The sequence below is a fragment of the Stegodyphus dumicola genome, chromosome 7 (assembly GCF_044657685.1).
Source record: "Stegodyphus dumicola isolate Sdum_Otavi_A_Nest chromosome 7, ASM4465768v1".
Taxonomy (NCBI): domain Eukaryota; kingdom Metazoa; phylum Arthropoda; class Arachnida; order Araneae; family Eresidae; genus Stegodyphus; species Stegodyphus dumicola.
The window spans coordinates 200965817-201254174 of NC_140774.1; the positions used below are offsets into that span (position 1 = coordinate 200965817).

Here is a 288358-nt window from a genome sequence, read left to right on the forward strand (position 1 = left end):
AAGATAAATGTTCAAAGTTCATGGAAAAATAACAAAATTTAAAAAATATGAAGTAGAATTAATGAAAAATAAAAAAACATAAATTCGTGTGCGGGACTTAGCCTTGATCAATGCTATGGTGTCCAGTAGTCACCTGACGATAACACATTCTGAATAACTTGAGCAAAGATTATTTACTAGGAGAATTATTTACAACACGTTACGAGTTCTAATTAAAATTGATCTTCTAGGATAGATAATAGGATAAATAACGAAATTTATTGAGTAAATAAGCTTAAACTGAGTTCAGATAAGTATATACAAATGCATACATAGATGTTTGACTACTTCCAATTATTATTATAGAAAATTGTCTTAGGACGTTTGAAGGCCTTTTTGATGCGGTGATCATAATTTCCTAGCTATCTAATGACATTGTGCTGATGATTATCACATTTGGGGTTAAAATTTTAGGTAATTTGAGAATTTTTTTGTTGACGGTGTTAAACTTGAAACATTTTCTTATGACGGTGTTCCTGACGAACCATTGAGAGTCTGACATATTTCGTAAGTGAATATTTTGTTGGTTTTGTAATTTGGATCTGTGGGTATTGGCGTTAGTAGCCGAAGCCGAAACTGCATATAGAACTATTGGACGAATGGCTTGCAAATAAATGATTCTTTTGGTAGCATACTGGAGTTGCGATTTTCTCCCCAATAGAGGATAAAGCGCCATAAATGCTTTTTGAGCTTTTTCTTTCACATACGGTGAATTACGGTAGGCTGAAGTATTCGGCTTATCGGCCTTCTTTACTCGAAAAATTAGTATCCCTACTGGGCAGTCTTAGTGAAAATCCTAAACAGTACAGTTTGTACGTCTTCCTTGGCGAAGGAATAGATGACGGCGAGACTTAGCGAGATTAAATACAACACCTAGTGCATTCTGTTTGATTGAGCATGCAGAGTAGTCAAGTGAATTCTTTCACATAGCTTGTATGTTGACGGAAGATTAATTTCTTATAAAGGAAAACTCCTAGATATTTAATATAAGGTTCTCTTCTAATGATGTCGTTATTGATATCCTCGAAATTTCCTCTGAGAGTTTTCTTGCTGAAAAGAACGACTGTTGATTTTTCAGTATTGGTTTTTATTTTCCACTTTGTAAACCAGCTTATTAACCCCTTAATCTATAATGATGGGCATAGCCCGCGTACGATGGTCGGGCCAAACCTAACTTTCAAGGGCATAGCCCGCGTACGGTGATCGGGCCAGAAGTGAATATTGCGTGGAATATTTGATACGCAATTACAGTCTGAATCAATAATTGCGGTAGACGCAAGTATTAAAAAATGTTTATTTATACAAAACTACAAAATTAGTAATCTGTAACGGTATGATATATTTCAAAGCATTCTGGTACATGTAACGGAACTTTACACTTTTTACACTCGTGTTCTATGTGGATTTTCTCGTACTTGATCTGCATACTGATTCGTTTCGGTTACAATATTGTTCCAAAACATGTCATCAAATATTAGATTAAATATATCAAATTCTCCTCAACTTGCTCCTAATTGACATAAGGCTTCCTTTCTTATGCCAGGAGTCATCGTATAGTCCCAGATTTTTGGACTATTTCTTATTTCTTTCCAAAGCCAGGACTCTGGTAGTTGATCGTCATCGGATGTATCATCAATAATTATTCGCCTATACCTTCTTCGAAAATTACATAATTCGTCATGTTTACGATTGCCCGGATTAGCGTGTTACGCAAGTCGTGCAAATGTCCCGAACGCTGCGCGTACAATTCGGCCCAACATCTTTGAATCTAAATCGTAGGTTAAGGGGTTAATTTGTCGGTGGATTCTTGCAATTTAATTAAGACTATGTGGGGATTCATAGATTTGCATAGAACAGCTGTGTCGTCTGCATAACATGCAGTGACAGCACAGTCCATAATTGGTGGATCGTTGATAAAGTAATTAAAAAGCGAAGGTGAAAGAATTGCTCCTTGCGATGTGCCAACATTGATTTTTCTCATGTTCGAAAATGAATTTTCGTTTTGAAAGGTTCTATTGAGGAAGTCAACTATTATTAGTCTAATCTCAGGAGGAATTTTGTGATCGATAAGCTTGATAAGGGGGCATCATGCCACATTGAAGCTTTCTCCATGTCGAGAAGAGGCCTGTGACAGTTTCTTTTTTATTGAAGCATTCTCCAATATATTCTATTAGTCTAAATTGACTAATAATTCAGACTAATAGTTCTATTAGTCTGAATTGACTATTGATCTTATCGAAAGCTTTCTCAATGTCGAGAAAGAGGGGCCTGCCACAGTTTCTTTTTTATTGAAGCATTCTCCAATATATTCTATTAGTCTGACAGTTTGATGAATAGTGGAGAAACCTGCTCCTGAATCCAAATTGATGCGGTTTGATGATGTTGTTGCTATTAGTGAATGAAGAGAGACGATGCAGGATGATTTTTTCAAATATTTTTGCGATAGCTGGTAATAGACTAATGGGTCGATAGCTGTTTATATCTTGTCCAGGTTTTCCAGGCTTTTTTATGACTATTATAATTGCGTGTTTCCACTTCTCAGGGAAAATACAAAGGCTCAGGCAAGCATTAATGATGTTTGTTAAAAGAACTATGCAATTTTTGAGTAGATTTTTTAGTGATTTATTAGTAACTTCAAGATATCCGGCTGATTTTCTTGGGTTAAGTTTTTGGATAATGTTTGAGATCTCTCTAGGGGAGGTAGAACTATTTTCAACAAATTGATGTGCTTGAATAAAATTCTTTACTTCTCAGGGAATGAATTCTTCTGCTTGATGTACGTAATGAAGAGAAGGATTTTCTTTAAATTGGCTTTCATAATTACCAAAATGAAGACTTCTGGGATGTCTTCATTTTTTGAGTATGAGTGTGTTATCTTTCTCTATTGGGCCTATGTTTCTAGTATTTTATTGCAGGGTTTTTGCAAATTTCCATGCAGAATGATCTGTGTGTGTGAAGCTCAGGACAAATTTTGCCAGCTCTCATCACGGAAATCCTTAACGGCATTTTTCAGGTCTCTATGTGTTGCATTATATGCAGATTTCTCATTTGGGCTCTGTGTACGCTGATAAATTTTTCGTAGTCTATTTTTATGGTTAATTTTCCGACGTATGTAGGCAGGAAGACTGAATTTTTCGTCATTAATTGTAGATTTGGAGTTATCTATGGCAGAGTGGATGTGCACATTAAAGTTGTGGATGGCAGTATTAATTTCTTCTCTACTTCTTAAAGGGGGCGGGTTGCAGAGGTGTTTTCTTCAATTAGTTTACTAAAATTTTCCCAGTTTATTCTTAAATTTTCCCAGTTTATTCGACTTATTACTACCTCCCCAGGTAGTCCATGTTTAAGGTTATACATGGTGAAATTCACAGGCAAGTGATCAGAGGACAAGTCATTATTCACTTATAAATAAGGTGTTTGTTGTACATACATGGTAATGAGTGTGTTTAAGACACCAGGAGTTCCGTATCTGGTGGTAGGTATTCTTGCAGGCTCATTTGGTGCGTGGACAGCTATATTGTGGGAAAACTCAGTCTTCTCACAGGTTTCCCTTTTGTTCCATAAATATTTTTATTTCAGTTCTTAAATCGTAAAATCTTTTGAGCATTTTGTCCCTTACTGAGCCGTCTCACTTCTGTATAATAAATAACATCTGCAAATTCAGTGCCCATTACATTACGAAAATCAAACCGAATTTTTCACTTTCACAAGCGGGCATCGACATGAAAAGAGTGTTAATTCTGTCGATCCTATAAGTGCCAATGGCCTTTCACGGTAATGGGGTAAATCAACAGTGTAAAACACCTCACCCTTAGGCGAAAATCCTACCTGAATAAGCGTATTTTCTTTGCAATAAATGGCATACTATCTGAAAAGCGAATCATGCGATGCGAAGTCAAGCAATTATAGTGATGCGAAGTTAAGCAGAAGCATAGCATCCATGTGGCAAATAGGCATAACGTGAGGAGCGAATCCCAAAATGGGGCAAGAATAGGCATGCGGTAGAGGAGATTTTCAGCAATAGTAGGTAATTGTCCAGTCAGTCTAATCCATTAGATTCGCTAATGGATTAGACTGACTGTACAATTGCTATGCTTATCTTAAACTGCCAGGCTTATCTCATTGCCATATCTACATGTTACTATACCTGCTAAATTGCATCTAGGACTTGTCAGGAACTTTTCAGTTTCTAGGTTATACTTTTATTGCTCAAATTCTCCTAGACCGCATGCCTGTTTTTGCGCCATTTTGGGATTCGCTCCGCACGTTATATCTAATTGCCACATAGATGGTATGCTTCTGCTTACGTTCGCATCGATTGATTTGCTACGAAAATCTTCTCTAGTTAAGAAAATCACGGATCATTAGTTCTATAAGAAGCCTTCAGTCGTGGGACATTTGCTTCTATATATCACTTTGTGAACATTCGCGAAGAGTCGTAAATTCCACAGGTTAGAAAAACATCGGAATAACATCATTTGGTTGAGGGATCTGAGGTGGCCAATAAGAGTCAGTTGCACTAAGGTTAAAAATTTTATTAAAGTCAAAATTTTCTAGATTAAATAAAAAAAAGCACATAAAAATGCATTGTAACTTGCAATAATAAGAGAAAAATAAAAAATATATATACATAAGTCCCAATTCTTATTTTCCCTTGTTCGGCTGAGACCGAACGCTTGATCATGTTAGTACAAATTGGGTCACGGATCCAGCCCGCTCAGCTATGCAAACAGTTGAAGTGCCTGTAATGCAAATTCAAGTTTATCATTCTCATTTTGGACACTGCTGAATTTATGGTAGAGGTCTTTTAGTTTAAATAGGAGAGATTTGAATTCATCAAGATTTTGAATGCTTGATATTTTAGTTTTACCTGTTTCTTTTATTTCATCTCCGTTGACGTTGGCATAGGATTCTGAGAATTTCTTTGATTGAGCTGTTTCATTTTGAGTAAATTTTGGAAAATCTTTTGTTGGGATTTTTTGTTTATTTTGAAATTTCTTGCTAGGGCATTCAGGGCAATCGGGGCTAGTGACCACATGGAAACCATTGCACAGGGCACATCTCGCTGGGATTTCTGCTTTACCTTTGACGGGACAATGGTAGCTTTGATGAGATTCTAGGCAACGAACAGATCTAGGAGTGTTATGGCATGCTCTCTGTGTGTGTCCGTAGCGTTGGCACCGGAAGCATTGTACCGGCCCCGGTCTGCTCTTGTAATCAACGATGCGGATTCTCATACCTGCTATGTGAGTGATATTATAGACTTCTTTTCCTTCTTAAGAAAATCTCACAGATCACAGATCATCATTCTTGTAAAAGGCATGCGGCCTGTTGAGGCTTTTACCAGTCTACATTTCTTAAGTTCCTAATGGCATAAAGATGAGAAAAAAATCCGAACAAGCGGAAAGTCTTAAAGCACTCGATGCGGATCTCATAAGAGAAAGAAGTGCGACGCCATCTGTTGACTTCAATAATCTTCAGTAATGGCGTATCTTTGAAGTGACATTCATGGATAAAGCAATGGCATAACTTTGAAGAAGTAGATTTTCCTTGAGATAGTTTCCTGAGACAAATTCTATTTGGCATAAATATAGTGAAGAGCATAAAAATAAGTTTCAAATAGACCAACAATTTTGTATAGGTATTATGTGCCTAAACAATTCTATTGGGACTCGAACCGGTCATGGAAACTTTTCAATTGTTTGTCTACTACGCCATAGAACTGTCGCATACACAATATAATACAATATATACAAATATAGTCCACCAAAACCTGCTGTATCAGGTATAAAAATCTTCTTTGCAAGGTACGAAATAAAAACTTAACTAAATATGAATAAAATATAAAACTTGTTTAAATGAAGTAAATGAAAAAATGTTAGATAATATAATTAAGCCCTACCATTTAGAATTATGATGGACAGCGTGAGGTCTTTTATGATTTTGCTCTATGACGTAGTCATAATTGCCTAATTTCTTATATATATAACAATTTCTTATATATATAACAATAATTTCCTTGTCGTGTTGATCACATTTGAGGAAGAATTTATACGAGAATTTTAGAATTTCTGAGTCTGTACGTTTAATTCTAAGATCAATACGCAGAGTGGAGTTTCGTACGAACCAGGGAGCCTTGGCTATGATTCTCAAGGCTTTATTTTGTATTCTTTGAATTTTCGATCTGTTTGTACGAGCGGTAGCCGCCCAGCCTGGAGAAACATATAGTACACTGACTACGAATAAGTATTTGGACACCTGTGATAGAAAAAGAAAACTAACTTTATTCAAAATCAATAGTTGGTAGAGCCTCCACGAGAGGTAATTACAGCGTGAACACTCCGGGGCATACTTTCCACAAGTCTTTGTATGACAGCTAGTGGTATTTTCTTCCACTCGGCTTGGAGAAGACATAGAAGTTCCTTCAGCGATTTTGCATGGGTAGTGCACCCCTGAATTCGGCGATGCAACTCGTCCCAGAGGTTCTCGCTAGGGTTCAGGTCTGGACTCTGGGCAGGCCAGTCCATTCGATGAACTCCATTGGCACCATACCAAGCTTTGGTTAACGTCGAAACATGACAACTGGCATTGTCGTCCTGAAAGTAACAGAGGTCCAACCCGTAAAACTGCCACAACGTAGGAAGCACATTGTCATCTAAACTAGTGCAGTAGGCATCGGAGTTGAGCTTACCATGAATGGGAATCAAGGGTCCCAGCCCATACCAGGAGAAACACCCCCAGACCATAATTCCACCTCCGCCGAACTTGACTGTTGGCACAATGCATTCTGGCAGGAGACGTTCTCCAGGTAGACGCCAGACCCAGACATCCGAACGGTAAAGGGTGAACCTTGATTCGTCACTCCAAAGAACCCGTTTCCACTGATCTACGGTCCAATTTCGATGTGCTTTGCACCACATTAACCGAGCAGCGCGGTTGGACTTTGTGATCAAAGGCTTATGGGCAGCAGCACGACCATGAAAACCAAGCAGATGTGCTTCCTTACGGATGGTATTCATTGAAACAATACTCCCGGATGCCTGTTGAAACTGCTCGCGGATGAGGGCCATCGGTTGGGTGCGGTTCTTCCGAATTTCTCTGGACAGCACTCGTCGGTCTCTATCTCCCAGTTTCGTTGTTCTGCCGACTCGGGGCACATTCCGACAATCACCGTTTACCTTCCAGTTCTTAATCACATAGGCCACTGTCGATTTTGGGTACTTCAGATCGCTAGATATGTCCCTTAAGGATAGCCCACAATTGTGATACCCGATAATTATACCTTTCTCGAAATCAGAGAGCTCCGAACTGCAAGGCATCTTGCATGCGACTAAAACCGATGCTGTTTCCTACACGGTATATACCGGTAGAGTTCGTGACGTACCTTAGGACCGCAGATATCGTCATTTGCATAGGTGTCCAAATAGTACTCATTGGTAGTCAGTGTAGTATAGGTCTTATGGCTTGTAAATATAAAATTCTTTTAGTAGCGATGCTAAGTGTTGAGTGTCTGCCTATTAATGCATAAACACTTCCAATAGCTTGGTTTGCTTTCTTCCAGATATAATTGATGTGATTTTGAAAGGTTAATTTTCTAACCAGGTACTTGACTGAGGTATCACGTGCTATTTCAGTATTATTAAGTTTGATATTTTCAAGAGGCTTTTTGGTGGGGTGTTTTTAAAAATAAACAACAGTAGATTTTTCAGCGTTGGTTTTTATCTTCCAGGCTTCAAACGGTGGGTAAATCTTTTCAAGGACTGCTTGAAGTTTGGCGACGGCTTTTTTAGGATTCAAAGATTTGCTTAAAATGGCCGTGTCATCGGCATAGCATGCGATGAGGGCTTCTCTAAGATAATTAGGGATATCGTTGATGTATATGTTGAAGAGCACAAGTGCTAAAATACTACTTTGTGCTACTCCTGCAGTGATGTTTTTAATTTCAGATAAAGAATCTAATTTTCTGTGGAAAGTGCGCGATTGAAGATAACTGGCTATGAGAAGAATGATTTCTGGTGGAAATTTATATCCTATTAATTTAATGAGTAGGCCTGGATACCAAACTCTGTCAAAGGCTTTTTCTATGTCGATGAATATTCCCACGACAATCTCCTTCTTGTTAAAACTTTCCCCGATATGCTCAATTATGCGAGTTATTTGCTGTGTGGTAGAGAATCCATGCTTAAAGCCAAAACTGGTGATCTCTAATGATGTTATGATCTTCTATGAAGGTATTGATTATATTTATGATGAGACATTCAAATAATTTTCCGAAAGCTGAGAGTAAGCTAATAAATAGGTCGGTAATCTGAAGTTTTGGAACCGTTTAAGAAAATCGAAGTTGTCTATGGTTTTTATAACAAAATACAATTTCCATTAAATTTTTTTTTTCCACATAAATTGCCCTGATGTGTAATACAATGATATGCCTTTAAGATCATATTGCCGGCAGCGATGACTTCATTATTAATTATTTTGATCAGTCCCCCCCCTCCCATTTTTGCCAACTATGGTAGGGGCTTCATCGATTATGATAGCTGATAAACGTCTCATAGATAAAGAAAACCCTTTCACTGTCGTTTTTAATGCAGCGAATTAATCTACAGACTTGGTTGTGTTTTTTAACGACACTAAAGCAAGCAATTTTTCCGTTATATTATAATGTTCATCGATTCCTTTGATAAAGATTTGCCGATTGTGCCGTATCAGAAGCGCCAGGGCTTTCGTCCATGGCTAGCGTATAAAATTTTAAATTGATGCATAAGCTTTTTCAACTGAATTCCCCAATTCTTCTGTTCTTGTGGCTACAGTTTGGTGTGATAAACTGATTTTAGAAAAACCCAACATTTTTTCAGGGCAAATTATGTTTGCTACGCTTTCTATACATTCTTTTACAAATTCGTAATCAATAAAGGGGTTTGATTTTTTTTCGTTATTAGATTTGCTATGATATGACTTGCTTTTGCAATGTTATTATTTTGAGTAGCTCTCTTAAAAAAAAAAAATTCAGACAATAGCTTTTTTTTAGTCCAAAGGGATTTGAATCCCGAAGGACTATTAGTTTCGTTTTGGCATTTTGCGTCGGACTCATAAATGTCGGTTCACTTTTCAAACTGTTGCCACAAAATGTTAGAGTCCTGCATTATATTTGAAGAAATTAAATAATGAAAAATCTGCATAAATGTATGTATATTTCTCGCATTGTGATAAAACAACGGTACATAGAGTCATCGAATTTTGAATAACGTAATCCTCCAACGAATATGAGCATGTGGAAGACCAAATTTGAAATTTGAAATTTGTTTTATGATCGATTTCCTATTTTTTAAAACTTTGACGAATTTTTGATTAACAAACTCGAGGATTTCAAAGCGAGCAATGGCAACGTTGTGCAGAAAAAACATTTTTATCTCCAGCGCGTGAGTCTCTGTATCGGAAATTCTAAAGATATGCTCGTTTTAAAACTATTTTGCGATATTGCTGTTGCACTGGATCTTATGGTTTAAGTGCGAGGAACATGATATTTAATAAAGAAAGGTAACACACAAAATGTTAAAAAACGCCCCTTTGGACGTAATTTAAAATCTGAAACATTTCAGATTTTGTTTTTTAGTTCTGTTAATTTATCTTTACGGCAAATTCCGAGATATACATCATATTTTGTGGCATGCTTTTGACTATACTGTCGTTTCAAACTGTAGGCTTTAAAAACTAGCACAAAGTCCCTACAAATTAAGCAAAGTGCTTTACTATTCTCCTTAATAAAAAAAGTATTTCTCCGTCCAATTTTCATTAAAAACTCTTTCTTTCATCTTCAATTGTTTTGTATGTTCTGCTTCTTTATAATGACTTGGAGGCCATCTTAAAATATATATATTTATTTTAGTTTTCTAAGCAAATATCCATAATGAATATGAATTATCCCTACATTTTTAAGAATTTGATACAAGAATTAGGAACTTAAAATACAATGCAATAAACTGCATACAAATATTGCAATTCGTCGAAAATATATACACATTTTTAAAATTTTAACGACGGTAAAAAGATATTGACAATTATCGATTGATTATTTTTGGAAATATAAAAATCGAGTGGGTGAATCACATAATTCAAAATGTAAATTCTCATGCGTGATAAAATATACCACATGGAATGGTGTTAGGATGTATTTAAATATTTTACAAGTTGTGAACTTTTGTGAATTGCAAAAGTATAAATGGAACTACATGCTAGCTAATTGGTATAGGTAATAATATTAATATAAATCTGAAATTCTGGTCCCTCAAATGACAAAACAGTCCAAGATTAAAAGAAGCTCTCTTACAATGATATAAACCTGTAGCGCCATCTAAGTGCAAAACGAGACGTGAAATATGAATATTATAATATTCTTAGCCTACGTGGAGAAAACTGGGTTCCGTATTGAAAAATAAGAGAAATAAACTTACGCGCGCTATTTTCACGTGAACCGTATTACAAGACGGATTTCGAATCCCGTGGAAATCGCGAGAGACGTACGCTGTGTGTTTTAATACATCATGACATACTAAGATTTTTTATTTAAATTTTATTTTAAAATAAATGTCAGCGAATCGGTTATATATGAATCAATTTCAAACATTTATTTTTTTTTTAATAAAAATGTGTAAATTTAGATACTTTTATAATTTTGTTTGGGACGCATTTTAAAGATTTTGGGGCCGTATGTGGCCTGTGGGCCGCACTCACCCATGATTTAGGACACATTGTTATCTCGTTAATAATTTTTCATTTTGTCGGGAAGTTCTTCAGTTGCGTTGATTTGTTCAATTTCAGCTACAATCTGTTCTTCACTGTTATGGAAAGTGCCCATGACACAAACATACCTTTAGAATTAGAAAATTTTATCAACAATTGTTATCCTATTTTAGGCCATAATTTACAGACAGTACGGTGTTGCATTTTATTCGGAATTTTCATTTGACTATTATGTTAAATACTTTATTTCAACCAGCAAAATTAAGATATTAACCTCAAATACTGTAATATTCCAAAAAGGATTTTCGCCACTAGGAACAATCTGAAGTATTGATGATATTTATCCATGAACTGAAAAGGATATTATTGCATAAAATTTTTAACACTGGAAAATTTTTCTTCATTAAGCATTTAACCAACAGAACATTTAAGAGACATGTCAGTTTAGCCGACACTGACATTTAGCCGAAAATATATCTACACGAATTTACAAAATTTTTTTAACAAAAAGCTGTCCACACTTATCCGACCAGAGAATATAAATACAGTCAAAAGTCGTTAATCCGGAATCGTCGGGACTTCGGCGATTCCGGATTATCGATTTTTCCGGATTATAGATCATCAGTTTAAATCTCGTAAGATGGCATGCAAAAATTCTAAAATTAAAAATATGAAACCGTAATTTATGAAATAAAGAACAATTATGATCTAAAGGGTATCAAAATTTACAAAAAAAAAAGCTTAATATTTATTTGTTTACTTTATTAAACATTTCTTTCAATGTAAGTTGTTTAAGTTGCTTCATTTTATGTGATACTAATACTTTCTCTTTAATTCTATAAACAGACATAATTTCTTTTCAGTTAAAAAGTTCCGCTGTTCAAGTCCCGTTAATTGCTGTGCCGAGAATACCGACTAACTGGTGAATCGAAATTTTTTCGTTTTCACTAACCTCTCTGTCACATTCTTCATGTCTTTATCCATTTTTTTCAGCAATTTCACTTTTTGTTTGTTGGACATTGAAACATACTTTCGTTTTGTAGATCCTTTGGAAGTTCCAGCATCGGAAATTCTATTTGACATAATCGAAAGTTCAAGTTTACTTTTATAAAATTGCTCTTACAGTCTGCAAAAAATAATAAGCGGGATCCTATTCGAAGATTAAGGAACAACGCAATCATTAACATTAACTGAAATAGATAATTAGAAAATTTTAGCCTACACCGTCCGTTATACATTAAACGCGCAGGCGAAAACGTATTCTGCGCTTGCTCACACGCATATGCGCAGTAGTCAAGTTCTTACGCGCTCGCGTAAAACGCCTGTGCGCATGTGCTAACGCGGCACATGCGCAGAAAGTTTTTAGCTTTGAGGTCCAGATTATAGATCATTCCGGATTATGGGTGTCCGAATTAACGACTTTTGACTGTATAAGTATAGCTGAATGACAGCAACTTTTACAAAATAGGAAGAGTGAAAATTTTGTTTTTGCAAAAATGTATGAATTTCTGAATAAAAGAAAACTTTTGAAAATATTTTACTTCTAAATTAGCGTTTCGCAGCAGTTTATTTCTGTAAATATTAACCTAAATAAGTTTTTTAAGCGAGAGGCGTGATCAATATAAAAAAGGTGTAACAGAATCGCGGGTTTAATTTCAAGATTTTTGAATCTCACAAAGCTGACGAAAATTTGCTTTTTTTTAGCATAGAAATAGCGGAATGAGACGACTCCTTATGTTTAAAAGTGTACAACGACGTACTTTTAGAAAATAAAACGAGTTGTAAACACTTAAAATGCTCAAAACTAACTAAATAACTATGACGAAGAGTATACACGTATTTATCAATACCTTCTGAAATTTTGCGCCAGTAGCGTCATCTAAGAACTAACTACATAAGTAATATTAAATAGCTAGATCACCTCCTATATTAATACCTTTTTGTTTTATCAGTTCTATGCTTGATAGAATTTATCAGGTTGGCTTCAATCCGTGGCTATGAGACAGTAATCTTTAAATTATTTATCATATTTTTAAAATGATTTCATTATTATTATTTCTCGTTAGAGAGGCATGTGACGTATAAATCAATATTCAAATGGCACGAAGGGAATTCATTTCTGTTCATGACATAATTGTAGTCCGTCATTTCCCCCCCCCCCCGAATTTAGTAGCTGAGTGATTAAGCTGTTTCAATGAGTTTAGATTGAAATATCTGCGAATAAGTAAGTAAAAATAATAAACTTAGAAATATGATTAAGTTATTAGAGATGCAGCTTGGCAGTTTGCAGCAAAGGGCAGAAAAGTACTATAAGTGACTGACAGTTAGTTATAAAGCGGTTAAATTAAATCATGATAATCAATCTGTTTCAAAAAAGGAAGTGATTAACTAAAAGAAAATTATACGAATTTAACATAGTTCCTTCGAAGAATATGATTAACCGAAAGGCAATATAAATTTAAAATACTTCCTTGGAAGACTTGAAATAATAATAACACTAAATGTACTGAAAATGCTAAAAACGGTTTATAATTTGGTAGGATATTTGATAATATCATTGGCTTACTTTACGAAATTTCAAATATTTTAGGAGAAAAAAAAAAGGATTACCAAAAAAGATAGGCATCTTTGAATGAATACTTGATGCTTTGATGCGTATTCTGGTGTTCAGCAGCAATTTAGTCTACTCTTACCAGAGCTTATCACGGAATCCCACTAAGGACTAGGGGCCTCACACATAACGGCTCTTCATAATTGTTTCATCATAAAGATGTGAACACTTGAGATTACTGAATGAATATTTCATATTCATATAGATATGCATGTATTCTTTGATTTCAACTACCAGTGTCTTTCTTCTGTGAAATTAATCCGTAACAGCCTGTCCAGCCTTAAAATTTTGTAGCGATCAATCCATCAGCCAAAAGTAAGACTTTATTTCTTGCTTCAGTATTGTGTTTACATGTATTGATTCAAGAGGCTCATGTCTTACTAGATACAATGCGTTTCAGAAAAGTCCTAGACGTAAATAGAACTTTAGAAGAGAACCTAGATGTGTTGCGAAACTGCCGCAGCGTCTGCCATTCTGTTCGTCTTCTTGTCTTTGAAAAATCTTGCGGTCTGCTCGTGCATTCGCATATAAAGGGGTCCGTGACACTTAGCGGACAGGACACTTAACCTACACCTATTAGCCGACAGATCGTTTAGCCAACACGGACATTTAGCCGAAACGGCCATTTAGCCGACAGAATATTTCGACTCCACGAACAGTTAGCCGACAGGGAATCTGGCCGACAAGATATTTAACTGACAGCTGTGTTATGTGTGTAACTGTATCTATTATTATCATTAATTATAACTGTAATATAATAGAGTACATTAGCATATAATAGAGTAGATTTTTTTTTTTTTTTTTTTTTTTTTTTTTTTTTTAAAGAACCATGCAGCCTCAATTGTGAATAATCATAAAGACATTCTAAACCAAAACACTAGGAACTTCCACCGCTGGTAAGTGCATTGTTTATTTTTACTTGAAGTGGCTAAAAATACGTATATATATAAACTATTTAAAGTTTTTAATTAAATATGGATGTGTTAAAGCCACCCAGTAATTTAAATTTCGAAGGTAATTTAAGCGAAAATTGGAAGAAGTGGAAACAAAAATTGCAAATTTATATATTAGCGTCTGAAATTGCAAATTTATATGTTAGCCTGTCTATTACTAAATCACCTGAAAATAAAGTAGATATTTTATTACATATTATTGGTGAAGAAGCACTTGAAAAGTTTATACTTTTAATTTAAGTGAAGAAGATAAGAAGGATGTTGACAAAGTAATTGAAGCGTTCGAAAATTTTTGCATACTGAAAGCAAACGAAAGTGTTGATAGACATATAGTTTTCTGTAGAACACAACATGAAATGAATCGTTTGATGACTTTTTAACAGATTTAAAGAAATTAAGTAGTAACTGTGGATTTACAGAATTAAAAGATAGAATAGTAAGTGGAATTCTAAATAAAAATTTCAAAGATAGATTATTAAGGGTCAGTTAACATTGAAGAAATGTATTAAAATGTGTACAGCTTCTGAATTAGTAGAACTTCAGCTGAAAACTTTAACTGAAGAAAATAAGATAGAAGTCAAACGGAATAAAATTCCATATTTTAGGGTCAGTAGCAGATGCAAATCCATTTTCTAGAAATAGAACAGAACGTTTTGAAAGACTAAAAGTAAACATATCTAAATATTTACTAGTTAAGTTGGATACTGGAGCTTAGTGTAATGTGTTGCCATTGCCTAAATTTAAAAAATTAAATTTAAGAGATAAATGTTTGACTAAATCAAAAGTCACTTTAAATAATTACAATGGTACTACAATTGATGTGTTAGGAAAATGCAAATTATTATGTGAAACATCGAAACGGGACAAGGATGAAGCAGAATTTCAAGTTGCAGCATGTGATAAAACTGTTACAGCTATTTTAGGTTTGCCTTCATTGTAAAAACTAAACTTCGTACAAAGGATTTGTAGAGTAAATTCTGATTCCAACGAAAAGTTACCAGAATCTTTAAAAGGATATCAAGATTTATTTAACCTCTTCCGTAACGCGTCTAGCGCGTTCAAGTGAAACTTCCGTAGGGCGGCGGTAACGCGCTACAGGCGTTCGTCTACATTTTAAAACGCTTTCTAAATGTTTACTTGTTTGAGTTTTTATTTTTGTTTGCTCTAATAATTCCTAGAGGGCAGTACTAATCACGCATTCTATTTCTAATTGAATTCTCCCCCTCCCCCCACCGGGTTTTATGAATATTCGCGCCATTTTACATAAGATACAAGACAGTGAGAGATGGCTTCAACGTCTACTCAGCAGAAAAAGAGAAAAAATGAGGTTGTGAATTGGAAAGACAAGAAGGATATACGTTTGATAAGAACAGTCCATAATAACTCGATGATTGATGTTGGAACACGGAAAAGAACTGTAAAAAAAAAAAAAAAAAAAAAAAAAAAAAAAAAAAAAAAAAAACAATAATTGTAAAAGATTACAACAAAATGGGAGGAGTGGACCGCCTGGAACAGATATTATCAAATTATCCTACTGTTAGAAATAAGCAGAGATATAATTTTTCCATTATGCTTTATTACCTTATAATTTTACTTAATATTCATTGACATTCATCAACTGCGAAAGTTACTACGAAAATGTATGGAAAGTTATGATGTACAGAGAAAACAACATTACACGCTACGAAAAACAGACGGTCGCTGGGGAGAAATTTTCGCAGACGAGAGGACGGCAAAAGGGTTAAAGGAACTAGGAATTTAACTGGATATACCTATCACATTAAATTAAAACCAGGAGCTGTTGGTAAAATAGAGCCCTGTAGGAAAATTCCACTTAGCTTATTAAATCCATTAAGAAAGGAATTGGCAAGAATGGAAAAAGATGGTATTATAAAGAAAGTTAACCAACTTACAGAATTTGTGAATTCATCAGTTGTAGTAAGACTAAAGGATGGTAATTTAAGTGTATTTGCAGTGGAAGGTTTGTTTTAACAAACGTATTTTATTTTGTTTGTAGAGTACCTCACTTTGGAATTCTAAGTTAATGTTGGAAGTGAGGAATCTAAGAACTAATAAGCGAATAATCGCTTGCGTTCCGTGACAAGAAACAACAAGATAGAAGAGTAACTAACTCTTTATTATTCCAATAAGATTTAACAAAATTCCGCCTGGGAGTGTACAAGCAAAGCCCGCACTTGGACTTGAACTTAAAAGACTAAGAATTAAACTATAACTAAGATTAACGCTAGTAGAGCCGAAGCTATCAAGGTTCAATTAGAGTTGGCCCCTTAACTTATTTGACTACGAAGCTCAGCAAGGGCCTGAGTACGGCCGAGCGTAATAACAGCTTTGAGAGAGAGAGAGAGAGAGAGAGTGGCCAAAAAAGCAGACGCGCATAGGGCTTGGAAAAATGAGAATAAGGCGGTAACCGCCGCGCCTCTATAGGCGGAGCTAGAATAGTACATGAGCACACAATGAAATTTAGAATTTAGAAGTGCATCTGGGAAACTGTTAGAGCTGGCAACAAAATATGAAAATATATTAAGTTATGTAGTAAACTAGTGATGAACAATCATAATTAAAAATCACTAATACTTTGAATTTCATAATTTAAATCAAATGGCACTTGCCAGGCTGAATTGCAATGAGTTCTACCCAGTGGGTGTGGCTTGAAACGTCGTAGGTCGGCGGCAGTTACGACAGGAGTCACCCTCCCGTAAACTGACCTCGGCCAATGTTTCTTGAAAGTTCACACTCCGGTGGAAAAAGAAATCAGTACTTGCAGGTAAGCACAGTCAAATAATACAGTGAAAATGAAGAATTCACACTTGAAGACAAGACACACAATACTTCTAAAGCATAGTAAATTAAATGTATACACAATGAAACAGCAAGAGAACACTTGATCAACCAACAGACAGTGGTTTTAATCTTGTACTCTGTAGCTGTTATTCTCAAAACGCGAAGTGGTGAATTTCTCTATATACACAATATGTACACAAAAGCAGATACCTATGAGCTAAGCTATTACCCATTTGGGTGTCGCAAAGTCAATCATAAGTAGTAGAAAACAAATTGAACATAAAAAATATAAAAAGCTACCAAAGAGCAATGCCATTATCCATTAGGATGTCGCAATGTTCATCTGAGGTAGTTGAAAATACGAAGAATAAGTGAGCTTTAATCCAAAGTCCGATGCTGTGGGATATTGTACAGTCTCATATAATAAAATTGTTTATATACACTATTTACAATTCACCACTTCACATTATGGAAGATGCTTCTGGGCCTTTTTGCAGCACATTCCAGGGTAGGATCATAATTAATTAGCTCCCTTATATGGTCATATCTTGAGTTAGCTATTTTTTGAAAGCCATTGTGGCTTGTAGTGAGTATCTCATCAGGAACAGGCCGGATCTTCAATTCTTTATGAATCTGTAAGTTTCTGACAAACCACGGCGCATTGATGATATCGCGTAGAATTTTATTTTGAAAAATTTGTAGTCTTCTTCTGTAGGTTTTATAAACGGTGGCCCAAACAGGGATAGCGTACAGAAGTATCGGACGAATAAGTGTAATATATATTTTCTTTTTAATTCTCACATTTAACTTGGATTTTCTGCCAATCAAGGGTTGAAGAGCAATTTTTGCGACAGTCGCTTTTCTGAGTGCATATTCGGAATGTTCTTTAAAGAGCATCTGACTCAGTAAATAACTTCATGGTTTAAATACCGCTCCTCCTCATTAAATATTCAGCAAATTCCAAAACTACGTTCTGGCCGGAAGTAGTAAGTTGAAGTTAAGAATTTGACAGGAAAGGAACTTTATTATTAAAATTAACATAATCCTTACATGTTATTAAAAATAATAATAAAAAACAGATTTTTTTAAGATTCTAGTTATCGATATGACATCCTAATAATTTGCTTAAAACATGTATGTTTTTATGATTTAATAAACCGAAATATGGGTGATATTATTTTACGCGATACTGCAAAATAAAAACAAACAAAAAACAAACAAACAAAATTACCGAAATATGAGTGTTTTTTCGTCAAATAATAAAAATGTAGTTTATTTACCTCAATCAGTATTTTGTTTCAATTTGTTTTATCGGAGTGATACTTTTAGAAAAATTAATTAAAGCGCTCTCAAGATGTATACTAAAACATACTTGGCGCATAAAAACAGTTTATCTTCTTTACAGGATAATTTGTATTCGAACTGAAAATTAACCTCTCTGTTTCTCCGTCTAGATACATATTTTAAATATTCTTTCTTTTATTTTCTAGTTCACGAAAAAGAAAATTCAAAGCTTTAGGAAGTAAATATCCACCAGTTGTTTCAAATTATAGGCGTTTGGTAGTATTTCAAAAGGTACAGGTGATTGGGACAGCGTCTATTAGACTAGGCTTTATTTAGACATCAAAGTGTCGCCTTACTCATGCTAGACGTGGCGAAAGCTTCCGACCAGTCTGGCATGAGGGGCTCATTTCCAAGCTCATCACACTTGATTTCGGTAGAGACATCGTCTTACCGATTAACTGTTTCATACGAAACCGCAAATTCTGTGTAAACCTTGGATATGAACACTCTGAGACCAAATATCTGAAAGCCGGGGGTAGCTCTAGGATCTATTCTTGGCCCAATTTTGTATCTCTTTTATGTTTATGATTTACCCAATAGTTCTGATCTCAATACGTACCTCGGATGTTATGCAGATGACACCGCCCTTGCCGTCACATAATCAAGATCATGCACTGATAAAACTTCAAGAAAAAATTCCAGCCATAGAAGAATGGTGCACTAAATGGAGAATTGCGATTAACGGACAAAAATCCCAATTGATTATCATCGGTAAGAAACATTCCAGAATCCCTTTGGACAAAAAAATTAATATCTTTAATGAAGAAGTGCCACTTGTTAAAAAGGCTACTTATCTTGGTATAGTTTTGAATCACAGATTTACCTGGAAAGACCATATTCACAGTATTAAATGGAAGACCTCCTATACTATCAATAATCTCCTCCCTCTAATAGGGAAAAACTCTAGACTTGATCTCAAAAGGAAACGACACATCTATACCGCAATTATCAGACCAATTTTCTGTTACGCATCACCTGCCTGGACGACCTACACTCAAAGTGACATGAAAAAACTCCAAATTACGCAAAACAAACTTCTCAGAATAATTACTAATGCGCACTTTTACGTTTCAAATGAGACCTTACATAGAGACCTACACATTGACAGAGTTGAAGAGTTTCTTCATAAAATTAATAGAAAATTCTTTGAAAAAGCAAAAAATTGTCCTCATATGAAACACTTCAAAGTATTTGATTATCAGATTTTTGCAGAAGACGCACGTATTCGACCGCTTGCGGCCTTCACCGCTCGAGATTCGAACTTTCCTACATGACTTTATCACGAGTGCAACGTCGCTGTATATATGTATATAGACTTTTTTCCGTATTTTATTTTACTCTTTTCTTTTATTTGTATGTATTTTTCATTATAATAAATTGTATATGCTTCAGCTTATTTGTATTACCTTATTATGACATGTACCTATCATGAACAACAGAACAAGTCTGATTTTCACCCTGTTTTGCCTCTCCTGGTTCTGAGCTTCGTCTGTGTGTCTAATTAGACTTATGATGTCATGCTGTCACCCCCTCTTCGCACTACTGATGCCTCCTTTCAATTGTCATTGCTTCCTACTGTCATGTCCCCTTTGGGCCTAAGTATCATGAGCCGGAAACATTGCGTAAAAGCAGCAATATGCCGGCAATATCGATAATGATGATGATGATGAGCGATTAGGGTCGTTTAGCTAACTGACTGTCATTTATCACGTAGGGCGACGTACTTTTGTTAAGATGCGTGCCACAAGATCCTCAGAAAATTTGTTGATCTCTCTCGAGCAAATTATCAGTATTGCTATCAGTCAAAACTTGCTAGAATTCTACATTAATTTACTTTTGACGTCTTTCTTTATTCTCCTCCTGCCATCAAAAATTCGATTTTTAAGGTTCGCATCTCTGTGTTTATTCCTTGTGTAATTTAATATATCAGACAAATTGAAAAAGCTAGAAATTAGAATTTCGCCTCAGGAAACATGAATGGTATTTTCGAAAAGAAGAAATAAGGAAACTTTTAAGAACTTATCACTGAAGGCACTTATTTACATTTTCGCTTTGAATTTGCAATGATTATTCACAAAGATTCTTCATTTAGTAAACTGAGGTTCTCTGAATACTTTTATACTTAGAATAATGTTTCTTCTTTAGTTAGTGATGTTAATTTTCTAACCTTTTTCTTTCGCTTTCGAATTCTATTTCTTATCTTTTTCACTTTTTACTACTACTTCCCTCGCGAGATCATGCAACATTCGGTTCCATACAAACTAGTCTCGCTTCTACCACTGCTGAAATTTCTTTTCACTGGGTTTCCGTTTTTAGAATGTCCGTTTCACATAACTGACAACCAGTGCTTTTGGAACTTTGGAACTTTGTGGTTATACTGGCCATCAGCAGGGAAAATTATCCTGCTTTTGCCAGTTCCTGATATAGTCCCATGTAGGGCCTGGCAGCGAAGAAGCCTGAATGGAAGGTTCTCTCGATGGAGATGAAAATTTGTGGTGAAGAAAAAGAGAGAAAAGAGATCTGGCATTCTCCCAACAGGTGGTTTACCTAGCCGTATCTATAGCCACGTGCGCATGCAACGCTCCTCCGCACAGCTGCCGTTAGTAAGAGGAGAAAAAGGAGACATGAAAGAGTTTCGTCTTTAGGACCCGTTCAGAAGATCACCCTCTTCCTTCCCTTTACACCTAAGCCTCTGTGAACAATCACGTCTCCGAATTGGCAGATTTCTAATATTTTTAACGTTGTTTACTGTTGTTAATTTTGTAATCTGTACTTTCGCAACTAGTACCTGAACTTTCGTAATGGTTCCTGAAAAATGTATGCTTTTTAATTATTATTATTATTATTATTATTTTATAAGCTGTTATTTAGTTCACTCTTGGTGCTTGTCGCTATGGTTAAAAGATGGTCATGGATTTTTAAACTGCTTCCTGATAAGATATAGAACTCCAACTTTGTACATACACTGCTTGTGGATATGGTGTCACACTTTTGATTTTTAGAGGATTAGACTTTTTTCAAATTTAAAGTTGGAACGACTTTTTGCAAATATTAACAAATAAACCGAGAATCACAGAATATTGTAGTTTGCACCATAACACACTGTGGAGGAAAAAAATTAACTGAAATTTTTAGCGTAATTTTTTTAAAAAATATTTTGGGAGAATTGTTAAAAATCGTTCATATTTTTAGACTTTTTGACGCCCATTAGATTTAAAATTTCATATCTAAAAATATATCGGTTACAAACTTCCGACATTTTCACAGCTTATAAAACAAACTTTTCGCATTTAAAAAATTGATAAAGGAAATTAATTGGATGATTTTTTTTTTTTTTTTTTACTTTTTTGAAAGATATACGATGAAGCAGAATGGGAAATATTGGTTCTTCTTGTGCATCAATTCGAAATATCGGTTTCAAAGTAATAATCTCATTATACCACACTATCTTTATGACATTATTTATGCCATATAAGTTGTTATTGTTGCCAGTTGTTAGTGCAGCAGGAGATTGGAGATATTTGAGTTAACTTTCTCTTAAGATGCGCTTTGCATTCCGTTGTGTTTAGCGTTCTTATTAGATTGAAGCATAACTACTGATTATACTTAGTGATATTCTAAACACTTGTACGAGTATTTCTGTGGAAAATTCCAGAACTTTGAAGTGTTTATGTTGATAAAATAAATTTAATTAAGCTATCATTGGATTTGAGTGCAATGGCAATCATTTACGAACTATTATCAATCTATTACAAACCTGTACGCATGCAACAATATTATAATTAATTAATGTATTAAAATTGTTTTGAACATGTTTTACAAAACAAAAACAAGTAAAGAAAAATTCTTTTTATGAGTTTTTGCAATTTTTCTGGCCACATAAGGTTTTAAAAAAAAGGTTTGTAATTTATGTTTATAGTATTTACCAATTGAATAAATAGCGCTAGGTTTGATTTATATACATATGTGTGTATTGAAATTCAGTAATAAAATTTTAAAGATTTGAAGTAATTAAATGTCTATTTAGACAGTTTGTATTCTTTAAACTGCAAATGCAAACTGAGAAACCTTTTGCATTTTTTTTCAATAAATCCTTTTACTTAAATCCTAAAACATATACAGGTATGGACTAATTTTTTTTATTATTTTTACTGCTTATTTAAAATTATATACTTTATAGAAACAAGGATGGGTTTTGCAAAATACTGAAAGGAAAAATTATTTGAAATGAAAATGTGACTGAGATCATATTTGTTTTAAAGAATTTATATAAAAGTGTATTTTTATTTTTTCTCAGAAACTAATTCATTAATTGCAAAATCATTGCTTGAAGTTATTAAGAATACTCTAATAAATACAATAAAAAACTGTGGGGGGAGACATTGAAAATTGTAGGAGAAGAAAAACATTTTAATTGTAAAATTTTTCTTCAAAAATTTAAATTAAAAAAATTACTAGCAAAAACTTTTTTCAGCTTAAAATTATTTTGTCTCACAAAACCATTTAATAATATTCATAAAAAGTGGAAGAAAATGCATAAAATTAAAAAAAAAAAATTCATTCAAAAGGTACCGAGTCCCTTGTCGCATTGAAGCCGATATGCACTTGTCTTAACTTTAGTTTAAATTTGAACGATATTTCTGGAATACCTAGCATCAGATGACCTTGTCTGCATTTTTCTATAATTTTTGTATTTTGTACAGTTCTATCTAATTTTTGGGGGTATGCTATTACATCCCCAGACATCTATCAGCACGATTGTTTCGCTGACATTCCAGGAAGCAGTAACTAAAATTAAGTGAACCGCGCAGTATAGTACGGGAAATCTCTCCATTTGCCCTGCTCCCGAGAGGTAAGGAACATTCAACCAAGTTCTACCTCCAATTCGGCGAGGCAGTTAATACTTGTCCCATGTGAATACTTGTCCCATGTGAATGGGACAAGTTGGAAGAACCGGTTTTCGCTACCGGCCGAATGCTCTTGTGAACGGGTCTCATAAGAACAAACGAGCTACCCTGCATTTTAGTTAAGTGGTACACTTACTAAAATGCCTAAAAATAACCGGCAATGTATGAAACAATTCATATTTCCCACATTACTTAGGCATTCCATAGAATACCAAATCACAAACTGTCAAAGTATGAAATACATTTCCGACAAGCAGTGATTTCAAATAAAAATTGCATTTAGAGACTACATTTGAATAAATACGATGGTACAAAATGAAAAGAAAGTTTTTGAATAATGAAAAAAATTATTCTTGATTTATACATTGCATGAAAATATTTGCGATGGAAGGTTCGTTTCTCCAGTATATTTTATTTGTTACTAAAAATACAGAAAATTATTTGTTACTAAAATACAGAAAAAAGGAAATTTTTGCGATTCTAGTTACCGATAGGATACCCTAATAATTTACTTAAAACATATATGTTTTTATGATTTAGGAAAACGAAAATGTAGTCTATTTATACTGTATTACTTCAATCAGTCTTGTGATTGAAGTTTCTTATAGGAGTGAAATTTTTAGAAAACATATTTTACGCATTTGAAAGATGTGTCTTAAAAGCATATTTCTACTATATTACTTCAATAAGTATTTTGATTCAATTTTCTTGTCAGAGTGAAATTTTTAGGGGAAAAAAAAATTACGCATTCGAAAGATGTATCTTAAAAGCATGCTTAGGCACATAAAAAAATTGTCTACATTATTAGGATAATTTGTATTCTAACTGAAAATTAACTTTTATGGTTCTCCGCTAGAAAATATGCAGATTTTGAATACTTTTTTTTTTAACCACAGAGCAGAGAAATTCAGAAAATTATGAAGTAATATCTACCAGTTAGCATCGCCATAGCTACCGAAAGGTACCTAAAATGCTGCAAATTTGCATTAGCGACACACGCATCCTGATTTGCTCTGTAAGTATTCTTGCTTTCTCTCCTCATGGCGGCCAAAAAACCACCAGATCGTTTTTGGAATAGGCATGAAAGCGACAGCGACATGGATCACGACTCAGATTATTCCAACTCATCTAAGAATAGTGGAAAATTAAAATTTAAAGATTTTCTAAAACCCTCCAGTTTAGAAACTAAATTGCAGCAGCCTAAAAGAATAAAGAAAAGTAGCTCCCCCAGCACTGCGACTCCAAAAACCCAAGATTTTTGCGACACCATGGAAAAGTATAAACATATTTTCCCTAACTTATTTCAAGGACTCGGAACTGAATTAGATAAAGATCCCAGATATCAAATACTCAGAAACGGAGCCCTAACTGAAATCTTAAATAAATCCCAAGAGTGTATAATTGAACAATCGAACTTAATGGACACCGGATCGATGGACGAGAAAGATTGCGCAGAAAATGTGAAAGAACACGAAGATTTAGTGAACTCTATCAAAGAAGTTTATAACAATTTAACAGCTCCAGAAGCAGATAATAATTCAGAACAAAATTGGTCAATTCCCTCAAAAACATGCAAACCTAATCTAAAACCTAGCGAAAAAGAAGAAATAGAACAAAACAACAGATTCGAACCTTTAAATGATGAAGAAAATAATGAAACTACTGAAGTTAAAACTAATCATAAATCTGAAATAAAAATCCCACCAATAGTCATCACGCAAGTTGAATTAAATTGGATTGATCTACAGAAAATCTTAAGTACTAAAATCCTAAAAAACGAATATGAAACCCAGATGAAAGCCAAAAAAGTTTATTTAAATACTTCCACCGAAGAGGATTACAACAGCGCCATCGAATTTCTAAAGAAATCATGCATAGAATTCCATACGTATCAACTTTATTCCAAAACTAACATTAAAGTCATTCTAAAAAATATGCCCAGAAGCATCTCAGAAACTGCAATATTTGAAGACCTAAAACTTAGAAAATTCCCAGTACTAAAAGTTAAACAGTTCACAAAGAGAATAGAAAGTGATTTCATAAAATTACCCATATACTTCACTAAACTTGAAAGGAATAAATTAGGAGAAGCGATATCCAACTTAAATAATATGTTTAACTTCAATATCACTATTGAGAAATATGCACCTAAAACTAAAAGACCAATTCAATGCTTCAAGTGTCAGAGCTATGGACATTCACAGGCGAATTGCTATAAAAAAGAAATATGTTGTAAATGTTCCCAGAATCACAGATCTAATACCTGCTCTTTAAAACGTGAAGAAAAACCCATCTGCTATTTTTGCCGTGGGGAGCATTTATCGTTCTACCGTGGTTGCCCGATTTATAAAAAGCGTTTTCAAACTCCTAAACCAGCAGAGAAAACCCAAGAGATTCCAAATCTTAAAGATTTCCCAGCACTCGCAACTAAATCTGAAACTGAAATTAAAGAAATTCAAAGAAACATCCCATTCAGCGCCGTCTTTAAACAGCAGAAGATCCCAGCAGATAATGAAAATCCAATATCCCAACTTTTTTCAAATCCTAAAGTTTTCAAATTCATTCAAGATATGAACAATGTTGCAGTTAATATTAAATCCACTAAATCCAGTACAGAAAAACTTTTTATCGCTTTCTTAGCAGTGAAGATTGCTCTTGATTTTGCAGAAGAGGAAAACTAAGTTCAAAATTTACTTCTTGTTACTTCCTGATGTTCCAATAGATGGCGACACCCATGCGACGATGTTTTCACCAGAAACTTTCCACTTTAAATAAAGTGGATTTACTTCTCACTAAGACGTACCCCGCAGGGTAAATAATTTCTGAGTAAAAGTCCCCAGGACTATATACTCATTGATACCTCAATTCATACCATTTGCATTACTTAACAGCATAGAAGCATATGCGTGTATCCTGAATAGCAAAGGAGTAGAATATCTTATTGTTTTGATTTATAAGCCACCCGGAAACTCGCTCAATATGCAGGACTTAGACTATATTGCAAGGTTGGGTTATCCTACAATCATCGCAGATGATATGAACTGTAAAAATACAAATTGGAATTGCAGGACAAACAACCAAGAAGGAATTGTGTTAAATAACTACATAGTAAACAATAATGTACAAAATTTTGCTCCTGTGGAGCACACGTATTGCCCTATGACTCGCAGCAACTCTGATATCTCAGATATTATGCTTACTTTTAATCTTTCGCAACAGCCTTATGTCCGTGTGGACAATGATTTATCTTCTGATCATTTACATGTTTGTTTTACCCTCTACGCGCTACGACATGGATTACCTTCCATGATGACTCGGATAAATTGGATTCAGTACCAGAATGAAATTAATAATAACATCACTCCTAATCCAAATCTTAGCTCAAAAGAATAGATAGACACTGCTATCCAAAGCTTAAATATTAAAATCCAGAATGCCCTAAAAAATGCGCAGTTTGTTAAAAAGGAACACATGACCCTACCCTACAACATCAGATTAAAAATTAAAGAGAAAAACAGACTTCGGAAGATTGTTCAGAGAACTCAAAATCCGCAGGATAGAAGAAATTTTAATAAATGCAATAAAGAACTTAGGCTCATGATAATTAAATATCGCTCAGAGGCATGGGATAATTTTGTAGACAGCCTGTCCCACACAGATTCTACTGTTTCGAGAATTAGTAAAGCGCTCAGAAAAGAAGCGAACAACATTGGCCCAATTAAACATAACAACCAGGCTTTTCATAAAGCTGAGGATATTGCAAACATGTTTGTTAGTGATTACAAAGATCATGTTCAGGATAAATATCAGCATCGAGAAATGGAATCCCAACAAAAGACCACGCAGTTTCTGAAACCCTAATGTACTATATAGGCTAGTATGCAATTAAAACCTTAATGTAAAAACACCATGTATGTGTACATGTAAATGCATAATAATTATTTTATCTTATCTTCTATATCATATTACATGATTTAGGATAACTCAGTATTATCTGATTTACTGAGTAACTGAGTGTCACGTAATGTATTATGTATATGTAATATTGTAGCCTGACATGCCTTTCAAACCTTACTGTAAAAACACCTTGCGTAGTTTCATTTTGACAAAATCTTTTATTAAATCTGCATAATCAACAGAGTCGACGATTTTGTGCTCAATTGATATTAATGCTAAGCCATTCAAATGCCCTTACGTCATGCTTGTTCGCTGGTCATTCATAATCGGGAGGTTCGAATCCCGCGAACGGGCTGGCTGCATGGGTGTTTTCGTGGTTTTCCCCATGTGTAATGTGTATACTAGTCAGTTTTCCTTAGAAAGTCCTCCACGAAGGCATCCCTTCCCTTAGGCAGATAGCCCTAGTGTGCTTTGCCATAATTAAATACACCACACCACCACCATTCATAATCGGATTGAACTTTGAATAGCTGCACTCGGCAGACGCGACAGTTACAGGAATTGTAAAAGCAATACGTAATGCAACAGAGACATTTTGGGAATGAATCTTGCAAATTGTTCTCATATATGAATTGTAGACATTTAAGGGCACTAGTACTTTGTGGCACTAAACCTGCTAAGTTGTGCAATTCAGTACATAAATCATGAACATCAGCATATGACCCAGTAATTTCATCTCTTAAGATATCGCTGAGAACATCACAACAATTTCACTCATTCCCGTAATGCATCCGTGATAGTGCTGGAAACTAAACTTGTCATAATAGGCTTTCATCAGGTCAAATCCTTCAGTCATTATCATTACGGCTTGATCTAGCAAGACGTTGAAAAATTCAACACAGAAACACATATTGGCTAAAAATGGGCCTCATAATCGAGTTGCCACAGGATCCTCGTTTAGGCAAACCAGCGGTTGCGCGGTAAAGACGCTGAACACTGGTAGTTCGGTCCGAGATTCGAATCCCGCGAACGAGCTGGCTAGATGGACGTTTTTGAGGTTTTCCCCATGTGTAACGTGTATACAAACCAGTTCCTCTTAGAAAGTCCTCCACGAAGGCATCCCTCCTTTACGCAGATAGCCTTCGTTTGCTTTGCCATAATTGAATAATCCTAATCCGGACCCTTGTCTTGGGCCGAATCGATACCCGTTTCTTTGCAGGATTTAAGGAAGTCGATTATGTTCTGAATGCAATTCAAATTGACATCGAATTGCATGTCCTTACTTTGCAACATTAACTTTCTCCAAGAAATCGTACCATATTACTAATGATACCAAGAAAGGGTAGCGTTTAATTTGGTTTGCCAAATTGCACTCTCAAAGACCTCAATCAATGCATAATAAATCGATCCTATCTGAAATCTTACAGTTTTAACGAAATCTATTTTTTTAAATAGCTAATAAAGTCAGGAAATAGAAACGAGGAGGTTAGAACACATGGAGATGCCGTCTCTGCTATTGCAGCAAGAAAAGATTCAAGCCACTTGAAGAAAATAAGCCACGCCCCATTAGGTCTAGAAAAACGCTGCCCTTGCTAAGCGAAGTGAGGTTAAACCTCAGCTGGTTTCAAGTCAAGGAGGTTAGAACTCATGGAGATGCCCTCCACGCAGTCCAAGTGAAGCCAAAAAAGGGGGGAAGCATGTCGTGGAAAGATTGACGTGCTCTAACCACACCCAATTTTGTTCCTGGTACTCGTAAAGGATAGCAGATTCTTCACGTCCTCTTTCCCTTACTTTTCTCGCCATTTCATTTTATTTCTACATTATGTAATTGAAATAATTTCTGCATTATGCAATTGCATCCTGTAATTAATGAATGCTAGCATTAAAAGTATTGTGAACACAGAACACTAACTATGTACTCAAACTATTATTTGATTATAATTTACTTATTCTATGTATATATAATTCTCAACTTTTACATGTTATAAATATTCCTTATGTTTCGAAAAAACTTAATTTGAATAAACAATGATAGAAATATGTAAACTTAGATAGAATGATAGAAATATGTAAATGATAGAAATATATAAACGTTGTTATTTTAAAACTCACACGACAAATGTGACTAAAAATCAAATTCAGTTATTATATATCTACTTGAGCACAAAATAAAATGTAGTTAAACACATAAAAGGTCAAACTGTAATGTAATTATGATCAGACATTAAAGTAAACTGTTTTCTTTTAGATGGAGAGCTAGCCACTTCCCCTCCCCTTGTTTACTTATCGTTTTGCTATCACATATAAGTTAATTACGAATATCGCTTTTATTATTATTATGAAAAGGTAAGTCTGAGAACTATATGTGTTACCTCGTGTACTTTACACAAAGAAAATACTCAAACTCTTTCTTGAAGGCCATTGAAACACAAGTTTCGATTATTCTACTTGTATATGCACGTTCTAAAACATTCTTTTACAGGGACATGAAGTCGGAAATGTAGACATAATTTCGCTGTAACAATTCAGTGCCTTTTATTCCTTTCAGATCTAAGCATACAAAATCAGAAAACACACTGAGAACTTGAAACCAGCTGGCGTTTTACCTCACTTCGCTTAGTAAGGTAATCGTTTTCTTGCCCTCACAAGGCGTGGCTTATTTTCTTTCCCCTGGCTTCACTTTCTTCCTACTGCAATAGCAGAGACGCCATCTCCCTGTATTCTAACCTCCTTGTTTCAAGTGCCCAGTGTGTTTTCTTGTTTTCTATGCGAAGATTGAGAGACCTAAAAGTTATTGAATAGTTACAACGATATAATGTCTACATTTCCGATTGCATTTCCATGTAAAAGAACGTTTTTCAAGATGCATACAAAAGTAGAACAATCGAAATGTGTGGTTGAAAGGAAGAAGAAGGAGTTTGAGTATTTTCTTTATGCAAACTTGCTCAAAACAATATATATAGTTCTCAGGTTTTCCTTTTCATAAACATAATAAATGTGATACTGGTAATTAAGTTAGATGTGACAGCAAAACGGTTAAGTAAACAAGGGGAGGTGCAGTGGCTAGCTCCTCTTATTCTAATCTCCTTGAATGGAAATTTTCTAAGTGGGAGGAGCGAAACGAGTTTATATCGAATGATATGTATCGCCATCTGCCGAGCGAAATAGTAACGAAACATGAAAAAGGTAACAGAATTCTGAAAGCGACGGAAGAGACATATTAGAAAATAAATGTCATTAAATATAAAAGAAATAGTATTGTATAGTAAGTCTTCAGAGAAGCCCAGTTTAATAGATAATTTAATGCAGATACAAAGCGAAAATGTGAATAAGTGTCCTTCGGTGACTAATGCCTTGAATTTTTGTTTATTTCTCCTTTTCGAAAATAAGATTCATTTTCCCTGACAAGAAATTTCAAAGCTTTTCCAGCTCAATATGTTAATTCAGCCTAGAACGAAACCCCGAAATGGGATCTTTGAATAGAATTTTTAGTAAGAGGCATTGTCTACCAAACCTGCTGCCGTCTAAAGGTGGTGCCGGCAAACCATGTGTCAATTAAAAATTTTGTGTCGTTTAAATATCTTAACAAATTATAAATCTTGTTTAGTATTTTTAGAACGTTCAGTGTTTAAATTATTTGTTATTATTACTTGAAAACTTCCAAGGAAGTATTTCAAATTTATATTTCTTCTGGTTAATCATATTCTTCGAAGGAAGTATGTTAAATTTCTATTTTCTTTTAATTAATCACTTCCTTTTTTAAAACAGATTGATTCTCATGATTTAACTTAAATATTTTAGGTACTATTCGGTTTCGAGGGCCGGAAAAAATCGCCAAACTATTGTGGATGCTAATGGCTGCCAAAAATAATTGCGGCAAGAAAGGAAGTATAATAGTAAATAACTATCTAAGATTGATGTTTTAATTTAGATGATAAGTTAATTTCATATAATACTTTTTTATTATTATAATTTATATGAAAAAGGCTAAACATGACTGAATGGAAGCAAAAGAGTAAATAACTATTTCAGATCATTATTATAATTTATATAAAAATTGCTAAACATAACTGAATGGATGCCTGCATGGTAAAAGTTTACAATTGGGTGCCCCTTGTTTTTTGGCGATTCTTTTTTGACGCCAGGATCGGCGTCAGGAAGACACAATTTGAAGATTGCCGCTACACAAAACCAAAATAAAAAGGTCAAAGAATTGCATAAACTCTGTGTCCATGTACACATCGATCTGTTTTCACTCAAAAAAACATCCCAGAATTGCACAAAATAATCATTGCGCACTGTTTAAATTTGTGTATGTACACATCAATCTATTTTTATTTAAAAAAAATCAGGATGCTAAAGCAAAGTTACACTATCATGGTAACCAGAAATACGATTTCATCGCCAAAATTTTACAAAAAATTGTTGCTAATCGAAGGGGCACCCAATTCCACACTAGAGCCGCTTGTGCATCGCTATTTCGCTACCGACTTATCACTAAAGCATAATTTCATCTCGTTGGTTGTTCAAACGTAATTTTCTATAATGAATGATGCCTTTTCTTTGAAAATATTCTCGGTAAAGTGCAGAATCGCTCACTTATTTGTTCGCCACTTTTTACAAGGGTAAAAACTATTGGATTTTTGTGAATTTTCTTTTTCTTTTTTGTGAAAATAGTATACTCGATGTGTACATAGATAAAGTCAAGGATGTGCGCAGTACCATTTTAGTGCAATTCTAAGATTTTTTTAAAGTTTTTAAGTGAAAATAGGTCGATGTGCACATGGATACCGAGTATGTGCAGTTCTTAAAAAAGCGTCAAGCAGTGGATGATTCTGCACTTTATCCAAAATTCTATTGCCGACTTTTCGTCATAGGCTATTCCCAAATTGTCAAATCCATAGGATATATATAAGACGCCATTGAAATACTAGTTTAGTTTTAAAATCCTTTTCTGATTTTTTTTTTTTGTTATATATATATATGTATAATAACAAAAAAAAAAAAAAAAAAAATCAGAAAAGGATTTTAAAACTAAACTAGTATTTCAATGACGTCTTATATATATCCTATGGATTTGACAATTTGGGAATAGCCTATGACGAAAAGTCGGCAATAGAATTTTGGATAAAGTGCAGAATCATCCACTGCTTGACGCTTTTTTAAGAACTGCACATACTCGGTATCCATGTGCACATCGACCTATTTTCACTTAAAAACTTTAAAAAAATCTTAGAATTGCTCTAAAATGGCACTGCGCACATCCTTGACTTTATCTATGTACACATCGAGTATATATATATATATATATATATAACAAAATATGTTGTTAATATATATATATATATATAACAAAAAAAAATCAGAAAAGAATATAATACATTGTTATATATATATATATATATATATATATATATATATATATATATATATAACAAAAAAAATCAGAAAAGGATTTTAAAACTAAACTAGTATTTCAATAAGAAATATAGAACTACGCAATCTGAAATAAGGCCATATATAATACTTCTGCTTATTTCCTTTGCTACAAACTGCATCTTTAGTAACTTTTAATCATATTTCAAAGTTTATTATTTTTACTTATTCTTATATATTTTAATCTAACCTCACTGAAACAGTTTCATCATTGAGCTACTAAATTCGAAATAAATACGTCCGACTACAATTATGTCATAAACAAAAATGAATTCCCTTCACCCAATTTGAACATTTAATTTGTTATATGCCACCTACCGCTCAAACGGAAACTAATATTAATGAAATCATTTTAAAAATGTGATAAATAATTTAAAGATTGCTCTCTCATAGCCACCGACTGAAGCCAACATGATAAATTCTATCAAGCATTGAACTGATAAATTAATAAAAGGCTATTAATGTAGCAGGCGATCTATCTATTATTTATTTGTTTTGTAGTTATTTCATAGATACTGGCGAAAAATTTCAGATGATGTTGATAACTAGGAATATACAAGCTCCTGCCCATATACAGTCAAAAGTCGTTAATCCGGACTCATCGGGACTTCGGCGATTCCGGATTATCGATTTTTCCGGATTATAGATCATCAGTTTAAATTTCGTAAGATGGCATGCAGAAATTCTAAAATTAAAAATATGAAACCGTAATTTATGAAATAAAGAACAATTATGATCTTAAGGGTATCAAAATTTACAAAAAAAAAAAAAAAAAAAAAAAAAAAAAAAAGCTTAATATTTATTTATTTTATTAAACATTTCTTTCAATGTAAGTTGTTTAAGTTGCTTCGTTTTATGTGATAATACTTTCTCTTTAATTCTATAAACAGACATAATTCCTTGTTCAGTTACAAAGTTCCGCTGTTCAAGTCCCGTTAATTGCTGTGCCGAGAACACCGACTAACTTGTCAATCGAAATTTTTTCGTTTTCACTAACCTCTCTGTCACATTCTTCATGTCTTTATCCATTTTTTGCAACAATTCCACTTTTTGTTTGTTGGACATCGAAACATACTTTCGTTTTGTAGATCCTTTGGAAGTTCCAGCATCGGAAATTCTATTTGACATAATCGAAAGTTCAAGTTTACTTTTATAAAATTGCTCTTACAGTCTGCAAAAAATAATAAGCGCGATCCAATTCGAAGATTAAGGAACAAGGCAATCATTAACATTAACTGAAATAGATAATTTTAGCTTACACCGTCCGTTATACATTAAACGCGCAGGCGAAAACGTATTCTGCACTTGCGCACACGCATATGCGCAGTAGTCAAGTTCTTACGCGCTCGCGTAAAACGCCTGTGCGCATGTGCTAACGCGGCACATGCGCAGAAAGTTTTTAGCTTTGAGGTCCGGATTATAGATCATTCCGGATTATGGGTGTCCGAATTAACGACTTTTGACTGTATTAGTTATTTCAGTTAGTTTTGAGCATTTTGTGCTAAACAATTCGTTTTATATCTTAATGTAGGTTGTTGTATTCACTAAAACCTAAGGCGTCACCACATTCCGCTATTTCTATGCTAAATAAAGCAAATCTTCGTCACCTTTGTGATTTAAAATCTTGGAATTAAAACCGTGATTCTGTTACACCTCTTTTATATTGACCACGCTACTCGCTTAAAAATCTTATTCAGGTTATTGCTTACAAAAAATAAACTGTTGCAAAAACCAATAATAAAGATGCCGTTCAACAGTCGCTTTAGCATTTTGGTTGTGTTGACTTCCACTTTTGCTTAGTCCCAATTTTCGCCTGCCCCAGTTTTGACTAATAATCCATCGGAAGGATTTTAGAGTACCTACCCCTCTTTCACTAAGATTAATTTTTTGAGAAGATTTTGAGTACGTGTGAAACGTATAAGATGCAATATTTGCTTGAATAATATTGCCCCCTTTTAGGCGGAGCAGTGGGAGGTGAGGGTGGAAAATTCTCCAAGGGATTTGGCAACGGAACCTGGTGCAGAGAAATTCCTCCTTCGGCTCAGGCAAATTGGGTACCCGCGTATGATCACTAACCCGGCGAAATATTATACGATTTTGGATTCCTTGAATTTATCGGGTATGAGTCCATATTTGCGGTGTATGATGTGTAAGAGTCTGAAGGAAACACCTGCTGCAGTATTCCTGTGGCGAAGGTAAGTGCGCGCAAGTAGAATATATGCAATTGATATGGCAATATACAAAAGAAATGCCCCAGTACAGAGAGTTCATGAGTCCTAGTGACGTCATGAGATAGGTGGGATACATACGGTAGCAGTGTAACAAATACATTAGGAGTACAGGAGATACATACTATATACAAACTAAATGAATATACAGCAAGTGTACCAAAGAAAGACAATTTCTAAAGGAATGATGTACAGGAGTAATAATATAATGGGAAGGTAGAATTGGCGGGTTAAAAGTTACATAAACAAATAAGTGAGAACGAAAAGAATTAATTGTAGAGGTATCTTAACGGTCTTTTGCGATTAGCGTCTGAGTCATAGTTATAAAAAAGCACCACAATTGTGCTGTTACACACATCTGGAACCTTGCTGAAAACGCAGTATAGCGTTCACTAACCCGCTAGTTCATGAAGTTCAGGTATATTCAGCTCACGGTGGACTGCCGAGTTTCGTTTCCTCCTTCGTGATGTGTACAAGAAATTGAGGAGCATGTGTTAAGCAGAAGCGCTCTTCGAGAAAATGTTTCTTCATTGCCTTTTCATGATAATTTAAACTCGGATTTTCCTACTCCTTTTTTTTTTTTTTTTTTTTTGCTCAAAATAATAAATCCATTAATTAATTTACTTGCACGAAAAATATTCTCTTTTCCTTTACAGTTTAAAGAAATTTAAAACTATTTACTTTATGATCTCTTGATACACGTGACCTTCGAACTTCGCCATCTTCGACCTTTGGCGACAAGGATTACGTTGGTGTTTTGACTAACGATAAAATCACTCTGATTTTTAATACAGCCGATCAAAGAGATAGAGCACTAGCTGTGCTAATAAAAAATGAAGTGCAATTTAGCACCTTTCGCCCTAAGAAAGATACACCGCTGAAAGTGGTTATTCGTGGTTTGCCTGACGACTCGTCTGTGGAAGAAATCAAGGCTGAGTTGATTAAAGATGGATTCCCTGTATTAAACGTAACGCAGTTTACCAAGAAAATTGATGGTAAAGAAATAAAGTTACCAGTTTTCTTTGCATCATTCGAAAGGAACGAAGTGAGTAGAAACATCTACAGAAAGAAAACTCTGCTGAACCTTAGAGTCAAGTTTAGAAGATACAGATGCAATCTAAGCAACATGATTTGCTTCAGATGTCAACGATATGGTCACGGTCAGATGTTTTGTAACAATTCGCCAAGATGTCTCAAGTGTGGGCAGGGACACCTGACCTACACATGCAAATTAGCCAAAGAACTGAAACCTACTTGCGCGAACTGTAAAAAGGATCATATTGCTACTTCGAAGTTATGCGAATTTAAACCAAAAATTCGTGTTGTCTCTGACAGGATGAAAAGAATTTCAGCGCGGAAGTCGCAGTCTATGAATATGTCTCCGTTGACTGAAATACCATTACAGAAAGAAAATAGTATCCCATCAGACTCCCACTCAGATGCTAGTACTCCAGCTAAAGTGGATTTCGCGATGGATAAAAACCTTCAGAAGATTGCAATCAAATTCCTAGAATTTGTTGAAAAATGTAAGAAAATTGACTCGCCGCAGGACAATGTATTACTTGCCCTGGGAATGGTTGAACAGATGATAAAAATGGACTTGTAAATTTTCTATTATTCTTTTGCATGATGAATTTGATGTTAACTTTGCTTAATTTCGATTTTGTTCGGGCTTCAGGGGATAGCACCGCCCTCCGGACTCTGCGTTCTGCTCTGGTTAGTAGACACGCTTACTTCTCATGACTGACACCTCCCTCTACGCCTGCCATGCTTTAGGCCTTCTTTTTCATCACTTCAATAGTCCAGCTACACCTTCAGAATTTTTTAAAGTCATGTGCTTATACGCAACTCTTCATGAGCTAGAAACAGAGCTAGCAGAGAACCACGATGTGACTGCCCAAACCATAACAGAACCCCCGCCATGTTTCACTCTTGGCAACAAGCAGTCTGTATTATAGGCTTGAGATGGCGTTCTCCAGACGTAAACTCGGCCAGAAGTGGGAAACAATGTGAAAGAAGACTCGTCAGACCATATTACTCGCTTCCACTGCTCTATAGTCCAGGCTTTATGACTTAAACACCACCTTTTCCTGTTACGGGCATTAGCATCACTGATGAGTGAATTCTCGATTGCAGCACGGCCAGCAATTCCCTGTTTATGAAGCTCCCTTCTAATTGTGTTGGTACTCGCAGGGTTCGGTAACACAACATTCATTTCAGCAGTAACTTTTGCAGCTGTGGTCTGCTTATTTTTCGTCACAATTGCCCTTAATGATCGTCTGTCACGATCACTCAGGACACACTTTCGTCCGCGCTGTGATTTAGCAGATGATGTTTTTCCGCTTTTCAAATATGTGGAATAAATCTTCGATACAATACCTCTTGAAACACTAAACACCTCGGCTACCTTGCTTACGGAAGCACCTACCATACGTGCTCCAACAATTTGCCCACGTTCGAAGTCTGTTAACTCTGACATAATGCAATGACAACCTCACATAACAGTACTCCGACAACAACTGAACTGTTTAGCACATTTACGAAGTTGTATAGGTGGCGTCAGTAGTCAAAAACGCCAGCGCCACCTACATATTTCATTAGAATCAATCTTTCTTTTCAATCTTTTCAGTCTTTTCTCCCCCCCTCCTCTCATCAAAAATTCCATTCAAAGATCTCATCTCTGTATTTCAAGCCCACCAGCGGCCGAGCGGTAAAGTCGCTGAACACTGGTAGTTCGGTCCGAGGTTCGAATCCCGCGAACGGGCTGGCTGCATGGGCGTTTTCGTGGTTTTCCCCATGTGTAATGTGTATACGAGCCAGTTTCTCTTAGAAAGTCCTCCACGAAGGCATCCCTCCCCTTAGGCAGATAGCCCTCGAGGCTTTGCCATAATCACACACACACACACACATCTCTGTATTTCATTCTTGAGTGATTCATATCGGACTGAAAAAGCTTTGAAATTTCTCGTCAGGGACATGAATCACATTTTTGAAAACAAGAAATAAAAACATTTCCAAGAGTTAATCTCCGAAGGACACTTATTTACACTTTCGCTTTGTATCTGCGTTAATTATCTACAAAGCATTTAGTAAACTGGGGTTCTCTGATTACTTAGTAGGAATACCATTTCTTCTTTATTTAATGACTAGCAGCTACGCCATCAGCCTTCGTCTGGCCTTTGAATCTACCGGAAAAATTCCTGAAGGGAACGCCAAATGTTAAATTTAAAAACTTCATTAAAAAACCCACAAATTAAAAAAAAATACATATAACAAAATTACAATGAAATAAGCAATATCGCTCAATACAAATATTAATTATCCCAATAAATAAATTAATCAACTTCCCGTTGCCTTCTCTCAACAAACGTCCAGTATCCAACACAAACATTAAATTTAAAAATTGCACAGAATGATCGCCTTCATTTTTCCGAGTGGCAACAGTGTTGAATTTTACTAGTCAGCAGTCCAGTATACAATTGAATGTAAAACTGTTGCCAAAACCACATTTCTAAAAGAATGAAACTACTCAAAATGATGCGATAAAATAGAAACGATAAAAAAAAAAAAAAAAAAAAAAAAAAAAAAAAATCTGATTCGAATTTAAAAAAAAAAAACCGTTTTGAGGTGCACTGGCTCTTGTCTAGATTCACCGATATGCCAAATTCCGTAGCCCTGAGTCTATTAGCTTACGCCAGCCACGAACGAAAGACACACAAACTCTTTCTTTTATTTATATGTAGGGATATTACTTTTGTAATCTCTCTTCGTATCGCTTTCAAAATTCTAAATCTGTTATCTTTTTCATGTTTCGTTACTATTTCGTGATCATGTAACATTCCACTCCATGTAAACTAGCGTCGCTCCTCCCACTAAATTTCAATTTCCTAACATTCAGTTTTGAGAATGTCCGCCCCTTTACAAAACCGACCGCCGCCAGATGGCGGCACGTGCAAGGACCTTTGTATCGCTCTTCAGTTTTCGTTTTAGCCTCTTCTTGATTTTTCCTGACCTAACTGATTTTCCTTCAAAGCTATGTTCCTTCGGGATATCTCTCATGCTACTGGGAAGTACTGCCGCACTGCAGTAGAAACCCAGTGTATTACAACTAAGTATCGAAATGAAAATTGCATTTATCGGCTACATTTCAATAAATTCGATGATACGAAATGAGATGAAAGTTTTTGAATAATGAAATAAATTATTCTTGAATTATACATTTTATAGAAATATTTGCGGTGGAAGGTTTATTTATCAAATGTAGTTTATTTTGATAATTAAACGTTCCACCGCATGATGCAAAACATTCGAAATAAAATATACACAAATCTCTAGTTTCTAAAATTCGTGAGGTGCGGTGTATTTAATTATGGCAAAGCACACTAGGGCTATCTGCCTAAGGGGAGGGATGCCTTCATGGAGGACTTTCTAAGGGAACTGGCTCGTATACACGTTACACATGGGGAAAACCACGAAAACACCCATGCAGCCAGCCCGTTCGCGGGATTCGAACCTCGGACCGAACTACCAGTGTTCAGCGACGTCACCGCTCGGCCGCTGGTGGACCTAAAATTCGGGAGAGAACGAAGGTCAATCAGAAAGATTTTCGCGAGTCCTGAATTGGAATTTACTTAAAATATGTATGCTTTTATGATTTTATAAAACGAATTGTTGTGGAATTGGTGATATTATTTTACACAATACTACGAAAAAAAAATTACCGAAATAGGAGTGTTTCTTCATCAAATAATAAAAATGTAGTCTATTCGTACTATATTACCTCATAAAGTGTTCTGATTCAATTTTTTTAATCGGAGTTAAATTTTTAGGAAAAAAAAATTTCAAACCTTCTCAAGATGCGTGTGAAAACATACTTAGGTACATAAAACAGGTTTATCTACTTTATATTATAATTTGTATTCGAACTGAAAATAACCTGGCTGCATAGATGAAAATTAACCTGGCATACAGACTTTAAATATTTACTCTTTTAATTTCAACGTCACGAAACATAAAATGCAGAATTCTATTTCCAGAATCCAGACTGTCGTGAAATACTACGTAACCCTGAGTAAGATGCGTAGCTATGTTGTTTGAAAGTACTGATAACTTTGATGCCAAAGCCACAATGATTTGCAATTTTCGGAGTGCCTATAGTTCAAAACCATGTACCTCCACATCAGAATTACTGAAAGTAAGCAGAAATAGGAAAAATTTGGCATAAGTGATTTACTTGATGCTCAATAGAGGGAGCCACAGGCTCGAGAAAGTTTAGGGATAGAGATAAGATAATAAAAACTTAAGTATTATAATCTTTTTACAAGTTTTTAGGTTTTTATAATTTTTTTGTATTTTATATTTTATACTTTTTTTGGTTTTTATAATTTTTTATACACAATACAAACACTAAAGCAAAAAGCGGATAGGAAAGAGTTTACGATTAATAGGCTCATTGGCATGTGGCTATGTGTAGGAGAGTGCAAATAATAAATGGGAACGCGATAAAAATATTCTTAGGCAGATTTTAGAATCTGCGGGAGATGTGATTCTTAAGTAAACAGATTCATAACTTTGCTTGAAGATCTTGGATTGCAGTTGTAGAAGATGAATAAGCAATTATATGGCAGCTCGCTGAAGAGACGTCCTTCCTTCATGGCGCGGGGGCTGGAACTGATGTTGAGATACTTAGATACTTAATTTGTTTGATACTGTCGACTGGTCTGGTTCTTTTTTTGGTATCAGGTTTAGAATTTTCTTTGGGTGGGTCTGAGGATGAGGGTGAGTTAGATTTTGGATTTTTAGTTTCAGGATCTGATGCTATTGTGGTTTTTTCAAATTCTCTAATAAATTCTTCTTCTGTTGCAGGTAGGGTGAATAGATTAATGTTGAGTTTGGTGCAAAGTGTGTGTAAAGAAAGTAAAATTTTCTCACCCTCATCCTGTAGTTGCTTCATCATCAGTTCCTTGTTTGGAGTTTCCGATCGCTGTAAGCGTTGAATATCGAACAGTAGATCTGTATGTCTAGTCTTCAGGGCGTAAATTTGTAGTGCACTTTTCGAAAGTTCATGAGCAGAAGGAAAAGCAGGAGGAGTTGAGTGCGTTGTATCCATATCCGTTTGTACTTGTAATGGTTGAGAAGTCGAGTGGTTGCCTGTTGGCGGCGCCGTATTCGAGGTTTCCATTTTCGCATTGCGGAGCTCAGAGCTCGCACGTCTGTCGCTCTTGGCGTCCATGACGCGAATCAATGTTATGATACTTTGATACAGAAGTATTTATACAGGGGGTCTACTGCATTTGCAGTACTTCCCTGTAAACCTGATGTAAATCCACGATGGGCATGGTGATGAGAAACCTGAATAAATCCCATGGAGGGAGCTGTGAGTGAGAGGAAAAGAAAAAGTAATATCAGTCAAGTGTGTTGCCCTCTGGTGGCGGTGATGGTGGTTAAAAGAAATTTGCAGTCTGTGGGCGGATCAAGGATCAAGGAAGTGCAATTTACGGAGTTCATAGGCAATTACGCCTTTACCTCCATCATCATCATCATCATCATCGATATTGCCGGCATATCGCTGTTTTTACGCAATGTTTCCGGCTCATGACACATAGGCCCAAAGGGCGCATGACGGTAGAAAGCAATGACGATTGAAAGGAGGCATCAATAGTGCGAAGAGGGTGTGACAGCATGACATCACAAGTCCAGTTAAACACACAGACGAAGCTCAGAACCAGGAGAGGCAAAGATAGGGTGAAAATCAGACTTTATCTGTTGTTCATGATAAGTACATGTCATAATAAAGTTATACAAATAAGCTGAAACAAATACAATTTATTAGAATAATAAAATACATACAAATAAAAAGAAAAGAGTATAAAATAAAGTACGGCAAAAAGTCTATATACATATATACAGCGACGTTGCTCTCATGATAAAGTTATGTAGGGAAGTTCGAATCTCGAGCGGTGAAGGCCGCAAGCGGTCGAATGCGTGCGTCTTCTGCAAAAATCTGGTAATCAAATACTTTGAAGTGTTTCATATGAGGACAATTTTTTGCTTTTTCAAAGAATTTTCTATTAGTTTTATGAAGGAACTCTTCAACTCTGTCTATACGTAGGTCTCGATGTAAGGTCTCATTTGAAACATAAAAGTGCGCATTAGTAATTATTCTGAGAAGTTTGTTTTGCGTAATTTGGAGTTTTTTCATGTCACTTTGAGTGTAGGTCGCCCAGGCAGGTGATGCGTAACAGAAAATTGGTCTGATAATTGCAGTATAGATGTGTCGTTTCCTTTTGAGATCAAGTCTAGAGTTTTTACCTATTAGAGGGAGGAGATTTTTGATAGTATAGGAGGTCTTCCATTTAATACTGTGAATATGGTCTTTCCAGGTAAATCTGTGATTCAAAACTATTCCAAGATAAGTAGCCTTTTTAACAAGTGGCACTTCTTCATTAAAGATATTAATTTTTCTGTCAAAAGGGATTCTGGAATGTTTTTTACCGATGATTATCAGTTGGGATTTTTGTCCGTTAATCGCAATTCTCCATTTAGTGCACCATTCTTCTATGGCTGGAATTTTTTCTTGAAGTTTTATCAGTGCATGATCTTGACTATGTGACTTCATGGCAAGGGCGGTATCATCTGCATAACATCCGAGGTACGTATTGAGATCGGCACTATTGGGTAAATCATAAACATAAAAGAGATACAAAATTGGGCCAAGAATAGATCCTTGAGCTACCCCGGCTTTCAGATATTTGGTCTCAGAGTGTTCATATCCAAAGTTTACAAAGAATTTGCGGTTTCGTATGAAAGAGTTGATAAGTAAGATGAGGTCTCTACTGAAATCAAGTGTGATGAGCTTGAAAATGAGCCCCTCATGCCAGACGCGGTCGAAAGCTTTCGCCATATCTAGCATGAGTAAGGCGACACTTTGATGCCTAAATATAGCGGATCCAATAAATTCACACAAGTTGTTTTGTCGTTGAGAGATTTTTTCGGAAACCACATTGTTCCATTGGGAGCTTATCCATATGCGGTTCAATTCTTTTATAGATGACCCGTTCGAAAATCTTACCAAGTCCTGGGAGTAGACTTATCGGACGGTATCCTTCCGGTTTGGTGGCATCTTTTCCTGGCTTTGGTAGAAGAATGACTTTGGCCTTTTTCCATTTTTCGGGAAAGTAGTTATTTTCCAGGCAGGCATTGAGAATGCTGACATATCGTGTGACAGTATTAAGTGGCATATTTTTAATTGCAACATTCGTAATTTCATCATAGCCAGGTGCTTTCCGGTTTTTCAGGTTTCTGATAATGTTTCTAACCTCTGTCGGGGAAGTATAATCAGTGCGATTTTTGGCCCCTGGTCCTTCGAGCCAGTCTTTGATAAATTGTTGAGTGTAAGATGAGAAAAGAGGGTCACAGGGATCTTGATTTGGTATAAATTGTTGTTCTAAGTGCTCTGCCATAATGGCGGCTTTTTCCTTATAAGTAAGTGCAATTCTATTATTACTATAAATTGGTTTATTGCAAGGGGGCTTGCGCCTAAGGTTTTTTGCGAAAGACCAGAAATCATTTCCAGATTCATTAAAATCTCAATTTTATTATTCCAGACCTCATCCCGATGTTTCCGAATCTTGCAACTGATTATATTATTAAGTCTGTTAAGTTCTTTTTTAACCCCTGGATTCCAAGAGATATGCCACCTTTTTCTCAAACGGTTTCTCTGTTTAATCATATCTCTAATTTCTCTGGGTAAGCGGAAATTGTCTTTATCGATAGGGATTTTTTTGGTAGCAGTGTTGTATGCACTGAGGATACTATTGTTGAGAATTTCGATCGCATTATCAATATCCTCTTTATTGAGTGAGCTAATAATTGGAGGGTTTTCTAACAGTTGTGTGTAATAATGCTGCCAGTCAGTGATGTTTTTAAATTTGTTTTCTTCGCATTTGTTAGTGCCCAAAATAGCGATAACCGGCACGTGGTCGGAGGTTAATTCAACTTTAACATCCAAATACATTGGAATGTCAGTATTTGTGAGTACAATATCTAAAATATCTCCTCTTCTAGGGTTTTCTGGGAGGTACGTATAAACTGAAGGTGCATAGAAATAAATAGGATAGTTATTGATAAACTCTATTAGGACTTCGCCATTATTGTTGGTTCTTCGGCAGCCCCATTCAGTATGTTTTGAGTTCAGATCTCCAGCCAGGATGATTTGTTTATTATTTGGGAGAAGTTCAGCTAATTTGTCGATATCCAATACATTGTTCGGTGGATTATAAATTGCGATAAAATAGACAACTCCATAAAATGGGAGTAAAACTGAGGCAGTAACTGCTTCATATCCGTTATCACGATCTTCGCTGATGAGGCAAGATTGCAGGGTGTTTTTCACAAAAATCGCGGCCCCACCACCTCTATGGCTTAGTCTGTCACATCTATAACATCTATAGTTTGCGATGTTCAAATTGTAGCAGGGAGTCGCAAACGTTTCTGTAATGAGTGCAACGTCAATGTCATACACAAGTAAAAAGTTATGAAGTTCCGTAATTTTATTCTGGACACTATGTGCGTTCCAGGTCATGAACTGAATAGGGGCCCGACTATTTCTGTATTGACCCATTATCTAAAGTCTGTGTTTTGGCAGTTTCTGGATTGCTTTGAATAGTCTGATGTGTTTGTTGTGTTAATTGTAAAAAGCCAGCGCCTTTAATGATTTTTACTAGCTCTGCTAGATTAGCAAAAACTGTTTTTGCTTCATTGATAGTTTCTGAATACAGTCCTGATGATAAGGATGATAATCGCACATACATAAGGGAGCAGATTATCATAAAAAATAGAGTACGCAAATTCTGGCAAAACACCCGAGACCCTCAGGCCAAACGCAGACTAAATTCACTCCAAAACAGTATAAAAAGAGCAATCAAGGAGTACAAAAGCAGCAAATGAACAAATTTCCTAAATACACTATCCACTGAAGATAACTCACTGTACAACATCTCTCGTAAACTCAAAAATTCTTATAAGCAAATCCCCCCCTTACATGGACCATCGGGAATGGTTTACTCTGATCTTGACAAAGCCAACACAATAGCAGATGTCATTCAAGACTCTTTTACTCCAAATCCAGCCCCTTATGACAATGATCATATTGATCACGTCAACACAGTGGTTAATAACTATCTTGGCATTCCGGCTCCACTAAATTTCACCTTTCTTGCCACACCAACACTTGTTGCTCAATTTATCAGTGCACTTAAAAATAAGAAAGCCTCTGGCCAAGACAGGATCCCAAATAAGGCATTAAAAAATCTCCCCATAAATGGGATTACCTACATTACTAAACTCATCAATGCTATTATCAAATATTCATATTTCCCATCAGCCTGGAAAAATGCATCTATCATAGTATTCACAAAACCAAAACAGAATAATACATTTCCACAGAACTACAGGCCAACAAGCCTGCTTAGCAGCCTATCTAAAATCACGGAAAAAATTATTTTGTATTTCATTCACAAAAACATTCCAGTCAGCCATTACACACCCTCAGAACAGTTTGGTTTTCGTCATTCACACAGCACTACACATCAGCTTCTAAGAGTCATCAATTACATTACAGATGGTTACAATGCCAAAATTCCCACAGGAGCAATTTTCTTAGACGTATCAAAAGCATTTGATAGAGTATGGCATAAAGGCCTCATCTACAAACTTATCAAGTTGGACTTCCCAGATCATCTTATTCGACTTATAGCTTCATATCTTAGTAATCGCACATTTACCATCAAAATTCGCAATACGCACTCCTCCATACGACCCATCACAGCTGGTGTCCCCCAGGGAGCAGTTCTTTACCCCCTACTCTATAATATCTATACATATGACATACCCAAAGATGCCACTATCACACTAGCACTGTTCGCTGATGATACGGCCATTCTCACGAAGGGCAATACATACAAATCACATTCGACTTCAATTACAGCATTACCTCATAGCACTCGAGCACTGGTTCACACTTTGGAGAATAGCTATCAACACTAATAAATCAAAAGCAATCATCTTTCGTAAAGGTACCTCGAATTACACCCCAGCACCACCCCATATTTTTGATGATGATATAGAATGGGTCTCCGAGGTGAAATACCTAGGGATCACTCTGGACAGCAAACTCACCTTTAGGCAACACTTCAGTGTTGTCACAGAAAAGTTTAAAATGACAGCGGCCACTCTTAGGCAGACACAGTGTACTTTCCATATCCAACAAAGTCATACTTTACAAAATGATACTCAGACCTGCTCAACTCTATGCCTGCCCTATATGGGGACAAGCGGCAAAAATGCACATAAAAAAACTACAAATTCTTCAAAACAAAATGCTTCGTGAAATTGTAAATGCACCTTGGTTTATCCCAAATAACACCATTCACACAGATCTCAATATCAATACCATTGCAGAATATATACGCAAACTCTCCACCAACTTCTTTCAATCAGTCCAATTTCATCATAATCCAGAAATATCAAACCTTCGATATACTCCAATCCCTGTTGAAAAACACAGGTACCCAGCACATATACTTGCCCCATAACACAGGCATTATTACTGACACCGTCACTACAGCTACCACTATACAAAAACACTACATTACCTTTCACGTCACTGCTAGACTAGTGTGGCCCCGCCACCACTGCCTCGCCGGTTGAAGAACGGCTCACCTCAATTCTATACTCAAACACCAGTCTCGGACAGCTCATTAATGAACTCTAACTCCTAATAGTTTTAATATGAAACATAGTAAAAGAGCGCTTCGTGCTCTGACACTATAACAAAGCATATGATCTTCGTCATCTTCGTCTGTTACATGATTTGGTAATGGAAAAAATGTAAACTAAAGCAAAATGATCATTTTACATGTGGTAGATACACCGGAAATACCGGGTTTATACTTTCCGATTAAGTATTTTGTTAAAGAAAATGTTTATTTTATGCACAGAATTTGTATGAATGCTGAAAATAATTATAAACATTAAATTCTTTTCGTAAAGGAAAGCATTAGAAAATGAAAAACGATATTTAAGTTAATTAAGGTAAATAAGTATTGTAAAACAAGGTATTTTTCAATATTTTTTTGTAGTATTGTTTGCACTAAATAAATCTTGTTGAACAGAACACATGATGGCATAACTGCTAAGACCATGGTAAAAACATAATCAAAATGTATTATTCTATTTATTTTCATTGCTCATGCACTTTTTTTAATACAAATGAACTTTGACATTCCATGAGAAATATGTGATCGTGATTTTCAGTTTAAATTACATATCTCAAGCAAAAATATATATAAAAGATTTGATTTAACAAATTCATATTTAAATACCATAAAATTCTACAAATTTCTTAATATCCGTCATTATACTTTTAAATAGTGTACTTATCACATTCTTTTTAAAGTGAAAAGTCACTTCAAAAAGTTCATACTGATTCACTTCAGATTTTAGCAGAAGTGCGTATATTTTTAGTATAATCTAAAAGTACTCTTATAATCCCTTACACTCCCAAGATTTCTATATAACATTTATCCTGACGTGATTATTTGCTATAGTAAATAATCTTCGATATTGGCATCCTATTCTTCCTTCCATGCATTAAAAATGGAACAATTAAAATACATTTTCTTACACATATACGCACAATGATAATAATAATAAACTTGCCCTACATCTTAGTTTCGGCCCACCAGCGGCCGAGCGGTAAAGTCGCTGAACACTGGTAGTTCGGTCCGAATCCCGCGAACGGGCTGGCTGCATGGGTGTTTTCGTGGTTTTCCTCATGCGTAACGTGTATACGAGCCAGTTTCCCTGAGAAAGTCCTCCACGAAGGCATCACACCTATTACGCAGATAGCCCTAGTGTGCTTCGCCATAATTAAATACACCACCACATCTTAATTTCAATTCAACCTGTACACAAATTAAATATTTTTAATTACTAATGTATTTTTATCAGGTTGTTTCTTAAAATACTTTTGTTATACTCAAAATATGTGTTCAATATTGAACTATTTTTCTTTCTCTTATAATTAAAAAGAAGTTACATGGGATCAAAATTAAAGCATATGCAGCAGTTAAATAACACTGAACAGAATATCTTACTTACTCTTTCGCTATTTGTATTCTAGCATTATACACAGATTTGTTTTCCTTCAGGTTCAAGCATGTGTAAGTTATATCAATTAAATTACATCACACATACCTGTATGCATCAGTTAAATAACACTGAAGGAAATATGTCACTCACTCATTCGATGTTTGCATCATAGTGTGGTCGAGAAATTGTTCTTTCCTCACGGTGAAAAGATTATGATAAAAAATGATTTAAAATGAGAAATTTTTCAATTTAAATGTAAAATAGCAGTAAAATGAAAAATTAAATGTAAAATTACATCACAGTTATGTATGAAAACTACATAAATTCATTAAAAAAATAGTTATTTTATCTGGTTGTAAAGAGTGTTTTCCGCCAAAAAAACGTATTAATGTGTATAATTCTGACACAGCGCTATAGCACAATTTGCCACTTCCGCCTAGGTATAATAGCAAATTAACAACACAAATCAAATCAAACTGTTGATGCAACGAAAGTAAACAAACGCCAAGAACCAACACCTCCTTATAGAAGGAAGCCGGGACACTGGATTGTGACGTCACGCGTAGTCGTCTATGTCGAAACCCCGAGAGAGCAACGAAACAAAACAGGCTGCGCCCTAGTGCCGTACTTAACGTTGATTTCACTATTTGATATAGATACTTGGGAGGGATTTTATTCAGAGATTCAATTATATATAATGAATAATTTAATTACTTCAAAATTTAACACAATAAAATTTGACATAAATTTAAGAATTTTTTGTTTCTTATTTCTTGACTTTAATGAATTATACTTCCTTGTAGGTTTCACGGCAGCATTTAAAAAGTTAAAAATCAGCCATACTAACTCAAAAAAGGAATTTCTGACTTTTCCCTCATAATTTAATATTGCTTTATATTTTTCTAATATTTATGAAAAAAACCCAAATTATCTGCATACAAACTATTACTTATCATTTCATTTTTCTTCCAATCAGTAATTTGTCTTTAAAAGAAAATGGTATAAAAATGCACTAAATTTTGTCTATAATATGCTATGTGTCTTGCAAGTTTCAAATAAATTAGTATATCAGAGGTTTGCTTAGCAAATAATTCAATGTGCAATTTAAAATTATTGCTTAAATCTGTAGAACCAATAATATTAGTTGTATATGTACTTAACTGTATTGTGTTAGTTATATAGCTGAACTTGAAAATAAAGATTCACAAGTGAAAAATAAAAAAAATTTATTTACAATTTTATGCAAGCAGTCAGCATAACAACACAACACCTAAGTTATAACATACAAATAAGTTAAAACCAGCTGATCTCTTTTTATCAATAAATTATTCAAACTTTCTTGTAAAAATTGAAGCAGAAATCTCATTAAGCATATTGCCATACTAAGAAATCTCATCAATTCTTATTTATTAACAGGTGTGAAAATTTCAAAACTGCTTCTATATTAATTGGGTCTCATCAGAAACAATAAGATGAGACTATGTGACCGTAATATTTAAATTTTGATACTGCAAGTTCAAGTTTCTATTCGTTAAATTTCAACCCATTTTGTCTGGCAATTACAAACACCGTTATTAACTTTTTACAACAGCCAATTAATAGTTTCAAAATGTATTACGATACTGCCATAATATGGATAAATATCGGGCAAACACTTGAGAAGACCGTCCATTACCATTTAAAACACTTCAGGTGCACAAATGATATTAAATTTTATACGATGGCTATTATTATTTATGAAGCATATAAAGATACATTCAACAGCAAATGGATGTCAGCATCACCAGTATATGTAAAAGCATTTATTGATGTTGTGTAAAGGAAGTGATTATCAGTTAATGTTTCAAATATAGAAAATAATAAAAATGTTTTACCTATGCACCAGTATCCAATTTGAAAGTATCTGGTCACTACATGCAACACAATTTTGTTGTAATTTTTCCAAGCTAAAATTGTGATCTTCTAAGTTACTCGCTATCAGGCTTGTTTAATTTAAGCAAAGAATATATCAAAATGATTTGTCCAGAAAGCCACCAGTCTTAATTATGGGACACCGGTAATTTCAAAATGCACATGAAAATCACAGGTTTGTGAAATGAGTGCTCCTAATCAGAGACACCCTTTATTCAGCCAATTCCCAGAATAATAGTAGGAGTTATTACAAACCTGTTATTTTGTCGCCATGCTGAAACACATAACTGTTATCTTGATAAAGTAATTTATCATATGGTAACATGAAAATTATACTCAAATGATATAAGTAATGGCCACTTAAAGACACAACATAGACCCTTTTTTACACAACAACAAATTAAAGACAAGGAAATGAATTTTTCAATATTTTTAAGTGTAAAACAGTCAGTACATGCCCATATAAAAAATATAAATTATAATGACCCATTCTCAGTATAAAAGCAGCAGTTACCATAAACTTGTCATCTTGTAAGCATGCTGAAACACAACTTTTATCATGAGAAAGCATTTTACAGTATGTTAACACCAAATGATAACCACTTACTAAACATTAAGTGGTAGCCATTTAAATACAACCCAGATACCATTTTATGCAGCAAACACTCAACAGCACGAAAATGAATTTTTCAATATTATCATCTTTCAAGTGCTCTGAATATAAAACAGTCAGTGCATGTCCATATGAACAAAATTATAATGACCCATTCCCAGTATAATAGCAGCAGCTATTATAAACATACAATTTTCTAATCATGCTGGAAACATATAACTGTTACCTCGATAAAACATTTTACCATATGTTAACACAAAAATTATATCAAAATGATAAGAGTAGTGGCCACTTAAAACATAACCCACACACATTTTTATGCGATGACAAATTAAAGGCAAGGAAATTCCTTCTTCAATATTTCAAGTCATAGAGTGGATATATATATAAATATATTTATATACGTTTGGTGTGGCCGATTGCAACCAAAATACGAGGTGCACATATACATGTTATAGCAGTCCTATATACAAAATTTCAACGTTCTGAGGCTACTCGTTTTTGAGTTATGTGAGATATGTACATACGCACGAACGTACGTACATACGTTCGTACAGAAGCCACGAAAAATTCTCTTCAGAATTAATTTTAGTTTCAGTTTTTTTAAGCAGTTTTATAATTTTTTTGAAGGAAAAGAGTATTTTATTCTGTCCTTACGTACAGATATGGTGCAAAAACATCGTTAAATTGCATTCGATAGTGGTCAAAATGGATATTTTCGGTGAAATATGCTGCCTGAAACTTTTCGCGATTACAATACTTCCTTTTTACTTCATACAAGGAAGTAAAAAGGACATGCCTTCTTCAATATTTCAAGTCATCTAAATATAAAACAGTCAGTATATGTTCATATCAACAAAATTATAATGACCCATTACCAGTATAACAGTGGCAGTTATTATATACATATCATTCGGTAAGCATGCTGAAACATAACTTTTATCAGGAGAAAGCATTTTACCATATGTCAACACCAAACTTATACCCAAATGATAAAAGTAGTGGCTGCGCTAAAACACAAACCGAGACACCTTTTTACGCAATGACAATTTAAAGGCAAGGAAATGCCTTCTTCAATATTTCAAGTCATCTGAATGTTAAACAGTCAGTATCTGTCCATATCAACAAAAGTATAATGACCCATTACCAGTATAACAGTGGCAGTTATTATATACATATCATTTTGTACCCATGCTGAAACATATCACTTTTATGAGGAGAAAGCATTTTACCATATGTTAACACCAAACTTATATCCAAATGATAAAAGTAGTGGCCGCACTAAAACACAAACCGAGACACTTTTTTACGCGATGAGAAATTAAAAAAAGGACATGCCTTCTTCAATATTTCAAGTCATCTGAATGTAAAACAGTCAATATCTGTCCATATCAACAAAAGTATAATGACCCATTACCAGTATAACAGTGGCAGTTATTATATACATAACATTTTGTAAGCATTTTGAAACATATAACTGTTAATTCAGAATTCAAACAACAAAAATCAGCGTTAATTTACAAAATTTTCACAGGACTAGTTTCGATGGTTTTACCGAACCATCATCTTCAGCTGCAAAACCGCAAAATGTTGTTTGAATTCTGTTGTTTTTGTTGTTTGAATTCTGAATTAGTATTTATTCGGCGTGTTATTGTGTCTTAATATAACTGTTACTTTGATAAAGTATTTTATCATGTTAACACCAAAATTATACCCAAATGATAAAAGTAGTGGCCACATAAAAACATAACGCAGACACTTTTTTACACAACAAATTAAGGGCAAGGAAATGAATTTTTCAATATTTCAAGTCAATTATAATGATAAAGAATCTTACCATATGTTAACACTAATTTGATATCCACATTAATAATAAGGACCACTTAAAATACAACCCAGACACTTATTTACATAGATGCATAGAAATGAATTTTTCGTTACTATTACTTTTCAAGTGATCTCAAGGTTAAACAGACAGCATACATGAGTAGAAAAAAAATAATAAGGAATTCACAATAATGTGTAACAGTAACTGTTAGATGCGAAAATATTTTTTCAACAGAAATAAATCTGAACTAACATCACTAGGCTTTGCAATTAATTTTTTGTGTCTTGTTACATGCATTAAAGTTACTAAACTTACTAGTCTATGAAATACAGCATCATTTGAATTAAAACCTACATTTTTTAAATGTTTAATTGCTAAACACCCATTATATTTTTATTTATGCTTTAAAGTTTTCAATTTGCGCTCTTTTGCAATGCTTTTCTGGTTTAGTGTATCATTCTTTAATTTGCAATAATTATTTAAAAATGTGTTCGTTGATGACCAAAGAATCTGCTTTAACACTTTCTGTGACTCATGAGCTTTAGGGCAATCATCTAGATTTAAAAAAATGTCATTTTCTATCAGTATGTCTAGAGTTAAGTTACATGCTATATCCCTCTGATTTGCAGAAAATAAAAATTCATTCTCAAATTCTTCAGATACAAGTTTTTGAATAACAACATAATTATATATTACTGAATTTAGTACATCAGGATGAGGATATAACAAGTTTTTGAATAACAACATAATTATATATTACTGAATTTAGTACATCAGGATGAGGATATAGAAGTCCTCTATCAAATCTTTTTATCCAAGACTGTCCTTCATTTTCTACAATTAATTCTTTATCAATAGTTAGATTGCCTTTACAAATATCACAGCTTAATAGTTTCACAACTTTATAACTACAGTAACCAGCTATATACATTAAAATTGGTATGTCATTTTGAACATTTTGTATATCTTCATTTGTAATAGTTATTCTTCCTGAGAAAGTGCATCCAATATTTTCTTGCTCCAGAGATTCAATACACAGGTTTTTACAATTTAGATAAATAGGAATTCCTCCATACTTTGATGATTTAATAACAGTTGGCAGAAGACTTTGTAATCTTAATTTTGCTTTAGTTTCATATACTTGCCTTATAGAAATATTATGTTGTGAACCAGCCAGCTGTCTATATTTTCCGAATCTATTCTCTAGGAGATCTGTCTGAACTTTTCCTGGTAAAAGGTAAGTAAATTTTAGCTCCTCAATGCAATACCTTGCCATTTCGAGCAACGAATAGCTAGTATGTGTTAATGCAAAATGTGTTTCCTTAGTTAGTCCACCACTAGAACAGCCTAAAAGTTTCCACTGATCTAACCACTCAAGTAACTTATTTAAATAAATATATCTAACATCATCATTTTGCACAGTTAACGGCTTTTGATACTCATTCATCTTATGGTGTCCTTTAAAGATACTTTTGACATTGACTATTGACCACCATGTAGATATAATTTTAATAAATTCAGCTGTTGTTTCGTAATTTAAAATACTATTTTCTTTATCAATAACCATTATTGCCTCTGCAAGACGACTGTCAAATATTTGTAATGCTAGCTTGACATTTTGTCTTTCCAAATTGGTTGGACACAGAGCTTTCAGAGTCAAACCATAACTATATTTTACAATTCTGCCTGCCTCTAATGAATGGAGACTTTTTATGCATGCAAATGCCGCTGTTTCGACCTTGGTAAAATTTTCAAAATTTGGATAAAATAAACATTGCCCAGAAGTTTTTTGATTTATCCAATTGTTCCTGACACACTTCAAGATGTGCACTGAGTCAATAAGAAAAAATAGTGGCCGAGATAAGTCTGCAGGGTTTTTATACACAATACTAATTTTTGGAGGCATACAAAATAATGACATGGCTTTTTTATTTATTGAATTATTGTCAGAGACAACTGCCACAATTCTATAACCTATATTTTCTAAACCAATTATAGCCCACCAGCGGCCGAGCGGTAAAGTCGCTGAACACTGGTAGTTCGGTCCGAGGTTCGAATCCCGCGAACGGGCTGGCTGCATGGGTGTTTTCGTGGTTTTTCCCATGTGTAACGTGTATATGAGCCAGTTTCCCTTAGAAAGTCCTCCACAAAGGCATCCCTCCTCTTAGGCAGATAGCCCTCGAGGCTTTGCCATAATACACACACACTATTCTAAACCAATTATAATTTTCTTAAGATATTGATACAGATCCTCAGCATTTAATGATTTAACTGGTAATATATGTGCCACATCCTTGAAAGGTGATAATAAGCTACGTATCATAAAAACATAAGCACTTGTAGCAGCTTTTTCACAGTTGTAGGCCATGCCACACAAATTTCCTCCTTTAAAATCGAAACATGAATTTAAATGCACTTCATCCATCATAATAATTACAGTTTTATCATTTTCTTCTAAATCCTTGCATCTTTGTTTAACATATCCTAAAAAGTCATCATTAAATTGCTCAGTAATAGGATTAAGAGAAAACATTGAACAAATTCTACGAATAGTACGTGGATGGGGAATAGAAATGTAACCTGAATGTCATAAAAACTTGTATGCATGCGGTGAGATCGAGTTTAACAAACTGCAAAAAATAAGTAAATCTGGAGTATATCGATACTTCTCTTTCTTTACATTTAGTTTATTTACTTGCTCTGAAAGGAAGTTCAGTTCAGTTTCTTTTTAAGGTAACACTCTTTTCAATTCTGAAAGCATATCATCCACAATTTGTATAGAATTCTTAATATATTCTTCATTTTGTAAGTTATGAGACAGACTTTCAACTTCCTTTAGTACTTCTAGAAACATATTTACATTACTAATTTTTAGAGGGAAAACAAATTTACCAATAGATTTTATAGCGATGTTTTTAATATAAACACATACTGTTAAATCCTCATTTATTACTACCGATTTCTGAATTTCTGGAGCTGGGTCACTTAAAATATCAAGTAACATAGTTGAATTTTCAGTATGTACAGTTGTCCAAAATGTTTCTAAAATCTGATGTTCTAGGCAATTATTGAATTCAATTAAACTTTCAAATGATCGTTCATTATCATACCGTTCTTTCATTTTCAAACTTTCTTCTATCGCTTTCTCCAGGTATTTCTCTTCTAAACGAGCTTTCTTCTTTTCTGGTGACATTCTCGATACAGAATTTGATGACATGTAGGATGGGCCATCAGGGAACTGAGAAGGTATGCATCCTTTTTTCAAACGTGTCCTAGAAATTGGGGCTTTAATTAACTTCGCTGATTTCTCATCATACATTTCGATTTCTCGTATTATTTCATCTGATCGAAAATGTAATTCACATACCTATAAAAGAAAATATTCAAAAATCAACTTGTTGTGAGTACAAAAGTTAGATGCATGTTAATATTTAGTAACAGAAGTCAATAAGCCCTATGATTTAAATAAATAATTTGATACATAAATACGAATTAAAAAACCAGTAATATCATTTCAATTACGTGTATAATTTAAGTAATTTGTAAAATCTGGAATGCTCATCATAATGATTACAGCTTTATTTACATTTAAAGAAAATTATATATTTGAGGTAATTGTTTACAACAAACACTGGTTACCAAATACAAATAATTACCTTGAATACATCATACCAAACTTTCATATATCATTACAAAAATTTTAAAATGAAACCTATTATGATTACTTAGTAGTTCCTTGTCATATAAATTATGATAAATTTGGAATAACTACAGAATCTGCCTGCACAGTATACTAGAAAGCATTTACAAATTATTGGCATTTATGTAACTACTAAATTTAGAATTATTCCTGTTATATGGAACTTTATTTCATTCATAAAACTTTGAAGGAAAATATTTTTTTGAAATGATTAAAACAGGCAAGATTAAAATCTTTCAAACATAAAACTTCTTACCCACAGATCAAAATCTAATATCGTAAGCATAAACATCACATACCTATCAATAAAAGTAATAAAAAAATGTAAAGATACAAAACATAAAAAATGCAGTAAAATTGAACTTACTCTGGTATGTTTACTAGGTTGAAAGCCATCTTTTCTTCGTAGACTCCTTATCCATTTCATCCGGAGTTCAGTCTCATTTGGAAACTTGAATACAGCCACTTTTGGTCCGTTTTTATAATTATCACGACATGTGGCTACAGCACATTTATGAGGCATCGTATGAAATTATAAAAGCACGAGACAATATAAAAACTCTGTCGCTAACGCAAATAACCGCTCCACGTTCGTCGCTCTTGGCTCAACTACGGGGCTTTGATTTTGTTTGAAGGAGCGAGGTGAGTCAGAGACGACTACCTGTGACGTCAGAGCTTCCCCTCGCTTCAGTGTCCCGGCTTCCTTCTATAAGGAGGTGTTGTCTTGGCTCAACTACGGGGCTTTGATTTTGTTTGAAGGAGCGAGGTGAGTCAGAGACGACTACCTGTGACGTCAGAGCTTCCCCTCGCTTCAGTGTCCCGGCTTCCTTCTATAAGGAGGTGTTGCAAGAACTAACGCTGTCACCCACATGACGTCATGCGTATGTGGCATAACTTTCTCCCTGCACTGCGCATCGCTCTTCGGCCCCCCCTGTTATGCGACTAAGACATTTAGCTACGGGCACTTCTACTAATATACTAATTTCAGAAGTCTATCAGCCAGCACTGCTGAAAGTGACCTTTAAGGTGAAACGTACAAACGTAAATAATCAAACTTTACTATCAATTGCAAAATTTCTCAACTTCTCCATAAGTTAATTTTTCTAAGTATCACTAAAATTCATTTTTCGATTCTTGAAGATCTCATATATGCTTTTAATTATTGTGTTAATTTAGCATTGTTTGATGTGTATCATGCTGTTTGGTGTATATTGGCCAAATTGTAAAAGTGCTGAAATTTCTCGTAAGGGAATATGAATTAAATTTCGAAAGGAGTAAAGAATTTTTTAACTAAGTATGGAGGTCACTTAATTGCATTTTAATGTAGATCTTCAAAAATTATCCATAAAGCTTCTTCATTTAATCAACTGGGTTTGAACAGTTATCACATCATTAATAATTTTTCTTGTTTACTGAATGATATTAATTTTCCAATCTCGCTCTTCGAAATGCTTTCAAATTTCTAATGTATTTACGTTTCATTACTATTTTACTCATCATATCATGTTACATTCTTTCCCTTACAAAATCGTTTGGCTCCTCCCACTAAAGAAATGTCCTTTCCCTGCCATGAAAAATCTGAATAATGCAATAAAATTTTTGTTCTCCTTGAATTATACTTTTTTATCATATGGTGGTGAGGGTTAGTTTAGGAAATATATTTTATTGCGTTGTTAAAATAATTAAATAAAATTGAATTTTTAAGACAAGCAAAGGTATAAATTATTTGTGACCTCTTTAACTTGCTGTTCATGCCACCATTTGTGAGATAAGCATTCTGTAACATTTTATTGAGCACGCCTCTCGCTTAAAATGCTTACTTAGGTTAATGTTTATAGCCGTAAATTGGTGCATAATGTTTTATTTAGAAGAAAAATATTCTTTAGGTTTTGTTTTATTCATAACTGAAGCTGCAGAAGGAGAAGCCACAAATAGGGCGGAGCAAAGCGAGACAGAAGGAAAAGTTGCCTTAATGTCGTGCCATCTATCGATGTTAGATTTAACTAGACTAGTTACGTCAAGGCCAAGTTGGCCTTGGTTACGTAAATAGATAATAATAATGTAGCTTGTTTTGCAAGTCGCAATGTGTAGTTTTCAATATAATATGTTATATTAATGTTTTTCTGATAAAGTATAACTTTTCTCAGCATCCGTTTAAAATGTATAAATTTTCATTTCAATTTTCAGTAATTTTATTTATTTTCCTCTTTCATTCCTTGTCTCTCGTGTTTGGATTAGCTACATGGTAATGGGAAAATTTTTGGTGTCCATTTTCCTGAATGCATTTAAAAAGTTCTAGCCTAACGGGGCAATTTTCATTGGAAAACACTGGTTATATATTAAGTAAAACGGTCACTCTATTTCTGTTAGGCTCAGCACGGCTGAGCAGTAAAGTCACTAAACACTGGCAGTTCGGTCCGAATTTAGAGTTCCGCGAACGGACACGCTGCATGGGTATTTTCGTGGTTTTCCCCATGTGTAATATGTATACGAGCCAGTTTCCTTAGAAAGTCCTCCACGAAGGCATTCCTCCCCTTAGACAGATAGCCCTCTGGCTTTGCCGTAATTACATAAACCAAACCTACTTCTGTTAAGCTGCCGCAGTACCATGTAGCTAAACTAAAAACGAGAAAGAGAAGGATTGAAAGAGAAAACAAAAGAAAATTAATGAAAATTTATAAACTTTAAACAGATATTAAGAAAGTTATATTTTATAAGAAAAACATCAATATAACATATATTGAAAACTACACATCGCGACTTTCAAAACTATATATTATTATCTATTTACGGAACTAGTATAGTTAAACCTAACATCTATAGATGGACCTGACATCTATACATTACGGCAACTTTTCGTGTGTCTCGCTTTGCTCCGCCCTATTTGTGGCTTCTCCTTCTGCAGCTTCAGTTATGAATAAAACAAAACCTAAAGAATATTTTTCTTCTAAATAAAACATTATGCACCAATTTACGGCTATAAACATTAACCTAAGTAAGCATTTTAAGCGAGAGGCGTGCTCAATAAAATGTTACAGAATGCTTATCTCACAAATGGTGAACAGCAAGTTAAAGAGGTCACAAATAATTTACACCTTTGCTTGTCTTAAAAATTCAATTTTATTTAATTAGTTTAACAACGCAATAAAATATATTTCCTAAACTAACCCTCACCACCATATGATAAAAAAGTATAATTCAAGAAGAACAAAAATTTTTATCGCATTATTCAGATTTTTCATGGCAGGGAAAGGACATTTCTTTAGTGGGAGGAGCCAAACGATTTTGTAAGGGAAAGAATATATATGAACATGATATGATGAGTAAAATAGTAATGAAACGTAAATACATTAGAAATTTGAAAGCATTTGGAAGAGCCAGATTGGAAAATTAATATCATTCAGTAAACAAGAAAAATTATTAATGATGTGATAACTGTTCAAACCCAGTTGATTAAATGAAGAAGCTTTATGGATAATTTTCGAAGATCTACATTAAAATGCAAGTGACCTCTATACTTAGCTAAAAAAATTCTTTTTTCCTTTTGAAATTTAATTCATATTCCCTGACGAGAAATTTCAGCACTTTTTGAATTTGGCCAATATACACCAAACAGCACGATACATATCAAACAATGCTAAATTAACACAATAATTAAAAGCACTTATGAGATCTTCAAGAATCGAAAAATGAATTTTTCTGATAGGTGGAAAAAATAACTTAAATATTGAACTTATAGAGAAGTCGAGAAATTTTGTAATCGATGTCAGCTAAACGCCACACTGTGTCCTGTTGACTAAATGTCTTGGCCCCCCAGCGGACATTCATTCTGACGGTAGCTTTCGTACGTGAACGTTGCATCCTGATACGCTCCGTGAGTATAAACTTTTTTGTATTTCTGCTAGAAATTCAATCACGATGTCGTTGGCGAAAGAACCTCCCGATAAACCCACTGATAGTAATAGCCCGATGGATACTACCAAAGAGGTTAGAACACATGGAGATGGCGTCCCTGCTTATTGCAGTACGAAGAAAGTGAAGCCAGGGGGAAGGAAATAAGCTACGCCACGTGAGGGCAAGAAAACGATTACCTCACTAAGAGAAGTGAGGTAAAACGCCAGCTGGTTTCAAGTTCTCATTGTGTTTTCTGATTTTGTATGCGTAGATGTAAAAGGCCTAAAAGGCATTGAATTGTTACAGCGAAATAATGTCCACATTTCCGACTTAATGTCCACGTAAAAGAATGTTTTAGAACGTACATAAACAAGTAGAATAATCGAAATGTGTGTTTCAATGGCCTTCAAGAAAGAGTTTGAGTATTTTCTTTGTGTAAAGTACACGAAGAAACATATATAGTTCTCAGATTTACCTTTTCATAATAATAATAAAACTGATATTCGTAATTAACTTATATGTGATGGCAAACGATAAGTAAACAAGGGGAGGAGGCGGGGCTAACGTTCAGTGGAAAAGAAAAGAGTTTACTTTAATGTCTCATCATAATTACATTACAGGTCGTACCTTTTATGTGTTTAACTACATTTTAATTTGTGCTCAAGTAAATATATAATAACTGGATTTGATTTTTATTCACATTTGTTGTGTGAGTTTTAAAATAACAACGCAAAATTTACATATTTCTATCATTGTTTATTCAAATTAAGTTTTTTCTAAACATAAGTAATATTTATAGCATGAAAAATTTGACAATTATATATACTTAGAATAAGTAAATTATAATCAAATTATAGTTTGAGTACATAGTTACTGTTCTGCGTTCACAATACTTTTAATGCTAGCATTCATTAATTACAGAATGCAATTACATAATGTAGAAATTATTGCGATTACATAAAGTAGAAATTATAGTAATTACATAATGTGGACATAAAATGAAATGGCAAGAAAAGTAAAGGAAAGAGGACGTGAAGAATCTGCGATCCGTTAGGACTACCAGGAACAAAATTGGGTGTGGCTAGAGCACGTCAATCTTTCTAAGCCACGACTACTAAGGGCATGCTTTCCCCCCTTTTTTGGCTTCACTTGAACTGCGTGCAGGGCATCTCCATGAGTTCTAACCTCCTTGGATACTACAATGACGGACATTCACGATCTTAAAATTAACAGGAATCTTAACAGTGCGCAAAAGAAGTTATTTACAACAACGCTGTTGAAGCTTACGGAAATAATTACGGATACGGCAAACCCTAAAGATGATCCTAACTTTAAACAAATTCTGCATGAGGAAACGGAAGAATACAGAGTATAGGCATTAGATAAAAATCAAAAAGCTAAAAACTGCTGCAAAGGAAAAAGAAAAAGCCGAGAAAAATACAAAACTTCAGCAAATTTTGAAAAAAGAAAAGGTGTCTCAGAAACCAGCAAACGCTCCGAAACTACTGAAAGTTCCTGAGATTGGACACACCCAAGAAAAATAGCGAAATTAACTAAAGCAAACTTAGCAAATTCAGAAATTTCACAGCATAATCGCTTCAGTAACCTTCCATCAGAAGTTTCAGTTGTTAATATTACTGATAAAATCCCAAACTCAGAAGCAAGCAGAATCCCGCCTATTGTAATTACTAAAGAAAAATTAAACTGGCTAGAATAAGACTGTGAATTAAAATTAATATGCAGTGAGGAATTTGAATCTCAACTAAAAGGAAACTCAATTTTCATATACACAAAAAATGCAGAAGATTATAGAAACATTACAGCAATGTTTGACAAACTTAAAAGAAATTACCACACATATTTATTTGACCATAAAAAAAAAAAAAAAAAAAAAAAAAAAAAAACACGAAAGTTGTCATTAAAGGAGTTCCTGAAATTATCTCAGCAGACGCTATCTTCCAAAATTTAACTGAAAGAAAATTTCCTGTTAGAAAAATTAAACAATTCACAAGAAAGGAAGGCGATACTTTCGAAAAACTATCTCCGTATTTTGCTGAACTAGACAATTCGGATGAAAGAAATGCGATCTACAATATAAACAATATCTTCAGCTTCAATGTTAGAATTGAGAAGTATTGAAATGCCGGAAATCGCCCGACCCAGCGCTATCGATGCCAGCGGTACGGGCATACCCAACACAGATGTCATCATCCCATACGTTTCTGCAAATGTGGCCGAAATCACAGAACGAACGAATGTAATCTCAAGATGACAGAACAACCTAAATGCGTCTTCTGTAAACAAAACCACGTTAGTTCCTATACTGGATGTATAGAATATCAAAATAGTTTGGCAGAATTAAACAGAAGAAACACCGCGAAGAAACCTCCTCAGAAAACTCAAAATATCCCAAGTCCTCAGATGCCCGAAAATAACACTGAAAACTTCCCACTTCTGAATTTTACTCAACATAATGTTACGCATACAACTAAGAAATCAAGCTGTAGTATATTACAGAAAAAATTAACTGAAGATAACCTAAACACAGCTTTTTAAAACCTGCAGTCAACTTCTCAGGATGACAGAATCATCGGACACATTCAAAATTTAATATCATTAATACTAAAATTAGGAAGTGCAGGATTTCAGATATTCCAATACCTTATGCAAGTTGCTGAATCAGAAAATTAAGTAGTTTTCCCTGCAGAAAGCCCAGTACCTTCAAAACTTCTTTTTCAAGCGGTTCCTCTCGGGGTCAGTACTTTTGTGGGTGACCACTCACGTGACTCGACGAATCCACTACTCCAAGTCGCCCTGAAGTTACTCCCAGCTCGGATGGCTTGCCGCTAAAAAGCTCTCATGAACTGCAGAAAATTTTCTCATGTAAAGCTCTTCAAAATCACATACCGTTCGTGTATTTGAACGTGCTTCGCCTTTTTAGGGAGTATCTCCCATGTATTTTTACTAATACCAAGCTCAATTACCAAGATTACCAAGGGCAATTACCAAGATTGGCAGTGAAAGTAGCAGAGACCACTAAAGGCTGCCTAAGTCAGGAACATAAGATAAGATGTCCCTCTCCTGACGGCTAACTCTCTGTGTCAGCTAAATGTCCTGTCTTCCCTAGCTAAATATCCTGACGGCTAACTCTCTGTGTCAGCTAAATGACCTGTCGACTAACTGTCTGTGTTGGCTAACTGTCCGTGTCGGCTAACTGTCCGTGTCGGCTAAATGGTCTGTCAGCTGAGTGTTCGTGTTGGCTAAATGTCCTGTTGGCTAAGTGTCCATGTCGGCTAAGGGTCCCTGTTGGCTAAACTGGATGTATAGAATATGTATATCCCTTCGGCTAAGTGGTTTTCGGCTAAGTGTCCGCTACCGCTTATTGAAAGCAAAGGGATGGCGGTTGTGGTGATTAAATTCGGGAATGTGAAGAATCTCATCCGAGCAAGGAGGTTAGAATATATTTTTAACGCTCGTTATTTCTAAGATTTTTAAAGGTCTGGAGTTTGCTATTTTTTTTTTTAAATTAATATGGACCAAAGCTGTATGTATAGTAAAGCGTCGACACTTCAATGGGTGCACTTGCGCTTCGAAGCGACCACAGAATTAAGCACGATATTCAAACTCAACAATCGAGTCAAAGTCTGAGGAGACTTTAACGATAGACACCGCGCATGGAACTGCAATTTTGCTAATAATTCAGGTATGTATAGTACCTTTATAATTTTGCCATAACAGCCAACCTTCGTATTCCAGCTTCCCCCACCCCAACGCTGTATGACCTAATTCTGCTAGTACCACCGACGTTTTCTTCTTAAAGAGCATCCGAGCTCCTTCTAACTTTCAAACATTAGATTTCTTTTCTTCGGATCGTAAGCCAGTTGTTATAGAACTGGATATTAGCTGCCATAGCACACCAGACAAAAGAGCCATTATTACTAATTGGTCTAGTTACACCAAAACTCTAAACAACACTCATTACACTACCCCACAAATACAAGCGAGTGATGAGTTAGATGTTTTAGTTGAAAAATCCACGAACGACCCCACTGCGGCTTACCAAAATAATACGAAAAAAATACCTGTGAAAAACTTCACTCAAAACTCTGCCGTCAAAGATCTAATTAAAAGAAGGAAACAAGCCAGAAAATCCTGCCAAAGGACTAGACACCCAGGTTACAAAATAAATAGATCAAGACGACTTAATAAACTGCATCAGGAAGTCAGAATTTAAACTCTTTTACAATCAGAAAAACGTTGGGCTAACTACCTCGAAGAGCTTACAACTGGTGATAATTTTATCTGCAAAGCCACTTCTAGGCTAAAAAGATGCTACTAAACTATTCCACCTCTTAAAGGCCAGAAGGGGATCGCATACACAGAAACTGAGAAGGCTCCGTCTGTAGCAGATTATTATGCTACTCAGTGTACCATAAATAGCATTTCAGACGCACACACAGAAAACTTAGTAACTAATTCCATTACCCAATCCTTTACAAAACCACACATAAACAACAGCATAGTTAATCCGTCGGACGTGCTTGCCTATATCGAAAACAACGTTACCAATATAAGATATACATGCTATACAAAAGGAAAATGAACTTGAAAAAATGTGTATTTGTGCTTCAGTTAGCTTTTTGGCATAATTCGAAACTGCTTAGCTGTTCGATAAGGGGTAGGGTTCTTGTTACCCAGGCACCCTGGTGTTACACCTACGGCAGGTTGGTTCTGCATATTCACAAATAAGCTAAACTTACTCAATCAATTACATTTATTTGCAATTTACATAGCGAAAGAAAAGAACATTCTACAAAAACATATCACGCCGCGTTTCTGCACTCTAGCGTTACAGCACAGGCAAGAGGAAGACTGACTCACAAGAATCAGTTCAGTTCATTTGAGAAAAAAGTACAGAGTTTAGTTGGAGCACGGCTATACATGAAAAAGACAAACATTTAACATTTAATTTAAAAGTTCGTTACATGGTTGCTGCACAGCGTTTTATCTCCGTATTTCCATTACCAATATGATGATAAAATAATGAGACTGCTTTTGATATGTCTCTACATTAATTCCCGTTTATTTTATCAATTCTATGCTTAATGGAATTTATCAGGTTGGCTTCAGTTGGTGGCTATGAGACAGGAAACTTTAAATTATTTATCATATTTTTAAAATGATTTCATTAATATTGTTGCGAAATGTCCGGACGCGGTAAGATAGACTCCCCGCAAAGCAGGTTTAGGGTTACCAGAAAATGCCAAGGCAAGTCAAGGTTGCCACATTTGGCGAGAAATCTCCCATTTGGCCACAAAATTGGCGGTATGTCATAGACGGATTTTCTGGAATGAATTCTTACCAGTTTAGCCCAGAATATTTAGCCAGAAAAGCCATAGAAACCCTGCTGGTATGCGGATAGCTAGTCAGTCCGTGTGGAGTTCATCGAGTTACTAGTCAGTCAGCGAGTGCCGAGTGCCGATTGGTCGTCGAGTGCACCGAAAGAGTCGCTTAGTGTATCACGGTTAGTGCATCGTCGAATTTTGTCTTAGAGCGTGTTGAGCTCCGAGAACGACTAAACTGAAGAGCCGGGAGCTGTACTCTAGTGCATCGTCGAGTGCATCGCAAGTTTAGCATGGAGAGTCTCGAGAGTACGTGGAGTTTCGAGAACGACCGAGCAGAGTCGGAATCTGTACTCTGGTGCTTTGCCGTGAAGCTGTCTTTACCGTTATTGCCTGATCGTGTGAAGGCTGTGTCGCTGAGTTTTAGCATGTTTATAGCAGATCTTCGACGACTGTAAAAACGTGATTTTGGAGCAGTCCTGAGAATGCTGGTCAATAAAGTGCGTTACGATACTTCATCAACTGTCGTCATTATTCACTCCAAGTCGCACGAACCCTTTAAACGTAACAATATTATTTCCCGTTAGAGCGGCATTTGACGTATAACAAATCAATGTTCAAATGGCGCCAATTAATATCTGTTTAGGACATAATTGTAGTCAGCCTTTTTTTCGATAATGTGATAAAGATAAAATTAGTAGGGATCAGTCTATCAGCCCAAAGTAAGACTTTATATTTTTTTTCCTTCAAGGCGCAGCTAATTCTTCTGTGTTTACTTGTGTTGATTCAGGAGGCTCATATCTTTTTACTAGCTACAATGCGTTTCAGGAAAGTCTTAATCGTAAATAGAAATTGCGAAACTGCGATGTTCTTGGAAAACAAAACTACATTCATTTATCCTCTTAAAGAAAGCTTCAGTACTATACAGTATTACGTGACGGACGCCAAATTATTTCCCGTAATTCAAGAAAACTCATTTGAGTACTGGGCACGGTCGACGTGACAGAATGTTGAAAGAACTTTCAATCAAATACAAAAAAACGTTACACGTAAATGATATTGAAATGTACAACCACCTTTGTCAGCCCTACCAGGAAGAAAAAAAAAAAAAAAAAAAAAAAAAAAAAAAAAAAAAAATCTAAATTCAATTACTCTTGTCAGGTAGATCTTACTGATTCCCAGTCACAACCAGATAGAAAATATAAATGTATTATGTTGTATCAAGATCATCTCTCTATTTGTTTTTACATATGTCGCATAACAATTTTTTAATGGCACTCTTTCATTAATTTTTCAAATAACATTTGCACTTTTGAGGAATGATCGTCTTTTAAATTCTAGCCTTATCATAACTTTTTTTTTCATATTTTGCCTAAAGAGCATATGTAATTCTATAGAATGCCTAGGTATTATATACAATACCGAGGGAAAGTATGTAATAATTCTCAAATTTCATACTTTGCCTAAAAACCTCCGGCATTATATACAATGCCGGCGTTCCATACTTTGCCGGTAATATAAATATGAATCTCGTGATAAACCTAGGTGACAGCAAACTCTTAAATGACTTTTGTTGATTTTGCTATGGTGCTTAAACTCAGACGACAGAATGCCTATGGAAGGGATAGCGAACCATTTTCGATTAGTGTGCCAGTTAAATTACGGTTTATTATTTTCAGGTGTCCTGTGTGCCAATAGTATGACTTCATATAATCCTTCAAAGAACCAGAAGTTTCAAACTTGCGAACTCTTTCTCACATTGACGAGGAGCATCGAATCTGCATAAAAATATTTAAGTTTCAAAATTATTCTTTATGCATTTATTCATTTTATGCACTTGGCACAGTGGGAGAACTACTGTTCTAATTTAAAGGTTTTAAGTAATATTTATTTAAAAATTAAGTTTTTGTGTGGTACAGAAACTTTTTATCTTGTCACGTTTTCAGATTGTTATGTTTAGAAAGTCAAATTGTCCGAATCAATAAAGGAGAAGATAACCGAGTAACAGAGTGGATATGTTACCGTGAAAGACCGAAATTGGAGAATGTAGCCTTTCACCGGAGAATGTCGACTTTCACCGGAGAATGTCAACATTCACCAAATACGTCAGTGAAAGACTTTCTTTACGTTCTTGTACATTCGGACCCTCACCGGTGTATGTCGACAATCACAGATATACTCTGGTGTAGGTCGAAAAGAGAGGAATATATGTACACGCTGTCATTCCAAAAGGAAGTGTTCCACAAATAAATGCAGTTGTAAAAGCAAGGGCCTCTTGTGCAATTCAAACTGTCATAATAGTTTAAGTTGCTGCAATAAATAAGATTTGAATCACATAATTTGGTAAGTTTATAACTTCTATTATTTTCCTTTCTCATTTTGAATGTACTGTGTGTTTTAAGTTCTTATGTTCTTAAGTTCTTATTCTGAGTCTCAAGTGCGTTTTTTCGCGAATGAATTACAGAGAAGGAAATATAATATTCTTATATGTTCAACATTCACCATTAGTACATGGTGAATGTCGACATTCACCGGTGTAAGTCAGAAATAAGAGCATTTGGAAAATAGTTCGGACATTCACCAAGCGACTATGTGAATGTTGATATTCACCGGTGAAAGTGAACATTCTCCAGTTTTCGGTGTTTCCCGTAACAGATATATACAGATATTTATATACTTTTGGTGCGGTCGTTTGCAACCAAAATATGAGATATACATCTACGTGTTATAGCAGTCTTATTTAGAAAATGTCAACGTTCCGAGGCTACTTGTTTTTTAGTTATACGGGATAATTATATACGCACGTACAGGAAAATCTCACGAAAAATCTCTTCTGAATGTATTTTAAATCATTTCTGAAACACATTTTGGGAAAAAAGTCTTTTGTTCGAGCCATATGTACAGATGTGACGCAAAAACATCGTTAAATTGATTCGATAGCAGTCAAAATGGAAATTTTAGTTGAAATATGACAACCGAAAATTTTCGCGATTGCAATACTTCTTTTACTTCGTACAAGGAAGTAAAAAACCTATGGCATTCATTATCTTTTCTTCATCTGCATACTAAGTAGGAGAATTTTGTTTTTTGCATGCAATTTTTGGTGTTTTATCCGTGCGTGTTTTGGTGTTTTTTTCCATGCGTCTTTTTGTGATTTTTGCATGCGTTTTTTGGTGTTTTTTCCATGCGTCTTTTTGTGATTTTTGCATGCGTTTTTTGGAGTTTTTTGCATGCGTTTTTTGGTGTATTTTTCATACTTTTTTGGTGTATTTTCTACGCGTTTTTTGGTGTATTTTTCTTGCGTTTTTTCGTGTATTTTTAATGCATTTTCTAGGATTTTTTCCATGCAATTTTTGTGTTTTTTCCACGCGTTTTTGTGATTTTTGCATGTGTTCTTTGGTGTTTTGTGCATGCACTTTTTGGTGTTTTTTGCATGCGTTTTTTTGTGTTTTTTGCATGCGCTTTTTGTGATTTTTCCACGCGTGTTTTGGTGTATTTTACATGCATTTTTTGGTGTTTTTCCATGCGTTTTTTTGGTGTATTTTTCATACGTTTTTTGGTGTTTTTTCCATGCGTTCTTTGGAGTTTTATAATGACAGTTTTTTTTTACGTTAGGGAAAAAAAAAAAAAAAAAAACTTAGTTTGGCGTAGTTTTGAATATATATGTCAGTTTTTTTTTCTGTAGCTAAAGAACAGGAACTTACGTTTGACTACCCTTGCCACAGAAATTATGCTAATATAAACGGCGCAACGCGCACGCATCATATATACTTTAAAAGTAGGTGATTATTTTATACTGGTAGCTGATTACATAATTGAAGACTAGTACCTTGCAATTTATCATAACTTAAAATATTCGTATTTTTCCATAAAAATTATATTTTAGGACCTTTCTACTGGGTTACCTCTCACCCAATCACGGTGTCTTCAGAGCACACGTGACAAGTGATCACACCCCTATCCTCACTTCCTTGCCTGTTTCCCAGGACACATCACCAACATTCATCTACTTGAAGTATTATAATGGCGTATTAAATTTAGGACGGAAAGACTACAAAAAACTTCAGGTGTTTCAAAATAAAGTTCTTATAATTATCACAGGTGCCCCGTATTTTATCAGAAACAGAAGCCTACACTCGGATTTAAAAATATATCCAATCAAAGATTTCACTATACGGGTTAATGGAAGATTTTATGAGCGAAATGTAAGAAATAACCCAGCAAATTTCGCAAAAATCTTGGAGTAAGGTATTCTAGAGGAACCGAAGATAGATTTTTTTAAGCCTTAGCTCATTTGCATTGCACTGAACAATCAGGATGACTAATGAGAAAGCAGAATTGCATAGCGCTTTTACCACTCAGTTTGATATTGTGTCTTTGCAATGAATTCTGGGAGAACAGCAGCATCGACAACGACCAGTCTCCAGACCGCGGTCTTCAATTTGTAGAAGCAAAGCGCTACAGTGTGTTTTTTTCTCCCGGTGGTCAGGTACTTTTCTCTTTTGGAGAATATTCTTTACGGTTGTATTACAAGTCAGGCGCTAATGGGACTCTTTCAATAACTGGCAAGAGTAGGGATCACTGTCACTTGCTGCAGGCCAGTATACCGACCAAGCATCAATTTAAGATGCTAGAACACAGCTTGCAGTATAACAAGCTAGTGACGGCTTATTGGCGGAACTAGGATTTGGTAGCTTCTAATGAAGCTTCCACGACGCCGGTGTCCAAGAGACTGAAATTGCTTTTCACTCGGTTGCCCTTATTTCCATCGCCAAGTGTGCAATGCTTCTGTGCAAGGAGGGAGCTGCTCATCGTTAATAAAAGAATTCAACTGTTTAGTGTCGTTATTTGCAGTCAACATGGAATTATCCCTACAGAAGAGTGATGACCCGGATGTGATTGGTAGCGTGGTAAGCTACGAAGCAAGAAAGTGGGTAAGTAGCTAACTCTTTATTTCCTTTGCAAGTAGATAAGTTAGTTCCTTTGCAAGTTTATTTCCTTTGCATTAGACTGAAATTAGTTGTAACTTGAGGAAAATTTTTTTTTAAAGTCGCTTGCTTAGACTGTTTGATTGCTGAAAGAAAACGACAGATTGGAATGAGAAACATTTTGCTATGGTTTTTCATCCTAATAGCAGTTGCTATGGTTCTATGATTTTTGATTCCAGAAGCATTCAATAGCATTTGTTTTCTGGGTAAAATCCTAGTATACGGTGCAGCCTTGGCGCAGTTTTAAAAATTATCGCCAACACCAAAAATTACCAAAAGAACATCTATGTATATATAGTGATAGTACACTATACACATAGTATATACTATGTATAACTATATATATTCTTTGAATACACGTTTACTACTAATCGTATATGTCCCGTTTTTACTACTCATCATAAAAGTCGCCAAAAGTAGCCAAATCCCGTGTGCACCGGATACTAGGATTAAACCTGTTTTCTGCATTATTCTATTTCATTCCAATAGAATTGCAGACCACCAGCGGCCGAGCGGTAAAGTTTCTGAACACTGGTAGTTCGGTCTGAGGTTAGAATCCCGCGAACTGGCTGGCTGCATGGGCATTTTGGTGGTTTCCCCAATGTCTAACGTGTATTATGCTTATGCTTATGCTTATGCCGAATTATGCTTATGCTAGAACTTTTATGGAACAAAAGTGCTTAATCATGACGAAGATTAGGTGCGAAATTGTTTCTAAGTGCTTATTAGCTAAAATTACGATCGGAATTTTCCGGAAAGTAGTAGAACAAACGTGCACAGAAATTTGTTTTTACAGGGCAAATTTATATATGAAACATGTAAATAATTTTTCTCATAAATTAGAAAAATTTGCACGAAAATGCAGGAAAATTGTGTGAATCTTTGAAGTCGGTAAAAAGAACATATATGAAATTACCAGATCGCTAAAAAGTATGTACACTATGCAAGCTTTTATATGTTCATCTTGCGTATACCCTTTCCATGGATGAACATTTGCACGTATAAAATATGCAAGAAATTATATTAATTTTTCTTTCTTTCTAAATTATCCATTATAAAAGTCACCACAAAATAATCTGTGATTCGACCTGTGTACTTCTCAGATTATTGCTAAAGTCCTAGCCAGTAACCTTTATCGCCTTACTAAAATGTCGCCAAGCTACCTGTTACTATATTCCAAAGATTAGCCAAAATGCTTAATCATGACGAAGATTAGGTGCAAAATTGGGAGAAAGTGCAGAATCACAAACTGCTTGCCGCGTTTTTAAGAATTGCACGTACACGGTATCCATGTACACGTCGACCTATTTTCACTTAAAAAAAAAAAAAAAACAACCCAGAATTGCACAAAAATAGCATTGTGCACACTCTTGACTTTATCTATGTACACGTCGACCTATTTTCACTTAAAAAGAAGTCACTTGTTTACTTAAAAAGAAGTTCACTTAAAAAGAAAATTGACAAAAATCCAATTCTTCTTACTCTTGTAAAAAGCGCCAAACAAATAAGTGGGCGATTCTGCACTTTAGCAGCGAAATTATTTCTAAGTGCTTATTAGGTAAAATCACGATCGGAATTTTCCGGAAAATGTCACATGACATGTCTCATGATCTCTCATTTCTCTGAGACAAAATAATCTGTGATTCGACCTGTATACTTCTCAGGTTATTGCTAAAGTCCTAGCTAGTAACCTTTATCGCCTTACCAAAATGTCGCTAAACTACCTGTTACCATATTCTTAAGATTAGCCAAATGCTGTTTCCCAGTTCGATGTTTGGCTTTTTCTACACATATTGTCGTCCATCACTCCCGAAAATCTTCGAAACTTCGATTCGCGGGAGAAAATAACTATGTTCGAAAACTCGTCTGATAAATTAACATGAGATTTTGCAAAATCCAATCTCTTTTTTAATTTTTAATCTCTATTTTTTAATTTAAAGGTTTTTTTTTTCTATCTGCCCTTCCATAATAGCTTCCTTCATGTAAAACATTCCGTATAGTCTCTACCCTTAAAGTTGTAGTAGCTTTTAGTGTATAGACTATAAAGCTGTAGTACACTAAAGAATAAAGGACTATAGACTAAAAGCTGTAGTACACTAAAAGCTGAATTTGAATTTATTTACTTGGTTGACAATTTTTTGATGCAAGTGAAGATTTTTGTAACTATTAGTTTCATGTTTGTGACCTTGCACTTTTTGTTAGTCCAAAACGGCAATATACCCTGAAGGACTATTAATTTCGTTTTGGCATTTTGCGTAGAAAACTATAAACTGCGAACCACTTTTCAAATTGTTGACACCAAATATTATCGCCCTGTATTATATTTAAAGAAATTAAACGAGGAAGAATCTGCAAGAATGTATGTATGTTTCTCGTATTGTGATAAAACGACGGTACATGGAGCCATCAAATATTGGATAACGTAACGTTTCCATCCGAATATGGGCATCCGAAAGCCCAAATTTGCAATTTTTTTATTATATATTTCATATTTTGTAAAATTTTAAGGAATTTTTGAGTGAAAAACTCAACGATTTCAAAGCGAGCCATGGCAACACTGTACAAAAAAAAAAAAAAAAAAAAAAAAAAAAAAATCTGAAATGTTTCAGATTTTAAATTACGTCCAAAGGGGCGTTTTTTTTTTTAACGTTTTGAGTGTTACCTTTATTTATTAAATATCATGTTCTTTGCACTTAAACCATAAAGTTCAGTTCAAGGGCAATATCGCAAAATAATGTTAAATTAAGCATATCTTTAGAATTTCCGATATACACAGTCTCGCGAGCTGGAGATAAAAGTATTTTTTTTTTTATATATAACGTTGCCATTTGTCGCTTTTAAAGCATTGAGTTTGTAAATCAAAAATTCGTTAAAGTTTTACAAAATATAAAATCTGTAATAAAACAAATTCCAAATTTGGGATTTCAGATGCCCATATTCGCAGTAGGATTTCGTCATTCAAAATTCGATGGCTCTATGTACCATTGTTTTATCACAATGCGAGAAATAGACAATCATTTATGCAGATTTTTCATTATTTAATTTCTTCAAAAATATAATGCAGGACTCTAACATTTTGTAGCAACAGTTTGAAAAGTGAACCGACGTTCATGAGTCAGACGCAAAATCGCAAAACGAAAACAATAGTCCTTCAGGGACAAAAAGCCCCTTTGGACTACTAAAAAAAAAAAAAAAAAAAAAAAAAAAAAACATTTTTATCTCCAGCGCACGAGACTGTATATCTGAAACTTTTAAGATACGCTCATTTTAAAACTATTTTGCGATATTGCTGTTGAACTGAATTTTATGGTTTGAATGCCTAGAACATGATATTTAATAAATTAAGGTAACACACAAAACGTTAGAAAAGCGTCCCTTTGGGCGTAATTTAAAATCTGAAACCCTTCAGTTTTTATTTTTTAGTTTATTTTAAATTTATGTATTAGTTTGTAGTAATTTATGCTTGCGTTGAATTTAGCGTCAATTTCGTTTGGCGATGTTAAGTTTTACATCGCCGTTTTTTTTTTTTTTTTTTTTTTTTTTGTTGCAATTAGTAATTGCGAAATGAAACGGCGATCTGAGGTTTGACATCGCAAATCAAAAGAGTTTTGCGCTAACGTACCCCGCTTATGAAAGATTAGCCAATAATTGTCTAACTTATATTCACATTTATACGTATACATTACATTACATTTAAATAAATACAAAATCGTTGTGTTAAGTTTAACAAAACAACTTTGCTCACAGTATCTGAAGAGAATTATTTAATCTTTCAAAAGAGGACCTAAGGAGAAAGATTTTTTTATCCGAAATTACTTTGACGTTTTATACGATTATAAATTACTAAAATACTAAGAGAGCTTTGTTTTTTTTTTACAAATTATCAATGTATTATTGTTAGATCATTTAGTAATTTTACATCGTCATTTCTGTGTTCTACTAGTTTAAAATAATTCGTATTTGATTTATTATCCCTATCATCATTTTCGTAATCGGCCTCAAAATGAATTTTCTTTAAATTTAATTCGTGTAGTTCTTCAAAGCACTCTGCATTATTTTTCTTTTCTTGGTATAGTATTGGATTGCAACAGTTTCTTTTGCGGCAATCCAAGCAAGCGATTTTTCATGTTATCTTTCTTCACAATCACTGCACAGAAAATGTTCGCTGCAAATTCTTGCATTCTTCACATTAATAGAATCCTGTCCTCAACACGTATCCATTTTTTTTTTTTTTGTTTAGTCCAAAGGGATTTGAATCCCGAAGGACTATTAGTTTCGTTTTGGCATTTTGCGTCGGACTCATAAATGTCGGTTCACTTTTCAAACTGTTGCCACAAAATGTTAGAGTCCTGCATTATATTTGAAGAAATTAAATAATGAAAAATCTGCATAAATGTATGTATATTTCTCGTATTGTGATAAAACAACGGTACATAGAGTCATCGAATTTTGAATAACGTAATCCTCCAACGAATATGAGCATGTGGAAGACCCAATTTGAAATTTGAAATTTGTTTTATGATCGATTTCCTATTTTTTAAAACTTTGACGAATTTTTGATTAACAAACTCAAGGATTTCAAAGCGAGCAATGGCAACGTTGTGCAGAAAAAAACATTTTTATCTCCAGCGCGTGAGTCTCTGTATCGGAAATTCTAAAGATATGCTCGTTTTAAAACTATTTTGCGATATTGCTGTTGCACTGGATCTTATGGTTTAAGTGCGAGGAACATGATATTTAATAAAGAAAGGTAACACACAAAATGTTAAAAAACGTCCCTTTGGACGTAATTTAAAATCTGAAATATTTCAGATTTTTTTTTTTTTTTTTTTGGCCAAAAGTAAAATGTGCTTTGGAAAACTATTTAATATAATATCACTATCTTTCTCATTTCCATGAATTCTATGACACATTACTACAACACAAAAAGACATATTACGTAAACGATACTTTACAACAGTGGTCCCAGACTTACACTGCACACTGCCCAATAGACAATTTAAAAATAGCTGACGGGCAGCAATTACTACTACAGGGTAAAAAAAAATCTGAAAGCTTTCAGATTTTACATTACGCGCAAAGGAGCATTTTTTAATGTTTTGTGTGTTACCTTTATTTATTAAATAACATATTCTTCTCACTTAAACCATAAAATTCAGTTCAACAGCAACATCGCAAAATAATTTTAAAATGAGCATATCTTTAGAATTTCCGATACACAGTCTCGCGCGCTGGAGATAAAAATGGTTTTTTTTTTTTTTCGTACACTGTAGCTTCGAAATTGTTGAGTTTCTTAATCTAAAACTCATAAATGTTTTACAAAACATGAAATAGATAATAAAACAAATTCCAAATTTAGTCTTCCAAATGCTCATATTCGGATGGAGACTTCGTTATTCAAAAATTGATGGCAAAAATTGAGGTACCGTTGTTTTATGACAGTGCGAGAAGCATACATATGGTCATGCAGATTCTTCATTATTTAATTTGTTTAAATATGATGCAGGGCGATAATATTTGGTGGGAACAATCTGAAAACTGAACCGATATTTATAGTGACGCAAAATGCCAAAACGAAATTACGAGTAATAGCTCTTCTGAGTAGATTGAATGATTTTGTTGATTGAATTTTGATAGGAAATTTGCAAAAACTTCCAAATAAAAATAAGTCAAAGAAAAATATCAAATTTATATTTTATATTTGAAACTTAGCAGAGCAGTGAATTAATGCTTTCTGCTCTTTTAGTATACTTGCCGAGTGGGCCAAAAGGAAACTTTTAGTTTTGAGCACAATCTGTCTTCTTGCACGCCGGCCAAATTGCTTGTTTTTGCGTAGAAACTGTAATTTTAATTGTAAATTTTTTAAAATTGTTTTAATTGTATTTGGTGTTTTATGTTTTCCTGTATTTCAGTTTTTAATGAACACATTTTGAGTTTTTATATATTTTTGTCTTGCCGCGAAATGAGAACTGAATTAATTCAATGATAGATATATCTGTAATGAAATAAGTTTAAATGAAATACAGGAAAAAATGCGTATAATTTAATATTCCGGTTAATCTTTAAATTATGGTAACTTGGCGATTTTTTGGCGAAAATTTGGCGACCAACCCTGCTGCAGCAACCTGCTAGTTTTGCTTTGGACGCCATTTTGTTTTCACGAAGTAAAGGCATTTTTTTTTTTTTTTAACTCAACATTTTCCCTTACAATCTGCTAGCCGAATTACTCTTATACTAGAACTTTTATGGAACAAAAATGCTTAATCATGACTTAGATTAGCTGCGAAATTGGGAGAAAGTGCAGAATCGCAAACTGCTTGCCGCGTTTTTAAGAACTGCACATACACGGTATCATCCATGTACACGTCAACCTATTTTTACTTAAAAAAACATCCCAGAATTGCACAAAAATGGCATTGCGCACACTCTTGTATTTATCCATGTACACTGATAAAATCCTAGCTAGTAACCTTTATCGCCTTACCAAAATGTCACCAAACTACCTGTTACCATATTCCAAAGATTAGTCAATATTCCAGTATACAAGGAAGTCATATTATGTATACACCAGCTTTTTTGTATTAAAAGTGCGGGTTATACTCCGGAATATACGGTATACCGCGAAGTAGATTACAATAACTGAAATAAACGTATCATAATACAAGTGGTACAAGAATGGTACACAAATAGTACCAGAGAAAGGTCTTGCTTGATTTCATTTATAGAAAAGCGTTTAAGAAATTTTTTCGTATTGTGACGCAAAGAAAAAAATACATTATGTTACTGAAAACTTCCATTTGCAAAATAACATGCTGAAGGACATACTGGATGAAGCAAAGCTCGAAAAGAATCAACGTGCTCACAGCCAAGGTTAATTAATATATTGTTCTCTTCTTCACTTCGTTATAACATAGGTGTGTTGTATCATCTCCTAATTGTCTTTGTTCATGTTAAATGTATAGCGTAGGGAAATAACTGAAGTCCTTCAGGCAGTATAGTCTAATTTCTTTGTTTGGTTCAATAGACTAATAGCAAGCTACGGAACTCTTCTACATTCGCAATAACTTCCTAATTTCGGCTAATTCTAACCCTGGAATGAATGCGCAGTTAGACAAAAAAAGTAAAGAATAATGTTTTGAAATCTTAAGGAGACGTCTTCAACAACGGTAAGAACACATACAACACAAAGTATTGCCATTTCTTCTGCTTCAAGGACACTCTGTAAATCCATGCGAAATCTATTGAGAATGTTGGCCTCGGTCCACCAGTTTTTGTCAGCGAAAGGAACCATTTCAAATGTGTATTATCATCGCTGGCTGTAAGTACATTTTAGTTTGGTTTGGTTTTGTTAGATTACGGCGAAGCACTCCAGGGCTATCTGCCTTAAGGTAGGGATGCCTTTGTGGAGGACTTTCTAAGGGAAACTGGCTCGTATACACGTTACACATGGGGAAAACCACGAAAACGCCCATGCAGCCAGCCCGTTCGCGGGATTCGAACCTCGGACCGAACTACCAGTGTTCAGCGACGTTACCGCTCGGCCGCTGGTGAGCCGTAAAAGTACGTTTTAATTAGCCAATATTTAGGAATATGTTTTGGAATAATAAACAGTGTTCAAGGATTTTAGCGCCTACACGTTGGTTCGGTTACATACCTAAAGGAAGAACTTGACGAAGTCCGTCTTATAGTAACATAAATCCACGTTCTAACAAACCACTAAGTAATATATATATTCACATAGTAAAAATACAAAAGGAAAAAAAAAAAAAATGTCGGAAAGTTTTCAGAATTTATATTACTCTAAAAAGGCTTTTTTTTTTAAAAACGTTTTGTGTGTGTTACCTTTTTACTTCCTTGTACGAAGTAAAAAGGAAGTATTGTAATCGCGAAAAGTTTCAGGCAGCATATTTCAACGAAAATATACATTTTGACCGCTATCGAATGCAATTTAACGATGTTTTTCCATGTTAAATTGCATTCGATACGCAAGGAGAGAATAAAAGACTCTTTTCCACCAAAAAAAATTATAAAACTGCTTTAAAATGAATTCTGAAGAGAAATTTTCGTAGTGTCTGTACGAACGTATGTACGTACGTACGTATCTCGCATAACTCAAAAACGAGTAGCCTCAGAACGTTGAAATTTTGTATATAGGACTGCTATAACATGTAGATGTGCACCTCGTATTTTGGTTGCAGTCGGGCGCACCAAACGTATATAAATATATTTATATATATATCCACTCTGTTACCCGACTCAGTGATCTCAGTTTCTTTACTCTTGTATATTTGTAAATTGTACATTTTTTGCTTTAAAAATGATTGATTTATGTTGTTCTTATCTTCCAGTTAAGGTTTTGATGTCCTTAGTAAATCTATATGCAATATTTTTAGAATTATCAACAATTTTAAAGTTGTTTAAGTGCCGCTAAGCCTGATATTTTTTTTTGATGGCGGCCATTGCTTGTTTACATTTGAAACAGCAGACTAGTGGATTTGTTGCCAATCTAGAGAAACTTAGCTTCGCAACAACAAAGATAACGCCTTCTTTTATTATTGCGAATTAAATCATGCTTAATCCTTTCTGGAATTTTTTCGAGGAAATATGTGTTTAAGATGTACTTCGTAATATTTAATACATACATTATGAGTTTTTATGTATTTTTGGCTTGTCGCGAAGTCAGAACTGAATTAATTGAATGAGAAATGCTCAAACGTTTCTTTTTTGCTTTGTTTGCTTAATTTCTTTCATACATCGTTCTAGCTTTATTATAGTATTTGAATAGAACATGTTGCAACGATTAGATAATTCTTTAAATGACATCAATTTTGTGCATTATGAATTATAATATGAACGAAATATAATACTGTTTAGTGAATCTAGCGCCAGAGAGTCGCTATGGTATTGTAAACAAATAGCGTGAATTTTAAAGAATGCGTGAATTTTATTCTATTGTGGTTTATGTGTTGTCGGCGAAGTAGATTTAATTCAATCCAATAAGTTTAAATGAAATGCAAGAGAAAATGCGTATAATTTAATATTCCGTATTTATTCCGTATAATATTCCGTATTTATTCTGTTGTGGTTTATGTGTTGTCGGCGAAGTAGATTTAATTCAATCCAATAAGTTTAAATGCAATGCAAGAAAAAATGCGTATAATTTAATATTCCGTACAAGGAAGTCATGTGGTGTACACATCAGATTTTTTAATTAAATATCACGTTTTTAATACTTAAACCATAAAATTCAATTCATCGGCAATATCACAAAATTATTTAAAAAGAGCATATCTTTAGAATTTTTGATACACAGTCTCGCACGCTGGATATATATATGTTTATATTTTTCCGTACTGTGTTGCCATGGCTCGCTTTGAAATCGTTGAGATTCTTAAATCAAAAATTCTTCAATGCTTTACAAAATATGAAATAGATAAGAAAACAAATTCCAAATTCGGGTGGAGACGTACGTTATTCAAAATTGGATGTCTTTAGGTGCCGTTGTTTTATCACAATGTGAGAAAGAACGTACATTTATGCAGTTTTTTCATTATTTAATTTCTTTAAATATAATACAGGTCTGTATATTTGGTGGCAACAATTTGAAAAGTTAAACGCCGTTTATAGTAAAAGGCCACAATATTCTCCTCTGTGCTAACGTCCTTTGGCTTTTATAAGATATATATATATATTTTTTTTAAAGAAAAAAAGATTTGTGTCTAATCTTTCGAAATACATTTGTTGAATGCTAAATTTCCTTAAATTTTAATTCGCGTCTTTCTCTCCATTCTAGTTCGTAGATGCGGAATATATTGTTACGAATTTGGTATTTAAAAAGCTAATGTTAGTTCAATTATAAATTAAATGGTTTTATTTCTCGCGCAGTGCAGCGCGTGACGAATATTAAAAGAAAACTAAGCCGGAAAATTGAAAATACAAGAGCGCGTGCATTAAATAAATAAATATCTCTTTTTGATTTCGAGAAAGTGCTGGAAAATTCTAGCGCGTGATTTTAAAATCTTATAAAAGGAGGAAAACATCTCAGTTTGTAGTAGTTGCTTAGTTTGTTGTTGTTTAGAAAACTACTGTTGTTGATTGTAGCGAATTCGCGGATTAGCGTTCTTTAGCTGTTTTGAATTACGTTCTATTGGACATTTGAGTAGTTAAAAGAAAACTACTGTGAGATATTGTAATACTGCATGATAATTTGAGAAAATTTAAGCATTTCTGTTGTGATAATAATAAATTTTTGTTCATTTTTCATCGGACTTGTGCATTCATTTCATAACGAACCCGTACGCACGCAACAATTTTTGGTGTCAGAAGTGGGATTTGAATGCCAATAACAAGAGCGATGGAAGAACAATTGAGACAGCTCATTAGTGCTTTTGCTGCATTCCAAGAAAAGATGGAAGCTGGCCAAGCATCATTTAAGGAAGAAATGAAATTGGGCCAGGAATCCGTTAAGGAAGAAATGAAATTGGGCCAGGAATCCGTTAAGGACGAAATGAAAGCCGTTCAAGCTGGTCAAGAAGAAATGAAAAGAGAAATTACTTGCATAATAGAAAATAAATTTGAAGCTATGGAAGGCAGAATTGACGCAGTTCAAAATAAAGTTGGACATATTGAAGAAAGAGTTTCTTCGGTGAAAGAAGAAATAGAAGAAAGAGTTTCTTCTGTAAAAGAACAAATTGATGAGAGAGTTTCTGCAGTTGCCAAAGAAATGGATACTTTAAAGAAATTCGTAGCGTCGGCAGGAAGCAGGAGTGATGATTTTAAATTCTTACCAATGCCTGCTCGTCCACCTCTGAAGCTATCCACATATGATGGGAAGACCTCCTGGCAGGTGTATAAGACACAATTTTCTATCGTGGCGGATGCGAATGGATGGGATTCCCAAGCTAAGGCCTGTCATCTCGCCGCTTCTCTAAGAGCCGACGCAGCGGATATCCTTCAGACTCTTCCCGAAAACAAAAGGTTAGATTTCAAAGCTCTGTCCGGCGCCTTGGAGTTGCGCTTTGGGGAGAAGTGTTTAAAACACTACAGCAGGCTCCAATTAAAATCTCGTCAACAGAAGCCTACCGAAACACTTCAGGAGCTCGCCGCGGATGTTGAAAGGCTGTCCCATCTCGCCTTTTCGGAATGCCCGACAGAAACAAGGGAAATCCTGTCCTTGCAATACTTTATCGACGGCATCCGAGATACTGAAATACAGAAAGCTCTACGAATGGCGGATGTAAAAGATTTAAAAAGTGCTCTAGTGTACGCCATGAAATTTGAGGCAGCCCAGCAAGCCACTCGTCGAGACCGCCACCCAGTCAGAGCTGCTCAAGTCCAGGAGCCAGGGGATCAAGCTCAAGTCCAGGAGCTCAAGCTCAAGTCCAGGAGCCAGGAAGTCACCGCTCGACTTGACGATTTAACTAGACAACTGAACGCCTTGAGACGGAATATTGGTGAGAAGAAACCGACCGTTAAGTGCTGGAACTGCGGTGCTGAAGGACACATACGACGAAACTGCAAAACACCCCAGGGTACTGATGTTAAGACCGCTTCTAACAAGCAGCAGGGAAACTAATTAGTGGCCATCTCGCGGGGCGGAGGTTGCCAGATAATGAAAAGCCCCCGTTTAAAGCGCTTCAGATTTCTGCAGTGAGAGGCGGCAGTAATGGAATTTTCATAATAGGACATATTAATGGAGTTCCGTGCAATATGACTATAGATACAGGAGCCAACGTCACCATCATCCGAAAAGATTTGGCTCAACAACTAGGAAACAAACTTATCTGGACGCCGCCCTGCGTTACCCTCCAGACTGTGTCCGGTGAGAAGATCGACATCGACGGAAAAGTAAATGTTAACATCACGTTTGGAAGTGCCGCTTACCATCACACGGCATATGTAGCAGAGATCACTGATTCTTGCATACTCGGATTGGACTTTCTAAGGAAATACAACTGTTCCTTGGATTTTAAAAATAACGAATTACATTCTACATCTGAGGACATAGCGTTATTTCTCGTTAATGATGAAGAAGTTAAATCTGTCCATAAAATCATAGCACAAGACTATATTACAATACCGGCAAGAACAGAAATTTTACTTCCTGGATCCATAGCCGAAAATAGAAATTTCCGCTACGGCATCATAGAATATCCCAATAACTGTAATATCCCAAAAGGAGTATTAGTAGCCTCAACACTCGTCGACCTATCCAGAACGGTTATCCCGGTGAGAGTCGCCAATGTAACTGAAAAGTCGAGAGTTATTAAGAAAGGTGAAGTGGTTGCAACATGTACTCCAGTAACCAGCGTTGAAAAAAAAGAGTAACATCCCAGAATCCGTGTCCTCAGAGAGCATTACATCGGAGTTATTGCAGAATGCACAATTAAACGATAAAGAGAAAAATGCTGCCGATCGCGTCATTAAAGATCTTCAAGTTGTTTTCTCCCGCTCGTCTTCTGACGTGGGTCAAACTAGTTTGACACAACATAGAATAGATACTGGCGATCATCCCCCGATCAAGAAACATCCAAGACGTCTACCGTTTGCTAAACAGGAAGAGGTGCGAACACTGTTAAAAGATATGGAAGAAGGCGATGTCATCGAGCCTTCAGCGAGTCCATGGGCATCTCCCATCGTTCTCGTCAGAAAGAAAGACGGCTCAACAAGATTTTGCGTTGACTATCGCCGGTTGAATGAGGTTACGAAGAAAGACAGTTACCCTCTTCCTAGAATTGATGGCATTCTAGACACTCTTTCTGGAAGCAAGTGGTTCTCAACACTTGATTTAAAGAGTGGGTATTGGCAGGTAGAAATCCATCCTGATGACCGAGAAAAGACGGCATTTACTACGGGACAAGGACTTTGGCAGTTCAAAGTGATGCCGTTTGGACTGTGTAATGCGCCGGCAACATTCGAACGTCTTATGGAGACTGTTTTGAAAGGCCTTTCTTACGAAGCCTGTCTGATATACCTGGACGATATCATCATCGTCGGAAAGAGTTTTGAAGAGCATCTAGAAAATCTTAGAAAGGTGCTTCAGAAACTGAAAGAGGCCAATCTGAAGCTGACTCCCGCTAAATGCAAATTGTTTCGAAAGGAAGTGACTTACCTGGGACATGTCATCTCTGCAGAAGGTGTGCGCACGGATCCTGAAAAGGTATCAGCGGTTAAATCCTGGACGCGTCCCGAAAATGTCCATCAGCTGAGAAGCTTCCTAGGGCTTTGCACCTACTATAGGAGATTCGTGAAGGACTTTTCTTCCATCACAAGACCCCTTCACAAGCTGACAGAGAGCAACCAAAAGTTCTTGTGGACAAAAGAATGCGAGGATGCATTTAACAACTTAAAGGAAGCTTTAACATCTGCTCCAATCCTGACGTATCCTCAGCTCGACAGACCATTTATTCTCGACACCGACGCGAGCAATGAAAGTGTCGGTGCTGTTTTGTCCCAAGAAATAGACGGGTAGTAGCTTACTGGAGCAAGTGCCTGTCTAAACCGGAGAGGAATTACTGTGTCACAAGGAAAGAGTTGCTCGCCATTGTCAAAGCTGTAGAACATTTCCATCATTATCTATACGGGAGAAAATTCCTCCTCCGCACGGACCATGCCTCATTGGCCTGGCTTTTAAATTTCAAAAATCCTGAGGGTCAAATAGCCAGGTGGATACAGAGACTCCAAGAATATGACATCACTATCCGTCATCGTAAGGGATCATCACACGGAAACGCCGACGCCCTGTCTAGAAGACCTTGCCAAGAAAACTGCCGATATTGTTCCAGGGTGGAAGCGAAATACGAGCTGCTGATTCCGGTCGCAAGACAAATTACAACATCAACATCGGCTGATCGAGACCCGTGGAGTGATGATGAAGTCAGGAAAGACCAGCTGGAAGACCGCGACATTAAACCCATACTTGATTTAATAGAGTCATCAAACAGAAAACCTACATGGCAGGACATTTCTATCTGTAGTCCTACAACAAAACAATACTGGGCACTCTGGGATTCACTTCACATTCGAAACGGCGTCTTATACCGGAAATTCGAGTCGGATGATGGGAAGACGTTCCGATGGCAACTGATACTTCCAAGATCCCGGATTCCTGATGTCCTCAAAGAACTACATAACAGCCCTACAGGAGGTCACTTTGGAATTATGAAGACCTTACAGAGAGTTCGTGAGCGCTTTTACTGGAATAATGCAAAGAATGACGTGCAAAAGTGGTGCCGATCTTGCGATGCCTGTGCAGGTCGGAAAGGACCGAGGAAACGCAGCCGAGGCAGACTGCAACGTTACAACGTAGGTGCGCCTTTTGAATGTATCGCCTTTGACATCCTGGGACCTCTGCCACGAACTGCTGATGGCAACAAATACATACTCGTTGTCATTGATTACTTCACCAAGTGGCCTGAAGCTTATCCTATTCCTGATCAAGAGGCAGTCACAGTAGCTGAGGTAATGATACAGCACTGGATTTCCAGGTTCGGAGTGCCTCTTCAGTTACATTCCGATCAGGGAAGGAATTTTGCCTCGGCAGTAATCAAAGAACTATGCAAACTACTTGGCATTGACAAAACTCAAACGACGCCATTGCATCCCCAGTCGGACGGCATGGTAGAGAGGTTCAATCGAACCAACCTTAATAACCTCTCGTTAGTGGTTTCCAGAAACCAACAGGACTGGGACAAGAAATTACCACTCTTTTTACTGGCTTACCGCAGTGCTGTCCACGAGACTACCGGCTATTCTCCATCACAGATGCTCTTCGGTCGTGACCTTCGTCTGCCTTGTGATCTATTGTTTGGCCGCCCTCCGGATGCTCCTTCATCGTCTGAGGAATATATTCAAGATCTCCAGACACGGTTTGAAATGATGCACAACTTTGCACGAGAGCGAGTCAACTTGGCGACGGAGAAGATGAAGACCCGCTACGACACAAGAGCTACTGAACATCAGTTCCACGAAGGAGACAAGGTGTGGTTGTGGAATCCGACTCGACGGAAAGGACTTTGTCCGAAATTACAGTCACCTTGGGATGGGCCGTACACAGTCCTAAAAAGACTGAATGACGTCGTGGTTCGGATTCGTAAGTCTTCGAACTCTAAACCTAAAGTCGTTCATTACGACAGGTTAGCTCATTACTATGGCCATAGTACGTAATGTAAATAATTGTAAATAGTATCAGACCATGGTCCTTTTTGTTTATAAATGTGTATTTGATTTGATTTGTATTTAGTATTTGATTTGCATTTAGTATTTGATTTGTATTTAGTATTTGTTTTGTATTTAGTATTTAATAGCATTTGATTTGTTTAAGTTAGTTATTGCATTTATTGTTTATATTGTTTGATATTGTAATGTAATGTTTATGCCTCAGTTGCATTTATGCCACAGTTGTAAGTTTAGCTTCCTGTCCAGGGATTGTACTGCCCGGAACGTGCAGTCCTTGGGAAGGGGGCAGTGTTACGAATTTGGTATTTAAAAAGCTAATGTTAGTTCAATTATAAATTAAATGGTTTTATTTCTCGCGCAATGCAGCGCGTGACGAATATTAAAAGAAAGCTAAGCCGGAAAAATTAAAAATACAAGAGCGCGTGCGTTAAATAAATAAATATCTCTTTTTGATTTCGAGAAAGTGCTGGAAAATTCTAGCGCGTGATTTTAAAATCTTATAAAAGGAGGAAAACATCTCAGTTTGTAGTAGTTGCTTAGTTTGTTGTTGTTTAGAAAACTACTGTTGTTGATTGTAGCGAATTCGCGGATTAGCGTTCTTTAGCTGTTTTGAATTACGTTCTATTGGACATTTGAGTAGTTAAAAGAAAACTACTGTGAGATATTGTAATACTGCATGATAATTTGAGAAAATTTAAGCATTTTTGTTGTGATAATAATAAATTTTTGTTCATTTTTCATCCGACTTGTGCATTCATTTCATAACGAACCCGTACGCACGCAACAATATTAGAAGTTTAGGAATGCACTATAGTTGAGTTATCTTAATACTTTACCGTATCTGAAATGCGACTGATTAAAAAGTGATTCGTTCTCAGTAGGTTTCTTTGTATGGCTGACTGAAAAATACTGTCATCTCCCAAACGTAGAGATATTTTTTTATTAAAGAAACACAATAACTTCCCCATGCACCACATAGTATCACGTGGGGTTTACAGAAGTAGGTATAAAACACAATACAAAATAAACAGAAGAAAAAACTGAAATAAAATTAAGGATGATTACAAAGTTTTACAATGAATTGACAGAAGGTGTTAAAGGCACTTCTCTCGGAAATAATTGGTAAAATTCTTTTCTAACAAAAAGGAAACACAGATGTGTTCTGTTGCTCAACACTGTTGGTCCGAAAATCACACTTTCAATTTTTCTGCGGCCAAAATTATTCAAAAAACGTCTTCCATTGGAGAATTGGATATGCGTACACATACACACATATAGTTATAATGGATTTTTTTAAAGCATAGGTGGATATATCATTGGCTAGCGCGTTTCGCAGCTACACCAAAAGTCCTGGGTTCGATTCCCAGGCAGAGCATAGTTGATTCAGCCTTTTATTCCTTGAGTGGGTCGATAAAGTGAGTACCAAGTTCGCTTGGGGACTAAACACCAGGGGTCCTGAGACAAGCTGTCCACTTAATATTGGCATATGCTCATACACACCGAGGCCTACGGTCTAGAAAGCAGATACCGGGGCATTGAGTCTAGAGGCATTTCTAATTCAAAAAATCTTTCTGTTCTAGTTAACGATCCTAATTCCAATCCATCTTTGCCTTCGGCCTTTAAAGAAATTGTTTTAGTTCTGGTTTCATCAACAGATGGCGCCACTTGCTGATTCTTGTCCAGGCTTTCTTATCTTATCTAATCATTATTTCCTATCTTGTTCATTTTCGGTTTTAGTCCTGTGAAATTTTGAAAATATAACGCTGATTTTTGTTGTTTGACTTCTGAATTAGTATCTGTTAAAATAACTTGAAATTTCCATGGCCAGTAAGAAATTGGGTTAATTTATAGTTTGTAAAGAAGTGATGACATGACAATCTCATTTTGATAGAAGGGAAAAAAATCTCTTTATTAAGCTCCCTTTATTTGAATTAATGAATTCGTGGTTCCACGAATCCACAATACTTTCATACATGACCTTCTTATAAAAGGAATTAGAGATACTGACAAAAGTGTCAATTTCCCGCTTAGTCACAGTCTTAGCCAGGAAATCGGCTCGTTCGTTTCCAACAACACCTGTATGACCACGAACAAATGAAAATGAAACCGAAATATTTTTATCTTTTAGGTTTTTCAGTTCTTTTTGAATCTCGATAATGATATTATTAGGAGAAGAAATACATTTTAAGATCTCCAAGGAGGAAAGGGAATCAGTACAAATGAGATAGTCTGAAACAGCACTATTTTGTTCAGAGAAGCATTTGATGGCGAAGTTTAAGCACACAAGTTCAGCTATAAAAACGGTACATTCATATTGATAAATAGCTATAAAAGCGGTACAAACGTAGAGATATTCAGATTGTTTATTCAAGCGACTAAACATTAATTATAGCTCTCTGTCTGAGGAGAGTCTGTATGCCTTCGTGGAGAACTTCCTATGAAAAACGAGTTCGCGTTTACGCACTGGGAGCAAACCAGGAAAACGCTGGTGCAGCCAATTCTTTCCTGGATACTCATGGTTTGGTTTGATTTATTTAATTATGAAAAAGCACTCGAGGGCTATCAGGCTCTAGGGTGGCTTCATGAAGGACTTTTTAAGGAAAACTGCCTTGTATACACTTTTTCATGGGTAAAACTACGAAAACATGAATGCAGCCACACCCTTATTCTGGAATTGAACTCAAATCGGAATTAGCTGTGTTTCATCGATTTTGCCGCTCTGCGATGGTGGACCTACCAGTAGCCAATTATTTAAATTAATTAAATAATCAAGAAATAACAAACCATCTTCCCGTTTTTGATTTTATTATTATGCGTACACATACACACATATAGTTATAACGGATTTTTTTAAAGCATAGGTGAATATATCATTGGCTAGCGCGTTTCGCAGCTACACCAAAAGTCCTGGGTTCGATTCCCGGGCAGGGCATAGTTGATTCAGCCTTTTATTCCTTGAGTGGGTCGATAAAATGAGTACCAAGTTCGCTTGGGGACTAAACACCAGGGGTCCTGCGACAAGCTGTCCACTTAACATTGGCATGTGCTCATACACACCGAGGCCTACGGTCTAGAAAGCAGATACTGGTGCATTGAATTTAGTTTAGATTCATCATTACATGTTCTAAATTCGAGGAATTTCATCCTGTGCAGTAAGTAAAATCCAGGCTAATGAAAAGGGGGTAAATAATGGAGGTATTGGTATTATTCAGTTGTGGCAAAGCAGACGAGGGCTATCTGCCTAAAGGGAGGGATGCTTTCGTGGAGGACTTTTTAAGGGAAACTGGCTCGTATACACGTTACACATGGGGAAAACCATGAAAACACCCATGCAGCCAGCCCGTTCGCGGGATTCGAACCTCGGACCGAACTACCAGTGTTCAGCGTCTTTACCGCTCGGATGCTGGTGGGCAAATAAGGGAGAAAAAATAATGAAACGGTAGTAGCAACAATAAAGTTTTGGGCTAAAATTTCTCTTGCATTTCGTGGCAATAATGAATTCTTTTCTGCTTCCCATAGTGGAAATTACATACGAGGCGTACAATATTTGGCAGAATATGATGTGTTTTTAGCTTGGCATTATACAATGGAGGATAAGAATTAAATGGCAGAAGAAGAGACTGGTATTTAAAAAACGCCAACCCGCAAAAATCGACTGGCAGTGTTCTTACCGAAGAAATTTCGGTACTATTCGGTTTCGAGGGCCGTAAAAAATCACCAAACTATTGTTGATGCCAATGCTGCCAAAAATAATTGCTCCAACCCTAATCATTGCGGCAAGAAAGGAAGTATAATAGTAAATAACTATCTAAGATTGATGTTTTAATTTAGATGAATGGTTAATTTCATTAAATACTTTTTTATTATTATAATTTATATGAAAAAGGCTAAACATGACTGAATGGAAGCATAAGAGTGTAAATAACTATTTCAGATCATTATTATAATTTATATAAAAATTGCTAAACATAACTGAATGGATGCCTGCATCGCTATTTCGCTACCGACTTATTGCTAAAGCATACTTTCATCTCGTTGGTTGTTCAAACGTCATTTTCTATAATGAATGATGCCTTTTCTTTGAAAATATTCTCGGTAAAGTGCAGAATCGCTCATTTATTTGTTCGCCGCTCTTTACAAGGGTAAAAACAATTGGATTTTTGTGAATTTTCTTTTTCTTTTTTGTGAAAATAGTGTACTCGATGTGTACATAGATAAAGTCAAGGATGTGCGCAGTGCCATTTTAGTGCAAGTCTAAGATTTTTTTAAAGTTTTTAAGTGAAAATAGGTCGATGTGCACATGGATACCGAGTATGTGCAGTTCTTAAAAACGCGTCAAGCAGTGGATGATTCTGTACTTTATCCAAAATTCTATTGCCGACTTTTCGTCATGGCTATTCCCAAATTGTTAAATCCATAGGATATATATATATATAAAGACGTCATATATATATATATATATATATATAAAGACGTCATATATATATATATATATATATATATATATATATATATAAAGACGTCATATATATGTAAGACGTCATTGAAATACTAGTTTAGTTTAAAAATCCTTTTTTGATTTTTTTTGTTACAAAACAAAAAAAAATCAACATACATTTTGTTTTGTTACATAACAAAAAAAAAAAAAAAAAAAAAAAAAAAATCTAAAATGGATTTTAAAATTAAACTAGTATTTCAATGGCATCTTAAGAAATATAGAACTACGCAATCTGAAATCAGGCCTTTTATAATACTTCTGCTTATTTCCCGCATTGCTATTTCGCTACCGCTAAAGCATAGTTTCATCTCGTTGGTTATTTAAACGTAATTTTCTATAATGAATGATGCCTCTTCTTTGAAAATATTCAGAATCGGAATTCAGAAGTGCAGAATCGCTAACTTATTTGTTTGCCGCTTTTTGCAAGGGAAATACAATTGGATTTTTGTCAATTTTCTTTTACTTTTTAAATGAAAATATGCCGAAGTGTACATAGATAAAGTGAAGGGTGTGCGCAGTGCCATTTTTGTGCAATTCTAGAATTTTTTTAAGTGAAAATAGGTCGATGTGCACATGGATACCGAGTATGTGCAATTCTTAAAACGCGTTAAGCAGCGGGTGATTCTGCACTTTACCCAAAATTCTATTGTCGACTTTTGGTCATTGGCAATACCCAAATTATTAAATCCATAGGATATAAAAAAAGGATTTAAAAATTAAACTAGTATTTCAATGACATCTTAAGAAATATAGAACTATATAAACTTACGCAATCTGAAATCAACGCGTACGCTAGATTTGGCGCGCTTTGAAATGAGCGCGTTTGCTAGATTTGGCGCTTTTGCGCATACATTTCCGCTGTAATTTTTTTACGGCCCTCAAAACGGGATAGTACCAATTTCTTTTAATAATAATAATAATAACAATAGTAATAACGGATATTAGTTAATTAGAACAGGTGGATACACTGTTTTCGGAAAAGTTTGAAAGAACGGCTGTCTTCTTCATTTTGATGCAAAATTTTTAATTTTAACAAAATTTGTGTGGTAAATTTCGTCTTTATGTCATAATTAGAACACTTTACATACTACATATGTCAGGGGTGACCAAAGTGCGGATCGCGAGCCTGATATGGCTCTCCCTGGCAATTTGTGCATCTCGTGCATACAAAATATATGTATGAAATATGGTAAACTAAAGCTATTCATTGTCCAAAAAGAAGTAATTAATTAGTTTAGACTCTTTTTACAAATTTATCGGGGATTTCTTTCTATTTAAAACCTCCTCCACTACTTCTATACTGATGTAAATGTGAACTTGTGGCTTTTAGAAAATCTAGATGCGGCTCTTACTGACATGAAGTTTGGCCAACCCTGATAAACGAATGCATCATGAAATTAAGAAGCGTTTGAACGCGCTAAACAAAGAAGTAAACAACTGCGTTACTGACCCTTAAATACCTTGCGCACATATGCATTTGTCATACATGTTCTAATGTATTAAAGGCGCTTATTATTAAAATGAAATTTTTTCGGAAAGCACATTGTTAAGTCGATTTTAATGGATCTTTCTTTTTTTCTTTCAGCCCAAAGGAGCGTTAGCTGAGAAGGGTTATTAATTTCGTTTTGGCATTTTGCGCCGATTCACTGTAAATGTCCTTATCACTTTTCAAATTGCTGCCACTAAATATTATCATTCTGTATTATAATTAAAGAAATTAAATAATGAAGAAATCTGCATAAATGTATGTATGTTTCTCGCATTGTGATATAACAACAGTACCTAGAGCCATATCATTTTGTATATCGTAATCCTCCTGCGAATATGGGCATGTGGAAGCCCAAATTTGAAATTTGGAATTTATTTTACTATCGATTTCCTATTTTGTATGGCCCACCAGCGGCCGAGCGGTAACGTCGCTGAACATTGGTAGTTTCTGTCCGGTGTTCGAATACCGCGAACGGGCTGGCTGCATTCAGCCAGCCCGTTCGCGGTTTTCCCCATGTGTAACGTGTATACGAGCCAGTTTCCCTTAAAATGTCCTCCACGAAGGCATCCCTTCCTTAAGGCAGATAGCCCTCCAGTGCTTTGCCATGATCTAATATACCAAAACCTATTTTGTATGGCTTACCAAATTTTTGATTAACAAACGCAAGGATTTCAAAGCGAACAATGGAAACTTTGTACAGAAAAAACATTTTTATCTCCAGCGCGCGAGACTGTGTATCGGAAATTCTAAAGATATACTTACTCATTTTAAAATTATTTTGCGATATTGCTCTTGAACTGAATAGTTCAAGTGCGAAGAACATGATATTTAATAAAGTAACACCAAAAAATGTTAAAAAACTTTGCTTTGGGCGTAAAGTATTTTTTTTTCTTTTTGTATTTAAAAATTTTTTTGAAATTAAATTTTTTTTTGTTTAATTTCAGGCTATTGTTCTCATTTAATTTTTTCCTTCATTATTTACTTCCCCTTTTTTTAAGTTTGGATTTTAGTTCCTACAGTGCGGTATTATGTAATTAATTCAAATTAACGACAATTAATTAACGACGTTAATTCAAATTCTTATGTTAATTCAAATTAACGACAATTAATTAACGACGTCAATTCAAATTCTTATGTTAATTCAAATTAATTAAATTAATTAATTAAATTATGTTAATTCAAATTAAATTCTTACGTTAATTCAAATTCTTATGTTAATTCAAATTAACGACAATTAATTAACGACGTTAATTCAAATTCTTATGTTAATTCAAATTAACGACGTCAATTCAAATTCTTATGTTAATTCAAATAATAATAAAATTTTTCGCATTTAGAACGTATAATGATGCATTTATCTATGCTAAAAAATACCGTTGTAAATCGGTAATAAACGACGATCAGAATTTGTTTTGACCCCCCCCCCCCCCAATATGTTGTCCTCTTTTACGACAAATTCCAACTGACTGTGCATCATTCGACCTCGAAGTATTGTTACCCAGAAAATACTCTCAGTGTTTTTTAAATGAGTGCAACTGATAAATATATTTTAAAAAAAGTGCAGTTCGAAATTGTGCCATATGGGAACGTTCTCCGTTTCCCACCTCGTCAAGTGATATGGAAACAATATGCGTCCGGGCGGTCACGCCTAAACCGATTCAGATTCCACGGAAGTCAGCGCCCTCTGACGGAAAAAGGTAGCGACCGCCCATATGTCGCTTTTCAGGTTTGTAGGGAAACGTTGGTTGTTGTGGGGTCTTGATTTGAGGAAAAAAGGTATTTTTAACGAAATTTAACGTCCTGAGATCTTGGGAAAAGGGGAACAAAATATTCTGAAAGGATTGAGATTCTAACATTGCACCAGAGTTTATATTGTTGCATTCGTACTTGTTCATAATAAATTGAATGCGCAAGTCCAATAAAAGGTTAAGAAAATTTATTCTTATCAAAATAAATATAACACAACTCTGGAAATTTCCTCAGAGATATTCGTACAAAACTTCACAACATCACGCAGTAGTTATACTTCAAACTACTAAACAAATTAAATAGAAAGGATGAAGGGGGAAAAAAAAAAGGCGCATCTAGAGAGAAAGCTAAATCTGATATCTCAGTTCCACGCGTAAATAAAACACTCGCAATAACAGTAACTAAACTAAATCGAGAGTTCTTTCTAGTAATTTCTGCTTCTCGAGATTTCTGGAAAGCAAAAAAGGTGTGGAATTACGGTTACAGCTAACAAAGCGGTCAGTTACATTTATTTAATTTCAATACAAATTACCGAGATAAAGTTTTACTCAATGTAAAATCCACTTGTTCCTGTATTTTTAACTTTCCGGCAATGTCTTTTTGCGGAGTCGGATCAAAAGTAAACTTTCAGTATTTGTGCGCGGAAACATTTGCCTTTTCGTCCTAATCCCTAATACCTCTTTGAAACGGGGGTAGATAAGGTATTTTCTTGCTCATTTCTTCGTGCTCTCGTGGTGTAGCGGTGGCACATTCGGCGCATATTCGAGAGGTCCACGTTCGAGTCCCGGCAAGGGCATTGCACATAACAAACAAACAAACAAACAAACAAACAAACAAACAAACAAACAAAAAAAAAAAACCCACTAATAACTCTAAAATGCATCTTCGATTATTGCTAACAAAAACCATCTGTTTCCATGGGACAAGATTTTATCTCAATTTGAAAATAAAGACATCTATTAGAAGCGTTACGAAAAATTAAAAAGTTCATTCTTTTTTATTTAAAAAACACTAACATTTAAATCCTGTGTAATTTTTCAGCTGTATTCTTATTACGTTATTTGGAATATATCTTTATTTTTTAAAATTTCACAACAATATAACGCATGGCTTATTGACTGTTTTTCATATCAAATTGTGTGAGCTAGATTAATTCAAACGTCCTCAGGACACGAAAAACATATTAACTTAACGCTTGTTTTACAGTGTTAGACGAAGTCTGCACAAACAGTTCCCGTTAGCTTTCGTTTTTGGGGGGGGGCGAGGGAAAGCGAGGGAGAAAAGAAAGTGCCAATCTGTAAATTACAGAATCCAGTCTCAAATCTGAAGATGAGTTTACCACTAAAAACTAAAATCTTCGATTTTTTTTTAATTTGAAAAAATGGGAAACATCGTAAAGATTAAAAAACAAATAAAAAAAAAATATTTGTACGAGCTACATAAAAATGGCAGTAAAAACATCTTTTTAATTAAAGAAGAACGGAAAAAAAACCCACAATTGTCAATGCTCACAAAAATTATCAGTTGACAATATCATAAATTAAATGCATTTTAGTTTAAATCAAATAAATGCAATATTAAGAAAGTAAAATAAATATTTAGAATATTAAGAATTGCGATTATTGCCATTAAATTGTTCAATTTCTTTTAGTTAACAGAAGTCCGATTAAACTTGAAAAGAAATTTAAAGATCTTATGCAGTGCCGAATGGCAGCACTCAGAGAATCCACTGTGCGAGAACGAACATGCAAGTGCGAAGTTCTTATACAGTAGACGCCAACTGATGTGATCTCTTTTAATATTGGTTTCGAATTGCCGGCCAATTGATGTGATCTCTTTTAATATTGTTATCGAAATGCCGGAGTTCCGCCTCTTTGAGTGTATACATGAATAAAAATAATTTTAAAAAATATTCCGTCCAAAAGGGGTGCATTTTTAACGTTTTGTGGGTTATCTTTATTTATTAAATATTATGTTCTTCGCACTTAAACCATAAAAATCAATTCAACAGCAATATCGCAAAATAATTTTAAAATCAGCATATCTTTAGAATTTCCAATACACAGTCTCACGTGCTGAAGATAGAAATATTTTTTGTCTCCGTACAGTGTTGCCATTCGGCGCTTTGAAATCGTTGATTTTGTTAATCAAAAATTAGTTAAAGTTTTACAAAATATGAAATCAATATAAAAACGAATTTCAAATTCCAAATTTGGGCTTCCAGATGCCCATATTCGGGTGGAAACGTACGTTATTCAAAATTGCATGGCTCTAGGTACCGTTGTTTTATCACAATGCGAGAAACATACATACATTTACGCAGATTCTTCATTATTTAATTTCTTTAAATATAACACAGGACGATAATATTTGGTGGCAACAATTCGAAAGGTGAATCGGACATTTATAGTGAACCAACACAAATTGCAAAAACGCAAATAAGAGTCCTTCAGGAAAATTTCCCTTTTGGACAATAAATAAAAAAAAAAAAAAAAAAAAAAAAAAAAATCTGAAATGTTTCAGATTTTAAATTACGTCCAAAGGGGCGTTTTTTTTTTTTAACGTTTTGAGTGTTACCTTTATTTATTAAATATCATATTCTTTGCACTTAAACCATAAAATTCAGTTCAAGAGCAATATCGCAAAATAATGTTAAATTAAGCATATCTTTAGAATTTCCGATATACACAGTCTCGCGAGCTGGTATTTTAAATTTTTCGCGAAAAGTTCTTTCGCGTTCAAAAGTTGTTTCGCGTTCTTTTATGGAGATAAAAGTATTTTTTTTCTATATAACGTTGCCATTTCTCGCTTTTAAAGCATTGAGTTTGTAAATCAAAAATTCGTTAAAGTTTTACAAAATATAAAATCTATAATAAAACAAATTCCAAATTTGGCATTTCAGATGCCCATATTCGCAGTAGGATTTCGTCATTCAAAATTCGATGGCTCTATGTACCATTGTTTTATCACAATGCGAGAAATAGACAATCATTTATGCAGATTTTTCATTATTTAATTTCTTCAAATATAATGCAGGACTCTAACATTTTGTGGCAACAGTTTGAAAAGTGAACCGACGTTTATGAGTCCGACGCAAAATCGCAACACGAAAACAATAGTCCTTCAGGTTCAAAGCCCCTTTGGACTAAAAAAAAAAAAAAAAAAACCCGAAAGGGTCTTGATTTTAAATTACGTCCAAAGGAGCGATTTTTAACTTTTTGTGGGTTACCTTTATTTATTAAATATCATGTTCTTTGCCCTTAAACAATAAAATTCAGTTCAATAGCAATGTCGTAAAAATAAGTTTAAAATGAGCCTATCTTTAGAATTTCCGATCCACAGTTCCGTGCGCTAGAGATAAAAAGTTTTTTTTTTTTTTTTCCGTAGAGTGTTGCCATTGCTCGCTTTGAAATCCTTGAGATTGTTAATCAAAAATTCGTTAAAGTTTTACAAAATATGAAATCGATAATAAAACAAATTCCAAATTTCAAATTTGGTCTTCCACATGCCCATATTCGTAGGAGGATTACGTCGTTCAAAATTCGATGGTTCTATGTTCCGTTGTTTTATCACAATGCGAGAAATATATATACATTTATGCAGATTTTTCACTGTTTAATTTCTTCAAATATAATGCAGGACTCTAACATTGGGTGGCAACAGTTTGAAAAGTGAAACGGACATTTATAGTGATTCAACGTAAAATCGCAAAATGGAAACACACACACACACACACACACACACACACACACAGCAACAACAAGAAAAAAAAAAAAAAAAAAAAAAAAAAAAAACTGAAAGCTTACAGATTTTATATTAGCTTTATTTATTAAAATGTATCATATTTAAATCATAAAATTTAATTCAACAGCAGTATTGCAAAATAATCAAAAGTGCCTCTCTGTAGAATTTTCGATACACAGTCTCGCGTGCTGGAGATAAAAATGTTTTTTTTTTCGGGAAAAAAAAAAAAAAAAAAAAAAAATATTTTGTGGCAACAACTTAAAAAGTGATTGGCCGTTTTTAGTGAATCAAGGCAAAATGCCAAAACGAAATTTTTGGGTTAATAATAACCTAAAATAACGAATCCCCTTTGAGACACTAGACGAAATTCAGGTACCTATACGCCAGTTAGTTCAAAATTACTTGATTTACAGTTTTTGGTGGTGAGCATTTTCACAATTCCTGTAAATGAGTGCTTTTTTTTAAAATGCTCATAAACATGTGAAATTTAGCTTCCACTTAACACTACATAAGTGTTTTTTCAATGCTTTTATTTCTTTTTATTTATGCTTTTTGAATTATTAGTCAAACAAATTAAATTTGGTATTTAATTAATTAAGCGGGCATATGAAGTAGAGTAATTCGAATGAGTTATTGGAATAAGCAATGTGAGAGATGTTAAATCCAAGGGAAAAGTAAGGGAGTTTTTTCCCCAATGAAAGGGAAAAAAAGGTGAAGTTCAATGAGCTCTCCCCAGGTGACGCCGTCTCCGTTTGACGCAGTGTTGGCGGTAATTCGGGCGTCAAACACAAACTTTTCAAAAGTTGTTTCGCGTTCTCCGGAAGAAAGGAAAAAAAGCGAATGGGAGCTAGCTGCACAGCCATCAAACATGCGATGGATGGTGGCAGCATTCTGTTTATTGGTCTGGCTACAATTTGCAAAGGTAAGTTGTTCATATATATATATATCATTCTATTCGTATTTCAAAAAATAAATTATACTGTGGAAAATATTAAAAAAAAAATAGTCCTTCAGGGGCAAAGCCTTTTTGGACTAAAAATCTGAAAGGTTTCAGATTTTAAGTGGTGTTGGAACCACAAAATCTTCAAAAAATTGTGATTTCGGATTTTTGCATTTTCAAATTCTCTACACTTTTATCTTTCTAAAAATACCATTCTTTAATCTCTATGAAAATTAGAACTGTAAAAAAATCTAGTTTTAATTTGTGATCTACTGATTTGACCAATGAGAATTTTTACGTAAAAACGCGTTTTTCTCCAAACGTGATTTTTTTTATACTCGATGTACCTTTTCTCAGGAACTACTGCTCACAGGTATCTAAACTTTTTTATGGATTATTTATTAGGTTTCCTAATATTTATTGAAATGAGCTTTTCGTAATAAACGTAGAAAAAAAATTTAAATTTTTTTGTGTGAGAAAAGTGCTTAAATTTACTATGCCTAACAAAATATTCTGTAATTTACTCTAAAATTCAAAGTGTTTCAAAAGCTCATTTCAGTATAATCAGATAGGTATACTTTAATTACAGAAAAAATTTCAAGCTTGTATCTACAGCAGATTTTGAGAAAAGGTACATCAAAAATGGCCAATTTAACATTGTCGGTATAGGGGTTTCTGATACCCCTTAAATTACGTCCAAAGGGGCGGTTTTTTTTTTTTTTTTTTTTTTTTTTTTTTTACATTTTTGTGTGTTACCTTTATTTATTAAATATCATGTTCTTTGCACTTAAACAATAAAATTCAGTTCAATAGCAATGTCGCAAAATAATTTTAAAATGAGCATATCTTTAGAATTTCCGATACACGCTGGAAGAAAAGAGGTCTTTTTTTCCCCCATAGAGTGTTGCCATTGCTCGCTTTCAAATCGTTGAGTTTGTTACTCAAAAATTCTTTAAAGTTTTAGAAAATATGAAATCGATAATAAAACAAATTCCAAATTTCAAATTTGGTCTTCCACATGCCCATATTCGCAGGAGGATTACGTCATTCAAAATTCGATGGCTCTATGTACCGTTGTTTTATCGCAATGCAAGAAATATACAGACATTTATGCATATTTTTTATTATTTAATTTCTTCAAATATAATGCAGGACTCTAACATTGGGTGGCAACAGTTTGAAAAGTGAAACGGACATTTATAGTGATTCGACGCAAAATCGCAAAACGAAAACAGTAGTCTTTCACGGAGAAACCCCCTTTGGACTAATTAATCATATTTTGCAAATTTCTGTAAATAAAATTAAAAAACTAAAAACAATTTCGTTATTACTCTAAAAAAGATTAACAGATAGAAATAGATGTTGAAAATGGTTACATGCATTGGTACGATTTGTTAGACCAAAGGGGCAATTTGCCCCATAAGGGCTATTAATGTCGTTTGGGCATTTTGAGTTGATTCACTATAAACGGCGAATGGCATTGTTGCCACAAAGTATTATAGTCCTGTATTATATTTAAAGAAATTAAATAATGGAGAATCAATCAGCATAAATGTATGTGTATTTCTCGCATTGTGATAAAACAGTAGTAACTAGAGTGATCCAGTTTTGAATAACGTACATCTCCACCCGAAAATGGGCATCTGGGAGCCCAAATTTGGAATTTGTTTTATTATCGATTTCATATTTTGTAAAACTCGGGGGGGGATATCTAAAGCTCACGAGACTGTGTATCAGAAATTCTAGATTCTCTTTTTAAATTATTTTGTGATATTATTGTTGAAGTGAATTTTATGTGGTTTAAGGGCGAAGAACATGATATTTAATAAATAAGGTTAACACACAGAACGTTAAAAAAAAACGCCCCTTTGGGTGCAATATAAAATCTGAAAGCTTTCAGATTTTTTTACAGTGAAAAAATCTGAAGTGAAATTTTTTTCATACTAAATGAACACTATTGAGTATGAAACACATCTTATTTCCTTACTACTAGCATAAATACTAGTAATACTATATTATTAACTCTATTATTATTATATTACTAAATTATTAACCAATTGTTCAATTGCTTGCAAACAATGTAATGTGACGTTTAAAAATTTAAAAAAAACGTTTAAAAAAGTTGAAAATCGTTCACCTCTTGCAGTGGCAGAATCTTATTACGTGATGGTTTGTTTTAATATACGGTTGAATAAATGCTCAGGCACCTTTAAATATTTCAAGAAATATATTTTAAAAATTTTATATTACAATCCGATTTTTTACATGAACTTTAAATCAAACTTTATGTAGAAATTCGCCCTAGAGCCGAAGTTACAGTGCAAATTAGTTTAAATCTTTTGTATTTAAAGGGCCGGATAATTTGTTTACGTATGCATTTCAAGAAATATCTTCGCTTACTATCTGAAATATATATAGAATACTTCTATATACAATTTTGTACAAATACTACTAAGCTGTCGGTTTACTCTAAGATATCGAAAAAGCGAAATTGTGGAACTCGGCTACAGTGAATTGCATTCGCCAAAGCCTCGAAATCTATCTGCCTAAGGGGAGGGATACTTTCGTGGAGGACTTTCTAAGGGAAACTGTCTGGCATACACTTTACATACAGGGAAAACCACAAAAATGTCCATGCAGGCAGCCGGTTCGTCGTGTTTCGAGTCCCGGGTCGAACTACCAGAGTTCAGCAACTTTACCGCTCGGCCGCTGGTGGGCCTGGAATCAACTTTGAACTTGACGTAAAATAAATTTGGGAAAAAAAGAAAAAAAAACTGAAAGGTTCCAGATTTTAACAGTCGCCCAAAAGGGTTTGTTAGGGCATTTTACGCTTTCGCTGAGCTCGCAGTCTTCCAAAAGTCTGCTTGTCTTTTTAGCTTTATTATGCAGCATAAGTTTCTTCGCATTTATGCCGTGCAAATTTCAACAGCAAAATTATAAAAATTTTAAAGGCAGTATAGCAGTATCCGTTTAGAATTCCCGATAACTCCCGAATTCCGAGCATAGCAGTATCCGTTTAGAATTCCTGAATTCCGAGCATAGCAGTATCCTTTAGAATTCCCGAATTCCGACCATAGCAGTATCCGTTAATTCCCAAGGATTCCCAAATTCCGAGCATAGCAGTATCCGTTTAGAATTCTCGAATTCCGAGCATAGCAGTATGCATTTAGAATTCCCGAGAATTCCTGAATTCCGGGCATAGCAGTATCCATTTAGAATTCCCGAATTCCGAGCATATCAGTATCCGTTAATTCCCAAGGATTCCCGAATTTCGAGTATAGCAGTATCCGTTTAGAATTCCCGAATTCCGAGCATAGCAGTATCCGTTGAGAATTCCTGAATTCCGAGCATAGCAGTATCCTTTAGAATTCCCGTGAATTCCCGAATTCCGAGCATAGCAGTATCCGTTTAGAATTCCCGAATTCCGAGCATAGCAGTATCCGTTTAGAATTCCCGAATTCCGAGCATAGCAGTATCCGTTTTATGAATTAAGCTTTTTCATACATTTTTTTCAGTCTTTTTCTCAGTTCATCATATCAGTGTTCAGTTTTCGTATCAAAATGGCTTTAACGAAACTTGTTTGTCTTTTTTATTATTAGTGTTTTGTGTGTTATCTTTGTTTATTAAATATCACATTTTAGGTACTGACGCTACATAAAATTCGATTCAACGACGAAATCACAAAATATAAAAGCAGCATATCCTTAGAATTTCCTACAGTCTTGTGCGTCGGAGGCGCAGGCTGACAGAGTTTTCGTAATTTTCCTTGCGTATAAACCTGATGCGAATCAGGTTTTCTTAGCAAGTCCTTCACTAAAGCATCCCTCCTTTTAGGCAGATGACCTTCGTATGCTTTGCCGTAATCAAAATAATTCATCATAGTCGTAACTACATAATTCTGAATAGCATAGTGGTTGGGAATTTTAAACCGGAAATAGAAACAAAGTTACATCGCTATTTACGAATTTAAAGAAGCGTCTTCTAGAGACATAAAATTTTCTAGAGACATCAAATTTTGAATAACGTAATCCTCCACTCGAACATGGGACATCTGGAGGCCCGAATTTGGAATTTGTTTCATTACCTATTTCATATTTTGTAAAGCATTTATGAAATTTTTAATTAAGAAATTCAATGATTTCAAAGCGAGCAATGGCAACACTGTACGGGGGCGGGTCATCTCCAACGTGCCACACTGTATACCGGAAATTATAAAGATATGCCCTTTTTGAATTATGTGATACTGCTGTTGAATTGACTTTTATGGTTTGAGTATGTAGAACATGATATTTAATAAATAAAGGTAACACACAGAACGTTAAAAAAACGCCGCTTTGAGCGTAGTATAAAATTTGAAAATTTTCAGATTTTTAGTTCAGAGGCTTTGTCCCTGAAGGACTATTGTTTTCGTTTCACGAGTTTGCGTTGAATCACTATAAATGTCCGTTTCGCTTTTCAAACTGTTGCCTCCAAATGTTAGAGTCTTGCATTATATTTAAAGAAATTAAATAATGAAAAATCGCATAAATGTATGTATATTTCTCGCATTGTGATAAAACAACGTACATAGAGTCATCGAATTTTGAATGATGTAATTCTCCTACGAATATATGAATATGGGCATGTGGAAGACCAAATTTGAAATTTGGAATTTGTTTTATTATCGATTTCATATTTTGTAAAATTTTAAGGAATTTTTGCGTAACAAACTCAACGATTTAAAAGTGAGCAATAGCAACACTCTACGGACAAAAAAAAAAAAAAAAAAAAAAAAAAAAAACTTTTTTTATCTCCAGCAGGTGCGGAACTGTGTATCGGAAATTCTAAAGATAGGCTCATTTTAAAATTATTTTGCGACATTGCTACTGAACTGAATTTTATGGTTTAAGTGCAAAGAACGTGTTATTTAACAAATAAAGGTAAGACACAGAAAGTTAAAAAAACGCCCTCTTGGGCGTAGTATAAAATTTGAAAACTTTCAGTTTTTTTTTCTTACTTTTTTTTCCGTACTCCATTCTTTCCTTGTTTCGTAAATGCAACAAAAAAGATTTTTTTAAGTGGCAACTGTATTTTTTTGAAGCTGAAAATGTATAGTTTAGGCAGGCATTTCAAGTAACAGTTATTTAAATATTTATCTTACATGACCTCATGGAGCAGTAAAATATATTTCTTGCTTGTCTTTATTATTATAAATTATTTTGATAATATTTTGTGGCACCATTCAATGAAGGAAAAATATTTGCGAGTCTAACTATTCGAATAATACACTTCCTTCAAAACCGTTGTTGTGAATTAAATGTTTTTGACGGAAAAGGAAATATCAATCGTATGTTAACATAATTTTTGATGAATAATGCAAAGATTCCCAAACTTTTCTTATTTTTGCTTCATATAATTATGATAATTTTCGATTTAAACGAAGAAGGAATTTGAAATATGCTCGAAGCGCACGTTAACATCTACGCAATCTATGGAATCTAGGAACTCCCATGATTTCTCATATTATTTCCTTTTAGATTTAGTTAAAATTAAATCTAAAAAAAAATAATTATTAAAAAGTAGTACAAACACTTACTTCTACTTACATTTGTGTACTTCTCATTACCTAATACTATTTCTCACATTTTGTGTAGCACATTATAAAATTCAAAAAAGTCATAAATATTTGAAAAATTAAAACTATAAAAAATATATATTAATTCGTATTTTCATAGCAGGAAGACTCTCAGCTAACCAGTGGGGTAATAAAAACTCAATTTGAAATAATAAAAATAAAGAATATAGTAAACGTAATATATTAACTAAAAACATCATAAACATTTCCTTTATTTATTAAATATCATGCTCTACGTACTCAAACCATAAAATTCAATTCAACAGCAATATCGCAAAGTAATTTTAAAATGAGCATAGTTTTAGAATTTCCGGTACAGTCTCGCACGTTGGAGATAAAAATCTGTGTGTGTTTGCGCTATTGCTCGCTTTCAAACCGTACAGTTTGTTAATCAAAAATTTGTTCAAGTGTTACAAAATATGAAATCGATAATAAAACAAATTTCAAACTAGAGCTTCCAGATGCCCGAATAGTAAACAACTCTAGGTCTTAGTGCACATCATAAGGTATTTTCTCCCTCCATTCTGCATGCCTTCGTACGGTAGTACACTCGGATAAATACCTAATGTCTCTACAGTGGCGCCCGAACTAAAAAGGTGGTGGATGATGATTCTTCACTACCAGGATATGGCGACTGGGGTCCCCTAATTCCCAGTCGCCATTTAAAAGGGGGGGGTATATAAGGTATTTTCTCCCTCCTTCCAGCATGCCTTCGTGGTGTAAAAGTTAGCACACTCGGGGCGTATTCGAGAGGTCCAGGTTCGAGTCCCGGCGAGGCACTGCTAATTTTCACGTCTTCTCAATCAACAATACCTAATGTTTCTACAGTGGCGCCCGATTTAAAATGGGGGTGGACGATTATTCTTCACCACCAAGATTTGACGATGGCGTTCCCTAATCCCCTGTCGCCCATTAAAAGAGGGAGTCTATAAGGTATTTTTTCCCTCCTTGCAGCATGCCTTCGTGGTGTAACAGTTAGCACACTTGGCGCATATTGGGGAGGTCCAGGTTTGAGTCCCGGCGAGAGCACTGCATATTTTTCACATCTCCTGCTTCAAAATAAACCTACTGACTGTACACATTTAAAGATTTAGTAACAAATTTAAAACGCATATAGGAGTTTATTTTCTACTAGCACATGCAAACGTTTCCTTTGCCTTGTTAATAATGCAGTTTAAGCTTGATCTTTATTGATTGTATCATGTCAAAACATGGGCGTTTTATGGTTTAAGTAAAAATTTTTATATGTGTATGATTTGGTGAAGCATGCTCATGAATTCTGTATTTTTTTACTTGCAGCATAAATAGCCTATTCGTCAAATGTGTGTTTTGCGCGAAAGATGACATCAAGGTAGTTGATGGAGCTATAAATATTTGATAGGCAATCGTGTTTTTTGTCGTTGGAGAACCACTATTGTTTTTACCGAGATTTACTGTAAATTGTGAAAGTTGCCGGTAGTTGTAAATAACTCAAGCAACTTTCTGTAATTTATTGAAAATCAATCATGGATGTAACAAGTCTTGCAGAGTCATCAGCATCAGAGATACAGTTTACAGCAGTGGTGTCCAACCTTTGGCCTCTCGCGTGCACATTTCCAAAACATCAGCATTTTCGTTAAGCATATTTCCAATCTTATGTGATACATCTGAAATATTAATTTCGGCAAATGGGTTTGGGATAAATAATAATATTAATTAAACTTTAAGGAAATCAAAGAAGCGGAGTTCAAAATTATTTTTCAGTGCATTTAGGTTTTCCGAGTATTTCTTTTTTTCAATTGCCTTGTGGTTGTTAATATGGCTTGATATATTCCGAAAAATGGGTGAAAATGTTTTCTTTCATCTGATTTATGCACAAATTTAACTTTATCTGAAAAGCAGTTACAGCCCAGTCAATTAAAAAAGGGTTTTTTTCCCCTGGAGATCTTCGTTAAGCTTGTCTGTTGTAGTTAGTTTAGTTTAGTGAACGGAGAACGTGGGCACCACCGCTTTACCATTATGGTTAATTGGTTTAGCATCACGTCCACCCTTATCTAAAGCTGACCCATGTTAGAGCCACACGAGATCCACTCATAGGGCACATTGATTAGTGTTACAAGACATAAAACATAAATATTAAAAATGGTTACATTTGTGTGAACACAGTACTTATGAGTTATGAACATAATTTTAGCAAGTGAAACATAAGATTGCAATTCAATACCCTAGCAAGTAATTTTAGCAAGTTATATATAAAGTTTACAGTTCAATACATAAAGAAGATATATCATACATAATGATTATAGGTACTTTTCCGTTTTGCCGGCGCAAGCGATAAAGTCGCCAATAATGGTACAACCGATGCCAAACGGAATATTCTCGCTGGTAACCTTTTACGCCTCATTTTCAAAACAAGTCGCAGCTTTTTCTTATCAGATTGATTGTTTTTTTCAATACTGGCATATAATTACATAGAATTTTTATCAGATAGTTCAGTTTTATATCTAATGCCTTTTTCGGTAATTAAGACAATTAGGATGCAATCACAGCGCTTACCTGAAGCCGAAAATATAGAAGAAAAGGTCAAGGGTTAAATTCATCCATTCTAATGAGAATGCATTAGCGAAGTAAAGCACTACAGTTTTGCATAATTTCTGAGTAAGCTATTCGTACGAATTGAAATATTTCTTGCATTTAAGCAAGTGTTCCAAATTAAGATTTAACTTGAAATTAATGTAGATAATTACTGAGAGCATAAGATTTTTGTAGAGTAGTTTACGTGAGATGAGATCGCTTGGGGTCACGTGATATGAACCGGCGAATCAGGATGTTGAACCATGAAAGCATAGTAAATTCTTAATGTCTTTTTAAAAATTTATTGTCTTTATTTATTGGCTTTTTATAAAATTTTAAGCGATATTAAGATGTTTATGCCTTCTTTTTTTAAAAGAATTCTTAGAACTAACATTTTTTTAAATATTTTTTATGTGTATACTCTATGTTGTCGCCAATAAAGTCTGCTTGGCGAGATTTGCGCCGGCGAAACGGAAGAGTACCTGATTATATTATACTGTTGTGATTGATAAGTGACGACATTGTCAACATGAATTTACTAATGCAAAACTCGACATTTAAACTCGGTATACAAAAACCGAAGAACATACAAATGCTTATATTTCATACATTGCCAACTTAAAATTTATAGTGGAGAAGTATAAAAATGCTTAGATCTCACACAAGTCTCTAATTATTCTGAATGTCATTGTTAACTTTTATATTACAGCTTACCACTAAAGATACAGTTATTATATTAAAATTGGATATTAGTACAGTTGAATGAATAATTGCACTTAGACTAAGTACACAATAAAAATATTAATTCTATACAATTTCTAAAATACAATGATTCAAAACAGTGATTATATGCGAATATTAAAACAATGATTCAGTGAGAAAATACATATTGAATAACCAATTATTATCGTCCAATTCTTTATAACCTTCGTTTCCGTATTCCCCAAACAGCTTTATTGGCGAAAGAAGTTCTATAAATCGTTGAAGTACTTTTCGCCTGCTGAGTTATCTAACATCGGAATGTAGCAATAAGATTCCATGTTCGCTATCAAGTTCGTCAGTCAGCAATCAGTTATTTGATAACGCCTTGCAAGGTATCTCTTATGACTATAAATGCTTATCATATTTTAACAATTAAGAAATATAAATGAATGGTTTATTTTTTTAAATATTTTTTGTTCATAGTATCTAATCGGCCTGGCGAACAGATACAAAACGATCGTCGAGCACAAGTTTGGACACCGCTGGTTTACAGTTACAATTTCAAAAGTAAATATGCCGCAATAAAATCTTGTGGCACATTAATTAGTTTTGCTGGTCTATTTGACGTGAGTAAGCATCTCCTATACGAACTTCTAAGTATGAATGTCAAGTTGTACATAATTCAAGCAGGTACTAGTAATCAAAATCATGGATAAAATTAAATTTCCTTAGTTTAAAAATTAAGCTTCTATTCCAGTGGTTGTCCTATCCTTCTTGCATGTCGAAGAAAATTATTTCTGTGTTTCGTTTTGTTAATGAAATTCGCTTATTACTTTGGTTTATTACTTTACTTTATATAAATTTCAACTCTTCATGGAATATAAAATGATCTCTGGGAAAGTCAACGAACGTTCATGTTTTTACTTCCTTGTACGAAGTAAAAAGGAACTATTGTAATCGCGAAAAGTTTCAGGCAGCATATTTCAACGAAAATATCCATTTTGACCGCTATCGAATGCAATTTAACGATGTTTTTGCGTGATATCTGTACGTAAGGACAGAATAAAAGACTCTTTTCCTCCAAAAAAATTATAAAACTGCTTTAAAATGAATTCTGAAGAGAATTTTTCGTGGCGTCTGTACGAACGTATGTAAGTACGTGCCTCGCATAAATCAAAAACCTCGCATAAATCGCAGAACGTTGAAATTTTGTATATAGGACTGCTATAACATGTAGATGTGCACCTCGTATTTTGGTTGCAATCAGCCGCACCAAACGTATATAAATATATTTATCTATATATCCACACTGTTACCCGGCTCCGTAATCTCAGTTTCTTTACTCTTATATGTTTGTAAATTGTACATTTTTTGCTTTAAAAATGATTGAATTACATTGTTTTTATCTTCCGGTTAAGGATTTTATGACTTTGGTAAATCTGTGTGCAATACTTTTAGAATTATTAGCAATTTTAAAGTTGTTTAATTGTCGCTAAGCCTGTTTTTAATGGCGGCCATTGATGTTTACATTTGAAACAGGAGACTAGTGGCTTTGTTGTCAATCTAGAGAAACTTAGTTTCGCGACAACAAAGATAACGCATTCATTTATTATTGCCAATTAAATCATGCTTAATTCTTTCTGGAAATTTTTCGAGGAAATAAGCGTTTGAAATTTACTTCGTAATTTTTAATATAGATATTTTGAGCTTTTATGTATTTTTGCCTTCTCGCGAAGTGAGAACTGAATTAATTCAATGAGAAATACTCAATCGTCTGTGAAAAACTGTTTCTCTTTTGTTTTGTTTGCTTAATTTCTTTTATACATAGTTCTAGCTTTATGATAGTATTTGAATAGAACATGTCGCAACGATTAGATAATTCTTTAAATGATATACATTTTGTGCATTCTGAGTTATAATATGAATTAAATATAATACTGTTAAGTAAACCTAGCGCCAGAGTGTCCCTATGGTAAACAAAGTGAATTTTAAAGAATGCATTTATTCTATTGTGGTTTATGCGCTGTCGGCGAAGTAGGTTTAACTCAATCTAATAAGTTTAAATAAAATACAAGAAAAAATGCGTATAATTTAATATTCCGTACAAGGAAGTCATGTGGTGTACACATCAGATTTTTTATACTGTATACTACGCCAAAAGAAGAAAGACAGTTCTAAATCTTCCATTCTACTGGGTCGATTGACGAAATTGAACTTCTATTTATCCTATCTCGAAAGCGCGACTTAGTATATATATATAGCATTGTTCTAATGTAGGTATTTTGAAACAAAATAGGACCTTTTTCTGAAATGACATGGCAATTTTTTTTCCAAATATAATATAAAAGATTTATATAAATAGATATATAATATATATATATGTTACGGTGAAACACCGAAATCTGGAGAATGTCGACTTTCACCGGTGAATGTCAACATTCGCATAGTCTCTTGGTATATGTCCGAAATATTTTCCAAATACTCTTATTTCTGATTTACACCGGTCAATATCGCCATTCACCATGTACTAATGGTGAATGTTGAAATATATTATATTTTCTTCTCCGTAATTCAGTCGCGAATAAACGCACTTGAGACTTGAAATAAGAACTTAAGAACATGAGAACCTAAAACACACAATACATTCAAAATGAGAAAGGAAAATAATAAGTTAAAAACTTACTTAATTATACAGTACGTTCTAAATGAGAAAATAAAATAACAGTTATAAAAAACTTACTAAATTATGTGATTCAAATCTTATTTATTGCAACAACTTAAACTATTATGGCACTTTATGACCTCTCTTTTCGACTTTCACCAGAGCATATCTGTGATAGTCGACATACACCGGTGAGGGACGGAATATACAAGAATGTAGTGCAATATTCGATCTTTCTCCGACGTATTTGGTGAATGTTGATATTCTCCGGTGAAAGTTGATATTCTCTAATTTCGGTCTTTCACGGTAAAATATATATCAGATTTATATATAGCATTGTTCTAATATAGGTATTTTGACACAAAATCGCACTTTTTCTGAAATGACATGCCAATTTTTTTCCAAATATAATATAAAAGATAGATCATATAAATAGATATATTATATATATGGTGAATCTTTACATTAATATAACTTGGCGATTTTTTGGCTAAAATTTGGCGACTAACCCTGCTACAGCAACCTGCTAGTTTTGTTTTGGATGCCATTTTGTTTTCACGAAGTAAAGGCATGTTTTTTTTTTTTACTCAACATTTTTTCCAACAATCTGCGAGCCAAATTACGCTTATACTAGAACTTTTATGGAACAAAAATGCTTAATCATGTCAAAGATTAAGTGCGAAATTGGAAGAAGATGCAGAATCGCAAACTGCTTGCCGCGTTTTTAAGAATTCCACATACACGGTATCCATGTACACGTCGACCTATTTTCACTTAAAAAAAAACATCCCAGAATTGCACAAAAATGGCATTGCGCACACTCTTGACTTTATCTATGTACACATCGACCTATTTTCACTTAAAAAGTCAAAGAAAATTGACAAAAATCCAATTCTTCTTACTCTTGTAAAAAGCGCCAAACAAATAAGTGGACGATTCTGCACTTTAGCAGCGAAATTGTTTCTAAGTGCTTATTAGCTAAAATCACGTTCGGAATTTTCCGGAAAATGTCACATGACATGTATCATGATCTCTCATTTCTCTGAGACAAAATAATCTGTGATTCGAACTGTGTACTTCTCAGATTATTGCTAAAGTCCTAGCTAGTAACCTTTATCGCCTTACCAAAATGTCGCCAAACTACCTGTTACCATATTCTAAACATTAGCCATAGATAATATAAAATATGAAAGCTTTTATATTTTCTTTTAAAATTCTTAAATATTAATTTATCATTTATATTAATATTTATTAGTTATCTCTAGCGTAGAGTTTCATTAATTTTTCACGTGTCCTTCGATTGTAAAGCATAGTTTAAATGATTAGAAAGATTATTTGGTTTCGCATTGAATTCTAAGGTATATATTTGAGTGAAAACACTTTGAAGTTTCACTTACTATTACATCCTAATGAAAACGTTGCCTTAACGGTTACTTTGAGCGCAACACTTAACACTGCCTGAATTAAACACCTCTTCACTTTAGCGGATGGCCATCGAACCGTTTTACAAGGTAATCAATCGTTTGTGCAATTGTCGAACCTGCTATTGCACGTTTATTCGATTAAAGTATTACAGCGATTAGCGTTTTCAGAAAAACTCATTCGTGTTGGATTTATTCTCTTGCACGGTCCTTCATGTTGATGCGCATTACAAGCACTGTTACAAATAAACAACATAAATCCGATACAAAACTGCTGAATTTTCAATGCTTTTAAAACTTGGAAAAGAATAAAAAAGTGGCGATATGTCGTCAAGTAAAGTGTTAAGATTTATTAGACAAAAGTAGCCATTTTTCCAGAAGCGCTATTAATTTCGTTTTGGCATTTAGCGTTGAAAACTTTAAATGTCCGTTTCACTTTTCAAATTGTTGCCACCAAATATTATCGCCCTGTGTTATATTTAAAGAAATTAAATAATGAAGAATCTGCATGAATGTTAGAGCCATCCAATTTTGAATACCGTAGTCCTCCACCCGAATACGGTCATCTGGAAGTTCAAATTTGGGGTTTGTTTTATTATTGATTTCATATTTTGTAAAGCACTCATGAATTCTTAATTAAGAAACACAACGCTTTCAAAGGGAGTAATGGCAACACTGTACGGGGGGAAAAAGCATTTATAATCTCCAGCGTGCGAGACTGTGTATCGGAAATTCTAAAGATGATATGCTCATTTTAAAATTATTTTGCGATATTGCTATTGAATTCAATTTTATGGTTTAATTGCGAAAACGTGATATTTTATAAATAAAGATAACACACTAAACGTTAAAAAAACGCCCCTTTGGGCGTAATGTAAAATCTGAAAGCTTTCAAATTTGTTTTTAATTTTTTTCTTACTGGCTTTGTCGGAGTAGAAATATATGGTACTGTCATTGAAGATAAAGTCGCAATCAAACGGAAAGACATTATGTTTTAAACGGCCCACCAGCGGCCGAGCGGTAAAGTCGCTGAACACTGGTAGTTCGGTTCGAGGTTCGAATTCCGCGAACGGGCTGGCTGCATGGGTGTTTTCGTGGTTTTCCAAATGTGTAACGTGTATACGAGCCAGTTTCCTTTAGAAAGTCCTCCACGAAGGCATCCCTATCCTTAGGCAGATAGCCCTATTGTGCTTTGCCATAATTAAATACATCACCACCACCATTAGGTTTTAAACACTGAATCTGTCAACTTTACACGCATGCTAACTCTGCTTCTTTTGCTATTGCCACTCACCGATAATTAAATCTTTGACTAGTGTCGATATCCGTCTGGGATCAACACATCATGTGATTTCCGCATCCGGTAGGTGACGCTTCTCCACATGAACATTACAGTGATAAAGAAGGAAGTTTTATTATGGTTTCTCTGTACATTTATAATATAGTGATATCTGTAACAGCTTGCTATACTTTCTTCAGGAACCTATTTAAAATGTGAAAAAGCGCTCTTCCATTACCCACACGCAAAATTCTTCTGGCCGCCCAGACGAGAAGTGGTTAGTGATTCTGACTGCCGTACACAATGTCCCAAGTTCGAATACTGAGAAAGCATGGATGTAATTTGTGCCTCCCTTCATAGGAGACAGCGATGTCCTACCTATTAGGTGCCTTCGTAATAAAGAGACCACCGCTTTCGGCCTTATTAGTGGCCTATGTCTAGAACCCACCACTGGAAAAAAAAAACATACAGCCTCTGTACACGAAACATCTAAAGCAAATCTACCAGTACAGGACTGGACAAGATCTCTGAACACTGCTGGTTCGCCTTGGGTTCATTTCCGGCGAACGGCTAACTGCATGGGTGTTTCTGCGGCTTTTATCCATGTGTAACGTGAATGCCAGTCAGTTTCACTTAGAACGTCTTCCATGAATGTTCGTTTTGTTTGATTATGGCACTCGAGGGCTATCTGCTTAGCAGGACTTTCTGTCAGGCGAATTTCTGTTTTGCCTTCATGGAGGATTTTATAAGGCAATGTATACACTTGCGGAAAATCACGAAAATGCCCACGCAGCCGGCCCGTTCACCGGGATTCGAACCCGGGACGAACTACCAGTGTTCAGTGACTTCCGTCGGCTATGAAGGAATCCTCCACTTAGGCAGATAGCCCTAGTTGCTTTGCCATGGTCATATAAGTAAGTAAAAATAATGGAGTACACATGTCAGTTAGTAGGAGTTATTATTGATGATAATCACTTCAGATAGCTAAAGGACATATTTTGAAAATTTAACCTACAAATAATGATCGATTTATAAAAAATTAAATTTTGAGGTAATTTTGCTATTTGTTTAAAAATTTCTTTTCTTCGATTTTTCATCAGCGATATCAGTTTTATCATTTAGATGCAAAAGTGAAGATGATTTATGATTTGTTATACATTCAAATCCATTTTATTTCATTCAGGAAGACTTGCATTACGTTTTTTTGAAGAGTAGAAATAATTAAAACATTCTATACACGTATAAACAAAAAGAGGTCAAACGTGTCGAAAATGTTCTGGAATTCACAAACTAAAAATATCCCTTTTCATTAATGCAGAGGTAGTGCCAAAATAAGCATATAAATATCCACTTAATCCTCATCTATGCGTACAAAAATTAATTTGTATAGATGCGTGAAAATGCGTTTAGAAATACTCGAAAAACAATGCCCAAAGCTTTGAAGAACTTACTTAAAAAATAAGTAATTTTCTCGGAAACGTATTGTTCAGTTTAACGTTTTTTGTGCTGGATAATACTGCAGTGTACTTTTACTTAATTCAGCGATATCTGACTGAAGACCTTAACCCAAAAGTCTGCTGGTATGACGCAGGAACCAGGTGAGAACTAACATGATGTCGCAAGAAGCAGATACACGAAAATATTACTGCGATTAATTCCAGAAAAAATAGATCATCCATTTTATGGACATTTGTTTCATGTCATTTTATTTTCACAGAAAACTTCTATTACAAGGTGTTTTTTTTACTGATCAACAACGACACCAATAAATAAATAAATGCCTGAAAGCTTTCAGATTTTACATTACGCCCAAAGGGGCGTTTTTTTAACGTTCTCTGTGTTACCTTTATTTATTAAATATCACGTTCTTCGCACTTAAACTATAAAATTCAGTTCAACAGCTGTATCGCAAAATAATTTTAAAATGAGCCTATCTTTAAAATTTCCGATACAGAGTCTCGCGCGCTGGAGATAAAAATGTTTTTTCTGCACAACGTTGCCAGTGCTCGCTTTGAAATCCCCGAGTTTATTAATTAAAAATTCGTTATAGTTTTACAAAATATGAAATCGATCTTAAAACAAATTCGAAATTTCAAATTTGGGCTTCCACATGCCCACATTCGCAGCAGGATTACGTCATTGAAATTTCGATGGCTCTATGTACCGTTGTTTTATCACAATGCGAGAAACATACATGCATTTATGCTGATTTTTCGTTATTTAATTTCTTCAAACATAATGCAGGATTCTAACATTGGGTGGCAACAGTTTGAAAAGTGAAACGTACATTTGTAGTGATTGAACGCAAAATCGCAAAACGAAAACATAAGTCCTTCAGGCAACAAAAAAAAAAAAAAAAAAAAAAAAAAAAAAGTCCCTTTGGACTAATACTTAATAAAATAAGGAAAAATCTAAAAGCTTTCACATTAAAGTATAAAGGCTTTTAAATATTTTGACACCACTTCAACTTACTACTTCCGGCCAGAACGTATTTTTAGAATCACATCTGAATACATAATGGTTTATTGGATTACGGCAAAGCACTCGAGGGCTATCTGCCTTAAGGGAGGGATGCCTTCGTTGAGGACTTTTTAAGGGAAACTGGCTCGTATACACGTTACACATGGAGAAAACCACGAAAACACCCATGCAGCTAGCCCGTTCGCGGGATTCGAACCTCGAACCGAACTACCAGGGTTCAGCGACTTTACCGCTCGGCCGCTGGTGGACCTGAATACATAATGAGGAAGTGCGGTATTTAACCGCGAAGTTCTTCGGTCTTAGTGAGAGAGATACCAGATATTCTGCCTAGCACGCGCCCGCCTTTTTAGTCGACTCTCTCGTAAGCTATTATATTATCACGCTAGGCCGTACTTAGGCCCTTCATAGCTTCGTAGTCTATTAACGTTAAGGGGCCAACACGGTTAGCAATATTTTAACTGCGAAAGAGCACCTAGTTAGCACTTTAAACATCACATCGGTACATAATGACTAGACTTAGAACCCCTCTACGCCCAAAAAAATGGTTTACCGGTAAATGTATTAAAACCGTTAGCATCTGGTTTGTATACTAACGAGGTATTATCATGTGATATAAGGAAAGATTACCTCTAGACAGCCATCAGAGGATGTTCCTGGTTTAAAAGAGCCGAGCATTAATATTCATCCTTTCGTAGAGAAGAAACATTTATCATTAATTCACGCGGGAAAATTTGTTTCGCTTATATATCTTAAAGATTATATAATACTTATATAACCCGACCTGTCGACAAATGGCATTACTTTGATCTCCAGTTTTCTCTGCTTGTTGATCTCTGCACAGATATGATTGTTACTTTATTCACTTTTATTGAGAATGAAATTACGGCAAAGGCTTGAGGGTTGTTCTAAGGGAAGGGATGCCTTCGTGGAGGACTCTCTAAGCAAACTGGATAATATATACGTTTACACACGGAGAAAGCGACGAAAACGCCCATGCAGCCAGTCCGTTCGCGGGATTCGAACGTCGGACCGAACTACCAGTGTTCAGCGACTATACCGCTCGGTCGCTTAACACGGCCGCTTAGCGCGGCGCCGAATTTGCTGTCCTTTCCGTTCAGCCGACAGCGAGCTAAGCCGTATTTTTGTTTAGAATGTTTCAATACATTTCATTAAAACTAAATTTGATCACATTTCATTTAGACTATATTTATTTTTTAACTTTAATACTGTCGGTCCAACGGACCGACGCCAGCCAAACGAAAATTCCAGTGCCGGTCCCCAGGGACCGATGCCGGGCACACTAGAACCGTGTCCCTAGAACCGTGTGCCCGGCGTCGGTCCTGTTCACTGCCGGTCCCTAGAATCGGCGCTGGGCTCAACGTGTTAAATCAAAGCGTTATTTTCCATCCAATAATTTGCACTTCAGCCAGTTTCCTTTAAAAAGTTCAAAGCCCACCAACGGCCGAGCGGTAAAGTCGCTGAACACTGGTAGTTCGGTTTGAGGTTCGAATCCCGCGAACGGACTGGCTGCATGGGCGTTTTCGTCGCTTAAACGTATATATTAGCCAGTTTCCTTAGAAAGTTTCCTTTCTTGCAGCAATGATTAGGGTTGCCGCAATTATTTTTGGCAGCATTGGCATCAAGAATAGTTTGGTGACTTTTTACGGCCCTCGAAACCGAATAGTACCGAAATTATTTCGGTAAGAACACTGCCAGTCGATTTTTGCGGGTTGGCGTTTTTTAAATACCAGTCTCTTCTTCTGCCATTTAATTCTTATCCTCCATTGTATAATGCCAAGCTAAAAACACATCATATTCTGCCAAATATTGTACGCCTCGTATGTAATTTCCACTATGGGAAGCAGAAAAGAATTCATTATTGCCACGAAATGCAAGAGAAATTTTAGCCCAAAACTTTATTGTTGCTACTACCGTTTCATTTTTTCTCCCTTATTTGCCGACCAGCGGCCGAGCGGTAAAGATGCTGAACACTGGTAGTTCGGTCCGAGGTTCGAATCCCGCGAACGGGCTGGCTGCATGGGTGTTTTCGTGGTTTTCCCCATGTGTAACGTGTATACGAGCCAGTTTCCCTTAGAAAGTCCTCCACGAAGGCACCTCTACCCTTAGGCAGATAGCCCTAGTGTGCTTTGCCATAATTAAATACACCACATACACCACCCTTAAAACGTTCTCCACCAGAAACATCTCTTCCCTTAGGTAGATGGCCATTGCACGCTTCGCCCCAGTGTAAATAAGGATAATACTAAAAACAATTAGTTATGTTATTGACACATGAAAAACATTCTCTTTTTTTTTTTTTTTTGTTTACAGAAGAGAAAAACCCGTTGTCTTTGTTTTTCGCATCAAACAGATAAGAAAGAAAGCAACAAAGCAATAAAAAACTGGCTGTTGCAAAATTGTAAAACCTCTGGCCTTGTATATGCAAAATTGTAAAACCTCTGGCCTTGTATAGTTTTAGATTCTTGATGTCGTGTTTAACAGCAGTCGTATAACCGACAAGAGATCTCGTGCAGCATTAAAGACGTTTTATGCTCTTTCATGTTTTTTATTAAGCAATTACCTTTTGTTAAAAAATAATTTTGTCTTAATACTTTATGAAATTCACAATAGAAAGGCTAAATCTGAAAATTCAGTCTTTTTAGATAAACGTAAACCCAAACGATGCAGTTTATTTCGCTGTTTTTTTTTCTTTGACCTTTGGATAAATCATGCTTTGCCAAAATCCTTTTTTTTACCTCGCAAATGCATATATCCTTGAAAATAGACCAAACAAATTGTATTTGATTCTTTCAAAATTTACGAAATGATTTGAGCAAAATTGGTAAACATCAGCTGAGAACAAACAGTAGGGAAAAATAAAATTTTAAAAAAGAAAAGAATACTTTAAGAATTATTTAATTACGAATCACTTTAAGACTTTAGAATAAAAATATAATGTATGAAACGAATCAAAAACTGTTTTCGCCATTTCTCTGCCGACGGGAAAGTCAAAGCTATTACTAAAATCTCCGTTAATATTACAGAAAAGAAACGATAAATTAAGGGAAAAAAATCAGTAATAAAAGGGAAATATAATAATACAACAATAAAGAAATGAAATCTTAAAGCTTTCAGATTTTATATTACGTTTTTTTCACGGGCGATTGAAAACGGAATTTGAAAAGTGATAGACATTCAAAGTCATTTGACTCAAAATACCGTTAGACATCGTAGCGTCTTTGCGTTGTTATGCTACCAACACAATACCCGTAAGAAATGCAAAGAAACCTCACGTATAAAATATCTGTGCTTGAAAATTAAAGCAATGTTAATATTAATGGAATGCTTTCAAACCGTTACGTTTGTTAATCAAAAATTCGTTAAAATTTTGAAAAAAACATACATATATTCATGCAGATTCTTCATTATCTAATTTATTTAAATATAATGCTGGTCTCTAATATTTGGTGGCAACAGTTTGAAAAGTGATTCATACTTTAACAGTAAACCAACGCAAAATACCAAAACGAAATTAATGGCCGTTCTGGTTTAATGCCCTTTGCGGTAAAAATTAGGTTATTAAACGATTTAAGATGTAAGAACGGAAAATGTAATTTAAAAATAAAATGAAAGGTTATTTTCATCATTTCTTTGCCAAAGGAATAATCCACTTTAAAACCTTGATTATTCCGTCGGAAAAGAACCTACCTTATAACCTGTAAGTTATTTAAATACGGCAAAGCCACAAACAAGGCCGGCGCTAAGCTTTTCCCTGCCCAGTACAAACTCTGCGAGTTCTGTATTCTTCCTAAAAATTCCTTGCGCGGTTTCTTCCTAAATAAAAAAAAAAAAAAAAAAAAAAAAAAAATTCCTGGTTTTGCCCACTCTGGCTCAGGCCCTGGTTAGTTTAGGTTAGGTTATCTGAATGTCACAAAGCCATGAGAGCCATCTGGGTAGCAAGAGCGATGCCTTCGTGGAGGACTTTCTAAGGGAAACTGGCTCGTATTCACATTACACATGGAAAAAATCTCAAAAACCAACCATACAGCCCGTTCGCCTTGGATCGAACCAAAGCCAGGTCGAACTACCAGTATTTAAGGGTCCTAACCACTCGGCTACTGGTAGGGCGGCCGACCCAGGTCTACGATGACTACATATGCATTAAAGATAGCGCATTATCATACGATGACTGTAAAGTTTATGATGACTAGATAGTCATTAAGCAGGACGACAAAAACCTAAGATCCCGTCCATCATATACGATAACTAGATAGTCGTTAAAGAAGACGAATTATCATACGATGACTATAAAGTTTATGATGACTAGATAGGGGGAAGGACAAAACTAAGGAAGAACGACAAAAACTAAGATGCCGGTCCGTCATATACGACAACTAGATAGTCGTTAAAAGAGGACGAATTATCATACGATGACTATAAAGTTTATGATGACTAGATAGTCGTTAAGGGAGGACGACAAAAACGTAAGATCCCGTCCGTCATATACGATAACTAGATGATAGTCGTTTAAAGAAGACAAATTATCATACGGTGACTATAAAGTTTATGATGACTAGATAGTCATTAAGCAGGACGACAAAAACCTAAGATCCGTCCGTCATATGCGATAACTAGATAGTCGTTAAAGAAGACGAATTATCATACGATGACTATAAAGTTTATGATGACTAGATAATCATTAAGGAGGACGACAAAACCTAAGATGAGGGACGCTTTCGTGGAATACTTTCGGAGAAAAACATGTCGAAAATCACAAAATCACGTTCGCCTGAATTCGAGCCCAAACAGGTCGAACTACAAGAAGTCAGTGATGTTAACCACTCGGCCATTGGCGAGGCTGACGGAGTAATCAAAGCAAACGCTAACGCGCCCCTGAAAAAATTACAGATTTAGGAAAATAGAAAAGATATCTTGAGAGTAATTTAATTATTAATCAGTTTAATATTTAAAAACAAAATTTTTAAGTTAATTAAAAGACTGTTTTTATCTCTATCAAAGCAAATATTAAAGCATGTAAATACTAGACCTTTAGAATTAGAAAATTAGAAAAAAAATTAAACCTTTAGAATAATTAGACCTTTAGACCTAATTTAGAATAATTAGACCTTTAGACCTAATTTAGAAGAATTAGACATTTAAACCTAATTTAGAATTTGAATTTAGACATTTAGAACTAGAATTAAATTAGACCTTTAGTAATTTAGAAAAATTAGACCTTTAGAATTAGAAAAAAGAAAGTTTTCTGCTGCAATAAAATATTTTAATTACCTTTGTTTTAATATCCTAAAAAAGGCACTGATTGGAACCTGAAACCTACCTTTTCTTTAAAAAGAACTTAATAAACAAAAGAAACGTGGGGAGGGGAGGGAAAGAGCAAAAGAATGGAACGCACCTAAAGTTGTTGTGACTAATTTTCTGAGAAAACTGGGAGAAAGCATTCCTTTCCGCAAACAATATCGTCCATTTTACTTTTCATTGTTTACCTGACGAGTATTGTTCTCTGCAATCATATTTTTCCAAACTTGTCGTGCAACACATTTAAGTGAATCTTGAATTCTATTTTTACAAGAATTCTTAAATTTGTTGTGGTAAAGGTCGATATCCTGTTCAGAATTGTGAAAATTGAAACATGTGATTCTGTTCAAATTTTTTTATTACTTCCTTATTCAGGAAAGAGACAATTCGGAATATATAGTTACAATCCAAAAATCTGTAAATGAGAATGTAAGTTGTGCGTGAACTCCTAAACGACGAATTAACCATTTTAAATCATAAGGAGATTTATAGTTTAAAAAAGAAATAAAAAACTGCATTATTTGGTAGAGGAATATTATTAGTTATAAACTATAAGCAAATTCATGTTTGTTAGTATTTTGATAGGCGTTATGAGTGAAATTTTTTAATTATTTTTCTAAAATTTAACTCTCTGGTGTTCTATCTTACATTTTCTTGCTCAATTTTTACGATCACATAAAAAGTCTATAATCAAGAGACTAAGGTTCTTAAGTCTACATGCAATATTGATTATCAGTCAGTTACCTCTGTTCTAGTTTATGCAAGATACTGTTGTGTTCGTGGTACTACAGGTTCGTGGATTTAGAGTCACTGATGACAACAGTTGATGAAGAATCAAAACACAATTTATTCGCCAGTATTACGGAAGACTGTTCCATAGGTTCGTCACAGTCGTCGAAAAACTACGACAAACCCGCTGAAACAATCAGCAACACAGCCTCAGGCTATAACGGTGAAGACAGCTTCACTGCAAAGCACTAAAGTACAGCTCCCGACTCGGTTTGGTCGCTGTCGGAGCTAAGACACTATTACTGAACTCAGCTACTAGATTTTCTCACGATGAACTTCACGATAAACTCACGATGATGCACTTTACAATAAACTGCTATTCCGCGTACAGGCAGGATTTATATAGCTTTTGACCTGCCTTCGAGAACATTCTGGAGCAAGCCGGTCAGAATTCGTTCCAGAATGTTCTCGCTCCGTCTATGGCATATCACCAATTTTGTCGCCAAATGGGAGATTTCGCGCCAAGTCTGGCTACTTTTGCCATTTTATGGCAAGCCTAAACACGCATTTTCGGGGAAGCTAGCTTATCACAGCTGGACAATTCGTAGCAATACTGTGGCCTTTATCTTGCCGATGTAGTTTAGCTGTGAAGTTGTAGAGAATTCTTGCAAGCGGCCCAGAGAATATTACTGTTGTTGGATCAAATACAATTTGAAATCAGTTAATTTTAGTAGAAATAAAACTGGTGAGTATTTGTAGAGTCACTAGATAGGGTTTTTGATGCTGGAGACGGGAAAAATGTGCAATGCTTTCGCCGGGACTCGAACCTTGGACCTCTTGAATGCGCGTGGATCATGCTTTCAATTACACCACGGCATGCGGGAGGAGGAGACACACCACATAAGTTTATTTGGCTTTCCTTTTAAGTTCATTGTGGTGCAAGCAGTTAGTCGGAAATTAACAACAGTTAATTGTGGTGCTTCGAGTATCAACAAACTCGATCAAATTTCAACGCAGACTGCTTAATGTAGTAGGTTTTGAGCATTTACGATATTGGTGGTTACTTCTCTGACTGCCGTGCCGAAGGGCCAATCCCCGAGGTTGGTCCTTCGGTTGGAAGGGTTCAAATCCCCGAGAAGGTTTGCAAATGTATAGTATCCGTGCGGCATGGGGGCACTCTAGACATGCGCCGAGCCTAAAGTCCCCTCGAGAGGTTTCTGGTAGGGAAAGAGGGGTGGAAAACTCTCGAACCCGTCCTCCCCGGGGTGCTCTCCGTAAAAATTGGGGGGAGGGGCGGAAATGAGCTAAATCGCACTGTAACTTGTATGGTGATGAAGGCTGTTGCCAACGACAGGCAAAAACTTACGCCCCTTGCCATGAGGAATTTCGTGGACGAGTGAGCATTATCAAGAATAACAAGTATTGTATTTTATAATTTTGGGTTATTACTTATAGTTTAATTTAGATTTTATTAATTGTCTGAAGCAATAATTTACCATAAAACAACGAAGAGAAAAGCAGCACAGAAACTCAATGGACAGTGCGGATTTTAGATATATGCTTTAAATATAGTAGTGTTTAAAAGTCATACCATAATGAGAAATTCAGCAATTGCTGATGAGTGATCTCGAATCAAAGGCGTTAGAAAGTTTTGAAAAATGTTTTCATAAACCTGGTGGGAGTGTTTCCGAAAAAAAGACCACCTAACTTTTAAGCTGCATAAAAATGATAAAAGCAGGTAATCTTCCTTGACGAGCCCACCAGCGGCCGAGCGGTAAAGTCGCTGAACACTGGTAGTTCGGTCCGAGGTTCGAATCCCGCGAACGGGCTGGCTGCATGGGCGTTTTCGTGGTTTTCCCCATGTGTAACGTATATACGAGCCAATTTCCCTTAGAAAGTCCTCCACGAAGGCATCCCATCCCCTTAGGCAGATAGCCCTCGAGGTTTTGCCATAATCACACACACACACTTCCTTGACGTATCTTAATGTACCTGAAAATAAAGCGTCGAAATAATTTTGCTCTTGAAACATCATCAAGTCATCGCGAAACGCGAAGGTAGTTCTCAAAATTTTCACTCAAGATATTTAGAAAGTGGTAGCAAATATTCGACGACAAGAGGACACTAATTATGCTAAAAATATGTTTTCAATTTTTTAAAATTAGCTCTGCAGTTTACTTGAAATTCATTTTAACGTATATTTTGGATAAAATTTTATTACTGTAGTATATTTTTATATGAAATTTGTACTTAAGATTCAGTCAGCGATGATAGAAGTTCCAAGTAACTAAAAAAAGAAAAAAAAAAAAAAAAAAATCTGAAAGGTTTCAGATTTTACATTACGTCTAAAGGGGCATATTATCAATGTTTTGTGTGTTACCTTTATTTATTAAATATCATGGTCTTTCCACTTAAACTTTAATTTAGCTCAACAGCATTATCGCAAAATAATTTTGCAGATGAAAATTATTTTTTCGTACGGTGTTGCCCAATGCTCGCTTTGAAATCGTTGAGTTTGTTAATAAAAAATTTGCTAAACTTTTACGAAATATGAAATAGGTAATAAAATAAATTCCAAATTTGTAATTATCCGATTGGCCTTGTTTTGAATTCTTTGTATTTTTTCGCGATGAGTTCTTGCAGTTGCAGCCCACGCTGGGGAAGCATACAGTAAAATCGAGCGGATAGCTTGTAGATAAATAACTCTTTTTGTAGCGAGACTAAGTTTAGAATTTCTCCCTATGAGTGCATAGATACTGCCTGTTGCTTGGTTGGCTTTTTTACAGATATTTTCGATATGGTTTTTGAAGGTTAGTTTTTGATCGAGATAAACGCCTAAATATTTAACACATTTTCATTTGGGATGGAGATATTATTAATTGTAATATTGTTGAGATGTTTTCTGGAAGGGTTCTTTTGGAAAAAAGTTGTAGTGGATTTGCTTTCATTGATTTTAATTTTCCAAACGTTAAACCATGGGAAGATATAGTTTGTTGCATTTTGAAGGTTTTGGATGGCTCTTTGCGAATTAATGGATTTGCTAAGAATTGCAGTATCATTCATATTATAACTCAGAATGCACAAAATTTATATCATTTGAATGACTTATCTAGTCATTGCCACATGTTCTATTCAAATACTATAATAAATCTAAAACGATGTAAAAAATATTAAGCAAACAAAACCAAAAAGAAACAGCTTTTCACAGACGATTCAGTATTTCTCATTCAATTAATTCAGTTCTCACTTCCCGACAAGGCAAAAATACATAAAGACTCGAAATATCTGTATTAAAAATGACGAAGTAAATCGTAAACACTTATTTCCTCGAAAAAATACCAGAAAAGATTAAGCACGATTTAATTTGCAATAATAAAAATGAACGCGTTATCTTTGTTGTTGCGAAGCTTAGTCTCTCTAGCGTTAACAGCGTTATCGCAAAATAATTTTGCAGATGAAAATTATTTTTTCGTACGGTGTTGCCAATGCTCGCTTTGAAATCGTTGAGTTTGTTAATAAAAAATTTGCTAAACTTTTACGAAATATGAAATAGGTAATACAATAAATTCCAAATTTTTAATTATCCGATTGGCCTCTCTAGATTGGCAACAAATCTACTATTCTGCTGTTTCAAATGTAAACAAATATGTCCGCCATGTTATTTAAAACTTAAGGCTTAATCGCACTTAAACAGCTTTTAAATTGCTGATAATTGTACAAATATTGTTTGCAGATTTCATAAGGCATAAAAACCTTAATCGGAAGATAAGAACAACGTAATTCAATCATTTTCAAAGCAAAAAAATGCACAGTTTACAAATATATAAGATTAAAGAAACTGAGATCACTGAGCCGGGTAATAGAGTGGATATATATATAAATATATTTATATACGTTTGGTGCGGCCGATTGCAACCAAAATACGAGGTGCAGATCTGCATGTTATAGCAGTCCTATATACAAAATTTCAACGTTTTGAGGCTACTGGTTTTTGAGTTATGCGAGATACGTACGTACGTTCGTATAGATGCCACGAAAAATTCTCTTCAGAATTCATTTTAAAGCAGTTTTATAATTTTTTTGGAGGAAAAGAGTCTTATTCTGCCCTTACGTATAGATGTCACCCAAAAACATCGTTAAATTGCATTCATTAGCGGTCAAAATGGATATTTTGGTTGAAATATGCTGTCGGAAACTTTTCGCGATTACAATACTTCCCTTTTACTTCGTATAAGGAAGTGAAAAAGAATATTTTGAATGTTGCAGATGATTATTAAACGTTACTCCAGTTTGATGCCAGTCCTGTTTGCATTTTAAAATTAATACTTAAATTCATTAAGAAAATGAAAATCGTTACAAAAATGTTTAAACACCCTGTGTCAGTTAGAACATTATGTTATTTTTGGGAAGTGCAACAAATCGAGACATTTATAAGGACCGACGTGTTGTTTTATTTGATACCCAGTTGGCAGATAGCGTTTGAAAAACTCTCACTTGTTTATATTTCGTGAAATATGAGAATCCCCGACGTAATATGCTCCTTGTTCGAAGAAGCTAATGAAAAATGACCCATTTGTATAATGCCTCTCCTAGTATGCGGTTTAAACAAAGGACACGTCTCGCAACAGCAGTTCCGGCGGCTCCCAACACTGAGAATTCGTTAATTGGAGAGCGGTAATATTTTGTTCCGCGGAGGGATCAAAGCATTTCCGCACCAGTAGGAAAATGCACATGTTTCCAAATAAAAACGCAGCGAATCGTAAATAAGACAGTTTTCGCGACGCCGAGGTCGTCGCATTTTCAGAAATCAAAAACTGGTTCTGAGCGATGGTAAAATATACACGACAAAACGGGGGGTCTTTCTTTGACTCGTATTATAAATATCGGATACAAAACTGGTTGCGTGGGTTGGGTTGTTACAAAAGGGATGTAACCCACCTTCCATAAAATGAGGGATACACTGGAAGTTCTTGCACAATAAGAGTGATCCTCCTCAATTTATTATTCAAATAAATAAATAAATAAATAAAAGTCGAGCTTTTGGAATTCGACACGAATAATAAGCCTACTTGCGTAAAAGTTCGTGACCATTGAAAGCTCTGGAATATAGTTAGGTTTTCATTCGTTCTAAGATCTGAAGAAAAGTTCGTCAGAATTCCTTAGAATGGAGTGCTTTTATTTTATCAGCTGCTGTGGAACTTGTACTTTCTTTATGTGTAAATTATTTATTTCCAGAGAAATTTCTCACCAAGCATCGAATATCGTTTATTTTACGAGGAGAAATACTTTCTCCAAACTGCGCATTCGATCAGCACGCCACAAGCCCTTAGATCTTATACACGCAGAGCCCACTAGCGGCCGAGCGGTGAAGTCGCTGAACACTGGTAGTTCGGTCCGAGGTTCGAATCACGCGAACGGGCTGGCTGCATGGGCGTTTTCGTGGTTTTCCCCATGTGTAACGTGTATACGAGCCAGTTTCCCTTAGAAAGTCCTCCACGAAGGCATCCCTCCCCTTAGGCAGATAGCCCTCGAGGCTTTGCCATAATCACACACACACACTTATACACGCAGCCCATTTCAGAATATTACATACGTAAGTAAACGTTTTATTGCAACACAAAACATGTATCTTATATCCTTGAAAAATACTGACTTTAAAAATACCCAAAATCTAGCCCGTACAAATTTTCTGTCACGTTACATTATATTATATTACGCTCACATACCATAATCAGTCAAACGGGCAAGCAAATTTTTAATTCTGGGAGTATTATGTCGGCTTAAAACCGTATGTGTATTTCTGGATAATTTTCATCTTTATTAACCCAATTTCGTTTTGGCATTTTATGGCTTTTCACTATAAACGGCGGTTCACGTTTCAAATTGTTGCCACCAAATATGAATGGAGCATTATATTTAAAGAATTTAAATAATGAAGAATCTGCATGAAGGAATGTATGTTTCTCGCACTGAGAAAAAAGGGTATCTTGAGCCATCCAATTTTGAATAACGTAGTCCTCCATTCGAATATGGGCATCTGGAAGCCCGAATTTGGAATTTGTTTTATTGCCTATTTCATATTTTGCAAAACTTTAACGACTTTTTGATTAACAAACTCAGCGATTTCAAAGCGAGCAATGGCAACACCGTTCTTGCCAAAAAAAAAAAAAAAAAAAAAAAAAAAGCAACTCCAGCGCGCGAGACTGTATATCAGAAATTCTAAAGATATGCTCTTTTTAAATTATTCTGTGATTTTGCTGTTGACCTCAATTTTAAGGTTTAAGTGTGCAAAACTTGATATTTAATAAATAAAGGTAACACACAAAACGTTAAAAAAACACCCGAGCGAAGGATTTCAAGTTTTTTTTAATAATTTTTTTTAACTTTTGCTTCTTTCTACAAAGTAAGGGAAGAATTGTAATTGCGAAAAATTTCGATTATCAGATATTAATATCCATTTTATTAATATGCGTTTTGACTGTTCTCGTATTCATTTTGATTATTTTTTTTTTGGCCTGACATTCGTACGTACGTATGGACTCAAAGATTCTTTATTTGAAAACATATTATAAGCTGGATTTTTCCGTGACTTCTGTACGTACGTACGCATGCATATCGCATAACTCAAAAAGGATTTGCCGTGTAAATTTTTCGTAAGTGGCTACTGTAATATTTAACATTCTCCCTTTTTTTAAAAAAAATTGGCAGTAACAAACGTATGTGTATGTATGTAAATGTATATAATGTATAATGACTAAAATATTCATGTTTTGGCGATGTCAAAGAAAAAAAAAAAAAAAAAAAAAAAAAAAAACGTTTTAAACAAATAACGAAATCTAACTTTAAAATGAGATCTTCCGGTTCCTATATTTATATTTAGGAAAGTTTTATAGGAAGGAAAATAAAATTATAAGATGTTTGACTCCCGAAGAACAGGAAATGACCGGGAGATTTAATTTCAAAATTTACAATTTTTGATGTCATTTTCAACTTGCCTTGAATGATCGGATAGTTAAGGTCGAATAATTCGTGGAAATAAGTTTAAATGAAGTGTAGCAAAAAATATGTATAAATTAATAGGCGTACAATTAAGTCACGTGGTGTCCTCAGCAGATTTTTAATAATGTCTCCGCTAACTGTAAAGGCAGACTTCACATCTACGACCTGTATAGAATTCCGAATATTCTAGAAGATTCTGATAAGGTTTCAGACTTCTCCAGCAGTTGCTGCGATGCGTGTAACCAGTTCCTTGGCGCTATCAGTGGGAGAAGGGGGAGTTATACACCAGTGTTTTCATACGTCCCCCAGAAAATTAATCGAAGCGTGGCAGAAAGAAAAGTCCCCAGAAAAGTAATCCATCAGGTACATTGTCCGGCTATCGAGCAGGACAGTACGCTGGACAGTCACGCCCGATCCACTGTCAGCCAAATGGAAAAATGAAATATTAGATGGCCAAATAGAATATCTAAAAATGATATGTGAGATGGTCAAGTGGGATATCAGATTCATATCGGAAAACTCCGCTTGGTGTTAAGGCCCAATTGTACTAGCTCTCCGTCCATGTGTGAAGTGAAGCTTTGTTGCCGGAGCGCTTCGACCAACGCCATCTGCCCCATCTCATCTATCATATCATTAAGTTTTTCCGGCTCTTTGATACGAGATTCTGACTCGTTTTTGGGTGTATCAGATACCTTCTACAATGAAAAAAAAAATGTTTGGGAGATAAGTCATGGAACTTGGAAATCTTAAAAAACATATTCTAAATGTGCAATGGATTTCATTAATTCTAATAGAGTTGAATTTGGAATATTTGTTTAGTATTGTGTATATTTATCTTTTGATTATATGTATTATATTCTCAGTTATGAGTATTTATAGGTTTACTACGAAAATTTTGAAATTTTTCTGTGTACTGTTTAATTTAATGCATTGTAGATGTTTTATACATACAATATTTCGAGAAAATACAGTTAATTGTTACATAGATATGGCTTTGCAAATGTTGAGAATCCTGATGGATTACCAGATTTAAATTATCGAAATTAATTGTGGTTTTGATTTTTAAATTTTAAATTTTATGGAATTTTTATATTCTTTCTTAAATTTTTAATTGTAGTTTTTGATTTTAAAATGTTCTGAAATTTTAAAGTTTTAAAAATTTTTCTTATATTCTGTTGTTCTTAATGGAGTAATTACTAAAGTTTTAATATGATACATGGCAATCTTAAATTTTTCCAGTTTTGGTTATTGGCAGTCCTGGAGCTTCTTTTCTATGATTATTAAAGATAATTAATACATTTGAATTCAGATAGTGGTAGGACTATTAAAGTAAAATTTTAAAATAAATTAATAGTTTAAATAGAATTATGATTATACAAATAATATGCTATTAAAGTAATACTGTAGGGAATTCGGTTTGACGTTCTGCAGGTTATTTAACATGGCAATCTTAAATTTTTCCAGTTTTGGTTATTGGCAGTCCTGGAGCTTCTTTTCTATGATTATTAAAGATAATTAATACATTTGAATTCAGATAGTGGTAGGACTATTAAAATGAAATTTTAAAATAAATTAATAGTTTAAATAGAATTATGATTATATAAATAATATGCAATTAAAGTAATACTGTAGGGAATTCGGTTTGACCTTCTGCAGGTTATTTAACATGGCAATCTTAAATTTTTCCAGTTTTGGTTATTGGCAGTCCTGGAGCTTCTTTTCTATGATTATTAAAGATAATTAATACATTTGAATTCAGATAGTGGTAGGACTATTAAAATAAAATTTTAAAATAAATTAATAGTTTAAATAGAATTATGATTATACAAATAATATGCTATTAAAGTAATATTGTAGGGAATTCGGTTTGACCTTCTGCAGGTTATTTAACATGGCAATCTTAAATTTTTCCAGTTTTGGTTATTGGCAGTCCTGGAGCTTCTTTTCTATGATTATTAAACATAATTAATACATTTGAATTCAGATAGTGGTAGGACTATTAAAATAAAATTTTAAAATAAATTAATAGTTTAAATAGAATTATGATTATACAAATTATATGCTATTAAAGTAATACTGTAGGGAATTCGGTTTGACCTTCTGCAGGTTATTTAACATGGCAATCTTAAATTTTTCCAGTTTTGGTTATTGGCAGTCCTGGAGCTTCTTTTCTATGATTATTAATGATAATTAATACATTTGAATTCAGATAGTGGTAGGACTATTAAAATGAAATTTTAAAATAAATTAATAGTTTAAATAGAATTATGATTATACAAATAATATGCTATTAAAGTAATACTGTAGGGAATTCGGTTTGACGTTCTGCAGGTTATTTAAATTGGGGATTCCTCGATGGCTTTGGACCGCTTGTTCCGAAAATTCATGTGAATGAATGTTTCTTGAGAGTTTCCGCCACTCTGTTTGCCCGTGGGGTTTTTAATTGTTTTTGGATTTTGAATGTTTGGTGTTGTGCTTCGTTGTTTGTATGTCTCTTCCTTATTTTTAGTTCGTTAATTAACCTCCAATTATTTTTAGTTAATTAGCTTCTTTTTCTCTCTTCTTTCCTTTTGTGGTCTTGAGGGGGTCAACCATTTGTAATCATATGGTCCAGTGGGACTAGGAGGATTGGGTCTTCCCTGTATTCTGACTATTATGACCTTCTACAAGTTTATAACGATGTACTGAGACACCCTGCATACCCAGTACTAAAAATTTATGAAGCTAAAATTCGAACTTTAATTTGTAATAGTTCCTTAAGTCTATCTTTTTTTTTAATTTAGTTATTTTCTTTTTATGTCCTAAAATAGTAGTAGGCTTATAATAAAGCTTTATAGATGCATCGTGTCAAAATTGATACCTGTCATATGATTTTTATATAATACTAATGACGCATACAGTGACAGTGTTAATTATTCTTCTTAAAATAAAATCAGGTAACCATTCACTTTGATTTAAATGCTTAACATGGAAGCATAGAGCAGAAAACTATGCAAATTTTTAAAATGCTCTTAAATTAAATTAAATCATAAGTTACACGATTTGCTTAAGCAAACAAAATGTAGCTGAAGATAAAATAACACGCCGAACGAATATTAATTTAGAAGTCAAATAACAAATTTCATTTGCGCTTTTGCAGCTGAGGATGATGGTTCGGTAAAATCATCGAAAATAGTCCTGTGAAATTTGAAAATATAACGCTGATTTTTGTTGTTTAACTTCTAAATTAAAATGTAGCTTCTTTGTTTAATTTAATTACAATTACAGTAAAAACAATTATGCTGTTTAGCTCCAAATTTTATATGAATAACACAGTTTCATTTCATTTGAAACATTGTCGCATGCTTAGAATATATATATATATATATTATTTATTTTGTGTGTAAATATTCAAAGATTCTGTGTTTTGTCTGAGGAAATAATAATATTTTTTACTGTAAAATTTCTGTTAACGTATTATGAACAATAAATTAAAATTATCACCCATGAATTACAGTAAATAAGTATCCCACATGCAGGATAACCAGATTTTTCGAATATCTGGATTGACTGTAGTCCTAATTAGTCTGCAGGCTGGAATTTTGCCGGAGTAAAATGTGTCAAATGTGTACAGTAGAAAATAATGCACTGCTTTATAATGCATACATATGGTATTTACACATTGCATCGTATTTTTAATATTTATACATTGCATCGGTATTTATTTAATTATTTATTTATTACATTGCATCAGTACTTATTTAATAATTATACATTGCATTTGTATTTATACATTGCATCGTATTTTTAATATTTTTTTCTTAATTGTTTCTCAATTATCCACTATAAAATATACCACATTCATAACGCATGCATCACGTTTGAAAAAGGGAAATTAATTCTTTCAAAAAATTGTTTTCTCTAGCACATTTACCGAATGTTACAGCAGAAAATTCAATTAAAATACTTCTTTAGCAGATAAAGTTGTGGAAAGCTTTTCCAAAAATGTGAGATAAAAAATTTAAAAAAAAAATACACTAGAAATAAATGTTATACTTCTAAGCTATTCAGGAAAACTTAAATTTTAATGAGCTACATGTTAATTAAAATCTCTGATGTGTACACTACATCACTTCTTTGCAAGGAATATTAACTTACACGCATTTTTTAATGCATTTCATTTAAACTTATTGAATTAAATTAAATCTACTTCGCCCATAGCGCATAAACCACAATAGAATAAATGCACTCTTTAAAATTCACTATATTTATTTACCATAGCCACACTCTGGCGCTAGGTTCACTTAACAGCGTTACATTTTATAACTCAGAATGCGTAAAAATTATATCATCTGAAGAATTATCTAATCGTTGCTGTATGTTCTATTCAAATACTATAATAAATCTAAAACTATGTATTAAAGAAATTAGACAAATAAAAATGAAACAGTTGTTGTTGCGAAGCTTAGTTTCTTTAGATTGATAACAAACCCACTATTCTGCTAAGTTTCAAATGTAAACAAATATGGCTGCTATCGTAAAATAATTTTAGCCGCACTAAACATCTTTTAAATTGTTGATAATTCTACAACTATTGCATGCAGGTTAACTAAAGGCATAAAAACCTTAACCGGAAGATAAGAGCAACATAATTCAATTATTTTTAAAGAAAAAATGACACAATTTACCAACGTATGAGAATTAAAATCTGAGCTCAATGAGCCGAGTAACGGAGTGGGCATATATATATATATATATATAATTACACTTTATATATATATATATGTATATACACTATTGGTGCGGCCGATTGCAACCAAAAATGGATGTGCACAATTACATGTTATAGCAGTCCTAAACACAAAATTTCAACATTTTGAGGCTACTCGTTTTTGAGTTATTCGAGATACATATATACATACGTATAGACGTCACGAAAAAAAAAAACTTTTCTGAATCCATTTTAAATCAGTTTTATAATTTTTTTGGGAAAAAAGAGCTCTTTATTCTGTCCATACGTGCATTTGTCTCGCAAAAACATCGTTAAACTGCATTCCATAACGGTAAAATGGATAATTTCTTTGAAATATGGTACCTGGAATTTTTCGTGATTACAGTACTTCCTTTACTTCACAGTACTTCTTAAGATTACAGTATTCCTTAAGTAAAAAAGAATCATAACTCTGGATTTATCAAAATTTTAAGAAAGCTAAATTTCTTTCTTTCTGTTAATTACTTAATAGAATGCGGATAAGCGACATGTTAAGATGCTATCCATGAATAAAGAGGCCCACCAGCGGTAAAGCCGCTGAACACTGGTAGTTTGGTCCGAGGGTCGGGTAAAGTCACTGAACGCTGGTAGTTCGATCACCGCGAACGGGCTGATTGCATGGACGTTTTCGTGGATTTCTCCATGTGCAACGTGTATACGAGCCAGTTACCCTTAGAAAGTCCTCCACAAAGGCATCCCACTCAGTAAGCAGATAACCGTAGAGGCTTTACCGTAATCACATGAACTATACCAAATCATGAATATAGGAATATTTGAATAATTATGTATAACAAAGCAATTCATAGAGCGCCTTATAAATCGATCGTAAATTAAACGATCTTATGTCTTTAGCACTTTTCTTTTCTCAGTATATTCAATAACGGAAATTAGTGTATTTATTAATGTAATGGATACATATTTTTTTTCTCCCTTAGTGCCATCCATTAATGAAGCCAACTATCATGAAACATTTGGGAAAATGGCAAGGTAACTTTATATTGAATACTTTATTTTCATACTCATTTTAAAATTATTCTTTTAATTATATTATTCTTAATTTAATAGGGGATTTTTTATTTCCTAAAACTTTGCTGCTAAGGTAACCGACCTCGTTCGAAGGGCAATTTACAAAATGTTTGTTATACTTCTGAATTTATGAGGTTTTTTTATTGGATTGTAATCACAACAAAAGTCATAAAAAATTCATTATTTTATGAAATTTATGCAAAAAACTGAAAATTTTATATCGAAATTAGCAAAAAATCTAAACTATTTTTGACAAGAAAAAAATGATAAAAGCATATTTTTTATTTTACATTTTTTACAAACAGGTTTTTTTTGTAGTTATCATGGTTACTGTGAACATAAATCATAAAAAGACAATTAATCAAAACACTCATCTAAAGTTTTAACCTTAAAATTACGTGACATATAGACAAACGAAAATGAAAAAATAGGTAATAAAAATACTTTGTCAGATTCTCCAGATATATTGAAATGTTTAAAATTATTTCGTTAAAAAATAATCTTAAAAAAGGGTGAAAACTGTATCTTGAATTTGACCTTTCAACTTTGGCTCCCGGTGTGAAAAGATAATAACTTCTAGTTTGTCCTCTGTCAGAAAACCTGGTATGTGGCCTTTAAAAATGTTAAATAAAAAACAATTGAGATTTTAGCCGAAATAGGTTATGTTAATGACTATTAAATTAATTTTCTACAGTCATTAAAAAATTATGCCTTATAACTTTTTCTGATTTTAGACTAAAATCAAACGTAATTTGTAATATTAATTTCATCAAAATAAACTTTATTTTTTATATTTACTGCAAACATTTCTAAAAAAAAAAAATAAATTTGGGATCTAAGTTACTTCTTCGTATATTTTATTTCAAGTATTGTATTTTCACGACATACCAAGCATATAATTCTGCTTATTAGCCCAAATGGCGTTAGCTCAAAAGGGTTATTAATTTTCGTTTCGGCATTTTTCGTGGAAAAATTTAAAAGTCTGAATCACTTTTTAAATTGTTGCCACGAAATATTACAGCCCTGCATTATATTCAAAGAAATTAAATAATGAAGAATCTGCATAAATGTATGTTTGTTTCTCGCATTGTGATAAAACAACGTTACCTAGAGCCATCCAATTTTGAATAACGTACGTCTCCACCCGAACTTGGAATTTGTTTTATTATCTATTTCATATTTTGTAAAACATTTATGAGTTTTTGCTTAAGAGACACAACGATTTCAAAGCGAGCAATAGCAACAGTGTACAAAAGCAAAAAACATGTTTATCTCCAGCACATGAGACTGTCTATCGGAAATTCTAAAAAAATGCGTTTTTAAAATTATTTTGTGATATTGCTGTTGAATTGAAATTTATGGTTTAAGTGCGAAAAACATAAATATCAATAAACAAAAGTAACACACAAAACGTTAAAAAAAGCCCCTTTGGGCGTAACATAAAATCTGAAAGCCTTCAGATTTTTTTAAACAAAGTTTTTAAGAAACCGAACTTGAAAAATCATATAGTTACGCTTTAATTTAATGTACAAGCCCGTTTAATTTTAGAACAAATATCACGTATAACGTTTTTGAGGATATATTTAACGTATATTTAAATGATGAAATGGCATCAGAGTTTTCGCTGTGATTAAAGTTCACGATTTTAGACAAAATCTCAAAATTCGATCATATACGCCTTTTTCTACCATTTTCCCGCAAGAGTAGATACAGAAATACACATGAACAATTTTATATAAGATAAAATACTAACATTAATATGATACTAGTATTCTAAATGTGTTCTTTTCTGAACTTTAAGGGAAGTTGGAACCCCAAAATCTTCAAAATATTGTGCTTTCGGATTATTGCATTTTCAAATTCTCTACGCTTTTATCTTTCTAAAAATACCATTCTTTAATCTCTATGAAAATTAGAACTGTAAAAAAAATCTAGTTTTAATTTGTCATCTAGTGCTTTGATCGATGAGGATTTTTACATAAAACCGCGTTTTTCTCCAAACGTGATTTTTTTATACTCGATGTACCTTTTCTCAGGAACTACTGCTCACAGGTATCTAATTTTTTTCTGGCTTATTTATTAGGTTCCTTAATATTTACTGAAATGAGCTTTTTGTAATAAACTTAGAAAAAAAAATTAAAATTTTTTTGTGTGAGAAAAGTGCTAAATTTTACTATGCCTAACAAAATATCCTGTAATTTACTCTAAAATTCAAAATGTTTCAAAAGTACATTTCAGTATAATCAGATAGGTATACTTTAATTACAGAAAAAATTTCAAGCTTGTATCTACAGCAGATTTTGAGAAATGGTACATCGAAAATGGCCAATTTAACATTGTCGGTATAGGGGTTTCTGATACGCCTTAAAGGTTCTCTACTTTTTGTTAATACAGTGCCATGGAAATAGAGAAATGTTATATATCATCCTCCGAGCGAAATGTTATTTTATTGCCATCACAAAATGATAAAAACAATGGGATCTTTTTTAGTGTTTTTATATGGTCACTAAATTAACCATTCTGTATTTTCAGATCAGACAGAGATTGTTTATCCTCGATTGCATGTAACTCAACACAAGCACAAGAGATCCTTGAGTTCAAATAGCCATCCCATACTAGTCCTTAGAACGCCTACAGAGACATTTTATATTCAACTACAGGCAAACAATCACTTGTTGCAGTCAAATGCAACTGTCCCATCTGGTCACGATTCAACGGATACGTGTCATTATCACGGAAGATTGCTGTCACATGTCGAAGGAACTGCTGCTGTCTCCATATGTGGACCAAAGAATAAAATGGTGAGATACTTTCCGATAATCTATCACGCAAGTTCTCTACACCGATTTTGCACGGGTAGTGCATCCCTGAATTCGGCGATGCAACTCGTCCCAGAAGTTCTCGATAGGGTTCAGGTCTCGACTCTGGGCAGGCCAGTCCAGTCGATGAACTCCATTGGCCCCATACCAAGCTTTGGTTAACGTCGAAACATGACAACTCTCATTGTCGTCCTGAAAGTAACAGGGGTCCAACCCGTAAAACTGCCACAATGTAGGAAGCACATTGTCATCCAAAATAGTGCAGTAGGCATCAGAGTTGAGCTTACCATGAATGGGGAAGAAGGGTTCCAACCCATTCCAGGAGAAACAGCCCCAGACCATAATTCCACCTCCGCCGAAATTGACTGTTGGCACAATGCATTCTGGAAGGAGACGTTCTCCAGGTAGACGCCAGACCCAGACCCTGCCATAGGAACGGTAAAGGGTGAACCTTCATTCGTCACTCCAAAGAACCCGTTTCCACTGATCTACGGTCCAATTTCGATGTGCTTTGCACCACATTAACCGAGCAGCGCGGTTGGACTTTGTGATCAAAGGCTTATGGGCAGCAGCACGACCATGAAACCCAAGCCAATGTGCTTCCTTACGGATGGTATTCATTGAAACAATACTCCCGGATGCGTGTTGAAACTCCTCGCGGATGAGGGCCATCGGTTGGGTGCGGTTCTTCCGAATTTCTCTGGACAGCTCTCGTCGGTCTCTATCTCCCAGTTTCGTTGGTCTGCCGACTCGGGGCGCATTCCAACAATCACCGCTCACCTTCCACTTCTTAAACACATAGGCCACTGTGGAGTTTGGGTACTTCAGATCGCTAGATATGTCCCTTAAGGATCGACCACATTTGTGATACCCGATAATTATATCTTTCTCGAAATCAGAGAGCTTCGAACTGCGAGGCGTCTTGCATGCGACTAAACCCGATGCTGTTTCCTACACGATATATACCGGCGGAGTCTGTGACGTACCTTAGGACAGCAGATATCGTCCTTTGCATAGGTGTCCAATATTTGTAGTCAGTGTACTAAAGAATTATTTTGGTACTAAATTTTTGAGTCATTTCCGTTAGCAATGTATTCTGTTTGTGAGTAATGTATTTTGATATACTCTATTGGCTCCAACAGAAGGCAATTCTTTCCCATCATCTTAAAATCTTCTTCTGAGATGCGCCCATACTTACATGCCTAGATTAACATTTAATATTGAACGTTCACTCTTTCAAACGCTAAAACATGACTCTGTAAACATTGAAAAGCTGTTTATCGTCCCATCCGAAGGTCTTCCTGTAAAATAACACCAATCAGGTTTAAACAACCTTTCTTATTTCCTTGTACGAAGTAAAAAGGAAGTATTGCAATCGCGAAAAGTTTCAGGCAGCATATTGCAACGAAAATATCCTTTTTGACCGCTATCGAATGCAATTTAACGATGTATTTGCGTGATATCTGTACGTAAGGACAGAACAAAAGACACTTTTTCCTCCAAAAAATTAGAAAATTGCTTTAAAATGAATTCTGAAGAGAATTTTTCGTGGCGTCTGTACGAACGTATGTACGTAGATACGTACCTATCTCGATAACTCACAAACGAGTAGCCTCAGAACGTTGAAATTTTGTATATAGGACTGCTATAATATGTAGATGTGCACCTCGTATTTTGGTTGCGATCGGTCGCACCAAACGTATGTAAGTATATTTATATATATATATCCACTTTGTTACCCGGCTCAGTTTCTTTACTTTTACTTATATGTTTGTAAATTGTACACTTTTGCTTTCAAAATGATTGAATTATGCTGTTCTTATCTTACGGTTTAGGTTTTTATGCCTTTAGTAAATCTGTATGCAATATTTTTAGAATTATCAACAATTTTAAAGTTGTTTAAGTGCCGCTAAGCGTAATAATTTTTTTGATGGAGGCCATTGCTTGTTTACATTTGAAACAGTAGGATAGTGGATTTGTTGCCAATCTAGAGAAACTTAGCTTCGTTATAACAAAGATAAGGCCTTCATTTATTATTGCGAATTAAATCATGCTTAATCCTTTCTGGAATTTTTTCGTGGAAATAAGTGTTTAAGATTTACTTCGCAATTTTTAATACAGATATTTTGAGTTTTTATGTATTTTTGCCTACTCGGGAAGTCAGAATTGAATTAGTTGAATGAGAAATACTCAATCGTCTGTGAAAAACTATTTCTTTTTTGTTCTGTTTGCTTGATTTCTTTTATACATCATTCTAGCTTTATTATAGTATTTGAATAGAACATGTGGCAACGATTAGACAATTCTTTAAATGATATAAATTTTGTGCATTCTGATTTATAATATGAACGAAATATAATACTGTTAAGTGAATCTAGCGCCAGAGTGTCACTATGGTAAAGAAATAGAGTGTATTTTAAAGAATGCATTTATTCTATTGTGGTTTATGCGCTGTCGGCGAAGTAGATTTAATTGAATCCAAAAAGTTTAAAGGAAATGCAAGAAAAAATGCGTATAATTTAATATCCCGTACAAGGAAGTCATGTGTATACACATCAGATTTTTTTTTATTAGAATTTCAGCGTAACAAATTACGTATCTCATGTAATAGCAAATGGATTGCCGCCACTTGAGGGAATAAGGCTGCATTCGAACGACGACGTAAATGTGACAGAGGCGTAGTAAGAAGGAATAAAATGAGGGGATGTGTGTACAGCTTTTACCGCTTTGTTTCCCATTCAGGTTTCGCGAATTCGCATTGATTGGTCGCCGCTTATCCCAATTCGGCATAAAGTTGAAAACTTCGAACTTTATGCCAAGAGTCCTAAACCAGATTTTGTGACGTAGCACAGATTGGTTGCCTGGCAACGCTGCTAGGCTTAAACTATACCGTCGCCTGAACGCAGCTTAACAGAACACGAAGTGAAACCTATGTACTTGAAATATTATATTCACAAGGTAATGTTAACATGTAACTTTTGGCTCGTGTGTGGGTCAGCCTCGACGTGGTGGGGGGGACAGCAACTTTTCCTGAACTGGAAGCGGTTGGGGCCCGCCACAAAACTGCGGGTGGACTCCCATGATAGGGGGCTCGAGTAGATTTTGGGAATACATTTTAACATCACAAACACAAAGTTGTACTTCGTTGTGGGCGCTATGTCCTGGCGGCGATTCTCGTATTGGGGGTCGACTTTGCCTTCTCGCAAAGTGAGGACAGAATAAATTGAATGAGAAATATATCTTTAATGAAATTCGAGGAAATAAGCTTAAATAAAGTGCAGCAAAAATTGTGTATAGTTTGATAGTCCGCAGAAGGAAATCGCGTGGTGTCCAAATCAGATACTTTATAAGGTATTTCTCCCACCTTCGTAGTATGTCTTTGCGGTGTAGTGGTCAGCACGCTCGTCGCGTATTCGTGAGATCTATGGTTCGAGTCCCAGGAAGAGCATTTCCCATTTTTCACGTATCCTGCTTCGAAGTAACCTGTTGTTTCTACAATTTTTCTCTCGAATTTATTTTTATTTCAAGTTGTTTCCCCTTCTTACATGTGCCCTCTGTGTAATAGTATTGCTTCTCAGAATCGGCAAACAAATGTCTCAAAAGATTTGCTATTTATTCGTAGTTGGGTGCCAAGTTTGAACACGGCTTGAGTAACCGCGGAAGAAACTTATTTCTGTATTGAAATTAAGAAAAATGCGTTCATGCTATTTCAATTTGGGAAAGAGTATGAAGTTTAATGGATTCACGTGTAGATTTTATGGTGAAGAAGCCAAATTTGATACTCATACTCGATTAGCAGAACTGCTGCATTCAAAATACACTGAGTTCACGTTCACTAGCGACCGAGCGGTTAAAGTCGCTGAAAACTGGTAGTTCGGTCCGGGGTTCGAATCCAGGTGATCGGACTGGCTGCCTGGGCATTTTCGTGGTTTTCCCTTATGTGTAACGTGGATACGAGCCAGTTTTCCTTACAATTTTTCTGGGCGGTTTTGCGTTTAAGATTAACAGTATACATCCTTCATTAAGAAAAGCATGGGGAGACCAAATGTTTGCGTAGGTTAATTGGATATGTTTATTGACGGTTCGGGTTATGACAATGGAATTAGCGCGTCATTTATGTGGTTTACTTATTTGGTACAGGAAGAGACTATGGCTAGACTTAAACCTTACAGTTCGGTTTTTCAAGCCGAATTGGCTGCTATCATATTTGTTCGTAAATGGATAGATGAAAATCTATATTTGTATATATACAGACTTATTATCTGGTTTGGAAGCACTAGCAGGAAGGTTGTTGTTAACAACACTAATACAGGGTGTTTATAAAGTCCCGGACCCATTTTGATGTTTAATAACTCATAAAATAATAAAGGTATATTAAAATTAATGACATAAATGGTTAGATAGATTCAAAAAGTTTCATGACCCTTGTTAATGAACTTCCACGTGTGCCCCCTTCGTCGCACGGAGAATATCAAGTCCATGTTCAATTTTACGCCAGGTACCGGCAAGCATGTCGGCATCCACAGATGCGGTTGTAATTCTGGCTTTTAAGTCATCCAGGTTTGACACTCTCCTCCTGTAAACGTTGTCCTTTACAAATCCCCAAAGGAAAAAGTCCAGCGGCGTTATATCAGGTGATCTGGGTGGCCAAGGGATTGGACCTCCTCGTCCAATCCATCTTCCTGTAAAATGGTCAATCAAAGAACTACGAACGATGGTACCCCAATGAAGGTGGTGCACCATCTTGTTGCAAAAAGACATGTGGATGAAGCTCTTCTAGTTGTGGAAATACGAAGTTTTTCAACATGTCTAAGTATACGACTGACGAGACGGTCTTTTCTGTAAAAAAAAGAAAGGCTCAATGACTCGGTCGAGCCATCGGCCCACACCACACATTAACCTTTGGGGAATCCCTTTGTGCCTCACGGTATTCATGGGGGTTTTCAGATCCCCATATGCGCACATTATGGCAATTAACAATGCCAGAAAAATGAATGGATCAAAAGAGAGAAAAATGCAATTAATAAGCAGACGATATTTAGAAAAGTACAGATATTTAGACTGGAAAATGAAATTAACCACACGCTAAGACGATGTTTACAAAAGTAAAGATATTCAAACCTGAAAAAGGAAACTATATAAGTTATTCCATCAATAAATGCCATAGGTTTGCTTATATCTTCATTATTTTATGAGTTATTAAGGGGACTCATACACCTTCAAACGCATAAGATCTTTGAATATGTGACTGTTGCAAGAATTGGGATAACTTGTTTATTTTTAAAGCAATTACTTCCAAATTTTTACAGCTGACAACATAATATAGCTACTTTCGGAAATAGTAATCTGAAAGTTTGTGTTGCCACAAATATTTTTATAATTTAATCCGTTTTGTGACAAAACCTTTCGTCAAATTTCCACCTTGCGCGCACAGTTTAAAACATTCTGTTGTATAATTTAATTTCATATTTAATATATAGCTTTTATAACATTTGGAAACTACTGTGAACCTAAAATTCTAAGAATTTCATGTTAATTTTTTATTTTATTTGGAGTTGAGTTTATAAAATGTATTTTATTAAAAAAAATCTGTAATGCTTTCGTGCATAATTTTTTAATACTACAATATGCATTAAATTTTCGGTTCAGTTAGAAAATATTGTCCATATAAACACTTCCATTGAATTTCAAGTATGTACCATTAGCCATTTTTAAAATATCATGCGCGCAAGGTGGAAACATGACGAAAACTTTTGTCACAAAGCGGATTAAATTACAAAAATATTTGTGGCAACACAAACTTTCTGGTTACTAGTTTCTAAAGCAGCTATATTATGTAGTTAGCTGTAAAACGTTGGAAGTAATTGCTTTTAAAATAAATGAATTATCCCAATTCTTGCAACAGTCACATATTCGAAGATCATAAGGGGTTTAAGGTGTATGAGCCCCCTTAAACATCAAACTGGGCCTGGGACTTTATAAGCACCCTGTATTTTGGTCTCGTATATAAAAGACCTCCTTGTAAAAGTTGAGAAAAGATATGAAGTGAAAATGAACTAAGTGAAAGCCCATATTGGTGTTATGCGCAGTGAGAGGGCCGATATGCTGCGCAAAGAGGCTGCTGTAGGTAATACCGGGAGATGCATTCGATGTTCAAACATCAAAAAGAATTGTTGTTGGTAAAATTAAGGATTTATACGATGATTGCTGAAAAGAGAAATGGAACATTTCGCAAAAAAGGAAAGATTATTTGCTGAACTTTGAAGTTTCTAAAAATATGAGAATCATATGCGATTTTGATTACAATTAAATAATTACTGGGCACGGGGCACTTCCCGACATACCTGAAAATATTTATTTTGCAACGTAATAGTCTTTGTAGTTTTTGTTGTACTGAAGACATTCACGACAATTTGCCTAAGACTGCATATTATTACGACATGTTAGGGAAAACATGGCAACACAAAGGAAGTCTATTGCAGCAATAAACAGTTTAGATTTGCAAAGCATTTGGTGAACTTTTACAAATGGCACTAGAACAATACCGGGAGTTTTGGTTTGATGTTTTTAAACTGTATTTTTGTTTTGATCAGTGTTTTAATTTTTTGTTTTAATCTTTTAACTGTATTTTTGTTTGCGATGGGTGCGCTGCGTTAACCATGAAACCGATTATTATTGGCCGAGGGGGGAGTTCTGCGCATGTCCGCGTCCATGTTGGATTGCGTTTTGTGAAATCAGAAAATTATACTTGTATTTTGGTATTTATTTTATATCTAGTGCTGCAAATGATTGAATTCTAGTGTATTCGTGTTCTGTTGCTCGGAAATTACAGTTATTTCTGTGTATTCGACCCTTTTTGAATCATTCGGCGATGTGAGCTGTCGACGGTGCATAGGTCTAACGACGTGGATGCTTTATATTCTGTTTCTATCCTGTATGCCATATAATAGGATATATTTGGCCTCATTAAGACTATAAGTACCGTTCTATTTCTAATCTGTGTTTTGCAAATGATTTTATATGACATTTATTGTTTGCATTTACTTTTAATGTTTGATTTCGCCGAGCTTTAAAACTTCCAGAAATTTTACATTCCGTTTGCATGGTTGTATTTTATACTGTAAAGAGTTTACAATGTATTTTCACACTTATTATTCATATTTATTCGTACAATTTTACGCATTTGTAAGCTTAGTTGTATGCGTGGACGAGCTGAGTTTTAAAAATCTACTATTATTTCTGCATATTGTTTGTAGGTTCATATTCTAAGAGTTTTATTACGTATTTTCATGCACTTTATCATCGTTTCTCCTCTATTTATAAGAGTTTTCATGATATTCGTAGTGTTATAACTTTCGTGTTAACTAAGCCTAACGATTGTCGGTTTGTTGACATTTGAAAATCCAGTGCATCATTCGTGTGTAGCTTTCTGCCCATTAAGACACGCCTGAGTTTTGGTGCACCTTTAAGACCCAAACTTGAATTTATGGTCCTTCTGCCCTTTGGATGATTTTTTAAATTTTGAACTTATTTTGGGAGTTAGGTTGATTTTGCGTGCACAGAACAAGCATAGTGATATTTGTGATTTTTCCTGTTTTTATTATGCGTGTATGAATTTTGTCTAGTTTGAAAATTGACCGTTGCTGGATTTTAATGTATATTATAATTTTAATCGTAAATATGCCTTTTTAATGTGATTTTAACTGTACGTGTATTCTTTTAACTGAATGTTTAAGTGTTGAATTTATTGGTACTTTTCTGTTTTGAGGGCCGTAAAAAAATTGCAGCGAAAATGTACTAGCAAACGCGCCCATTTAACAGCGCGCCAAATCTAGCGTACGCACTGATTTCAGATTGCGCAAGTTTATATAGTTCTATATTTCTTAAGACGCCATTGAAATACTAGTTTAATTTTTAAATTCTTTTTGATATCTTATGGATTTAACAATTTGGGAATTGTCCATGATGAAAAGTCGGGAATAGAATTTTGGGTAAAATGCAGAATCACTCACTGCTTGACGCGTTTTTAAGAATTGCACATGCTCGATATCCATGTGCACATCGACCTATTTCCACTTAAAAAAAAAAAAAAAATCCTAGAATTGCACAAAAATGGCACTACGCACACCCTTGACTTTATCTCTGCACATATCAACCTATTTTCACTTTAAAAGTAAAGAAAATTGACAAAAATCCAATTGTTTTTACCCTTGTAAAAAGCGGCAAACAAATAAGTTAGCGATTCTACAGTTCTGAATTCCGATTTTGAATATTTTCCAAGAAAAGGCTTCATTCATTATGGAAAATTACGTTTGAACAACCAACGAGATGAAACTTTGCTTTAGCGATAACTCGGTAGCGAAATAGCGATGCGGGCATCCATTCAGTTATGTTTAGCAATTTTTATATAAATTATAATAATGATCTGAAATAGTTATTTACTCTTATGTTTCCATTCAGTCATGTTTAGCCTTTTTCATATAAATTAGAATGATAAAAAAGTATAATATGAAATTAACCTTTCATCTAAATTAAAACATCATTCTTAGATAGATAGGTATTTACTATTATACTTCCTTTCTTGCTGCAATTATTAGGGTTGTCGCAATTATTTTTGGCAGCATTGGCATCAATAATAGTTTGGCGATTTTTGATACGGCCCTCGAAACCGAATAGTACCAGTTTATTATACTGAATATAATATTTGAAGTTAAGATGATGTTTTCATAATCTTCCCTAATAATAAGTATGCGTGAAGATGATAATTTTGAGTCATTCGTGAAGGAGTCAAGTAGTATTGTGACACTGATCAGAGAAATCTTTAAGATTATCGAGATTGAAGGGCTTGATAAGGATCTTAATCTTGCAACTGCTCAGAGTGTTCATCTTGTTGAAGCAGACATTATTCGTGCTAACAGAAATAAAAGTTTGTTTAATCCTAGTATCTGGTGTACAAGGGATTTGGCTACTTTTGGCGACTTTATGATGAGCAGTAAAAACGGGACATTGCGATGAGTAGTTAACGGGTAATTCAAACGGGTCATGAGTAATTAACGGGTCATTCAAAGAAAATATATAGTTAAACATAGTATACACTATGCATATAATATATATGAGTAGTGAACGGGTCATTCAAACGGGTCATGAGTAGTTAACGGGTCATTCAAAGAAAATATATAGTTAAACATAGTATATACTATGCATATGTCATTCATAACGGGCCATGAGTAGTTAAACATAGTATTATACTATGCATATGTCATTGATAACGGGTCATGAGTAGTTAACGGGTCATTCAAAGAAAATATATAGTTAAACATAGTATATACTATGCATATAGTATATATACTATGTATATACACACATAGTATATAGTGTATAGTATATATATAGACGTTCTTTGGATCATTTTTGGTGTTGGCGATAATTTTAAAAGTCGCGCCAAGGCTGCACCGTATACTAGGATTTTACCTAAAATTCAAGGTATGGTAAAATTCAAGGAAAGGTATTGCAGATTTCAAAGCATCTGCTGTGGAGAAATTGGATGTCATTTAAACGTGTAACTCTTCCAAAGAACATGATTTGGCATCTTCTGACTCCTCTAAGGGGCACGATGAAATTATCTTAAAACCGGTTTCCGAGAATGTTGACGCGTTTGATGATTTAAGCAGTATGATTAAACCTGGAGATATCATTGTTAAAATTTAAAAAAAATGTATCAGAAGAGTAAACGGGGATTTTCATTGAAATTGGGTACAAGGACGAAGTTGTTGTAAGATTGGAGATTGCAGTAGAAGAGGGGGATAATTTGCGAAAGTTTATAAGACTCAGTCGACGTCGATTTATCAAACTAAAGGTTATAATTTACGGAGTTGGTGCATCAATTAAAAATGAAAAAGTGATTGAAATTATTAAACAGGACTGTAAATCTGAGGGAATCTGCTCCAAACATCGTTGGGACCGGACTCCTTCTTGTGTTTTTCTGTCAGCCCCAATTGCCAACGCGAGCTTTTAGAAGCTCAAGATCAGAGCTTTTAGAAGATTTAGTTTGGCTATAGGCTGGAGATCTATAACAGTTAAATTGTTTCTGAAACTCAGTGTTCTCAGTGCGTGGCCTTTGGAGACACTTAACCCTTTGACTACTAACTGGACACATATCTCTGTTTTAAAAATTACTGCTGGCTTACGGCCGTAAGAATTTCCTGAATGTCGGGAATCATCTTCCAATAGTTGGAAAATCAAGATGCCACTGTGCTCGTTGTACAAAAATGAACAAAGAGAAAACAAATATGAGTTGTTTAATGTGTAATGTTAGGTTATGCAAAGAATGCTTTACCCTGTACCATAGGATGTAAATCTATTTCGTATAATAAAGTTGGTTAATCTTTGGATCATGGTAACTTGGCGATTTTTTGGCGAAAATTTGGTGACCAACTCTGCTACAGCAACCTGCTAGTTTTTGTTTGGACGCCATTTTGTTTTCACGAAGTAAAGGCATTTTTTTTAATCAACATTTTTTTCCAACAATCTTCTAGCCGAATTACGCTTATGCTAGAACTTTTATGGTACAAAAGTGCTTAATCATGACGAAGATTAGGTGCGAAATTTGGAGAAAGTGTAGAATCGCAAACTGCTTGCCGCGTTTTTAAGAATTGCACATACACGGTATCCATGTACACGTCGACCTATTTTCACTTAAAAAAACATCCCAGAATTGCACAAAAATGGCATTGCGCACACTCTTGACTTTATCCATGTACACTGCTAAAGTCCTAGCTAGTAACCTTTATCGCCTTACCAAAATGTCGCCAAACTACCTGTTACCATATTCCAAGGATTAGCCGCGAAGTTTGCCTAATCTTTGGAATATGGTAACAGGTAGTTTGGCAACATTTTGGTAAGGCGCTAAAGGTTACTAGCTAGGACTTGAGCAATAATCTGAGGAGTGCAGAGTTCCACTCACAGATTATTTTGTCTCAGAGAAATGAGAAATCATGAGACATATCATGTGACATTTATGGACGAATCAGAGTTCTTTAACCCCCAAAAAGGGGGGAAATTTGCAAGAATATCTGCAGTACTTCATACCATTTTGTATGTTCAGCTTCATTCCATCTTGTATCTTGTGGGAAACAGTATTGCTTAATATTTGGATCCCATGGCCCTCCAAAGGAGTTGCTTGAATGGTATGCTTTTGCTTCGTAAAAACAAAATGGCGTCAAAAAAAAAAAAAAAAAAAAAAAAACTAGCAGGTTGCTGTAGCAGGCTTGGTCGTCAAAATTACACCAAAAAGTCGCCAAGTTACCATAATCCGAAAATTCACCAAGAACAAATATGTGTTGTTTAGTGTGTAATGATAGGTTATGCAAAGACTGCTTTACCTTGTACCATAGGATGTAAATCTATTTCGTATAGCAAAGTTTTCCAGAATAATAGGTGTGCTTACAGTAAGTCGATTGCTACGTATGGGACGTATGTGTCTCAACATTAACTGCGGCAGAGACATATGCGTCCCAGCCTTTGGTTTGAGAACCGTTTGTCAGAAAAAATCCCCCAATGCCAAATTTACCTTATTTATATGTTGTTTCACTTGGATAGAAAGCGGAGTAAATTTACTTTTTCATTTTTTTTTTTGTTTAATTTCGTAGTCAAAGGGTGAAAAAAGTTGGTTATTCTTTAAATTATGGTAACTTGGCGATTTTTGGCGAAACTTTGGCGACCAGCCCTGCTACAGCAACCTGTTATTTTTTTCTTTTGACGCCATTTTATTTTTACGAAGTAAAGGCATTTTTTTTTTTTTTTTTTTACTCAACATTTTTTCCAACAATCTACTAGCCGAATTATGCTTATGCTAGAACTTTTATGGAACAAAAGTGCTTAATCATGACGAAGATTAGGCGCGAAATTGTTTCCAAGTTCTTATTAGCTAAAATCACGATCGGAATTTTCCGGAAAGTAGTGGAACAAGCTTGCACAGAAATTTATTTTTACATGGCAAATTTATATATGACACATGTAAATAATTTTTCTCATAAATTAGAAAAAATTGCACGAAAATTTTGTGAATCTTTAAAGTCGGTAAAAAGGACATATATGAAATTACCTGATCGCGAAAAAGTATGCATGCCTGATCGCGAAAACGTATATATCCTTTCCAAGGATGAACATTTGCACGTATAAAATAAATAAAATATCCAAGAACTTTTCCCTCTAAATTATCCATTATAAACGTCACCTGCGAATTTATAAGGCAACCATTTCTAATGTTTGCAAATACTTAGTGTCAAATATTTAACTTATTTCCATGCAGGTTTACTTCTACTGAAATGTATTCCAAAATGCTACAAACGTATAATCCACAAAATCACTATCATTTAATTAAAATATAATTAAATTAAAAAACACTAGTTAAAATATAAATAAACATATACATTAAATTAATAAAAATTAGCTTAAAATCTTAGTTACTTTAAACTAATTTATTGCTAATAAAAATTTCATAATAATAGCATATTAATTTATTTATTGCTTATATTCAGAACAATGCATAAAAATAATCTCTTCAAATGATTAAAAATACTAACTTACCTAATCTTCTTTAGAATCTTAAGTGCATGGCGGATAAACGTTTTTTATGGATTCAACAAAATCATTGAATGATTTTTTCTGCGAATTTTTCCGCCATACATGCTCGGCTAAAGAAAAAAGAAAAATTCTGCTTATCATAATGCTTAGGAATAACACTTTTTATAGCACCCCATGTGCCGTCAATCGTATTCGTATGTGCGCCTGTTTCAGGATCTTTGAAATGATACTTATGGTTAACAGCAAGATGCTGAAAACCTTCATCCTCCAAAAGGCATATTATTTCCAGCAATCAGATATTATTATTGTACCAGGTAGAATATACTGCTTAATGAAGCTTAATAAGCAAACTTTACTTCTTGGATGATCACATAAATGCAATAAAAATTTGAAATTTACTTTAGATAGCGCCATGGGATCCAAATATTAAGCAACACTGTTTCATACAAGATGGAATGAAGCTAAACATACAAAATGGTATAAAGTACTGCAAATATTTTTGCAAATTCCCCCCCCCCTTTTTGGATTAAAGAACTGTGATTCGTCCATAAATGTCACGTATCATATCTCATGATCTCTGATTTCTCTCAGACAAAATAATCTGTAATTGGAACTGTGTACTTCTCAGATTTTTGCTAAAGTCCTAGCTAGTAACCTTTATCGCCTACCAAAATGTCGCCAAATTGCCTGTTACCATATTCCAAAGATTAGTCAAGAAGTTCTGTAGAGGCGATGTTTACTGCGCTTCTTGTACTGGAAGACAGACCGGCGTATTATTGTATCTTAATCAGAGATTAACCCTTAGCGCTCCGCACGTTTTTGTACCACTGCCTACCAGCAACTCCGGCACATTTTCGCAGGATCCGGTGTTTTTAAATGCAGCATCTAGAATATCTGCATAAATCTCTTTCTTGTAAATATTTTACCAAAGAAAGGGATGTGACTATTCTCCTTAACTGACCAATACTCCTGGGTACTTACGTATTATCGCAACCAGGTTGGCGCTATTTGTAACTTTGAGTAAAAAAGTATGAATAGAAAGAAAATGTACATTTATTAATTACATATAATTTTTAATACAGTTTTTATATTATTTTGTTTTAAAATATAAAATAGCAGTTAAACCCTTCCGGTTTCGAATTTGAATAAGTTGAACCCTACTTACGGTTTTAGACCCTACTTACGGCAACCCTACGTGTTATACGTAGTTTTGTAATAAGAGCATGTGGAGATTCACAAAATTTTCCTGCATTTTCGTGCAAATTTTTGTAATTTATGAGAAAATAGCAGTGTACATGGATAAAGTCAAGAGTGTGCGCAATGCCATTTTTGTGCAATTCTGGGATTTTTTTTTAAGTAAAAATAAGTCGACGTGTACATGGTTATGGCGAATACGGTTTTCAATCAGTGCTAAAAGCAATAGCCAAAAGATTTCCGCCGAAAAATAATTCTGCAACTTATTCAAATTCGAAACCGGAAGGGTTTAATAAGTTGCAGAATTATTTTTTCGGCGGAAATCTTTTGGCTATTGCTTTTCTCACTGATTGAAAACCGTATTCGCCATAACCATGTACACGTCGACTTATTTTTACTTAAAAAAACATCCCAGATTTGCACAAAAATGGCATTGCGCACACTCTTGACTTTATCCATGTACACTGCTATTTTCTCATAAATTACAAAAATTTGCACGAAAATGCAGGAAAATTTTGTGAATCTCCACATGCTCTTTTTACAAAACTACGTATAACACGTAGGGTTGCCGTAAGTAGGGTCGCCAAATTTGGCAATTTATGCGAATTTTGGCCTGGTTGCGTTAATACGTAAGTACCTAATCCTGCATATTCGCCAGGGGTATCGTACCCATATTGATAATAACTCCAATAAAAGCCCAAAACTCATCCTCTTCCACCGCACGCCACGTTTTCCAAATAGAATTACTAGATATTTCTTTATTCTTTAGAACATTTTCTGCGTAATTTTTGCTTTCTTTTTATAATTTCATTTACCAGTTCGTTTGTGAAAAATAATTTGAAGTATTGTGTCGGCTATACAATATTTGTAGAAATTTGTGGTCCAATGACCGATACACTAAAATGTATTCTATCCGGAATATCTAATTCTTCCGTGACATCGCGCCATTCATCTAAGTCTTTCGGCGACTCTTCGCTTTCACTTTCAATAACTACCATTCGTCGTCTCTTTGGTAGTAGAATTTCGGAACCATTACTTGGAGTGTCAGAATTATAATCTACATTGTCTAACAATGAAAAATCAAACACATCTTCACTATATTCTCATCACAAAAATTATTTTTCTCCATGTTGCTAACCATAAAATGGGTCAAATAATGTTTCAATCGTAACAGTAGCGAGACTGAGCACGTTTTAACTACAGATAACAGTTGCTAACGCCGACGATTCCGTAACATCTTAAGCGTAATCGTGCTAAAAACATTGGGCTCCGCAGCGGAGCCTATGGAGTTACGGAGCAAATGACGGACGGCTCCGCAGCGGAGCCAACGGAACGCTACGGTTAAACCCGACTGTGTAAACTCTACTTTATCAAATAAGAAATATGGTATTGAATCGGATTGCGAACGTGCTGCTCTAGATAAAAATTGCCCTTTGCGATTGAGGGAAATTGAATTTATTAAGAGGTATTTAGATTTTTATATTTTATTCATTTATTGTTATTCTATATTTTCAATTCTTAGCATTGATCTGTATTGTAGTGATTTATTTTGATGATTATTTATGTATATAGATTGGATTTTTGACGGTCGTGTTTTCATTCTATCTTATGTCGTATATTATTATTTTTTTTTTTTTGTGGATTACTTTTATTTTTAGCCCAAAGGGACAATTAATTTCATTTTGACATTTTGGGTTGATTCACTGTAAACGGCGAATCACTTTTTATATTGTTGCTACCGAATATTATCACCCTGTTTAGTTTAGTTTATGAGTATGCTGCAACTCTCCTGGCCGACAATAATCGGCCTCATGGTTAATGCAGCACACCCGACGCAGACCAAAAAAAAAAAAAAAAAAAAAAGATTAAAATATTCCTATGATAGTCTTGTTTTCATTCACAATCCTCATAATTTCTGTTGCATAGCTATTCAAGAATTTTCTTTTTTCAATTGCATTCTGTTCATTTATTTTTCCAAATCTTGTCCTCACACTCTCGGTCAGTTTACATTCTTCCATAAAATGAGCTGCATTTCCGTACTTCCCACAAGCCAAGCATTGGTCATTGCCCTGGAGATTAAAACATTTTAAATAGGCCGGGAATCTACCATGATCCGTGATAACTTGAATAGTATCTATATTATTAAATAGATCCATTTTTATTTTTATGGTCAAAATCCTCAAGTAACCCTTATTTTTATTTGAGCCATTCCATTCCCGAGCCCATTTCTCAATTATACTTGCTTTCATTTTTCTCAAGGTAATTCTTCTGGAATCATTAATAGCGTCATAAATATCACCCTCTCCCAAGGCAGCCTCTTTAGCTAGCATATCCGACTTTCATTCCCGATAACACCAATATGCGCCTTGACCGAATGAAAATATATACCATTTTTCTCTTTATAAATATATACCATTCTCTTTTAAATATATACCATTTATCACCCTGTATTATATTTAAAGAAATTAAATAATGAAGAATCTGCATAAATTTATATATGTTTCTCGCATTGTGATAAAACAACGGTACCTAGAGCCATCCAATTTTGAATAACGTACGTCTATGAGCATCTGTAAGCCCAAATTTAGAATTTGTTTCATTATCTATTTCGTATTTTGTAAAGCATTTAGGAGTTTTTGATTAAGAAACTCAATGATTTCAAAGCAAGCCATGGTAAAACTGTATGGGAAAAAAAAAAAAAAAAAAAAAAAAAAAAAAAAAAAAAAGAATTTTTATCTCCACCGCGTGAGACTTTGTATTGAGACTTCTGAAGATATGGTGTTTTTAAATTATTTTGCAATATTGCTGTTGACTTGAATTTTATGTTTAAGTACGAAGAACATGATATTTAATAAATAAAGGTAACACACAAAACGTTAAAAAAACGCCCCTTAGCGAGTAACATACAATATGAAAACTTTCAGATTTTTTTTTTTTTTAGAATATTTTCGTATGATTGTTTTGAGTATTAATTTGAACCATTGTTCTTTGTCTGCCGCCCAATTCTCCGTTATTGAGAATATGCTTGGAGTGTGCCCTAATTTAATTTTACTGCAGGAGACTTACTGTATTGAAGGTGTATGGTTGCTTATGTCAAGAGTAACTGGAGAGTTTTAGCATGTCAGGTTGGACGCACTGCAATTGTTGTTGTTAAGCGACTATTGATTTTGCAGTGGATGTTGGATCTGATTTTATTGCTAGTATTACTGTCTTCCTTGAAAATTGCAGCCTTGGAGTGATGTCTGTATACTTGTCTCCAACGGAGGATATTGCTGCAAATCTCTTCAGACTGCAGAGTGCTCTGGTGAAAGCTACAGCAAAGTTTTGGGTGCTATATCAATGTTTTAATTACAGGAGATTTTAGTTTTAAACATTTGAGCCGCCCTGACCGTATAGTGGCTAAGCGAGCTGACTGCGATACGAAAGTGCGGGGATTCGAATCTCGAAGAAGGCATCCTTGCAACCGTCCGTCCCTTCATACTTAGTTACCACAAACTGAGTTGCTGTACCACCTGTTGTATGAATATCAGTATTTGTACGCAATTGGTAGAGCATTTCTATTCTCGCTAGGCCTAGCCATAAATCGCTATAGAATATTAAAAGGTTGTATCGGAATTTATAAAGTTACTTTGGAAGTATGAGTATTTGTGACCTGTGGTTATTAAAGAGACCCTGTCAAGACTTTGCTGAGACAAGAAACAGACTGCTGAATGAGGGTTTTACAGTGTCTTATGCATTGTGATTCTGAGTTTACACAGAATGTTTACTCTAGAAGTCAGTGACTTCTTAGTTTGGTTTTCTGTAGCGGTCATCTTGAAATTGAGCCTTCCTGGCGCCGGTCTTGGCGTCAAAAAAGAATCGCCAAGAAACAAGGGGCACCCAATTGTAAACTTTTACCATTAAAAAATGAAATTTAATAAATAAGTACGTGATTTAACGCTTGAGTCTGAAGATTCACTTTCATAACTTAGTATAGTTAACATATACCTCCTTGAACATTCACGTAAAATAAATCATTTAGCGAAAGTGCTCTTGTATGTAACCATTAGAAGTAATTTCATGTAAAAGCGTAACTTTGAAAGATTATGAAATGCGATTCCAGAAAAAAGTAAACACAAATGGGAATGGCAAATATATTTGAATAACGATTCAAATTCCAACAGTTTATGTTGAATACTTCAACTGCATGACAATTAAAAGTCATATGCGGGATACAGCATTTATATACCACAGCATGAGTTCCTAGAAGCGTTCATTTGGCAATATCGACTATCTCTGTCCCGAGTTACTGAGACGATTCGAGTAAATTTCGAGATAAAAGGGCGCACTGATACTTGATAACTCCAGTAGATTTTCCTAGATGCCATGATAAAACTAAATGGTTCTTAGGTAATCGAAGTCAAATAGCAGACGGCAGTGGTAAATGTGTTGCATCTGCCATAACTTGAGGTATTCATATGTGCCGTCTAGAGTTAATCAGAATTATGATGTAATTCTGCGCAAATCACTGGCAAGCTAAAAGATAGCAGAAACCTTAGACGCATGGACGTAGAGTAATATTCCTAAATCCAGATTTGTACGTTTACCTATTTCTGTATATTAAAAGTGAAAACATTCGAAAAGCTATCAAAGCACGATAAGATAGTATTGTTACGAAATGTGCAGGCGCGGTAAGATGGCTTCCCCGCAAAGCAGTTTTACGGTTGCCACATGTGGCGAGAAATCGCCCATTTGACGATATTCGGCGACAAAATTGGCGATATACCATGGACGGATGGAGAATCTTTTGGAACGAATTCTTACCGGTTTAGCCCAGAATGTTCTCGAACACAAGCCGAAAGCTATATAAACCCTGCTGGTCCGCAGTCAGTGAGTATCGAGAGTGTGCTTCATCGAAAGAGTGCGTCTCAGAGAGTGTGCCTCGTCTAGCGAGCCGTGCGGAGTCGATCGAGTTGACAGTCGGGCAACGAGTGCCGAGTGGGTCGTCGAGTACACCGAAGGAGTCTCTTAGTGTATCGCGGTTAGTGCATTGTCGAGAGAGCGTGTTGAGCTCCGGAAACGACTGAACCGAAAAGTCGGGAGCTGTGCTCGTGTGTCGTTGAGTGCATCGCGAGTGCATAGCGTGGAGAGGCTGGAGAGTACGTGGAGTTCCGAGAACGACCAAGCAGAGTCGGGAGCTGTACTACGGAAAGCAGAGTCGGGTGCTTTGCAGGAAGCTGTCTCCACCGTGATGGCCTGATAACCTGAAGGCTGTGTCGCTGATCGTGTCAGCGTGTTTATAGTAGTTCATCGACGACTGTAAAACGTGTTTTGGAGCTGTCCTGACAATACTGTCCAATGAAGTTTGTTTCGATACTTCATCAAATGTCGTCGTTATTCACTCCAAATCCACACGAACCTCGTACGAACACGAAGGAAGAAAATAACTTAACAACTGGTGTCAGAAAAAGAAAAACGTTAACAGTATTAAGTACACTGCCTTGTACCTTCAGCAGATTTACATTTCTAGTAATTAAAATTTCAACACCGAAAAGGAATGATCTAAAAAAAGTCAAAATCACACGAAAGAAAGAAGAGGTTGGGATATGCAAATGATTATTAGTATATTTCAGTGAATTTAGACGACGCAAGAGGGAGAAACGACATCTGAAGCACTGCAAAAAAGAGAAGTTTACAGTGGATTTCTAATTCGGAAAGTGCTTTGTAAGGTCAGAGTTCGCTCAAAATATCGTGTTATGCATCGAATAATAATAAGAAATTCTTACCAGCAAGTGCCAGAATTCGATAGAGGCAGGATCGCTGCCTATCGAGAAGTGTGGATTATCGTTTCGTGATATCGCCCGTCGCACTGGTCGACATTCAACCAGTGCCATGCGAATAGGGAGCTAATGGATTGCTGAGGGTCGTATTGAACGGTGTGCAGTATCCGAACGCCCTCACCTAACTAACGTACGAGAGTCCAGACATATTATGAGGTCAGCCCTGAAGAACCGTACAACCACATAACGGATTATTAGGCAGGAAATGGGAAGGTTTGCAGTATCCGCTCGTACCGTGCGTCGAAATTTGCAACAACGTGAATTATGAGCTCAGCGACCATTACTTCGTCTTCCTTTGACACTGCAGCTAGAGAGAGAAGGCAACTCTGCTGCGCCGAACGACAAAGCTAGATACAGGAGTGGCACAATGCCGTCTTTTCAGACGAGTTCCGGTTCTGCGTGCAGTATTTTGATGGCCGGATACGTGTCTGGATGCTCCGAGGCGACCGCACGTTGCCTGCTTGCATTCGATATCGGCATAGGACCTTGCACCTGGTGTGATGGTTTGGGTAGCCACTGGGTACACGATAGGTGACGGAGGACGGGGGGCGCCTGGTGTCTAACATAGGTAAACAGGCATATGCCCTGCGTCCTCCACTATCTAGAGGCACTTTGGACGGGAGTTCACCACGTTGGCATTTGGTCGGTACGACTGCTGACCGTACGGTCCGGGCGTTGGGACAGGGCGTCCTGTGCGAGGCTCGCGTGTGGCTCCTCAAGTCGGACTCTAGATAAGGGAGGACGTGGCGCTATACCAATTGACCATCGTGGTAGAGGGATGGTGCCCACGCACTCCGTCACTTATCACTATCTAGAGGCAATAAATAACAAATTTGAACGCAAATCGGTACACATTTCTGACAACTTACGTCCAGTGGCTGTGCCGTATCTTCGAGGCTTGCCAAACACCATCTTCAAACAAGATAATACAAGACTACATGTTGTAAGTCGTGCTCCATACATAGGGTAATCGACTGCTTCCCTGGCCTGTCGAATACCTTGTATATTGAGGAAGTCTGTCAACCACTGAAAACATCTGGTAATGAGTTACTGAGAAACTGGCCCACCAACCTTCTCCAGCTAATACGGTTGATGAAATGTGACATAGACCAGAAGCAGCTTTGAATGAGTGGCCCGTTTCTGTTAGTTCGACTCAATGAGTAACCGGGTAAAAGCGGTTTTATGTGCTAGGGGTGGTAGCTGTTTCGACTAATTTCGCACCCCTGCAACCCCCCAAACCGCTTACACATTTAATCATTTTGTCTTCATGCCATACTGTTTACCTACAATACGTGAATTTCTTCATCCGCCTATTAAATTATAAACTTTTTTTTTGCTGCACTGCATTTAAAGTTATTTCCAAGAATTTCATTAAAGATATATTTCTCTTTCGATTAATTCAATTTTCACTTCACGGCAAGGCAAAAACACATAGAAACTCAAAACATCTTCATTCAAAATTGTAAAATACAGAGAACCCTAAAACACAGAATACAGTTTAAAAAAAACAATTTTTACATTTAAAATTGAAGTTTTCAACGATAAAACAACTAATTCGGCCAGAAGACACTACTCTTCTAAGAATTTCAAATGTAAAGAGAAGGCGGCCTCGTTAAGCCTAGCGTGACGTAAACTTTTTAATTGTTGCTAATTTTACAACTATTGCATGCAGATTAACAAAAGGCATGAAAACCTTAACCGGAAGATAAGAACAGCATAATTCAAACACTTTTAAAACAACAACAACAACAAAAAAAAATAAGAACAAAAAAGAGCTCACCTAGCCAGTTAAGAGAATGGGAATATATATATCTACGTTTGGTGCGGCCGATTGGAGCGAGAAAGAGGTGCACAACTAGATGTTATAGCAGTCCCATATGCAAATTTGAATGTTGTACGGATAACTCATTTTTGAGTTATTATAGATAAATACATGCGTACGTACAGACGTCACGAAAAACTCTCTTCTGCATCCATTTTACAATCATTTTGTAGAAAAGAGTCCTTGATTCTGTCGATACGTATAGATGTCACGCAAAAACATCCTTCATATGGATTCAGGAGCGGCCAAAATAGATATTTTCATTGAAATATGATACGCGAAATTTTTCGCGGTTACGATACTTCCTTTACTTCGTACAAGGAGGTAAAAATCAATAATTTTCTCCAAATTTCGAGCCTTGTAAGAATGTGATGAAGTCCTTTTTTGATTTTGATGTATACACATTTAGTGCGCAATTTCTGATATTGAGCTTCGAAGTTGGTATATAATGTACAATAAATTAAAAAGAAGTAGTAAAGTATCCTTGCATTTCTGCTAATTTGCGTGATGTAGCCAGAGCGCAGCTTATTTCTAATCTTGTATTTTGTGAAATAATGCAAGTGCAAATTTTAAGTGAAATGTACTTTTACATCATTTGTTCAACTTATGTGCAGCGTTCCAAAATGTTTTTAGCGATTGTTTTTCTGATCACGTAGATACTGAAACTTCGTTTATCTTAGTCAGGGATTATCATTGTCGGAAATGAAGCCTACGTCTTACGCCCTCTGGATCACTTGAAAGATGGAGGAAGTTACAGAGATCCTTCTGAGGAACCTCATGTCCTTCTCAAAATGGAAGAAGATTTGTCTCACTACTGCGGTGTCGATCATAAAAGTAAATCAGCACTTATTTTTATATTTTTTTAACTGTCCTCTCTTTTCTTGAATTATAATTTACGTGATCATAATGTACACACACTGGCCAAAGAATTAGAAACCTTTGAGATTTTCATTTCAGTGCAAGCTAGGAATGAAGTATGCTAATGTTTTTCATGACGTGGTTTACATATTCTTAGAATGCTATTATAAGTAAGGTGCAAGAGTGTTTTTAAAGATGAATGAAGTAAAATGAGAAAAGCGATAGATCTTTCACCATTTGAAAAAGGGCTCATTGTTGGTGCCCGTTTTGCAGGGGCTCTGATTCCGAAGACAGTAAATCTCACTGGGTTCTCAAAAGCAACCATATCGAAGGTTTTCTAAGTTGGAATCCGAACCCACAGTCTTTCTCCAGAGGGCGTGGCTGCGGTTCGGTGTCCGCCGATAATATCGCGGCAAAAACATCGCGGTCGAAAACGTCGCGGACAAAACAACGCAAGGCGAAAACGTCGTGCTACAAAACATCGTAGGAGAGAACATCGCAAAGAGAAAACATCGCAGTTCTAAAACATCGTGATACAAAACATCGACGTCGAAAATAAAGCGGTTCAAAAACTTCGGAGTTTAAAAACATCGCCATCGAGAACATCGTGGTAAAAAATAAATTATCTACAAATCATCGCATGACGATAACATCGTAGACATGTTTTTTTTTTCAGGTTTAAATAACTGTAAATGGACATTCCCCAAGATGATTTGTGAGCGCAAGATGTATAAAGAACGTTAAATTTTACTTTCACATTTTTTTTTATTAACTAATACATTTTTGCTGAAAAAGTGAGACGGAAACTTAAGCATAGAAAATTAAATGCAACTTAATAGATTATACTTTTCATGAAAAATCACCAGTAAAAACTTTATCAGAATGATTTATTAATGGCCTTTGTTAGTTAACTATGTCGGTTTAAAATTAAGTGCTATAAGTTGCATTAATTTTCTATGCTTACGTTTCCTTCTTATTTTCTCAGCAAAAATTTATTAGTTAATAAAAAATATGAAATTAAAACTTATCCTTCTTTCCATCTTGCGCTCACAAATCATTATGGGAATATCTATTTACAATTATTAAAGACTGCAATAAGCATGTCTGCGATGTTATCGTCATGCGATGATTTGTAGATACTTTATTTTTTACCACGATATTTTCGACGACGATGTTTTGAAACCGCGAAGTTTTTGAACCGCTTTGTTTTCGACGACGATGTTTTGTACCACGATATTTTCTCCCACGGTGTTCTGTAGCACGACGTTTTCGCCTTGCGTTGTTTTCTCCGCGACGTTTTCGGCTGTAACCCTGCGGTTCGGGCACAGTTTCCCAAGAGAGTGATCGGCGTCATCTCCGACGAATTGTACGGCAGAACAGAGACTCTACTTTGCTTCAGCTGACACAGATCGTCAACCAGTGCCTTCCCCAGCAGACTTCAGCTCGAACCATGCGCAGAGAATAGGAATGCATAGTCGGGTGCCTGTGAGTAAACCACTCGTTTCTGCCCGACATGCAGGAATTCGTTTGCGGTCGTGTCGGGAAAGAAGACACTGGACACCTGAGCATTGGAACACTTTATTTTGCACTGATGGAAGACGTTGAATTTGGCGAGAATCCCATGAAGCTATGAATCCATCTTGCCTTATATTAAGGCAGGTAAAACCCAATTTGGAGTACTGGGAGTTGAGAGGGAATCGGAAGGAGGATGTACTATTGACTCGCTTACGAATTAGTCATTGCAGAATGACACATCAGTATTTCTTGAAAGGAGATAATGAGCCTATTTCTGGCACTTGCAACATTCCCGTTTCAGTCAATCACATTTTAACCTGCTGTCCTGCTTTTAGTCAGAAACGTGAATTTTATTTTAACTGTACGAATTTTAACTTAACAAATCTCATTGGAAGAAACCCTCACATCAACCTCATAAGGTTTTCAAAAGACATCTCCTCTTACCATATGATTTCAACTACATTTCATCCGCTCTACCAGTTGCTAGAGCATTTTTCAGTCATTTCTGCCTGGACATTTTAAAGTCGTTTCTTCATGCCTTCATCAGCATTTCAGGTTCATTTCATCAATCCACTTGATACAGTGTGTTTATGCATCTTGAATTTAACTCACCATTTGTCTGGCGCATAATAACCCTCGAGGTTTTGTGCCATTTAAAAAATCAACCAACCTATCATCTTGCCTTACTCGCACTGCGCAAGGGTATGGTAGGAGTATCATATCATGACATTGGACATGTTCTACTTTCATGGAAGTGGTGTCCCTCGAGGGTAAACGAACAGCCATGAGTTACCTAGATATATACTGGCAAATCAAGTGCACCCTGCAATGTTGCATTTTTACGCTGTTGGCGACGGATACTCCATGGAAGATAATGCAACTATACATCGTGCCAGAAGTGTTTAAAATTGGTTCGCTGACCATCAGTCTGACTTCCAACATCTTCCCTGGCCACCGAATAGCCCGAATTTTAACCCCATAGAAAATGTGTGGGCTATGGTTGAAAGATGCATCCGGATAGCACTCTAAGAAGGTAATTAGGTAATGTATGGTATTCTCTGGATGTGAATGCACTCCAAAAACATGTAGACTCGATGCCTAAGCGAATCAGAGCAGTTATCCGTGCAAAAGGTGGTCCAATAAAATATTGATCTTGGGTTCCTAATTCATTGGCCAGTGTGTGTAATAGTAATAGATAATAAAGTGTATAATAAGAAAATGGCATAAAAATAAGCATATAACTGCGCATGTAAATGAAAGATCTGCTTTTGTGCTGTGTTATCTCTACGTATAATAAAAGAAAGAGTCTGTCTGTGTGTGTGTCAGATTATCTTTCGTTCGCGTTGCGCGTAAGCTAATAGACCCACTGCTACGAAATTTGGTACCTAGGTACATCTAGACAAGAACCAGTGCACCTCGAAGAGATTTTTTTCGAAATTCGAATTCGAAATTTTTTTATTTTATGTTTTGTGACGAAATCGCGTCATTTTGAGACACAATGGGCTATAGGAAAGCGAGATTTTACTCTACACAAAATTTCATGAAAAGTATAATCTATTAAGTTGCATTTAATTTTGTAGAGTAAAATTTTCACATCGTCATGAAATCATTTTCACATCGTCATGAAACGTAGGCACTTAGCTATTTTACGAACTTACAATAAATTTCGTGTTTCAATAAATCGATTCAATACGAATTTATTTAACAAAGGGAGCTTAACACCTTTTGAACGGGATTTTTTCTAAAAAAGTTTATTTTTAAAAATGTACAGTTTATTTTTCTTTGATTTTTGGACACGTTAAACTTTCATCCTTGCGACTGCTTTTACAAAACGAATTTTGGAAAAATGATAATATTTTGTATTTAAAAATATTTTTTTTTAAATGAAGCTTCCGAGTACACTTCTCACATCTCGTTAAAAATGTGATTTTGTCGTTAAAATGTGAAATATATGAAAAATGTGATTTTGTCGTTAATGTCGTTAAAAATGTGATTTTGGCAACAATTTTCCTTTCTTATTATTGTTGATAGATTTTTGATGAAATCGTATCATTTTGAATAGTTTCATTCTTTTAGAAATATGGTTTGGCAACAATTTTTCGTCGTTTTTCTTATGTCACTGTTTTTAAGAGATTGGCATATTTCATTGTCATTTTTTTATATATAATACATTTTTATTGATTTCTTTTGATAAAGTTGTTCTGCAGAGTAAAATTCTGCGCGAAATTTTTTGTTTTGAGTTTCTTTTCATGTTTTTTGCTTATTTCACTATTTGTAAGGTACTGAAACGTTTTGCATGATTTTTTTCCTTCAAACGGAAAGTAGGTTAATTTTTTTATTAGGATAATTAATATTTGTATTAAGGGATATAGCTTATTTCATTGTAATTTTTTTTCTCTTGAAAATATAAGATAAAATATCCTTAATTATTCTTCGTTTTTCAGAATTTTTTGTTTTTTGTATTCTTTTATCGTATTTATTGCTCATTTCACTGTCTTAAAGATACTGAAAAATTTTGAGTGATTTTTTTAGGAAACAAAGTCCTTAACCTCCTTTATACCATTTGAGTTCTTAAGATTTTGCAAAGGGAAGTTGGTTAATTTATTTATTAGGATAATTAATATTTGTATTAAGGGATATTGCTTATTTCATTGTAATTTTGTTATACGTAATAACTTTTTTATGAAGGTGTTCTGCAGAGTAAAATTCTGAGCAGTTTTTAAATTTAACGTTTGGTGTTTCCTTCAGCCATTTTTCCGGTACATTTAAAAGCCAGACGAAGGCTGGCCGCGAAGCTGCTAGTGTTTGATATTTAAAGTTAAAAGAATGATATTAAAAGGGAAAGTAAATAAACTGTACTTCTCAAATCACAGAGGAAACATAAATTTAAAATATTCTCTAAATTTCCATCGAAATTTCACAGTCCTTTAAAAATAAAATTATTGAATAAATTATAAAATTAAATTGATAATATAAGATACAAATGTGCTGCTAACCGCCTAGGCGATAAAAGTCTACCCCATGGTTATAGCAGCACACACAACACAGATTAAAACAAAAATACAGTTAAAAATATCAAACCAAAACGCAAGGGTAAAACGTCGCCATACAAAACGGTCATAGGAGAAAAGCCATGAACAGCTTTAAAACATCGTGAAAGAAACTAAAGCGGTGCAAAATTTTTCAAGTTTTAAAACATCGTCGCACAAAGTATCATAGTAAAAGTAAAGCACATATAAACCATAGTAGGCATGTATTTTTGATTGAAAAATTTTAAGTAAAAAATTTTAAACACTAGAAGAAACAAGTAATACAGTGTCTCACAAAAGTGATGGGACACTTGTGCTTTACAAAAGGAAACTGTAGTAAAATAAATTAAAACAAACATGTAAAAATTTTTTGTGGGTGTGTTAAATTTAGTAACAATTATTACATAACATACATTTTCTCAAAATATTAATTTAATAAAAATACAATTGTTTAGAAGAGCAAAAAATGGCTCATATAAGTGATGGGACACTTACTTTTCCATCAAATATTTATCCAAAAATTTTACTTTATAAAAGCTTTTAATATTTTGTTGGATTTCCTTTTACTTTTAAAACATGATTTAATCTTCTTGGGATGGATTCGACTAATTTTTTTTTGCGGTGTTTGGAGTGATTTTACCCCATTCTTCTTGAAGCACCGATTTTAATTGTTGTTTTGAAGAAATGGTGTGTTTGCGAAATTCTTCCCTGGGTTTTATCCACACCAAGATTCTACCATCAGAATCAAATATATTAAATTTACTCTCATCAGCAAATATAACTTCATTCCAGTAATCAGAATTCTTATTTATGTTGGATTTTGCGAAAGCCAGTCTGAGGTTTCTATTCTTTTCACTCACGAAGAATTTTTTCCAGGCTGCTCTACCGTGATATCCAGCAAATCGATTTACTCTTCCAATAGTCTCAGGATTAACAATTACTCCATATAATACTTATAAATCAGCAGCAACTTTAGGAGCACTCATTCTTGGATTTTGTTTTTAATATTTCGAACGATAATTCGCTTTATTCCATCGGATAGCTTTGATGGTCGGCCAGGTGTTCTTTTATCCTGAATCATATGATTCCTTTTATATCGTTTAATGATATTGAAAACTGTTGAATGACTCAGGTTAACTGTTTCAGCAGTTTCTCTAATAGAATTTCCACGTTCAATTTGCAAATTAATAACTAATTTTCCAATTTCAGGCAAAGTTTCTTTTCGTTTAGCATTTATGGCTGCACAGAGATAAAAAACACAAAAATTCCAAAACTGGAGAGAAATATTGCAGACGATTTTATAAATTATTGCCAATTGCTTTTGAGTAAAAATAAAAAACCCCAAAAATATTTTTATTGCTTACTTCAAACGATTTTAGTTGCATGGTACGTAGTAGTATCTAATGGTGTTCCATCACTTATATGAACCATTTTTTGCTCCGTTCTAAACAATTGTATTTTTATTAAATTAATATTTTGAGAAAATGTATGTTGTGTAATAATTGTTACTAAATTTAAGTATGAAACACACCCACAAAAAATTTTTACATGTTTTTTAATTTATTTTATTACAGTTTCCTCTTGTAAAGCACAAGTGTCCCATCACTTTTGTGAGACACTGTATATTTACCAAGTAATATTTTTTTTTGTCGTAACAAATAAATTTTTACTGAAAAAACAAAAAAGTAAATATCGAATTCAAAATCTGGAAACCATTAAAAATTAATATTACGTCTAGGTAGTTCTAGAATTTTAAATTTATGTGTCTTCCTTTTCCAAATCTTTTTAAACCATATATGTTTTACAAAAAATATATTAATGCGGCTTTATAAAAAGAGATTATTTAAGCAATGACTTTTAATATAATTTTAAACTTCTATTAACTGCAATGCATAATAGTTTTACGAAATGTAGGGGCGCGGTAAAGATGGTTTCCCCGCAAAGCAGTTTTAGGGTTGCCATAAAATGGCAAAGGAAGACAAGGTTGCCACATCTGGCGAGAAATCGCTCTTCTGGCGACAAACCATGGACGGTTGGAGAACCTTCTGGAATGAATTCTTACCGGTTTAGCCCAGAATGTTCTCGAACACAAGCTGAAAGCTATATTAATCCCGCTGGTCCGCAGTCAATTAAAGTGCGTGTGCCTCGCATATAGTGCGAGAGAGTTAGTATCGAGTTGGTGTCTCATCTAGCGAGTCAATCCTTGCGGAGTCAATCGAGTTGAGAGCCGGGCAGCGAGTGCCGAGTGGGTAATCGAGTGCACTGAAGGAGTCTTTTAGTGTATCGTGGTTAGTGCATCGTCGAGAGAGAGTGTTGAGCTCCGGGAACGACTGAACCGAGGAGTCGGGAGCTGTGCTCGTGTGTCGTCGAGTGCATAGCGAGTCTGGAAAAATTCAAAATCTGGAAACCAGTAGTTTACGTTGTGAAGTGAAAACGTTACATGTCGATTCACTTTTCAAATTGTTGCGAAAAAAATGCGCCAAGATAAAGTTTTAAATATCTCCATAAGTTTCTCCACTTACTCTCGATACTCGTGGAGAGTCTCGAGAGTACGTGGAGTTCCGAGAACGACCAAGCAGAGTCGGGAGCTGTACTCCGGAAAACAGAATCGCCTGCTTTGCAGGAAGCTGCCTCCACCGTGATAGCCTGATAACCTGAAGGCTGTGTCGCTGATCGTGTCAGCGTATTTATAGTAGACCTTCGACGACTGTAAAAAGTGTTTTGGAGCTGTCCTGACAATACTGGCTAATAAAGTGTTTCGATACTTTATCCAGTGTCGTCGTTATTCACTTCAAATCTACAAACCCCGTACGAACGTGAAGGAAGAAAATAACGTAACAGCTGGTGTCAGAAGAAGAGAAAAACGCAACAATATCAATGTTTACTAATTTCCAAATTCTGAACGCTTGAATTTCCTTTTTGCTTTTTCAGTAAAAATTTATTAGCTATACAAAAATATGAAATACGAAGGTTAAAATATTATTTGGCCAAAGGGAAAATTTGCGCAAACTGGCTATTAATTTCGTTTTGGCATTTTATGTCACTTCACTATAAATGTCGACTCACTTGTCAAATTGTTGCCACCAAATATTAGAGCCCCGCAGTATATTTAAAGAAACTAAATAATGAAGAATCTACATAAATGTATGTATATTTCTCGCATTGTGGAAAGGCAGCGGTATCTAGACACATCTAATTTTGGACAACGTAGTCCTCCATTCAAATATGGGCATCTGGAAGTCCAAATTTGGAATTTGTTTTCTTATCTATTTCATATTCTGTAAAGCATTTATGAATTTTTGATTAAGAAACTCAACGATTTCCAAGCGAGCCATGGCAATATTATACGAAAAAAATAATTAAATCTCCAGCGCGTGAGATTGCGCATCGGAAATTCTAAAGATATGGACTTTTTAAATTATTTTGTTATATTGCTGTTGAATTGAGCTTTATAGTTTAAGTGCGAAGAACATGATATTTAATAAATAAAGGTAACACACAAAACGTTAAAAAAAGCCCCTTTGGGCGTAATTTAAATCTTAAAAATTTCGTTTTTTTTAGCCCAAAGGCGTTTAATTTCGTTTTGGCATTTTGCGTTGAAAACGTTACATGTCGGTTCACTTTTCAAATTGTTTGTCACCAAATGTTATTGCTCTGTGTTATATTTAAAGAATCTGCATAAATGTATGTATGTTTCTCGCAGTGTGATAAAACAACGGTACGTAGGTATATAATACAACGGTAATGGTATATACGTATATCCAGTTTTGAATAACGTATTCTTTCACCGAATATGGGCATCTGGAAACACTAATTTGGAATTTGAAATTTGTTTTATCATCGATTTCATATTTTGTAACACTTCAACGAATTTTTGATTGACAAACTCAATGATTTGAAAGGAAGCAATTGCAACACTGTAGAGGGGGGGGGAAATATCTCCAGTGCGCGAGGAGACCCTGCATCGGAAATTCTAAAGATATGCTAATTTTAAAATTATTTTGCGATATTGCTGTTGAGTTAAATTTTATGGTTTAAGTGCGAAGAACATTTAATAAATAAAGGTAAGACACAAAAGGTTAAAAAAAGCCCCTTTGGGCGTAATATAAAACTGTTTTAAAATTAATTTTGAAATTTTGTATATAGGACTGCTATAACATGTAGATGTGCACCTCGTATTTTGGTTGCAATCGGCAGCACCAAACGTATATAAATATATTTATATATATCCACTCTATTACCCGGGTCAGTGATCTCAGTTTCTTTACTCTTATATGTTTGTAAATTGTACATTTTTTGTTTTAAAATGATTAAATTTTGCCGTTCTTATCTTCCGGTTGATGTTTTTATGCCTTTAGTAAATCTGTATGCAATATTTTTAGAATTATCAACAATTTTATTTAGAATTATCAATTTAGAATTTCAATCAATTTAGAATTATGAACAAGTTGTATAAGTGCCGCCAAGCTTAATAAATTTTTTGATGGCGGCTCTAGTTTGTTTACCATTGAAACAGCAGAGTAGTGGATTTGTTGCCAATCTAGAGAAACATAGCTTCGCAACAACAAAGATAACGCCTTCATTTAGTATTGCGAATTAAATCATGCTTAATCCTTTCTGGAATTTTTTCGAGGAAATAAGTGTTTAAGATTTACTTCGTAATTTTTAGTACAGATATTTTGAGTTTTTATGTATTTTTGCCTTGTCGCGAAGTGAGAACTGTATTAATTTAATGAGAAATACTGGATCGCCTGTGAAAAAACTGTTTCTTTTTTTGTTGTTGTTGTTCTTTGCTTAATTTCTTTTGTACATCGTTTTAGCTTTATTATAGTATTTGAATAGAACATGTGGCAACGATTAGATAATTCTTTAAATGATATAAATTTTGTGCATTCTGAGTTATAATATGAACGAAATATAATGCTGTTAAATGAAGCTAGCGCCACAGTGTCGCGATGGCAAACAAAGTGAATTTTAAAGAATGCATTTATTCTATTGTGGTTTATGCGCTGTCGGAGAAGTAGGTTTAATTCAATCCAATAAGTTTAAACGAAATGCAAGAAAAAATGCGTGTAATTTAATATTCCGTACAAGGAAGTCATGTGGTGTACACATCAGATTTTTTTCTTTTGTGCAAGGTGTACATTGATCCAACCTTTCTTAAGATGCTCTTTTATGTGATATATAAAAAGCGGGAGAGAGATGAGGAACTAACTTTATCAATTTCTTCAACTTTAGAGTTGCCGCAGAATGCAGAAGAAAATGAACCTGAGACTCACAGATATCGAAGATCAGATACGAGTGGACAGAAAGTAATCGAAACCGCAGTTTATGTAGACTATCCTCTTTACAAGAAACTCGTTGTACAAAAGAAACAACCCTTGAAGGTGTTACAAGATACAGTACTGGCCATTGTCAATGAGGTAAATTAGACTTAAATTTTATGACTTGCATATTATATCACTTAAATTTTAATTGGTAAACATAAATGTTTTTAGCTGCGATTCCATCTAGAATTTTTTTCTATTCCTTTTTGATACGAAGGTGTAATTTATTAAAAATTTCATAAATTATTAGTTGTGAACACGACAGAAAAAACATCAGTGTGATTCAACGTATTTAGAATTGTGCTACAAATTTCTTAATTTTAACTGATTATAATGGGCGTTTTTTTTTTCGTGCTACATAAAGAATTCCACTTTCTAGATTACAATGAAATTTTAGCTAATCTTTGGAATATAGTTACAGGTAGTTTGGCGACATTTTGGTAAGGCGATAAAAGTTACTAACTAGGACTTCAGCAGTGTACATGGATAAAGTCAAGAGTGTGCGCAATGCCATTTTTGTGCAATTCTGGGATTTTTTTTAAGTGAAAATAGGTCGACGTGTACATGGTTACCGTGTATGTGCAATTCTTAAAAACGCGGCAAGCAGTTAGCGATTCTGCACTTTTACCCAATTTCGCACTAATCTTCGTCATGATTAAGCACTTTTGTTCCATAAAAGTTCTAGCATAAGCGTAATTCGGCTAGCAGATTGTTGGGGAAAAAAAAAAAAAAAAAAAAGAAAAAAAAACCTTTACTTCGTGAAAACAAAATGGCGTCCAAACGAAAACTAGCAGGTTGCTGTAGCCAGGTTGGTCGCCATAATTTCGCCAAAAAATCGCCAAGTTACCATAATCCCAAGAAACAGTAAAAAAGTACAGTAAAAAAGTAACAGATATCCTTATACAAGTAATTACAGCTGTTTAAAGAGATGAAAGCCCGCACACATACACACACACACACAAAAAAAAAAAACTGAGAAATGTAAATACTGTTGCGATTTACAGTCGTCAAAAAACTACGGCAACCATGCTGAAACAATCGGCAACATAGTCTTTCGATTATCAGGCTATAACGTTGAAGGCAGCTTCACGCCAAAGCACTAAAGTACAGCTCCCGACTCAGTCGATCGCTCTCGAGCTAATCTCTCAGCTCAAGACACTGCTACTGAAGTCAGCATACACTGAAGGTACTCTCCTACTCAGCGTCCAGACAGGGTATATATGGTTTTTAACCGGCCTTCGAGAACATTCTCTGTAAAGCCGATAAGAATTCGCTCTAGAATGTTCTCGCTCCCTCTATGGTATATCGCCAATTTTGTCGCCAAGTTTGGCAACCCTGCATTTGCTAGTCACTTTCTGGCAGCCCTAACCCCACTTTCCGGGGAAGCTACCTTACCTCAGCTGCGCATTTCGTAACAATATGATTGAATATTTTCCAAACTTACTATTTTCAACAAATCACTCAAATTGTTCTTCATAATTTACATGCAGTTTAACAATATCACAATATAAGGGAAAACACTTAACAGAAAATGAGTCTCTTAAGGGATGTTGGAACCCCAAAATCTTCAAAAAGTGGTTATTTCGGATTTTTGCATTTTCAAATTCCCTACACTTTTATCTTTCTAAAAATACCATTCTTTAATCTCTATGAAAATTAGAACTGTAATAAATCTAGTTTTAATGTGTCATCGAATGCTTTGATGAATGAGAATTTTTACATAAAAATGCGTTTTTCTCCAAACGTGAATTTTTTTATACTCGATGTACCTTTTCTCAGGAACTACTGCTCACAGGTATCTGAAATTTTTATGGCTCATTTATTAGGTTTCCTAATATTAACTGAAATGAGCTTTATATGATAAACTAAGAAAAAAATTTTTTTAAAGTAAACAAATATTTATTTATTTATTTATTTTTTTTGGTACAAGAAAAGTGCTAAATGTTTACTATGCCTAAGAAAATATTCTGTAAATTACTCTAAAATTCAAAATGTTTCAAAAGCTCATTTCAGTATAATCAAATAGGTATACTCTAATTACACAAAAAAATTTCAAGCGTGTATCTACAGTAGAGTTTGAGAAAAGGTATATCAAAAATGGCCAATTTAACATTGTCGGCATAGGGGTTTCTGATACCCCTTAAAATATTTTAGTCTACCAATTACTAATATTCGCTGTTCGACTGACACTTGTGTGCTAATTTGAATAGTTCCTTCCTTGAATCAAAACTCCTTCCCTTTTATCAGAACTTCTTTGCAGTAGGAACATATACAGTATTATATGGTGTATAATGCGCACTGGTAATGCGCATCTATGATTTCAAGTTACATTTTTTAACTTTTAGATCAATTCGCAGTATAACGCGTCCCCAGTTCTTTACGAAGAAACCTAAAATGTACATGTGCAACGCTCTTATCTTTTCAGGTCGCTTATTCGAAGATTTGTCCTAGCCTGTTGAACAATTGTATACGGAATTGACTAGCGCAAGGGGAACAATATACGTGGGGGTTAAATGCTTGAGGGAGTAAACACTCCTGCAAAGAGAGAGGATTGTATTCAATGCAGAGGCCCAGAAAAATGCAAACTTTCCAAAATCTCTTTTGATAGTCATTTGAAGCCGTGATTTTGAAATGAAAATCGAAGGCTTTATTAAATGGCATTTGCTTTAGTCGAAATACAGTTGATTTGCTTTAGTCGAAATACAGTTGATTTGCTTTAGTCGAAATACAGTTGATTTGCTTTAGTCGAAATACAGTATTAAATATGACTCCAGCGGAAAGAGATTAACACAGTGCTCGTTCCAAATGCAAAGCCGCTCATTTTGCGAAAGAAAATGAAAATCGTGCTGCATCAAGGGTGTTTGGTGTTGACGAAAGGTGGAACGGAGGATTATTTATAGATGGATCAGAGTAACAATGATGGTGCGGCTGAAACAGAAGTCGATGATGTGCCTGAAGGTATAACGGAAGACGAAGATGACGAACTTTTCATGCTATCCGATAATGAAAATTTCTAAATTCATAAGGAATGTCATTTCTTATATATATATATATATGTTACCGCGAAAGACCGAAATTGCAGAATGTCGACTTTCACCGGAGAAGGTCAACATTCACCAAGCACGTCGGTGAAAGATCGAATATTTCTTTACATTCTTGTACAATCGGACCCTCACCGGTGTATGTCGACAATCACAGATATGCTCTGGTGTAGGTCGAAAAGAGAGAAGTATATGTACACGTTTCCATTCCAAAAGAAAGTGTTCCACAAATAAATGCAGTTGTAAAAGCAAGGGCCTCTTGTGCAAGTGTCATAATAGTTTAAGTTGTTGCAATAAATAAGATTTGAATCACATAATTTGGTAAGTTTATAACTTCTATTATTTTCCTTTCTCATTTTGAAGGCACTGTGTGTTTTAAGTTCTTATTCTGAGACTCAAGTGAGTTTTTTCGCGAATGAATTACGGAGAAGGAAATATAATATTCTTATATGTTCAACATTCACCATTAGTACATGGTGAATGTCGACATTGACCGGTGTAAGTCAGAAATAAGAGTATTTGGAAAATATTTCGGACATACACCAAGCGACTATGTGAATGTTGACATTCTCCAGATTTCGGTGTTTCACCGTAACATATATACGGCTTAAGTGTTTGTTTATCGCCGATAGTTGATTGGTTGCTTTCGTAACTGTACTAGCCAATGGGGTGAAGTTGCACGGCATTCAAATAGTCCATGTACACTGATACCATACATGCAGTTATTTTTGTTTTAATTAAATTATCATGGTATTCAAGACCATTTAAATATTTTTAATTCATACAATTGTTGCTTATTATGCATTTAACTATATTTAGATATGAATTACCTAGAAACTCTGCCAGCTTAATGATGGAAAGATCCACACAAGAAATGTTGTGTACAAAGAGATCTTTGACATGTGAATTAACATTTTATTATTTAAATCGCCCTTATTTATTGAGCTAGCGGTGGCTCTTAAGAAATGTACCGCCAATGGTTTCCTTCATTGCACTCTACTTTAAGCAATTAAGCAAGTAGAAGGGGGAAACCCCGTGGGGCAGTAAGCAAAGGGGCGTCCTCGCCTCCTGCCCCGGGTAATTCAGTTTAAATTAGTAGACAGCTTTGCACAAATCATTTTAATTACAATTTATAACATCTAGAACATTTCGTATGACCGCCGGGCTTTCTAGTTAAGATTAAAGCAGGAAAAGGAAAATAGCAGCGTGCGCAATACTAGCGAAATCACGCTCTAACTTGCTTTCTCGTTTCGCCCGATTAAATACTATTCTTCACTTTAACTTAATTTGCATCTTGGCGAGGAAATAGGATGAGAAATGAGGAGTTCAGGAATGATAACAAAAATCAGAAAGGGGAAAAATAGAAGAAGAAGAAATCTGAAAGCTTTCAGATTTTACATTACGCTTAAAAGGGCGCTTTTTTTTTAATATACAACCTGGGTAATTCAGTTTGAATTCGCAGACACCTTTGCACAAATAATTTTAATTACAATTTTTAATATCTAGAACAGCTGTCTTTTCGTATGACCACCAGGCTTTCTAGTTTTTAAATAAACAGCATTTAGGAACATATAGAAATATAATTTTTTTGTGCTTATTCCTTATTTATAAACCTATCATTTTTATACCGGTGTAAAACGAGCAACCGTAAATTTCGATCTTATTTTGTGTATTGTAAGTGCGCCTTACACGTCAGAATATACAGTACGTTGTTCATAAGTGTGCTGTCTCTTTCTTATGTGCCATCATCTGTTTCAACGGAGCGTTATTTTCACAGGTACAACTAATTTATAACTACCAGTCTTTGAAAACAAAGTTCAAGATCGTCGTCGTGAAACTGGAAATATTATCGGAGGGTAAGGTAAGTATTTTATTTCTTATGCATAGGTATTTTGCTTTCAGTGAATTCTCTCGATGGATGTACACTAAGAATTTTGAGAAGACCATTTATTACTATCCATTGTATTTGGAGCTTTTTTCTATTAATTATCTTCTTTATTATCTTTTTTTCTATTAATTATCTTTTTTTTCTATTATTATTATCTTCTTTAAATCTTAGTAAATTAAAAAAAATTTGATTCTAAAATATAACATATTGGTCTCCATATTAATAAGAAACAAATTCATATTTAACCTGGGGTGTCGAAGACTGTTAAAAAGTTTTGTCATAGAGACGATAAACTCATTCTTTTACCATTTTTATATGTTCTTATGAATGACAAAGGAATGTACACTACACCAAAAGAATGAGGGAGCAGTTCTACATCTCCCGTTCTACTAGGCCGATTGAATTTTTCATGTCTCAAAACCTTGACTAAGGATATACCGTAATTTCCGGAAGAAACGCCGCGGCGTTTACGTGTTTAAAACTTAAATTTTCAGCGGGTGCGGCGTTTCTACCCATGCGGCGTTTAGGTGCACTAAAAATAAAATATTTCCTACGATGGTCATTGTACATAGTTTGGATGGCCTTGTCATTGTGCATAGACTGGTGCTGTTCCCACACAAAAGACCACTCAGTTGCTTTTTGCGAACGTTATTTTGTTTACATTCTTTCCCTTGAACGGACCTACATGCCTTATTCACCCTAAACGAGATCTCCGAAGAATAACATTCTTCCCCCTTTCAAATCAACATTCTCATCAGTTTGAATAGTCTCTCTCCTCTGCCATTCCATGAATCTTACAGGACCCATCCTCTCCCCACCCCTGCCTTTTCTGCAATTTTTTTCAAAGGCTGACACGACTCCACCTGCCTCGCAATAACGAATTTTGACGTATTTCCCCTTCAGCATGAATGGATTTTTTCTTGGCATTCTGCCAAATACAGATCCCATCAGTTTGGGTACAAGTATTTGTTGAATAGTTTTTAAGTAAGAAGGGAGCGGAAAATTTTTGAAAATGTCTCTAAACGGCAAAGAAGCTATACATTTCTTACTTTTAATTTATTTTTGAGTTATGGTTTCATTTCATGCATTTTTCTTAACTGGTATGTCATATATCAGGACTTAGGTTGAGTTTTTGCATCTATACGGCCCACGACGATGTCACGCGCAATTTAATCTATTGCGGCGTTTACGCTGATGCGGCGTTTCTGTGTAATTTAAATTTTTTTCCCGCCATTTTTCTCGAGTGCGGCGTTTACGCTGATGCGGCCTTTCTTCCGGAAATTGCGGTATATTGGATTTATATATAGCATTGCTCTAATGTAGGTGTTGTGACACAAAATCGGACTTTTTCTGAAATAACATAGCAAATTTTTTTCCATATTTCGATTCTACGACTCAGATTTTGCCTAGATATTAAATTTTATAATTTCTGCTGGGAAATTTATGGAGAAATTTAAAAATTTACCTTGGCGAAATTTTTTCAGTTCGCGCCAGGAATGATCCACTTGGCGAACTTCTTAATTTTATAGCAACCTATTTTCCTTTCCTTTTTCTTCATTGTCCACCAGCGGCCAAGCGGTAAAGTCGCTGAACACTGGTAGTTCGGTCCGAGGTTCGAATCATGCGAACGGGCTGGCTGCATGGGCGTTTTCGTGGTTTTCCCCATGTGTAACGTGTAAACGAGGCAGTTTCCCTTAGAAAGTCCTCCACGAAGGCATCCCCCCTTTAGGCAGATAGCCCTCGTGTGCTTTGCCATAATTAAATACACCAACCAATATACCAACATTGTCCACGAGCGGAGAAAGAGCCATCGTTTATACTTTCAAATAATTTTAACAAAATGTGTACACCACATTTTCGTTACTATCTCTTATAATAAATACCACGTATATCTTAGGAAATTTCGAATAAAAAACTCTAATTTTTTGCAGGTATGCTTAGAAATACATCTATTCCCTAGGATGATGGTAAATATTTTATAGATAATACAAAATGTTTTTCGAAATATATATAAAAATTATTTAAGAATACAAATTTAAAAATTAAATCATAAAAAATAGGCGAATTTTATTTGAAATAAACCTAAATTCTGAAATATGAAAGAAAGAAGCAAATACGTTTAATAGAAAGAGATGTTAATAAATATACAGGGTGATCTTTTTTAAAGTGACAGTGTTTGGAGCTCCCTGTAGCTCGATCTAATAGCCGAAATGGCACCGAACTTGGTATTTAGACTAATCAAGACATGGGACATCAAGACATACAATCGTTATTTACTACATTAACTTCCCCGGTGAGGAATTGGACCACATTCAATGTGAGCATCGTTCTCAGAAATAACACCGTGCATTCTGTGCACAGCGTTCTCCACAGCCGTATGTAACATATCGCGAGGAATATTCCGCAGTGTCTTTGTTATGTTGTCTTTTAGAATAGACAAATTTGATACTCCACCAACATAAACTTGTATAGATTTCAAATAACCCCAGAGCCAAAAATCGCATGGCGTGAGGTCAGAACGAGGCGTGAAGTCAGGGAAGCTGCGAATGCATTACATTGTTTCATGTAATACAGCTTCACCGGTAACGTGAGAGACATGGCCACTGGAGCTTGTTTACTTCAGCTGAGATTATTTGTCGGAGCTTACTACTTGCTTTTATAGCTCCTATTACTGGCGCTGTCATTGCACAACATTTGCATTTTTCTTTGATACCCGTGTTTTATGCCAACTCTCGTTATTGTAAGCTACAGCAGCGCCACAAAATAGCCTAGCGGCGATTTTCGGAACTAATTTTTTTTTTTTTCACGGAATCCTTTTCCCCATGTCTTGATTAGTCTGAATACCAAGTGTGGTGCCATTTCGGTTATTAGATCGCGCTAGAATGCGCTCCAAACACTGTCACTTTAAAAAAGATCACCCTCTGCACTGAAGTGACAAAAGTCATGGGATAGCAATATGCAAATATACAGATGGCGGTAGTATCACATAGAAAATTTATAAATGCGAAGTGCTTTGGCAGGGCTTTCATTTGTGTTCAAGTTATTCATGTGAAGAGGCTTTGACGTGATTATGGCCGCACGACGAGAATTAGCAGACTTTGAACGCGGAATGGTAGTTGGAGCTAGACGCATGGGTCATTCCATTTTGGATATCGTTAGGGATTTCAACATTCCGAGACCCACAGTGTCAAGAATGGGCCGAGAGTATTTAATTTCAGGCATAACATTCCACCATGGACAGCGCAGTGGCCGACCATCTGCACTTAACGACCGAAACCAGGGAACGTCTTCGTAGAGTTGTCAATGTTCACAGACAAGCAACCCTGCTTCAAATAACAGCAGAAATCAATGTGGGACGTACGAGGGACGTGTCCAATAGGACAGTGCGGCGAAATTTGTCTTCCTTGGGCTATGCCAGCAGAAGACCGAATCGAATGTCTTTACTGACAGCACGACATCGCCTGCAGCGACTCTCGTGGGCTCTGAGCATATCGGTTGGTCCCTAAACGAACGGAAAACCGTGGCTTTGGTCAGATGAGTCACGATTTCAGTTGGTAAGAGCTAATGGTAGGTTTCGAGTGTGGCGCAGACCCCACGAAGCCATGGACCCAAGTTGTCAACAAGGCACTGTTCAAGCTGGTGGTGGTTCCATAATGGTCTGGGCTGTTTTTACATGGCATGGACTCGGTCCTCTGGTGCAACTGAACCGATTATGACTGGAAATGGATACCTTCAGCTACTTGGAGATCCATTCATGGACTTCACGTACTCAAACAACGATGGGATTTTTATGGATGACAATGCGCCATGTCACCGGGCCACAATTGTTCGCGATTGGTTAGAAGAACATTCTGGACAATTCCAGCGAATGATCTGGCCACCTAGATCGCCCGACATGAATCCCATCGAACATTTATGAGACATCATCGAGAGGTCAGTTCGTGCTCAAAACCCTGCACCGTCAACACTTTCACAATTATGGTCGTCTATAGAGGCAGCATGGCTCAATATTCCTGCAGGGAACTTCCAACGACTTGGTGAGTCCATGCCACGTCGAGTTTCTGTACTTCGACGGGCAAAAGGAGGACCGACAAAATATTAGGAGGTATCCCATGACTTTTGTCACTTCAGTGTATATCAAAATCAATTAACAAGGAGGAGCCAGAATTTTGAGAGCTAATTTTTTAAAAACTACTCATGCAATTTTTACAAAACGTGGCAGTATAACATAATTTGAGCCTTAGAATCGAAATATGGAAAAAAAATTGGCATGTCATTGAAAAAAAAGTCCGATTTTGTGTCAAAATACCTATATTAGAACAACGCTATATATATATAATAGATATCCTAAGTCGCGCTTTCGAGACCTGAAAAACGCAAGCTGAATTTCGTCATTCGGCCCAGTACAACGGGAGATGTAGAAATGCCCCTTTTCTTTTTCCGTAGTGTATAAATGATAGGCATTGTTTCTTGGAAGTCTAATAGAAAATGAACTTTTGTACTTCTTACACTTATCTGTACTTAAGATACTCATCTGGAAATAATTAAAAATCACGAATAAAATGAAATGTATGAACAATATTGATGTTAATCAGGTTTTAACTGGACATGTTAGGTTTCCGTTCTGTTTCAACCGATTTAATCTGCAGGAAAATAAACTATGTAATAGTTGTCAGGTTGATGGTGATTCTAGGCATTTCGTGGTCGATTGTAGTTTAACAGCTCCTATGAGACAGATTTTTAACGTTACTGATTTTAATGTAATTGTCATTAATTTCAAAATTTTTAAATCATATTCTATTGCTCTAATGAAGTTTATCAATGAAAATAGAGCGCTGGTAGGAATCTTCAGTTAAAATTGAACTCTGTCGTCTTTATATGGGTTTTAGATATCTGTAGTGTTCTATGTTCTGAATTTGTGTTTATGGATCTTTTACTTCCTTGTACGAAGTAAAAAGGAAGTATTGTAATCGCGAAATGTTTCAGGCGGCATATTTCAACGAAAATATCCATTTTGACCGCTATCGAATGCAATTTAACGATGTTTTTGCGTGATATCTGTACATAAGGACAGAATAAAAGACTCGTTTCCTACAAAAAATTTATAAAACTGCTTTAAAATTAATTCTGAAGAGAATTTTTCTTGGCGTCTGTACGAATCCATGTACATACGTATCTCGCATAACGCAAAAACGAGTAGCCTCGGAACATTGAAATTTTGTTTATACGACTGCTATAACAGTAGATGTGCACCTCGTATTTTCGTTGCAATCGGCCGCACCAAACATATATAAATATATATCCACTCTGTTACCCGGTTCAGTGATCTCAGTTTCTTTACTCTTATATGTTTGTAAATGGTACATTTTTTGCTTTAAAAATAATTGAATTATGTTGTTTTTATCTTCTGGTTAAGGTTTTTATGCCTTTAATAAATCTGTATGGAATATTTTTAGAATTATTAACAATTTTAAAGTTGTTTAACTGCCGCTAAGCCTAATAATTTTTTTGATGGCGGCCATTGCTTGTTTACATTTGAAACAGCAGACTAGTGGATTTGTTGCCAATCTAGAGAAACTTAGCTTCGCAACAACAAAGATAACGCCTTCATTTATTATTGCCAATTAAATCATGCTTATTCGTTTTTGGAATTTCTTCGAGGAAATAAGTGTTTAAGATTTACTTTAATTTTCAATTCAGATATTTTGAGTTTTTATGTATTTTTGCCTTCTCGCGAAGTGAGAACTGAATTAATTGAATGAGAAATACTCAATCGTCTGTGAAAAACTGTTTCTTTTTTGTTTTGTTTGCTTAATTTCTTTCTTTAATCATTCTAGCTTTATTATAGTATTTAATAGAACATGTGGCAACGATTAGATAATTCTATTCTTTAAATCATATAAATTTTGTGCATTTTGAGTTATAATATGAACGAAATATAATACTGTTAAGTGAATCTAGCGCCAGAGTGTCGCTATGGTAAACAAATACTAGAGTGAATGTTAAAGAATGCATTTATTCTATTGTGGTTTGTGCGCTGTTGGCGAAGTCGATTTAATTCAATCCAATAAGTTTAAATGAAATGCAAGAAAAAATGCGTATAATTTAATATTCCGTACAAGGAAGTCATGTGTGTGTACACATCAGATTTTTGTTTGTTTGTTTGTTTGTTGTTCTGTAATTTTGTGTTAGATGTGCTTACTTATTTTTGATTTAGTATTTTTGTTTGTTGTTTGGGGGTGGCTGGGTTACTGGCTGCCCTCGTTTGTGGAGATACGGGGCCCCTTCTTTTGAGCTACGGGGACGCTCGTGTCCAGGTGGGCTGAAGGGAGCCTCCAATTCTTACTCATCTGTACGTACACTTAATCTGTATTTCTCTTTTTTTTTTGGTGCCTATTTTTTTGTGCATTTTATTGCCTGGCATTTCGGTCTAAAATCCTTTGCTTACGTGAGGTTGCGCGTACTGAAGCTATACATGGTGCATCTAAACAAGTAGGTAAAACTTTAAGGGCTAATAGAATGCAGCTATATGAGCAATATTCGTCATAGAATGTAAGGTCGGAACGCAAGCCGTGAGTACTTAAAGGGTAATTTTCCACTGTCAGTTAAAGGGTAATTTTCCACTCTCACATTTACAGAATTAGTGCAAGAATGAGAGGTGATGCTTTAGAAAACATTTTGTTAACAGAACATGCTCATAGAATTTCCTCAAAAGACCTTCCGCCAGCTTTAATGCAGGCTCCACCCCTGCGCAATAGTACCGACGCACATTTGCCAGGAAACCATGCATTTCTAGAAAATCGCCGGCACCAACGGCGACCTGACGATTAGAGCCATATTCGTTTCAAAGGAGCACTCGTAGGCTTTTCGTATGGCCCCACAGGAAAAAGTCCAAACACGAGAGATCCGGTGATCTTGGTGGCCAATCTGTAGGACCACCTCGGTCAATCCATTCCCCTGCAAATTTCGTAGCTCGTATAACCAGCCATCTTCTCGACAATCCTCGGTAGAAAATGCCGTTGGGTGCGAGGATCGACCCTTTTTATACCACTTACAATACCGCCTAGCGGCTCGCCGTTTGCATTCCGACCATATATTCTATGACGAATATTGTTGATATCAACCCCTAAAGTTCCAAGCGTAGAAAGGGTCTGAAGAGGAGGTCTGAGAGAAGCTACAAGTCTTTCTAAAGCATCCCAAACATGCTCTATAGGATACAGGTCCGGTGATTGAGCTGACCACTCCATCTGCTGAAGATAATCATCCACGATGCGAGCCCTGTATGGTGTGGTGTTGTCGTTCTGCAGCAGGAAATCATCACCTATTACCCTGGCACAAGTTCGCCCATAAGTATCATGGGTGTCATCTGTATAGGTCTGAGCATTCACGGTTCCACGTGGAAAGACGTGGAGGTCTGTGCTTCCACCAAAGAGGTACCACCCCAAACATAGACACTGACTGTATGCATCTCTATCACGGATGTTTAATGGATGATAACGGATTTCAGGTTCTCTCCAAATCGAGAAACTCCTACTACTGCTTTGCAGACTAAACCAGGACTCATCTGTAAAGAGAACAGCCCTCCATTCATCAGCTGTCCCGTTGACATGCTTACTTCAGACGTTCTCTGTTATAGTGTGATGTGAGTGGCATGCAAATAGCGAACCACCTCGCATATAGATGTCCTTCGTGAAGCCTTCTACGCACAGTTGACGTTGACACCAACCTTCTGGCGGCTGCAGCAAGGGAGGATCTGAGTTGAGTCGAAGTTGAGATTCTATTCCTTCGTGCGCATAACAAGAAATATCGGTCATCCGCGCTTGTCGTAGCGGTTGGCCAACCTATGCTGAATCTCCTGGATGCCGAATCTGTGGTTAGAAATTGCTAAAGTCTATGAACCACAGAAGGATTGCAATTAGCTGCACCAAAAGTATATAAATATATCTATATACCCACTCTGTTACTCGGCTCCGTGAGCTCAGTTATTTTAATCCTTATATGTTTTTAAACTGGGCATTTTTTGTTTTAAAAATGATTGAATTATGTAGTTCTTATCTTCCGGGTAAGGTTTTTATGCCTTTAGTTAATCTGCACATTATAGTTGTAGAATTATCAACAATTTAAAAGTTGTTCAAGTGCGGCTAAGCCTACTTTTTTACCATAGCAGCCATATTTGTTTACATTTGAAACTTAGCAGAAAAGTGGATTTGTTGCCAGTCTGGAGAAATTAAGCTTCGCAAAAACAAAGTAACGTCTTCTTTTATTATTGCGAATTAAATTATGTTCAATCCATTCTGGAATATCATTTAAGTTATTAAATTATCCCATCTATTGCATAGCGTCCACGGCAAATTAAGTCTGTTTCTACGCCTTCAGTGTCTTTTTGCCGAGTGAGATCAAAAATAAACTTTCAGTTTTGTGCCCGGAAAATCTGCCCTCTTGTTTTCTGGTCGAATGGCTTGGTTTTGCGTAGAAACTGTAATTTTAATTGTAAAAATTGTCTTTTATTTGTTTTAACTGTAATTGGTGTTTTATGCTTTTCTATATCTTTCAGTTTTCGATATAGACATTTGAGCTTTTATGTATTTTTGTACCGTCGCGAAGTTAGAACCGAATTAATTTTATGAGAAATATATCTCTAATGAAATTCGAGGAAATAAGTTTAAATGAAATGCAGGAAAAATGCGCCTAATTTAATATTCCGTATAAGGAAGTCACGTGGTGTACACGCCAGATTTTTTTTATTTTGTCATAACGAGTATAAAACTTTCTCAAATATAAGTACAGGTAACGTTGACAACATTAAACGTTAGATTTCGTTTTTTGTCCAAAATTAATTTTTTTTTTAAATTTTGAAATTGTTTAAACATGAATTTTTTTCTTTATTCAAAATACTTCTGCAACTGGAAGTATATTTTAAACCACGTAAGGAGGTTGGAGATATATATACTTTTGGTATTGCTGACTGCGATATAAAAAGAGGGAGGTGCACAACCAGATGCAATAGCAGTCCCATATGCAAAATTTAAACTTTTTCGGGTGACCCTTTTTTTAGTTATGCGAGATACGTACGTATATACAGACGTCATGATAAAATTTCGTTTTGGAAAAAAAGAGTTTTTTATTGAGTCCAGACGTCTCGGAAGATATTAGTCAAATAGATTCAGGCCGGTCAAAATGGATATTTCTCTTGAAAAATGATAACCAAAATTTTTCCTGGTTACAATACTTTCTTTACTCCGCACAAGGTAGTAGAAAAGGCGAAACGCGCGAGTAAATACTATCTTTTTTATTTATTTATTTTTTTCTGTATTTTTTTTAAATTCTTAAAACATCTGTTTCCTGTTTATTTAAATCGTTTACTTTTGTCTACTTCTAACAGGAGGCACCTGACGCAGCTGAAGGCAATATTGACCAATATTTGGATAACTTCTGCTCTTGGCAATCTCTTAAGAATCCTCCTGTTTCCTCTGAGCTACACTGGGACCACGCCATCATGTTAACCGGGTATGGAGGACTACGTTATTCAAAATTCGATGTGTTTATGTACCGCTGTTTCAGCATAGTGAGAGAAAGATACATACATTTTTGCAGATTCTTTATTATTGAATTTTTTAAAATAAATATAATATAGGGCTCTAATATTTGGTGTCAACAATTTGAAAAGTGAACCGACATTTAAAGTTTTCAACGCAAAATGCTAAAAACGAAATTAATAGCCCTTCTGGGCTAACGCCTTTTGAGCTAATAAAAAGCATTAAATGAGCTTATTTATTTATTTCCCTGTCAGATTCAGACTGGAAATTCATTTGACAGAAATGTTAATCTTAAAGCTATCTCTTTAGCCTTTCTGGCTATAATTTGATGACAATCTAATAAGCTAATATAATAATAAAAATGCTGTAAATATACATTTTAATTTATTTTTTATAATATGTAACTTTTCATTTATTTTTTTATATTACCAGTATTATATACCAGTATTTTATATTACCATAACTACTCAGCGACTTTACCGTTCAGTGCCCGAACGGTAATGTCGCTGAATACTGATAGTTCGGTCAGAGGTTCGAATCCCGCGAATGGGCTCTGCATGAGCATTTTCGCGATTTTTCATATGTGTAACGTGTATACATGCCAATTTCCCTTTGAAATTCCTCCATGAAAGCATCCTTTGTCGTGATTATATGAACTGTCTTTTATAAACAAGTGCGGATGTAAACTTTGTGATACATACGTGTTTTCTTCTGTTTTTATTTACTTGCTTACAACTGAAAATACGTGTGATTGTTTCTACGATCTTTAACCCTTTGCGGTACAGTGTGTTCGGTCTGGACACACCTAAAAATTTCCTTCTCTATGCACAGAAAAATTGAATGAAAAAGGATTTATAAGTTACTCTGAACCTTCTTTATTTATAGTAGATGGCAGCTCAACACAAACCAGTCCATATATTTTAGCCATGTTTAGATTTTTAAGACCCTCATTTTTCAAAGAAAAAATTGGAGAATGTCGACTTTCACCGGAGAATGTCAACATTCACCAAATGCGTCGGTGAAAGATCGAATATTGCATTATATTCTTGTACATTCGGACCCTCAACCGGTGTATGTCGGCAATCACAGATATGCTCTGGTTAGGTCGAAAAGAGAGGAGTCGACAATTCAAAGTGTCATAATAGTTTAAGTTGTTGCGATAAATAAGATTTGAATCACGTAATTTAGTAAGTTTTTTATTACTATTTATTTTCTCATTTACAACGTACTGTATAATTAAGTTTTTTTTTAACATCTATTTTTATTTTTTTCTCATATTGAATGTACTGTATGTTTTAAGTTTTTATATTCTTAAGTTCTTATTTTAAGTTTCAAGTGCTTTTTTTGGCGACTGAATGACGGAGAAGAAAATATAATATTGTTATATGTTCAACATTCACCATTAGTACATGGCGAATGTCGACATTTACCGGTGTAAGTCAGAAATAAGAGTATTTGGAAAATATTTCGGACATACACTAAGCGACTATGTGAATGTTGACATTCACCGGTGAAAGTCGACATTCTCCAGATTTCGGTGTTTCACCGTAACATATGTATAACGTACTAACTGTATGTTTTATGTACACTATGCAAAAAGAAAGAATGGGACAGTTCTATATCTCCCGTTGTACTGGGTCGATTGAAGAAATCACATTGCGTTCTTCATCATGCCTCGAAAGCGGGACTTAGGATATATATTAGCTTTATATTTAGCGTTGTTCTAATGTAGGTATTTTGACACAAAATCGGACGTTCCTGAAATGACATGACGATTTTTTTCCATATTTTGTTTCAAAAATGCCTAAATATTAAATTTTGGAAAATATGGTGCGAAATTTACGGAGAAATTCAAAAATTTTCTTGGCCCACTTTTTTCAGTTTGCGCCAAGAATAATTTACTTGGCGAACTTCTTAATTTATAGCAACCTATTTTACTTTGCCCAATTTTTTTTTTCTGCACGAGACGAAAAAATGTGCTTTGTGCATATTTTCAAATAATTTAAACAAAGTGTGTAAGCCACATTTGGCGTTATTATAGCTTATAACAAATATGTCAAATTTCAAGACGCGCCAGTATATTAATATATGTATATATTTGGAAATTTTGCATAAAAAAACGAATTTTTTGCAGGTATGTTTAAAAATACATCTACTTTAAGATGATGGTATAAAAATTTTTATCGGTTATAATTCAAAATGGTTTTCGAAAAATTTATAAAAATTTAAAAATAGAAATTTAAAAAATAAATTATAAAAAAACGGCGAATTTTATTTGGAATGAACCTAAATTTCGAAATGTGAAAGGAAGAATGAAATAAATTTAAGAAAAAAGGAAGTATTGATAAATATTGTTACGTTATTTTTTTCCTTCACGTTCGTACGGGGTTTGTGTGGATTTGGAGTGAATAACGACGACAGCACTTGATGGAATATCGAAACACACTTCATTTACCATTCTTAATCACGACAGCTCCAAAACACTTTTACAGTCGTCGAAGATCTACAATAAATACGCTGGAACAATCAGCGACACAGCCTTCATACTGTCAGGCAATGACGGTGAAGACAGCTTTACTGCAAAGCACTAGAGTTCAGCTCCCGACTCTGCTTGGTTGTTCTCGGAACTCTACGTACTCTCGATACTCTCCACGTTACAACTCGCGATGTACACGACGACACACAGAGCACAGCTCCCGACTCCTCGGTTCAGTCGTTCCCGGCGCTTAACACACTCTCTCGACGATGTACTAACCGCGATACACTAAGGGACTCTTCGATGCACTCAACGACCAACTCAGCGCTAGACTTCGAGACACTCGCTCAATGACTATCAGCTCGCTAGACGAGGCACACTAACCGAGTGTGGACCAGCAGGGCTTGTATACCTTTCGGCTTGTGTTCGAGAACATTCTGTGCTAAACCGGTAAGAATTCGTTCCATCCGTTCATGGCATATCGCCAATTTTGTCGCCAAATGTGGCAACCCTGCACTCCCTTGTAATTTTATGGCAACTCTAAAACTGCTTTGCGGGGAAGCTATCTTACCATACCTGTACATTTCGTAACACTATATACCAAATTCAATTAACATGGAGGAGCTAAAATTTTGAAAGCTAATTTTTTAAAAACTACTCGTGCGATTTTTACAAAACTTCGCAGTTTGGCATAATTTGAATCTTGCAAGTAGTCCTCCTCTCCTTTGATACCAGTTCATCAGAAACCCATATATTTTCTGTAAGTTTGTGTCACAAGTAGAAAAACTTTGAAGTCTTAGGGGCAGAGGGACAACCATTTAGGAGCTATAGGACCCTCAAAGTGTTTCAAAGAGTTTCAATGCCATCGAACCATGGCAACCAGAGGAACAATAGTTGTTCGTTGGATCAGTCTCTGCAACGGAGCACAGCTTAATGATTACGCATATGATTTCAATGGAAGGCGAAATGCTGCAACCAACGTGTGTGCTTGTATTCGAACTACCTGGAATATTTTCCGCAGTTAAAGCCGCCATATCCTCTAAATATAAGATCGTGTGCTGGAAAAACAGCGAACATGTCGAAAGCAGACTTCAAACGGTTCTGTCGTGACGTAATTTTGGCCAAGTATGCCGCCTGATGAGAGGAAGAAAATTCTGCTTTTAGTGGATTCATGGTGTTCTAACAAAGATCGTGAATTGTATACTTAGGAAATACTTGATAGTAAAGTTAAACAAATGAAGTGGTGTCTGAAGGATGCACGGAGAGATCCAGCCTCTGAATATTCATTTTTTCGGACACTGCAAATCTTTTATTCGTTACATAAAGGACACAACCATTATCGAGAAACAAGAGCACATTTGGCATCGCGATGGTTTTCTGGCCCTGCAGTCCTTTTCACTATATGAGTTCAGCGCTCCTCCTTTCAAGACTTAAAAAGTCCTCCACGAAGGCATCCCTCCCTTAAGGCCCTCGAGGGCTTTGCCGTAATCTAATAAACCAAACCAAACCAAATCAAACCAAACCTCCTTTCAAGAAAATGATTCAGTAAGATCCCGCTTAACGCTGTTTCGTTCAGCACTGTTTCGGTTTAGCGCTCTTTTATTTCAACCCGAGGATTCCCCGAAATTGATCGCAGCACTAAGGGGGTTCCCCGAAGTTGATCGCAGCACTACAGGGATTCCCCGAAATTGATCGCAGCGCTACGGGGATTTCCCGAAATTGATCGCAGCACTACGGGGATTTCCAAATAACATATCCAAAACACTGTAGTTGTGTTTCTTGTTTGGTGCGGTGCTGTAAGGACGCATTTTTATCATTTGAAACATTTGTTGACATTATTGTAAGTATAAATTTATATAATACTATAACGAATAATACAGTGATAAATATTATGATCTTTAGTTTTTAACATGGATGATAATAAAAAAAAAGAAAAGAAAGCAACCAAAAAAAGCATTTCACTGGAAACTATAATGCAAGTGATTAGAAGATTAGATTCTGGTGAACGTCAATCTCAAATTAGTGCTGCATTGAATTTGGCAGCTTCAACAATAAGGACAATTCTTACGAATAAAGAAAAAATACTGTCATCGGCAACTGCAACTACGTCAAGCTCTGCAACTAGAATTACCCGTTCTAGAAACAACAGTACAGAGGAAATGGGAAAACGACTGTATATATGGATTGACGACGAAATTGAACGCGATATGCCTAAGCCAATCTAATCAATTCCAATTTTTTGCCTTCTTAACAAAATGGCAGAAAATTGGAAACACAGAATAGACTGAATGATCTGACTGACTGAGAATTTTATTTGTTTTTATAAGTATATTCGTTTATATATTTTTTATTTTTGTAAGAAATAAATGTCTGGTTTTATTTTTATTAAAAAATATTAAATTTAATATCTAACCAAGTTTCTTATCCATCTTCCGATGGATTACTGCTTCGATTCATTGACAAATGATGCTTATGCAAAGTGTGAGGCTATCGCTTTTGTAAAATGTGCCCATTATTAACTGTCTTTCTGCCCGTCTCACTGTTTTTTTTTTTGGGGGGGGGACGATTTGCACATTGATTGTCTCTTGTAATAGATTTTGTTTGAAGTCAACAAGAGGTCATATTTTCAACATTCCAACGTATATTGTTTCTTTTTAACCAGTTGTTTCTTCTTTTATATTGAGATTCTTTATATTACCTTCTTACTATGTTATTACTTCATATAAATACGTGAAACGAGTATTTTAGCGACTTTTGGTGTCCTGTTTCCAACACTTCACTGATACTTTCTGGGTCCTATAGATTCTGAACTCTTGTCCCTCTGCCCCTAGGGTTTCAAAGACTTTCTATGCGTGACAGAAGATTTCAGAAAATATACGGGTTTCCAGCAAACCGATATCGAAGAAAGAAGGTTTGCTTGTTAGAATCGAAATATGGAACACAATTGGCATGACACAATTGGCATGACATCAAAGTCCGATTTTGTATCAAAATACCTATATTAGAACAACTTAGGAACTAGAACTTAGGATATACATTAGATTTATAACTATATATAAATCTAATATATATCCTAAGTTGCGGTTTCGAGGCCTCAAAAACGCAAGTTGAATTTCGCCAGTCGGCTGAATAGAGCGGGAGATATAGAACTTTCCCATTTTGTTCCCGCAGTGTACGGTATATGTTGAACGAAGCATAAAGTGTATTTCTAATTGTACTATGATCAATTGTATTGTACAGGGCAAATGTAAAACATTAGCCCCTGTATGGCCATGTCATTCTACTTCCATTTTTTTTTTTTTTTTTTTTTTTTGCAATAAACTTCGCTCATGGAGCGTGGGGAGGATGGTGCCCTAGACAATTCCGGGTGCCCTCGAATAGTATGTGAAAGCCGCCCGGGTGTCCGGATATTCTGCTCTGAACATACTCAAAATTTCATCTTGTTATAAGGATTGATTAGAATAGCAATGCGTCTCCTAACTCTTCCTAATGCATGCAGTTTTATTTCAGATTTGATCTCCACAAAGTGTCTCTGAAAAATGAAAAGAATGCAAAGGTATTGGGTAAGTGTGTTTTCTTATTGTCGACGCCAAATTAAAATAACTAGAGATCAGGTACTTTTATTAAATGCGTAAAAATGGATCGATTTAATGAATTTTACTATTTGTATGATGTAAATGAAGTGCTGTAATTGCGAAAAATTTCGAATATCATATTTTAACGGAAATTCCCATTTTGATCGTTTCCGAAACCATTTTCACTATATTTGTTTTGGAAGGGAGGTGACATCTGTACGTACCTATGTGCAGAATAAAGGAAGTTTTTTGACAAAACGGATTGCAACGTGGATTTAAATAGTATTTTTTCGTGACATCTCTAGTCACGTATACGTATGTATGTATCTCCCATAATTCGAAAACAAATAGCCGTAGAACGTTGAACTTTTGTATATGGGACTGCTGTTGCATGTTGTTAAGCACCTCCCTTGTTTATTGCAATCCACTTTAACCACCCTTAAAGTATACCCCCTGTATATCCGGTTTAAAAGTCTTATTCGACTTTTATTAACGCAGGCGTTGATTGTAATGATATACTTTTAATCACGAAAGTGTTTTAAATGACGAAAACATTCTTGTTTTGCAACAGCAGATTAAAAAAAAAATTTTTGGACAAATAACGAAATCGATCTTTTAATGAGGTCTCTCATTTCCTGTATTTATACCTAGGAATGTTTTATGCTCGTTATAAAAAATATAATTATAAGAAGTTTGACTCCGGTACGACAAGAATTGACTGGCATATTTAATTTAAAAAAAAATTCAAATTTTTGATGTCATTTTCGACTTGCCTCCAGGAATCGGTTAACCAAGTCAGAATAATTCTAGGAAACAAGTTAAAATAAAGTGCAGCAAAATATGTGTATAATTTAATAGGCCCTACATATAAGTCATGTGCTGTCAGTCCATATCAGACTTTTTTTTATGAAAAAGAAATAGTTTTATTCATTTATTTATTTTACGAATCCCAAACAGCTTAATAGGTTAAAGCCATTAGTTCGCGAGCTCTCCAGTACGTTTTAACAATGTCCTGATACCGGGAATGTGCAATAAAATTATTTAAATGTTCAACAAATCATAGGCTGTTTGCAGTCGCACAAAACGCAGTTTGAGGAATCCACCACTCCAATTCTGGAGAGGTGGTCTCGAAAACAGTCATGTCCAGTCAGTTTGAAAGACCGATTGTGGCTAAAAAAAATCACAGTTTTTTACTTCCTTGTACGAAGTAAAAAAGCAGTATTGTAATCGCGAAAAGTTTCAGGCATCATATTTCAACGAAAATATCCATTTTCACCGCTATCGATTGCAATTGAACGATGTTTTTGCGTGTCTTCTGTACGTAAGGACAGAATAAAAGACTCTTTTCCCACCAAAAAAATTATAAAACTGATTTAAAATGAATTCTGAAGAGAATTTTTCGTGGCGTCTGTACGTACATATCTCGCATAACTCAAAAACGAGTAGCCTCAGAACGTTGAAATTTTGTATATAGGACTGCTATAACATGTAGATGTGCACCTCGTATTTTGGTTGCAATCGGCCGCACCAAACGTATATAAATATATTTATATATATATATCCGCTCTGTTACCCGGCTCAGTGATCTCAGTTTCTTTACTCTTATATGTTTGTAAATTGTACATTTTTAGCTTTAAAAATGATTGAATTATGTTGTTCTTATCTTCCGGTTAAGGTGTTATGCCTTTAGTAAATCTGTATGTAATATTTTTAGAATTATCAGCAATTTTAAAGTTATTTAAATGCCACTAAGCCTAATAATTTTTTTGATGGCGGCCATTGCTTGTTTACATTTGAAACAGCAGAGTAGTGGATTTGCTGCCAATCTAGAGAAACTTAGCTTCGAAAAAAAAAAAAAAGTAACGAATGGATTAAGCATAACATTTATTATGCTTAATCCATTCTGGAATTTATTCGAGGAAATAAGTGTTTAAGATTTACTTCATAACTTTCAATACAGACATCTTGAGTTTTAATGTATTTTTTGCCTTTTCGTGAAGTGAGAACTGAATTAATTGAATGAGAAATACTGAATTGTCTGTGAAAAAACAGTTTCTTTTTTTTTTTTTTTTTTTTTTTTTTTTTAAGTTATTTTTTTGCTTAATTTCTTTTATACACCGTACGATTAGATAATTCTTAAGATGATATACATTTTGTGCGTTCTGAGTTAAAAAATGAATGAAATGTAACTCTGTTAAATGAACCTAGGGTCAGAGTGTCGCTATGGTAAACATATATAGTGAATGTTAAAGAGTGCATTTATTCTATTGTGGTTTATGCGCTATCGACGAAGTAGATTTAATTCAATCCAATAAGTTTAAATGAAATGCAAGAAAAAATGGGTATAATTTAATATTCCGTACAAGAAAGTCATGTGGTGCACACATCAGACTTTTTTAATTCCATATTTGTAAACACCACACTCTTAGCTATCAAGAAAAACTTTTCTTTATATGTTTATTAGAAGTGGGGATATATGAGTTTTCTGAGTGGCAACAAAGCGGAAGTGGAAAGTTTAAAGGGAAAATTAAAAATGCATTTTTCGCCCTTTTATTTGTTAACTAAATAATTTTAAGCATTTCAGTTGGTCTAAAAATTCTGGCAAAGTATTTTTCATTTTCGTTTTGGCAACGTGAATATTTGTGTATACATATCATGCTATGTTAATCTGCAAATTTCGTTTCGTTCTACCAAGGTTGTACCAAACATCCAAGAAATATTCAAATAGCTATTGAAGATGCAAGAAACAAAAAAGAATCTTTAAAATCAGAAAACTAAAATAAATTCACATTATCAAATTTCCTTCTCTACCAAAGAACAAAATTGCTTAGAAAATGCTTCAGCCTGGTTTAGAAAGAAAACTCAGTAAGATGTCAAAGAACATGAATTATTCTTTTTTTGAATGGTTAACAATTTACTTACAGAAAGTCAAAGAATTCATTGCGAAATTTAAAGCTGCCAGATCTATTATGGATAAACTTTAAATAGGAATTTCTGCAGCAGACTATTTTTCAAACGTTTTGATTTCTAGTCTATTAACTTTAAATTAGCAAACGCAACATTTTAGTTTAATTCGCTTCAACAGCGGTATTTTACCCTCATCATCAACTCTGCTGAAAGACTTTGTGTTTTCATTTTATCTTTTAATATTACTTAATGTATTTAAACTTATGATTTTTACTTCCTCGTACGAAATAAAAAGGAAGTATTGTAATCACGAAAAGTTTCAGGCAGCATATTTCAACGAAAATATCCATTTTGACCGCTATCGAATGCAATTTAACTATGTATTTGCGTGACATCTATACGTAAGGTCAGAATAAAAGACTCTTTTCCTCCAAAAATATTATAAAACTGCTTTAAAATGAATTATGAAGAGAATTTTTCGTGGCGTCTGTACGAACGTACGTACGTATCTAGCATAACTCAAAAACGAGTTGCCTCAGAACGTTGAAATTTTGTATATAGGACTGCTATAACATGCAGATGTGCACCTCGTATTTTGGTTGCAATCGGCCGCACCAAACGTATATAAATATATTTATATATATATATCCACTCTGTTACCCGGCTCAGTGATCTCAGTTTCTTTACTCTTATATGTTTGTAAATTGTACATTTTTAGCTTTAAAAATGATTGAATTATGTTGTTTTTATCTTTCGATTAAGGTTTTTATGCCTTTAGTAAATCTGTATGCAATATTTTTAGAATTATCAACAATTTTAAAGATGTTTAAGTGCCGCTAAGCATAATAAATTTTTTGATGGCGGCCATTGCTTGTTTACATTTGAAACAGCAGAGTAGTGGATTAGTTGCCAATCTAGAGAAACTTAGCTTCGCAACAACAAAGATAACGCCTTCATTTATTATTGCCAATTAAATCATGCTTAAGCCTTTCTGGAATGTTTTCGACGAAATAAGTGTTTAAGATTTACTTCCTAATTTTTAATACAGATATTTTGACATTTTATGTATTTTTGCCTTGTCGCGAAGTGAGAGCTGAACTAATTGAATGAGAAGTACTCAATCGTATGTGAAAAACTGTTTCTTTTTTGTTTTGTTTGCTTAATTTCTTTAATACATCGTTCTAGCTTTATTATAGTATTTGAATAGAACATGTGCCAACGATTAGATACTTCTTTAAATGATATAAATTTTGTGCATTCTGAGTTATAAGAGGAACGAAATATAATACTGTTAAGTGAGCCTAGCGCCAGAGTGTAGCTATGGTAAATAAATAGAGTGAATTTTAAAGAATGCATTTATTGTATTGTGTTTTATGCGCTGTCGTCGAAGTAGATTTAATTTAATCCAATAAGTTTAAATGAAATGCAAGAAAAAATGCGTATAATTTAATATTCCGTACAAGGAAGTCATGTGGTGTACACATCAGATTTTTCATTTTGTATATGCACCTCTGTGCGATGATGCTGTTTGTAAATCATGCATCTTATTTTTGAAATGTTAATGTGGTTGAGTTATGAATATACTTGTCAAAACTCTTAGAAGTTGTATACCAGCAGTAAAGTGATGATAGATGCCTGGTACCTAAAAAATTTTAAGCAATTTTTGATGATTTTTTTTTCCGCGTTTACAGCAACTATGATAACTCTAAAAGTCCCTCACAAAATGACTTAAAATTTTTCATAGAGTTTGTATATTATTTCGCATGAAGACTAAAAATTAAAAAATTAGCCTTACAGAATTTAAGTTATAGCACTTTTAATAGCATATGCATTTTAAAATGTTTTTGTGTTAACTAACATATTTAATCATACATTACTAACAAATCAATATTTTTCAATTATTGTAGTTTACTGTATGCTTATGGTTAATGTAGATGAAATGAAGTCAAATTTATGTTTTTATTTTCGTTGTATTCGTGTCAGTGGTAGTTGTTTTTGTTAATTTTGATAAAAAATTTTCATATTTTGCATAAATTTCTCAAAATAATGATTTTTTAATCACTTTTGTGGCGATTATATGTAAGTGCGAGGGCAGTAATTTTAATAAAAAGTTTCATATTTTGCATAAATTTCTCAAAATAATGATTTTTTAATCACTTTTGTGGCGATTATACGTAAGTGCGAGGGCAGTAATTTTAATAAAAAAGTTTCATATTTTGCATAAATTTCTCAAAATAATGATTTTTTAATCACTTTTGTGGCGATTATACGTAAGTGCGAGGGCAGTAATTTTAATAAAAAAGTTTCATATTTTGCATAAATTTCTCAAAATAATGATTTTTTAAATCACTTTTGTGGCGATTATATGTAAGTGCGAGGGCAGTATTTTAATAAAAAAGTTTCATATTTTGCATAAATTTCTCAAAATAATGATTTTTTAATCACTTTTGTGGCGATTATATGTAAGTGCGAGGGCAGTAATTTTGATAAAAAGTTTTCATATTTTGCATAAATTTCTCAAAATAATGATTTTTTAATCACTTTTGTGGCAATTATATTTAAGTGCGAGTGCAGTTAAAAAAAATCTCATAAATTCAGTACTATAACAAACATTTTGAAAAATGCCCTTCGGATGAGGTCGGTTTCATAAAGAGTCAGGTTAACAAACAGTTTAGTCGTATGAAAATGTCGATTAATGCGTTGCATTCTCAAAGTTTCTTTCTTAGCCCTAATGTATTAGCAGTTTCGCTGCCTATTATTTCACAGTGGGCTGGAATCCATTGGAAAGAAATTCTGGGTGTCATTGCCTTAACCAGTTAACTGTGGCGCCCTCGTTTAAGAGTCCGCACCTTTTTGTGTGACCACAATCGAGCCATGACGAGTATTTTCGTCCATCACAGAATAAGTTGCGCTGGTGAGATATTGTATGAAAAGATGGGTTTATTTTATAAAATTGAAAATTTTATGCTAATATTGACTTACTTGGTTAACATAAGCATACATTACATATATATTTAACTAAAAACGCAATCAATTAAATTAAATATTATGCATATAAAAATAAGAATTTAAATAACGGCTGTGGAGTGATATTCAGCGAAACAGGGTACTTACTATACACAATGGGACTTTGCAAATCAAACACCAGTAACGCGATTCCTTCCCGATTTTACGTTTGTAGCAATGCGAACACCTTCGCGTAGGGTTTTTTTTCGATGTTCCGAGTATATAATCCGGAACATGATTCCCGCCTAATTGGCTTATATTAGGTCTAAACGGCCGAGTTTGTGACGATTTCTTTCTTTCAATTGGATGCGTCGCAAAAGTGTCTTCAATAAATTGGAGCAAAAAGTTGATACGCGATTATGTTTCATTATATTTTTTATATAATATGAATGCATTTAGACACATGATATCTAAGAAATGGAGAAATATCTTTTTGTAGTACTTTTTGAGTCGTTTTCTTGCTGTGGAGTACGCTATGATAAGTCCTATCGCTCATATCCACTCTACCCATTTTTTTGATTATAATCAATCACTAGCTCCGGTTTCTTTGTTATTATTTTTCTTTTCTCTGTTTATATTATGTTGTCATTATATACAGTACTTACTAAATAAACCTCCCTCCTTTCTTTCTATTTCATTATACGCATGACGAGTATACTCGTCAATACACAAATCGTGCCGCTTCTTCATGACGAGTATACTCGTCAATACACAAATCGTGCCGCTTCTTCATGACGAGTATACTCGTCAATCACAGTTAACTGGTTAAGCAAAGGCCTACAGTCTAAGATTCTTTGCGAACTATTTTGATTATTCAGAAGGTTTGAAGCGCACTGACAATGAATAGCCACAGCAGATTTTCGATTTCCCCATCAAAGGTAGTAAGAAGGCCCATTGGTAAGCAGAAACTGAAAACCTCTCTATGAGTATCTGCTCCAATACCGCACGCTCTCTAACACAGAGCCGTCCGTGTAGATATGCAACCACTCACTTCGACGATAGCGAACCCCAATAGTCTCCATCACACTAGATGGATGAATGTCATGGGCTTGTGTTGACAACTGTCAGTTTTGTTGACCATTGTCAGTTGTGTTGATCATTCTCAGACAAATGAGACTGCTAACAACAAAGTCCTTACGTAGTCCATAAAAGTCCTTACGTAGTCCTAAAAGTCCTTACGTAGTCCATAAAAGTCCTTACGTAGCTTTTATTCTCATAACCGCTATAGACGAATAGTTCCAGTTATAAAAATGTTTGAACTTTATAAATATTCTTTTGGCATAAAAAATGCATTTTGTAAAAATTATGAAATCTAACTTTTTATAAGGTCGCTAATCCCTATAGTTATATTTGGTAAAAATTTATACTCATTCTTAAAACCGTATAAAACGTTTGACTCCCATATGGTCAAAATTAACAGTGATATCCCTGAAAATTCAGGTATTCTTTGAAGGTGGGGATAAGAGAATATCCAGAATGTTCGAAAAGTACATTTTAAAACAGGGTGAATGATAAAAACAGGGTGGCCTCGTTCCGTTTGGCCGGGTTCGTGGTTGAATCCCCCACTACTTACCATCATTTAAATTTGTTGTGAAATCAGCTTATATAAAAATTCTGAAGTAATCCGTAAAGTACAAAAATGAAATTCTTTCAGAATCTCTCAAATATTAAAAACTTGAATAAATATCTAAATGCAATATTTTTACAAGTCTGCTTCTTTTTTTTATAGGCCTTGCGTGGGTGAATGGTATGTGCCGACCTAAGCATAGCTGCACGTTGAACGAAGGCTCCAGTTTCGAAGCAGCTTTCGTTATAGCTCATGAAATGGGCCACAGGTATCTATCTCACTGCTCAAATATATAATCACGTCAGGAAAATTATTTCCACGTAAATTATTTCATAAAATTAAGCAATTAAAGAACAGGAAGTGCAAAAACAGTACATGATAGGTAAAATAGAACGCCGAACAAATATAAATTTAGAAGTCAAACAACAAAATTCGTTATTCTCCTATCAATCAAATTCCGAGATCCATACTTAAGCACCCCATTCCGGATATGAATTCCTGGGGTATTAACAGGATTCTTCGCCAATGTGGTTTAACCCTTTGCGGCACAGTGCGTCCGGTCTGGACACACCTAAAACGTTTATTCTGTACACACAGAAAAATTGAATGAAAAAGGATTTATAGGTTACTATAGGTTACTCTGAATCTTCTTTATTTATAGTAGATGGCAGCTCAACACAAAACAGTCCATATATTTTAACCATGTTTAGTTTTTTAAGACCCGTATTTTCCAAAGAAATCTTCCAGATTTTTATAGGGTATAAAAGGAATTGTTTGAAAAGAAATTTCTATGTTATTTTTTTGGCTGCATACTAATCTCCTTATTCTATATTAAAATTTTTATCTTGAAATCTTGTCTAAAATCAAAAAGCGAACCCTAGGTGTGCCCAGACGGAGCTCACCGATAATCTAGGACAACTGAGAGTCTGTATTCTTTGTTTCTCCGCATCCCATCGGTCAGTTCATTGACGACAATGCTCGTTTCAGCACTCTTTTCGAACCTCTATTCAATCAGTGTGCCACTTTGGGCACACCCATAGAATTAAAACGATAAGTGCTATCTTCACAAAATTTTACTTGTGTACTCCTCTAGGCCTAATTAGACTGCCTATCTTTTTTTTAAATCAAAACCCCGACTTTAAAAGGTAGCGTGTCGAAAAGGGTTAATTCACATTGGTCAAAATCGTAATTAAATTGCATATTACTCATTTTCAAGAAAAGCTATTTTACTTTGCTTTAAATACTGAAAGAATAAGCGGAGATTTCCCTAAAACCTTATATTAAAAAAAATTCTGATCTTTTTATTTAGTTTAGGAATGCTACATGATGGTCATGGTAACGATTGTGATCCGAGTGTCTATCTTATGTCGGAAAAGACTGGCCCGGGGAGGATAACGTGGTCTACATGCAGTAATGACTACCTGGATAAGTTTTTCCGGTAAGTTCAAAAAGCTAATTCTGTAGCTGTAAATGAAAACTCAGTGGTATTCTATTTTCATTTTTACCGTGCATGCTTAAAGATTGTAGAACATAGAGAATATTAGGCATTTCAAATGTTTGCTGGAGCCTCAAGGAGGTCTCACTTCTGCTTTCCACCCAAATTTTGAGGGATAGGTCCCCATGGGGGGAGGTCCATAAATCTCCCTCCCCTACCACCAACCAAATTACACGAGAGAACATTCGCCTCACCGTATGTTTACAGTGCCCCCATTCTGCAAAGAAGCTATACATTTACAAACATCCATGCCTTCTCCAGGATTCGAAACCAGGCCCTTCGGTCCCACAATAGGCTACCCCTAACGTTGGTCCCACAGTAGGCTATCCCTAACGTTGGGCAGCTCTGTTACTTTTGTCAGATTGGTTCCAGAATCTACAAAGTAACAGAGTTGCCCGACGGAAACTGAAAACAATAATTGACTACTGACTCTTCTGACGCTGGAAGATAGTAGCCATAAAAGTCTATACAAGCTAGTTCAATATGTCAGCAACAGAGTATGTGATATGTTGGTTTAATATGCAATTTTGTATTTATGCTGTGCCAGGTTTTCATACAGAAAGTTCGTACTGTATCTGAATGCTGTAGTGTATTTGTACATGTTTATATCTTTTATTTATGGTACCTAACTTATACTTAGGATCACGCGTACCTCAATAGTATGCTTCATGTACACTTTGACTATCATGATAACGTATATATAGATATATAAATGTATATATGAATATGAGTGAGAGTTGTATACTTTTATTTGTTTCGGAATATATATGTAAGTGTGTATATATCTGTATCTGAGTTGGTATTTATATGTATATACATATATTTTGATTGCACTCTTCTTCAAGTGCCTTGTACGCACATGTATATTTCTTTGTACATTGTTGTATTCTTTTTCAAGTACCTTGTATGCACATGTTATATTTCTTTTCTGCATTTTATAAATGTCGTCTGCTCAGCCGGGCTGCGGCCTGGCAGCTAGTGTTTGACTCTCACCGAGTTGGTAACCATTCCTGCGTGGATATATCTATACCTGGGTCGGAAGCCAACTCAACGGTTTACTCCCCTAATCACTATACTGTCTAGGCGGCTAATCGTCATCTAAGTACAGGATTACAGTATCCTAGTACGTTTGTATACGTCGCTTTGAAATAAGTTCAACTTGCCATATGGCTTGTCTGCATAAGAAAATTTTTTTCGGGTGTATGGTATTTATTTGGAATACGGCTCGAGTTCGATAAGTGACGACGGCTCTTTCTGAAGTCGTTTAATTCTTTCGAGACAATGCTACGACTGTCCAATGATTGCGCGGGGCAGTGCTACAACTACCCTGTCGCAACTATGCTGTAAATAATCCGTGCTATAACTCGGAATTTTGAAGCGATTTTGAGTTTTATCGTTCTATTTATAGCCCAAAGAACGTTACCACTGAAGGGCTATTAAATTTCGTTTTAGAATTTTGCGTCGAAAACTTTAAAAGTCTGAATCACTTTTCAGATTGTTGCCAGCAAATATTATCGCTCTGCGTTATATTTAGAGAAATCAAATAATGAAGAATCTGCATGAATGTCTGTATGTTTCTGGCATTGTGATAAAATAACGGTACCTACAGCCATATGATTTTGAATAACGTACGTCTCCACCCTAATATGGGCATCTGGAAGCCCAAATTTGGAATTTGTTTTATTATCTATTTCATATTTTGTAAAACATTGTTTAAGAGGTTTTGATTAACAAACCCAACAATTTCAAACCGAGCAATGGCAAAACTGTACGGGGAAAAAAGAAAAATCTCCAGCTCGCGAGACTGTGCATCGGAAATTGGAAAGATGCTAACTTTTAAAATTATTTTGCGATATTGCTGTTGAACTGAATTTTATGATTTAATGCGAACATGATATCTATATAAATAAGTATATAAAGAAGAATGTCTGTCTGTGTAAATCAAAATCGTAAAAACAACCTTGTATTTAGCGTAGGTATAATGAAACACTCAATCGATTTCGAGGACAGCTAAAGGTCCCTCCTCATCAGGAGAAAGAAATACCTAGAAAGAAGAAAATAGGAGAAGGGGTCACAGAAACACGTGGTCCTTATCAGCACTGCACGTGGTTATAACTAGATTTTTAATCAGAGTTGCACTGGCCGCCTACTTTTACTGAGCCAGGCTATCTGATCGAGCATGAAAAATTAGCAAAGTTAAAATAGGGAGCGAGGGGCAAATGCACCTTACGCTCAAAATCTGAACTTTAAATAATGGTCTGTCTGTGTGTTTGTTCGCGATCAACTCGGTCACTACTATAGCTATCGTCACCAAATTTTTTACAATTCTTCTCTGGGTCCTAAACCCAAACCTTTTCTTCGTCAGCTTCCATATTGGATAATAGCGCACTTTAGATTCTGCCTCTTTCTATAAAGATGCTATATCCCTACGCTATCTTCCTATGGCTATAGTATCAAAAATGTAAATATTCTGGAAATAGGCATGATTAGAGTGCAAAGTGAATTGCGGCCACAAATGTCAATTTAAATAAAAATGGAATTTAATCCCCAAAAAGATGCTGCAGGAAAACAGGTGGTTGTCACTCAATAGCTGATCTCCTCTTGACGAAGTAAAAGTCAAAAAATGATAATACAGCTTTTCCATGTGTATTTTTATTTCCATTTCATTAGTTCTTTAATTAAAAGTTTGTTTTATCATTTTTTTCAATGGCAGTCCCATTTTGACTGCTATAATTTTAACAAATGCAAAGTTATTTTTATAATTTTAGCATCACAATATAATTGCTTTATATTTTTGGCTCAATTTCTTTTGCCTTTATAGTTATTAAGTGTCTTTACTTTACATTAGCAATTAATTAAATCTTTGCAGCAATTTGCGCAGGATGAATTTTTAAGGTCCACTCAAAATTTGACCTGTATTTAATTGTATTTAATTTCAAAATATTCAATTTTTAATGGCATTTTCAACTTGCCTCGACTCAAATTATTCCAGAGTGCCACGTTTTGTAAAAGTCGAGGGGGGGGGAGAGAGAAATTCAATTAGTTTTTAAAAAATTTAAATTTATCCCCTCCGTGTTAATTGAATTTAAGAATAAGCCATTTAAAAAGCTGAGATGTCCTCTTTATCTTCTTGAGAAAATTTCTCTGGGTGATTTACCAAGAGAAAGTAGTACCCTCTTTGCAAAAAAATCGAAGCAGCAAAAGAAAGGCTTTTGTGATCGTGACGAAATTTGGTATGCAAAAACATCTTGATCGAACATACAAGTGATCAAAGTTTCAAGGCAAATGAACAGAAATTGCGATGATAGCACGCATTTCTAGTGCACAATTCACAAAGTATAAAACCAGTAACAGAGGCGGAAAATGTATCTTTTTTTGTTGCCGCCATTATAATTCCGTAAAGAAGCAACTAAAGATGCCATTACGAAGATATCGAAGACCTTACAGACAACTAAACGACTTCGAACGTGGTCGCATTGTAGGTTTGCGTGAAGCTGGGTGGTCATACCGAGCAATAGGCCGCCACCTGCAGCGTACAGACACTGATATGCAAAGATGTTGGCAGCAATGGCTGCTACAAGGAAATTGCCGACGAAACGAAGGCTCTGGAAGACCAAGGAGCATAAATGTGAGGCAAGCTAGGATGATTGTTCGCCAGGCCCGAATCGCCCCAACGGTATCATTGTCGACTATTCAACGCACTGCAGTCACGTCTGTACCTCCCGTGATACCATCCACCATCTCACGGCGCTTGTCTGAGGCGAGGTTACGTTCACAGAGGCCTTTAAGACGTTTGCCTTTGACCTCACAACATCGGCGGAATCGTCTGCAGTGGTGTCGCAGCCGATCATCATGGCTGCCATCAGACTGCCATCGTATAGTGTTCAGCAATGAATCCCGCTTCACACTTGAAGAAGATGACCACCATGTTCGTGTCTGGAGAGGACTGGACCAGCGGTCCCAATCAGCCTTTGACATTTTACAAAGGCATACAACCATAATCCCTGGTGTTATTGTTCTTATGCCAGCAGATCATCTTTAGTCATCCTCCGTACATCTTTAACAGCTCAACGATATGTTGATACCATCCTGCGGCCGGTTGCATTACCATTCATGGCACGTTATCCTGAGGCCATTTTTCAACGAGAAAATGCCAGAACACATACCACTCGAGTATCTCTGTCTCCGTGCGGTTAATATTCCTCCTTCGCCAGCAAGGTCAAGAGACGTTTCACCAATCCAGCATGTCTGGGACATGGTAGGTCGCCAGATTCGGGCATCACAAAATATCGCAGGTCTGGAGGGACAACTGATGAATGCCTGGCAAAATGTGTCGCAGGATGACATTAGGAAGCTCTACTAATCCTTGCCTCCATGGATTGAAGCATGCATTGTCGCCAGGGGCGGTTCGACCAACTGCTAATTTGAACACTCAATGGATGATTGTGAGCCGTGAACAGGTACTATGACCTTGGTTTTTTAATCATTTTATTATCTGTGTATGAGCTATGCACATATTCAACTTCATCAAAAACAACCACTTTCTTCATGGTGCTTCGAGTTTTTTGCAAAAGAGTTTATATGGCATTCGTGTTATCCACGGGGGGGGGGGGTAAATAAATGAAAGCACATTTACAATAATCAATTCGGTGGGGCGCGAATGCATTTTGAACTATTTATGTTCAAGCCATTTGGCTACCGGCTATCCAAAAGCTGTCAGATAGCAAAAGATTGAAAATTTAGAAATTAAACTAAAATTGGTTTCTATCATCTCTTTCACAAATGTGAATTGCTGTTTGTTTGAAAGAGAAGTAACTAAAGATTCTCTGTTGCCATTTACAGCACAAAATAAAATTTAAAGGTTTTACGTAATGTGTAATATTTTATCAGTTCGCAAACGAGAAGGAAAACGAAATGCACAAATCTGTGAAAAATAGAAATTCTGCCGAGAAAGAGAAGAGAAAGCAAGGGGGAAAGAGAGAAATTCTATGAGAATTAGAAAATTCTGCTAAGTCCCCTTTGCCGGAAGTGGTCACGGAACAAGTAACCATAATGCTAATAAACTGAGCGAACAAATAAATTTCGAGTTTTAATATTGGAAGTATTCTGGGAAATGAAAGATTTATTCACAGTTACTGTTTTTCAGTTTTAAAAAAAAAAGCAAATTATTTCATTAATTAACTTTCTGTAAAGCTCATTTAACATGCATTTATTTCAGAAAAGGTTTGGGTGCTTGCCTTGAAGACGACAACACATACGTTCTAGAAGGTGTAGACCACGAATCGAATGGTAAATTGCCAGGAGAGAGATTCGATCTCGAAGATCAATGCAAGCTGTCTCTTGGAAACGAATTCAAGCCATATGTTGTTCCGAAATCTCCGTTCAATGTAAGTAGTCGTTATGTAAAATTAAGCATACCTCTTTAATAGGTTCAGGTAAAAGTATGGGGGAAACAAGGAATGTACTATGGGTCACCTGATAATGCCTTCCCATGCTAACTAATAATTTTCTTTTTCAAGCTTTGTAGGACCTTTACAAAGAAAGGTTAAGAAAAGGAGCAAATGAAGTTTTCCAAAGGACCTAGAGTTTACCTATTTACGGTACATCGTAGATTCCCATTGTACACCTTGCATTCAGTATCTATTAATGACTGCACATAGTAAGGTATAAAACAGCATAGAAAGAAATTACCAGACAATTACGGTGTTATAGAAATTAGCAATTGTAAAAAATGAATGATTTAGGACATAAAGACATTACAATATACGCTGGTTTCCAAAAATTAAGAAACAAATCACAAAAATAGCGATAAATCGTTCAAAAATAAGCCAATCCATATAAAATTTGAATATGTTGTCAAATGCGAGTTGCAGAGTTAAACAAACTACTGTATACAAACTAGAGACTCTGCAATCGAAATGCGTCATCTGAGAAGAGCATAAAATTGCATGTTTCAGAGCAATCCTGCAAATTTCACTGTGATACTGAGATAAGAAATTTGGGATAGCTAGTTGGTAGCAATGACTTCTACGCATCACTTTACCGAAGAACTGCGATGGAGAGCTATTGGAAGAGTAGAGGCAGGACAAAGTCAGACAGAAGTGGCCAGATGGCTAAATGTGAGATCCTTCTCTTGTTTTGACTTTGACAACAATTTCTAACCTCAGATTTGGCATCCATGGGGTTCAGCCAAGGACAGCCAGCCGCCCAGACGAGCGCCGATGACCTATATTTGTTGTTATGCGCACGAACGAGCAGTGGAAGCGAGTAATATGGTCTGACGAGTCTTCTTTCACATTGTTTCCCACTTCTGGCCGAGTTTACGTCTGGAGAACGCCATCTCGAATCTATAATACAGACTGCTTGTTGCCAAGAGTGAAACATGGCGGGGGTTCTGTTATGGTTTGGGCAGCCATATCATGGTTCTCTGCTAGCCCCATGATAACTGTGTCAGGGCACATGACTGCCAAGACTTATGTGAACATTTTGGACGATCAAGTTCATCCCATGGTACAAACTTTGTTCCCCGATGGTGATGGTGTCTTCCAAGACGACAAAGCCCCTGTTCACACAGCTCACGTTATCCAGGACTGGTTTTCTGAGCACGAGGATGAGTTGTCCCATCTCCCCTGGCCACCACAGTCACCAGACCTGAATATTATCGAACCTTTGTGGTCTACATTGGAACGGAAAGTGCGTTCTCGTTATCCACCGCCAACATCGCTATCTGAACTTGCCACCGTTTTGCAGGAAGAATGGTATAATATTCCCTTGGCAAACATACAGGAACTGTATTTATCCATTCTGAGAAGACTGCAAGCTGTTTTGGATGCCAACGGGTTTCCCACACCATATTAAGCATAGAAACATGTTTTTTAAAGGTGTTTCCATATTTTTGTCCAACCCCTGTATCTCTTCGATGGATGTTTAAAGAATAACGGGTTCCAGGCTCTGTCCAAATCAAATAACGCCTACTTTCACTTTGTACTCATCTCTAAAGTACACATGGACTCATCTCTAAAGAGAACAGCCCTCCACTGATCATCCGTTAAACGGACATGTTGACGTGCCTACCTCAAACGTTCCCTTCTATGACTTGACGTGCGTAGCAGGCAAATGACTGGTCGGCTCTCGTACAGACCTTACGTGAAACTTTCTGCGCACGGTTTACGTTGATTCCATCCTTCTAGTGGCTGCAGCAAGAAAGGATCTGAGATAAAGCTCTATTCCTTCGTGCGCATAACAACAAATATAGGTCATCGGCGCTCGTCTGGGCGGCTGGCTGTCCTTGGCTGAACCCCATGGATGCCAAATCTGAGGTTAGAAATTGTTGTCAAAGTCAAAACAAGAGAAGGATCTCACATTTAGCCATCTGGCCACTTCTGTCTGACTCTGTCCTGCCTCTACTAGTCCAGGCTTTATGACTTAAACACCACCTTTTCCAGTTACGGGCATTAGCATCACTGATGAGTGAATTCTCGATTGCAGCACGGCCAGCAATTCCTTGTTTATGAAGCTCCCTTCTAATTGTTTTGGTTCTCACAGGGTTCGGTAACACAACATTCATTTCAGCAGTAGCTTTTGCAGCTGTGGCCTTCTTATTTTTGGTCACAATTGCCCTTAATGATCATCTGTCACGATCACTCAGGACACACTTTCATCCGCGCTGTGATTTAGCAGATGATGTTTTCCGCTTTTCAAATATGCGGAATAAATCTTCGATACAGTACCTCTTGAAACCCTAAACACCTCGGCTACCTCGCTTACGGAAGCACCTACCATACGTGCTCCAACAATTTGCCCACGTTCGAAGTCTGTTAACTCTGACATAATGCAATGACAACCTCACATAACAGTACTCCGACAACAACTGAACTGTTTAGCACATTTACGAAGTTGTATAGGTGGTGTCAGTAGTCAAAAACGCCAGCGCCACCTACATATTTCATTGAAATCAATCTTTCTTTTCAAACATGCATTTCACAAGGTGTTTCCATATTTTTGCCCATCCACTGTACATACGGGAAGAGGAAGTGTCTGTGTTTTGGATGGTATTTCTTTGGGTGAACGCACATACCCACATGTCCTTCCACGTAAAACCATCAGGCCTATAGAGATGACATCCATGATGCTTAAGTAACCCATTATTTAGGGGTAATAGGTGATAATTGCTGCAGGGTGACAAAGCGAAACCCTACAGGGCTCGCATCGTGGATGATTTTCTTCAGAAGCAAACAATTCTGTGCATGGATTGACCAGCTCGGTCACCGGACCTAAATCCTATCGAGCATCTTTGGGATGCTTTAGAAAGACGAATAGCTGCTCTCAATTCTGCTTTTCAGACCTTTGCCACGCTTACTGCGTTTCAAAAACAGTGGCTCTCACTTCCTACGGAACTGATAGATTGTATAACAGACAGCATCGCACTTCGCTCTATGTATTGTATGTATCGTATGCTCTATGTATTGTATGTATGGTCAGCGGCGCTCTATGTCGTTTTGCTCGAGCGCTTGTTTTTTGTAGAAACTCCTAGTTTGAATTGCAAAAATAGTTTTTCAGTTATTTTACCTGCATTTGGTGTTTTATATTTTTCAATTTTTGATATAAAGACATTTTGAGGTTTTATATATTTTTGCCTTGTCACGAAGTGAGGACTGAATTAATTGAATGAGAAATATATCTCTAATGAAATTCGAGGAAATAAATGAAAGGCATATGAAAATGTGTATAATTTAATATACCGTACGAGGAAGTCGTGTGTTTTTAATTATGTAAATCTAAAACTCGAACAAAATTTTACAATTTAAGAAGATCCCTAGTTCTTTGAAGTATGCTCTCGATCTTTTTTACGTACGGTCTCTTACAGAACGTACCTGCCGAAATATCTTGAGTTTTGATCGCAGTCAGTCCTTTTTATGTATTTATAATACATTTACATGAACATGGTAACACATTTCTAATTCAGTTCATATCCGCGTAGGCAGACACTCTATATACATGGATGGAATTCCATGTGATTTTATTAAGCATCTCACATTGTATCCATAATTCATTATCTACTACATATCCAAAATCTCAAATCCATATCCCTGTATATCTGAAAGCAATGTATCTCGTCAAAATCAACAAACCTGAAAAAACGCGGAGTTTTAATACCGAATTGTTCGCAGAAGATAGATAGTCGTATTTTATTGTTCTCATTACTTTTAACCCAGAAAGTCTATTAATTTCGTTTTGGTATTTTGAGTCGGAAAACTTTAAGTCTCGGTTTCACTTTTCAAATTGTTGCCACCAAATAAATATTATCGTCCTGTGTTATATTTAAAGAAATTAGATAAATAAGAATCTACATAAATATATGTATGTTTCTCACACTGTGATAAAGCAACGGTACTTAGAGCCATCCAATTTTGAATAACGTAATCCTCCACCGAATGTGGACATTCGGAAACTTTAATTTGGAATTTGTTTTATTATCGATTTCATATTTTTTAACATTGTAACGAATTTTTGATTGAGAAACTCCACGATTTCAAAGCGAGCCTGGCAACACTGTACGGTAAAATAAAATAAAAAAAAAATATTATCTCCAGCGCGCGAGACTGTGTAACGGAAATTTTAAAGATAGGCTCATTTTAAAATTATTTTGCGATATTGCTGTTGAACTGAATTTTATGGTTTAAGTGCGAAGAATAAGATATTTAATGAATAAAGGTGACACACAAAACCTTATTATTTTAATAATAATTAATAATAATTAATTAATAATTAATAATTATTTAATAATAATTAATTAATTAATAAAATTATTATTATTTTAATAATAATAATAAAAAAAGCCGCTTTCAGGTTTTTCTCTTTTTTAATTTTACTTCATTTAATATTTTACTTTACTTTATTTACTTTATTTAATATTTATTATAATATTACAGACTTAAACTGATTACTGAATTTTTCTTAATCTAAGGTAACTGAAAAACTGTAGTTTTGTCGTGAAATGTGGTTTAAATTTCCTTCATTGTGTCAGACACAAATTCGGCAATATCAAACTTATTTTTCACTGTTTCTTCTCACTATGTAATGACTTATTCCGTGTTTTGTTCCGTGTCTTTTATTCACTTTCATTGTGTTTCAGGATGTATGCAGAGAACTGTGGTGCGTATCCGGTCTGTGGGCGTCCGTGGCTCATCCGGCACTGGAAGGAAGCACTTGTGGATCTGGGAAAGTAATTCCGCTTTTGATACTTTTGAACTACTCATAAAAGGCAGAACAATGCTTTTGGTCTCAATAGCTTGTATTCAATATTCTGTGCCTTTGCTTTATCATTTTCCAAAAAGTATTACGTAATAATAAATGTAGAAAACGTGACAATGACGTAAACATATAGCGCTCGTAAAAAATATTGCGTCATAGAGGAAGATATTTTATCGTTGAAAACAAGACAGATTCACAAATTCTTCCAATAATCAAAAATCCATGTTTTTTAACCCAAAGGGCGTTAGCCCAGAAGAGCTCTTCATTTCGTTTTGGCATTTTGCGTTGAAAACTTTAAATGTCGGTCAAATTTTCAAACTGTTGCCACCAAATATTATAGTCCTGTATTATATTTAAAGAAATTAAATAATGAAGAATCTGCATTAAATGTATGTATGTTTCTCGCATTGTGGTGATAAAACTACGGTTACTAGAGCCATCGAATTTTGAACAGCGTACACTTCCACCGAAATATTGGCATCTGAACCACCAGCGGCCGAGCGGTAAAGTCGCTGAACACTGGTAGTTCGGTGCGAGTTTCGAATCCCGCGAACGCCCTGCTGCATAGGCGTTTTCGTGGTTTTCCCCATGTGTAACGTGTATACGAGCCAGTTTCCCTTAGAAAGTCCTCCACGAAGGCATCCCTCCCCTTAGGCAGATAGCCCTCGAGGCTTTGCCATAATTACACACACGCACATTGGCATCTGAAAGCACAAATTTGGAATTTGTTTTATTATCTATTTCGTATTTTGTAAACTTTAACGAATTTTTAATAACAAACTCTACGATTTCGAAGCGAACCATGTCAACACTGTGTGGGAAAAAACATTCCTATCTCCAGCGCGCGAGACTGTGTATCGGAAATTTTAAAGATACGCTCATTTTAAAATTATCTTATGATATTGCTGTTGAACTGAATTTTATGGTTTAAGTGCCAAGAGCATTAAATCTAATAATTATAGGTAACCCACAAAACGTTAAAAAAGCACCCATTTGGGCGTAATGTAAAATTTGATAGCTTTCAGATTTTTTAGTCCAACGGGGCAATTTGACCAGAAGGGCTATTAATTTCGTTTTGGCATTTTGCGTTGATTCGTTACAAGCGTTGTTTCATTTTTCAAATTGTTGCCACCGAGTATTATCCCCCTGTATTATATTTAAAGAAAACAAATAATGAAGGATCAGCATAATTGTATGTATATTTCTCGCATTGTGATAAAACAACGGTACACAGAGGCATCGAATTTTCAATGACGTAATCCTACTGTGAAGATGGGCATCTGGAAGCCGAAATTTGGAGTTTGTTTTATGATCGATTTCATATTTTGTAAAATTTTAACGAATTTTTGATTCAAGGATTTCAAAGCGAGCCATGGCAAGGTTATACAAAAAAAAAAAAAAAAAAAAAAAAAAAAATTTATCTCCAGCGCGCGAGTCTCTGTATCGGAAATTTTAAAGATATGCCCCTTTTTAAATTATTTTGTGATACTGCTGTTAAATTAAGTTTTACTTTTTAAGTGCGAATGACACGATATTTAATAAATAACCCGTGAAACTTTAATAAAACGCCCCTTTGGGCGTAATGTAAAATCTGGAAACTTGTATGTAACGCGAAACGTTCACGCGAAAAGGTAAGAACTGGCAACATTAGTAACTAAGCAACTAAGCTAAGATGCTCTCTGCTTGACTTTTCAACCGGTCGCGAGATATTGCTAGTACTCTCTGCTTCTGGAGATTTCTGGAAAGCAACAAAAAGATGGAATTACGATTACAGCGAACATAGCGGTCAATTACATTCATTCAATTTCGATACAAATTACCAAGAAATCCATTTACTCAATGTTAAATGAAAGTGCCCCTGTTATCTTACTTTTCCGGCACAGCTTTTTCTTAAAATTTGCATCGCGCTTCATTGCACGTAGAAATACAACACTTCTAATTATACTCCTTCTAAAATTAGCTATTTGAATACAAAATTCGTAACGATATGATTAATATTTCTGATAACATATGCACACAACAATACTGAACGCCACCTCTCTAAGACGACACCCTCAACCGAAAACAAAAATACCTGGAACTTTTATGGTCGTCTCAGGGAGGATTAATTGCACCTTCCTTTTTCACTTCCCTATACGAAGTAAAAAGGAAGTATTGTAATCGCGAAAAGTGTCAGGCAGCATATTTCAACGAAAATATCCATTTTGACCGCTATCGAATGCAATTTAACGATGTCCTTGCGTGACATCTGTACGTAAGGACAGAATAAAAGACTCTTTTCCTCCAAAAAAAATTATAAAACTGCTTTAAAATGAATTCTGAACGGAATTTTTCGTGGCGTCTGTACGTACGTACGCATCTCGCATAACTCAAAAACGAGTAGCCTCAGAAAGTTGAAATTTTGTGTATAGGACTATTATAACATGTAGATGTGCACCCGTATTTTGGTTGCAATCGGCCGCACCAAACGAATATAAATATTTTTATATATATATCCACTCTGCTACCCGGCTCAGTGATCTCAGTTTCTTTACTCTTATATGTTTGTAAATTGCGCATATTTTGCTTTTAAAATGATTGAATTATGTTCTTATCTTCCGGTTAAAGCTTTTATGCCTTTAGGAAATCTGCAAGCAATATTTGTACAATTAGTCAACAATTTAAAAGCTGTTTAAGCGCGGTTAAGCCTAATTTTTTAAACAACATGGCGGACATATTTCTTTACATTTGAAAGAGCAGAATAGTAGATTTGTTGCCAATCTAGAGAGACTAAGCTTCGCAACAACAAAGATAACGCCTTCATTTATTATAGCGAATTAAATAATGCTTAATCCTTTCTGGAATTTTTTCGAGGAAGTAAGTGTTTAAGATTTACTTAGTAATTTTTTAATATAAATAATATTTTGAGTTTTTATGTATTTTTGCCTTGTCGCGAAGTGAGAACTGAATTAATTGAATGAGAAATACTGAATCGTCTGTGAAAAACTGTTTATTTTGTTTGCTTAATATCTTTTATGCATCGTTCTAGATTTATTATAGTATTTGAATAGAACATGTGACAACGATTAGATAATTCTTCAAGTGATATAAATTTTGTGCATTCTGAGTTATAATATGAACGAATTGTAAAGCTGTTAAGTGAACCTATCGCCAGAGTGTCGCTATGGTAAACAAATACATTGAATTTAAAGAGTGCATTGTGGTTTATGCGCTATCGACGAAATAAATTTAATTCAATAAGTTTAAAGCAAATGCAAGAAAAAAATGCGTATAATTTAATATTCCGTACAAGGAAGTCATGTGGTGTACACATCAGATTTTTTAGCTGTTATGATCTTTGTTGAAATGTAACAAGATAACCGGTAAAATTGTATTCTTTCATTTTCATCACAGCAAACAACTATTTGATGGATAGTAAATAGTCATCCCAATTATCCGAATGGACCCTGACCCCAGTTTGTCTGGATAACTGAAGTTCTAGTGTATTTTCTGAATAGCAATTTATTATGCAAAAGCAGGAACCAGTACGTACGAATAAAAACTAATAATTTCAATGCTTTCTTACCACACGCATATGCATTAGCAATATCCAAGGGGCGCTGTTACCATAATTGCTCTTTGCAGAGAAAATAAATTTTTCTTACATGTCGACCTTGAGCATAAAAGAATCATCGCAGCGAGAAGTTTCGATTCCTAGGAAGATTTTTATGACAGAGACTCCCTGCCATTTTACTCTCGGTATTCATTTCTATGCACATTGCTTATCTTCGAAGAACTTGTCAAGGAGACGGAATTTATCTTCCGAAGTCGGGCGAAAATTCAAATATTTTCTTGCTTAAATGTTTTGTAAATGTTTCGTTGAAGAAAACTCTGAATCATCATATAACAAAAGCGTTTATTGAGTTTTCAGAGAAACTCTAAAAGTGGATTATATTTAAATCACATTACTGTTATGGATCTCAATACTGTTGTAAATTGGATCTCAATACTGTTTACGATGCTAAAGCCAAATCGTGTAGTTGTCTAAAAAGAGAATTAGAAGTACACAAAAAAAAAAAACACAAACTATGTATAAATTCTGTATTATTCAATTAAATATACAACACTGTAAAAAAAGAGCAAGAGAAGATTGTACAGCAAGTAATATAAAAAGAAAATTTAAAAGTCAATTCTTACTTACGCTGACAAAGAAAAATTTTAAAAACACGCACAAAAAAATTAAATTAAAAATTATAAAAAAATTATTATGTGAAAAAAAAACTATATTAACATCAAATGTCATCCACTGCAAGTTAAAAAAATATATTTGCACTTGAGTGCATGAGTAAAAAGTATTTTATAAACGACTAAAAATTAATTAATCAATTAATTTAAAATAATTAAATAAAACATTTTTATCAAAAACATCAAAAATTATAAAAATGGAAAAAAAAATTAAAAACACAAAAAGAAAATTTTTAAATTAAAAATTTTAAATGTGTATTTGAACTTGAGTGGATGAATAAAAAGTATTTTATTAACGATTAAAAATTAATTAAATAAAAATTAAATTCCTACTTCAAACAAAGAAAAAAAAAAGAAACAAAAGACAAAATTTTAAACAACAAAGAAAAAATTTAAAATGCAAAGAAAAAATTGAATTAAAAATTTAAAAAAATTTAAACTTTTAGTGCTAATAATAATTCATAAAAATTACTTAATAATAATAAAAATAATTAAATAAAACATTTTTAAAGTCAGTTCCTACTTAGGTCAACAAAGAAAAAATTTTAAAAATGCAGAAATTTTCTTTTTAGATTAACAATTTAAAATATTTTAAAATGTGAAAAAACTGTATTAACATCAAGTGTCATCCACTGCAAGTTAAAAAAAAATGTATTTGAACTTGAGTGGATGAATAAAAAGTATTTTATTAACGATTGAAAATTTGAACGAGATATAGGGTGAGTGTGAGCTAATAGTAGGAATTTAAAAATTACCAGCCGTTAAATTCATCCGCGTTTAGGATATAGGATATATACATTCCATCGGTAAAGAAAAACACCTTTACCCTAATTTGTTTTTATGTTCACCATCCATATATCTGTATTCTAAACAAAGGCTATGCCAGACGGGTGGACCAAAGGAGACGTCCAACTCTAGGAAAACGAGGATACAATAAACATATCTTAGGGAATCTTATGGTTTATATGAGCTTTGAATCAAAAAACGTGAACGAGTTTTCTGATTCCACACAAATTCTTTGTTTGAATATCCAGGTATAACTGTCTCTATTGAAGGCTAATGCTATGATGAGTTACTGCAAAACCACAAAGATAAAGAAATTATGCAAAATAATAATAAAAAATCTGAAATGTTTCAGATTCTGAACGTTTTTAAATCTGAAATGTTTCAGATTTTAAATTACGTCCAAAGGAGCGTTTTTTAATCGTTTTGTGTGTTACCTTTATTTATTAAATATCATGTTCTTTGCACTTAAACCATAAAATTTAGTTCAATAGCAATGTCGCAAAATAATTTTAAATTGAGCGTATTTTTAGAATTTCCGATACACAGCTCGACGCGCGGGTGATAAAAAGGTTTATTTTTCCCCGTAAGAGTGTTGCCATTGCTCGCTTTGAAATCGTTGAATTTGTTACTCAGTAATTCTCTAAAGGTTTACAAAATATGAAAACGATAATAAAACAAATTCCAAATTGGGTTTTCAGATGCCCATATTCGCAGTAGGATTACGTCATTCAAAATTCGATGGCTCTATGTACCGTTGTTTTATCGCAATGCGGGAAATATATATACATTTATGCAGATTTTTCATTATTTAATTTCTTCAAATATAATGCAGGACTCTTAACATTTTGTGGCAATAGTTTGAAAAGTGAACCGACATTTCTAGGAGTTCAGCGGTCCTAATGAGCCTCAGCTGCATAGAGCACATAGCCATGACCCCTGGTGCTCAGCGAAGGGATCTCTTACGACAGCAGGTCCACCATGGTCATGCTGTCATGCTGCATACAACTTTAACAGCTCAATGGTATGTTGATGATAACCCGCAGCCGCAAGCAAACGGCTGCAGGATATCATCATGGTACACCATCCTGGTACAGCCATCGTCAAGCAGGATCCAACAGCTGGATCTGTCTGTATTGTTGCCCAACCGTTACGTTTTATTGGCGAAAGTCGTAGTGATAGTGCGTTTGCTCAATTGATGGTCTTCTGTCTTCTCTCCCACCTGCTGATGCTCTTTCTTCGCTGAAAGGTTCATGAGACCTTTCGCCAATTGAACATGCATATGGGATATGATAAGCCACTACATTTGGGTACCTGAAAGTGGCGCAAGTCTGGAGGAGCAGTTGAGGGATGCCTGGCAAAGCATATTGCAAGATGAGATTAACGATCTTTATCACTTTACCTCAACGTTTACAAGCATACATCGTAGCCAGGACCAATGACTGTTTTGACAATTCAAGATTCAATTGTTAGCCCCTGGTGGGTTCTATGAAAGGCGGGCCTTGAATTTGAATCATTTTGTTACCAGTGTTTGAGCTTTATGCATGCCTTTCTTCATGGTGCTTCATTTTGTGTTACAGAAGAATATGTATATAAATAATGCTTTTAATAAATCCAGCCAATGTTATTTCAGGGGACCAAAGTCATAAAGAACTAAGTTTATTGCTTTTAAATGTCTCGGTTTGTTCATCAATAACAAGCAAATTAAATTTTAAAGAAAAATTTTAAATTTTACGCCTCGCGAGACAATATTTTCCATCAAATATATTTAGAATTCCCGTTAAAGTGTTAAATGTAGTCGGCCATTTTTTAATATTCGCCGCGTTATTTCTGTAAAAGCAATACATGGCTGCAATGTTTGGAAACTGATGTGGGTGTAGGCATCTCGTGTAGCATAAATCTATCCCAGGATTTCTTAATCTTTTGGCGTGGGCACCTCGTAATATTTACGAAAATTTTGTGAGATCCCTTAAGCATTGCGCAAATCCGACACACGTGTGATTGAAATTGTTAGTTTCTTCACTCGTAATGTACTTTAATTTTAAAATTAAAATGAAGGTTTCTATTCTTAAAAAAAAAAAAAAAAAAAATAAATAAATAAATAAAATGCATCGAAACGTTTTTTTCTTTGCCTGCATTTTGTTATCTTTATGTATTTTCAGATATATTATGCAAAAATATCTGGCAATTGTAAAATTATAGTAATTTTTTTAAATATCAAAATGTTTGGCGACACCGTACTGCAGGTCCCGCGACTCACAGTTTAAGAAACTCTGTCTTATAGAAATAGAAAATTTAATTTTAAGCAGTGCTGCCATCTAGTTGTGAAGATGGAAACTTTGATTTAGCTCGTTTAAAGGATGAAACCTTTCGACATATCGAAACAGATTGTGAATTCTTTTTCTTTATTATTTTCATATTTGTTTTTTCTTCTTTTTTCATATAATTTTGGATTTTTTTTATAACGTAATTGTATTTTAAGCAACAAAGAACATAAAAAAAAAAAAAAAAAAGGCTGGAAAATTTCAAGAATATATTTTAACATAAAATTTTATTAAATAGGTAAATAAAAAGAGGATATGATATAATTATGTGTGCAATCCAGACGTATTTTCATTTTATGCAGAGCCATTCGTTGCATTTTATACTTTGCTTTTTGATCCGCATAAAAAACTCGCTTTGAAGTTCTCCTTAACATACGTACAGTTCATTCTTGTTCTCATTGATACTTTTTTTGGTAGTGAATTTCTAATTTTTAATATAACAGGGGTTTAATTCTCTTCCTAACTGCCCCGTTTAGTAGTTAGGTAATACAGTATATTAATGATTAAACGCGGAATAGAAAATTTAACTTTAAGTAGTGCTACCATCTAGTTGTGAAGACGGAAACTTTGATTTAGCTTGTTTAAAGGATGAAACCTTTCGACATATCGAAAGAGATTGCGAATTCTTTTTATTTATTCTTTTTATATATTTTTTCTTTTTTATATAATTTTGGATTCCTTTCATAGCGTAATTGTATTTTAATCAGCAAAGCTATCTTGAAAAACCAATATTCAATAAAAATTGGAAAGTTTAGGTAATCGATTAGCCAGTAAAATGCCTTTGGGCAGATTTCATTGAGCTGGAAACATCGCGATCCGCGCGATAATTCGGCAATACCAGCTCGGATCGGATCGGATCGGATCGGATCATATATAACACAATTGTTCTCATACTCGGAAACGAATAGTTTGCATTTTAATGTTAGTGGAAGTTAAACAGAATTTTAAGAAATTATTATCTTAAAAAAATCAGGAAAATTAAAGGTCTTCCATACTTACCTTCTAATAGTTTTATTCAAACTTTACATCGTCTGCGGATCCTCTTTGTAAGAGGAAACATTTAGAGATTCGCGAAAGTAAAATGTATTCATTTTACTTCCTTGTACAAAGTAAAGGAAGTATCGCGAAAAATTTCAGGTATCGTATTTCACCGGAAATATTCATTTTGACAGTTCTGTAATCAACGCCGACTATTTTTTTGCGTGACGTATGTACGTATGGATAGAAAAACGGACTCATTTTTTTGTTTCCAAAAGTGATTTTTAAATGTATTTAAAATATATTCAAAAGGTATTTTGTAGTGACGTCTGCACGTACGTATGCATGTATCTCGCATAAGTCAAAAACGATTAAGCATAGCGCGTTTAAATTGTGTTTGCCACCCAAACATGATAGTGGTTAACGTCGCTGGCTGCCGTGCGGAACGCCCCGGGTTCGAATCCCGGAGAACGCATGGATGTTTTTAAATGTATAGTGTCGCTGCGGCATGGCGGCACTCTAAATATGCGGCGAGCCGAAAGTCCTCTCGTGAGGTTGGTGCAAAGCTGTACTGTCCTAATTGTACAGAGGCCAAAGGGTTGCCAACGATAGGTGTATCTTGCGCTCCTTGGCACGAGGTTGGGTTTGTTCTGATGTCACTGCCAGACAAGTGAGGTAAGTCGCACAACACACAAATTTTGTATATAGGACTGCTATTACACCTAGTTGTGCGCCTCTCCTTTTTATCACAATAGCAGCACCAGTCTCTCTCTATATAATTTATTTTTAATTATCACATTTTTAATTTCTTTTTTCATGTATCTTATTACTACTGATAATAAAAATATTTTGTCTTTTTCAATACTCACAAAAATATTACTAAAAGTATTTTATTATGTCACTGTTCAAAACTTTCTTTTTTTTCTTATAAGAATTCTCGAATATTTAAGAGACAATAAACTGCACTATGTGAAATCATAATTTAAATTACGCAACTGTAATTTTAAGACGGTAAACTCTGAAGTCATAATAACAATAAAACATGAACAGCAGATTATTAAAGATTCACTACGTTACAAAGATTTGCCAGTGTTAAAAAGCCAGTTTGTGTAGTCCAGTTATATATAGCCCAGTGTTACTATTAATATTTACTCGAAAACAATTAAGTTATCAAACTACGTTCTAATCTGCTACGTTAAATTATAGGAGCTCCAAACAGCGTTGTTTTCCTCTTCTTAGTTAGTTAGTGGTTAGGAGAGTCTGACTGCGATCGCGAAGGTCCCAGGTTCGAGTCCCGGAGAAGGCTTGGATGTAAAATTGTCTGTTCCTTCATAGGAGGCAGCAGGGGCTTCCTATTAGGTATCTCAATAAACCTATTAGGTCTACAATAAAATGGCCGCCACTTAGGAGTGGCCAATGCCGTTATAGGCAAATGCTCGCCACTGTGTGTGTGTGGGGGGGAATTAATTCATTGCGATGTCTAAAGGGTCCTTTAAACACTAGGATTTATGATAAATTATTTTGTTTAAATGGATATTGAAAAGTAATTTTGCAAGAAATTCTAACTTCTATATTTTTACAGATTGCATGTCTTGTTTAAATGCACTTTATAATGCAGAAAATAATAATGGTCTGATTATCGATATTAAAGATCTTTTCCAAAAACTATCCTTATCCTTTAATATTAAGTTTGGTTGGGTTAAAGCCCATATCGGAATATACGGTAATGAGAGAGCGGATGTGCTCGCAAAAGAGGCTGCCATAGGGAGTGTTTCGGGGACGCCTTATGTTCAGGGTTTAAACAAAATAGCAACTAAAGTTATTTATTCGTTTTATTTTAAGCAATGGCAGTTACAATGGAATTCTTCTAAAAGGAAAAGTCGCTATTTGAAACATTTAGAACTGATTAGGAAAAAAAAAATTATCTTTAATGATTTTGAAGTTAACCAGTTTCTGACCGGACATGGGCGTTTCCCGAGATACTTCGCTAGGTTTAAGATACAGAACGACGATAAATGTAAACTATGTGATCTGTTTGGTGATGCTAAGCATTTCCTCGAGGTCTGTCCCTACTTTGATGGCTTAAGAAACAATAAAAATATTGATTTTGAAAATCCCTTTTTATGCTATAAAGATTTCGCACAATTATGTAAATCTGTGATGAAATTTATTGACGGTGAGCGCCGGGCAGTGGGAATCAGTGTATGATATTTGCATTTTATTGCCATCACTAATTGGTATATTTTAATAATTTGTTGTTACCATTGTTTGTGTTTGTTATTCGCTTTTTTGTTTTTGTCTTTAGTGTCTGTTCTTGTCTAAATGTTTGTGTTTGTTTCTTTTCTTCACTTTTATGCTTATAATTATTATTTACATATGATTATTCTTATTTAGATATTTTATGTTTCATTTCTTCATTTGTTGAAATGGGCATGGCCTGTCATGACCATAAGACCAACTTGTTTGGTTAGGCGGGTCGGGCTGCGCCCGCTACTGATACTGATACTGATACTGATACTGATACTAGGATTTATCTGAGCTAACGGAGACAACTGAGCCGAGACGTCCCAAAACAAATTTTTCCCCAATAGCACAGCGAACTGCAGAATCTGAACTGTACGTATAGCGGAGCTAGTCGACGTGTGGAACTGACTCCGTTAGCTGAGATAAACAACAATGTGAATGGTCCTCAAATGGTAACTTCCAATAGATTCGCTAGGTACTGAAAACACTGCGCTGAATGACTTGAGATTAAACTTCGATTCTCAGTCACTGGCTGCACTTCCTCACCTGGTATGTTAGTGAAATATCGCAAAGCAAGTGAGAGTTAGTTGTCTAAAGGAAGGGATGTCTTTGCGTAGAATAGAAATGTCGACCACAAAAGGGCTTCTCTATTCATATTACGCACAGAGGTCTGCCCGAAAGCATCCTACGGTCAGGGCTATCACCGAAATTCAGACGTGGATCGAACAATCAGTCTTATCAGCGCCAACATTAGTAAGCTTAAGGTTTCGTTCAGACACGGCTTTGCGGTCGTAAGTGGCATAAGTCGAGTTTCGTTGCTAGGCAACCAGACCTTGCTACGTCACAGAAACTAGTATAAAGATTTTGCCTAAATATTCTAACTTTTCGATTTTATAAAAATTTTGTATAAGAAACCACCGGTTACAGTGAAGCAAGGACGAACTGGCATTCAGTCGACGGCTGAGTCAATCGAACATTTACGTATGCCCAACTTTACCTTCAGTGATTGGCTACAGCTTAAACGCTGTTCCAAAAATATAAACGCCTTTAATGACTTTTACTTCTTAAAGCTATGACAATAATGGGAAATAGTACATCGTATGAAATGTCCCTAAAGTAAAGTCTGGGAAGACTCTACAAATTCAGGATTTTGCTGTTAAATTAAAATGTTCTATAAATCTGGAATTTCTTAGTTTCTTCCAAAGCCATTTACTTGTCGATGTTATGTTAATAATGTCAGAGTTGATGCGGAAATGCTAAACACGGTCTTTGCTGTTCTGTAAGAAGTGACGTAAATTTACACAGCTACATGGTGTAACAAAATTAACGGTCACATCTGTAAGGGGTGTTAGAACATTCTGAAACAAACAGCTTTCACGACACAATGTGGGGTTTAAAAGCAATCAACGAGCTCCGAGAGGGCGCTTTCTCTGGACTGGATGAAACTTTCGCTGAAACCGTCATACAGCTGCTATTTGTCGTCAGAGATGGAGCAATATAACGCATATGAATATAACTCATATGTATGACATATACGGAGCTGCCAATGGCAATGCGGCAGAAGTGGTAAGACATTGCCAAAAGCGATTTCCAAACAGGACGTTGCCAGATCAAAACATTTCAACGCCTTCACATGCCATTCTTGGAGACGGGCTCGTACTGCTGCCAAAGACATGCGCTCACTGGTCAATAACCAGTGCTCGCGAGAATGATAAATGGAATAGAGACAGATCTTGAGGCAAATGACTACTAGACTGAACAAAGCATGCGAGCAAAAGCTCGGGTCCAAGATGTCAACCATATGACGATATGGTGTGTGTTACGTGAAGAAAGATCCCTTACCATCTCCAGCGAGTCCAGCGGCCTTAAGTGAATCGGAGACGCCTAAACGTGTAACATTTGCCCATTGTTTCCTGCAACAGAATATAATGCACCCATCTATCATGTTTACTAACGATGCTTCGTTTACATATGGCGGCATGTTTAAAATATATAACAATCATGTGTGAGCCACAGTAAATTCGCATTTTCCACGTTCGAGGTGCTCCCACCAAAGGTTCTGTGTGAATGTGTGGGCAAGGATTTATCCAGGGTAACTTAACTGGCCCGTATCTTTTACCAGACCGCCAAGACGAACAGAAATGTACCTCATCTTCTTTAAACAGGTGCTGCTTGATTTATTACAAAATGTTCCAGCATATGTTCTAATAATTAGGTGGTTTCAGCACGAAGGAGTGGCATCGCATTTTTTCAGGATTGTGCTAAGCTATCCGAAGATTGCCTTTCCAAACAGATGGATTGTCGCGGTGGGCCCGTTCTTGGCCTCCCAGACCTCTTGATATGTCCTGCCTAGAGTGTTTCTCTGGGAACACCTAAAACACGTAGTTTAGGAGACGCCAGGGCCGTTCCAAGGCCATTGGTTGTTCGTGTCCTTTCCTAGGATTGCCGCCCCCCCAAATAAAAAAAAATGCATGATGATTAATAAAATTTTTATTTCATATTCACTAAGTACTTACATATGACAAACTGTATAAAAACTATGTACATATGACAAGTACTTAAAATGAATTTAAAATATTTATTCATGGCATCGCGAGAGTCCGATCTCGACTCTAATTTTTGCCGCCCGCGTACTTTTGCGCACTACACCCCGCTAGGAACGGCCCTGGCAGACGCTCATCTAGTCACTTGAGGACTTTGTTGCCAACATTAGCGTCGCAGCTGCAGAAGTTCGTGAAGGGACTAAAATCTTCCAACGTTCGCGTGACGTATTTCGTCGCCGATGGCAGTACCTGTATTGCACTGGTGATAACTCATTTGAGCATTTGTTTCAAAGATTACAGTAACAAAGATTCTTTGTTCTTTAAGTATTCGCCTTTTTTGTGTTCTCTAATTTCACCAAGCAGGTGCTATTTTAGCCGCTCGCCTTATGGTTTCCGACCGCAAATGGCACGGTCAGTGGTTTGCTTCATATGGAAAAGTTCTTTCACCCTTAACACTTGAGACCATTAGTTTTGTTACATTCTGTGTATTTAATACAAGTGCTTACGAATTTTTGTGTAATCATGGGACTTCAGAATTATTAACAACTCATAGATTACTTTTATACATGCTATAATTTTCAGTCACTTAAAAAAGATTTATCACTTTGGTGATCAATCTTGAGGAAGAATTGATAATTTATATTTTTTATGAAATCTTTTTCAGAAATGCATTCAAGGTAAATGCAAGAGCATGAAATCCTCGTCTCCATCCAATGAAGAAATTGTGGATGATATGAAAAGTGCGGTGGCTGAGTTTTTGGACAAGCTTAAAAGTGCTTTCAACCTTTTGGTATCTTGAGATGCAAATATCCTGATAGTCATCAAATTGTAAAATTGTAAAATAAACTTATTTTTATACACCTCTTTCTAGCACTTTCTTATTTCGTTACATATAATGATTTTTAGATTTATATATTTGCATATACCTGAAAGAAATCATTCGCAAGATGGAATATTTAAATGCAGATCATTAAAAAAAAACAACAGTAAAAGAGATGTAACCGAAGAGGAGTTAGAAGAATAGTCAAATAATTAGTGATTCTGTAGAGACAGTAGGTATTTTTTTGGAGGCAGGCAAGATGAAAAATTAGCAAACGCCTTCGCCGGGAATCGAACCACGGACATCTGGAATACCGGCCCAGCGTAAAGAACCACTACATCACGAAGGCAGGCCAGGAAGGTGGGAAAAATGCCGTAATTCAAAGTGGGAAGCTTTTCTAGCGGACAGTCGGATATTGATGGAAGTTACATATAGGGGGCAACCTATTATATAAAAATTATATTACATTGTAACGCAATTGCACGACTATTGCAATTGCACCACTATTGCAATTACATTACTATTACTATTGCAATTACATTACATTACATTACACCAATGGAAGGGCTGCCAGCCCTAGAAGACACGAGGTATCCCTTTCACAGAAAAAAGCGCTCCAAGCGCTGGACGCGATCAGAGGGGGCGTCACCCTCCCCAGTCAGTGCAGAGGGATAAAAACTCCAATGCTGGGTTCTATGAAGGGTCCGACTGGCGTTCTTACGAACCACAGGGCCGGACATTTTACCAAAAAGCACACAAAGTAAGAGGGGAATCATTACTTCCCCTCAACATTTACAAATTCTAAGTTATACATCACAAGGTTGACATCGCCGTCCCTCTGCATTGACCGAGGGGAACCCATCCCACCTCAGAAAACCTTCGATATCAACCGTGTAGTATCTCCGCAGCCATGGGGCAGACGAGACCTGACCTGGGCCTCGATGGTCCCTGCCGAGGCTGAACCAGCCACCGAATAAACGATGGCTCTAGTCCTGTGAAGATTGTTTATTTACCCCAGGAATCGAGGCTGTCTAGACATCAATCTGGCCAGTTGCCTGGGTTGTAGCCTGGGTCTCCTCCCACAAATAGTCGGTTCCGGAAATTCCACCCAGTCTATCCAGGGATGGTTGTCCAATAATATTAGCCCAGGCCAGCTAGGCCGACTTGGTTACTGGTAGGGGCCACCAGGAGGCCGTGTTAGACAGCGGTAGGAGAGGCTATAAGGTAGCGCGTCACTACCCCAGCAGATTGAACCCCGGGTGTCCTGCCGACAGCAGTCGGTTTCGGTGATCCGTCCTTTCCAGCTTCAAGGAAGTAACAATCTGCCCTGTCTATACAGGGTGACAAGAGAGAAGCAATTCAGGCTGTTGGCCTCAAGCCGCCTAGCTGGTATAATGGTTAGTGACCCTGATTGGCATAGCCACGGGCCTGGGTTCGAATCTCGGAGAAGACATGGTTGTCCATCTTGCCGCTCAGATGGTATTGTGGTTAGGAGAGCCTGACTGCGATACCGAAGGGCCCGGGTTCGAACCCCGGAGAATGCATGGATGTAAAATTGTCTGTTCCTCATAGGAGGTAACGGTGGCCGCCTATTAGGTGCCTCCACAGTAAAATGGCCGCCACTTCTGGCTTTAGGAGTGGCCAATGCCGTTGTAGGCAAGAGCTCGACATTGGAGAAAAAGGGCCTCAAGACAAAGAAAAATAATTTTTATCGGCGGCTGTAATTCTTTTAGTATCGTCTGTGATATCATCTAGATATGTTGTATTTTTGTGGTACGTCTGTTTTCGTGTTCATCGTAGGAATTTAAAAAAAAAAAAAATGGTTTCTACAAAAATCAGTCTTCAGGTACTGTTTGATGATTTCCTACCTATTAAACTCCTCTCAGAATTTTGATCCTTTGGAAGAAAAAAGGTAAGTGAAACTTTTTTCTAAATTTTGAATTTTAAACTTAAGAAATTTTCGAACCTTTTTTAAATGAAAAATTTAGTTATAATTTTTCATCAGAAGCACTTGCCTCTTGTGAACCAATAGAAGAGGCGCAAATTTAGTACAAAAATTTATAAATGAATATTAAAAATAAATTATTTCAACTTTCAACTCATGGAATATAGTAATTAACATTAAAAAGAGTTTTTGGTATGAACAATCCACCTGAATTAGAAGAATTCATAGAATTCAATTATTCTCGGAAGAGATGAGTTTTGAGAGTAGTGCATGTATTATTTCTAACATTAAAATTTATTATTGGAAGTAACATATTGAATTTAAACTTACTGTTACGAGTTGCATAACTTGCGCAAAAATTAGCATACTCGCCACTTTAATAATTCTTTATTGTGTTTCCCAGTAATTTTCTTTGTTCCTAGTCTTTCCAAAATCGTCTAAATTGACCATGGACGGCGACGCAACTGCCGGCAGATTTCTACGAGCCAATCCCATTGGAACAGCATCTGGAAACTGAGAAAAGGCGTTTGAATATTGAAATATAAATATTTATTAGTCTTCAATCTATTTTTACTTCCTTCTACGGAGGTAAAGGAATCATGAAAAATTCCTGGTATCATATCTCAAAGAACGTATCCATTTTGAACTTTACTGCATGCAATTTAACGATGTTTTTGCATGACATATGTACGTAAGGACATAATAAAGAACTCTTTTTCTCCAAACGATTTATAAAACCGATTTAAAATGGATTCAGAAAAGATTGTTTTGTGGCGTCTGTACGTACGTATGTGTCTAGCATAACTCAAAACATAGTAGCTTCAGAACGTTGAAATTTTGTATATAGAACTTCTATAACTTGTAGTTGTACATCTCCCTTTTTGGTTATAATCGGCCTCACTAAAAGTATATAGATATATATGTTGCAAAACAAATACAAAACCAAATGCAATCAAAAATAAAATAAACCAAATAAAAATAAATTTTATTCAATCCAAATACATTGTATTTGTAAGCAGATATAATAAAATAAACCAAATATAATATAAAAATGATTTCAGAAATTCGAGATAAATTTACTGCTGTATACAAAACCAAATATGGATTGAAAACTTTAGAAGTTTGTAGTTGTCTTTTCCGCAATATTAGCGTTGTTGCAAACGAAACAACTTTACAGTAATCTCGCAACAGTTAAAGGCAAGTATGTCCGTGTTTCGATTTGAAATTCGATCGTAGGTTTCTTTCGAGACGCTCTGTTATTTAAAAAAAAATTGTGTCTTGCCGAATTAGAACAGAAAGATGCACGTGCCCTGAGACCGTGCCTTTGAACCATAAAATTCAGAAACTTTTTGGCTACTTAGGATTTTTAATACGTTCTATTTTTAGTCCAAAGGCGCTTTGTCCCTGAAAGACTATTTTTTCCGTTTTGCGATTTTGCGTAGATTCACTAGAAACGGCGAATCACTTTTCAAACTGTTGCCACAAAGTATTATCGTCCTGTGTTATATTTAAAGAAATTAAATAATGTGTCTATAGGGGTCCCAAAGCGTATATTTTTGGGATTTTTCTCTAGAACTAGCAGTCCGATTTAAACGCGGTTTTCACCTTTAAATTTATTTTAAAAAACTCTAACTTTCCATATAAATATATTTTTATTATCCGCTGATTTGAACCGAAAAAAAAACATTTTTCGGGTGAAAATTTGATTGCAATTTTCTCTTGAATTACGGCTCCGATTGAAACGCGGTTTGCGCCATTAGATTTTTGAGAAAACTCTTTGTTATCATGCACAAAATTTCCTTTCGGTAATGGAGGGGTCTGGGAGATCTCGCTTCCCATGTTAAATTCAAATTTTTTTTCAGATGCTTATAATTTAATATTCCGTACAAGGAAGTTATGTTTTGTACACATCAGGTTTTTTTCCTTTTTAATAACGTCTTATAAGGCTTGGTGTTTCTGTGACTATCTTGAGTGTATATTTGGTAATCTGAGATTATTACTTTACGTTTTAATCTGTGCTTGTTTTTTTATGCATTTCTTCTCTGGATCTAAAGGATTGAAAATCTAATCCTTTTGCGTGTAGTCGGCCTGGGACTTGACCTTTCATTTCCTGCAAACTAGTAACTCTATGTATATTAAGGGATTTTTAGCGATTTTTCTAAAATGTTCAGAAAACGCTAAAAAATAAAAAAATAGAACGTATTAAAAATTCTAAATAGCCAAAATGTTTCTCTTGAGACGCTGTATTTAAAAAATTGTTTGTCTCTAGCCCAATTCGAATCGAAGATGCACGTGTCCCGAGATCTGTCAACTGGGGTCTCAAAATGTATATTTTTTTGCGATTTTCTCGAGAACTAACAGTCCCATTTAAAAGCGGGTTTCACGGTTAAATTCCCTTTGGAAAACGTTTCATGTAAAAAAAAAAAATATTCTACAGTGATTTTAAACAGGAAAATTCTTAGCGCCGAAGCCCCACTGACTTGTAGTTAGTTCTCATCACTTTTTAGGGTATTTTTTAAAAGTTGAAATGTGAATGAGTAGTGTTGTATTTTGCGTCTTTTTACTTCCTTGTATGAAGTAAATTGCGAAAAGTTTCAGGCAGCAAATTTCAACGAAAATATCCATTTTGACCGCTATCGAATGCAATTTAACGATGTTTTTGCGTGATATCTGTTCGTAAGGACAGAATAAAATACTCTTTTCCTCTAAAAAATTTATAAAACTGCTTTAAGATGAATTCTGAAGAGAATTTTTCGTGGCGTCTATACGAACGTATGTATGTACGTATCTCGCATAACTCAAAAACGAGTAGCCTCACAACGTTGAAATTTTGTATATAGGACTGCTATAGCATGTAGATGTGCACCTCGTATTTTGGCTGCAATCGGCCGCACCAAACGTATATAAATATATTTATATATATATCCATTCTGTTACCCGGCTCAGTAATCTCAATTTCTTTACTCTTATACATTTAAAATTGTACATTTTTGGCTTTAAAAATGATTGAATTATGTTGTTCTTATCGTCCGGTTAAGGATTTTATGGCTTTAGTAAATCTCTATGCAATATGTTTAGAATTATCAACAATTTTAAAGTTGTTTAAGTGCCGCTACGCCTAATAATTTTCTTGATGGCAGCCATCGTTTGTTTACATTTGAAACAGCAGGATAGTGGATTTGTTGCCAATCTAGAGAAACTTAGCTTCGCAACAACAAAGATAAACTTCATTTATTATTGCGAATTAAATCATGCTTAATCCTTTCTGGAATTTTTCCGAGGAAATAAGTGTTTAAGATTTACTTCGTAATTTGTAATACAGATCTTTTGAGTTTTTATGTATTTTTACCTTGTCGCGAAGTGAGAAGTGAATAATTGAATGAGAAATACTCAATCGTCTGTGAAAAACTGTTTCGTTTTTGTTTTGTTTGCTTAATTTCTTTTATGCATCGTTCTAGCTTTATTATAGTATTTGAATAGAACATGTGGCAACGATTAGATAATTCTTTAAATGGTGTGAATTTTGTGCATTCTGAGTTATAATATGAACGAAATATAATACTGTTAAGTGAACCTATCGCCAGAATGTCGCTATGGTAAACAAATAGAGTGAAATTTAAGGAATACATTTATTCTGTTATGGTTTATGCGCTGTCGGTTAAGTAGATTTGATTCAATCCAATACGTTTAAATGAAATGCAAGAAAAATGCGTATAATTTAATATTCCGTACAAGGAAGTCATGTTTTGTACACATCAGGTTTTTTCTTTTTTTAATAACGTCTTATAAGGCTTGGTGTTTCTGTGACTATTTTGAGTGTATATTTGGTAATATGAAAATATTACTTTACGTTTTAATCTGTGCTTGTTTTTTTATGCATTTCTTTCTTTTTTATTTATTTATCGGAATATTGTTTTGTCCTGATTTTGCCTGCGTTTTCTTATTTCATATTGACTTGACAGTTTCATTGATCCACCATATCCTTTCAGCACTCAAAATCTGCGTGAACTTTGTTTTTTTTTTTTTTTGTCAAGACGTTAATATCTTCCGTATTGACTGCCTACCTGCTGTGGACACTTTCTACTTCGTCGTGATATATTCGAAAGGTGATAAATATTCCTTTTAACATATTACTATTAAGATTTTACCGATAGTTTATCGAAATATATTTTCCCTTCCATCACCCCGTTAAAAACCCTTCCTTCCTTAAATTTTCTGTCAACCCTTCTTTCCCTATCACATAATCCCCCTTAGATCTGGGAATAGTGAAAGTAAAGTTAATGCTATATTACCGGCAAAGACGAGTTATATGTTTTACCTTTAATTTAGTTTCTGGCAAATTCTGGTAATGAAACCGGTTAATTGGTACTGTTTTGTTATAGGAACCAGAGTCGTCGCCAACTGTTTCGGTTAATTCGCCAAGATATTGGTTTGTATGAAGTCGCCAATGCTTAAAGTCGTTAAAATGTTTACTTTTTTAAAAAATGAAAGAAATTTTTTTTTTTGAAAATTGGCAACGAGAAGAAAAATCCTAAAGATGTAATGGCCCCTTGCGTTTTTATTATTATCGTATTTATCATGGAAATGAAAATTTGGGACTAAAGTAACGAGGATTTATCTTCTATACAATTTTGTCAGGTACGAGGAAATTATTCACTCTGAAAGAAAATGCGAGAAAATTTATAAAACGAAGCTCTGTTTGAATTCGAAAGAAGCATCGAAATAAAATTATGAAGATATGACCTGCCTGGGGAGGGAAATCTAAAAGTTGGTTCGAAGGATCGAGAAACAGTTTTTTTAACGGAAATTCATTTCATTTACGCATGATGTTTAGAAATGACTTTCCATGAATTTGGTCAATAACAACTTGATATGAATCACTGCACTGCTGTTTGATTGGAACAGTTACATGAGGAAGCCTGCCGCCATGCATTAATATCTAGACCATCAGTTAAAATAGGTGGCACTGATAACATAACTCAAAACCGAGTATCCTCAGAACGTTGAAATTTTGTATATAGGACTGCTATAATATGCAGTTGTGCACCGACCGTTTTCATTGCAAACGGTCGCACCAAAAGTATATAAATATATCCACTTTGTTACTCGGCTCAGTTATCTCAGTTTCTTTATTCTTATAGGTTTGTAAATTGTGCATTTGCTTTAAAAAGGATTGAATTATGCTGTTCTTATCTTCCCGTTAAGGGTTTTACGCCTTTAGTAAACCTGTCTGCAATAGTTTTAGAATTATCAACAATTTAAAAGTTGTTTAAGCCTAATAATTTTTTCCATGACGGCCATTGCTTGTTTACATTTGAAACAACAGAATAGTAGATTTGTTAATCTAGAGAAAGGAAGCTTTGCAATAACAAATATAGCGCCTTCTATTATTATTGCGAATTAAACCATGCTTAATCCATTCTGGAATTTATTCGAGGAAATAAGCATTTAAGATTTACTTCATAATTTTCAAATATAGACATTTTGAATTTTTATGTTTTATATTTTGCCGCTTTTTCCTTTTTTTTTTGTTGTTTTTTGTTTCATTTCTTTTATACATCGTTTTAGATTTATTAATGTATTTGAATAAAACATGTGGCAAAGATTAGATAATTCTTAAAATGATATAAATTATGTGCATTCTGAGTTATAATATGAACGAAATATAATACTGTTAAGTGAACCTAGCGCCAGAGTGTCGCTATAGTAAACAAATATAGTGAATATTAAAGAGTGCATTTATTCTATTGTGGTTTATGCACTATCGACGAAGTAGATTTAATTCAATCCAGTAGGTTTACATGAAATACAAGAAAAAATGCGTATAATTTAATATTCCGTACAAGGAATCATGGTTCACACATCAGATTTTTCTTATATGTTGGTAAATTGCGCATTGTTTCTTTTAAAAATAATTGAATTATACTGTTCTTATATTTCGGTTAAGGTTTTTGGTATAGTGGTTACGGGAGCGTGATTAAACCATACATTCAGCGTGCAAAACTGCATTCGATTGTTTACATGTTATGGTAATTTATTCCTTAACCCTTAAATGTATGTAGTTGTCATTTGGCAACATACTCGTATTTCGTCATGTAAATTAAATCAAAACACAAGTTTTAGCTTACTGCATAGTATAACCAATTAGTGCATACTGGTTACGTATATAGGTTTGAAAGTTTCAGTGTGGTGGCACCACTAAGGGTATAAGTGAGTCGTTGTGCAGTGTGGTGACATGACTTTAATTTAAGAATTTATGATTCTGTGTTTGTTGTTAGTTTAATGTATTCAAAGTCTTAAAATTGTTTGAACAAGTTTCTAAAGTATGTATTACCACATAAAATTGTTATTATTCATTTGCGTGTTATATTTTTTTTTTCTGAAAGTTAATAATATATTTTCAAAAATTGAAGTAAAAACCTTGTTTAGATTTTTGTAGTATTTTCAGTCCAAAAGGAGCTTCCTCCCTGAAGGACTATTGTTTTCGTTTTGCGATTTTGCGTTGAATCAGTATGAATGTCCGTTTCACTTTTCAAACTGTTGCCACCCAATGTTAGAGTCCTGCATTATATTTGAAGAAATTAAATAATGAAAAGTCTGCATAAATGTATGCACATTTTTCGCATTGTGATAAAACAACGGTACATAGAGCCATCGACTTTTGAATAATGTAATCCTCCTACCAATATGAGCATGTACAAGACCAAATTTGAAATTTCGAATTTGTTTTATCATCGATTTCACATTTTGTAAAATTTTACCGAATTTTTGATTAACAAACTCAAGGATTTCAAAGCGAGCAATGGCAACAATCTATGGGGAAAAAACAAATCTTTATCTCCGGCGCTCGGAACTGTGTATCGGAAATTCTAAAGATATGGTGATTTTAAAATTATTTTGCGACATTGCTATCGAACTGAATTTTATAGTTTAAGTGCGAAGAACATGATATTTAATAAATAAAGGTAACACACAAAACTTTAAAAAATGACCCTTTGGACGTAATTTAAAATCTGAAACCTTTCAGGTTTTTCCTATTTTATTTGATATCAATTCTGATGTATTTTTGACTTTAAAAATAAAAATTCATGCATTTAAGGATTAAAAGTTAGATTATCCTGGATTTAAAAATTTTTAAATACCTTGTAAAATGTGCACTTTAAAATAAATACAGAGGAAGCGTCAAATTATATTTTACGCATTTGTGAATACTGATATTAAAACGGATACTAAAACGTATCAATATTTACAAATGTATAGATGAGGATGCACTTTAGAATGTTAGAGATATAGTGTTCTTCCCATCTGTCATAAACTTTAACAGCTTTGTGAATTGTTTTCTTGAAGTGTGAAAATCTTTCACTTTTGGTTTTCTTTCCAATTTCATCAATCAACGTTTCGGAAAGCTATATTTCATTTCAATTCAACGTGATGTTTTCCCAATACGCCTGTCAATTGATTAAGGAGATTTAATTTCATTACTCTGTATAGTTCAGTCTCACTGTAGGAAACTTGACATATTAATGCCTCTTCTATTGAGTTGGACATCACGCCTAAGTTTACTGGAAAATATCCAGTCCTGAAACTTATTTGACACAACTACATTTTAATTTTTATTGTTAATTTAATTCCGATAAATTTTCAAATTTATTTTGTTTATGTGTGAAAGAATATAAACAGGCCCGCGCCAAGCCTGATCGGCACCTTCGTGCAAATGTCTAGCGCGCGCCTTTATGTTGTGACAATATTAAAGGGATATTGCTTATATTTAACATTTAAATGAAGCATTATTAACATAACATAATATGAGAAACCAAAAGAATTACATTTCATCTTTTGTCTAAATATGCAAACATTTTGTGCTTTGTTAAAACCCGCACTCAAACAAATTTATCGAAGAATTATACATACATTTATGTTATAAAAAGCCCCCTAAGCGGTACAGTGTTAGCGTTGCTGACTGCCGTGCCGAAGAACCCGTGTTCGAATCCCGCTGAAGACATAGATGTTTGAAAATGTATAGTGTCCATGCGGCATGAGGGAACCCTAAATATACAAGGCGAAAGTCCTCTCGAAATGTTGTGGTAGGGGAAGAGCGGTGGGAGATGCTCGGAGCCGTCCTCCCAGGGTGGTGCTCTCCCTCAAAATTGGGGGGGGGCAGAACTGAGCTAAATCGCACTGTCACGTGTAAGGTGCTCTAGGTCGTTGCCATACGCATCGGCATCAAATATTTTCACGTTGAAATAAGACAGAAGAGAACACCAGAGACGAACTCTTGCCCTAGTCATAACTTTCGGTTAAGTCAGACAGCGTGCTAGGAGGATGGGCGCATAGAACTGGCAAGCTCGAGGCTGTCTGAACACAGTTAAAAGCCCCAACCCTTAAAGGCGAACCTATCGGCCGAGTCGACGAGAAGTCTAAGCTGAGTCAACAGGAATACTCAGCAACTCACATTCCAAGTTCCCGTTCTGGAGGGATGGTGTAAAAATATCTGCCATCAACAGGACCCCAACCCCAGACAGCATAACGAAGTCACTTAAACACTTTCATATAGAACGGACTACTAATCCTGCCTGCTAACACTACTTCATGGTATACAGATGTCGGCTTTAGGCGCCCCCAGGAACCAAGGAAGGATATGAATATGCAGTTTTGAGGCTCCAGGCGACCACAGGAAACCTGAAGCAGTTTAAAGGCTCGCTGAATGCGCCAACTGCATTGACGGGGGTGTTTCGTCCCGGACAATCTATGTAACTATATAGCTCCACACTACAACCAACGGAATGGACAAGACAGTACCATATGGTCCCTGTCGAGCCTGAAACAGCCAGCAATGATTCCAGACCTGTGGAGACTGATTTTTTAACACCAGTAGCCGACACAGCCTAGGTACAGATCCTAATCTATAGCTTCTCAGGTTTTACTTGAGTCGACCACGGGAGGGACGATCAAATAAGACAAAAATTTCCCTGTTCATACAGGCAGCAAGACAAACTCCTCGTTTTAATGTTTGCCCGGCGCTTTTTTGACTAAACGCCGTAGTGCCCCGCACGACCTTGCACCTATCGTCGGCGCGGGCCTGAATATAAAGAAAAAGCTATGACTTTCTTTATCGTAAAATAATTATTTCCAAACTTTTATTTATATCTTCAACGGAAATTTAAGTATGTATCTTGTTAAATAGTGTTCACATTAATTAAGTCTCAGTATAATAAAGTGTAAAATACCAGAACTTGTAGAATCTTTAAATGTTTACAGTTGCACAAAACTTACTAAATGTTGTTATTTGAAACGAGTATTTATTGCTTTACGATATATTTCTGATGAAGTAATATAGAACTCAATTTCTAATGATTATAACAAACTGTATCAAAGACCCGTTTATGTGCTGCACAGTGATACATAGAATATGCATTGCGGAGTTACGTATGTAACATATACTTTGGGCAATAGGCCCACCAGCGGCCGAGCGGTAAAGTCGCTGAACACTGGTAGTTTGGTCCGAGGCTCGAATCCCGCGAACGGGTTGCCTGTATGGGCGTTTTCATGGTTTTCCCCACGTGTAACAAGTATACGAGCCAGTTTTACTTGGTCTTCCACGAGGGCATCCCTTCTTAGGCAGATAGCCCTCGAGGCTAAGAGTCCGCCGAGGAGTCGGGAGAAGTAGCAAGCGTTTTTTTATCGCTCCGCCTTAAAGCCGTGTATATGCAGATATAGTGTGTGACAATAGTCAAAAATAGTATCATCGCAAAGAGCATGCTCTATAGTACATGTTGATTAACGATTTTGACCGTGTGACGTATATGAAAATTATTAAGGAATATTAAAGTATCTCCATTTACGTGCATTGTGTAAAGCAAGGAGCTACAACTTCCGTAGCAGCGGCACCGCTGTTCGATAGGTCCGAGCTACCACCCGTGAACTTTGACCTTCGCAGAGCAGCAGTGCAACCTTCCCCGCCTCCCCCCTGCAAAGGGAACTTATGGAGCTGCAATAAGGAGAGATAACAAATGGAAGTGTGTGTTTATTTTCAAAGTCATATCTCCGCTGCTAATTACTTTAGCGCCTCCAACCTAATTTTCCCATAAACAGCATATCGAGTGGAACCAAAGTTTCTAAAATTGAAGAAATTCGGACTGTTAGTTCGAAAACTCCAAGTCTAGCTTTTTATACAGTTTCGTTCGAACTTTTTACACAGCGAAGGACGCCACCAACTCAAAATTCAAATTTGACGAAATAGTAAGTTAATTGGTTTTAGTGATTTAAGCAAATTTTTCAATGACAAGCAATTATTTTTCAACGCTTCTAAATTTACGTTTACATCTGTGCGGGAAGAGTGTTCTAGTCTGAATTTTGCAAGCCGATCTATACATACAACTAATAAACTTCAGTTAAATTAGTGACTACATCTGTGTGTACAGCGTTATAGAGTGAATTTAGGCCATCCCGTGTTCCGCTACTAGATAATACCCAGTCAATTCGGGTAATTACATTAGTGTCTGTGTTTTCAGTGTTAACATTTGTATCTGCGTGTTTTATCTGTGGATTCTTATGAAGAGAAGAATAGATGTATATTATCATAAGATTACCTGTATATGCTTATTTAAAGGGGCTGGCGGTCGAGGCTCTGTACCCTACTGAGAGGATCTCTCAGTGCGACAGTGCATATAATTCTACGCAATTACCATCCTAGTGCTGAGTTATACCTACTTGCATTATATTACTTGCTGAGTTAAACCTACTTGTATTGTTTATGCAAGATAATTTCTAGTCACTAGAATGAGCTCGCAAACTCCAAAATCCCAAGCAAACTCAGATGGTGCTATGATTAATGTGAACGCTTTCCCTCCAGCTGAGACGCGTACCACTACTATCAATTCACCAGCTTCCAGAATCGAGACCATCAATCATCTTAGCGACCAGCTACATTCATTTTTAATGCAAACAAGAGACAGCCGCAAATTCAGCGTGAGCGAGAAAAAACTGCTTGGTTCATTAACCACCTCTATCCGCAATACTTTTGCAGAACAAGAAGTGTACTGTGCAAGTCTGCAAGGAAAAATTCAGCTGCTGCAACAGCAACTCAGCGCAAATGATAATCGTTCTTTAACAGTTCCGGCCACACCAGAAGACCTTCCAGAACAGACGGAAACAGAAGAAACCCCATTTACTGAAGTCAAAAAGAGAAAAAGAAAAGCACGAACTGCGCAACTTAACAAACAGTTATCAGACCACGTCCTCCTATTAAAAGCAAAAGAAACAGATAGAACTCCAGAACAAGTCAGAACACAACTGACTACTGAACTTAGCGCCAGGGAACTGGGCATTACTGTTGAAGAAGTGCGGCCCACACGCTCTAACGAGCTTTTAATTAGGTGCAGCCACAGACAAAATATAGAAACACTCAGGAAAGCGATTGAGGAAAAGCCCTCACTCTCAGCAGCAGTCACGCTCAGAGAGCCCTCTTTCAGAAAGTCCACAATAATCGTCTTTGGTACCCCCACATCCGCAACAGCAGACGACATACGTGAAGCTTTTGCGAGCCTGGTGCCCTCAGCAAGTGAAGAACAAATACATCCAAGAAATTCTATTCGCACAACTATCGGCCTCACCTGGATCGTCGACCTACAGCAGAATCTGTACGAGGATATTAAGGACCTTAGAAGAATTCTTATAGGATTCAGCTCTTGTGCTTTCAGAAAATACTTTCAAGTTGCAGGGTGTTGTAATTGTCAGCGGCTGGGACACTTGAGTCATTCTTGTAAAGCAGCGTTGGCCTATGTAAACTGTGGACAAGCTCATAGCCAGGATAACTGCAAAGCAAAGACTCCACACTGCGTCAATTGCGCAACTCACAATAAATCCAAAGGCACTAGCTTCGATACCACACACCCGTCTAGTGCAAGACAATGTCAAGCCTACAAGGCAGAACTGTTCAGAATGAAATCAACGGTGCAGTGGTAGATGAACAGCAGGCTATTGCATATCCAAGAACAGTACATGGTTTTGCAGTTCTTCAAAGCAACTTGCAACGCAGCCAAGCCGCAACTGTCCATGCAGCCCAGGTTATTCTAGAAAACAATGTAGATCTAGCCGCACTACAAGAGTTTCATTCCATTAACAAGAGGATCACAGGATTCAGCAACTTCAAAACTTACCATTCAGTAGGCAATCAAGCAGCCATCGCCTACAATGGTCCACTCACGCCCCTGCTAATGCATAAAGGAGATTACACAGTTACTGTACAACTGGAAGGGCCTTATGGTCAGATTGCCATCACCAGCGTGTATTGTCCTCCTTCGCACGACATTGTCACTGCACTCCAGGAGCTGGAACAAGTCATGATGATTCCGACTAGGAATAAGATAATCGCTGGGGACTTTAACGCTGCTAGCCCTCTATGGGGTGCGCCAGAGGAAAACAGGCGTGCTTGCCCTGTCCTTGACTTCATCACTTCTCATAACCTTGCAGTCGTCAACCCCACCGACAGCCCTCCTACATACTGGACTACCAGGGCTCAGGGGTGGCCTGATATCACTTTAGCCACCACTGGTATTCTTAATAATATTCACAATTGGAAGGTTAGCGAAACTCCCTCGTTCAGTGACCATCGCTACATTGAGTTCAGAATAGATTCGGAGCACCAATTTATAACAAAGAACAGATGGAAAACGAAGTATATAAACCTGAACAAATTTAAAGATGCACTTTCAACCCATATTGAAAGTCTCGTGGCACAATGTAATAATTGCAACAGTAGTAAAGACATCGTCGCCATGCATGAAGATCTTATGCAAACACTGCTCTCAGTGTGCGAAAAAGTCTTGAAAAGGAAACATTACGCAGCCCCGAAATGCACTCCTTGGTGGAGCACCACGCTGACTGCTGAACGCAGCAAAGTCCGTGCCCTAAGGCGCAAAATGCAAGCATGCAAGGATCCCTTAGAAAGAGAGACACACTCGCTAATTTTTCGAAAGCACAGAGCTGCTTACAAAAGACAGATTGCAAAAGCGAAGTTTTTATCCTGGAAAGAGTACTGTACCAACACTGCGAATAAGTTCGGAACTGTCTTCCGTATTGCACATGACAAGATGTTTACACCTACTAATCTTACTGCCACAATAAGCCACGGAGCAGCAACTAGCACAGAAGTAGTTGCGCACATTCTGGACAATATCTTTAGACCTGATAACGCAGACATAGATAATCCCGCACAAAGAAATATCAGAGCCAGCGTTGAGCAATATTACAATACCAAGAAAACAGATTTTGAACCACTGCCTAACGCCAAAGAAATAAGCGACATTGTTAAAGCGTTAAACACCAATAAAGCACCAGGTCCTGATGGGATAGATAATGGCATTCTGCAAGCCATTAACAGTATGCATCCGGAGTTACTGCATGCCTACATCACTGCGTGTTGGCGCAACAGATATTTCCCAGCCGGCACGAAACTTGGTGAGGTGGTGCTCTTCCTCAAAGCGAAAAAAGACCCTAATGTACCAACGTCTTACCGGCCTATTTGCCTTCTTCCTGCCTTGGGTAAAGTACTAGAAAGAGTCGTCCTTCAAAGACTTAAACACTATATCCTGTCTGGACAAAGCATAAATGACAAACAATACGGCTTCATTCCTGGCAGATAGGTGGATCACGCGCTGCAGCACCTACGAAAATTAATAGCAAATAACAGAATAAATAACCAACATAGTCTCATTATCTCTGTGGACATACAGGGCGCTTTCGACTCGTTGTGGTGGCCCGATGTACTGAAGAGATTACAGGACATGGGTAGCCCTAAGATTCTCTTTAACCTTATTTACAGCTACCTAAGTGATCGTCGCTTACAAGCCACTACGGACGCAGGAGTGCACTCACGTTCCATCAATAGAGGCTGTCCTCAAGGATCCTGTCTGGGTCCACTGCTCTGGAATCTTGTAGCGGACACAGCGCTGACTCTCTTTAACACAGATCCTCACACGGAAATACTGGCTTATGCCGATGATTTTTTGCTGGTAACCAAAGGGCACAGCCGCAACGCATATGAGACTAGGGCACAACAAGCAATGGACAAGATGGCCAAATGGGCCAATGACCATAAGTTAACTATTGCCAACTCAAAAACCCAAGGTATGCTTATCTGTCCAGGTAAGCGCCATCGAAGAACCCCGTGCATCAACCTTCATGGGAAAAATATTAAAATAGTCAGAAACTTGAGGTACCTTGGAGTTATAATTGACGACACATTGACTTGGATGCCACATTTAAAGGAGGTCAAGGCACGACTTCACAGGATATTTCATTCCATGCTCAGAACAGCAGCACCAACATGGGGAGTTTCTTCGAGGATGCTTAAGACGTGGTACTCTGTAGTTGCTGAACGTATTGCACTATATGGACCCTCCATGTGGGGCATAACGATCACTACTAAAATGGAGAATCTGCTACGCTCAGCACAAAGACCATTCCTCCTGAGCATTACCCGAGGATATAAAACCTCGCCCACTAATGCTCTAAACGTGATTTCAGGACTACCGCCTCTGCATCTCGCGAGAGTGCAATAGTGCGAGTGCTCCGACTCAAAGAGACAATAAGTTTATGGGATAGGACTTATGTTTATACTGACTATGAGCAAAGCATTCCCGAGCCACCTTGCCACCCGGCCGAATTCAATATCTCGATTAACTGCAGGTCACCAACGTGGTTCAACGCCGCTGCAATCTACACCGATGGTTCCAAAGGAGAATGTGGCACCGGTAGCGGATACTGTGTTCTACTTGGGAACCAGATCTTAAAGACCTGGGAAAGAAAGCTTAAGCACCACAACTCAGTTTTTCAGGCTGAACTGATTGCATTAAAAGCTGCACTTGTTTACGCACTGGAAAATAACTATTCCAGTATATATTCAGACTCAGCCTCTAGCCTCCAGGCAATCCAAGGCAAATGTAGTAAAAATCCACTCGTCAGGGCCATACAAAAACTCTTACTAAGAACACCTAAATACTATAGGCCTGAACTCCAGTGGGTACCTGCCCACACTGGAATACTGGGTAATGAAATTGCAGATGCAATAGCCAAAAGAGCAGCAACTGACCCCCACGTTCGCACACTTGACGTGCCTCTCCCGGGTTCGTTCTTAAAAGCTGAGCTCGAGAGAGAATTACTTAAACGTTGGCAACATCTGTGGGAGACAGAAACCACCGGCAGAAGAGTTTACAGATTTTTTCCAAAAGTCTGCCGGCTTCTAAAATCTGGCTCGTCTCACTTCACTCAGTATCTAACAGGACATGGTCCCTTCATAACTTACCTGCATCGCTTCAGACGACGCGAAAACGAGCATTGCTCATGCGGGATGGTAGGAGATCCGGACCACTATATGTTCGCTTGCAGAGAGACCGCTAAATATCATCTTAGGCAACCAGTAGCAAACCACATCCATGCATGGGCCGAAGCTACTTCAAAAAATCGCAATGCATTGAAACGCATATGCGATTGCATAAACATTGCACGCATAATCTCAGACAGGCTGGAGTAATTCTCAGCCACCATCCTCGTCACCAGCACAGCCCCTGTATGCTCTGTACCTGTAGCGAACTAATTTTACCTTAAGTTAGCTTATTCGGCTTTTCTTATTCCCTGTATATATTTATCTTCTTGAACTGTAAACCTTGAATTATGAACCTTGAACTATGTATTTTGCCTTATTTTATGTATTGTTTCCACTGTTTTTCCTTTTTTTATTTTATGCATTGTTTTACTTTCTAGTTTTTTACTTCTTATTACTTTTAGTATTTGTAACCACCTATCCATTACTCTGTAAATATGTAACTGGAATTGTTCTTCACGCCCGCAATGCACCCTTCTTCCATCATGCACTATCGTCTTCGTCCAGCATTTGTTTGCACTGCCCCCAGCAGTCGTCTTGAGCACAATATGTATTTATAAGTGTGTCTTTTGTTCAAGTTATTTCCGTCAGCGGGGCTACCTAGCCGATATGCTAACTACCCAGTGGACCTGCTGCCTCGCTGTCGGTGGAAAGAAAGAAAGAAAGCCCTCGAGGCTTTGCCGTAATCACATACAATTACAAAACTAAATTTTGGGTAATATACGCGGATAAAAGTATCTGCTTCGTAGTAAAGCAACAGAAATCTGTAATTGGTAGATATATTCGTCTACTTAACTGAGCAAATCAAAAGATGACCATCTTTGTTGTTGTTGTAACTAATGCTCACTTGTCTGACCTATAGCTAGCGCAAGTTGACGAAATTCCCCCTAGCAAGGAGCGGAAGTTTACGCGTGCCATTTGCAACAACCTTGAGCACCTTACAAGGGAGAGTGCGATTTAGCGCAGTCCTCCCCAGTGTTAATTGAAAACATGCCGAGGTACGGATCAGAGGGTCTCCCACCCCCTCTTCCCCTACCATCAACTTTTCGAGAGGACTTTCGGCTCGCCGCATATCTAGAGTGCCCGCATACCACACGGACACTATACATTCGCAAACGTCCCTGCCTTCTCCGGGATTCGAAACTGGGCCCTAAGGTACGGCTGTTAGTGACGCTAACCACTATATCAGTTGGGCGACATCACCATCTTTTACTATTTCAAAACAAGGTGTTACACATCATGACCCTACTACGTAAAAAATAAGATTCTCCATACTGACTTGAATGTGGAAACCATTCCGGCCTTCATTTCCAGAATGAACGAAAATTTCCTTAATAAATCCATCTGCAATAATTCTGCCAGTTTTTCAGACATCCTAGCATGCGTAATCCCAGCCGAAGATAAGACTGCCCATCTCCTAAAATAAGATCACGGACCAAGCAGGAGTACCCCTCTTCGAACACACCAGCCTAGCAGCTAACTTCCAGAAGCAACATGCTTCCCTTTCTTTCCCCTTTCAGATCTACGGGAGAAAATCGTTGTAAGAAATCATAACCGTCTGGCCCAACTTGGGATACATCAAGAAACTGGCAAGAGCAGGCTAAATGCGGGATGTTTGTAAATGAATATCAGGGTTTTAACGCTTTGCAGTATTTATTACATAAACCTTAAAATATCATAATTAATACATGAAATGAAAGAGCAACTAAAACATTTCTGTTTGTTGGTACGCGCATGCTCCAGGAGTAGCAAAATGGCGACTAGTGAACAGAAACCTTTTTGTGTTCTGCAGACTGCAGAGACCGAATCTGTAGTTGTGCAACGTGCGTTCTGGATTAAGTTCAGATGTGATTCCCCAAGTGATAATTAACATCCGTAGATCGTATCATCAATTAAAAAAAATACCGGCTGCCTTTGCAAAGGGAAGAAGATTGGACGACCAAAGGTTAGTGAAGAGAGTGTTGAGTTCATAAAGGATCGTGTGAGTTAGTTGATCAAGAATCGTGTGTATGCCTCCAGTACCAGCTGATCTACCCGACCTAAGAAACAGGATTGACGCAGCTGTTGACACAATTACACCAGAAACACTAATCAACGTTTGCGAAGAACTGGGCTATCGACTTGATGAGTGCCGTGTGACGAAAGGTGCTCACATTGAATACTTGTAAGCTTATAGGTATAATTGTTCGAGTTGCTCTTTCATTACATGTACTAATTATAATTTTAAGTTTTACGTAATAAAGCTAAAACCTGGGATATTCATTTAGAAGCACCCTGTACATCGCCTACTGAAAACCAGTACAACGTCAAAGTACCATCTTTTATAAGTGATATATGCTTGGAGGACTTGTTCAACAAAACTAGCTTGTATTTAAAAGTGTGAGGGGACAAACATGAATTTATCGTTAAGATAAATTGTCACTGGAATTGAAAACTAAATATCTGACGAATTTGGTTTTTTGTGTTTGAAATTTACATTTTCTTTCTTGCGGCTGCGCCGAGCAGAAGCAAGTAAAGTATGGAATCTCGCAGTAGAAACCTTCCGACGATGGTCAAGAGTGTGTATCCTCCCGATATGCCTTATCAAAGTGGCCAACAGTCGTGAATCATTCAGTGGTGCGGTGAATTCAAGGGATGGAAACCAGCTGTGGAATGTAACTATGGAATACTAGATTGTAACAGGAATCTAGCACAATATTCCGGATAATTTATTACGCTGCCAAGTACCTGTCTGGCTGAACCGAACTGTCAAGTAGACTCATTTCATGATGTAACAGTCAAGAACATCATCATTTGGTTTTACTAGCGTGTTACAGTCTGACATGATGCATTTATCTGTTCATGTTGTATCAGTCATTGTTGTGCCAGACTCATTTCATGTTGTACCAGTCAAGAACATCATCATATGGTTTTACTAGAGTGCTATAGTCTGACATGACGCGTTGATCTGCTCATGTTGTGCCGACTCATTTCATGTTGTACCAGTCAAGAACATCATCATATGATTTTACTAGCGTGTTATAGTCTGGCATGATGGGTTCATCTGTTCATGTTGTACCAGACTCATTTCATGTTGTACCAGTCAAGAACATCATCATATGATTTTACTAGCGGGTTATAGTTTGGCATGATGAGTTCATCTTTTCATGTTGTACCAGTCAAGAACATCATCATATGGTTTTACTAATGTGTCATGGTCTGACATGGTACGTTCATCTGTTTTGTTTAATCTAAGGAAAGTGCCCGTTAAATCTAATGCTTTCTAAGTGCTTTTTAATTGCCCTTTGGTAGGGATCCACGCTTTGTACTACTGCGTATCACTCTCGCAAACCTTCAAAAATTCAAAACAACTGGTTATGAGCCAAGGTACCCTGTTAACCAAAATTCCCAAGGAATCCTTCGAGCAGGATATTGCACATTTGTGCTTTTTGGTGGTAAATAAGGTAAGTAAATTACCCTTCCTTCTTGCCTTGGCTTTACTGAAATTACATGTATCTGATGAACATGAACTCGAATATTCAAATTGAGAAATAGTAGCTATGAAATAGAGAGGTTTCAGGTGAAAATGGTTTTAATCCAGTCAGAACTTTGGGAAGTCATGAGTGGGCAGTTAGTCAAGCCAGAAACTTCCGAAAGTAACCGAGCCAAACTGGACAAGTGGGTTTGAAAAGATCAAAAAGCTTTAGCAGTTATTGCTCTAAGCGCGAAATCATCTGCGATAATGCATACTAAAAAATGTTAAATTTCATACGACGGAGCGCCTAAACTAACTGCACGAAATTCATCAGTCTAAAGGTCCTTAAGTTAGCCTCTTAAAACAAGTGATCTCGAAAGAGATGAACGCGAACAAAAAAATGCAGGATTACCCAACAACTTTGTTCGAAATTGCAAACAAACACGGAAAAATAGAGTCTGAAATTCCCGAAGAATTCCTAACCAGTTTGCTATTATGTAGCTTAACCGAAGAATTCGAAAGTTTTAGAATGACAATAGAATCGCGTGATAAATTGCCTAAACGTGCTAAATGTTAAGTTGCTAGAAGTATCTAAAAGTCGCCAATTTAAAATACAGAATACGTTAGTAATTGAATATTACACGGCAACGCGAAAAAGAAGTCTAAGAACGCGAAAACCTTCAGGTGTTTATAAAAATTGTAACAAAAATGGCCGCGAAGCGTCAAAATGTAGACTAAAAGCAAAATGCTGTATTGTAGAAATGGATGCCAATCCGATTGGCGACAAATTTTGTTCAGTTTTGGTGATGAAACCCCATTTCTGCTTACCATAATAGTTTTAACTTGGTTTCAGCTTCCATTGACGACACCTTAGAAATATTATCGTAACTTTGTTTAACATCATATAAATGATGTCTTCATTGTCATTTTTTTTAAATGTGAATCTTTTGGTTGTTTTTGTGATTGCGTGACAAAACCAAAATAATTTATTTGTGGGTGGGTGTGTATTTTCAAATTTTAAGCGCCATTTCGTTTTATTGCTTGTTGCCAGCTTGATAGTTAGCGTTATCGTTCTCCGTCATCCAGCAAAGTGGAATATCTGGAAAAAATAATATGCCTTGTTTTTATAATTGGAGCAAAGCGGTAAGAAAGCTGGGTTTAATCCTAGTATCCGGTGCACACGGGATTTGGCTACTTTTGGCGACTTTATGATGAGCAGTAAAAACGTGACATACGATGAGTAGCAAACGGATCATTCAAAGAATATAGTTATACGTAGTATATACTATGTATATAGTGTATATACACTATAGTATATACTATGTATATAGTGTATATACACTATAGTATATACTATGTATATAGTGTATATACACTATAGTATATACTATGTATATAGTGTATATACACTATAGTATATACTATGTATATAGTGTATATACACTATAGTATATACTATGTATATAGTGTATAGTATATATATATATATATATATATATATATAGACGTTCTTTGGATCATGTTTGGCGTTGGCGATAATTTTCAAAATCGCGCCAAGGCTGCACCGTATACTAGGATTTTACCGAAAGCTGTTATTGCTTGGTGTATACATGAAGCGGTAAGAAAGCTGTTATTGCTTGGTGTATACATGAAGCGGTAAGAAAGCTGTTATTGCTTGGTGTATACATTATTTTTCGGTATGTTTCCGTATCTATTCCGGGACTTTTTAGATTGCATCAAAGATTGCTTTTTAGATTGCATGTTCCTACATATTCTCCGACGATGTCGCAATAACGATCCAGGTAAGTTCTATTTTTTTTTAACAAATTGTAAACTGTATCATTAATATTATCCGAATTTTACTCTTACTTTTCCATCATCTTATACATTATTTTAGTAAAAACGCGTTTTAATGTATTCAACTATGTTGCATATTATTAATCTTAAAGATATTAAGATTCTTATAACATGTGAAATATCGGTATGAATGATTTCAAAAGTGACGGTATCTTCTAATTGTAGCTGTTAATATTTTCTTAAGTGATTTTGGTTTTGAGTAGCGGACATCTTGGAACTGTGTCTTCTTGGCGTCAAAAAGTAATTGAAAAAAAAAAAAAAAAAAAAAAAAAAAAAAGAGGAAGGAAAACCTAAACTTAAACTTTTACCAAGCAAAAATCTTAATCAAGAATCCCCTAAACCAAGTTGTTTTGTCACCATCGTGAATTCAACACGAGAATTAGGAACACCTAACTGGTACCTTGATTAAGGAGCAACAGCACACATATGCAATGAGAAAAGTAAATTTCCGTCAATAAGTGAAATAAAAGGTTGAAGTTCAGTCGGAAAATAATGAAATTTTAGAAGTCAGAGGGGGAAGGGAAAGTTGAAATTGATGCAAGTGTACATTAAACTTTACAACACATAATACTTAATGATGTACTGTATGTTCCGAGTCTAAAACGGTAATTAATTTCAGTTAACTTGATAATGCACCGTAAATGTGCATGCGAAAAAAAAAAAAAAAAAGAATAGTTTTGTATCTTTTGTTCTACTGGGCGGATTCAAATTGCGTTTATCATGTCTCGAAACCGCGACTTAGGATATATATTAAATTTATATATAGTATTGTTCTAATATAATAAAGGTATTTTGATATAAAATCGGACCTTTTTCGGAAATAACATGCCAATATTTTTCCATATTTCGTTTCAACCACTCACATTATGCCCAAATGACAAATTTTGTAAAAATCGCACAGGTAGTTTTTATAAAAAAAACTAGCTCTAAAAAATTTTAGCTCCTCAATGTTAATTGAATTTGATATATATTTTGTAATCTGTGATTTTTTATTAAACGCACTCGATTGTTTCCTTCGGAATTCGGGCCCACCAGCGGCCGAGCGGTAAAGTCGCTGAACACTGGTAGTTCGGTCCGAGGTTCGAATCCCGCGAACGGGCTGGCTGCATGGGTGTTTTCGTGGTTTTCCCCATGTGTAACGTGTATACGAGCCAGTTTCCCTTAGAATGTCCTCCACGAAGGCATCCCTTCCATTAGGCAGATAGCCCTAGTGTGCTTTGCCATAATTAAATACACCACACCACCTTCAGAATTCGAGGCTTAATCCAAATATAATTCACATATTTTGATTTGTTTTTAAAATTTGTATTTTTAAATATTTTTTATATATTTTTTGAAAACTGTTTTAATATAACCTGCAAAATCATCTTAAAATAGAAGTTTTCTAGGCACATCTGCAAAAAATTAGGTTTTTTTTATTGGCAATTTGGCTAATCTTTAGAATATAATAACAGGTAGTTTGGCGACATGTTGGTAAGGCGATAAAGGTTACTAGGTAGGACTTTAGCAATAATCTGAGAAGTACACAGTTCGAATCGCAAATTGATTGTTTGATTAGAAATGAGAGATCATGAGACATGTCATGTGACATTTTCCGGAAAATTCCGATCGTGATTTTAGCTAATAAGCACTTAGAAACAATTTCGCTGCTAAAGTGCAAAATCGCTCACTTATTTGTTTGGCGCTTTTCACAAGAGTAAGAAGAATTCGATTTTTGTCAATTTTCTTTGACTTTTTAAGTGAAAATAGGTCGATGTGTACATAGATAAAGTCAAGAGTGTGCGCAATGGCATTTTTGTGCAATTCTGGGATATTTTTTAAGTGAAAATAGGTCGACGTGTGCATGGATACCGTGTATGTGCAATTCTTAAAAACGCGGCAAGCAGTGGGTGATTCGATATTGTCTCAATTTCGCACCTAATCTTCGTCATGATTAAGCATTTTTGTTCCATAAAAGTTCTAGTATAAGCGTAATTCGGCTAGCAGATTGTTGGAAAAAATGTTGAGTAAAAAAAAAAAAAAAAAAAGCCTTTACTTCGTGAAAACAAAATGGCGTCCAAAACAAAACTAGCAGGTTGCTGTAGCAGGGTTGGTCGCCAAATATCGCCAAGTTACCATGATCTAAAGATTCACCTTTGTTTTTTCTGGCGAGCCTCGCAAAGGTGGCTGTACAGTTCAATATCATTATGTGTAACGTTTGTGTATTTGGTTATAAGGTCTTTCAACTTTCTGTGACGTCGTCCGTCTCCGGTATTCAAATGAGTTTTCAGGAAGGACGGGAAATAACTCGGCGTTCGTGACGTAATAGTGTATGGTACTGATGCTTTCTTTAACAGGATAATTGAATGCAATTTTGTTTTTCCCCAAACATCCCATCCTAGTGAATCACTGGCCAGTCTCGTGGTTCTTTCTTAGTAGACTTTTTACATCATTTATTAACGTTTTGTAGGTAGTTTGGGTAAATCTTCGAATTATGGTAACTTGGCGATTTTTTGGCGAAAATTAGGCGACCAACCCTGCTACAGCAACCTGCTAGTTTTTTTCTGGACGCCATTTTGTTTTCACGAAGTAAAGGCTTTTTTTTTAAACTTAACATTTTTTCCAAGAATATGCTAGCCGAATTACGCTTATACTAGAACTTTTATGGAACCAAAGTGCTTAAACATGACGAAGATTAGGTGCGAAATTGGGAGAAAGTGCAGAATCGTCCACTGCTTGCCGCGTTTTTAAGAATTGCACATACACGTTATCCATGTACACGTCGACCTAGCTTCACTTAAAAAAAAAAAATCCCAGAATTGCACAAAAATGGCATTGCGCACACTCTTGACTTTATCCATGTACATATCGACCCATTTTCACTTAAAAAGTCAAAGAAAATTGACAAAAATCCAATTCTTCTTAATCTTGTAAAAAGCGCCAAACATATAAGTGGACGATTCTGCACTTTAGCAGCGAAATTGTTTCTAAGTGCTTATTAGCTAAAATCACGATCAGAATTTTCCGGAAAATGTCACATGACATGTCTCATAATCTCTCATTTCCCTGAGACAAAAATAATCTGTGATTCGAACTGTGTACTTCTCAGATTATTGCTAAAGTCCTAGCTAGTAACCTTTATCGCCTTACCGAAATGTCGCCAAACTACCTGTTATCATATTCTAAAGATTAGCCCAGTGCATACATTAAAAAAGGAAATAAAGTAATGCCGATTATCCGGAAGAGGTCTCATTATCAAAGCATTTGTTTGCTTTGTTTTTGACTGAATTTCGCACAGAGCACAAAGATTATCTGCCTAAGAGAAGGAATGCTTTTGTGTAGGACATTCTGATAGAAACTGGCTAGTATTTAAAAATCGCGGAAACGTGCATGAGCCCTTCGCTTGTGGTTCGCCATGTGCGTATGAATATTATTATAAACCACAGTACCACTGGAAACTCGGCAACCGGTGGACTAAAGAACTTCTGTTTGTCTGTAGCTTATCCAATCTGATAGATAGTAACATTAAATCATACCTCTGATAAGCCAAGTCCACGAAATTCATAATGGCAAAAGGCCTGTCGTTTGCAAGAACCTAAAAAACTTGTTATGAATATTTCGAAAAGCTGATATCTTTATCCAACATTTTTTTTGAAACTTTTGCTTTTAATTTTGAGTTATTTGTAGCTTCGTCAGCGAAGAAGAAAAGGGATCACGGGAGATATTTACAAACGATAACGATTTTTTGCTCAAATACGAGTTTCTCTACCAACTGAAGACGTTTATTACAAATTTCTGAAAAAATGTATTAACTTGCTTAATACGTTGAGAGCCACTTGTATGTTTTAGGCAATCCCTTTCAGGCCAAGGGCTTTCCTAAAAAGCGCTGGTATTGTAGGGCCAGTGATTCGTATCGCGGTAGAAGATAGCAACAAGTTGTGAAAAAGAAGACATTCCAAAATGCAAGAATGCAAGAATATCTAGAAAACGACAACATAAACTCCGAAGAAAACCGGGAAAGGCCTCTGAAGTACGAAAATATTGTATATTGTAAATTAAGTTATGATAAAAATGCAACAGAAGCTGGTAGAGTAATGGCCAGAAAAAAGACCAAAAGAGTGTTGCCACATTTTGTAATAGCTGTAATGGAGAACCGTTTTTATGTTTACCATGTTTCAATGAAATCCAATGAATCAAAATCAAATCATGAATCAAAATTAAGTAAATTTTAAATAAATTTTGTGTAATTTCATAAAACAGTGTAATTTTTTTAGTTATATATCAAGTTACACGCTGTCAGCCAGCGGCGGTCGACGGGGCCTAAACGAAAAGGTCTAGTGTCAACCACAAATGGCTGACGCGACCTAAACGGAAAGTTTAGGGCAGCCACAGATGGCTGAAGCGGCCTAAACGGAAAATCTAGTGTCAGCCAAGGATAGCTGACGCGGCCTAAACGGAAAATCTAGTGTCAGCCACAGATGTCTGACGCGGCCTAAACGGAAATTCTAGTGTCAGCCACAGATGGCTCACGCGGCCTAAACGGAAAATCTAGTGCCAGGCACAGATGGCTGACGCGGCCTAAACGGAAAATCTAGTGCCAGGCACAGATGGCTGACGCGGCCTAAACTGAAAATCTAGTGTCAGCCACAGATGGCTGACGTGGCGCCCAACGTGTTAACACTTTACCGACCGATAGCCTATTAATCGTTTTTTTTTTCCTCGGGTCTACCTAAAATAGACTATCAATCGGTATCTACAGCGATAAACAATTGCCATTTGCTATATCATCTGCATTTTACTATTTTTAATGAGGTACATTGCTCACTTGCGTTGTGCGTTGCTTCGTAAACTTTTCACACCGTTTTTAAAAACTATGAGCGAAACGAATGGTACTGGAGAGTTTAATTTAGACGATTTATTAGACTGTCTTGACAGTTATTCAGAACAGGGAGAATCTGCAGCTGAACGGCCGGCCGGACGTGCGTATGCTTTTCAACCGCTAGTGGTGTTAGTTAACATTCTTAGCTTACATTCTTAACGCTAGTTAACATTCTTAGCAGTCTATGCATTTCTGCTACCTGTGTTGTGAAAAAATTCCTTTTCCTCTACAGCTATTTCTTGTGAATCACATTCAAAATCTCCTCCATATGATTTGTTTCATATGAAAAGACAAATGACTTCTCTCGAACTATTTACCAATTCTTATCCTTACACTTTGTTTGGTGCTTGTGAATATTATACACTGAGAAAATATTATTGCAATGAAATTTCGACAATACTTTTGTCTAGGTAACATATTTAACTGATTAGAATTTCAAGACCACAGGTTAATGCAAGTGCGAGACCATGACGGACAACATTAACCCTTTGGTCCTGACTCGTGGTAAAGATTTTGTGTCATAAACAAAAGCCACGAGCCTGACCCGTGGCGAGGAATTTGTGTATAAAATACCGTGTATTAGTATTAAAACAAGCGATTGGAGTTATTCTACAACGAATATTTTTCCTTTGATTGTAACGTCAGTATTTTTTTTTTTTAGTTGTTTCTGACGAAACTGGATGATCTGTTATTTTAGTTCCCCATAAAGCTTCCTTACGTTCACACGCTTCAAATTTAATTTAGTACAAAGAATTAAAAATCTCTTATACGCATCATACCCATCATGCAACTATTTTTATCAACTGATCAATTGAATATGATTACACCCTAGACGTCTTATAACTACTATTTGTACCTAAACATTGTTTATTATTTCACAATTCCTTTCGTTACACTGAAATGTATATGTCATGAAAATTATACATTTTGCGCCAGTTCGGGTACTTTGCTGAACAGCTTAATGGCACGGCACGCGACCGACTGACTTTCTTGTTTACTATAGCTCGCGCAATGGGCAGATATGGTGTAGGCTAAGGGGTTAACTTATGGATTATTCTTGCTCATAACAGTGAGATAGCAAACTGGATGCTTTGGTCATTTTACTAGCTTATCGGAAATGTAATAACTATATTAAATATCTAGTTTCTGATTTTTTATGCATCTTCTGATTATTAAACAGTCTCTGCATTCATCAGATTCTCAAGGCAATTAATTATCACGTGACCATCGAACCTGTTCGAACTTCGACATCAGCTTCGAGCTTTGGAGCTTTTCGGTGACAGGTATTTTACACATGCGCAGTTGTGTCCCTTTTCGTTCGGAGAGAGCCACTCCTGCTGCTGCGAAGCTTTCCTTCTTAACAATACATATCCTTTGATCGTAGACCGAAAGTCAGTTCACGTGTTCTTCGTTGTGAGTGGTCGGTTCTTAGACCACGTTGGCATTGATTGAAAAGTCTCTTGATGAACATCTCCAGAACGTAGTAACCAGCGGACTTCGACTGACCAGGCCAGCTTTCACCGCTCACAGCAAACAACTTCGGATGACAGACCCCACAAGCGCCCCGCAGCTACAGATCTTGGTCAACTCCAAAAACGTTTTCAAGGGAAAAACCAAACACCAATGGAGGAGGAAGATTGCTTCGGCGGCTCAAGGTCCAGCAGATTTCCTAATTCGACTCTTGAAAAGAGTTCTTCCATAACAGATTGTCTGACTTCAAGAAACGAAAGATAAGTGAAAATTACTGTACTTGAATATTTAGTTTTACTTAATCTTATGTAAATTGTGCTCAAAAATTTTCTTTCAATCGTTGCTTCGATCAAGGATAATCTTATTTTAGAACTGTACAGAGCAAGACTCTCTTTAACTTAATTATTTTGTAATTATCACAATATTTTAAACTTAAAAATGAGAAGGAGATGTTTATTTTTAGTCTGAGAGACTGACTGTAGGGACTTTTGGCATGTTTTATGTTAAATGAATAAGCAAATTCCTTACCCTTTAAAGAATTTTATTGAATTTAGATGATTTGAAACTGTTTTCAAGAAATTAACTTAAACTGATCGTAAATGTAACAGTTTTTATGAAATATGCGTTAAAACAAAGTATTTTTGTGCTACTAGTAAAACTGAAATATGTGTGCATATGTAAGTGTCAAGGTAATAGTAGAAATTGAGTTAAAAATAAAAACTAGTTTTAGAATGCATGAAGTTTAAAGTTAGGCTTTGTAATGACCAGAATATATTCTGTTTAAAAATGAGAACGAGACAATTCATTTTTAGTCTAAGAGACTGAGTTAGAAAACATTGACGTGCTTCCAATTAAATAAAGCAAATTCTCTTTAAACTAAATTTATCGAATGTAAACGATTTAAAATTATTTTCAGGACGTTCAATTAAAGTGATTGTAAATGTAAAAGATTTTATGAGATATGTATTAAAATGACTTTTGCGATGCTAGTGAAAATAGAAATATGAGGTACTATTCGGTTTTGAGGGCTGTAAAAAAATTGCAGCAAAAATATATGTGCAAAAGCGCCAAATCTAGCAAACGCGCCCATTTAACATTGCGCCATATCTAGCGTACGCGTTGATTTCAGGTTGCGTAAGTTTATATAGTTATATATTTCTTAAGACGCCATTAACATGCTAGTTTAATTTTTAAATCCTTTTTTGATACCCTATGGATTTAACAATTTGGGAATTGCCAATGACGAAAAGTAGGCAACAGAATTTTCGGTAAAGTGCAGAATCATAGACTGCTTGACGCGTTTTTAAGAATTGCATATACTCGGTATCCATGGGCGCATCGACCTATTTTCACTTAAAAAAAAAGACTAGAATTGCGCAAAAATGGCACTGCGCACATCTTTGACTTTATCTATGTACACATCGACCTATTTTCACTTAAAAAGGAAAAGAAAATTGACAAAAATTCAATTGTTTTTACCCTAGTAAAAAGCGGCGAACAAATAAGTGAGCCATTCTGCACTTTACCGAGAATATTTTCAAAGAAAAGGCATCATTCATTATAGAAAATTACGTCTGAACAACCAACGAGATGAAATTATGCTTTAGCGATAAGTGGGTAGCGAAATAGCGATGCAGGCATCCAATCAATTATATTTAGCAATTTTTATATAAATTATAATAATGTTCTGAAATAGTTATTTACTCTTATGCTTCCACTCAGTCATGTTTAGCCTTTTTCATATAAATTATAATAATAAAAATATTATATGAAATTAACCTTTAATCTAAATTAAAACATCCATCTTGGATAGTTATTTACTATTATACTTCCTTTCTTGCCGCAATTATTTCTGGCAGCATTGCCATCAACAATAGTTTGGCGATTTTTTACGGCCCTCGAAACCGAATAGTACCAAATATAAAATAGTACCAAGTTAATAGTACCAAGAATAGTACCAAGTTAAAGTTAATAGAATTTAAGTTGAAAATAAAAATTAGAATGCATGAAATTTAAAGTTAGATTTTGTAATTATCAGACTATTTTAACTTTAAAAATGAGAATGATGTGTTCACTTTTAATCTGAGAGGCTGAGTATAGGAAACTTTGCTTGGAATTAAATGAAAAAAATACGTTACTCTTTAAACTAAAGTATTTTATTGAATGGGTATGGTGTATTTAATTATGGTAAAGCAAACTAGGGCTATCTGCCTAAGGGGAGGGATGCACCACGTGGAAGACTTTCTAAGGGAAACTGGCTAGTTTACACATGGGGAAAACCACGAAAACACCCATACAGCCAGCCCGTTCCCGGGATTCGAACCTCCGACCGAACTCCCAGTGTTCAGCGACTTTACCGCTCTGCCGCTGGTGGGCCTTTTTTTTTTATTGAATGCAAACGATTTAAAATTATTTTCAGGAAATTCAAATAAAGTGATTGTAAAATTAAAAGGTTTAATGAAATATGTGTTAAAATTGAAGGTATTTTTGCGATGCTAGTAAAAACTGAAATATGGTTGTATATGTGAAAGAGTTAATAGAGTTTAAGTTAAAAATAAAAACTAGTTTGAGAATGAATGAAATTTAAAGTTGGGCATTGTAATTACCAGAATATATTAAGTTTAAAAATGAGAACGAGATATTCATTTTTAGTCTAAGAGAATGAGTTTAGAAAACTTTGGCGTGCTTCCAATTAAATGAAGCAAATTCGTTACTCTTTAAACTAAAGAATTTTATTGAATATAAATGATCTGAAATTGTTTTCAGGGAATTCATTTAAAATAATTGTAAATGTAAAAGGTTTTATGAAATGTGTGTCGAAATTAAATGTATATTTGTGCCTGCATGTAAAACAGGAATAAGTGTGAATGTATGAAAGAGTTAGTTTAACAGTAGAATTTAAGTTAAAAATGAAAGCTACTTTGAGAAAGCATGCCATTGAAAGCTAGGCTCACAGCCAATACAAAGTTAATTTTTCACTTGAATTAGCACCTCAGGGCTGAGAATTCAATGTAAGGTGTATTTTTGAGGCGTAGTATGTGAAAATTCTAACATGCAGGCTGTTTGGTAGGTAGTAAGGGTAGAGTAGACTTTAAGGTACCCTAAGAGCGCGATGGTTGTGGGGGCGATGTTGTTTGTATGGCAACCTCTTTTGACGTTAAAACTTAACTCTTTTGCTGCAGTGGTTTAATTGCTCATTGGTTCATTGGTTCTTGTGTGGATTTGCAGTTAAAGGGTTGCTGGTAAAGTATGTGACTGTCTACGGAGGTTAAGATTTGGATCGTGGTTTTCGTGTAGTAAGTTAACTTTGGAGGAAGTTTTTATCGTTACTTTCGAAATTTTGAATTGCAGAAAGACGTGTGATATAGTAAAATCGTGGCACTTTTGTTCACAGAAGTTGTGTGGCTGGCGAAATTTTATTAAAGTATGTATTATGGTAAGTGCATTTTGTTTTAGTGTTTTTATTTTGTAGAATGTTATGTTCATTTTTTTTTACTATGAATTTCTGTTGTTATTGTTGTTTTTTGAATTGTTTGTAATTTTAGTTTATTTTGTTGATTTGTGCGCAATGCCTAGATTGTGCAATTCGTAGATGTTTTCTTAAGCTTAACCAGGATGCTATGTACATGGTATTCTTTGAAATTTATTATTGTTATGTTAATTTATTAAAGCGAGGTGTGCGTACTTCGTAGATTCTTTTGTTGCCTAGATTGTGCAATTCGTAGATATTTTTTTAAGTTAAAACGTATAACTGTGTACATGGATTCTTGTAAAATATTTTTGGTTAAAAACTTTACATTTTTGCTATTTAGATTTTTTGTTTTTGTTTCGGAATTTTAGCTTAAATTGTGTGTTCAAAACGTGGTTTTCGCATATGCGAAAACCGCGTTTTTGGACATTTTAGCTTAAAGTTCAAAATGTGGACAAAAAATTTAGATAGTAATATGGCATCGTGGAGTTTATCAAAAATATTTGGCGAGAAATTTGTCGCCAAGCGAGGGCGCATGTAAGGGTAGTTCCATGTCAGTGTCAAACAGAAATGGTGCTAAACTTCTGATATAACGGACGTTATATTATCAATTTTTAAATTATGCTGGTGCAATATTTACACGATTCTTCGAAATCTCTTGAAATTCAAACGGTTAGTTCAAAGAAATTACTCCTACAAGCAGGAAATTCACATTTGGGTAGAGTAAACTTTAAGGTACCCCTTGTATTATGGAGAAGATTTTGTTTGATTTATCGAAAAGTTGTTGTTTCATTTATGGTAGCCTTAATAGTTGAATGTTATGGAAACCCTATTGTAACGTAATCGGGTGCATGATTCTGGGAAATTTTGAATAAATTTGTAAGCGTTTTTGTGGTGTGTGTTAAAACCGTTTAGATGGATTTGAATGGGTTTGTAGGAAGAAAGGTTCAAATGGTCACTATGTGAAGCGTTCGTTCAGAAAGAGTACCTGGTTTCAAAAAAGTCATTTGAGTATAATTGATATTTTGATTTTTACGTGGCTCTGGGTGTACGAAGCGAACTCGAAGATCATAGTAAGTGAATATTTGCTTTTGGTAGTGCTTAAATGTATAACATGTTTTTCCCTTTTTTATGTTATATTATTGTTTGGTTTAAAATGTATTTTATTGAGATTATGTATTTTCTGTTTGCCTATATTGTAGACTTTGGTGCTCCTTTGACTTTTTAAGTGAAAATATATCGATGTGTACATGGACAGAGTAAAGGGAGTGCGCAATGCAAGTTTGTGCAATTATGGGATTTTTTAAGTGAAAATAGGTCGACGTATACATGGATAAAGTCAAAGAAGTGCGTAATGCCAATTTTGTGCAATTCGGGTTTTTTTTAAGAGAAAATAAGTCTATGTGTACATGGATACCGAGTTTGTGCAATTGTTTGTCTTGTTATATTGGCTTTGTGTAGTGGCGATTTTTGGATCAAAAATCGTCGCTTCGCAAGCCAAAATAATGAGTCAAAACATTGCACAAAATCGGTATCCATGTACCGCCAAAAATCGCCAAGTTCGCCTAAATTATACTTTTACCCAAGAATTGTTGCTTTTAACTATAGTATAATGGATGAGTAGAAATGTACGTTGTAGTTAGTATTTGAGAATAATTTATTAGTACATCTATTCATAAGAACTTTTTGATTTTCTAAATTCTTCTTTTCCCTTTTCTCTTATATCGTATGTAAGTAAAACATGGGACTAAATAGATGTATGTAAATGCATATATGGATTCAAAGCCTTTAAATGATTAATGCAGTTAATTGAAAAAAAAACATGGATGGAAAATTTTAAATTATGAAAAAAAAAAAAAAAAAACTATAGATTGTTAAAGCTTAGGAAGAAGTGTTTATTGATTCTGAAAGCAATATAATCATCTTCTTAAGGAACAAAAAAATTTTGCTTCTGAAGAAACAAGTCCTATTCGTCCTTGGAATCAGTTGTATTTTATTCATAATATATGCCAGTCTAAGTTGGATTTTGTGCCTGATATCAAATAGTGAAGGAAGTTAGGTATGAGAAATTTTTCAGTATGTTGAAGAAAGAGTCAAATTATGCTGCCACAATGCAGATTACACAGGTTATATCGTCTTAAAATTGCTTGGCACAATAACTTAAAAGAAAATGCTACTCTGATATTGATGTTTAATGTTTGACTAGATAAATTTTTAATGCTAATGTATTTTGCTTTTTCCTATATTTGAGTACCATTCTTACGACTGATTTTGCCTTTATTATTTAGCATAATCAATATTAAAAAAAATTAAAGAACTGATTGTTAATATTTAAACTATATTTCACTTCTAATTAAATTAGAATGTTTGAATTTAATTAAAATAAACTTCTAAACATATGTATACTAAAATAATGAATCCTTTAAGTCATAAAATATAGAATTCTGTTAGGATTGTGTAGAATTCATGAAAGTTAGAGAATCGTTGCTTTTTAAATTTTTTTATTGATATACATCCTTTCATTTGTAATATATAAAGTTATGGTTAAATAATATATAAAATATGAAAAGTTTTTATAAGGTATGATTTTTATTTTAAACTGATAAAATTATTAAATTATTAATAAACTAAAAGGAGAAAAATAATTTATAGGGTAGAGTAGACTTTCTTGTATAATGGCGAAATTGTTGTTTGATTTATCGCCAAGGTGTTGTTTCATTTATGGTAGCCTGAATAGTTGAATGTTATGGAAACCCTATTGTGACGTAATCGAGTGCATGATTCTGGGAAATTTTGAATCATGGGATGTTTTGTAAGCGTTTTTGTGGTGTGTGTTAAAACCGTTTAGATGGATTTGAATGGGTTTGTAGGAAGAAAGGTTCAGATGGTCACTATGTGAAGCGTTCGAACAGAAAGAGTACCTGGTTTGAAAAAAGTCATTTGAGTATGATTGATATTTTGATTTTTACGTGGCTCTGTGTGTACGAAGCGAACTCGAAAATCATGGTAAGTGAATATTTGCTTTTGGTAGTGCTTAAATGTATAGCATGTTTTTCCTTTTTTATGTTGTTTTATTGTTTGGCTTAAAATGTATTTTATTGAGGTTATGTATTTTTTTGTTTGCCTATATTGTAGAATTTGGTGCTCCTTTGACTTTTTAATTGAAAAATATCGATGTGTAAATGGACAAAGTAAAGGGAATGCGCAATGCAAGTTTGTGCAATTCTGGGATTTTTTTTAATTGAAAGTAGGTCGACGTGTACATGGATAAAGTCAAAGGAGTGGCAATGCCATTTTTGTGCAATTCGGAGGGCTTTTTTTTAAGTGAAATTAAGTCGATGTGTACATGGATACCGCGTTTGTACAATTTTTGTATTGTTATTTTGGCTTTGTGTAGCGGCGATTTTTGGCGCAAAAATCGGCGCTTCGCAAACCAAAATATTGCACACAATCGGTATCCATGTACTGCCAAAAATCGCCAAGTGGTACCCTAAGTTATACTTTTACCGCCAAATGTTCAATATGCTGGCAAAGCGTGTTGTGTGAGGGTGAATAAAATCCATTGGCACTCCAAACCATAAACTGCAGGGTTATGGATGAGTATGAATTGGTATGAATTGAAGTATCGATGAGTATTTAGTCCCAGGGACTTTGACTCAGAAGTTATTTACCCTACGGGGTACGTCTTAGTGATGAAAAATCCACTTTAGTAATTTAAAGTGGAAAATTTCTTGATTAGAAGATACTTTATCTGAATATGGTGGCTCCATCTGTTGGTCGAGGTACCAGTAGTTGCCGGGAGTAGCATGGATGAGTAAAGCAATTATTTGATAAGCAGTTATTAGATAGGCATGTTATTAGATGATGAATGATGATGATGATTAGCACTTCATACACTGATATAAAACATTTGTAAGATAAGTAAAATATATGTAAAGTAAAGGAAAAATAATATATACAAGTCTCTAATTATTTGAATTCGTGAGAGGACGAAAGCCAATCAGAAATTCTTTCGTTGGTCACATGATGACATGCGCTGAAATTGGACTTGGAAAATTTTTAACTTGATGCGAGACAATTGTAGTAAAAATAACGTAAGATAATCTTGAATAACTAAGTCTTGATTAAATAGATGAGTAAATAATCGATAGATAATAAAATTAGTGCACAACACGTCCATATGCCTGCTTGATCAGGCGGAAAATCTATTCCTGCTTGCTGAGGATTAATGAGAATATACATTTATTTACATGATGATGGATGAGTATGATTATTCACAATGAGGAATGGTCATGATGTTTATTATCATAGTGGTGAGAGACTCGAATATAATCATCTTGGTTTTGCAGGCAGAATTGAGATTTATCTCTCATGCCATTTACTATTTGTCGATGTCTCTTATTCAGCTCTCCCTTTGAGTTCCATATGCCTATGGTAATTTCAGCAATGGAACCTTGCAAAGATTCCCTTTGTCTGCAGACAAACAGATAGTGCTTGCATGGTAGGTAATCAAATGATATATGCTGAAACAGGTTATTATGCTGTAAACCTAATTCCTGCGCCTGGGTTTTTGGCTAATCTTTGGAATATGGTAACAGGTAGTTTGGCGACATTTTGGTAAGGCGATAAAGGTAACTAGCTAGGACTTTAGCAGTGTACATGGATAAAACAAGAGTGTGCGCAATGCCATTTTTGTGCAATTCTGGGATGTTTTTTTAAGTGAAAATAGGTCGACGTGTACATGGATACAGTGTATGTGGAATTCTTAAAAACGCGGCAAGCGGTTTGCGATTCTGCACTTTCTCCCAATTTCGCACCTAATCTTCGTCATGATTAAGCACTTTTGTTCCATAAAAGTTGTAGCATAAGCGTAATTCGGCTAGCAGATTGTTAAAAAAATGTTGAGTAAAAAAAGCCTTTACTTCTTGAAAACAAAATGGCGTCCAAAATAAAAACTAGAAGGTTGCTGTAACAGGGTTGGTCGCCAAAAATCGCCAAGTTACCATAATCCGAAGATTCACCGGAACTTTATGTACGGCTAAATTTTGACAATATGATGTTGAGTTAAAACTGAGATAGTGGAGTTAAGTTAGAAACTTAAAAATACAGTTTCGTTGCGAGGACACTAAAGTTTAAATATCTCTTTACTTTATATTTCCTTACCATCTGGATCTTTTATCCATCCAGGCAACATGCAGGTAGCTCTCCTACGCTTTGTGATATTTAAAACACCTGACCTACCCAAGTAATGTAATTCTTAAACATTAACTTGTAACATACAGGACGGGCCTAAGGGGCTCCCCGGTACAAAAGTTGATTCTATAAACAGTTGCATAATGATAGAATTAAAATGTAAATAGCCATCTATAAATATTAAAAATAGTTTAAAATAACAGGTAACGAGCGAATAAGTGTTTGAATTGAACTACGTATAATCGCAGAAACCGAATTTATCGTAACACCTTTAATGGTACTGGGAGGAATAATATCAAATATCTGTTGAAACGTAAACCGGTGCATTTCGCTGAACTTCGGAAACATTGGCTAATCTTTGGAATATTGTAACAGGTAGTTTGGCGACATTTTCGTAAGGCGATAAAGTTTACTAGGTAGGACTTTAGCAATAATCTGAGAAGTACAAAGTTCGAATCACAGATTATTTTGTCTGAGATCATGAGACATATAATGTGACATTTTCCGGAAAATTCCGATCGTGATTTTAGCTAAACTAAAACACTTAGAAACAATTTCGCTGCTAAAGTGCAGAATCGCGCACTTATTTGTTTGGCGCTTTTTACAAGAGTAAGAAGAGTTGGATTTTTGTCAATTTTCTTTGACTTTTTAAGTGAAAATACGTCGATGTGTACATGGATAAAGTCAAGAGTGTGCGCAATGCCATTTTTGTGCAATTCTGGGATGTTTTTTTAAGTGAAAATAGGTCGACGTGTACATGGATACCGTGTATGTGCAATTCTTAAAATCGCGGCAAGCAGTGGGCCATTCTACACTTTCTCCCAATTTCGCACCTAATCTTCGTCATGATTAAGCACTTTTGTTCCATAAAAGTTCTAGCATAAGATATTCGGGTAGCAGATTGTTGGAAAAAAATGTTGAATTAAAAAAAAAAAATTCCTTTACTTCGTGAAAACAAAATGACGTCCAAAAAAAAAAAAAAAAAAAATTAGCAAGTTGCTGTAGCAGGGTTGGTCGCCAATGTTTCGCCAAAAAGTCGCCAAGTTACCATAATTCGAAGATTAACCGGGTTTTTGATTTTGCTAAGCAGCTCACCCCATGTGGACAATGTTTTTGTCCTTCCTTTTATTTTATTGTATTACCTCTATTGCATATTGTATTACCTCTACAGCCACATTGATTGTACACTACTATCGCTACTGCACTGCGCGCGTTAACATGCTAATATCTCAGATTATCACTCATGTGTCCTGCGTAATGCGTACTGTGTACATGTGCACTGCGTTACGTATCTTCTGATCATGTGAGTATTGCATTATATGCGTTTATTATTGCATATTGTGTCACTGTACATTGTATTACCTCAATTGCATATTGTATTGTATTAAGAGTTTTTGTGTACCTTCTCAAGTATCTTTAAGTGTTTAGGTGTCTTTACGTGTCTGAAGCGTCTTAGGTGTTTAAATGTTATAGGTGTTTTTAGTGTTCATGTATTCTTTTTTTTATGTGCACATTTCATGTGTGTTTATGCTCTGTTTAATGTATAAACAAGACTGCCCCACCCACAAATGTACATCAAATTTCAATGTAGCCCAATGTCGCCCTTGTATGGCCATGTTTAATCTTAATGGAATATCAATAAGCTCCAGGTGCGGCTCCAGGGAGTTGTTGCATCTGGATAGTGGAAGGCGCGGGACATATGCCTGCCTACCCCTGTTAAACACCAGGCGTCCCCGTCCTCCGTCACCTGTCCTTCCTTTTGCTGATGTGAGAAGATTGATGTAACCATTCCTGTTGGTTAGTATGTTTTGAGGCATACGGAAGCTTTTCCTGCATAGGAAGGGCTGAAAAACAAATAATTTCTGTACTTAAATTCTGTACTTAAAATTTGTACTTAAAATTGCCGGTACTTATGTATTAACGCAACCATGCCAAAATTCGCGTAAATTGCCAAATTTGGCGACCCTACTTACGGCAACCCTACGTGTTATACGTAGTTTTGTAAAAAGAGCATGTGGAGATTCACAAAACTTTCCTGCAGTTTCGTGCAAATTTTTGTAATTTATTAGCAATTAAACCTTTCCGGTTTTTGAATAAGTTGCATAATTATTTTTTCGTCGGAAATCTTTTCCGCTATTGCTTTTAGCACTGATTGAAAACCGTATTCGCCATAACCATGTACACGTCGACTTAGTACACGTCGACGAAGTAAAGGCCTTTTTTTTTTCTTTTTTTTTACTCAACATTTTTTTTAACAATCTGCTAGCCGAATTACGCTTATGCTAGAACTTTTATGAAATAAAAGTGCTTAATCATGACGAAGATTCGGTGCGAAATTGGGAGAAAGTGTGGAATGGCCCACTGCTTGCCGCGTTTTTAAGAATTGCATATACACGGTATCCATGTACACGTCGACCTATTTTCACTTAAAAAAACATCCCAGAATTGCACAAAAATGGCATTGCGCACACTCTTGACTTTATCCACGTACACTGCTATTTTCTCATAAATTACAAAAATTTGCACGAAAATGCAGGAAAATTTTGTGAATCTCCACATGCAAAATAGCAGTGTACGTGGATAAAGTCAAGAGTGTGCGCAGTGCCATTTTTGTGCAATTCTGGGATTTTTATTTTTTGAAGTAAAAATAAGTCGACGTGTACATGGTTATGGCGAATACGGTTTTCAATCAGTGCTAAAAGCAATAGCGAAAAGATTTCCGCCGAAAAAATAATTCTGCAACTTATTCAAATTCGAAACCGGAAGGGTTTAATTGCTATTTTATATTTTAAAACAAAATAATATAAAAAACTGTATTAAAAATTATCTGTAATTAATAAATGTACATTTTCTTTCTATTCATACTTTTTTACTGAAACTTACAAATCGCGCCAACCTGGTTGCGATAATACGTAAGTACCAAATTGCGTACTGTTATGTGGCTTTCTAATTTTTGTAGGTGGCATTGCTAGTACATGTGAACTGCATGTGTGTTGCAACGCTAATTATTCAGAAATCCTATTTAGATTGATGATTATTGATTTGTAAATTATTGGATGTATGCTTCCTTTACGCTATTGTGTTTCGAATGACTAACAGTACATTTAATGAAAAATGGGGGAAACAAGTTTGAAGTATAACTAAATGTTTAATATAGTAATGTCAAGTTCTGCGTTTTAGTAGTAAAGCTGATAAAATAGACCATAATTTGTTAAGTGTAGAGGTAGTAAATTTACATTTTATTAATAAAATGATCAAGGACTTAAGTGATGAGAATTTAAAACCAAAGAAATGACTGATTAAAACGTCCACTCTCTATTACAGTTGATGAGAAAATGTCTAAAAATAAATTCTGTAGCTATAAGCCCGAGAGTATTTTATTTAGATTAAAGCAACCATATAATTTCGAAAGAGTATTTGAAAATCATAATTTTATATTGCTATTTTGTTTCGCTTCTCACGTTTTTTTAATTATTTCAAGTGTATTTGATTTTTTGCTTTATCTGTTGCATATTATTTTTAAGGTTTCAATAACTCCCAAAAGCTCTCTTCTAAATTCAAGAAATTTATTATATGCATTAAATAATTTTCATTCTGGTCGTAGCCAATGAAAGTAGAATTGACAGTTTCAAAAATAATAAGATAATTTGTTAACAAAGGTAAAAACCCTAGAAACTGATTAAATAATTTTTATTATAATTATAATTATAATGCACTAGCGATCATTTACAGACCTTGAGCTGGAGTTTTTTTAGGATTAGCAAATTTTATAGATCATGAGCCATAGCTTCCCCAGTTTTGTTGAGATTTTTCATTTTCTATTTTTTTACATTAAATATGGTTTATTTTCATATAGATGATTAATCAATGTACGTCAAAAATTATTTAATCAGTTTATAGGGTTTTTACCTTTGTTAACAAATTATCTTATTATTTTTCAAACTGTCAATTCTACTTTCATTGGCTACGACCAGAATGAAAATTATTTAATGCATATAATAAATTTCTTGAATTTAGAAGAGAGCTTTTGGGAGTAAGCACTGACGATCGATTACTTTTGCCCAACTTTTTAATTTACATTAATTAGCTTTAGCCTTTGTTACCTGTGCCTTTTTTTACATGAGTAAAGGAATAAGGCGAAATTTGTAGGCAGACTTTGTGTTGTGAATACGATATTTTAAACACATAATTTCCATTTAGAGTTCACTTTCCTTTAATGCCTCACAGCTGAGTTCTTTGTTATTATACTGTCTAAGTTGTTCAGCTGAAAATCATACGAAAAGGTGTATTTCAAACCTTATTGGGATTTAAGATTGGTTTACTAAAGCATTAGGATGGGAGAATAAGGCACGTGCCTATTTCATGGAGCCGAAGAACATTTTAGGTAGTTAATATTCTGTACAAAACTTCATTGAATACATTATTATATCAATTGGAGTTGAATTAATAACGCTATTGGGAGTTTACAAAAAATGGTAGACTTGAAATTTTGGATTTAAGGAAAAAAAGTACTGTTTTTACTTCCTTGTACGAAGTTAAAAAAAGTATTGTAATCGCGAAAAGTTTCAGGCAGCATATTTCAACGAAAATATCCATTTTGATCGCTATCGAATGCAATTTAACCATGTTTTTGCGTGATATCTGTACGTAAGGACAGAATAAAAGACTCTTTTCCTCCCCAAAAATTATAAAGCTGCTTTAAAATAATTTCTGAAGAGAATTTTTCGTGGCGTCTGTACGAACGTATGTACGTACGTATCTCGCATGACTCAAAAACAATAGCTTCAGAACGTTGAAATTTTGTATATAGGACTGCTATAACACGTAGATGTGCACCTCGTATTTTGGTTGCAATCGGCCGCAACAAACGTATATAAATACATTTATACATGTATCCAGTCTGTTACCCGGCTTATTGATTTCAGTTCTTTGCTCTTATATGTTTGTAAATTTTACATTTTTTGCTTTAAAAATGATTGAATTATGTTGTTCTTATCTTCCGGTTAAGGTTTCTATGCCTTTCGTAAATCTGCATGCAATATTTTTAGAATTATCAACAATTTTAAAGTTGTTTAACTGCCGCTAAGCCTAATAATTTTTTTTGATGGCGGCCATTGTTTGTTTACATTTGAAACAGCAGACTAGTGGATTTGTTGCCAATCTAGAGAAACTTAGCTTCGCAACAACAACACCTTTATTTATTATTGCCAATTAAATCATGCTTAATCCTTTCTGGAATGTTTTCGAGGAAATAAGTGTTTAAGATTTACTTCGTAATTTTTAATACATATATTTTGAGTTTTTATGTATTTTTGTTTTGTCGCGAAGTGAGAACTGAATTAATTGAATGAGAAATACTCAATTGTCTGTGAAAAACTGTTTAAATTTTGGTTTTGTTTGCTTAATTTCTTTTATACATCGTTCTAGCTTTATTATAGTATTTGAATATGTGACAACGATTAGATAATTCTTCAAATGATATAAATTTCGTGCATTCTGAATTATAATATGAACGAAATATAATACTGTTAAGTGAACCTAGCGCCAGAGTGTCGCTATGGTAAACAAATAGAGTGAATTTTAAAGAATTCATTTATTCTATTGTGGTTTATGCCCTATCGGCGAAGTAGATTTAATTCAATCCAATAAGTGTAAAAGAAATGAAAAAAAAATGCGTATAATTTAATATTCTGTACAAGGAAATCATTAGTGTACACATCAGATTTTTTATTTTTAGAGCCAGAAGGATTATTAGAATGGCTTTTTTAAGAATATATTTTTATTTGGTACTGCTATGTTGACTCATTATCCCATTGCTCATTCATGTGCATATACTTATGTATGGAAGAATGGTTCTTAATATATATCTTGTTGATTTTGTGTGAGTGACTGTTGATACATTTGCAGGTTAAGCAGGGATTGGGTTGTGATCATGAATTCTGTTATAATAATATTTTATACTTATTACAAATTTATTATCGTGTTTGTCAGCTAAATAAATCAATACATTTTGGAAGTTGATTTATTATGTAATGTGTACGCTGTACATGGATTATTAAAATTGTAGCAATAGTTTTGAAGTCCCACCCTGACTTTACAAACATAAATATAAAAAGCACCACTGTAGATTGTGTATACAGATTGTGCCAGTTTATCTGTGCTTAATGAAAAAATGCTTATGTAGAATAAAATAAAACGCTGGCTGTGTTCGTATCCGCTTTGTTGATGAATCAGCTTTAATTTAGTTAACATTAAATGATTATCAAAAAGGGTTTTATTGCAGATGTGGTATGTATCTTGAGATGCTTTTTTTCTTTCATTTCTTGCAGTTTAATTAATCATTTCCAGTCATCAGAAAAACTGAGTAATAATTACTTCACTTTAAAAACAGATGAATTAATCTGGTCTTTAATGTAATTATTATGTGATTAAGAGTCTAGTATATATAAAGGAGATCGTCACATTCTTCCCTTTCTGGAAATTCTAATCAGAGCTTATCATGTTTGATTGGTTTGTGTACATATAAATGACATTCTGAAAAAAAAATGTTATTTATGTAGCTATTCATTCATTATGTATTTTTGTTTATGTAGCTATTTATTAATTATTATGTACATTATATATGTAAATATTATTATGCATAAAGATTATTATATAAAATGAGATGACTAAAAAAGAAACAAAATCAAAAACACGGTGTTAAAATAAAAAAACACACAAATAGTTTTTCCTTAAAGCCCAGATAACAAGTTCTAGTTTTTTAAAATTCCTAATAGTGTTATTAATTCAACTGAAATTGATATAATAATTTTGAAAAATATATAATATGAAAAATATTGTCTTGAACACAAAAAGAACGTAACAGTTTTTATCTCGGCATCTATTATTACTTCTTTTGTCTAAAAACAGTAACAGATACAGTTCTGATCTGTGAATATTATTAAGTTTGAGGTTTCTAGTTTCTCCGCATTGCTGTAAATTTCTAAGAAAAAGTGCATATGTTATTTTGCTACATCCTTCCACATTGAAAAGATTGTATTCTGAGTATTATGTTGATCCTAAAATGAAGCAAACTGCTGAAAATCGAATTATTCTAAGGGTAAAATCCACGTTTTAGACGAAAACGATAATTATGCCATTTTAATCGTTGACGAAATTCGTATTAAACAGTTCTCAGATTTGAAAGGTGTGAATATAATAGGAATGCCATATAATTGTGAAAAACTGCTAATTATGCTTGTGTTTTTATTCTGCAGTGTATGAGATCTTCATATAAAAGTGTCATTTAAAGGTATAAAATCCTTGAAATTTTATAAGTATTGTCCCAGTAAAAGCATAATCAGGACAGTACTTGCATGGATATATTATGAAAGTAACAATAGGTTTAGAAAATTTAGGGTTTATAAACTTTGTTTTTCAAGATTACACATTCTGTAGATGATCATAGAATTACATTTTTAAATATGTTCTTGGACTGGTTAGAGAAATGTGTTACTGTCAAACCAATATCTGGTGTTTGGAAAAAAAAGTGTAACTGGCATATTTAATAAAAAGGTTCTGCTGTAAAATTTTATATGAAGTAGATTTTCGGAAACTAATTTAAAGTTATATGTGTTAATACGTTATTTTATTTTCAGGGATTCAAATGTAATAATTTATTTATTATTACGAAATTGTAGTCATTTGTGCATATAGATTATAAACTGTGAATTATTGGCACATAGCAGGTATTGTTAGAAATGAAATGTCTAATTTACATTATTATATTAGAAATTAATTATTTTATTATTGTTGAATAAAAAAAAGCAGGCATAAATCAGACTTAAACACGTTTTTGTAACTTATTGAACTGTAGAGACATTGGAGATTTTTTGAAAGCAGGAGCGAATAAAAAGGAGCAGTGCCTTCGCTGGGAGTCGAACCACGGAGCTCTGGAATACGCGCCAAGTGTGCTCACCACTACACCACAAGAGCTTGCTAAGAAGTCGGGAGAAATACCTTAAAAGGTAACGAAAAGAAATAGAACTGTTTTAAAAACTTAGTTGTAGAATAAAATTCGGGATGTTAAAATAATTAAAACCTCACGGAAAAGTAACTTTTTATAAGTTTGTTGTGCTTATTAATATAATTGCAATTGAAAGATTTAATACCACAACTTAATTTCAGTTTAATTTCTGTATTTTCGGACCATATATAAATGAAATTTATTTAATTTTAGATGTAATTTTAAACTTGTTTCGTACATTTTAAACTTTCGTAATTTTTAAAGTAATCTGTAAAAATTTTAGTGTTTATTACATTTTGCTAAAATACACACTAACTTTATTTAATATTAGATGTAATTTTTATATTTTTGGACACTTTATTCTTTCTAGTTTCCAACATAATCTAAATTTAAACTATTTATTTATAATTTTCGATTGCGATGAAGCTTTTGATTTCAGCTATTTTAAAATTTCAGCTAAATTTACATATTTATATTTCTTAAATATACAGATAGTTTACAGTTAAGCATTTCATTTTACAACTGTTATTCATATTCAATTTGTTGAATAGACTATGTTACATTACTTAGTCTATATATTATAGTACTGCTTTAATTTGCCAGTTCTACAATTTATCATTTTGTAGTAGCTATAATAACTGTTTCTTGTATTTGTCATTCTTGGTTATTAAATTCATTCGAATTTTCAGCCCACAAGCGGCCGAGCGGTAAAGACGCTGAACACTGGTAGTTCGGTCTAAGGTTCGAATCCCGCGAACGGGCTGGCTGCATGGGCGTTTTCGTGGTTTTCCCCATGTGTAACGTGTATACGAGCCAGTTTCCCTTAGAAAGTCCTGCACGAAAGGCATCCCTACCTTTAGGCAGATAGCCCTCGTGTGCTTTGCCATAACTGAATAATCCAATCCTAATCCAAATCCATTCGAATTTTCAAACTTTACAATTTCGTGTAGATTCAGGCATTTACTTTTAATTCTTAATACTTTTATATGTGAATATGTCTTTGTAAGGTCTTCAACTGTTAGGAATGTTCAGTTTTGAACGTTGGTTGCCTTTCAGATAAGTTGATAAATTCCGAGTTTTTAAAATGAAATCTCAAATTTGAGGTTATTATACAGTAACCTTTACTATTTTAACCGTTTAATAACTTGTAATTGCGTATTTTTTGCTAATTAATACACTTCAAATGTGTCGACTATGGAAATTTTCGATTTCTTTTTCTCTGCACTAAGTAGGGACATTTCTGCCTTCAAGGACAAATTTTGTGTGAAATTAACGATTTTTTATGTTACATGTACAAGAGAAGTGCGTAATATAAAAGTTTCCAGTACAGAATCAGATGTGAATTACCCAGCGTTCAATGATTTTACCCATTGGTTATCATTTCCTCTCTTGAAATTTTGTTTTATTCATATACGTTTATTTGTAGGCATAATGTTAACACATTTTTGAACTTGGTTCAGTTCCAGCTTAATTCACTAGACAATTTCATAAATAATTTATTTTTTAAATTTCTTATATTAAGTGGTGAATATCGGTTTTCATTAATTTATTTACCAATTGATTTTCTTATGAACGAAATCTTGTGAGTCACCGCCATACCTTTACACAATATATATCATTACCAATATACATGGATTTACAGAAGAAACCAAAGAGGAAAAAAACAGATACATTTTACAAAAATCTACGCTTTAGTTTCGAATCTTGTAACTTTCAACCATCTTGATTACAAGAATTTCTTCGTAAAATATACTAATATCAGCTTATTAATTCACATTGAATGAGAACTAACTCCTTTTGAGTACAAAATTAAATCCAAATAATTGTTCCATTTTCTCATAATTGCACGTATGAGTTTGCATTATAGGAAATTTGTATCCAATTTTGTGAACTAATTTATGCTACACATTATTAGACTAGTCCCACGCGTTATTGGGAGGGAAATGCAGTTAAATATTCACTAAGCAAAATATACTCTTTAGGAATAATAAAACTACTTAAATGAAATGAAATATCTTGGAATACATTAACATAAAATATGAGTAACAAATCAATCCCCATAAGCAGTATACGGTAAAAAAAGAGTATTCTTTTGCTAACTTATCCGGACTTAAGAACGGAAATAAAGATGTATTCATTTTAAACATAATAAGAAAAGCCGACAGCTAAGTAAAGATATATTTCAATATAAATCATTTTTTATTAAAATGCATACATACTAGTATAATTTTTTTCTGAAATTAACTATTCGATCATGTAAAGATATCAATGAAATATTTTTAAGTCATCATTGTCATAAGTTTAACTGGAAGTGTCTGCATAAAGTTTCTGAGCAAATGTTTTAAAGTTTATAAACAATATTGCTTTATCAGTATTCCTTATAGCTTTTTCCACAATTGTTCCCAGTTTCCCATACAGGTGTGGCTGCGCTGACATGGACGATCGACTGCACATCCTTGAGAGATGAATACCTGATTTAGGAGTGTGGTTAAATACTGATTTAAGGGTGTACTTCAGAACTGGTGGCAGCTTCTTTGGCTAGGGTTTCTGCTACCTCGTTTCCATCTAGACCAGCATGCACCTTGACCCAGGTGAGGTGAACGCGTTGCTGGTGGTTGACGGAGAGTAGCTTTTGGATTTCGGAGATAATTGGGAGGTGTGGCTTAAGTTTTGAATTGCCAGGAGTGAAGATTGGCTGTCTGTACAGATGCATGTTTGATGGTAGCCGTTATTTAGTATGTCGTTGGTGGCGTTGAGGATGGCCAAGGCTTCTGCCTGGAATGCACTGTCGAAGTGCCGCAGTGCTGCCTTCCAGCTGGTATGTTCATCATTTTAATGGTAGCAAATGTAAGCGCTTCCAACTCCGTCTTCAATCTTGGATCCATCTTTTTAGTAGACATAAGTAGGGTTGAGAATACTAGAAGAACTAGTGTTGTCTATGGTGATGTGAAAGTTTCTACCTTGAATACCTGTGTGTGGGCGTTGAGTGGGACGAGGGTTTTCACATAAAGTCGGACTGTGGGTTGTATCGTGGAAGGTGGCGTCTTTGCGTAGTTGCAGGACTCTGGTTATTGTAGCTTCTTGCTCGGCTCTAAGGTATAGTGGTGGTATGCCTGCAAGGATGATGGCCGCAGAGGTGGCTGTGGTGCGAAACTCTTTGCATATCATTAGTGCGAAATGTCTTTGGATGGTCTGTAGTTGTTTAAGTTTCCGGCTTTGCATCGGCGTCGCCCATATTGCGGCAACGTAGAGGACTATGTGTTCAATCACTGTCGTGTATAAAATCTTGTTAATATATGGGTTTCGTCCCCAATTTATACCTTGAAACTGACGGGCCTTGCGTGCAATGGCTTGTGTCTTAATTTTGAGTTGCTGTAGATGTGGGATCCATGCAAGGCCTTTGTCGTATGTTAAGCCTAAATACTTGAGCTCTTTGACGATTTTTAGATTTTTCTGTAGATGTTTGATACATGGATTTCTACTTGGGTTGGTTCCTGGCTTGGGAATGATTAGAGCGGTTGATTTGGCAGTGCAGATGGTTAATTTGAGTTCTTGGCAGAGGAAGCTGAATTTTTGTAATATTTGAGAGCTGCTTTGTATTATTTGTAATATTTGAGGGCTATTTGAGTTTGTAATATTTGTGTTCCAATTCGTTTCTGGTGCGACCCTGTATTAGAAACGGAACGTCGTCTGCATAGGCAACTAGTTGTGTATGCTGTGCCCAGTTAGTAGAGATGATGCTGTTGAAAATTAGATCCCAAAGCACTGGGCCGGCGCAAGATCCTTGCGGACATCCTTTCTCCTGTTGTTTGATGGTTGTCCCGTTGTTGTGTGGGACCAGGAGGAAACAATTCTGGAGGGAACTGTCAAATATGCCGTAGATGTTACTGGAGCATCTAGATGAGCGGAGAGCTTGTTTAATGGCCGGCCACCAGAGGGTGTCAAAGGCACTCTGAAGGTCAATTGAGACAAAGGCCATGTGAAGCTGTTGTTCTTTGTTGTGGTGGATTATCTGTCGAACTTCCTCCAGAGCATGCAGTGTGGAGAGGCCAGAGCGGAAGGCGAACTGCCTGCTGCTTAGGATGCGGTTGTCTTGCAGATGAAAGTTGAGTCTTCGTACTATGAGTTTTTCGTAGACTTTCCCTAGAGCCGGCAACAGGCAGATCGATCAGAGAGAGCTTGCGCTTTGGGGATCTTTGTTCCTTTTAGTGAAGAAGAGTACATGACCAGTTTTAAAGGCGCTCGGGAAGAACTTTGAGGGTGTTGAAGATGTGTAGAAAGGAGATGGAATGTGATTTGTAAGCGACCTTGAGGAAGCTATAGTCTAGGCCGTCAGGGCCTGGTGCTTTCTTCTTGGGCAGGGTACGATAGATTTGTGTGATTTCTTGCCTGGTGAATAGAATGTCGTCTTGGGTCATCGATGCTGCGTGGTTGTTTCTAAGAAGCTTTTGTTCCGGTGAATCATCAGCTGGGTTTTCTGAGGGAAAGACGGTGCTCAAGATAATTGCAGCAGTGTTTGAGGTAAGGCTGGTGTTCAAGTTGGCTGTTTGTTGCTGCAGGCAGATTTGGTGGGGTCAAAAAACTTTGCTTGTTAAGATTTTGTGGAGAATTCCGAAGAAATCAATTTCTTCCAGGTGGTAGTTTTTGCAGTCAGTATGCTTTGTTTGTATGTAGTTCTCTCTTTTCTGAACTGTGTTAGGAAGTAGACGCGTTCCTCTGGGGTGTCTGCTTTGGTGAGGCGGCGTCTTAGTGTCAGGCATTTTTGGCGTTGTTGGCGAAGGTCCTTCGACCACCACGAAAGACCTTGGATTTTCTTGGCTGTGCGAATGGGGAGAGTACTGTCGCAGCATTTTTGTAGCTCCTGCGTTAGATGGTTTGTGTACTGGTCGAGGTCTGCGGCGTTGTGGCAGCTTTGCAGTGATGGAAGTTCTCTGGTTAGTAGGTCGTGAAGTTGCCTTTTCAGTGTCTTTATTTTTGCTTTCGGTAGTCTGTAGCATTTAAGTATTGGGATGGTGGTGCTGGTACTGATACTGAAGTGGATGTATTTGTAATCCGACAGGCTACAATGGTCTGACAACTCCCAGTTTTGCAATAAGTGGCTGGCGTTGTTGCTGTTAAGTGTCAGGTCTGGTCATCCTTTGTTGTAGGTGTTCTCAAACGTAGGGGAGGCATGTATGGAATTGTGAAGGCGTCTATGTAGTCTTCTAATTCTTGATCTTTCCTATTGATCTCTGTATAGCCCCAGATTGTGTGATGGGTATTAAAGTCGCCGCTTAAGATGGTGGGAGCGGAAGGGCATTTGAAATTCTGTCCATTGTGGCAGTTGCTTCTATGAGGGTGTCTGCGGGGTAGGAATGGATGGAGCTGAGGATGAAAGTCATGTCTGAAGTTTTGAGAAGGATAGCAACACAGTCTCTTTCTGTTGTTACTGTTACGAGAGTCCAAATCGGGTTGCATATTATGATGGCTGCTCTTGAGGCTTGAGTGTTTTCGTTCACTTGGATTGTTCTCCAGGAAAGCGGGAAGGAAGCTACTTGGCCGTTCTTGCAATAAGGCTCCCGAATGAGAAGTATGTCGATATCATTTTGGATGGCATGTGCTGTGGCTTGTATGGTTGCCGCCTTTGCTCGTTGCAAATTTATTTGAATGCACTTGAGGAGGCTGTCTGGAGTTGACTGTTAAGTTGCATTTAACTGGTGGGGAGTGAGCTGGCTATAGGAAGTGACAGGCTCAGGAGCTCTGAAGTGGAGATTGTAAGCTTGTGCAGAATTCAGGTAAGACTGACTTGGTTAGGGTATGGTAGGATTAGAATTTGGTGCTGCGTCGAATCCTATCGATGTACACCTGGTAGGTGGAACAAGTGGTGTGGTACGCTGAGTGTCCAAAAGGGATTGTGCTTTTTTATGCGAAATCTGCGAATTTGATGCAGGATTGCTGCACAGTCTTTGACGTTAAGTGCGCCGGAGCAGAAGGCGTAGTATTCCTTGTTTTGTAATAGATTGATGGCTGTTTTGTTGGGACTGAATTCCAATTATATGATGTTCGCGAGTAATGATATGTAGTATGAGATGTTGATTTAAAGGTATAAAATCCTTGAAATTTTACAAGTATATCCTAATAAAGTAGTATCCTAATAAAGTACAGTACTCGCATGTATATATTACGAAAGTAATAATAGGTTTAGAAAATTTAGAAATTTTATATGAAGCAGATTTTTGGAAACTAATTTAAAATTATATGTGTCAATATGTTATTTTATTGTAGAGGGATTCAAATGTAATAATAATGAATTTTTATAAGTTTGTTGTGTTTATTATTATAATTCCAATTGGTTGTGTATATTATTATAATTCCAATTGAAAGATTTAATATCACAACTGAATTTCAGTTTAATTCCTTTATTTTGAAACCAATATGTGAAATTTATTTAATTTTAGATGTGTCATCAGTGTGTCTTAACTCATTAGGGCAGTTTGAAACTTGTGTAGAATACCAGACCAGAACGCAATAGAAACACTGAAATATAACAATTTTACAAGGATTCGGGCAAAAAGCCTAAGAATTGTAATGGATAATTTCTGAATGTGAATACGTTTAATTGTAACAGAAACGCTTTTGCTCGCTTTGCTTAGACTGATGAATGTAAGAAATGAAATTCCGAAGGTAAAACATAGGAAGGCGTGTTAGAGAAGAAAACAAAAGAAAACAGAAGACCCGACCCGACCAATTCTAAGTCTTTGAGGTGGCATTCTAAGAGGTGTCATTCTAAGTCTTCGAAAGGCGAGGGGGCGTTCTATATCTTCGAGGGGGGCCTTCTATGTTCTAAGTGTTCTAAGTCCTACTTTTACTCGTTTTCTTCACTGTCATCAATCATATTTTCAGCCTTTACCATTTCTTGCATATTCAGGTTATTTTTTAGCACTTTACATTTGAATATTTGGATTCATTTCTCATACATTTTGAAGGTTTTCTATACTAAGAGTGTTTAGTTTTAAATCTCGATTTCAAGCTAGCTTGATTTATTACGAATTTTAAAATGAAATCTCAACTTTTATGCATAATTTTAGAGCCACTTTCAGTATTTCATGTATTTATACAGAAATATTTACCTATTATTTTTAACATATACTGTTTATTGCAAAATATTTTGTGAATTTATCTCATTCATACCATTATTTTCACATTTGTATGAATATACTATTTTTAGCTTTCCTATGCAAGATAATCACGAAAGTTTCATCTTTCATAGATAACTTTCTGAGAAAAGATACCTTATTTGTATTTTATATCTAATGAAATAAAAAAACACTGGAAAAATTTATTTAATGGGAAAAAAATATGGTCAAATACGGGGCCTTTCCCTATAACAGTTAATTATTTATGTATAGTAAAAGTATTTACTTAAAATATTTTTCTGATTAATAAAATAAAAAGAGTATTATATATATACATGTATTGAATGATAATGTAATGTGTGTGTATGTAATGATATAATAATGTGATGTGAGTGTAATAATGTAAGTAACTCATGATAGATGTGTTAACATACACTGACTATAATGCTAACTTTTATAGCATAATGCTGACTTTTATACAGTCTGAAGCATTACTGAAAATATCAATCATAAAACATTATAATTTTATCTGATATATTTATGAATTTAGTACTATTTAGTAGGTTTTGCATAGTAAAAGGCTATTTCTGAAAGTCTTAGTGTTTATTATTCCATTAGATATGTAATACAAATAAGGTATCTTTTCTCAGAAAGTTATCTATGAAAGCTGAAATTTTCGTGGTTATCTTTCATAGAAAAGCTAAAAATAGTATATTCATATAAATGTGAAAATAATGGTAGGAATTAACAAAACATGCTGACACACGGTATGATATGTTACAAATAATAGGCAAATAATTTTGTATGAGTACATGAAATAGCAAATGTGATTTTAAAATTACGGATAAAAGTTGAGATTTCATTCTAAAGTTCGGAATATGCCAATCTAGCTTGAAATTGAGGTTCAAAACTAAACACTCTTAGTATAGAAGACTTTCAAAATGTATGAGAAATGATTGCACACATTCAAACAAAGTGCATAAAAAAGTAATAAGGAAATACCTGAATATTCAGGAAATATTAAAGGCTGAAAATACGAGTGATGGTAATAGTGAAGGAAAAGAGTAGAAATAGTCATAGTGCGACTATTATAGAATACATAATTTAAAAATACTATATAATCTAGACTGGGTAAAACCTATTCAATGAAATATATATGGGAAAACAATTAACAACCATAAATTTAAATTGCTTCATTGAAAACTATCGACACGTTTAAGATATTTAAACATGTAATTTTATGTGAAACAATATGCAAAATTTAGTAAAATAAATGCGATACCATAAACTGAAAATGCAATAAATAAGTTAAAATTAGGGATATGTCGGAAAAGATAAAGGAAAACAATTCTAAAAAAAATGTAAGAATTATATCTAAAATTAAATAAAGTGAATGTATATGGTGAGTAAATGTGATAAACAAGATCAAAATTAGAATAGTTAAAAAATTAAGAAACGTACAAAACAACTTAAAAATTACATCCGAAATTAAATAAAATTCATATACATGGTCAGGAAATATAGGAATTAAGCTAAAATTAAGAGCATGTTTGAAATTACTAAAGTTAAAACGGATGCAAGTAGTTAAAAATGAAATGAAAGGCATGTACGTAGTAAGAAAATATAACAAATTACTTAAAATTCAGATTATGTTGAAATCTACAGACGTTAAAATGCAGAAAAGAAGTTAAAATTTACATCTAAAATTAAATAACAGTCAGGTATATGATCTGAAAATAAAGGAGTTATATTAAAATTAAGACTGTATTGGAAATTACGAAAAATGTATGAAAGAAATTAAAAATCAAATAAAATCGTACATAGAGTGCAAAAATGTAATAAATGAGTTAAAAATTAAATATTATGAAGGTTAAAATGTACAAAACAAGTTAAAACGTTTAGATCTAAAATTAGGTAAAAGTCATCTATATGATCCGAAAATATAAGAACTAAGCTGAAATACAGAATATGTGGAAGATCAGAAACATTAAAAAGTACGAAAAAAGTTAAAAATTCCATCTAAAATTGAATAATATAATACACTCGTAGTAATTACACTCGTAAAATACAGCAAGTACGTTAACATTAAAAGTATTGGTTAACAGGTATGAAAGAAATTCAGAGTAAAATGAAATAATAAAAATTAATAATTTGATTAACATTACGAAAAGTAAATGTTGTATTACGAATAGAAGATTTAAGAAATAAGCTAAAATTCTGAGCATATAGGAAACTATAAGGCTTAAAATATACGGAAAAATTAAAAAATTACATCTAAAAAATTAAGGCTTTCTGAATCAATCATTAAATTCGAAAATAAGCGCCGTTAAGTGTACCTAAGAAATAACCATCATATACGCAGTAAAATAGCTGGAATACGAAAAAACGTACAGAAGCTAAAAATCCTAAAATTATGGCAATTACCTCCGGAAAATCTGTAAAAGATAATCTCTTATCAAATTCTCTCGTATCTCGGTCCTTCCTGTTTATCAATATGCTACCTAATTCGCAATCCGCCTCCTGTCGGTGAACCGGCTGTTTCACACTATTTTAATATAATTTAGAAAATTAAATAGGATTGCCTTTTTCAGCTGCATCGGTTAAACTGACGAAAAGGAAAAATAACAACGTGGAAACAACACAGAAGAATCCGAGAATGTTCAAACCGAAAGTGAAAGCCCTTTCAGACATTTATTGAAAGGAAGAAAAGGAGCAAAGAAACAAATTCATGAAAAGCTTAGTTCACGTAGAACAACGAAAGAATTGAAATGCTCTAAGAAAATCTAACTCGCCAAAGAATTCCAAACTGCAGAATACAAAAGATTGGTAAACACACACAATTCGTAAATTTTGTCATATTAAGTCAATTTCTGTTGCTTAGTATTAAATGCTTTAATTTTTCATCTCTTGGCATGTTAATTACTTGCACTTTATCAATTGTTTGTGTTACTTTTAAAGTGATCTCATGCTTTGAAGTTAATTATGATTAATTTCCAAATAAATTAAATTCATTTTTAATATTATATTTTAAGAGTAAAAACATTACCTCGGAATTCATAAAGCAATAGAGCAGTACAATTCACAAACTATCAGAAGAATCAAAATAAATATAGAGAAATTTTGGCACAAAACTGTTTAAGAAAATATCCCGGAAATGTAATCTTCCGCGATGGTAATAGAAACAAATATTTAGGCATATAACTTATAGTTGCTGCTAAAATACAAATACGCAGATATTATATAGACACAAAGCAAAATGACAAAATTAGATTCAGTTTTAATTATGTACCATAAGAAGTTTCAGTTTAATTTCAGGTTAGAAAAAAAGATTCATTTTAAATTGTGCAGTATAAAAAATTACAGATTATAAAAATAATGAAAAGAAATTACGAAGAAGTTACGAACTGTTTAAGAAAGCGTTCTGTAAACATTTGCAATGAAACTAGGAGCATATTTCGATATGCGAGAAATTCTCTGTTAAAATACACAGATATTAGATAGGCTATTAGGAGTACAGAATAAAGGTAAACAATTGATTTAAAATCCTGTAGCATAAAAAGATTCAGTTGAATTTCAGGGAAAACATTCAATTTGAATTCTGTAATATAAAAAAGAATCGCATTATATGGAACATAAGATTTTTCACAATGAAAGGAATAACGATGAAAGGAAATTAGGAAGAATTATGATAAAAAAATCTAAGCAAGTATTTTGTAAACGTAAAGTTTCACTGACTAAAAACTAAAATGACTGAAAATCGCAGCGAATTATCCATATTTAATTTTACTCTTGATAAATATCTCTGATAGCTGCTTTTCTATCTATTTTCTGCTCTATGGCTTTGTGATTTATAGTCAGAGCTTAAAATGCTTATTCCCAGAGGTACAATGATGTATTATGCAGAAAAATCTTATGTTCCATATAATGGAATGGTGTCCCGAGAGAAGTTTAGGTAGTGAAGCGGAATTTTAATAAAATAATTTGAATAAGCACTATAGGAAAAATAATCTCTAGCAGGTCCATCAAAAAGATCATCAAACTGAAACAAAATCAATGAAAGTTATAAAATGATCATCAACTAGTATCGTCTTAGTAAATAAAATAAAGTAAACTGGAACATGCCCATCAACTGGTATCAGTCCATCAACATACACTGAAACCACTACAAACTAGTCCACACTACAAACTGAAACACAAGCAATGCAAATTGCAAAATAATCATTAACTGATATCCGCTTAGTAAATACAATAATGTAAACAGAAACAATGCAAACTGGAACATGATTCAACAATCGGTATCAATCCATCAATAGATCACTACAAACTGAAACAAAAGCAATGCAATTTGCAAAATGATCATCAACTAGTAGCGGTTTAATAAATAAAATAAGGTAAACAGAAACAATGCAAACTAGAACATGATTCAACAATTGGTATCAGTACATCAACAAATCACCACAAATTGAAACAAAAGCAATGAAAACTTCGAAATGATCATCAACTAGTAAATGAAATAACTTAAACAGAAGCAAAAACAATGTGAACTGGAGCATGATAATCAACTGGTATCAGTCCAAAAAATCAACACAAATTGAAGCAAAAGCAATGAAAATTGCAAAAGTGTCATCAACTAGTAGCGACTTAGTAAATACAAATAGCGTAAATAGAAACTTCAAATTGGAGTATCAATTCAAATTAGGGTGCTACTTTGATAGACGATTGCACGGATTTTTGGCAATTTACATTGGCGCAATTGTTGGCGCGGTTTTTACAGTCGTCAGCCATCTTGAAAAATGCTGTTTTTACGTATTTTACGCATAGTAAAGTGTTAAACTTTAAAAAATAAATATCGTTAAATATAATGGATTAATTTTTTGTTGAAAACGTTGTTTTTTTTTAAGATGGCTGGCAAATGTAAATAAAATGCTAAAGCAAGGTTAAATTATTACTTTCATATAATAGAATAAAAACACCGCTATAAAAACATTGCGCCAACATTTAAAAGAATTAAAATATTACTTAAATTCAAATACTTTAAAATAAGTTTTATAGGATATAATTATTTAACATTAAAACATATGTCGAAATAAATATCTCAGCAATTTTTGAAAACAGTGTATTAATTTTTTAATAAAAATTGAAGTATGCAATTATAAAGTAAAAGAAAAATATGTACTGAAAAAAGATCTAACGATCTTCATCTGTGATCCACACCTCTCGTACTTCATTGAAGAAGCAATTAGCGAGGTTTTCTCCAAAAATTTAAAATAAATTTCCTCTGACCCTTCTAACAATTTATAAATAAATCTTTAATTAGGAAAGCCAGGTTGGCCAAAATAAAGAGCCAATTTTTTTATTCTGATACCAATAATTCTTGGTAATTACCAATAACAACATTCATCTTCGAAACGGAATATCCATTCGCTTTGAAATCTGAGGAATTCGAAGAGATGAATAATAAAATTTTAAAATGGCGCAGTAAAGCACAAATATTCAGTAATCAACCAGGGAGCTGATTACATCACGCATAGAATTAAAATTATTTAAATAAACATTCATAATAAATGGTAAAGAAGGAGGAATGTCTAATAATTTTCTTACCGTTACAGCGGTTATTTCTTCCAACGTGACCACAATATCATATACGGCCGTCTCAGAATCGGCTCTTCTAACGGTCTTCATCTGTGACCTACATTTTCGCACTTCATTGAAGAAACAATTAGCGACGTTTCCTCCAAAAATTTAAAATAAATTTCCTCTGACCCTTGTAAGAATTTATAAATAAATCTTTGATTAGGAAAGCCAGGCTGGCGAAAATAAGGTCTCAAAGGACAATTTTTTGATTCCGAAACCAAAAATTCTTGGTACTTATCAAAAACAACATTCACCTTTGAAGGAGACATTTTTGAAGGAATTCGAAGAGATGAATTAAATTTTAAAATGGCGCGGTAATGCACAAATTTTCAGCAACCTATCAGGGAGCTGATTACAGCTCGTTAATGCACAAATATTCTATAACCAATTAGAGAGCTTATTACATCACGGCTAGAATTAAAATTATTTAAAAATTCATACATAATAAAATCATATTTTAAAAAAATGCAAAATTGTATTTATATTTAAGAGCCATAAATAATGTTTAAAACATTAGATTAAATTTATACGTATTAAAACGAATTACTTTCAAAGTAAGGTGACGTCATTGAATATATCATCCACAACATAAAATTATATAAAATAAAATTATTTCAAATAAAAAGGCAAAATCAAATTGATTTTTAATATTTAGAAGCCATAAATAATATTTAAAACACTGAATTTATGCATACTAAAACGCATTATTTTTTAAATAAAATAACAACAAAGTATCGGTTACCATAAATAACTTGTCCAGCAATGGGTTTACCATAAGTCGTATCCCTCGCTAAAATCCGTGAAACAGTCTACCAAAGTAGCACCTAAGTTAGAGTATGATCAGCAAATGGTATCAGTCTATCAACAAATCACCACAAACTGAAATAAAAGCAATGAGTATTGAAAAATGATCGTCAACTAGTAGCGGTTTAGTAAATAAAATAACGTAAACTATAGCATGATCATCAACAAATCACCACAAACTGAAATAAAAGTAATTAAAATTGCAAAATGATGATCAACTAGTATTGACTAAGTAACTAAAATAACGTAAACAAAAACAATGCAAACCGGAGAATAATCATCAATTTATATTGACCCTTTAATTAAAATATAATCTGAAACATAATAGAAATCAAAGCATTAGTATAACTATTATAAGACCACCACCCGGACCATGATCATCATTTTATATTAAAATAATAATAAAATACAATAAGAACATAATACAAATCAAAGCAATAGTATAGCTATTATAAACAAGAGGTGCTAGAATGGAAAACAGGAATATATTGCAGTCTCAAACTGACATTTGAAGACCATGAAAGTCCTGACCTTCCTGATGGTAAATGTCGCAGACACTTCGTAACGTGATGCAAGACATGGAATGTCGGACGTTTTAAAATGTACTGGGCACGTCCGACGATTGTCGGGCGTATTTCAAAACGACAAAGATTCTACGCTGTGCCCACTGGCAACTTTATTGCCAGGAAAGTCATGACTTAAGCTTATTGTCTTTAAAAGTCAATCTTCAATCACAATATATTCGTCCTAATAGCTTTACGGGTGGCTGTCGGAGGTTTTCTTGCGACAGACATTCACAATCTCCCTGTCTTTTTATGTTTGCACTGCTACAAGATTCCGAGTCGTTTAGATGTACCTTAACCGTACTAGAAGTTTATTCCTCTACTTACGAATAACACTGTATAAATACTGTCCTACAAAAGAAACGTGCAGATGTAAATAAGTTTTGAAAACGTGGCGAATTTTCAGTTTCAATAACACTTCTTACTGTTATACTTGTGTGAAAGGGAAATAACTTGAGTGAACCATTGAGTCATGAGAAGAAAAAAAGTAACAGAACATTTGTATGTTTTTTTAAATATCTACTACTCTTTTTACAGTTATAAAGGAAATCTGGGCTTCTCAAACTAGCTGTAGATTTAAACTGAAATAAAAGCAATGAGTATTGAAAAATGATCGTCAACTAGTAGCGGTTTAGTAAATAAAATAATTTTGTGAATATAACGCTGATTTTTGTTGTTTGACTTCTGAATTAGCTGTAGATTTATATCACAAAGGCTAAATATTTAGAAATCATTTTAAATCAAAGACTTACATCGTCCAACCACATTACAAGTGCCAAGACCAAGGCCATTGGCAATCATGTGCATGTTTCTTCCTGTCATTGGAAAATACAAAAATCTTAGCTTGCGTACCAAAAAAACATATCTATACTACCTGCATTCGACCAATACTTTGCTATTCTGCTCCTGCTTGGAACACGGGTACTCAAACTCAGCTTCATCAATTGCAAGTTGTACAAAACAAAGTTCTGCGCATTATTACTGACTCCCACTATCTTATTCATAATGAACTTTTACATAGAAATGTAAACTTGAAACAATTCCAGATTATATCAGAAGTTCCAATGAAATATTCTACAACAAAGCTGTGCAGTGTTACTTCGTAAATTACTCTCCAGTTTTTAATTATGAAATTCTCTTCGAAGATCGAAGCTTCAGGGCACTAGCAGCTCACACCTTCATGGGAAGAGATGGCAACTTTATCGCTTAACTCCTCAGTTGGTAGCTTTTTATACTTCTAATGCATCTCATCTTGATAGTAGTATTTCTGCTGTTTGAATATTGTTCTTGGAAATTGTGGTTGCAGTTGCTGTGATGTAAATTGCATTGTTGTGATGAAATTGTTGTGTTGTAAATTTGTAGCCTATGTTGTTGTAGAATTGCTGTATTGAATTGTGTTGTATTGTTGTATTAAATTGTGTTGTATTGTTGTACTTAGTTGTATTGATTGAGGTTGTATTGAAAAATTTAAGTTTGTCATTGAAGCCATTGCTGTATTGTATTTTCTCATATTGTTGTCATTGAACCTGCATTGTCTTCTAGTCTCCTAGAAAACTCTGATCGCTCCTCACGTTTCGAAACATTGTCTGATTATATTCACTTGCTCCTTTTGGTACTTCTCTTTTCCTCCTTTTTCTCTCCCGAGATTGCTTCCACGTCCGGATTTCATTATGTCATGTGCCCTAGGCCTTTATTTCTGGAACCGGCAACGTTGCTCTTCGCAATGGTTCGGTCAATTATCGAGTCTTAAGTCCCCCTAATGTATATTTATATTCACTTGGATACTACTTTGAATATACACTTACCTGTGACGATTGTAGAATAGCGCTTGATCATATAGGCTTCTTCAAACATGGCATCACCTTTGGGGTTGATTCAGAACATTAAATAAGTGAGGCCGAGAAGAGGGAAAAGCAGAGCAGTTGCCTTAACAGCTTTCCTGAAAGGAAATTAAATAGTAAGTAAATTTTTCGTCAAGATTTCAACTTAGCTCACCAATGATCATGAACAAAACATGAGAATAAAAATTAACTGATTAAAAAATTATTCGAGAAATGTTCGGTTCAAAGGAATAATGGATTTCGAAATGCATGTAATTATTTAAAAGGAAGATGAACAGAAAATTCCTCCCTAATTTTTGTACTTTCAGTACTCAGGAAAATGTATACAACACCCACAAGAACGTACCTGAATAAGAGAGGTTCAAATTTTTCATCTGAAGTTCTTTAGACAGAATGTGGCGTGGACACCATATAAGTTATTTGCACGACCTATTAAATTATACACATATTTTACTGCGCTTCATTTAAACTTACTTCTTCAAATTTCGCCAGAGATATATTTCACATTCATTTAATTCAGTTCTCACTTCGTAGTAAGGCAAAATACATAAAAAGTCAAAACACCTTTGTTAAAAATTGTAAAATACAGATAACCTAAAACATCAAATACAGTTAAAAAAATTTTTTTTTTAAATTAAAATTAGAGTTTCTGGCTAAAGATGAACGATTCGGCCAGTGCGCAGGAAAACGGACTTTTCGGTGTACAAAATTGAAAGTTTACTTTTGTTCTCACTCCGCAAAAAGACACTGAAGTTGGTGCACAAACTGACTTAATTCACTCTTCTACTATGAATTCCAAATGTAAAGAAATGGCAGCTTCGTTAGGCTTAGTTCCACTTAAAGAACTTTTAAATTGTTGAATCGAAATATGGAAAAAAAATTAGTACGTTATTTCATAAAATGTCTGATTTTTTGTCAAAATGCCTATGTTAGAACTATGCTATATATAAATCTAATATATACCTTAAGTCGCGCTTTCGAGATATGGAAAACAGAAGTTAAATTTTGACCATCTGTCCAGTAGAACAGGAGATATAGAACTGTTCCATTTTTCGTGCAAGGTGTACATATGGTATCGGATAAAAATATTGGGAACTACTCCGACATGCGCCCTCAAGTCGCCAAATTTCACGCCAAACATTTTGGGCGAGAAACTCCACGCTGCCATATTACTATCTAAATTCTTTGTTTACATTTTGAACTTTAAGCCTAAACTGTCTCCAAAAGCGCGGTTTTCGCACATGCAAAAACCACGTTTTGAACACACAATTTAAGCTAAAAGTCTGAAACAAAAACAAAAAATTTAGTTTAGTAAAATTTAGTAAAGATTCTAACCAAAAATATTTCACAAGAATCCATGTACACAGCGATATGTTTTAACTTAAAAAAACCATCTACGAATGGCGCAATCTAGGCAACGAACGAATCTACGAACTACGCACACCTCGCTTTAATAAATTAACATAACAACAATAAATTTCAAACAATATCATGTACACAGCGTTCTGTTTCAACTTTAAAAACATCTACCAATTGCACAATCTAGACGCTACCCACCAATCAACAAAATAAACAAAAATAACTAAAAAAAAATTCAAACAATTCAAAAAACAAAAGTAACGACAGAAATTCATACTAAAAAAACAATGATCATAACATTCTACAAAATAAGAACAAGAATAAAATAAAATGCACTTACCATGAATTAATGCTTTTTCGAACAGCAGAAATACCAATTTCATGCCGCCACTTAATCCCTATCGTATTTATATGACAGCTAGAGACGCTATCCAAAACATTCATACTATGGTTCACAAATAAATAAAATCACAAATAATCACAAATACCAACTTCTATCATGCACAGCCACTAAAAATAATTTCTCAGACCCTCTTTCCACACCTCCAAATACCCACTGTCCCTCAACAGAATGGCCACGATCATATTTCCTTTTGCCGAACTTCAATTCAACAATTTCCACCATTTTATCTTTCCCCCTATCTTCGCGAACCAACGAGCTCCAGCGAAAGATTTTTCAACGTAAACAGGGTTGCCATACAACACGCAATCGCGCCCAAAACCAGCGCAGAACACATATCGCCACATTTGGTGAAATTAGGGCGTATATCACAGTTGTACCAAATATTGTTAGCAATGCTAAACATTAATAATCAAAGATGAGTTGAGAGCGTCCATGCCACACATTTTTTTCTCTTCGCATTTTCTAATATAAGGTTACTTCTTGTGATGTTAATATTGACTAAGTTAGAACACCATCCATTAAATTCGTATATGTTAACCTCGCGTAGAAGCTAATATATGACATCATTGTAGTAAGAATTGAAATTACAGGTTAATTCAGTGTTCTACTTTGGTCGCAAGTCAGCTGATCAGCGTGCACATTTACAGACTGCTAAGAGTGTAGCCACGCTTTTTTTTTACTTTTGCTATGCTATTTATAGTGAGGATGTGAACTGATGAAAGTTTCCCAATAATTTGTTCCAGGTATCTTTGCCAGTAAAAACAGTTTCTACTTGGAGTTGTTAATAGGGTTCCAAAGTTTTGTTTAACTTTTTTTGCTCTTCTGGCATGTTTATTTATGGGAAAATTCAGCAAAAAAAAAAAAAAAAAAAAAAATAATAATAATAATAATAATAATAGAAATAAAAAATAAAAAATAAAAAAAAAAAGGATACAAGAAAATTATCAGAATTTCTAACAAAATGGCTATTTTTAACAATACTGATTTAAACCAAATCCTTACTGGTCACGGGAGATTTCCCTATTATTTTAAGAGATTCAACTTACAAAATAATGAACTTTGTGCTTCTTGTAATGCATTGGAGACGCGAAACATTTTGTGGGGGACTGTCCTATTTTCGCCGATCAGAGGAAGCTTTACAAAATTGATAATGCTATATATAATGATAATTTTGATATCAAGGCTTTTATATCTTTTGCACAAGATACCCTTAAATTTTTTAATGCAAATCGACGGGTAATTGGAATTCTGATCTGATCTGATGTTGTCCTTTGTGTTAATTTTTGTATATTTCTGAGTGCTTGTTATATGTTTTTCCATATTTTTATTTTATATATGAGTATTATTTGTATCTTATTTATATTTTGTACTATATATTATTTATTTTGTATGTGATGTTCTTTTGGGGTTACCTTTTTTGACCATGAGGCCACTTAGTAGCCAGGTGGATCTGGTTACCCCCAAATGTATTACAATGTATTACAAGTTTATATGAAATGTTAACTTACGAAAATTGTGGTTGAGCATCTGAAAACTTTGGAAAATATCAAAATGTTTACCTTAATTATTCTTGTAGTATCTGAAGATTGTTTGGCGATCAACAAAGCGTGCTTGGCGAGTTTCGCCTCTTTTCCTAAAAGGACGCTATATTTAGAGTTGTTTAATATTAGCTGCGGAGAAGAGAGGTGCTCGATTATTATATGTTGTAGGAGTGATGTACTTCTACGAGTAAAATTATACGCCTTAATGTTATATTAATAAATGTTTTGTTTCGTCTTGTCAAATGGTGCATTCTTAACCATGAAGCCATTACACTTTTGTTTCGAAGCAGTGTACGCAAGGATTTGTGAAGCAATTTAAATTGGACTTCTAAATTTTAAAACTTTTATTTTAGGAAACATGTTAAGATGTTATTTTTATATATTTTAAACTGTTAATTAATTCTAAGATTCTAATAATACAATCTATAGGATGTTATAAGCCTTGTTGTTTACTTTAGATATTATTTGTTGTTAGTTTAGTAATTACTCTTAGCGTTAGAATGAGATCAGCGTCTTGGTTAATATGATTCAGAAAGACGGAGAGAAAGAAAATGGCGAAGAAAAAAAGGGCGAAGAGGGAAATTTGTGTATGTGTGGACGTGAAGCTGCAGCTGGGGGCATTACAAAAATAATAATTGCAATACGTTCATATAACTAAAGACATAAAACTAAAGAAGCACTCAACTTATTAAATGTTAAATATTTACGGTTGCAGGTATAAGTGTATAACTGGGCGGGATACCAGAGTTCCAACATAGGTTGTATAGGTGCAGAACCACGCCATTAACTGTGCAACTCCGACCCACGTTTGAGAGAGAACACGCCGGAGGGGGCAAGTAAATTTTTCGAAAATAAGAATAATCAAAATCATCACGAGAGAGATCACTGAGCAGTAAAAAAAATGTTGATTCTTTCTGTACGCTGTAACAGAGTTAATATCAATATTAAAACATGAAAAAATTTATGAGAGAAGTCATTAGGAATGGAAAACATGGACAGAACTTATAAAAGACACATGCATGTTGGTCTGTCATTTTCATTAAAAGCATTTTACAATTCTTTAGAGAGCAAGGGGATAATTAGTAGTTAAAGAATGAAATAATGTCTTACTTGATTTTCGTGCTTTCTACTGATACGCTTCGGTTTAGTTTTGTAATCAATATTCTGACTATATTGACCATAAAAACACTGTTTACCTGAAACCTAAAAGTATGAATTTTAATCACTCACTTTTATTAAACACTTAATAATTAAGGGTATTCAAATATTTATCACATGAGACATTTTCTGCGCTGCTCCACCTAAGAATAACTAAGTCTCCG

At 35.0% G+C, this 288358-nt stretch overlaps 1 protein-coding gene across 2 annotated transcripts; it reads left to right on the forward strand.

The window, feature by feature from the left end:
• Positions 1–69749: 69749 nt before the first annotated feature.
• Positions 69750–222186, forward strand: LOC118180628 (A disintegrin and metalloproteinase with thrombospondin motifs adt-1-like). Of its 2 annotated transcripts, none has more exons than XM_085821226.1 (13): positions 69750–70331; positions 133424–133475; positions 136047–136315; positions 158434–158587; positions 168394–168578; positions 173301–173384; positions 182794–182918; positions 188934–188986; positions 196641–196746; positions 197788–197916; positions 203192–203360; positions 208109–208198; positions 221988–222186. In XM_085821226.1, exons 1-13 carry the CDS (start codon positions 70257–70259, stop codon positions 222120–222122), a joined length of 1626 nt encoding a protein of 541 aa, XP_085677352.1. In that variant the 5' UTR covers positions 69750–70256; the 3' UTR covers positions 222123–222186. The 2 variants fall into 2 exon arrangements, with proteins under 2 accessions (XP_085677352.1, XP_085677353.1); XM_085821227.1 differs by lacking the exon at positions 69750–70331 and adding an exon at positions 97824–97964.
• The last annotated feature ends 66172 nt before the right edge of the window (positions 222187–288358 follow it).

Excerpts from the sequence above, each read along its gene's own strand:
- LOC118180628 (XM_085821226.1), top strand. The coding sequence starts at position 70,257 with ATGGAATTATCCCTACAGAAGAGTGATGACCCGGATGTGATTGGTAGC. Across the intron at positions 158,588-168,393 it reads CTGCGGTGTCGATCATAAAA|AGTTGCCGCAGAATGCAGAA; the intron begins GTAAATCAGCAC and ends CTTCAACTTTAG. Across the intron at positions 203,361-208,108 it reads TTCCGAAATCTCCGTTCAAT|GATGTATGCAGAGAACTGTG; the intron begins GTAAGTAGTCGT and ends ATTGTGTTTCAG.